Genomic DNA, 279,012 nt, shown 5'->3' on the forward strand with positions numbered 1-279,012 from the left:
ACAGTGTCTACACAGCTTACCAAGGCATGGTGGCCCATGGTTAGCAGTGTAGCACTGTACACATCCAGTTTTTGTCAGCTGGCTTACCAGACCTGTTTACGGCCATCGGAGCTAGTTTACTAGTAGCTCACTGGTAGCGTATTTGCATGTAAGACCGTTGGACGAGTGAGAAGTATAGATGCAAATCCCCCCCTTGGACTCAGGCAACCCTCTAACTTATTACACTGGCTTGCTGGCTAACTGATAATTGCCTTAAAAATGAAAACTATTGCTTTTGCAACTGTATAATCTTTGCAGGAAACCCAAAGATTATGTGTGAAATGATAAATCCATTCTCTATCATTTGACATACAAACCCAACGTAATATTGTTTCATGACGTTCACATTTTGATGATACCCCTGCCTAAAACAACAATCTTCAAACCTGAAACAGTTGTCTACCTTCTTTAAAAGAATGTGCAAACAGCAACATGAAAGAACTTCTTTTTATTGCATAGGCGCATCAAATTGTAAATGGTAAAATGGACTGCATTTATATAGCGCTTTTATCCAAAGCGCTTTACAATTGATGCCTCTCATTCGCCAGAGCAGTTAGGGGTTAAGGGTTAGGTGTCTTGCTCAAGGACACTTCGACACGCCCAGGGCGGGGTTTGAACCGGCAACCCTCCGACTGCCAGACAATCGGTCTTACCTCCCGAGCTATGTCGCCCCTTAAATTGTTTGAATCCTTTGGGGTAAAATACTAAAACTTACACTCCAGAAAAGATATATTCATACTTGATTGTCAAGCTAATTTTTACAAAATGTACAAGTGTATATTTGCAACTTAACATAAATACCGGTTGTAAAATAGCTACTGTAAATACGTACATAAATACATACAATACTTCATTATCCCCATAGGACATTTTCCTTGCAGTATGTAACATTCACATTACAGAAACAGACATTTATACTAAGAAACATACAATCAGTCACACTACAGAAAGGGGGTGAGGGGGATAAACAAAATAAAAACAGATAAAAATTAGAAATATTTAGGCCTATTAATTACATATCGAATTGTACAAACCTATCCAGACATATGTTTGCCCCATTAATGTACTGTATGCTTCTGGGTCAAATAAAGTTTAGCCAGATAAGTACAATTGTAACAATGTAAAATGATAAAAATCGTATTTGTTGATCACAATCTTCGAAACAATAAGCACGAAACCGTCCAGACCCACGGCGCACCTGTATAATGTGTCATGAGTAAAACTTGGCTAACTATACAGCTAGCTAGCTATGGCATGTCCTCAGCTCTGTAACGTTATTTGTTGTCCTCCGTGTGTCCATACATCTGTATCAGTGGTACGCGCTAACTAGGTTAACTAAAGTAGGTGAAACGCTAACATGTTAGGGTTAGCTAAAGTAACGATAGGCGATAAAGCTGTGCTTAAAAATCTTGTGCCGTTCGAAGCGGTGATTTTGGGAAATGCACCTGCGCATGCGTCCTACTAAACGAAGCACCACCTGCACATGTGTCTTACCGAACGTCCTTCTCAGGTCGTCCATGAGTGACTGACCACAATTTGCCATGCATAGCTCACGGTGGCAGGCAGTCCTGCGCTTCGTGGGAAAAAAATAACAACATTAATAATAATGCTAATAATAATCATCATAATCATAATAATGAATTTTATTAATGATATGATTCTCATACACCCAAAACAATGGATGCAGACAATTGTTCAAACGTAATGTTGTCATTTTAAAAATGTTTTTGGCGTAACACAGCTGAATTGCTTATTATTTCCACTATTAATGATTGATGCCATTTATTGTTTTTTTTTTTTACTAATTATTTGTATACTCTGCTATCCTCGAAAATTAGGCAATATGGAATCACAGCCTGTAAACTAATCTTGTTTTCTCTACAAAAAAAAATATGATTCTGTATTGAGTTACTGGAGTTAATGAGTTCCCCAGTTTGATCACCATAGCGCATGTATCGAAAACCCCAGAGCAAGATGTATAAAAGGAGAATCAATGTCCCCCTACTGTAAATATGAAACCAGGCTGAACAAACTGGAGGACACCTTTTTGCTCATTATCGGCTCAGGTGATTGTGGTGGGTAATTACTAAGCATTCTTTCTCTTTTGAGAGGGTAATATTTCTCAGGTTACCTTTCTTACACAGCAAAATTACAAGAAGCTGGTGTTATGAAGGAGATGGATTTCACCTTGGAGAAAGTTTAATAAATTGTGAAACTAGTTTTTTCAAAAGTGCACGGACATAATTTCTCTGACACAGTTTACTTAGCCAATTTCCATGCCGTGATACAAATGGATAGTAATTGGCAGATATTGTTTGTTGGACATTAGACTTCACCTCATGTGGTGCCAACTATTTTATTTGCATGCTCAGTACTCGACCTAAAAAGCCAGCCTCCCTTTGGTAAATGGACTGCATTTATATAGCGCTTTTATCCAAAGCGCTTTACAATTGGTGCCTCTTGTTCACCAGAGCAGTTAGGGGTTAGGTGTCTTGCTCAGGGACACTTCGACACGCCCAGGGCGGGGATCGAACTGGCAATCCTCCGACTGCTATACAACCGCTCTTACCTCCTGAGCTATATCGCCCCGTACCTTTGTCTATGGAATGAAAGCATATTAAAATAAACTTCATGATAAATAATGTGACGGCAAATAATGATTTGTAGGATCCTACGTAGGTAATCATGTTAATGTAATCTTAAATGTTTTCAGAAATTAAAAAAGAAATCAACTGCATTAAATTTAATTGCGTTCAGTTGATATGTTTTTCTTTATTAACAGGGCAAGAAAAACTAAAGTAAAGCAACAAAGAGAAGAAATCAGACCCTGAAATAAGCTCCCTGAATTCCACCCTCTCTCTAAATACAACTTTTGTGCATCCCCCATTTCTTTTCATCAGTGGTTTGAATAACATGCCCCATGCCAAATACTACTATATTTTCCTGTGCTTTGTTTTTGTGGTCACTGTGTTGGGGAACTCCTTTGTCATGTTCAGTATATACATAGAGCGCAGTTTTCACACCCCAAAGTATATGACCGTGTTTAATTTGGTTGTAGCTGACTTGGGTGAAAGCACTGCTTTTATTCCAAATTTTATTGCAATGTTTTTCTTTGTCACTTTGCAGTCTCTCACTCTTACCGTTCTGGCCTTTGATAGATTGGTGGCAATATGCTTGCCACTGAGATACCATGCCATCATCACAATGCAAGCAATGGCAGTGATATTAACAGTAGTGTGGGCATATGATTCAGTCTTACTGATTTTAATGGTGTCTTTGATTACCAGGTTGTCTTTTTGTAAATCCATTGTGGTAAAAAGCCATTTCTGTGATCATGGACCCATTGTTATGTGCGCCCCTATGTCTTGGTGTATGTGGGGTGTGTGTCTCTCTCTCTCTCTCTCTCTCTCTCTCTGGCTCTCTGTAGCTCTCAGATTGCTTAATTGGTGATTGGCAGTGGGAAGAGCTACACCTGTGACAAGCAGATTGCACCTGATAGACTAGGATATATATATTACAGCCCCGTGATCCTGCTGGGTCCTCTACACAGACGGGCCTGGAGGATCACCCCATCTGTTTGCTACCTCATCATTTACCATTATACTAAATTCATTCATTGTTGTACTGAGATGTGGATACTCGCCGTTATCTTCAAGTGCATTGTGAAATTTGTCCAAATTCTGGATTAAATCATTATTGTTGAATCTCTCTTGTTAGACTCCATTTTATGTTGTGGTTTGCCTGTGGCTAGCCGTAACACCATACACAATTTGGCAATGACAATTATATCAATCATATGCTGGCAATTATTAACATAGTATTATTACTTTATGTACCCTTTATTTTGACTGTACTATCATATGTATTTATTGCTGGTGCAGTGTTTAAAATAGCTTCATGGGAAGGGAGATTTCAAGCCATTAAGACTTGTTCTGCACACCTAATGCTAGTCGCTATATATTACTTTCCAATCATGGGAGTCTACGTTGCTGCACTAACTTTAAATCTTCTGCCTAATGTCAGGATAGTGAGTACATAATTTTCAAAGGTCATAACCCCCATGATGAACCCAATAATTTATGTGCTCAGCACAGAAGAGTTTAAGGAATTCTTAAAAAAAACTTTGCAAAAGAAAAATAAATAACCACAATGGGAAAGAAAATATTAAAATAAAGGAATGAATTGATATTACACAAACTCTTATTACTGTATTACAAACCCTGCAATCTGTGATTACAAAGGTAGAGGCATGGGTTATGAATTCCTTAACCTCTGTTAAATACAGAAAAAAATATTCAGTTTCCAGTTTTTAGTCTGCTAAGTCTTGGTTCATTCGATAGAATACGTTTCAAATTTATTCAATTATTTATTTTTTAAGCTTAATGTTTAAAGTGGGATGAATTATAAAATGTTACTTACGGCAATATTGATTCACTTTGAATTTTTGATTCTATTCTTGTGAATAATGTATGAATAATGTAGTTTGATGCACATGCGATTTGCTTAATAAATTACTTATTATTTTATTGCAGTACCTATATTCAACATATGGATACGTGTTATTTTTTACATATGGGAAACATATGTTCTGAATGTATTTTAAGAATATAGTAGTCTTTTGTTTTTTAAAACTCAAGGCAAGCAATAATTAATACCACCTGTATTTAATGTTTCAGTGTCTCTTTTGAAACAGCAAATAAAGTGAAGGAAATAAATGGGAATACTACTGTATAAATGGGCTCCTAATTGGAAACAGTGCTGGTAAGAATTGAGAGAGCAAAGTAAATAACCAGTATTGTGTAAAGTTTAAGTAAAAAAGAAAATCATAAAAAAAACAAACACATGTACAACAACCTAATTAGGGGCCTACTGATTCACATCAGTCTTTAATTTGATTCGCTAAATTTTTGCCCCCTCGTTTTAGGTAATTGTTTGTAAAAAAGCACAATAAGCACAAATGTGAACATTTTTATTCTTAATGGCATACTTTCCTATTTCAGACATAAATGTGGCTTAAGAGGGTAAATTAATGTCTGGGACCAGATGCTGACCTCCCCAATCTGTCAGACCCTCATAAGAGAAATCTGTGCCAACAGCAACCTAGGGAGATATTCTGCAGCATCCTAAATTCTATATAATATTGACTTTACAAATATCAAATAGGATTTCTCCCATCCTAGCGTACTTCAGATGGTTTGTAGCGTATACACATGTGTATTACAAACTGTCAAAGGACAAGAGGAACAAGTTTTGCATGGTTTATTGATTTTACAAAAAGCCTTTGATTCTATTAGGCAAAACTTTATCAAAAAGTAATTCAGAATGGAATTGGCGCTCAGGTGTTATGATTTCATCAAATACGTATATGTATATGCACAATAAACGTTCAGTTCAATTAAATAATCAAAGGTCATATTATTTTACTCAAGGTCATGACATGAAGCAAGGGTGCTGTCTCAGTCCAATATTGTCCAATCTATATCAGTACATCACTGAACTGGCAGAACAGCTGGCTGAATATTCAGCTGCCCTTGGCATCACACTCTTTGATGCAGAGGTCAAACTGGGCAATAGAGCCTAATTTTAAGAAACGTAAAATAATGATTTTGCAAAAAAGGTCAAGACATCACAGGGAAACAAATTCCAGTTCAGTTTAAATACACAGTAAAATGTCCAGTGTTAATTTACACTCTAACAGATAACATTTGGTCCCACTCTGGAGTAGAATTCACGTAGAGTTGAATTAACACTGGACATTTTACTGTGCAAAAACCAAACACAGCACACCCAAACTGACACTTTTTAAAAAACTGACTATATCTCCATCAGGGAGGTTTGATTTTTTGATCAACAGTAGGAGTTGACAATACTTATTTATGTATATTATTCACTTCATTCAGAGGGCTACAGAGAGAGATGGAGTCCTTTACTTTGCTAAAGAGTATAATGGCAGTGCATCATCTCAGATTTTACCTGTAATCCCATTGTTCCGATCCAGTTCCAGAATCACTTACTCTGATATCCTGAAATTACTTGTTAATTGACTTACGGAAATTGGGGATCTGATTTCGGTCCCTAAGCTTGTCGATTTTACCAACAACCAAAGAAATTGTCCTGACAGAGTAAATGTAGTTAATGAGTTCCCCAGGTTCATTTCCATGGCAATCACACAGAGCAAGATGTACAAAAGGAGAGTGAATGCTCCTCTACTGTAAACATGAAACCAGGCTGGACAAACTGGAGAAAACGTTTTTTAACCTTATTCTCTGCTAAGGTGATTGTGGTGAGTAAGGACTAAGGATTCTTCCCCTTTTGAAGTCATATTATTTGTCAGATTACCATTTTTCATAATTGGATCATTTGTTTCAGAGCTTAGATCTGAAAATGTATACCCTTACTCACCTTTAACTTTGGAGATGTTTACCAACTATTTATTTCTTATTTTTATTATTATTATTTTAAATTAGTATTTACATGGTTAGAGTCAAATCAAATGTCCTAGCACCTATGTCCTAGCACTTACCTCTGTGCATCATATATAGTATAGCATAATTCATGATGTGTTCTGGCGGGGCTGTCTTCAACTAAAGAAAACTGCGTGTAACTGGCATTTAAAAAAAATTAAAGAACACCTTTATGCCGTATGCTTTTAAAAGCCCATTCTTCAAAGCCAGAAACATAGCAACAACATTGCAATAAAAAAAAAGACAAAATTTTGTTTGTTCAGAAAACGTTAAATAAATGAACATCAATACAGGTATAAACAAGTAAAGAAAAACACAGATAAATGGGGAGGCAGTGAATTGTTTTTAGACCTGCTAAAAGTAGTAACTGCGCGAATCCGATCATATTGCAGAGTGCGCCTGACAATTACTGTACTTCTACTCAGAACAGTGGGTTGCCTTAGGTCGTGGGCGAACGTCAGAGTCGGACAGGCCTGGTTCAACTAAACAATCGACTGACCGCCTGAAGGGAGTAAGTGGAATCACATTCATATTTTGTTGTATATGTTACATAATTGCAGATCCTATTTAGGAAAAATCAAGGGCCACCTAGATGTCGCATGCATGCAAAATGATTCCAAATCTTATGAAAACCATGACATTTAATTTCTTTGCACTGATTGTTACATTTGATTCTTGGTAAGCTGCTGAAATAATAATAAACCATGATTATGGAGAGGTTATGTGTAACATGTAAAAAAGTTGACTGTGCCGCCAAAGCTGTTAGAAATATAGACAATGCAATTTTACAGTGCCTGAAAGTGCACACTGGCAAGTACAGACTGTGTGTAACCATTATATACATCAGAATTACATGTAGTTGGTTTTACGGTGATCGTTTTTACTGACATGTTTTGTTGGCTATCTTATTTGCATGCTTGGTACCAAGCTCAGTATTCGAATGAAAACGCCGGCCTCCCATTGTTCATGGCAAGAAAAGAGATTTTAAAAACTGCTTGATAATAAATGTGACGGTTAAAACAATTATAGGACATGATGTAGTTTTGTTCACGTAATCTTAAATCTGTTTTCAGAATTTGAAAATAAATCACCAGCATTGACTGTAATTGAGTTATTCAGTCTATTTGTTATCTTTTTTAATTACAGAATAAAGAAAAGCAAAAGTAAAGCAACAAATAGAAGAATTAAACACATCTGCTATGAACTCCCTGAATTCCACCCTCCCTCTAAATACAACTTTTGTGAGCCCCCCGTTTTTTTTTCCTTAATGGTTTGAATAACATGCGCCATGCCAAATACTACTATGTTTTCCTGTCCTTTATTTTTGTGGTCTCTGTTTTGGGAAACTCCTTTGTCATGTTTATTATTTACACAGAGCACAGTTTTCACACCCCAAAGTATATGGCTGTTTTCAATTTGGCTGTAGCTGACTTGGGTGAAAGTACTGCTCTAATTCCAAATGTAATTGCAATGTTTCTTTTTGATTCACAATACATCTCCTTTGACGCTTGCTTGGCAAACATGTTTTTTGTGTTTTTCTTTTCCTGTTTGCAGTCTCTCAGTCTTACCCTTATGACCTATGATAGATTGGTGGCGATATGCTTGCCACTGAGATACCATGCCATCATCACAATGCAAGCGATGGCTGTGATATTAACAGTGGTGTGGGCATATGATTCAGTCTTACTGATTTTAATGGTTTCTTTGATTACCAGGTTGTCCTTTTGTAAATCCATTGTGGTAAAAAGCTACTTTTGTCAACATGAGTCCATATATAGTTTGGCATGCAATGACAATTTTATCAATCATGTGATATCAAGACTTAATGTGACATTATTTGTTTATATACCCTTTATTTTGATTGTACTGTCTTATATTTTTATTGCTGGTGCACTGTCTAAAATAACTTCATGGGAAGGGCGATTTAAAGCCATTAAGACTTGTTCTGCACACCTAATGCTGGTGTCTTTACATTACCTTCCAGTAATAGGCACGCACATTACGTTACTAACTTCAACCCTTAAATCTGAAGCGAGTATAATGAATTTGCCAATTGTAAAGGCCGTTACCCCCATGATGAACCCAATCATTTACGTGCTGAACACAGAAGAGGTTAGGGTATTCTCTAAAAAACTTCTAAAAAACAAAAAACAAAAAAAAAAAACAAGAACAAAACTGCAACAGAAATAAAAAAAAACTTTAAAAAATGGAACAAATTCATATTACAAGACTTTTGCTTTTAACTGTATCACAAACTGCAGTCTGTGAAACCAGAGGTGGAGGCAGCAGTTACAATTAGCCTTAGCCTCTATGGAAATGGTTGCAAATGTTAAGAAATTCTCAAAAAATAATTTTCAAAACCAAGAATCAACAGTTTTTAGTCTGCTAAGTCGGTTAATTTGTTTTGTGGAACCTTACGTTTTAAGTTAATTCAATTATTATTCGTTTTTACTGCTTAATGTTAAAAGCGTGATGAATTATAAATGTTGCGTCTATTGATGATTCACAAATGATTCCCCTTTGAATTTCTGCATTCTGTTCTTGTGTTGCTTGTTCAACATTCAATTTGCTTAAATAATTTTATGTAGCATCACTAAAATGTTAACTGCCAACGGTCAGAACCTTTACAGTACTAGTCTTCAATGGAGACATTTTAGTTTTTACGTATGGGTAAAGTACTTTCTCTTAAAATATTTTAGAAACTTGAGGCAATCAATGGTAAATTCCATGTTCATTTAATGTTTCAGTTCAAAACAGAGTCTGTCTTGCAACAACAAAGATAATGGTCAAATATTGTTTGTTTCCTGTCATGAGTTTCCACCCACTTGTAATACATGTCTTATTTGTTAAGAGTTTCTAAGAAATAACCAAGTGATAAAAATTCAATTTCTCTGACCAAGCCTATTATTGAAATGCACCCCAACTCAATGATTCTCAACCACAATACTAGTGATGCCTACGTGTGCTGGCTTTTATTCCAACCACTGTTGCAATCTCTGAAGTTATTTATTATTAGGTGCTTTTCATGTTTAGAAGGATCATTTGCCCGATTATACCCAATTTAACAGTCAAGGTCCAATTTTCAAATACTAGTGCTAACTCAAGACCCAGGCAAATTAGGGTGTGTCAAATTAAATTGAGGTAATTTTGAAACAACAGGCTTGAGCACAACTCACAGGATTCACATTTGCTGGATTGATGCTCTCTTGCTTGATTGCTTGTGTCTGACATGTATTTCCTGTTTGTGGTGGTAAGAGTGAGAGGAAGGAGTCTGGTAGTGTTAGGAAAAGTTTGTAACAGGATTGAATTGTGCTTTCAATAGTGTGTTTCATATTAGTTAGAGTTCTTTTATTTATTTATTTTTAAACCATATTATAAGTGTTATAAGGTAAGATGGTTTTGCTCCTAAGGTGAACATCTGGGTTGACATTACGGGACGGGGTAATTTTACACGTTTTTCCTCCATTAAGCACTTGGCTAGCAAAATAACTGATTAGATCATTTGGCCACCTTCTTCCTGAACAGAGCTTTTTTGTGGTTTTTCAACCACTCAGGAGCAAATTATAATTGTAGTTAGGTGGTTTGCCCTTATGGTTATGTGCTAACATTGGCTGTAGTCAGGGGTGCTGTAAAGGGGGGGGGGGGGGGAGTGGGGGTAGGATGATTCCAAAAGCCCTGACTGACAGGGACCCACAGAAAATATTAGAACATAGGATTTTCTGGGGTGGAGGGGGCCCAATGTGAGCTTGTTTCATGGGGCCCAGAATCCCTGGTGGTGCCTCTGGCTGTAGTTTAGTGGGATAACTGATGAGCCACCGGGCACCCAGATGGCCACATCCTCCTGGAAAAGGGAGTGAGTGATAGTGGAGGACTCAGTTATTAGGGGGGGTAGACAGCATAGTCTGTCTGCATGAAAAGAAATCCTGTACAGTGTGTTGCCTTCCTGGTTCCCAGGTAGGCGATCTCCTGGAGTTGCCGACAAGCTCCTGGCCAGAGTGGGGAGGGATCCACTAGTCATGGTTCACGTAGGAACCAATGGCATAGGTAAGGGCAGGTTTGAGGATCTGCACGACAAATTTGTGGAGCTAGCAAAAACGATTAGGAGCAGAACCTCAAACCTAGTGTGATAATGTGAATAATGTGAGACTATTATTATGGGTGACTTCAATTAACTGGCTATGTAATCCAAGAAGATTTAAATAAAATCCAGGGGGGGGAAACCTGGCAAATGAAATTCAGTGCAGCCAAATATAGTTCTGCATGTGGGGGGGGGGCAACATTAGGCAGGATTACTTTATGGGAGGAACACAACTGGAATGTGCTCAATTTGAAAAAGACCTGGGAGCAATGTTTGATCAAAGCCTTTCAAGTTTAAGGCACAGTGTGCTGTAGCAATAAAAAAAGGCAAACAGGATGCCACAATATAGCCAAACGTATTGAGTATAAATCCAAGGAAGTTATACTTATTTCATGCAATACATTTGTTAAACCACACTTGGAGTATTGTATGCAGTTGTGGGGACCATACTACAAGAAAGATATAGAGACTCTGGAAAAGGTACCTAAGAAGAGCAACAAAACTGATTCCTAACAAAGAGTACGTAAACCTTTGACCCAGTGAAAATCTGATATAGTACATAAAAGCTGAAATAAATCTGTCTCTTACCTATTATTTTGAAATGACCTCTTATGGAAATAAAGTACAGACCCTAATAGACTTAATACATAAAATGTATGGTAACATGAAAAGTGCAAAATTGAGTTTGAATGTCTTTAGCCTGGGTGAATGTAAACTTTTGGCCTCAACTGTATAGGTGGTCACTGCATGACAGAGGAGGTAGAAACAGAAATGCACTTTTTCCTCCATTGTGAGAATTTTGCCTGCCTGTGGGAAACATTCCAAGATCACATCATAAATATATTGCCTGAATTTGCTACCTAAACCCTGAAAAAACATTTAAAAACAAACTCTCGACGCATTTCAGCATCAAGCTTTTTTTTTTGTTTGACTCCCTGACGAAAGCTTGATGCTGAAATTTTATTTATTTATTTATTTTTTATTTTTATTTAACCTTTATTTACCCAGGGTAGGTTCGCTGAGCACGGGTGCTCTTTTGCAGAAACGACCTGGGGTTTATTTGACCAGAGGGAAGACTGCCCCCTGCTGACCCACCAACACCACTTCCAGCAGAAACTCAGTATTCCCTGGTGGTCTCCAACCCAAGTACTAACCAAATCCACACTTGCTTAGCTTCAGCCAGTCGGCAGGAGCAGAGTGCGTGGTGGTATGGCTGCTGGCAAATGCGTCACAGTTTGTTTTTAAAGGTTTAATATGACCAAGCCATGAAAATAAAGGCATTTTAATTGCTAAAAATAGTGCCTTGGAGTTTTCTTTGATTTTGATGTCTATACGTATCCAATCCAAAGAGCACCTCAAGCAAACTCAATTTGAGTCCAGGAAGCGCTCCTACCCAAACATTTTTTGAGTATTTATACAGTATGTGTTTAGACCAATAGTATGTCTTTGTGTTTACGCCTGCTCTGTTTTATCCCTCAAGAGCATTACAGAAAGCCATTATTTAATTGAAAGCTCAATATTAAATTAATAGCTCAGTAGGACACTAATGCCCAGGGAGCAAGCTGAGTTCTGAAACCACTGGTGAATCAGCTGAAACAATTTAACATTTTGATCCTGTTTGGGTGCAAAGCTTTGTTGTACATGATTTGTCACAGGTCAGGTCACTAAAGCTGCAAATCTGTGAGTGACTGTTCTAGTGATAGGGAATTAGCTACAAACCAGTTTTCCTGGCGTTCCTCATCTCTGCAACGGAAAAACAAAAGGCCTTAAGATCTTTGGAGTCTACATACTTGTAGCAATCCTAATATGTGCGTGTATACAGCAGCAAAGGGGCGTCCAGCTCCATATTAATGCCCATGGTTTTGGAATGAGATGTTCAACAGTACATATGGGCATGATGTTCAGGTGTCCACCTACTTTTGGAAATGTAGTGTGTGTATATATATATATATATATATATATATATATATATATATATATCTACACACACACACACACACACACACTCTTTCAAACACTCCCCTCCGACAGGAGGCTGCGGTCCATCAGGAACAAAACCTCACGACACAACAGTTTTTTCCCCGACTGCAGCTGGCCTCATCAACAAGGCCCGGGACCCCCACTGACACTGTCTGTTATCCTGACCCCCACGGACACCAAACAGACAGCACCTGTACTTATAACACTTTATCCCCTTGCACTATTGTTTATTGTTTACTGTTTACCGTTTGCACTATGTTTATGTTATGTTTTTATTGCACTATGTTTATTTTATTTATCTTATTTTATGTTCACTGTTATGCACCACCTGACCAAAACAAATTCCTCCTATGTGTAAACCTACTTGGCAATAAAACCTGATTCTGATTCTGATTCTGATTCTGATATATACACACTGTATTTACATCAATATGGGGTGATCCGTGTATGAATTACATCCCTCTTTATACATAGTGTCCCCCATTTTAGGGGAGAAAAAGTAATTGGACAAAGCAAAACATAATCAAACATACATAATCTGCTATAAAGTCATCATATTCAGTATATGCACAAATATCTCTCAACTAAAGTCTTGTAAATTGTATTTTAAATGAATGTGCAGTGAATACGTTTGCACAAATACTTTTTGTATGAAAAACCAAAAAATATGTTTCTAATTTCCACATGTATTTTTTACAATAAGACATGCTCAAATGTACTATTGGCCTATGAAGTGTTGAATCTGCATTTGCGGATCAAAAGACACGCGTACGTTCAGTGACATAAGTTTGAGAGTTTCCTTTTTTATTTTTTTTATTTTGAGACTTTCCTCTCGCAGTCTGTGCGCTCCAATCCACACAAAAATATACAAAAATATACTGTACAAAAATATACACTAGAGGTCTGCACGGGCTTGAAATTTAAGACCAAACCCAGCTCATATCCGGGACCTTGAGACCTGACCTGACCAAGCCCGACTGGTACTGCTAAATTTGAAAACCGAACCCAATGCGAAACCGAAATCGCTTAGAGAGGTTGTACAAACCTATCCAGACATATGTTTGCCCCATTAATGTACTGTATGCTTCTGGGTCAAATAAAGTTTAGCCAGATAAGTACAATTGTAACAATGTAAAATGATAAAAATCGTATTTGTTGATCACAATCTTCAAAACAATAAGCACGAAACCATCCAGACCCATGGCGCACCTGTACAAAGTGTCATGAGTAAAACTTGGCTAACTATATAGCTAGCTAGCTATGGCATGTCCTCAGCTCTGTAACGTTATTTGTTCTCCTCCGTGTGTCCATACATCTGTATCAGTGGTACGCGCTAACTAGGTTAACTAAAGTAGGTGAAACGCTAACATGTTAGGGTTAGCTAAAGTAACGATAGGCGAAAAAGCTGTGCTTGAAAATCTTGTGCCGTTCGAAGCGGTGATTTTGGGAGATGCACCTGCGCATGCGTCCTACTAAACAAAGCACCACCTGCACATGTGTCCTACCAAACGTCCTTCTCAGGTCGTCCATGAGTGACTGACCACAATTTGTCATGCATAGCTCACGGTGGCAGGCAGTCCTGCGCGCCGTGGGAAAAATATAACAATATTAATAATAATGCTAATAATAATCATCATAATCATAATAATAATGAATTTTACTTATGATATGCTTCTCATACACCCAAAACAATGGATGCAGACAATTTTTCAAACATAATGTTGTCATTTAAAAAATGTTTTTGGCGTAACACAGCTGAATTGCTTATTATTTCCACTATTAATGATTGATCCCATTTATTGTTATTTTTGTTTTTACTAATTATTTGTATACTCTGCTATCCTCAAATTAAATTGTACTTGTTCACGAAATTAGGCAATATGGAATCACAGTCTGGTAACTAATCTTGTTTTCTCTACAAAAAAAAAAGATTCTGTATTGACAGAGTTACTGGAGTTAATGAGTTCCCCAGGTTGATCACCATGGCGCATGTACCGAAAACCCCAGAGCAAGATGTATAAAAGGAGAATCAATGTCCCCCTACTGTAAATATGAAACCAGGCTGAACAAATTGGAGGACACCTTTTTGCTCATTATCGGCTCAGGTGATTGTGGTGGGTAATTACTAAGCATTCTTCCTCTTTTGAGATGGTAATATTTCTCAGGTTACCTTTTTTACACAGCAAAATTACAAGAAGCTGGTGTTATGAAGGAGATGGATTTCACCTTGGAGAAAGTTTAATAAATTGTGAAACTAGTTTTTCAAAAGTGCACGGACATAATTTCTCTGACACAGTTTACTTAGCCAATTTCCATGCCGTGATACAAATGGATAGTAATTGGCAGATATTGTTTGTTGGACATTAGACTTCACCTCATGCGGTGCTGACTATTTTATTTGCATGCTCAGTACTCGACCTGAAAAGCCAGTCTCCCTTTGGTAAATGGACTGCATTTATATAGCGCTTTTATTCAAAGCGCTTTACAATTGGTGCCTCTCGTTCACCAGAGCAGTTAGGGGTTAGGTGTCTTGCTCAGGGACACTTCGACACGCCCAGGGCGGGGATCGAACCGGCAACCCTCCGACTGCTATACAACCGCTCTTACCTCCTGACCTATGTCGCCCCGTACCTTTGTCTATGGAAAGATAGCTTATTTAAATAAACTTCATGATAAATAATGTGATGGCAAATAATGATTTGTAGGATCCTACGTAGGTAATCATGTTCATGTAATCTTAAATGTTTTCAGAAATTAAAAAAGAAATCAACTGCATTAAATTGAATTGCGTTATTCAGTTGGTATGTTTTTCTTCACTTACAGGGCAAGAAAAACTAAAGTAAAGCAACAAAGAGAAGAAATCAGACCCTGAAATGAGCTCCCTGAATTCCACCCTCTCTCTAAATACAACTTTTGTGCGTCCCCCATTCTTTTTCATCACTGGTTTTCATAACATGCCCCATGCCAAATACTACTATATTTTCCTGTGCTCTGTTTTTGTGGTCTCTCTGTTGGGAAACTCCTTTGTCATGTTTATTATATACACAGAGCGCAGTTTTCACACCCAAAAGTATTTGGCCATTTTTAATTTGGTCGTAGCTGACTTAGGCGAAAGCACTGCTCTCATTCCAAATGTAATTGCATTGTTTCTTTTTGATTCACAATACATCTCCTTTGACGCTTGCTTGGCCAACATGTTTTTTGTGTTTTTATTTGCCAGTTTACAGTCTCTCACTCTTACCGTTCTAGCCTATGATAGATTGGTGGCAATATGCTCGCCACTGAGATACCATGCCATCATCACAATGCAAGCAATGGCTGTGATGTTAACAGTGGTGTGGGCATATGATTCAGTTTTAATTATTTTAATGGTGGCTTTGATTACCAGATTGTCTTTTTGTAAATCCATTGTGGTAAAAAGCTACTTTTGTCGACATGAGTCCATATATAGTTTGGCATGCAATGACAATTTTATCAATCATGTAATATCAAGATTTAATGTGACATTATTTGTTTATATACCCTTTCTTTTGATTGTACTGTCTTATTTTTTTATTGCTGGTGCACTGTCTAAAATAGCTTCATGGGAAGGGCGATTTAAAGCCATTAAGACTTGTTCTGCACACCTAATGCTGGTGTCTTTACATTACCTTCCAGTAATAGGCACGCACATTACGTTACTAACTTCAACCCTTAAATCTGATGTGAGTATAATGATTTTGTCAATTGTAAAGGCCGTTACCCCCATGATGAACCCAATCATTTACGTGTTGAACACAGAAGAGGTAAGGGTATTCTCTAAAAAACTTCTAAATAAAAAAAACAAAAACAAAACTGCAACAGAAATAAAAAAAAACTAAAAAATGGAACAAATTCATATTACAAGACTTTTGCTTTTAACTGTATCACAAACTGCAGTCTGTGAAACCAGAGGTGGAGGCAGCAGTTACAATTCCTTAGCCTCTATGGAAATGGTTGCAAATGTTAAGAAATTCTCAAAATATAATTTTCAAAACCAAGAATTGTCAGTTTTTAGTCTGCTAAGGGACATTAGGCAGGATTACTTTATGGGAGGAACACAAATGGAATGTGCTCAATTTGAAAAAGACCTGGGAGCAATGTTTGATCAAAGCCTTTCAAGTTTTAGGCACAGCGTGCTGTAGCAATAAAAAAAAGGCAAACAGGATGCCACAATATAGCCAAAAGTATTGAGTATAAATCCAAGGAAGTTATACTTATTTCATGCAATACATTTGCTAGACCACACTTGGAGTATTGTATGCAGTTGTGGGGACCATACTACAAGAAAGATATAGAGACTCTGGAAAAGGTTCCTAAGAAGAGCAACAAAACTGATTCCTAACAAAGTGTACGTAAACTTTTGACCCAGTGAAAATCTGATATAGTACATGAAAGCTGAAATAAATCTGTCTCTTACCTATTATTTTGAAATGACCTCTTATGGAAATAAAGTACATACCCTAATAGACTTAATACATGAAATGTATGGTAACATGAAAAGTGCAGAGTTGTGAAAAATTGAGTTTGAATGTCTTTAGCCTGGGTGAATGTAAACTTTTGGTCTCAACTGTATAGGTGGTCACTGCATGACAGAGGAGGTAGAAACAGAAATGCACTTTTTCCTCCATTGTGAGAATTTTGCCTGCCTGTGGGAAACATTCCAAGATCACATCATAAATATATTGCCTGAATTTGCTACCTAAACCCTGAAAAAACATTTAAAAACAAACTCTCTACACATTTCAGCATCAAGCTTTTTTTTTTTTTTTTTGTTTGACTCCCTGATGAAAGCTTGATGCTGAAATTTTATTTATTTATTTATTTTTTATTTTTATTTAACCTTTATTTACACAGGGTAGGTTCGCTGAGCACGGATGCTCTTTTGCAGAAACGCCCTGGGGTTTATTTGACCAGATTGCCCTCTGCTGGCCCACCAACACCACTTCCAGCAGAAACTCAGTATTCCCTGGTGGTCTCCAATCCAAGTACTAACCAAATCCACACTTGCTTAGCTTCAGCCAGTCGGCAGGAGCAGAGTGCGTGGTGGTATGGCTGCTGGCAAATGCGTCGGAGTTTGTTTTTAAAGGTTTAATATGACCAAGCCATGAAAATAAAGGCATTTTAATTATTAAAAAGAGAGTGCCTTGGAGTTTTCTTTGATTTTGATGTCTATACATATCCCATCCAAAGAGCACCTCAAACAAACTCAATTTGAGTCCAGGAAGCGCTCCTACCCAAACATTTTTTGAGTATTTATACAGTATGTGTTTAGACCTATAGTATGTCTGTGTGTTTACGCCTTCTCTGTTTTATCCCTCAAGAGCATTACAGAAAGCCATTATTTAATTGAAACCTCAATATTAAATTAATAGCTCAGTAGGACACTAATGCCCAGGGAGCAAGCTGAGTTCTGAAACCACTGGTGAATAATTATTATTTGCTGGAGGGATTTGTATGTTGAAACAGAGGCCAAACTAACGAACAATAAAGTGTTTCAGGAGGAGCCAGCAGTTTTTAAAGCTGTAAATGTAATAATAATGTTTGCAGTATACACTATGTTTAAGTGGACTGATCCTTATTTTATTATTACCTTATTCAGAATTTCAGCCAGTTGGTTCTAAGACAAAAGGCTGCAGGAATTAAGCCTGCCGAAACCTTTTGGAGACTTCAGTTAAAAATGCTTTTTATTATAAATATAAAATGAAAGTGTTTTTTCCCTCTTCACAAACACAGCTGGGCATGTTTCTAAACTAACTTTTCATTTACATGTTTATAAATCCAGGCCACACTGTCAAAGGCTGTCCTGATTTCAGTGTGACACATCCAGGTGTACAATACATATCCCAATTTCTGTCCATGTGACCATAGGTACCTTATGTTAAATCTGCTTCCACACTGCAGTCTGTTTATCTGAGGGTCAGCTGAAACAATTTAACATTTTGATCCTGTTTGGGTGCAAAGCTTTGTTGTACATGATTGGTCACAGGTCAGGTCACTAAAGCTGCAAATCTGTGAATGACTGTTCTAGTGATAGGGAATTAGCTATAAACCAGTTTTCCTGGCGTTCCTCATCTCTGCAACGGAAAAACAAAAGGCCTTAAGATCTTTGGAGTCTACATACTTGTAAGTTTTTGTGTTTGTGTACACAGACTGTACGATTGCCTCCTAATTACATGTTTACAGTAACTATTACAAGCCTTGACAGCATAGTTCTCATAGGTGTAATTACTTGAGAAGGATGTCCCCTTGGACCAAGCCAAGCCTTCATTAGCAGCTCTCAATTAAGAGCTTCACACCTGAGCTGGAGAATTGTGTCTGACAGATGAGTGGATCATGATGGCTGGGGGTCTCTCTGGGCAGCAGTAAAATTATGATGTCATTGCAGAGGGAGAAAGGACATGCTCAAATGTTGAATCTGCATTTGCGGATCAAAAGACACACGTGCGTTCAGTGACATAAGTTTGAGAGTTTCCTTTTTTATTTTTTTTATTTTGAGACTTTCCTCTCGCAGTCTGTGCGCTCCAATCCACACAAAAATATACTTATCCACACTAGAGGTCTGCACGGGCTTGAAATTTAAGACCGAACCCGGCTCATATCCGGGACCTTGAGACCTGACCCGACCAAGCCCGACTGGTACTGCCAAATTTGAAAACCAAACCCAACGCAAAACCGAAACCGCTTAGAGACGTGGTTTTACAATGCTTTGTTCAGCTGCTATGGACTTGAGTTATAGCAATAATTATCATACTGCAATTGGTAATATTTGATTTCCATATGGAATTGTAAACAGTGTCTACACAGCTTACCAAGGCATGGTGGCCCATGGTTAGCAGTGTAGCACTGTACACATCCTGTTTTTGTCAGCTGGCTTACCAGACCCGTTTACTTTAGGCTACATTTCTCATTGGTGCCTTCGTTGCCCGCAAAGTTTCTGCTATTTTCTTTGACGGTATCTTTAAGTTCAGTGGACTCAGTCTTCTTGCTATCATAGGTCAAAACAGCATTGAAATCACTACACTGCATGAGACCAGTGAGCTTTTCATCTGTTGTCACGAGGTCACAAGGTCAAATTATTTTGACAACGAAGCCATTCCTGACTTATTGGAATTTTAACAAGTTGACGTTCTCACAATCCACTGCGAAGTTAAACATGGTCTAGAGTGCGCTTGTGCAAAACAAGTTAAAATAAGTTTATTTATTCAAATAAAAATGCATTTACAACATAAAATAATAATTCATTTTCACTTAATATAAAACAAACCCAAAACCAAACCGAACTTTTTCCTGCCAATTACATCATCACAAATTCTCTAAGCCCACAAAGAATATGTCTCCCCATTGGACATTTAGCTACATCAGCCAATAAAAACATTGGATACACACACAAAATGAACATATATAGAAGTGTACAAGGTTTTAAAAAAAAAAAAACAAACAAAAAAAAAAACCTTGCAGCCATCGGAGCTAATTTACTAGTAGCTCACTGGTAGCGTATTTGCATGTAAGACCGTTGGACGAGTGAGAAGTGTAGATGCAAATCCCCCCCTCGGACTCAGGCAACCCTCTAACTTATTACACTGGCTTGCTGGCTAACTGATAATTGCCTTAAAAATGAAAACTATTGCTTTTGCAACTGTATAATCTTTGCAGGAAACCCAAAGATTATGTGTGAAATGATAAATCCATTCTCTATCATTTGACATACAAACCCCACGTAATATTGTTTCATGACGTTCACATTTTGATGATACTCCTGCCTAAAACAACACTCTTCAAACCTGAAACAGTTGTCTACCTTCTTTAAAAGAATGTGCAAACAGCAACATGAAAGAACTTCTTTTTATTGCATAGGCGCATCAAATTGTTTGAATCCTTTGGCGTAAAATACTAAAACTTACACTCCAGAAAAGATATATTGATTCTTGGTTGTCAAGCTAATTTTTACAAAATGTGTATATTTGCAACTTAACATAAATACTAAGAAACATACAATCAGTCACACTACAGAAAGGGGGTGAGGGGGATAAACAAAATAAAAACAGATAAAAATTAGAAATACTTAGGCCTATTAATTAAATATCAAATTGTACAAACCTATCCAGACATATGTTTGCCCCATTAATGTACTGTATGCTTCTGGGTCAAATAAAGTTTAGCCAGATAAGTACAATTGTAACAATGTAAAATGATAAAAATCGTATTTGTTGATCACAATCTTCGAAACAATAAGCACGAAACCATCCAGACCCACGGCGCACCTGTACAAAGTGTCATGAGTAAAACTTGGCTAGCTAGCTAGCTATGGCATGTCCTCAGCTCTGTAACGTTATTTGTTCTCCTCCATGTGTCCATACATCTGTATCAGTGGTACGTGCTAACTAGGTTAACTAAAGTAGGTGAAACGCTAAAATGTTAGGGTTAGCTAAAGTAACGATAGGCGATAAAGCTGTGCTTGAAAATCTTGTGCCGTTCGAAGCGGTGATTTTGGGAGATGCACCTGCGCATGCGTCCTACTAAACGAAGCACCACCTGCGCATGTATCCTACCAAACGTCCTTCTCAGGTCGTCCATGAGTGACTGACCACAATTTGTCATGCATAGCTCACGGTGGCAGGCAGTCCTGCGCGCCGTGGGAAAAATATAACAATAATAATGCTAATAATAATCATCATAATCATAATAATAATGAATTTTACTTATGATATGCTTCTCATACACCCAAAACAATGGATGCAGACAATTTTTCAAACATAATGTTGTCATTTAAAAAATGTTTTTGGCGTAACACAGCTGAATTGCTTATTATTTCCACTATTAATGATTGATCCCATTTATTGTTTTTTTTTTTTTTACTAATTATTTGTATACTCTGCTATCCTCAAATGAAATTGTACTTGTTCACGAAATTAGGCAATATGGAATCACAGTCTGGTAACTAATCTTGTTTTCTCTACAAAAAAAAAATGATTCTGTATTGACAGAGTTACTGGAGTTAATGAGTTCCCCAGGTTGATCACCATGGCGCATGTACCGAAAACCCCAGAGCAAAATGTATAAAAGGAGAATCAATGTCCCCCTACTGTAAATATGAAACCAGGCTGAACAAATTGGAGGACACCTTTTTGCTCATTATCGGCTCAGGTGATTGTGGTGGGTAATTACTAAGCATTCTTCCTCTTTTGAGATGGTAATATTTCTCAGGTTACCTTTTTTACACAGCAAAATTACAAGAAGCTGGTGTTATGAAGGAGATGGATTTCACCTTGGAGAAAGTTTAATAAATTGTGAAACTAGTTTTTCAAAAGTGCACGGACATAATTTCTCTGACACAGTTTACTTAGCCAATTTCCATGCCGTGATACAAATGGATAGTAATTGGCAGATATTGTTTGTTGGACATTAGACTTCACCTGATGTGGTGCCAACTATTTTATTTGCATGCTCAGTACTCGACCTGAAAAGCCAGTCTCCCTTTGGTAAATGGAACCAGATACAACCGCTCTTACCTCCTGAGCTATGTCGCCCCGTACCTTTGTCTATGGAAAGAAAGCATATTAAAATAAACTTCATGATAAATAATGTGATGGCAAATAATGATTTGTAGGATCCTACGTAGGTAATCATGTTCATATAATCTTAAATGTTTTCAGAAATTAAAAAAGAAATCAACTGCATTAAATTGAATTGCGTTATTCAGTTGGTATGTTTTTCTTCACTTACAGGGCAAGAAAAATTAAAGTAAAGCAACAAAGAGAAGAAATCAGACCCTGAAATGAGCTCCCTGAATTCCACCCTCTCTCTAAATACTACTTTTGTGCGTCCCCCATTCTTTTTCATCACTGGTTTGAATAACATGCCCTATGCCAAATACTACTATGTTTTCCTGTGCTTTGTTTTTGTGGTCTCTGTGTTGGGGAACTCATTTGTCATGTTTATTATATACACAGAGCGCAGTTTTCACACCCCAAAGTATTTGGCCATTTTTAATTTGGTCGTAGCTGACTTAGGTGAAAGCACTGCTCTTATTCCAAATTTAATTGCAATGTTTCTTTTTGATTCACAATACATCTCCTTTGACGCTTGCTTGGCCAACATGTTTTTTGTGTTTTTATTTGTCACTTTGCAGTCTCTCACTCTTACCGTTCTGGCCTTTGATAGATTGGTGGCAATATGCTCGCCACTGAGATACCATGCCATCATCACAATGCAAGCAATGGCTGTGATATTAACTGCAGTGTGGGCATATGATTCAGTTTTACTGATTCTAATGGTGACTTTAATTACCAGGTTGTCTTTTTGTAAATCCATTGTGGTACAAAGCTACTTTTGTGATCATGGGTCCATATACACATTGGCATGCAATGACAATCTCGTAAATTCTATCGTGGCAAAACTTAACATGGTATTGCTCCTTTATTTACCTTTGATTTTGACTTTACTGTCATATGTGTTCATTGCTGACGTACTGTTTAAAATGGCCTCATGGGAAGGGCGACTTAAAGCCATTAAGACTTGTTCCGCACACCTAATGCTTGTGGCTGTATATTATCTTCCATTAATGGCCACCTACCTTTGTGAAATTGCTTTTACCATTAATCCTAATGCCAGGATCATTAATACATCATTTGCAAAGGCCATTACCCCCATGCTAAACCCAATCATTTATGTGCTGAACACTGAAGAGGTAAAGGAATTCTCAAAAAATATTTTCAAAAGGAAACAAAAAAAAAACACAACACAAATATTAAAGTAGGTAGAGACAGAGGTTAGGAATTCCTTAACCTCTTTTGATCACAAAAGCATGTAGGGCAGTTTAAAGAATTGTGCCACAAATCAGATAAAGAGACAATGCTCAGTTGCAAAACATCCTACTGGATCAGCATTGTGTAAACTCAGCATTGAGTTTCTCCATAATACAGTGTAATCATGTTTGTAATCATGTAATCATGCGTGTGATAGGCTTACTGCTGTAGTGCAAGCAGGATCATTTATGTACTGTTTTGTTGTGATTGTGTCTTTATTTGATGACTTGGGCTTTTCCCTTTGATCCTTCGGTATATAAGGAGAAAAATGTAAAGAAAAAATAATCAGTTTTCAGTCTGCTAATTGTTGGTTAATATATTTTATGGAACATTACGTTTCAAGTTTATAAAATTATTCTATACTTTCTATTAATTACTTTTAAAAAAGCTTAATTTTTAAAGTATGGTGAATTACAAATGTTGCTTCTGTTTTTATTCTTTGATTCTGTTCTCGTGTTGTTTAGGAATAATACACTTTGCTGCAAATTAATTTGCTTAACAAATCACTTATTAGTGATGTAACAAAATTAACTGCCAGCAGTAAGCACTTTTACAGTACAAATCTTAAACATCTGGAGACACGTTATATTTCACATGAGCGGAAGTATTTTCTCTGCGAATATTTTATTTAAAGTTGAAGTTCCAAATAAAAAGAGTATCGTTTGCAACAAAAACAGTGAAGGAAATTTAATATCAATAGGCTCCTAATTGGTAAAAGTGTGGAGACATGGCCAATAACATTCACCATTTTGTAGATAACCATTCCAAGGCAAAGAAAATGAGTCGATTGTTGCATGTTTACCTAGCAACACCCCAGTTAATTCATTCTACTGGAGCACTAATACAAAACAAAGCACATTTATATAAATAAATTACGGAAACTATGCAGACTACGCAGAAGTATAAATCAGGCTTTACTGTCTTATCAAACATTAGTTGTTCTATAGCAAATGGTCCTGGTGATAGCTAACGAGCGTGCCCACGCAATTACTATATTGTTGCAGATTTAGTTCATTGGTTGTAGCCAGCTAGCTAAATAATATCACAGACTGGTGGGTAGGCTACACTGGTGGGTTCAATACAAATTAACGGTAATTTTTTTTTCAGTCAATTAGTCAGACCGGAAATTATTGTCTGCTGGGGTTCACATTTGTACAGATAGCATAATTAGAAAACCTGGGTTAGTTGGCCTAGTGCTTTGCCTGTGTTACCTTAGTTAACGTTAGCTAGCTCTCCAAATAGTTAAATGGGATGTTGCTAGCTAAACATAAGCTTTTAGACGCAGCCACTGGTTAGCTCTGTCTTGAATTATTTTGGCTTACTGGATACGTATGCACAAGCTAATAGTTTTCTCTAGAACTACAAAGTAATAGCCAACGTTAAATCTAATTTAACGTTGGCTATTAGTTTTGAGCATCAATCAACCGCTATAACCTATTAGCCAGAGCCATCTGCTAAAGTGACCTCATATCAGCTGATCATCATCTGTGTGGCCTTTGAGGGCACTGGATTTGAACTAAATTTTTTAAATCCTTGGAAGAGAATTATTTGACGAACTGTCGCCCAGCTGGCTCTGCAAACATTGGGCTTCTAGGCGTTCGCATCTGTCCCTGAACAGCTCACATTATCTCCCAGGACCTGATTTTGCAGGAAAATAACAGCCACAAACCCCAAAAACTTTTGTAATCATAAAGTCACACATAGCTAGTTAGCTTGCTGCCAAGATAAGTTACCTCACTTACAATGTCTTGACTTTTGGCTAACGGTAGTTATGATGCCTAATCAATCGGTCAGTTTAGCTAGCTACATAGGTTAACACGGAACTAAACATTATTCACTAAACATTACACATTTAATTTATTTATTAATTTATTTTTCAAAACATCCCCTCCATGAGCCGAGAATTGTAAATCCATTAAAAATGTTTACCTGCATGTTGCCCTTTAAACATTTAGGGCCATATTTACTAAGCAATGCATAAATTACCATCAGTGCCACAAAATTCTGCATTGCTGCATGTTTTCAATTTAGCGGGGTATTTACTAAGATGGTTATGTAAATGAACACAGCCGAGTTCATTTAAATGCACTGCTGACATTTAACATGTCTTGCGCATGGCAGGAAAGCATCATTTTTGTACAGCTCCATCTATGGTTAAATCGGGTTTTGGACAGGTGTCATGGATGCAATGGATAGGCACTGTCACCTCTGTTAACACGTCTCAGTAAAACTTTTTACGCACAGTTTTAATATTTCAAGTTAAAATCCGTACCCAATAGTCAACCATTCTCTCAACTTCTCTAACAGGCAACGGTTCCCAAAGATGAAGAAATCATGTTTTAAAAAGATTTTCAAAGATGTCCTCCGTTTGTAAATGTAGGGGAGAGTCGCCATAAATATAACGCTTGGTAAATATAACACTGTCAATTACTTCATCTGCAATGTGGCTACCTTCTGATTCCAATTTCTGATTGGTCGAGGACTTGCAGCATTTTTTTGTGTTTATTTTCAGCCGCCATGTTTAAAAATATGCAGCCGCAAACCAATTTATTTTCATAATAACTTCAAATCAAACTTGTATGTTATGCAGCGCAGTAGCCTAGTTTTGGTTATACCCTGCCAACGTCTTGGAATTATAACGTGTTCTCTTCTGTTCTTTTCTTGCTTTAGTATTCGTTTTATACATTTTTTTTAATAAAAAGCATTTGTGCTGGGACAGCATATTACGTACCAAAACATTCAAACGGATTAATTTGGTTGCTGAATATTTTCTTCCGGATTTTCTTTGTTAGCTCGTTGTAATTGACTCAAAACGTTTGATACAGTTATGTGAGGTATGCGGTAGTTCTGCGTAATTCACATTGGTGATACAGTAAAAGCAAACTGGAAATCACCTTCCGCACTTTTTGTCAGGGTAAAATAACAGGTTAATTCTAGTAATCGTCCCTTTAGCTTTTTCAGACTGCCGTAATTTTACTCTGCCATTCTTCAATTCCACAAAAAGACCAGGAAGACTATGGACTAATTTATGGTGCATGGTTCGCATCTGGAGGGCACACTTCGCTGCTCGGCTAGCAGTAACTTTGAAGGAAAGCAAACGGTGGCTGTACCACTACTAATTTAAATTTTCACGCAAGTCCGAGTTTTCGTTCTATTCTTGTCATTTTGCGATTAGCCTATATGTAATTGACGATGAGAAAGTAATCAAACAGCAAATTGTTTACAACGTGTGCATGTTTTCTGCTGTTGTTGCCAGTTATACATATAAATGTGAATGCATTCTGTCGCTTCGGATGTCAAGACATGAAAGCGAATGTTCGCATAAAAACATAATGAATGTGTTTGAGAGGATATATAAAACAGTTACAATCTGACTATTGGCCTATTATATCCTATTTGTTGCATAACAACGGTCCAAGTTCAACTACCAACGACAGTTTTGCTTGACAACAGTAAAATATGCCCAAACGGCTGCAGAAGAATATTTCAATTCCGGGTGATTAAATCGATAAAAAAAATAAATACAAAAGTAACCATATATAATCATTGTTGGTAACCCATTGTATATAAGTGGAATAAACCCCTCCGGGCTGTCTCGGTTATTAGAAAATAATGTAGGCTACTTCGGTGGTAGTATGGGGTTACAGAAGAAATCATAGGACAGATGGACCGACGACAACGTCGCTTTTTCATACGTCAATGGGCTAATTTGCTTAATCTTCGCGCGACTTTAGAACGCGGTGGAAACGCAGACAACCATGGGCTGAAGGAACCTTTTAGTTCCTTGAAAAGTAGTTACTGGGACTAAAAGTTCTGGGTACTTTTGGTGGAAACGCGGCTATTGGCAGTGCATCATCTTGCATGAAACCTGAAATCTCACCATGTGAATCCAGTTCCACAATCACTAGTTTACTCTGCTACCTTGAGATTTCTTGTTCATTAACTTGCAGAAGACGGAATTTGACTCTGGTAATTAATCTTTTTTTTTTGTTTTCTGAATAAACAAAAATATCATCCTGATAAAGTTACTGTAGTTAATGAGTTCCCCAGATTCATTACCATGGCACATGTACAGAAAACACCAGAGCAAGATGTATAAAAGGGGAGTCAGTCTTCCTCTACTGCAAATATGAAACCAGGTTGAACAAAGTGGAGAAAACCATTGACCTCATTCTCTGCCAAGGTGATTGTGGTGAGTACTTACTAAGCATTCTTCCCATTTTGAGATCATATCATTAGTCAGATTGCTGTCTTTCTTAATGGGATTGATAATTTGTTTTAGTAGATTCAAAAAACCAAAAATTGAACCTTACCTCACCTTTAACTTTGGAGATTTATATATTATATATTTTATATATTTTTAGTTTATCAAGATTGTGTTTTTTCCCCCAACGTATTTACATGAAAAATAAGCTCTGTACAAGCACTTACATTATGCTGAACTGTATAAATAAGTTATGTTGTGTTGTAGCCTTGTGTTGTGTTTGACTAAAGAAATCTTGGTTGAATAACTGGCAGTTTTTTTTTGACTAAGAATCGATTAGTGTAAATTTTAAAAGATTCTTTTTGCCGTATTTAAAGACATGCACTCCTATTGTCTCTTCCTTTTGGCGTAGTCTGTTTGATAACATTTATGATAGTTTACAACAGAGGGACAGCTCAAAAACTTAAAATACACCCAAGCGTTTGCTGCGCTGATTCTCTCCGACTATCAAACTGAAAATATATTTGAGCGCTTGCAAAGTTTCTGCACTAATTCTCTCAGTGCTGACCTGTGATAACTAGTAGAATTGTGGAATTGACTGCATTATCTACATTCTACTCTATCTGTTTGACAGTTTATCGGGCTGATTTAACTAATCTTAATAACAACGCAAATGCAATGTTATTAGGCATGGCTCCAGCACATTCATGTCCATTGTTAAAATAAAGTAATTGTTTCAAATGGCATTTTATTGCACAAAGAATAATAACCTGTAATCATGGTGAGGTTATCTGTAATTATGTATAAAAATCTAAAAAGCTTATTGTGAGAATGAACCTGTTATAAATACAAACTTCTCTAGAATAGAGAAGTTTACATTAAGTGCAGAGTGTGTGACCATTATATACGTAAAAATTAAAGTATGTAGTTGGTTATAGAAAGAGTTATTAGTTCGGAGAAACTACTGGAAAATGTGAAATAAGTTTAAAAGTGCATGAAGACATAATTACAACGTTTCCGTTATGAATTATTGAATGAATGGATGATGAATGCTACATACACATATAATTGGTGGATAGTGTTAGGTCAGTGTTGCTATTGTTAGACTTTATACTTCATGTCTTGTCAACTATGTTATTTGCATGCTCTGTACCACACTCAGTACTTGACCTAAAAAGTCAGCTTCTCTTTGTCTATCGAGAAAGATTTTAAAGAACTGCTTGAAAAGTATTGTGATGATGATGATTTTCAGGATACTAGGTAGTTTCGTTCATAAAACCTTAAATGTCTTCAGAATTTAAAAATAACTTAACCGCATTAATTTTTTGTTACTTACAGGGCAAAGAAAAAACAAAAGAAAATCAACAAAGAGAAGAAATCAGTTAAAACTGCTATGAACTCCCTGAATTCCACCCTCTATCTAAATACAACTTTTGTGCGTCCCCCATTTTTTTTCATTGATGGTTTGGATAACATGCCTCATGCCAAATACTACTATGTTTTCCTGTGCTTTGTTTTTGTGGTCTCTGTGTTGGGGAACTCATTTGTCATGTTTATTATATACACAGAGCGCAGTTTTCACACCCCAAAGTATATGGCCATTTTAAATTTGATTATAGCTGACTTGGGCGAAAGCACTGCTTTTATTCCAAATGTAATTGCAATGTTTCTTTTTGATTCACAATACATCTCCTTTGACGCTTGCTTGGCCAACATGTATTTTGTGCCTTTATTTGCCTGTTTACAGTCTCTAACTCTTACTGTTATGGCCTATGATAGATTGGTGGCAATATGCTTGCCATTGAGATACCACACCATCATCACAATGCAAGCAATGGTTGTGATGTTAACAGTGGTGTGGGCATATGATTCAGTTTTAATGATTTTAATGGTGATTTTCATTACCAGATTGTCCTTTTGTAAATCCATTGTGGTACAGAGCTACTTTTGTGAACATGGGCCCGTATACAAATTGGCATGCAATGACAATTTTATTAATCATGTGATATCAAGAGTTCACGTGGCATTATTGCTGTATTTACCCTTTATGTTGACTGTACTCTCATATGTATTTATTGTTGGTGCACTGTCTAAAATAGCTTCATCAGAAGGGCGATTTAAAGCCATTAAGACTTGTTCTGCACACCTAATGCTGGTGGCTTTATATTATCTTCCAATAATGGGAACCCAAATTGCTGGACTAACTTCAACCCTTCAGCCTAATGGCAGGATAATTAATTTGTCCATTGCAAATTCCATTACGCCCATGATGAACCCAATCATTTATGTGCTGAACACAGAAGAGATTAAGGAATTCTCAAAAAAACTTTTCAAAAGAAAAAAAAAAAACTGCAACAGAATTAAACAATCAAAATAAAGGAACAGATATATATTAAGAGATGGCTGCTTTTTACCGTATCACAAACTGCAGTCCAGAGAGTCCAGATCCAGAGGGGGAAACAGTGGTAAAAATTCCTTAGCCTCTTTTGAACACAGAAAATGTTAAATGTTAAAATGTTATTTTGTGGAACCTTACGTTTCAGGGTCAAAGAAGAGCAACAAAATTGATTCCTAACAAAGTGTATGTAAACTTTTGACCCAGGGAAAATCTTATATAGTACATAAAAGCTGAAATAAATCTGTATCTTAGCTGTTATTTATAAATGACCACTTATGGAAATAAAGTAGATAACCTAATTGATGTAACACAGGAAATGTATGGTTACATGAAGTGTAGAGTTGTGAAAAATTGAGTTTGAATGTCTTCAGCCTAGGTGAATGTAAACTTTTGGCCTCAACTGTATGTGGTCACTGCATAACTGGGGAGGTAGAAACAGAAATGCACTTTTTCCTCCATTGCGAGAAAGTATCCTTCCTGTGATAAATATTTCAAGATCAAATAATAAATATATTCCCTGAATTTGTCAATTTACCAAGGAGTGGTCCCAAATAGATCACATGGGCATGTTGGAAAAGAAGCATGCTTCATAAAGGTGCAAAAGCTGTATATTGCTTATACAAAATTGCCTGCAATTGCCAGAACATTGTACAAAGCACAAGCGCATGAATTAGGATCTTTGAGAGAAGGTTTGACTTTCAAGCAATCTGCCCAGTAGTGTGTACATGCTGTTTTAAATACGGTAGACATATACAGGGCTGTAGCAGTTGTCAAAGATCTGTGCCGATGCCCCTTGATGGAGAGCAGGGTGATGTTAACATTAGGGCCGATCAATTTCATTTCCTGTCTTTTGAGGATTTCAGCAAATGCAAACATTTCACGTAAAACATCGTTTTTTTGTGATTAATAAAAATACATGGCTACCCAGAGAGCAGAGAGCAGCGTATATGTGGTCACTGCATAACACAGGAGGTGGACATAGAAATGCACTTTTTCCTCCATTGCAAGAAATTTTCCTGCCCGTGGGAAACATTCTAAGATCAAATCATAAAAATATAAAAATATACCTAAACCCTGAAGAAACATTTATAATTGCCATGGGTGAGAAAATAACTGCCCCAACTGTGGCAAGATACGTTATGATATGTCAGATAGCAAGGCAGTCTGAGTAACTATAAACTACCCCTACATTTCACTATCGTTAAATGTAAAATGTTAACTCTTGCTCATTCATGTATATCAAATCTTTAACTTTAACAATATTGTTTCATTACTTCAATGCAAAAAAGCTGTTTGAATTGAATTGACCTTAAATGAATTAATCCCTCTTACCATGGAAATCACCTAATTAAGGAAAATGAACAGTTGGTTAAAATTTTGTCAGTATCTATGGAAGGGGCATACTCTGCTAAATTCATTAAACGCTCCTGACCTGACAGAGGCTGAGCACCCACAGTTTGGCCATCACTGCTGTGTAAATACATGTATATTCAGAACACAGAAGTGATCTATAGAGGAATATTTTGGACAAAATTAAATAAATACATCATGAAATAAATAAATACATACATCATGAAATGTGAGCATAAATAATTAAATGTGGCACGAAAGGTATTTATTTATTTGTTTGTTTATTTGTTTATTTCAATGAGGCTACGTGCGACATGAAATAAGGATTGAAATTAAAACCGTCACTTTTATTTATTTCAATGACACTATGTCACAATGATGCGTAATTGAAATAAATAAATAATAAAATAAATAAATACGTACATTTCATGCCACATTTAACTATTTATGCTCACATTTCATGATGTATTTATTTTTGTCCGAAATATTCCTCTGTAGTGATCATGCATTCATGTGTTGAATAGGTGTGAGGAGATGTTTGTGAATGAATATCCCTGTAAACCACTTTTATTGTAGAATGGCAAATTTTGTAGCTTACAAAAGGTTGATCTAACAGTATGAAAGAAATGAAATTTAGGATACAAGCTCAAACATTCATTTTTACGTATATTTTTCACTTTATTCAGATGAGTGGTAGTCGAGATGCCTACAGATAGAGATGGGGTCCTTTCCCTTGCTCATGAGTGTAATTAAGGTACATAATTTTTTATTTAACCTGTATTTAACCAGAATAACATACTCTGCTTTCCTGATATTACTTGTTCATTAAAAGATCAGGGATCAGATTTGGGCAACTAAGCTTGTTTTGTTTTGTTTAATAAAAAAAAAATACTGTCCTGATAAAGCTAATGAGTTCCCCAGGTTCGTTTCCATGGCAATCACATAGAAAACTGCAGAACAAGATGTATAAAAGGAGAGTGAATGTTCCTGTGCTGTAAATATGCAACCAGGCTGAACAAACTGGAGAAGCCTTTTACCTCATTTTCTGCTAAGGTGACTGTGGTGAGTAATTACAAAGCATTCTGCTCCTTTTGACGTCATATTATTTATCATTTTTCATGATTGGATTGATCTTTTGTATTAGTTGTTAGATCTGATACCCTTTACCTCACCTTCAACTTTAGAGATGTTTACCATTAAAAAATTTTTTAAAAACATGCTGATTGTTAGATTTGATTCTTGATGACCTGCACAAATAATAATAATCTATGACAATGGTGAGGTTATGTGTAATTTGTGTAAAAGTTTACTGTGAAATCAAACCTGTTTTAAATACAGGTGGTCCAATTTTGCAGTACCTGAAAGTGCATACTGGCAGGAATAGAAAAGATTACATTAACAAGTACAGAGTCTGTGACCATTATATACATCATGTTTGTGAAATAAGAATGTGAAATAAGTAGTGCAAGAAGACACAACAAGAGTTTCTTTTCCTTAGCCTTCTTTGCCATTTTAATTGGCTTGAAAAAGTATTTCCCCTGATTTCCTCTATTATTGCATACAATAGCAAAGGGAAACAAAGAAATCACAAACATTTATAACAGCACTATTTCATTTGTTTAATGAATACGTTATCAAACACTGATATCACTGATGTTAATGTTACTTAACTGACACTTAATCAACCAATTAACCAGATTTAATTGATAATTAGATTTAGCTGTTTAAACACAGCCAAGCTTGATTGCAGCCAGCTCTGTTGAATCTAAATCTCACTTATATTGAACCCTACCATCAGAATGAAGTACTCACCACAAAGCTTCTATAAAGTTTTGAAAAAAATACTATGCCACAATCAAAGGAAATTCCTTTGAAACCTTGAATGTTTTCTGAATTAGAAAAAATAATCCACTTCATTGAATGCAATTAAGTTACTCAGGTTGCACTTTTTTTCTTTTTTTCCTTACAGGGCAAAGAAAAACAAAAGGCAAGCCACAAAGAGAAGAAATCAAAAACATCTGCTATGACCTCCCTGAATTCCACCCTCTCTCTAAATACAACTTTTGTGCGTCCCCCGTTTTTTTTCATCACCGGTTTTCATAACATTCCCCATGCCAAATACTACTATGTTTTCCTGTGCTTTGTTTTTGTGGTCACTGTGTTGGGGAACTCCTTTGTCATGTTTATTATATACACAGAGCGCAGTTTTCACACCCCAAAGTATTTGGCCATTTTTAATTTGGCTGTAGCTGACTTGGGTGAAAGCACTGCTCTTATTCAAAATGTAATTTCAGTGTTTCTTTATGATTCACACTACATCTCCTTTGACACTTGCTTGGCAAACATGTTTTTTGTGTTTTTCTTTTCCAGTTTGCAGTCTTTCACTCTTACCGTTCTGGCCTATGATAGATTGGTGGCAATATGCTTGCCACTGAGATACCATGCCGTCATCACAATGCAAGCGATGGCTGTGATATTAACAGGGGTATGGGCATATAATTCAGTTTTACTGATTCTAATGGTGAGTTTAGTTACCAGGCTGTCTTTTTGTAAATCCATCGTTATATACAGCTACTTCTGTGGTCATGGAGCCGTACGTAAATTGGCTTGCAATGACAATCTCGTAAATTCTATCGTGGGAAAACTTAATATGGTATTGCTCCTTTATTTACCTTTGATTCTGACTTTACTGTCATATGTGTTTATTGCTGACGTACTGTTTAAAATGGCCTCATGGGAAGGGCGACTTAAAGCCATTAAGACTTGTTCCGCACACCTAATGCTTGTGGCTATATATTATCTTCCAATAATGTCTACCTACCTTGCTGAAATTGCTTTTACCATTAATCCTAATGACGGCATCATTAATACATCATTTGCAAATGCCATTACCCCCATGTTGAACCCAATCATTTATGTGCTGAACACTGAAGAGGTAAAGGAATTCTCAAAAAATATTTTCAAAAGAAAAAAAAAAATAATAACCTGAACACAAATATTACGGTAGGCAGTGGCAGAGGTTAGCAATTCCTTAACCTCTGTTGAACACAAAAGCATGTAGGGCAGTTTACAGAATTGTGCCACTAATCAGATAAAGAGACAATGCTCAGTTGTAAAACATCCTACTGGATCAGCATTGTGTAAACCTTAGTTTCTCCATAATACAGTGTAATCATGTTTGTAATCATGTAATCATGCGTGTGATAGGCTTACTGCTGTAGTGCAAGCAGGATCATTTATGTACTGTTTTGTTGTGATTGTGTCTCTATTTGATGACTTGGGCTTTTCCCTTTGATCCTTCGGTATATAAGGAGAAAAATGTAAAGAAAAAATAATCAGTTTTCAGTCTGCTAATTGTTGGTTAATATATTTTATGGAACATTACGTTTCAAGTTTATAAAATTATTCTATACTTTCTATTAATTACTTTTAAAAAAGCTTAATTTTTAAAGTATGGTGAATTACAAATGTTGCTTCTGTTTTTATTCTTTGATTCTATTCTCGTGTTGTTTAGGAATAATACACTTTGCTGCAAATTAATTTGCTTAACAAATCACTTATTAGTGAAAATAATTAACTGCCAGCAGTAAGCACTTTTACAGTACAAATCTTAAACATCTGGAGACACGTTATATTTCACATGAGGGGAAGTATTTTCTCTATGAATATTTTATTTAAAGTTCCAAATAAAAAAAGTATCGTTTGTAACAAAAACAGTGAAGGAAATTTAATATCAATAGGCTCCTAATTGGTAAAAGTGTGGAGACATGGCCAATAACATTCACCATTTTGTAGATAACCATTCCAAGGCAAAGAAAATGAGTTGATTGTTGCATGTTTACCTAGCAACACCCCAGTTAATTCATTCTACTGGAGCACTAATACAAAATAAAGCACATTTATATAAATAAATTACGGAAACTATGCAGACTACGCAGAAGTATAAATCAGGCTTTACTGTCTTATCAAACATTAGTTGTTCTATAGCAAATGGTCCTGGTGATAGCTAACGAGCGTGCCCACGCAATTACTATATTGTTGCAGATTTAGTTGATTGGTTGTAGCCAGCTAGCTAAATAATATCACAGACTGGTGGGTAGGCTACACTGGTGGGTTCAATACAAATTAACGGTAATTTTTTTTTCAGTCAATTAGTCAGACCGGATATTATTGTCTGCTGGGGTTCACATAGCGTAATTAGAAAACCTGGGTTAGTTGGCCTAGTGCTTTGCCTGTGTTACCTTAGTTAACGTTAGCTAGCTCTCCAAATAGTTAAATGGGATGTTGCTAGCTAAACATAAGCTTTTAGACGCAGCCACTGGTTAGCTCTGTCTTGAATTATTCTGGCTTACTGGATACGTATGCACAAGCTAATAGCTTTCTCTAGAACTACAAAGGTGAGCAACAAAATCTAATTTAACGTTGGCTATTAGTTTTGAGAATCAATCAACCGCTATAACCTATTAGCCAGAGCCATCTGCTAAAGTGACCTCATATCAGTTGATCATCATCTGTGTGGTCTTTGAGGGCACTGGATTTGAACTAAATTTTTTAAATCCTTGGAAGAGAATTATTTGACGAACTGTCGCCCAGCTGGCTCTGCAAACATTGGGCTTCTAGGCGTTCGCATCTGTCCCTGAACAGCTCACATTATCTCCCAGGACCTGATTTTGCATGAAAATAACAGCCACAAACCCCAAAAACTTTTGTAATTATAAAGTCACACATAGCTAGTTAGCTTGCTGCCAAGATAAGTTACCTCACTTACAATGTCTTGACTTTTGGCTAACGGTAGTTATGATGCCTAATCAATCGGTCAGTTTAGCTAGCTACATAGGTTAACACCGAACTAAACATTATTCACTAAACATTACACATTTATTTTGTAGTTGGGGGCGGGGCGGGGGGGGGGGCTTATTTTTCAAAACATCCCCTCCATGAGCCCAGAATTGTAAATCCATTAAAAATGTTTACCTGCATGTTGCCCTTTAAACATTTAGGGCCATATTTACTAAGCAATGCATAAATTACCATCAGTGCCACAAAATTCTGCATTGCTGCATGTTTTCAATTTAGCGGGGTATTTACTAAGATGGTTATGTAAATGAACACAGCCGAGTTCATTTAAATGCACTGCTGACATTTAACATGTCTTGCGCATGGCAGGAAAGCATCATTTTTGTACAGCTCCATCTATGGTTAAATCGGGTTTTGGACAGGTGTCATGGATGCAATGGATAGGCACTGTCACCTCTGTTAACACGTCTCAGTAAAACCTTTTACGCACAGTTTTAATATTTCAAGTTTAAATCCGTACCCAATAGTCAACCATTCTCTCAACTTCTCTAACAGGCAACGGTTCCCAAAGATGAAGAAATCATGTTTTAAAAAGATTTTCAAAGATGTCCTCCGTTTGTAAATGTAGGGGAGAGTCGCCGTTAAATATAACGCTTGGTAAATATAACACTGTCAATTACTTCATGTGCAATGTGGCTACTGTAGCCATTTCAGGTTTGTACATGTGCAATTCAGTCCTCTACCACCACTGAAACGGAGCAAAGTGATAACCTTTGTGGGACATATTAAAAAAAAAACAATTAAAAAAAAACTCTCCTTTTGAGCGAGCTAAAATTACGAAAGTAATTTTCAGGTATGAGACTTTATTTTTATTTGCAATAAATCAAATCTTATAGTATTTAAAAATGATATCTGTCCTTTAAAAGTTAGTATTTTTTACTAGGTCTGCATATGTTTACATTTCTCTTGTCACTAGAGGGCAACAGATAGAGATGGGGTCCTTTGCTTTGCATAAGGGTACATTAGCCGCGTTTCCACCGCAGGAACTTTACCCCGGAACTAGGAACCTTTTGAGGAACTCAGTGCGTTTCTGCCGCAGGAACTAGGGTCTAAATTTAGTTCCGGGGGCTTTATTTTACCCCCCAAAAAGTTCCTGCTCAGGGGGTAGTACTTTCCGAAAGTACAGGAACCTTTTGGGTGGAGCTTGCAGCGCTGGACATTTCTGATTGGTCGAGTACTTGCAGCATTTTTTTGTGTTTATTTTCAGCCGCCATGTTTAAAAATATGCAGCCACAAACCAATTTATTTTCATAATAACTTCAAATCAAACTTGTATGTTATGCAACGCAGTAGCCTAGTTTTGGTTATAGCCTGCCAACGTCTTGGAATCATAACGTGTGCTCTTCTGTTCTTTTCTTGCTTTAGTATTCGTTTTATACATTTTTTTTTTATAAAAAGCATTCGTGCTGGGACAGCATATTACGTAATAAAACATTCAAACGGATTAATTTGGTTGCTGAATATTTTCTTCCGGATTTTCTTTGTTAGCTCGTTGTAATTGACTCAAAACGTTTGATACAGTTATGTGAGGTATGCGGTAGTTCTGCGTAATTCACATTGGTGATACAGTAAAAGCAAACTGGAAATCACCTTCCGCACCTTCCAGGTAAAATAACAGGTTAATTCTAGTAATCGTCCCTTTAGCTTTTTCAGACTACCGTAATTTTACTCTGCCATTATTCAATTCCACAAAAAGACCAGGAAGACTATGGACTAATTTATGGTGCATGGTTCGCATCTGGAGGGCACACTTCGCTGCTCGGCTAGCAGTAACTTCGAAGGAAAGCAAACGGTGGCTGTACCACTACTAATTCAAATTTTCACGCAAGTCCGAGTTTTCGTTCTATTCTTGTCATTTTGCGATTAGCCTATATGGAATTGACGATGAGAAAGTAATCAAACAGCAAATTGTTTACAACGTGTGCATGTTTTCTGCTGTTGTTGCCAGTTATACATATAAATGTGAATGCATTCTGTCGCTTCGGATGTCAAGACATGAAAGCGAATGTTCGCATAAAAACATAATGAATGTGTTTGAGAGGATATATAAAACAGTTACAATCTGACTATTGGCCTGTTATATCCTATTTGTTGCATAACAACGGTCCAAGTTCAACTACCAACGACAGTTTTGCTTGACAACAGTAAAATATGCCCAAACGGCTGCAGAAGAATATTCCAGGTGATTAAATAGATAAAAAAAATAAATACAAAAGTAACCATATATAATCATTGTTGGTAACCCATTGTATATAAGTGGAATAAACCCCTCCGGGCTGTCTCGGTTATTAGAAAATAATGTAGGCTACTTCGGTGGTAGTATGGGTATTACAGAAGAAATCATAGGACAGATGGACCGACGACAACGTCGCTTTTTCATACGTCAATGGGCTAATTTGCCTAATCTTCGCGGGACTTTAGACCGCGGTGGAAACGCAGACAACCATGGGCTGTAGGAACCTTTTAGTTCCTTGAAAAGCAGTTCCTGGGACTAAAAGTTCTGGGTACATTTGGTGGAAACGCGGCTATTGGCAGTGCATCATATTGCATGTAACCTGAAATCTCACCATTTGAATCCAGTTCCACAATCACTAGTTTACTCTGCTACCTTGAGATTTCTTGTTCATTAACTTGCAGAAGATGGAATTTGACTCTGGTAATAATCTTTTTTTTGTTTTGTTTTCTGAATAAACAAAAATATCATCCTGATAAAGTTACTGTAGTTAATGAGTTCCCCAGATTCATTACCATGGCACATGTACAGAAAACCCCAGAGCAAGATGTATAAAAGGGTAGTCAGTCTTCCTCTACTGCAAATATGAAACCAGGTTGAACAAAGTGGAGAAAACCATTGACCTCATTCTCTGCCAAGGTGATTGTGGTGAGTACTTACTAAGCATTCTTCCCATTTTGAGATCATATCATTTGTCAGATTGCTGTCTTTCTTAATGGGATTGATAATTTGTTTTAGTAGATTCAAAAAACCAAAAATTGAACCTTACCTCACCTTTAACTTTGGAGATGTTTATCAAGATTGTGTTTTTTCCCCCAACGTATTTACATGAAAAATAAGCTCTGTACAAGCACTTACATTATGCTGAACTGTAAAAATAATAAGTTATGTCGTGTTGTAGCCTTGTGTTGTGTTTGACTAAAGAAATCTTGGTTGAATAACTGGCAGTTTTTTTTGACTAAGAATCGATTAGTGTAAATTTTAAAAGATTCTTTTTGCCGTATTTAAAGACATGCACTCCTATTGTCTCTTCCTTTTGGCGTAGTCTGTTTGATAACATGTATGATAGTTTACAACAGAGGGACAGCTCAAAAACTTAAAATACACCCAAGCGTTTGCAAGTAGCTGCGCTGATTCTCTCCGACTATCGAACTGAAAATATATTTGAGCGCTTGCAAAGTTTCTGCACTAATTCTCTCAGTGCTGACCTGTGATAACTAGTAGAATTGTGGAATTGACTGCATTATCTACATTCTACTCTATCTGTTTGACAGTTTATCGGGCTGATTTAACTAATCTTAATAACAACGCAAATGCAATGTTATTAGGCATGGCTCCAGCACATTCATGTCCATTGTTAAAATAAAGTAATTGTTTCAAATGGCATATTATTGCACAAAGAATAATAACCCGTAATCATGGTGAGGTTATCTGTAATTATGTATAAAAATCTAAAAAGCTTATTGTGAGAATGAACCTGTTATAAATACAAACTATTCTAGAATAGAGTTTAACATTAAGTGCATTAAGTGAGTGTGTGACCATTATATACGTAAAAATTAAAGTATGTAGTTGGTTATAGAAAGAGTTATTAGTTCGGAGAAACTACTGGAAAATGTGAAATAAGTTTAAAAGTGTATGAAGACATAATGACAACGTTTCCGTTATGAATTATTGAATGAATGGATGATGAATGCTACATACACATATAATTGGTGGATAGTGTTAGATCAGTGTTGCTATTGTTAGACTTTACACTTCATGTCTTGTCAACTATGTTATTTGCATGCTCTGTACCACACTCAGTACTTGACCTAAAAAGTCAGCTTCTCTTTGTCTATCGAAAAAGATTTTAAAGAACTGCTTGAGAAGTATTGTGATGATGATGATTTTCAGGATACTAGGTAGTTTCGTTCATAAAACCTTAAATGTCTTCAGAATTTAAAAGTAACTTAACCGCATTAATTTTTTGTTACTTACAGGGCAAAGAAAAAACAAAAGAAAATCAACAAAGAGAAGAAATCAGTTAAAACTGCTATGAACTCCCTGAATTCCACCCTCTATCTAAATACAACTTTTGTACGTCCCCCATTTTTTTTCATCAGTGGTTTGGATAACATGCCCTATGCCAAATACTACTATGTTTTCCTGGGCTTTGTTTTTGTGGTCTCTGTGTTGGGGAACTCATTTGTCATGTTTATTATATACACAGAGCGCAGTTTTCACACCCCAAAGTATATGGCCATTTTTAATTTGCTTATAGCTGACTTGGGTGAAAGCACTGCTCTTATTCCAAATTTAATTGCAATGTTTCTTTTTGATTCACAATACACCTCCTTTGACGCTTGCTTGGCAAACATGTATTTTGTGTTTTTATTTGCCTGTTTACAGTCTCTAACTCTTACTGTTCTGGCCTATGATAGATTGGTGGCAATATGCTTGCCATTGAGATACCACGCCATCATCACAATGCAAGCAATGGTTGTGATGTTAACAGTGGTGTGGGCATATGATTCACTTTTAATGATTTTAATGGTGACTTTCATTACCAGATTGTCCTTTTGTAAATCCATTGTGGTACAAAGCTACTTTTGTGATCATGGGCCCATATACAAATTGGCATGCAATGACAATTTTATTAATCAGGTGATATCAAGAGTTAACGCGGCATTATTGCTGTATTTACCCTTTATTTTGACTGTACTCTCATATGTATTTATTGCTGGTGCACTGTCTAAAATAGCTTCATCAGAAGGGCAATTTAAAGCCATTAAGACTTGTTCTGCACATCTAATGCTGGTGGCTTTATATTATCTTCCAATAATGGGAACCCAAATTTCTGGACTAACTTCAACCCTTCAGCCTAATGGCAGGATAATTAATTTGTCCATTGCAAATTCCATTACCCCCATGATGAACCCAATCATTTATGTGCTGAACACAGAAGAGATTAAGGAATTCTCAAAAAAAATTTTCAAAAGAAAAAAAAATAACTGCAACAGAATTAAACAATCAAAATAAAGGAACAGATTTATATTAAGAGACGGCTGCTTTTTACCGTATCACAAACTGCAGTCCAGAGAGTCCAGATCCAGAGGGGGAAACAGTGGTAAAAATTCCTTAGCCTCTTTTGAACACAGAAAATGTTAAATGTTAAAATGTTATTTTGTGGAACCTTACGTTTCAGGGTCAAAGAAGAGCAACAAAATTGATTCCTAACAAAGTGTATGTAAACTTTTGACCCAGGGAAAATCTTATATAGTACATAAAAGCTGAAATAAATCTGTATCTTAGCTGTTATTTATAAAATAATTTATGGAAATAAAGTAGATAACCTAATTGATGTAACACATGAAATGTATGGTTACATGAAAAGTGTAGAGTTGTGAAAAATTGAGTTTGAATGTCTTCAGCCTAGGTGAATGTAAACTTTTGGCCTCAACTGTATGTGGTCACTGCATAACTGGGGAGGTAGAAACAGAAATGCACTTTTTCCTCCATTGCGAGAAATTATCCTTCCTGTGAGAAATATTTCAAGATCAAATAATAAATATATTCCCTGAATTTGTCAATTTACCAAGGAGTGGTCCCAAATAGATCACATGGGCATGTTGGAAAAGAAGCATGCTTCATAAATGTGCAAAAGCTGTATATTGCTTATACAAAATTGCCTGCAATTGCCAGTACATTGTACAAAACACAAGAGCACGAATTAGGATCTTTGAGAGAAGGTTTGACTTTCAAGCAATCTGCCCAGTAGTGTGTACATGCTGTTTTAAATACGGTAGACATATACAGGGCTGTAGCAGTTGTCAAAATCTGTGCCGATGCCCCTTGATGGAGAGCAGGGTGATGTTAACATTAGGGCCGATCAATTTCATTTCCTGTCTTTTCACGTAAAACATCGTTTTTTTGTGATTAATAAAAATACATGGCTACCCAGAGAGCAGCGTATATGTGGTCACTGCATAACACAGGAGGTTGACATAGAAATGCACTTTTTCCTCCATGGCAAGAAATTTTCCTGCCCGTGGGAAACATTCTAAGATCAAATCATAAAAATATAAAAATATACCTAAACCCTGAAGAAACATTTATAATTGCCATGGGTGAGAAAATAACTGCCCCAACTGTGGCAAGATACGTTATGATACGTCAGATAGCAAGGCAGTCTGAGTAACTATAAACTATCCCTACATTTCATTATCGTTAAATGTAAAATGTTAACTCTTGCTCATTCATGTATATCAAATCTTTGGCTTCAACAATATTGTTTCATTACTTCAATGCAAAAAAGTTGTTTGAATTTAATTGACCTTACCATGGAAATCACCCAATTAAGGAAAATGAATAGTTGGTTAAAATTTTGTCAGTATCTATGGAAGGAGCATACTCTGCTAAATTCATTAAACGCTCCTGACCTGACAGAGGCTGAGCACCCACAGTTTGGCCATCACTGCTGTGTAAATACATGTATATTCAGAACACAGAAGTGATCTATAGAGGAATATTTTGGACAAAATTAAATAAATAAATACATCATGAAATGTGGGCATAAATAATTAATGTAGCACGAAAGGTATTTATTTATTTATTTATTTATTTGTTTCTTTGTTTATTTCAATGAGGCTACTTGCGACATGAAATAAGGATTGAAATTAAAACCGTCACTTTTATTTATTTCAATGACACTATGTCACAATGACGCGTAATTGAAATAAATAAATAATAAAATAAATAAATACGTACATTTCATGCCACATTTAACTATTTATGCTCACATTTCATGATGTATTTATTTTTGTCCGAAATATTCCTCTGTAGTGATCATGCATTCATGTGTTGAATAGGTGTGAGGAGATGTTTGTGAATGAATATCCCTGTAAACCACTTTTATTGTAGAATGGCAAATTTTGTAGCTTACAAAAGGTTGATCTAACAGTATGAAAGAAATGAAATTTAGGATACAAGCTCAAACATTCATTTTTACGTATATTTTTCACTTTATTCAGATGAGTGGTAGTCGAGATGCCTACAGATAGAGATGGGGTCCTTTCCCTTGCTCATGAGTGTAATTAAGGTACATAATTTTTTATTTAACCTGTATTTAACCAGAATAACATACTCTGCTTTCCTGATATTACTTGTTCATTAAAAGATCAGGGATCAGATTTGGGCAACTAAGCTTGTTTTGTTTTGTTTAATAAAAAAAATACTGTCCTGATAAAGCTAATGAGTTCCCCAGGTTCGTTTCCATGGCAATCACATAGAAAACTGCAGAACAAGATGTATAAAAGGAGAGTGAATGTTCCTGTGCTGTAAATATGCAACCAGGCTGAACAAACTGGAGAAGCCTTTTACCTCATTTTCTGCTAAGGTGACTGTGGTGAGTAATTACAAAGCATTCTGCTCCTTTTGACGTCATATTATTTATCATTTTTCATGATTGGATTGATCTTTTGTATTAGTTGTTAGATCTGATACCCTTTACCTCACCTTCAACTTTAGAGATGTTTACCATTAAAAAATTTTTTAAAAACATGCTGATTGTTAGATTTGATTCTTGATGACCTGCACAAATAATAATAATCTATGACAATGGTGAGGTTATGTGTAATTTGTGTAAAAGTTTACTGTGAAATCAAACCTGTTTTAAATACAGGTGGTCCAATTTTGCAGTACCCTATTGTTGCATACAATAGCAAAGGGAAACAAAGAAATCACAATCATTTATAACAGCACTATTTCATTTGTTTAATGAATACGTTATCAAACACTGATATCACTGATGTTAATGTTACTTAACTGACACTTAATCAACCAATTAACCAGATTTAATTGATAATTAGATTTAGCTGTTTAAACACAGCCAAGCTTGATTGCAGCCAGCTCTGTTGAATCTAAATCTCACTTATATTGAACCCTACCATCAGAATGAAGTACTCACCACAAAGCTTCTATAAAGTTTTGACAAAAATACTATGCCACAATCAAAGGAAATTCTTTTGAAACCTTGAATGTTTTCTGAATTAGAAAAAATAATCCACTTCATTGAATGCAATTAAGTTATTCAGGTTGCACTTTTTTCTTTTTTTCCTTACAGGGCAAAGAAAAACAAAAGGCAAGCCACAAAGAGAAGAAATCAAAAACATCTGCTATGAACTCCCTGAATTCCACCCTCTCTCTAAATACAACTTTTGTGCGTCCCCCGTTTTTTTTCATCACCGGTTTTCATAACATGCCCCATGCCAAATACTACTATGTTTTCCTGTTCTTTGTTTTTGTGGTCACTGTGTTGGGGAACTCCTTCGTCATGTTTATTATATACACAGAGCGCAGCTTTCACACCCCAAAGTATATGGCCATTATTAATTTGGCTGTAGCTGACTTGGGTGAAAGCACTGCTCTTATTCCAAATGTAATTTCAGTGTTTCTTTATGATTCACACTACATCTACTTTGACACTTGCTTGGCAAACATGTTTTTTGTGTTTTTCTTTACCAGTTTGCAGTCTTTCACTCTTACCATTCTGGCCTATGATAGATTTGTGGCAATATGCTTGCCACTGAGATACCATGCCATCATCACAATGTAAGCGATGGCTGTGATATTAACAGGGGTATGGGCATATAATTCAGTTTTACTGATTCTAATGGTGAGTTTAGTTACCAGGCTGTCTTTTTGTAAATCCATCGTTATATACAGCTACTTCTGTGGTCATGGAGCCGTACGTAAATTGGCTTGCAATGACAATCTCGTAAATTCTATCGTGGGAAAACTTAATATGGTATTGCTCCTTCATTTACCTTTGATTCTGACTTTACTGTCATATGTGTTTATTGCTGACGTACTGTTTAAAATGGCCTCATGGGAAGGGCGACTTAAAGCCATTAAGACTTGTTCTGCACACCTAATGCTTGTGGCTATATATTATCTTCCAATAATGTCTACCTACCTTGCTGAAATTGCTTTTACCATTAATCCTAATGACGGCATCATTAATACATCATTTGCAAATTCCATTACCCCCATGTTGAACCCAATCATTTATGTGCTGAACACTGAAGAGGTAAAGGAATTCTCAAAAAATATTTTCAAAAGAAAAAAAATAATAATAACCTGAACACAAATATTACGGTAGGCAGTGGCAGAGGTTAGCAATTCCTTAACCTCTGTTGAACACAAAAGCATGTAGGGCAGTTTACAGAATTGTGCCCCTAATCAGATAAAGAGACAATGCTCAGTTGCAAAACATCCTACTGGATCAGCATCATGTAAACCTCAGATTCTCCATAATACAGTGTAATCATGTTTGTAATCATGTAATCATGTGTGTGATAGGCTTACAGCTGTAACATATGATCATTTATGTACTGTTTTGTTGTGACTTTATTTGATGACTTGGGGCTTTTCCTTTGATACTTCGGTATATAAGGGGAAAATTTCACTGGTTCGGGGAGACTTGTCAATATGACCTCCCGCACACCATTTACAAATAGTCATCTCACTACACACACCATTGTATATTGCCATTATTTAACACACTGTACAATAAACTGCATTCACTTCAACCTTGCATTTCTTTTTGAGTGTTGCTGCTGCAGGCCTATCAGTTTTGGGGTGCTAACATAAACACAGAACTCAGGATATCTGCACTGCATAGTTACTCACTTATACACCAACGCTATAGAGGGTATGCACATGACGTCACAGTAAGTGGAAGTCACTGTGGTTACACCCACTGAGTGGCAGAAAGGCTACTGAGTGGCAGCGTTAGCGTTCAGCTTGAATGCCGCAGAAACACAAAAAACACATCTAAAATGGGAAAGAGTTGTTGTGCGATTGACTATACAAATAGATTCAACAAGAAATCGGAGCTATCCTTTTACAGACTGCCGAAAGCTAAAGAAAAGAGAAGCAAATGGATCGCTGCAATTCGCAGAAACAACTGGAATCGAGGCACCGAAATGTGGATTTGCGGTTGTTATTTTGTGTCAGGTATGTTGGATTTTTGGGTAATGTCATTTATATATTTTTTTCAAACCATCCTCTCCATGAGCCCAGAATTGCAAATCCATTTTAAAAATGTACCGGCATGTAGCCCTTTAAACATTTAGGGCCGTATACATGAAGCATGGCGTAAATTGCCATCAGTGCCACAAAATTCAGCATTGCTGCATGTTTTCAATTTAGCGAGGTATTTACTAAGACTGGTTATGTAAATGAAAACAGCCGAGTTCATTTAAATGCACTGCTGATATTTAACATGCGTCTTGCGTGTGGCAGGATAGCGTGGCAGACAACCATTGGCTGAAGGAACCTTTTAGTTCCTGGTAAAGTAGTTCCTGGGACTGAAAGTTCCGGGTAATTTTGGTGGAAACGCGGCTATTGCTGTAATGCTCCGTCTATGGTTAAGTCGGGTTTTGGACAGGTGTCAGGATCCATGGATGCAATGGATAGGCACTGTCACCTCTGTTAACACGTCTCAGTAAAACCTTTTACGCACAGTTTTAATATTTCAAGTTTAAATCCGTACCCAATAGTCAACCATTCTCTCAACTTCTCTAACAGGCAACGGTTCCCAAAGATGAAGAAATCATGTTTTAAAAAGATTTTCAAAGATGTCCTCCGTTTGTAAATGTAGGGGAGAGTCGCCATAAATATAACGCTTGGTAAATATAACACTGTCAATTACTTCATGTGCAATGTGGCTACTGTAGCCATTTCAGGTGTGTACATGTGCAATTCAGTCCTCTACCACCACTGAAACGGAGCAAAGTGATAACCTTTGTGGGACATATAAAAAAATAAATAAAAAAATAAAAAACTCTCCTTTTGAGCGAGCTAAAATTACGGAAGTAATTTTCAGGTATGAGACTTTATTTTTATTTGCAATAAATCAAATCTTACAGTATTAAAAATGATATCTGTCCTTTAAAAGTTAGTATTTTTACTAGGTCTGCATATGTTTACATTTCTCTTGTCACTAGATAGAGATGCAACAGATAGAGATGGGGTCCTTTGCTTTGCATAAGGGTACATTAGCCGCGTTTCCACTGCAGGAACTTTACCCCGGAACTAGGAACCTTTTGAGGAACTCAGTGCGTTTCCACCGCAGGAACTAGGGTCTAAATTTAGTTCCGGGGGCTTTATTTTACCCCCCAAAAAGTTCCTGCTCGGGGAGTAGTACTTTCCGAAAGTACAGGAACCTTTTGGGTGGAGCTTGCAGCGCTGGACATTTCTGATTGGTCGAGTACTTGCAGCATTTTTTTGTGTTTATTTTCAGCCGCCATGTTTAAAAATATGCAGCTGCAAACCAATTTATTTTCATAATAACTTCAAATCAAACTTGAGCCGCGTTTCCACCAAAATTACCCGGAACTTTCAGTCCCAGGAACTACTTTACCAGGAACTAAAAGCTTCCTTCAGCCAATGGTTGTCTGCGTTTCCACCGGGGTCTAAAGTACCGCGAAGATTAGGCAAATTAAGCCGCGTTTCCACCGCAGGAACTATACCCCGGAACTAGGAACCTTTTGAGGAACTCAGTGCGTTTCCACCGCAGGAACTAGGGTCTAAATTTAGTTCTGGGGGCTTTGTTTTACCCCCCAAAACGTTCCTGCTCGCGGGGTAGTACTTTCCGAAAGTACAGGAACATTTTGGGTGGAGCTTGCAGCGCTGAACATTTCTGATTGGTCGAGTACTCGTAGCATTTGTGTTGTATTTATTTTCCGCCATTACCCGCCATGTTTGAAAATATGCAGCGGCAAACCAATTTATTTTCATAATAACTTCAAATCAAACTTGTATGTTATGCGGCGCAGTAGCCTACTTTTGGTAATAGCCTGTCAACGTCTTGGAATTATAACGTGTGCTCTTCTGTTCTTTTCTTGCTTTAGTATTCGTTTTATAAAATGCTAAGCATTCGTGCTGGGACAGCATATTACGTAGGCTGACAAAACATTCAAACGGATTAATTCGGTTGCTGAATATTTTCTTCCGGATTTTCTTTGTTAGCCTGTTGTAATTGACTCAAAACGTTTGATACAGTTATGTGAGGTATGCGGTAGTTCTGCATAATTAACATTGGTGATACAGTACAAGCAAACTGGAAATCACCATCCGCACTTTTTATCCGGGTAAAATAACAGGTTCATTCTAGTAATCTTCCCTTTAGCTTTTTCAGACTGCCGTAATTTTACTCAATTTTACTGCCATTTTTCAATTCCACGAAAAGACCAGGAAGACTATGGACTCATTTATGGTGCATGGTTCGCATCTGGAGGGCACACTTCGCTGCTCAGCTAGCAGTAACTTCGAAGGAAAGCAAACGGTGGCTGTACCACTACTAATTTACATTTTCACGCAAGTCCGAGTTTTCGTTCTATTCTTGTCATTTTGCGATTAGCCTATATGGAATTGACGACGAGAAAGTAATAAAACAGCAAATTGTTTACAACGTGTGCATGTTTTCTGCTGTTAATGAATGTGTTTGAGAGGATATATGAAAATCAATAAATACAAAAGTAACCATATATAGCCTAGTCATTGTTGGTAACCCGTTGTATATAAGTGGAATAAACCCCTCCGGGCTGTCCCGGTTATTAGAAAATAATGTAGGCTACTTCGGTGGTAGTATGGGGTTACAGAAGAAATCATATGACAGATGGACCGACGACGACCGCGATTAGCCTATATGGAATTGACGATGAGAAAGTAATCAAACAGCAAATTGTTTACAACGTGTGCATGTTGTTCTGCTGTTGTTGCCAGTTATACACATAAATGTGAATGCATTCTGTCGCTTCGGATGTCAAGACATGAAAGCGAATGTTCGCATAAAAACATAATGAATGTGTTTGACAGGATATATAAAACAGTTACAATCTGACTATTGGCCTGTTATATCCTATTTGTTGCATAACAACGGTCCAAGTTCAACTACCAACGATAGTTTTGCTTGAAAATGGTAAAATATGCCCAAACGGCTGCAGAAGAATATTTCAATTCCAGGTGATTAAATCAATAAAAAAAATAAATACAAAAGTAACCATATATAATCATTGTTGGTAACCCGTTGTATATAAGTGGAATAAACCCCTCCGGGCTGTCTCTGTTATTAGAAAATAATGTAGGCTACTTCGGTGGTAGTATGGGGTTACAGAAGAAATCATAGGACAGATGGACCGATGGACCCTAATCTTCACGGGACTTTAGACCGCGGTGGAAACACAAACAACCATGGGCTGAAGGAACCTTTTAGTTCCTTGAAAAGTAGTTCCTGGGACTAAAAGTTCTGGGTACTTTTGGTGGAAACGCGGCTATTGGCAGTGCATCATCTTGCATGTAACCTGAAATCTCACCATTTGAATCCAGTTCCACAATCACTAGTTTACTCTGCTACCTTGAGATTTCTTGTTCATTAACTTGCAGAAGATGGAATTTGACTCTGGTAATTAATCTTTTTTTTTGTTTTGTTTTCTGAATAAACAAAAATATCATCCTGATAAAGTTACTGTAGTTAATGAGTTCCCCAGATTCATTACCATGGCACATGTACAGAAAACCCCAGAGCAAGATGTATAAAAGGGGAGTCAGTCTTCCTCTACTGCAAATATGAAACCAGGTTGAACAAAGTGGAGAAAACCATTGACCTCATTCTCTGCCAAGGTGATTGTGGTGAGTACTTACTAAGCATTCTTCCCATTTTGAGATCATATCATTTGTCAGATTGCTGTCTTTCTTAATGGGACTGATAATTTGTTTTAGTAGATTCAAAAAACCAAAAATTGAACCTTACCTCACCTTTAACTTTGGAGATGTTTATCAAGATTGTGTTTTTTCCCCCAACGTATTTACATGAAAAATAAGCTCTGTACAAGCACTTAATTATTATTTATACAGTTCAGCATAATGTATGTTGTGTTGTAGCCTTGTGTTGTGTTTGACTAAGGAAATCTTGGTTGAATAACTGTCTTTTTTTGACTAAGAATCGATTAGTGTAAATTTTAAAAGATTCTTTTTGCCGTATTTAAAGACATGCACTCCTATTGACTCTTCCTTTTGGCGTAGTCTGTTTGATAACATTTATGATAGTTTACAACAGAGGAACAGCTCAAAAACTTAAAATACACCCAAGCGTTTGCAAGTAGCTGCGCTGATTCTCTCCGACTATCAAACTGAAAATATATCTGAGCGCTTGCGAAGTTTCTGCACTAATTCTCTCAATGCTGACCTGTGATAACTAGTAGAATTGTGGAATTGACTGCATTATCTACATTCTACTCTATCTGCTTGACAGTTTATCGGGCTGATTTAACTAATCTTAATAACAACGCAAATTCCAATGTTATTAGGCACGGTTCCAACACATTCATGTCCATTGTTAAAATAAAGTAATTGTTTCAAATGGCATTTTATTGCACAAAGAATAATAACCTCACCATGATTACGGGTTATCTGTAATTATGTATAAAAATCTAAAAAGCTTATTGTGAGAATGAACCTGTTATAAATACAAACTTCTCTAGGAATAGAGAAGTTTACATTAAGTGCAGAGTGTGTGACCATTATATATGCAAAAATTAAAGTATGTAGTTGGTTATAGAAAGAGTTATTAGTTCGGAGAAACTACTGGAAAATGTGAAATAAGTGCATGAAGACATAATGACAAGGTTTCTGTTATGAATCATTGAATGAATGGATGATGAATGCTACATAAACATATAATTGGCGGATAGTGTTAGGTCAGTGTTGCTATTGTTAGACTTTACTTCATGTCTTGTCAACTATGTTATTTGCATGCTCTGTACCACACTCTGTACCAAAGTCAGATTTTCTTTGTCTACCGAGAAAGATTTTAAAGAACTGCTTGAGAAGTATTGTGATGATGATGATTTTCAGGATACTAGGTAGTTTCGTTCATAAAACCTTAAATGTCTTCAGAATTTAAAAATAACTTAACCGCATTCATTTTTTGTTACTTACAGGGCAAAGAAAAAACAAAAGAAAATCAACAAAGAGAAGAAATCAGTTAAAACTGCTATGAACTCCCTGAATTCCACCCTCTATCTAAATACAACTTTTGTGCGTCCCCCGTTTTTTTTCATCAATGGTTTGTTCCTGTGCTGTAAATATGCAACCAGGCTGAACAAACTGGAGAAGCCTTTTACCTCATTTTCTGCTAAGGTGACTGTGGTGAGTAATTACTAAGCATTCTGCTCCTTTTGACACCATATTATTTATCATTTTTCATGATTGGATTGATCTTTTGTATTAGTTGTTAGATCTGATACCCTTTACCTCACCTTCAACTTTAGAGATGTTTACCATTAAAAAAATTATTAAAAACATGCTGATTGTTAGATTTGATTCTTGATGACCTCACAAAGAATAATAATCTATGATAATGGTGAGGTTATGTGTAATTTGTGTAAAAGTTTACTGTGAAATCAAACCTGTTTTAAATACAGGTGGTCCAATTTTGCAGTACCCTATTATTGCATACAATAGCAAAGGTAAACAAAGAAATCACAATCATTTATAACAGCACTATTTCATTTGTTTAATGAATACGTTATCAAACACTGATATCACTGATGTTAATGTTACTTAACTGACACTTAATCAACCAATTAACCAGATTTGATTGATAATTAGATTTAGCTGTTTAAACACAGCCAAGCTTGATTGCAGCCAGCTCTGTTGAATCTAAATCTCACTTATATTGAACCCTACCATCAGAATGAAGTACTCACCACAAAGCTTCTATAAAGTTTTGACAAAAATACTATGCCACAATCAAAGGAAATTCCTTTGAAACCTTGAATGTTTTCTGAATTAGAAAAAATAATCCACTTCATTGAATGCAATTAAGTTATTCAGGTTGCCCTTTTTTTCTTTTTTTCCTTACAGGGCAAAGAAAAACAAAAGGCAAGCCACAAAGAGAAGAAATCAAAAACATCTGCTATGAGCTCCCTGAATTCCACCCTCTCTCTAAATACAACTTTTGTGCGTCCCCCATTTTTTTTCATCAGTGGTTTGAATAACATGCCCCATGCCAAATACTACTATATTTTCCTGTGCTTTGTTTTTGTGGTCACTGTGTTGGGGAACTCCTTTGTCATGTTTATTATATACACAGAGCGCAGCTTTCACACCCCAAAGTATATGGCCATTTTAAATTTGATTATAGCTGACTTGGGTGAAAGCACTGCTTTTATTCCAAATGTAATTGCAATGTTTCTTTTTGATTCACAATACATCTCCTTTGACGCTTGCTTGGTCAACATGTATTTTGTGCTTTTATTTGCCTGTTTACAGTCTCTAACTCTTACTGTTCTCGCCTATGATAGATTGGTGGCAATATGCTTGCCATTGAGATACCATGCCATCATCACAATGCAAGCAATGGTTGTGATGTTAACATTGGTGTGGGCATATGATTCAGTTTTAATGATTTTAATGGTGACTTTCATTACCAGATTGTCCTTTTGTAAATCCATTGTAGTACAAAGCTGCTTTTGTGAACATGGGCCCGTATACACATTGGCATGCAATGACAATTTTATTAATCACGTGATATCAAGAGTTCACGTGGCATTATTGCTGCATTTACCCTTTATTTTGACTGTAATCTCATATGTATTTATTGCTGGTGCACTGTCTAAAATAGCTTCATCAGAAGGGCGATTTAAAGCCATTAAGACTTGTTCTGCACACCTAATGCTGGTGGCTTTATATTATCTTCCAATAATGGGAACCCACATTGCTGGACTAACTTCAACCCTTCATCTTAATACCAGGATAATGAATTTGTCCATTGCAAATTCCATTACCCCCATGATGAACCCAATCATTTATGTGCTGAACACTGAAGAGATTAAGGAATTCTCAAAAAAACTTTTCAAAAGAAAAAAAAAAAAAACTGCAACAGAATTAAACAATCAAAATAAAGGAACAGATTTATATTAAGAGACGGCTGCTTTTTACCGTATCACAAACTGCAGTCCAGAGAGTCCAGATCCAGAGGGGGAAACAGTGGTAAAAATTCCTTAGCCTCTTTTGAACACAGAAAATGTTAAATGTTAAAATGTTATTTTGTGGAACCTTACGTTTCAGGGTCAAAGAAGAGCAACAAAATTGATTCCTAACAAAGTGTGTGTAAACTTTTGACCCAGGGAAAATCTTATATAGTACATAAAAGCTGAAATAAATCTGTATCTTAGCTGTTATTTATAAATTACCTCTTATGGAAATAAAGTAGATAACCTAATTGATGTAACACAGGAAATGTATGGTTACATGAAAAGTGTAGAGTTGTGAAAAATTGAGTTTGAATGTCTTCAGCCTAGGTGAATGTAAACTTTTGGCCTCAACTGTATGTGGTCACTGCATAACTGGGGAGGTAGAAACAGAAATGCACTTTTTCCTCCATTGCGAGAAATTATCGTTCCTGTGAGAAATATTTCAAGATCAAATCATAAATATACTCCCTGAATTTGCCAATTTACCAAGGAGTGGTCCCAAATAGATCACATGGGCATGTTGGAAAAGAAGCATGCTTCATAAAGGTGCAAAAGCTGTATATTACTTATACAAAATTGCCTGCAATTGTCAGTACATTGTACAAAACAAAAGAGCATGAATTAGGATCTTTGAGAGGTTTGACTTTCAAGCAATCTGCCCAGTAGTGTGTACATGCTGTTTTAAATATGGTAGATATATACAGGGCTGTAGTAGTTGTCAAAGATCTGTGCCGATGCCCCTTGATGGAGAGCAGGGTGATGTTAACATTAGGGCCGATCAATTTCATTTCCTGTCTTTTGAGGATTTCAGCAAATGCAAACATTTCACGTAAGACATCGTTTTTTTGTGATTAATAAAAATACATGGCTACCCAGAGAGCAGCGTATATGTGGTCACTGCATAACACAGGAGGTGGACATAGAAATGCACTTTTTCCTCCATTGCAAGAAATTTTCCTGCCCGTGGGAAACATTCTAAGATCAAATCATAAAAATATACCTAAACCCTGAAGAAACATTTATAATTGCCATGGGTGAGAAAATAACTGCCCCAACTGTGGCAAGATACGTTATGATACGTCAGATAGCAAGGCAGTCTGAGTAACTATAAACTATCCCTACATTTCACTATCGTTAAATGTAAAATGTTAACTCTTGCTCATTCATGTATATCAAATCTTTGGCTTTAACAATATTGTTTCATTACTTCAATGCAAAAAAGCTGTTTGAATTGAATTGATCCCTCTTACCATGAAAATCACCTAATTAAGGAAAATGAACAGTTGGTTAAAATTTTGTCAGTATCTATGGAAGGGGCATACTCTGCTAAATTCATTAAACGCTCTGGACCTAACAGAGGCTGTGGTCCCTGAACAGCTCACATTATCTCCCAGGACCTGATTTTGCATGAAAATAACAGCCACAAACCCCAAAAACTTTTGTAATTATAAAGTCACACATAGCTAGTTAGCTTGCTGCCAAGATAAGTTACCTCACTTACAATGTCTTGACTTTTGGCTAACGGTAGTTATGATGCCTAATCAATCGGTCAGTTTAGCTAGCTACATAGGTTAACACCGAACTAAACATTATTCACTAAACATTACACATTTATTTTGTAGTTGGGGGCGGGGCGGGGGGGCTTATTTTTCAAAACATCCTCTCCGTGAGCCCAGAATTGTAAATCCATTAAAAATGTTTACCTGCATGTTGCCCTTTAAACATTTAGGGCCATATTTACTAAGCAATGCATAAATTACCATCAGTGCCACAAAATTCTGCATTTCTGCATGTTTTCAATTTAGCTGGGTATTTACTAAAATGGTTATGTAAATGAACACAGCCGAGTTCATTTAAATGCACTGCTGACATTTAACATGTCTTGCGCATGGCAGGAAAGCATCATTTTTGTACATCTCCATCTATGGTTAAGTCGGGTTTTGGACAGGTGTCAGGATCCATGGATGCAATGGATAGGCACTGTCACCTCTGTTAACACGTCTTACAGTATTTAAAAATGATATATCCTTTAAAAGTGTTTTTTACTAGGTCTGCATATGTTTACATTTCTCTTGTCACTAGAGGGCAACTGATAGAGATGGGGTCCTTTGCTTTGCATAAGGGTACATTGGCAGTGCATTATCTTGCATGTAACCTGAAATCTCACCATTTGAATCCAGTTCCACAATCACTAGTTTACTCTGCTACCTTGAGATTTCTTGTTCATTGACTTGCAGAAGACGGAATTTGACTCTGGTAATTCATCTTTTTTTTTGTTTTCTGAATAAACAAAAATATCATCCTGATAAAGTTACTGTAGTTAATGAGTTCCCCAGATTCATTACCATGACACATGTACAGAAAACCCCAGAGCAAGATGTATAAAAGGGGAGTCAGTCTTCCTCTACTGCAAATATGAAACCAGGTTGAACAAAGTGGAGAAAACCATTGACCTCATTCTCTGCCAAGGTGATTGTGGTGAGTACTTACTAAGCATTCTTCCCATTTTGAGATCATATCATTTGTCAGATTGCTGTCTTTCTTAATGGGATTGATAATTTGTTTTAGTAGATTCAAAAAACCAAAAATTGAACCTTACCTCACCTTTAACTTTGGAGATGTTTATCAAGATTGTGTTTTTTTCCCCAACGTATTTACATGAAAAATAAGCTCTGTACAAGCACTTACATTATGCTGAACTGTATAAATAATAAGTTATGTTGTGTTGTAGCCTTGTGTTGTGTTTGACTAAAGAAATCTTGGTTGAATAACTGGCAGTTTTTTTTTGACTAAGAATCAATTAGTGTAAATTATAAAAGATTCTTTTTGCCGAATTTAAAGACATGCACTCCTATTGTCTCTTCCTTTTGGCGTAGTCTGTTTGATAACATTTATGATAGTTTACAACAGAGGGACAGCTCAAAAACTTACATACATAAAATACACCCAAGCGTTTGCAAGTAGCTGCGCTGATTCTCTCCGACTATCGAACTGAAAATATAATTGAGCGCTTGCGAAGTTTCTGCACTAATTCTCTCAGTGCTGACCTGTGATAACTAGTAGAATTGTGGAATTGACTGCATTATCTACATTCTACTCTATCTGTTTGACAGTTTATCGGGCTGATTTAACTAATCTTAATAACAACGCAAATGCAATGTTATTAGGCATGGCTCCAGCACATTCATGTCCATTGTTAAAATAAAGTAATTGTTTCAAATGCCATTTTATTGCACAAAGAATAATAACCCGTAATCATGGTGAGGTTATCTGTAATTATGTATAAAAATCTAAAAAGCTTATTGTGAGAATGAACCTGTTATAAATACAAACTTCTCTAGGAATAGAGAAGTTTACATTAAGTGCAGAGTGTGTGACCATTATATACGTAAAAATTAAAGTATGTAGTTGGTTATAGAAAGAGTTATTAGTTCGGAGACATAACGACAAAGCTTCTGTTGTGAATTATTGAATGAATGGATGATGAATGCTACACACAAATATAATTGGCGGATAGTGTTAGGTCAGTGTTGCTATTGTTAGACTTTACTTCATGTTTTGTCAACTATGTTATTTGCATGCTCTGTACCACACTCAGAACTTGACTTAAAAAGTCAGCTTTTCTTTGTCTATCGAGAAAGATTTTAAAGAACTGCTTGAGAAGTATTGTGATGATGATGATTTTCAGGATACTAGGTAGTTTCGTTCATAAAACCTTAAATGTTCTCAGAATTTTAAGATAACTTAACCGCATTAATTTTTTGTTACTTACAGGGCAAAGAAAAAACAAAAAGAAAATCAACAAAGAGAAGAAATCAGTTAAAACTGCTATGAACTCCCTGAATTCCACCTTCTATCTAAATACAACTTTTGTGCGTCCCCCGTTTTTTTTTTCATCAATGGTTTGTTCCTGTGCTGTAAATATGCAACCAGGCTGAACAAACTGGAGAAGCCTTTTACCTCATTTTCTGCTAAGGTGACTGTGGTGAGTAATTACTAAGCATTCTGCTCCTTTTGACATCATATTATTTATCATTTTTCATGATTGGTTTGATCTTTTGTATTAGTTGTTAGATCTGATACCCTTTACCTCACCATCAACTTTCGAGATGTTTACCATATAAAAAAATTAAAAAGAACAAAGAATAATAATCTATGATAATGGTGAGGTTATGTGTAATTTGTGTAAAAGTTTACTGTGAAATCAAACCTGTTTTAAATACAGGTGGTCCAATTTTGCAGTACCCTATTGTTGCATACAATAGCAAAGGGAAACAAAGAAATCACAATCATTTATAACAGCACTATTTCATTTGTTTAATGAATACGTTATCAAACACTGATATCACTGATGTTAATGTTACTTAACTGACACTTAATCAACCAATTAACCAGATTTAATTGATAATTAGATTTAGCTGTTTAAACACAGCCAAGCTTGATTGCAGCCAGCTCTGTTGAATCTAAATCTCACTTATATTGAACCCTACCATCAGAATGAAGTACTCACCACAAAGCTTCTATAAAGTTTTGACAAAAATACTATGCCACAATCAAAGGAAATTCTTTTGAAACCTTGAATGTTTTCTGAATTAGAAAAAATAATCCACTTCATTGAATGCAATTAAGTTATTCAGGTTGCACTTTTTTCTTTTTTTCCTTACAGGGCAAAGAAAAACAAAAGGCAAGCCACAAAGAGAAGAAATCAAAAACATCTGCTATGAACTCCCTGAATTCCACCCTCTCTCTAAATACAACTTTTGTGCGTCCCCCGTTTTTTTTCATCACCGGTTTTCATAACATGCCCCATGCCAAATACTACTATGTTTTCCTGTTCTTTGTTTTTGTGGTCACTGTGTTGGGGAACTCCTTCGTCATGTTTATTATATACACAGAGCGCAGCTTTCACACCCCAAAGTATATGGCCATTATTAATTTGGCTGTAGCTGACTTGGGTGAAAGCACTGCTCTTATTCCAAATGTAATTTCAGTGTTTCTTTATGATTCACACTACATCTACTTTGACACTTGCTTGGCAAACATGTTTTTTGTGTTTTTCTTTACCAGTTTGCAGTCTTTCACTCTTACCATTCTGGCCTATGATAGATTTGTGGCAATATGCTTGCCACTGAGATACCATGCCATCATCACAATGCAAGCGATGGCTGTGATATTAACAGGGGTATGGGCATATAATTCAGTTTTACTGATTCTAATGGTGAGTTTAGTTACCAGGCTGTCTTTTTGTAAATCCATCGTTATAAACAACTACTTCTGTGGTCATGGAGAAGTACGTAAATTGGCTTGCAATGACAATCTCGTAAATTCTATCGTGGGAAAACTTAATATGGTATTGCTCCTTTATTTACCTTTGATTCTGACTTTACTGTCATATGTGTTTATTGCTGACGTACTGTTTAAAATGGCCTCATGGGAAGGGCGACTTAAAGCCATTAAGACTTGTTCCGCACACCTAATGCTGGTGGCTGTATATTATCTTCCATTAATGGCCACCTACCTTGCTGAAATTGCTTTTACCATTCATCCTAATGCCAGGTTCATGAATACATCATTTGCAAAGGCCATTACCCCCATGCTAAACCCAATCATTTATGTGCTGAACACTGAAGAGGTAAAGGAATTCTCAAAAAATATTTTCAAAAGAAAAAAAATAATAATAACCTGAACACAAATATTACGGTAGGCAGTGGCAGAGGTTAGCAATTCCTTAACCTCTGTTGAACACAAAAGCATGTGTATCTTTATTTGATGACTTGGGGGTTTTTCCTTTGATCCTTCGGTATATAAGGGGAAAATTTTACTGGTTCGGGGAGACTTGTCAATATGACCTCCCGCACACCATTTACAAATAGTCATCTCACTACACACACCATTGTATATTTCCATTATTTAACACACTGTACAATAAACTGCATTCACTTCAACCTTGCATTTCTTTTTGAGTGTTGCTGCTGCAGGCCTATCAGTTTCGGGGTGCTAACATAAACACAGAACTCAGGATATCTGCACTGCATAGTTACTCACTTATACACCAGCGCTATAGAGGGTATGCACATGACGTCACAGTAAGTGGAAGTCACTGTGGTTACACCCACTGAGTGGCAGAAAGACTACTGAGTGGCAGCGTTAGCGTTCAGCTTGAATGCCGCGGAAACACAAATAAATGGGAAAGAGTTGTTGTGCGATTGACTATACAAATAGATTCAACAAGAAATCGGAGCTATCCTTTTACAGACTGCCGAAAGCTAAAGAAAAGAGAAGCAAATGGATCGCTGCAATTCGCAGAAACAACTAGAATCCAGGCACCGACGATCACACAGACTAATTAGAAAACCAGGGTTAGTTGGCCTAGTGTCATGTCTGTGTTACCTTAGCTAACGTTAGCTAGCACTCCGACTAGTTCACTGGAATGTTGCTAGCTAAACATGAGCTTTTGGACGTAGCCACTGGTTAGCTCTGTCTAGAATTATTCTGGCTAACTGGATACGTAGACACAAGCTAATAGCTTTTTCTAGAACTAAAAAGGTGAGAAACAAAATGTAATTTAATGTTGGTTTTGTGAAACAACCTGTTATAACCTGTTAGCCAGGCCGTCTGCCAAAGTGACCTCATATCAGCTGATCCGGAGAATCCGCCCCTTCCTCACCACCTACGCAACCCAGCTCCTGGTTCAAGCGATGGTCCTGTCCCGCTTGGACTACTGCAACTCGCTACTGGCTGGTCTGCCAGCATCCGCCATCAGACCCCTGCAGCTCATCCAGAATGCTGCAGCGCGTCTGGTCTACAACCTCCCCAGACATTCCCATGTCACCCCCCTGCTCACTGACCTCCACTGGCTGCCTGTTATGGCTCGCATCAAATTTAAGACCTTGGTGCTTGCATACCAGGCAGCTAAGGGGTCAGCACCAGGATACATCCAGAGGATCATCAGACCCTACACACCAGCCAGACCTCTCCGTTCTGCCACCTCTGGACGCTTGGCACCTCCCCCTCTTCGCGTCTGCACTTCCCGCTCCCGTCTGCTGTCTGTCCTGGCCCCTCGCTGGTGGAATGACCTCCCCGTGACGGTCAGAACAGCAGAGAATCTCACCACTTTCAAACGCAGACTGAAGACTCATCTCTTCAGGCTGCACCTCTCCCCACCCCTCCCTAGCCTATAGTTCAGCTCACTGTACCTAGCTAGGATAATTTGATTATGTTAGTGTATCTGGCAGGATTGTTTTTGTATGATTAGGTGTGATTCCAGTGCTAGTTTGTACTTGGTAGGATTCTTGCTTGCTGAACAAGCTTACTCTACAGGGTTGGAGTCCTGATCGATGTGGTCACTTCTGGCACTACGATCCTTACTTCACTCTAGTGTTTCTTTTGCGCCTCTACATCATGAAACTTATGCACTTGTTGTACGTCGCTCTGGATAAGAGCGTCTGCTAAATGCCTATAATGTAATAATGTAATGTAATGATCATCAACTGTGCGGCATATGAGGCCACTGGTTACCTCACTTATAATGTCTTGACTTCTGGCTAACGGTAGTTATGATGCCTAATCAATCGCTTGGTTTAGCTAGCTACCTAGGTTAACAGCAAACTAAACATTATTTACTAAACATTACTCCTTTATTTGGTAGTTGCCTAGCTAGTTGTAATAACTTGCCATATAATTTTACATTCTCTGTGAGAAATTTTCCGACTGGCGCCAGTGGCAGAGGACGCTGATGTCCGTAGAACTGAAGTGAGCCAAGCGAACAGACGGGACCGCACCAGGCATCAGTCTCACACGGTCCTTTCTTCGAAATCCCATCCGGAACTCCATCATATCCCCAGAGACATAATCCTCCTTCCTAAAATGCCCACTGCAGACTACCGTGTTTTGGCTATATGGCCTGTATTTTATTTCTTTAAAATTTATATTTATCTATTTTTTTCAAACCATCCTCTCCATGAGCCCAGAATTGCAAATCCATTAAAAAAATTTACCGGCATGTAGCCCTTTAAACATTTAGGGCCGTATACATGAAGCATGGCGTAAATTTCTATCAGTGCCACAAAATTCTGCATTGCTGCATGTTTTCAATTTAGCGAGGTATTTACTAAGACTGGTTATGTAAATGAACACAGCCGAGTTCATTTAAATGCACTGCTGATATTTCACGTGTCTTGCACGTGGCAGGATAGCATCATTGTTGTAATGCTCCGTCTATGGTTAAGTCGGGTTTTGGACAGGTGTCAGGATCCATGGATGCAACTGACACGTATTGTCACCTGTCTTAACACGTCTCAGTAAAAACATCAGAACACAGTTTTAATATTTCAAATTTAATTCCGTACCCAATAGCCAACCATTCTCTCAACTTCTCTAACAGGCAACGGTTCCTTGAGATGAAACAATCATGTTTTAAAAAGATTTTAAGATTTTCTCTTTTTGTAAACGTAGGTAAGAGTCGCCATAAATATAACGCTTGATGAATGTAACACGGTCAATTACTTCATGTACGATGCGGCTGCTGTAGCTATTTCAGGTTCGTAAGTGTACAATTCAGTCCTCCACCACCTCCCATTGGAACGAAGCAATGTGATAAGCTTTTTGGGATATATTTTTTTTAAAAACTTGCCCTGCCTTTTGAGCGAGCTAAATTAGTATTTTTTTTTTACTACGTCCGCGTATGTTTTCATTTTTCCTTTTATTTTTTCTTGTCACTAGAGGGTCACAGATAGAGATGGGGTCCTTTCCTTTGCTTAAGGGTATATTGGCAGTGCATCATCTTACATTTAACCTGAAATCTCACCATTTCAATCCAGTTCCACAATCACTAGTTTACTTTGCTACCCCTGAGATTTCTCGTTCATTAACTTGTGGAAGAAGGAATTGGACTCTGCTAATTAACCTTTTTTTGTTTTCTAAATAAACTAAAATATCATCCTGATAAAGTTGCTGTAGTTAATGAGTTCCCCAGATTCATTACCATGGAACATGTACAGAAAACCCCAGAGCAAGATGTATAAAAGGGGAATCAGTCTTCCTCTACTGCAAATATGAAACCAGGTTGAACAAAGTGGAGAAAACCATTGACCTCATTCTCTGCCAAGGTGACTGTGGTGAGTACTTACTAAGCAATCTTCCCCTTTTGAGATTATTTGTCAGATTACCATTTTTTTATGGGATTGATCATTTGTTTTAGTAGATTCAAAACCTGATGACCTCACCTTTGGAGATGTTTACCAAGATCATGTTTTTTTTCCAAAGTATTTACGTGCAAAATAAACTCTGTACAAGCACTGAACTGTGTTCATTATTTATACAGTTCAGCATAATGTGTGTTGTGTTGCAGGGCTGTCTTTGACAAAAAAATATATATTGGTCAAATAATTGACAGTTTTTTTGGCTAAAAATCGATTGGTCAAAATTTTAATAGATTCATTTTGCCATATTTAAAGACATCCAATTAATCCAAATTAATTCCATTTTATGCGCTCCTATTGTCTCTAGCTTTTGGCGTAGTTTGTTTGATAAAGTTTATGGTGGTTTATAACAGCAGGACAGCTCAGAAACTGAAAATACACCCAAGCATTTGCAAGTAGCTGCGCTGATTCTCTCCATGACTGCTCCGACTGTCAAACTAAAAATATATTTGAGCGTTTGCAAAGTTTCTGGACTGATTGTCTCAGTGCTGACCTGCGAGATCTAGTACATGTAGAATTCACTGCATTGTCATTTGGTTACTAAACCAAGGCAAAAAAATAGACTTCTAATAATGCATTATCTACATTCTACGCTATCTGTTTGACAGTTTATCGGGGTAATTAAACTAAGCTTAATTAAAACACAAATGCAATGTTATTAGACATGGCTTAAGCACATTCATTTCCTATGTTAAAATAAAGTAATTGTTTCAAAGGGTATTTTTATTGCACAAAGAATAATAATATGTATAAAAATCTAAAAAGCTTACTGTGAGCCCAAACCGGGTATACATACAAACAATGCAACCTTGTAATACCTGACAGTGTGTTCTGGCAGGAATAGATAAGTGTAAATTTAGTGCAGAGTGTGTGACCATTCTACACATCATATGGTAGATACATAGTTGGTTGTGGAGACAGTTATTACATAGGAAAAACTAAATGTGAAATAAGTAGTTTAAAAGTGCATGGAGACCAGACCTGGGTCAAATACGTATTTGTTCTGGATTCAAATACTTTTCTACGCTTTACTGATCTTGTCTGGTTTATTGGAAGAAATTAAATACCCTGTCTTCTATTCATATTGGCAGGCTCAATTACACCAGGCAAGATCAATAGGGCACAGAAAAGTATTTGAATCCAAAACAAATATATATATTTGACCCAGGTCAGATGAAGACACAATGACAAAGTTTATTTTATTACATAGCTTGCTACACACAGATATAATTGGCAAATAATGTATGTTAGGTCATTGTTGCTATTCTTAGACTTTGCTTTATGTTTTATCAACAATTTTATTTGTATGCTCAGTACCACGCTCAGTACTTGACCTAAAAGTCATCCTCCCATTGTCTATCAAGAAAGATTTTTTTTTTAATTGCTTGATAAGTATTATGATGATAATGATTTTCATAATACTAAGTAGTTTTATTCATAAAACCTTGTCTTCTGAAATGTCTTCTGAATGTAAAAATAAATAAACTGCATTCATCTTTTGTTACTTACAGGGCAAAGAAAGAAAATCAACAAAGAGAAGAAATCAGAGAAACACAACTGCTATGAACTCTTGGAATTCCACCCTCTCTTTAAATACTACTTTTGTACATCCCCCATTTTTTTTCATCAATGGTTTGAATAACATGCCCCATGCCAAATACTACTATGTTTTTTTGTGTTTCGTATTTGTGGTCTCTGTTTTGGGAAACTCCTTTGTTATGTTTATTATATACACAGAGCGCAGTTTTCACACCCCAAAGTATATGGCTGTTTTCAATTTGGCTGCAGCTGACTTAGGTGAAAGCACTGCTCTTATCCCAAATTTAATTGCAATGTTTCTTTTTGATTCACAATACATCTCCTTTGACGCTTGCTTGGCCAACATGTTTTTTGTGTTTTTCTTTACCTGTTTGCAATCTGTCACTCTTTCCATTCTGGCTTTTGATAGATTGGTGGCAATATGCTTGCCACTGAGATACCACGCCATCATCACAGTGCCAGCAATGGCTGTGATATTAACAGTGGTGTGGGCATATGATTCAGTTTTACTAATTTTAATGGTAACTTTAATTACCAGGTTGTCCTTCTGTAAATCCATTGTGGTAAAAAGCTACTTCTGTGACCATGCACCGGTATTCTTTTTGGCATGCAATGACAATCTTGTCAATGGTGTCATAGGAATTGCTAATATAGCATTATTACTTTATATACCTTTTATTCTGACTGTAATGTCATATGTGTTCATTGCTGGTGCACTTCTTAAAATAGCTTCATGGGAAGGGCGACTTAAAGCCATTAAGACTTGTTCTGCACACCTAATACTGGTGGCTTTATATTATCTTCCAATACTTGGCACCTACATTGCTGCAATTGCTTTTACCATTCCTCCCAATGCCAGGATCATGAGTACATCATTGGCAAAGGCCATTACCCCCATGTTGAACCCAATCATTTATGTGCTGAACACTGAAGAGGTAAAGGAAGTCTCAAAAAGAAAATTTCATCGGGGAAAACTGCAGAAATAAGCAATCAAAACACTGCTTTTTACTGTAATTCAAAATACAGTAAAATAATGAATTGATATTACAAGAATGGTGCTTTCTGTACTCAGCAGTCTGTGAAAACAGAGGTAGTGGCAGAAGTTAAGAATTCCTAACGGAATTCTCAAAAAAACTTTTCAAAATAAATGGACATCAGTGCTAGGACTTGGTTAATATTTTTTGTGGAATGTTACCTTTCGAGTTTATTAAATTTATTAATTTTAAAAAGCTTAATGTTTAAAATGTGATAAATTACAAATGTTGCTTATGGCAATATTGATTCACTTCTGAATTTTTGCATTCTGTTCTTGTGTTGTTTGTGAATAATGCACTTTGTTACACACAGTGTTTGGGAGTAGTTTAACGTGTGGTTAAACTAGCATTATAATTATATTTTTCAGATAGATAACTGCATTCAGATTTGTGTAGTGGTTGTAGCAGTTCATTACTTTTTTTGAGGTGGAGTTAACTACTTTTGGCCCTACAATTTTTTTTTTTTTTTTCCAAAATCCCTTTGGGCAAATATCACCTGAGGAACACTCAAAATTCTGGCTTCTCTGCACTGGTTGCCTGTTGCTTTTAGAATCAATTTTAAAGTTTTATTAATTACTTACAGGGGCTTACATGGTTTGATGCCCAATTGTATTTGTGAATGTTTAACTCCTCATTGTGCTCGAAGGCCTCACAGGTCTGCCAGCCTTGGGCTTTTGGCTTTTCCGCAGTCTAGATTAAAATCAGGTGGTGATCGAGCCTTTGCTGTAATGAACCCTAGGCTGTGCAACAGCCTTCCATACCATATTAGGTCTGCTGTTACAGTCTCTGCTTTTAAAACTAGCCTAAAAACCTTATTTTACAAAACCGCCTACTGTACGGAGTGATAGCTTTTTGCATATTTGTGGCGATATTTGGCAAAGGGATTTGGGGGGGAAAAAAGTTTATTTAATATTAGAGTTCAAAATACAAAGACTCTCTTTAGCAGCAGTAAAGACAGTGAAGAAACTACATCATCAATAGGATCCTAATTTTTTGAAAGTGTGGACACATGGCACCTAAAACTAACCATTTGGTAGATAATAAAGAATTCAAAGACAAAGCATAGCCCAATTATGCTTCAGCGTCAGCTCATGGACACATGTCTGAACATCTTTTACCATTGTCTTTAACCATTTAACTGTCTTTAACAACATTTTGCCAAATTAGGCGGTGTTCTATTTAAGGCATTATAAATTCACTTGCACAAGTGTCTGATCATCACAGAGACTTGTAAAATGGCTTAAATGAAGCATGATTATAAGAATGATTATATTCGTAATTTAGGAAGAAGGAACGTGCTACTGTACTAATGCAATTAATTTGGCGCAAAAAGGAAGCTGTACTCCTTCAGTTTGAAATAAAATACTGAGAGATCATGTATGCATAACAGGTAGAACTGTGCATATAAACTCCCTGACTATAAATACGCAAAATCTGAGGGTGATATGCAGAACTACTAAAGATCTATGAAACAGTGTGCCCTGCTGGCCACTCCAAATCTATTGTGTACTGCTGTACATCATAACATAATCATATATTTAACTACAAAAAAAACAAAACAGTTTTGAGTCAAGTAAATAATTTTTAAGCAGGGATTATTATGTTTTCTAATATATAGGAGTACAAAAACCATCCAACACCTCTCCAAAAATGAATAAAATGCTTTTTTGTCCATTATAAAGCACATAACATTGCCCTTTATGATGGTTTAGAAGATGAAACATTGATATCACATTGAAAAATAATGCAAAAACACTGTGCCACCCTTGACACACATACCTAAATATGTAATCATTTATTCTTGCATCTTTTGTCTGTACTCTATAGTATGCAATCTTTTTTTGCATGGCGATGGGAAGGCATTTTACAAATGCTAATGTTCATGATCACTCCAAGGGAAATCTTACATTAACCCAGCACATATCTCAGTACACAGTAAATATGAATTAGTTTTCCCCATACTGTAAGTGACAAATATTGCCCATGGAGATACTAATACCCCACACATTATGTACAATACAATTGCAAGAAATTAATATCCCACCATCAGAGAAATGTTGCTTCATGGTAAATTAATGTATCAAACATAACACATGACTAAGCCACCAATGAAGCAGCATCTTTAGTGGATAGGGAAGACACATTGGAGTGTGATAACTTTACTGGTAAGGAAGAACTAGCAAGCATATAAATTTATTACTTAGACTAGAAAGGTGATGTGATATGCTCAGTGACGTTGATGTTAGCCTATTGAGATACAGGTTGATGATGTTGCCCAGCTAGATAGTTAACAATATCTTCACACCCTTGTTTCTCAATTATAGGCTAACATTAACGTTAGATTCAGCATATGGCATCACAGTTTTAACCTAACATTTGCTAGCTAGCTGGGTGACCATTTCTAATTTTGTGGTTAGTTTACTAATAATTTACGAACGTTAGTTTACTAATGTTAGTCCTACTTGATGAGGGTAATTTTGAATATCTGAAATTCATAAATCCTTTTTTAAGTATACCTTTCACTTTACTCAGATGGGTGGGAACAGAGAGGGCTACAAAGAGAAATGGGGTCCTTTACTTTGCTCAAGGGTATAATGGCAGTGGACCATTTTGCATTTAACCTGCAATCTCACCGTTCCAATTCAGTTCCACAATCGTTAGTTTACTCTGCTAGTTTACTTGTCTGCTGAAATTACTTGTTCATTAACTCAAGGAAGATGGACTCAAATTCTGGTAATTAACCTGGTTAGCTTTCTCAAAAAACAAAAATATTGCATTGACAGAGTTACTGTAATTAATGAGCTCCCCAGATTCATTACCATGGCACACGTACAGAAAACCCCAGAGCAAGATGTATATAAGGAGTCAGTGTTCCTGTACTGTAAATATGCAACTTGAGCGACCAAAGTGAAGAAAGCCTATTACCTCATTTTCTGCTAAAGTGACAGTGGTGAGTAATTATAAAGCATTCTTCCCCTTCTGAGATAATATTATTTATCAGATTACCATTTTTCTTAATGGGACTGATCTTTTTTTTAGTGAATAGATATGAAAACTGATACACTTACCTCACCTTTAACTTTGGAGATGTTTAACAAGATAATGTTTTTTTTCTTACATTTTCTAAAGTATCTACGTAGTTACAGACAAATCAAATAACGTGTGTCCTAGCACTTACCCCTGTGCATCATGTATACAGTTAATGTTATTTGTGATGTGTTCTGGCAGAGCTGTCTTGGACTAAAGAAAATCTTGGTCAAATAAATGGCTGTTTTTTTTTCCGACTAAACATTGGTTAGTCAAAATGTTAAAACATCTATTTTTCATATTTAAAGACGTCCAATAAATCCAAATTTATTCCATTGTATGAACTGCTACTGTCTCTTCATCTTGTTGCAATCTGTTTGATAAAGTTTGTTTAGGTTTACACCAGAAGGACAGCTCAGAAACCAAAAATATAACCGAGCGAAGCGTTTGCAAGTAGCTGTGCTTGTTCTCTCCATGACTGCTCCAACTATCAAACTGTAAATATACCGGTGCGTTTGCTACGTTGCTGTGCTGATTCTCTCAGTGCCGACCTGCAGGATCCAGGACATTTGGCTTATCATTTGGTTACTAAACCAAACCATAAAATTTATTACTAATAATGCATTATCTGTATGCCAGTTTATTGGGCTAATTAAATTAACCTTAATTAAAATGCAAACGTGTTTTCATCAGATGTGGTTCTGGTGCATTCAGGTCCTAGGCTATCTTAAAAAATAGTTTCTAAAAGTATTTTTACTGTGAATTGCAACTGCAACATGTTAAACGGCGACAAGAACAGCTTTTGTATACTTTTAAAAGCCCGACCATAAAAACCACAAACATTGCCATAAAATAACAAAAATAACAAATAATATTGAAAAAGAGATAACAGGGATAGGGCTGGAGTGTTCTCATGGACATAGCTCAGGAGATAAGACCGATTGTCTGGCAGTTGGAGGGTTGTCGGTTCAAACCCCACCCTGGGCATGTCGAAGTGTCCTTGAGCAAGACACCTAACCCCTAACCCCTAACTGCTCTGGCGAATGAGAGGCATCAATTGTAAAGCGCTTTGGATAAAAGCGCTATATAAATGCAGTCCATTTACCATTTACCACAGCGAGGCACGAGCCTGGAGCTCCAGGGAAACAGAGAGAATGACAGGCACTGTAGAGATTATCAACACACATTAAGTGTGTCAAAAAATAGAAATAAAAATGTCCTCTGACACGTAGTTGATCATTGAGACAGCTTTATTTCAGAGGAAGTTTTTGAAAATGTGAACTGCATGAAGACACAATGGCATAGTTCATGCTACAAATAGTAACTAACAGATATAGTTAGCTGTACATTGTTGCTACTGTAGACTTTATCTCATATTTTGCCAACTATTTTTAAAACGTTGGCCTTCCTTTTTCTATGGCGAGAAAGGAGATCAAAAGACGTTTTAATTTAAATGTTTTCAGATTTGAAAATAAAACAGCTGCATTAAATGTAATTGAGTTATTCAGTTAATATGTTTTTTTTTTTTTTTACTTACAGGGCAAAGAAAAAACAAAAGTAAGGCAACAAAGAGAAGAACTCAGAGTTAGAACCATCTGCAATGAACTCCCTGAATTCCAACCTCTCTCTAAATACTACTTTTGTGCGTCCCCCTTATTTTTTCATCACTGGTTTGAATAACATGACCCATGCCAAATACTACTATGTTTTCCTGAGCTGTGTTTTTGTAGTATCTGTGTTGGGGAACTCCTTTGTCATTTTTATTATATACACAGAGCGCAGTTTTCACACCCCAAAGTATTTGGCCGTTTTTAATTTGGCTGTAGCTGACTTGGGTGAAACTGCTGCTCTTATCCCAAATTTTATTGCAATGTTTCTTTTTGATTCACAATACATCTCCTTTGACGCTTGCTTGGCCAACATGTTTTTTGTGTTTTTCTTTGCCAGTTTGCAAGCACTCACTCTAACTGTTTTGGCCTATGATAGATTGGTAGCAATATGCTTGCCACTGAGATACCATGCCATTATCACAATGCGAGCAATGGTTGTGATATTAACAGTGATGTGGGCATATGATTCAGTTTTACTGATTTTAATGGTGTCTTTGGTTACCAGGTTGTCCTTTTGCAAATCCATTGTAGTAAAAAGCTACTTCTGTGACCATGCACCGATATTCTTTCTGGCATGCAATGACTATCTTGTCAATGCTATCATGGCAATTGCTAATATAGCATTATTACTTTATGTACCCTTTATTTTGACTGTACTGTCATATGCGTTTATTTCTGTTGCACTTTTTAAAATAGCTTCATGGGAAGGGCGACTTAAAGCAATTAAGACTTGTTCTGCACACCTAATGCTGGTGGCTTTATATTATCTTCCAATACTTGGCACCTACATTGCTGCAATTGCTTTTACTGTTCCTCCCAATGCCAGGATCATGAGTACATCATTTGCAAATGCCATTACCCCCATGTTGAACCCAATAATTTATGTGCTGAACACTGAAGAGGTAAAGGAAGTCTCAAAAAAAAAATTTCTTAGAAGAAAACTGCAGAAATAAGCAATCAAAATACAGGAAAAGAATGAATTGATATTAGAGGAACACTGCTTTTTACTGTATTACAACCTCTGCAGTCTGTGAAAACAGGTCGAGGCAGAAGTTAAGAATTCCTTAAGAAATTCTCAAAAAAACTTTAAAAAAGTAAATAAATATCAATTCTAGATCTTGGTTAATATTTTTTGTAGAACGTTACATTTCTATTTTATTAAATTCATTCCTTTTAATAAGCTTAATGTTTAAAATGTGATGAACTACAAATGTTGCTTATGGCAATATTGATTCACTTTAAAATTTTTGCATTCTGTTGTTGTGTTGTTTGTGAATAATGCACTTTGTTACACACAGTGTTAGGGAGTAGTTTAACGTGTGGTTAATCTAGCAGTTTAACTATATTCTGCAGATAGTGCAACTGCATTCAAATTTGTGTAGTGGCTGTAACAGTTCATTACTTTTTTTAGCGGTGTACTTAGCAACTACTTTTGGCCCTACAATTTTTTTTTTCCGAAATCCATTTTTTTCCGAAATATGGCAAATATCGCCTGAGGAACACTCCGCTCCACCCCAATTCTGGCTTCTCTGCACTGGTTGCCTGTTGCTTTTAGAATCAATTTTAAAGTTCTATCAATTACTTACAGGGACTTACATGGTTCGGTGGCCAATTATATCTGTGAACGTTTAACTCCTTATTGTGCTCAAAGGCCTCAAAGATCTGCCAGCCTTGGGCTTTTGGCTTTCCCAGAGTCTAAATTAAAATCAAGTGGTAATCGCCCAATTAGGCGGTGTTCTATTTAAGGCATCATAACTTTACTTTTACAAGTGTCTGAGCATCACAGAGACTTGTAAAATGGCTTAAATGAAGCAAGACAATTGTACCAATTACAATAATTGAATTAGATTATACATGTAATTTAGGTAGAAGGAACGTGCTACTGTACAAATGCAATTGGCAAGAATGCAAAAAGGAAGCTGTACTCCTTCAGTTTGAAATCAAATACTGAGGGATCATGTATGTATAACAGGTAGAACTGTGCATGTCCTGCATCATAAACTCCCTCACTATAAATACGCAAAATCTGAGGGTGATATGCAGAACTACTAAAGATCTATGAAGCAAACAGTGAGACCTGTGGGCCTTCAGTATCTCCAAATCGATTGTGTACTGCTGTACATCATAACATAATCATATATTTAACTACAAAAAAAAAAACCTTTCTGAGTCAAGTAAATCATTTAAAAATGTTAATGTTTATGATCACTCCAAGGGAAATCTTACATTAACCCAGCACATATCAGTACACAGTAAATAAGAATGAGCATTTCCCATACCCTAAGTGACATGTAATGTTAGTCCCACTTGATGAGGTTAATTTAGAATTTTTTTTAGTTCATATCTTTACATCATATATATATATATATATATATATATATATATATGTATATACACATCTTGATTTGTCATAATCATGAAGGCAACATGTAATTACTTAAATATACAAAATATTATCATAAACTTAGATATGGAAATTAAAATAGGATTGTGTCATGTTTAATCAGCTTTTCAGAAACATGATTGTAACTGTCTGTGAGAGAGATATGGAGGGAGACCACAAGTAAACGGTACGTGCGTGTAGCCCACATGTTTTAGTGCATGTACAGGAGACGATAACTCACATTTGGAAAAAGCACTCCTCTTTCTGCCATGTCGTGAACATCACAATTCCGAAGAACCCTTCAGCCGTGGACACTTCCGGGCCATCCTACGTCGATGAAACTATTTTTAAAAATCACTGAATATTTCCGTTGAATATTTTCATTTCAAGTAAACACTTGGAGAGCACAAAAACATTATCATTTCACAAGATGCTATTTAACTACAATACTTATTTGACGATAAAATAATAATAATAATAATAATAATAATAATTAAACGGTAAAATGGTTTGGAGCTCTTCACCTTGTGGCAGCTTGTAGCTAATCCCTCGCAAGGACGGAGTGTGGCACAGTGGGTAAGGAACTGGGCTGGTAACCGAAAGGTCGCCGGTTCGATTCCCGGGTAAGGACACTGCCGTTGTACCCTTGAGCAAGGTACTTAACCTGCATTGCTTCAGTATACATCCAGCTGTATAAATGGATACAATGTAAAATGCTATGTAAAAAGTTGTGTAAGTCGCTCTGGATAAGAGCGTCTGCTAAATGCCTGTAATGTAATGTAATGCAAACCACCACAGTCCGACTCCCACGCGCTTCTGCACCGGCACAAGTCTGTATCCTGGTGAGGCAGCATGGGAATTTAGAGAGCCAGGAAGGGCCTCCCGGTATTCACAACTATATCTATATCAAGGTCGTAATGCTTGTTATTTAATGTATTACAGTTTCTCAAACACAAAACACATACATATGTTACTGTTTGTAAATCAGCATTTATTGATCGCCAGCGTCTTTTAACGCTAATGTGTACTGAACTCACATTCTTTCAGCATTCTTTCTGTGACCTTGTATTTTCCGCGAAACACATACGACTGTACCAAGTGGTATATTTGTAGATGGGTTCCCGGGGGTGCTGATGGACTGTGTCATTGTAGTAGGGGTGATTTCGCGATCAGTGTAATACAGTGTATTTCAATGCTGATCAGAACCCTTTTTACCATTGAAATGAAAAATATTGTCTTTGTTCATTTTAATTATATTACTAATACGTCTTTTTATGTTCAATTGTGCATTTTGTAATGTTTATTGTTTAATTATTGCTAATTGGGGTAATGGTAGGAACTGCTTCTATAAAAGGCTGCATTAGGCTTCTCACTTGAGTTCCAGTCTAGTTTTTATGTTGGAAGTGCCAAGAAAAGTAGGGTGCTATTGTGTTCAGGGTCTGAATACAGCCTGGCAACATATGGCCATTTATTTATTTCATTTTTTTTCTGTAAAGTTTTTGTTTTGTGTTTTTTTGGTACTTTTCACTGTATATATGTTCATTTACTGGCTTCCCAACTGCCAACAGAATAAAAGCAAACTCACTGGTTTTGGAAAACACTACTTACCATCATCCAGCCATTGGTCAATCCCTAACAATGCCCTTAAATAAAAGCCGAGAATGTGCACTTTAACCACTTTAATATGTCTTTGTCCCAAACAGTATGGCACTCCCTGTATGTCAAAACACATGCAGTCTTGCATATAACCTGCAATCTCACCATTCAAATCCAGTTCCACAATCACTAGTTTACTCTGCTTGTTAGCTCTGACATTAACTCAAGGAAGATGGAATCGGATTCTGGTAATTGACCTGGTTAGTTTTCTCAAAAAACAAAAAATATTGTACTGGCAGAGGTACTATAGTTAATGAGTTCCCCAGGTTCATTACCATAGCACATGTACAGAAAACCCAGAGCAAGATGTATAAAAGGAGTCAATCTTCCTGTACTGTAAATATGCAACTAGGGCGACCAAAGTGGAGAAAGCCTATTACCTCATTCTCTGCTAAAGTGACAGTGGTGAGTAATTACGAAACATTCTTCCCCTTCTGAAATATATAGGCCACATAGTATGTAAGATCACCATTTTTCTTAATGGGACTGATCTTTTTTAGTAAATAGATATGAAAACTGATGCACTTACCTCACCTTTAACTTTGGAGATGTTTAACAAGATCGTTTATTTATTTATTTATTTTTACTTTTTTTTAAGTATCTACTGTACGTAGTTACAGTAAAATCAAATAACCAGTGTCCTAGCACTCACCCCTGTGCATCATGTATACAGTTAATGTTATTTGTGATGTGTTCTGGCAGGGCTGTCTTCAAAATCTTGGTTGAATAACTGGCAGTTAATTTTGATTAAAAATCGGTTAGTCAAATTTTTTTTTAGAAACATCTATTTTTTTCCATATTTAAGACATCCGATAAATACAAATGCCATTGTATGCACTGCTACTGTCTCTTCATTTTGTTGCAGTTTGTTTGATAAAGTTTGTTTAGGTTTACACCAGAAGGACAGCTCAGAAACAAACAAGCACGAAACCGTCCAGACCCATGACGCTAACTAGGTTAACTAAAGTAGGTGAAATGCTAACATGTTAGGGTTAGCTAAAGTAACGTTAGGCGATAAAGCTATGCTCAAAAATCTTCTGCCTCAAAAAGGCGGGCCTTACCTCTTCGGCAAAAAAAGCCCAAAAAAGCAGTGACTGACCAACTAAAGGAAGCAAGCTCTAGTTCTCAAATATATAGTTCATATTTTTCTGTACTTTTTACATCATTGCTCATCCTAATTAGGAAAAAGCCCAATTTCCCCAATTGCATGCAAAATGATTCCAAACCTGATTAAAATTTAAAACCATGGAAAAATATCATAGTGTTCTAATTAAATTTTTTCATGCCGGTGGCTAGATTTGATTCTCGGTGACCTGCACAAAGAACAATAACCCAGAATCATGGTGAGGTTATCTTTAATGTGTAGAAGTTTACTGTGAGACCAAAATAAGTATAGGTGATTCAATCTAGCAAAATCTGAAAGTGCATACAGGCAGGAATAGAGAAGTTTATATATACAGAGTACAGAGGGTTTAATACATGTGAAAATGACATGTAGTTGGTCATTGAGACAGCTTTATTTCAGAGGAAGTTTTTGAAAATGTGAAATGAGTGGTTTAAAACCGCATGAAGACACAATGACATAGTTCATGCTACAAATGGTAATTGACAAATATTGTTAGTTGTACATTGTTTTAATGTTTGCCTTCCTTTTTTCTATGGCGAGAAAGGTGATCACCTGCATTAAATGTAATTGAGTTATTCATTTTATTTGTTTTTTATTTACAGGACAAAGAAAAACAAAAGTAAGGCAACAAGAACAGAGAGGAAATCGGAGTTAAACACATCTGAAATGAACTCCCTGAATTCCACCATCTTTCTAAATACTACTTTTGTGCGTCCCCCATTTTTTTTCATCAATGGTTTGAATAACATGCCCTATGCCAAATACTACTATGTTTTCCTGTGCTTTGTTTTTGTGGTCTCTGTGTTGGGGAACTCCTTTGTCATGTTTATTATATACACAGAGCGCAGTTTTCACACCCCAAAGTATATGGCCGTTTTTAATTTGGCTCTAGCTGACTTGGGTGAAAGTACTGCTCTTATTCCAAATTTAATTGCAATGTTTCTTTTCAATTCACAATACATCTCCTTTGACGCTTGCTTGGCCAACATGTTTTTTGTGTTTTTCTTTTCCTCTTTACAGTCCCTCACTCTTACCGTTCTGGCCTATGACAGATTGGTGGCAATATGCTTGCCACTGAGATATCATGACATCATCACAATGCCAGCAATGACTGTGATATTAACAGTGGTGTGGGCATGTGATTCAGTTTTGCTGATTTTAATGGTGATTCTAATAACCAGGTTGTCCTTTTGTAAATCCATTGTGGTAAAAAGCTACTTCTGTGATCATGGACCCATATACAGTTTGGCATGTAATGACACTAACATCAATTTTATCATTGCATATGTTAACATGATATTATTGCTTTATGTACCCTTTATTTTGACTGCCCTTTCATATGTGTTTATTGCTGGTGCACTGTTTAAAATAGCTTCATGGGAAGGGCGATTTAAAGCCATTAAGACTTGTTCTGCACACCTAATACTGGTGGCTTTATATTATCTTCCGATAATGGGAACCTACATTGCTGCACTAACTTTAACCCTTCAGCCCAATGCCAGGATCATGAGTACATCATTTGCAAAGGCCATTACCCCCATGTTGAACCCAATCATTTATGTGCTGAACACTGAAGAGGTAAAGGAATTCACAAAAAAGAAATTCAAAAGAAAAAGATAAAGGAATGAATTGATATTACAGGACCTCTGTTTTTTATTGTATCACTATGAAGTCAGTGTAAAAAGAGGCAGAGGCAGAAGCTTAGAATTCCTTAAGGAATTAAAAAAAAAAAAAAAAAACTTTTCAAAAGAAAAAAAACTGTTTTCCGTCTGCTAAATCTTGGTAAATATATTTTGTAGAACATTACATTAACTAGCGAAAGAGCTCCACAGATCACTTGCTAGCTACCAAGAGAGCTCATACATAAACAGGAGTAAATAAATATATATGATGGGCCAGATTAAACCTTCGCTACTGGTTTCAGGCACAAGTACGACACATTCCCCAGAAACATGCATCTTATGTATCACTGGAAGCGCAGTATGCGTTTCATCTGTGTGAGTCTTCGCAAGGTGCACTTCTCTCCTTAATGCATACGCTTTGAAGGGCAGATTGCACAAATAAAAGACAGAAAGAGCATGGCTGATTATGTAATCTGCTGAATTAACTAAAGTTCATGCAATTAATGTGGATGATTGTTTGCATGACATTTCTCCGGCACTGAAGAGTAGATTAAATCAAGGCACGAGCGAGGCGGAGACACAGGTATGGCCATCGAAGATGCACTGATAAACTGTTATCAGTGCAGAGAGGGCTACATATAGAGATCCTTCACTTTACTCAACAGTGTAATGGCAGTGGATCATCTTGCATTTAACCTGCAATCTCACTGTTCCAATCCAATTCCACAATCGCTAGTTTACTCTGCTAGTTTACTCTGCTCTTTTACTCTGCTCTTTTACTCTGAAATGACTTGTTCATTAACTCGGGGGAAGATGGAATCGGATTAAGACTTGTTCTGCACACCTAATGCTGGTGGCTTTATATTATCTTCCAATACTTGGCACCTACATTGCTGCAATTGCTTTTACTGTTCCTCCCAATGCCAGGATCATGAGTACATCATTTGCAAAGGCCATCACCCCCATGATGAACCCAATCATTTATGTGCTGAACACCGAAGAGGTAAAGGAATTCTCAAAAAAAAAAAAATTCAAAAAAAAAAAAAAAAAACAACAGAAATCAGCTATCAAAATAAAGGAATTAATTGATATTACAGGACCTCTGTTTATCACTATGCAGTCAGTGTAAAAAGAGGCAGAGGCGTTAGACCTTAAGGAATTCTGAAAAAAAAAAAAAAACTTTTCAAAAGAAAGAGACACCAATTTTTAGTCTGCTACTATAAGTCTTGGTAAATACAATATATTTAGTAAAGCGTTAGGTTTCAAGTTCATTAAATGTATTCATCATTGTTAATTGTCAAAATTGTTAATCTTAAACATGTTTAATTTATAAATGTTGTTTTTGGCAACATTGATTTACTGTAGAAGTTTTTCATTCTATTCTTATGTTGGGGAGTACATAGTGTCAGATGGTTGATAACAAGTAGTTCATTACATTTTGCAGCAGTTTGCAGGTAGTTCAACTAGATTCAAATTTTTGTAGAGGTTGTAGTAGTTAATTACTTTATTGTAGTTTTGAGATGAAGTTGGCTTTAAAAACTAACAACCACAATGCTATGAAAAAGTATTTTTGTCTGATTTAATCTATTACTGCATATTTGCAACACTGAATGGTGTCAGATCTTTAGACAAAATGTAATATACGACAAAGGGAAACTGAGTAAACAAAAAAAAAACATTTTTAAAATTATTATGTCAATTATTGAATGGAAAAAGGCGGCAGATATGGGTGTGTGCCAACTTCTTTAATTAAATAAATGAAATAATAATTTTAAAAAATGTGTTTTGGCTTTACTCGGGTTTTGTCTAAAAATCTGAAACCATTCAGAGTGACTGATATGAAATAATAGAAGAAATCAGGAAGGAGACAAATGCTTTTTCACACCACTGTACTTTTGGTCCTCTTTTTTTCCCCAAACCCCTTTGATCAAATACCACCTACACTCTGTTTCCCCCCCTAATCCTGCTTGATGTTAATGGGATAAAATAAATCCAATTGTATATGTAAATTCTCCTTTTATGTGTAAGCACTTTGAAATCTGTGCCATATATTGTTTGCTCTTTTAATTTTATTATTTTCTATGTACTTTTAAATTTGTTAAGCTTTTTGAAACAGTCTGCATAAATACAATTATTATTGTTAATATTGTTGTTGTACTGTTCTTTTGAACCATTGTACTGCTGTGCTTTTTCTCCATTCTTTCTTGATACTTCATTGTTATCTTTTTATTGATAAATTATTGTATTTGTTTTCTTATCATTGCTGTGTTGCGCTGTGTGAGTGCTTGTGAGTGTGTATTGCTGCACTCATTGCTCCAACTATATAATAAAATGTTGGGGGAAAAAAATGATTTTAAAAAACAATATCGCAATGATATCTGATAGGGATGCCTCTTGGGCGCCTCCCTCTGGAGGTGTTCCGGGCACAGCCACCAGGGAGGAGACCCAGCGGCAGACCTAGGACACGATGGAGGGATTTTATCCAAAGGCTGGCCTGGGGATCCACCGGGATGAGTTAGCAGAAGTCGCTGGGGAGAGGGACATCTGGGCTGCTCAGATTGCCCCTTTGCCCCCGCGGCCCTGACCTGGTCTAAGTGGTCAGAAAATGGATGGATGGATGGATGGATACGCTAAAGATAATGGTCTGAATACAGATTCTGCCCCCTAACACATTCTCTATGGCCTCTCAGGTGTGGGTTCATGAGGGATGCTTAAAAAATCACTGCTGTACACATACAGCACATGTACATTCAGAACAGAGAGGAGATTATGCATTACTATATTTAACACATGTACGTACATGAGTGTTCATGAATTTACCTCCCTGTGAACCATTTACTTTATAAGGTGGCACATCTTGTAGCTTATACAGGCTTGAATTCACAGTATGAAAGATAAATGAAATTCAAGATTAAAAAAAATGTTTAATTGACAAAGTGTTGACAGTGTAGAAATGGCTGAGAAATGTATAACTCAGGGGTATAATTGCAGTGCCTCTTCTTGGATTTAAAACTGCAATCTCTTAGTTACAAATCCAGTTCCATAACCGCTAGTTTACTTGGCGATCTTAAAATGAAAATGTTCTTGTTCAACAAATTGGGAAGATGGAATCGGGTTCTATTAATTTATCTTGTTTGTTCTCTATAAAAAAAAAAAGATATTCATTGACAGTGCCACTGTAGTTAATTAGTTCCCCAGGCTGATTACCATAGAAAACCCCAGAGCAAAATCTATAAAAGGAGAGTCAATCTCTCTGTCCTGTACTGTAAATATGCAACCAGGCTAAACAAACATCCGGAAACCTTTTTTTTTTCTTCTCAACTTGGGTGATCGTGGTGAGTAATTTATTTTAATCCTTCCCCTTTCAAGATGGCATTATTTGTCTGATCGCCATTTTTCAATATTGTATTGCTATTTTGTCGCTAGGGGCGACATAGCTCAGGAGGTAAGAGCGGTTGTCTGGCAGTCGGAGGGTTGTCGGTTCGATCCTCCGCCCTGGGTGTGTCGAAGTGTCCCTGAGCAAGACACCTAACCCCTAATTGCTCCCAACGAGCTGATTGGTACCTTGCATGGCAGCCTTTCACCGTTGGTGTGTGTGTGTGTGTGTGTGTGTGTGTGTGAGTGTGAGTGTGTGTGTGTGAATGGGTGAATGAGAGGCATCAATTGTAAAGCGCTTTGGATAAAAGCGCTATATAAATGCAGTCCATTGTCCATTTACCATTTACCATTTTTTATGGTTAAATAGGAAAAACTGATACCCTTGCCTCGTCTTCAACTTTATAGACGTCTGACCAAGAGTGCGTCTTCTTCCCTTCAGTATGTATATGGTTACAATGAAATGAAATATCTTCTGTCCTCACATTTATCTCTATGAATGCATTATACCGTTTAGTGTAATTTGTGTTAAAAGTGTTCTCGCACAGGCATTCATTCATGTCGCTTCACATTTTGCTGTATATTTTACATAAATGTTGACCCTATTTAGGAAACATGTATGCAAAAAGATTCTAAATTTTCATTTCTTTCTGCCAATTGCTCAAATTAATTCTTGCTAACATGTACAAATAATAATAAATCATAATCATGATGAGTTCGTGTGCAAGATGTAACATGTTACTGCTAGATCAAACCTGATAGAAATACAGACAATGCAATTTCACAATACCTGAAAGTGCATATTGACAGGAATAGAATAAGGTTTACTCATACACGAGTGTGTGTGATCATGATATACATCAAAATTACTTTGTTATGGAGACAGATTTTATTTCAGAAGAAATTATAGGAATAATATAATGTATAATAATTTTTTTTTTTTGCTATTTGCAATGTTGCAATGCTGCAAACAAATAATCTTTGGTAGATATTATTAGTATGTATAGATGCAATTGTTACACTTTTCCTCATGTTTTCTTGACTATTTTATTTGCATGCTCAGTACCAAGCTCGGTACCTGACCTAAAAAGTCACCCTCCCTTTCTCTATGGCAAGAAAGAGATTTATATAAACTGCTTGACAAATAATGTGATGGTAAATAACGATTTGTAGGTAGTTCTGTTCATGTAATCCTAAATGTTTTCCCAAATATAAAAATAAATCAGCTGAATTAAATGCAATTATGTTTACATGCATACAGTTTACTTTTTTAACTTGCAGGGCGGGAAAAAACAGAAGCAAAGCAACAAAGGTAAAAACATCTGCTATGAGCTCCCTGAATTCCACCCCCTATCCAAATACAACTTTTGTGCATCCTCCATTTTTTTACATCAGTGGTTTTTATGACATGCACCATGCCAAATACTACTATGTTTTCCTGTGCTTTGTTTTTGTGGTCTCTGTGTTGGGGAACTCCTTTGTCATGTTTATTATATACACAGAGCGCAGTTTTCACACCCCAAAGTATATGGCCATTTTTAATTTGGTCGTAGCTGACTTGGGTGAAAGTACTGCTCTTATTCCAAATTTAATTGCAATGTTTCTTTTTGATTCCCAATACATCTCCTTTGACGCTTGCTTGGCCAACATGTTTTTTGTGTTTTTCTTTACCTGTTTGCAGTCTCTCACTCTTACTGTTTTGGCCTATGATAGATTGGTGGCAATATGCTTGCCACTGAGATATCATGCCATCATCACAACGCAAGCAATGGCTGTGATATTAACAGTGGTGTGGGCATATGATTCAGTCTTACTGATTTTAACAGTGAGTTTGATTACCAGATTGTCCTTCTGTAAATCCATTGTGGTACAAAGCTACTTCTGTGATCATGGACCCGTATACATGTTAGCATGCAATGACAATCTTGTCAATCATATCATGGCATTTGTTGACACAGTATTATTACTTTATATACCTTTTATTCTGACTGTACTGTCATATGTATTTATTTCTGGTGCACTGTTTAAAATAGCTTCATGGGAAGGGCGACTTAAAGCCATTAAGACTTGTTCTGCACACCTAATGCTGGTGGCTTTATATTATCTTCCAATCATAGGCGTCTACATTGCTGCGCTAACTTTAAGCCTTCCGCTTAATGTCAGGATAATGAGTACATCATTTGCAAAGGCCATTACCCCGATGATGAACCCAATAATTTATGTGCTGAACACCGAAGAAGTTAAGGAATTCTCAAAAAAACTTTTCCAAAGAAAAAAAGTAACCGCAACAGAAATGAACAATAAAAATAACAGAATTAACTGATTTTATAGAAACTCTGCTTTTTACAGTATCACTAACTCAGCAGTCTGTGAGAACAGAGGTAGAGGGAGAGATTAAGAATTCCTAAACCTCCTTTGAACACAGAAGCTGAAAAAAATTTTTTTTTAAACTTATGAAAAGAAAAAAATCATCGGTTTTAGTCTTGACTAATATATTTTGTCAAACATTATGTTTCAAGTTTGTTAAATAATTTTTTTTTTTTTTTTTTTTTTAAGTGTGATGAATTACAAATGTTGCTTATGGCAATATTGGTTCACCTTTGAATGTTTGATTCTTTTCTTGTGTTGTTTATGAAGAATGTACTTTTCTGCAAAATTGCTTAATAAAATAAATAACATATGTCATTTTTTCGTAAGAGGAAAGTACTTTCTCTGCAATCATTTTACATGAGGCAAACAGTAGGTAATCCATCTTTATTTAATGTTTCAGTTCCAAATAAAAAGAGTCTCTTATACAACAGCGAAGGAAATTTGCTATTAATAGGCTCCTAATTGGTAAAAATGTGGACACACGGCCTATAACATTCACCATTTTGTAAATAACAGTTCAAAGAGAAAGCAAATGACAACAAGCCAAAGCTGTGTTGTGTCAAGTTTAACTAAAGAATTCTGAAAAGATAGTATGGCTTATCTTCCCAATCTATGAAAATGGAAACAGATCAGACCCTAATAATTACAGAGGAATCTGTATCAACAGCACCCTGAGGAAATATTCTGCAGTACCCTAAATTCCAAAATATCAGCCTTCATTCAAGAAACAGACGTACAAAGTAAGAGTCAAATAGGCTTTCTACCATCCTGCCATACTGAATTTCAGAGCATGTATATACCTAACAAACTTTGATTGAAAAAACATGTCCACTGCAAAACAGAAGGCACATTTTTTTGTGTGATTTTAAAAAAGCCTTTGATTCCATCTGGCATGGAGGACTGTTGTTCAAAGTCCTTCAATGTGGAATCTGTGATAAGGTGTACGACTAGACCTTGTATTGTGCATATGTTTGATCATTATCAGGATGGCAGATATGCCAACCACCAAGTCACGACTTGGTGGGGCGGCATGCCCCATAACTATACAGTGCTGGGAGTTTGCCACTTTTCAGCGTTTCCTACAGATATAACCACACTGACCACAGACTCTCAGCCCTGTAGAACATTAACTTCTGTACCTTCTGACCTCGTGTAAAGAGACATAATTCACACACAACTTCCCACATCTACACAATGAAGCCCCAAACTTGGGTTATTTTTGCCTTTTTTTCTCCTTCTTCATTTTCTCGCCAATCGCATCATCTTTGAATGACCACATTCTCTTCAGGTGGTAAGATGAAAAAACACAGGGCCAAGTTACGTAAAATAATTTAGGAAACATTGGGTTGCACTGCTTTGGAATAGAGCTTGTTTAATTTCTGTGGGCTAAGATAGCCAATATTGTTTGTTGTAACTTGGCCTCGTTTTGATAACAATACTTCAATCAATGGCAGGCCTATATTTTGCAAGTAGTAATAAATGGAAAATAGACAGTGCTTTGTATGCATTAGCAACTTGGCTTTTTTCCCGCTGAGAATGTGTTTTTGTTGAGATCCCTTTACACACTGCAAAAACTGGGTGAGGTCTGCAAAATAATAATTTTCCAAAAAGGGCCAAGACATCAGCAAAACAAATATGAATTCAAATTTAACTAATAACCCATGTGAACATAAGCAAAAATTTAAAAATTTTATGTATGTTTGTCTGACTTTATTTACATCAGGGAGGTTTGATTTGACAGCAAAAGCAATAATAGAAAATGCCCACAGAGCAATGCTTGCAATAAAAATCTAATTAGACAAAATTGACATACCCATTAGAACACATCAATAATCTCTGAAGTAGCAGTACTTTCATTTAAGTATTTTCGGTAGCCTACTCTTTCCAAACTGTACGTACGTGAATTTACCTCCCTGCAAACCATTCACTTTGTAAGCTGACTGTAAGATGACTAGCTTACACAAACTTGATTTCACAGTATGAAATTCAAATGACCCCGTGACCCTGACCAGGATAAAAAAATATGTTTAAATGTACAGTAAGAGTTGACAATGTTGAAATTACATTACATTACAGGCTTTTAGCAGACGCTCTTATCCAGAGCGACTTACACAACTTTTTACATAGCATTTACATTTAATCTACTTATACAGCTGGATATATATATACTGAAGCAATGCAGATTAAGTACCTTGCTCAAGGGTACAATTGCAGTGTCCTACCATACTGAGGAATCGAACCTATGACCTTCAGGTTACAAGACCAGCTCCTTACCCATTATACTACACCGCCACCACAGATAAAGATGAAGTCACAGTAAAGAAAGTGCCATTCCCTGGCCAGGCAAAGAGACTTTTACCCACCTCCGTCCCCTTACCACAATGCTGTCACTCGACTGGCCAGCTTTCCAACATGGGATTGCTTCATTTCAGGCCCATATACATGCGTACGCAGCGATCACTGTGTGGGTTTTCTGTAATGTCCTCCCTTAACAAATGCATTGTTTCATTTAAATCTGTTTCAGAAAAAAAAAGCAGTATGAATCATAGTCAGTTCAACAAAAAGTACACTGATGTTGTTTTAACTGCACCACCATTTAACAACCACAGGGGGGCAACATAAGTACGTGTTTTAGAAATGTTAAATTTGCTTCCTTGGTTTGATCCGCTTTAAGGATAAGTTTATATTGTCAAGGACTGCAAAAAAAAAAAAAAAAATTTAAATTGTTTTTAGAAATTATGCTTTTGCATTCTAGCAATTTTACAATTTTATCAATTTCTTAATGGAAATCTATGGGTTAATTTTTACCACCAAATACATTTTCAGCCGTGTTGCTACTGAAGGTTCTATGATGAATCCAGTTACATCGTTGTTCGTACATAAACATAAATGGTGAATTACAAATTAATTCAAGGACTCATTTCGTCATTCGGCCTTTGTGTTTAGGTGAGCAGTTTTATTCAGCATACAGTTACAACATTCAAATTTATGAAGAATGAATGAAAGCTACAAATGAAAATTGGGTGGCCTAAAATATGTGCTATGTCAGGAACTGCCAAAATCGAAAGGTCAGTCTGGAGGAGTGTGTGGTGAGTCGGTCAAAAATGCCTTATGTACATAAAAGTGGTGCACAGAAGAGGAAAAAGGGCGTGTTAATAAGGCTAATAAAGAAGTCAAACTGCAGAAACCGGATTCTGCCATTTGAAACGAATCAGCGGGAGCAGAAGGTATACCTGAGTGTACAAAATTGAATGTTGACAGCGGTAAATGCACGTGAGCGCGACCTCACAGAAAACGCAGTTTGAATTTTTGGCTGTGAATCTTTTATCATTATAACCATATATGTTCTTATTAAAACGATATCTTACGAACAAGAACGATATATAATTTATCATGTTACAATCGAAATTTATTAAAGAATTTGTACATTTTGTAAAATTTACTTGACAAACAAATATAACAACAGACAGGCATTATTTGACATCCAACAAGGTTCTTGAATTGACATCAAACAAAGCTAATAGCCTGACTACGGTTATCTAATGGGTTTCAGTAATATTGGAATAGCTATACGTTCTTTGAAAGTGGTCGATTTAATAGACTGATACAAAGAAAAACAATTCCATGGCACTCTTGCCTGATGGAAAGTAAAAAATAAAATAAACTTAAAAATGTATGCTTTTATTAATATGGCGTTATGTCTATAGGCGATTGAAAAGGTGTAGGCCTACCTAGCCTATGCGTCTTGGTTCACTGGCCTTCGTCAGGGTATGGCACCATGTCTTATAAAACCATTCGGAATGGGCTACATGTTGGTAGAACAAGTTTAAAAAATGATTAATTTATTCAACACGGGTGACCTCTGAACGCGTTGTAATTATGTGCGGTTTATATTTATAAATATTCCACCATCTTCAATATCAGTAGGCCAAAATTTTTAATAGAACTTTTTGAAAAATAATGAATCTGTTCCGAATGTGTAGCTTGTACGAATGGTTTTAAACCTAAGATTAGTATATATAACCTATAAAAGAGTAATGCAATCATGATGTGTCCAAATTAGTTGACCGACCAAGCAATTACACACCTGATTCTACTAATCAACCCCTCGGAATCTTTGCTAAGCACCTGGATTAGTAGAATCAGGTGTGTAACTGCCGAGTTGGAACAAAAGCCTGCACCCACACCGGCCCTTTCTGGATGAGATTGAGGACCCCTGCGATACGGGTTTGACAGATAATCCAGTTCATAACACATCGAAATCGGGCGCTAAGAGCTCCAATTTAGCATTTCTTTAAATTCAATAGGCCTAACGAAGACTCCTAGCACTCCCTCTAGCGTCAGTATTACGCGTATTCCTTCATTGCTACCTCAAGAGCTTTGGAAGATGACTGGATGCATGGTAGGCTATGTTTTTCTTGTTCCAGTAGGCCTACGGGTGATTTCAAATGCTATCTAAAATATGAAACCTTGCGTCAAATTAACTGGAATCATACACGATGATTACCAACACACGTGCAATTATCAGTGGTCTGAAAACTGCCTGTGACTAACTTGGCTGGCTATTGTGTTGTTGGTTTGCAACTGAAGATCACCGCTTACTAGCATGGTAGCAGGTGGAACGTTAAAAAAACACTTTAAAAAAAAAAAAAAAGGTAAATTTACGGATGTCCTTGTCAAATAACCCATTATCATGTTCCAATTAGCTGTGCATGCCATGGAGTTAACGTTACCTCAGTCCGAAATCTGTGGATCGCTTGCTATGCCATGGGCTAGCGCGATGATTGCCCGTCCTCCATGTCTGCCACACAGATCTGCTACGTGCTGCGTGGTTCTGCAGTCGACTGGGCAGGTGTTCAAGAAACTAATTAGCCCTAGTAGTGCACGCGCAGTATAAGCACAAGGCGATAGTATCGATGCAGCTTCATTTATATCCCCTTCAAAATTATATCGAATTTTGTTCAATATATCGCCGAGCCCTATTCTGAAACTGGCAAACACGAAGAAAAGGTGAAAATGAGCAAAAGAACACAGGTTGGACTGTAGATTATTTGAAAAAAAGTATTTTGGACGGCATCCCGAAGTCGTCTCTTCTCTGTTGCCGATGAAACTGATGTTTGGCGGGTACTGTTCAATGAAGCTGCCATAAGAGGACCTGTGAGGTGTCTGTTTCTCAAGCTGGAGACTTGGACTTGTCCTCTTGCAGAGTTACTGCGCATTTGGGCATTCCGTTTGTCTTTATGTCTTGGTTAGATCCAGTTTGCTATGTTTTTTTTCAAGACAGTAGCACACTGTTGCATGAAATCCTGAATTTCTCGCATGAAATATCCGTCATCACTCAACAATTGAATGACGAGTTTATAGAGAATGCGGTTTCTTTTTGGGAATTTTATGAACTAAAACAGAATTTTACAAATTCCAGTGTACTAGATACTGTAGCAATTTAAAGAAAGATATTTTTAGCTTGATTAAACCGCACAGTTGTTTTCAGCTGTGCTTAATATACTAGGAGTGCTTTCTGTAGTAACAAATTAGCATGACTACTTAAGGATGAGGTGACAGTGTGCAGTCAGTACACTGGAGTAATTGCTGCTGAAAATGGGGTTTTGCAAAAAATATCCAAAGACTGAATTAATAAACAGGTATTTCAAACAAAAATAGAAATTTATAATCTCAGTGTAACTATCTGTATTGTGGCTGTGATTTTTGAACAATTTAGTTCTACCTTAAAGAATAAAAGTATCAATTTCTTTCATAAACTTTATCTCACACACACACACACACACACACACACACACACACACATATATATATATATATACATATATATATATATATATATATATATATATATGGATATTAAATATTGCCTGTGATGGTCTCCTCTTTACTATAAACTTCTTGTTTTAATTACCATTTGTGTTTATGGTCTTAAGAAAATATGCCTTCAAACATTATTCTCAGTAATAATAGTAGTCCACCTTAAATGTTTAATCTCAGAAGCCGTGGCTGATTAATGGCAGTTGCACACCTACAGGTGATTGAAATTGACATGGGTTTAAAGTAGGTGTTTGAGGGGCATAAAGACCATTTTGTAAGGCAGAGGCGTGTTGTCAGGTGCATTCAATAATTAAGCTTCAGCAAATATCAGGATCCAGCTCAGGATTTTGGAGGAGTAGGTCTTGCTAGATTTGAATGAGTTAATGCATGTCACAGTAGATACTTTCTAGCAGATACTGTATCCTTGTATATATAAACAAATTGTACTGTATTCTTTTAAAGACAGTGCTGTGTCCTTTTAAAGAGAGTGAATTGTTTAAAGATGGTGCTGTATTCTTTTTAGGGAAGTAAAAACAAATAACACCAAGGATGAGCATGAAAGTTAATTGATTATTTTTCTTTTTAATCTCTGGTGTATTGGGTATGCACAGGGTTTACAGGAGAAGTCCTATCACAAGGAATACCTGTTTTTCCCATACACATTTGTATCAGCATTCAATCACACGGAGAAGTGCATTAAGAGACACTGTATGGATGGGTGGGTAGACTGAGCCAATCATTTTATTCAGCAGTACACACTGAACAATCACTGAAACTCGGAGTGATTAAAATGACATGATGAACCGAAAGAGTGTAAAAAGTGAAGTGAAGAATATGGCTAAAACCATCTACTGTGAATAAGAAATCATGAAATAGCACTAATGCCTTAAAACAACATGACTGTAACAGAAGTATGTTATAATACCATGAAGAAATATCAAAATTTTAAGTAAAAAAAAAAAAACGAAACGGTCTACAATGAAATTAAAGTGGAATAAAATATTAAAGTTATTCATAATTTAAAAATAACAAGCATGACACTAGCAGTACACTTACACACTGTCTCTGCCGGTCAGATGAACCAAGAGCAAGCAAACCAGTTTCCTTTATTAATGGATCGACGGTGGTCAGTTTCACATCGGCCCTTTGTTATTGGACTTGGGTTCTCTCTGCAGTCCGAGCATCTTCGCGATTTTCTCCCTCAGCTCCTCGGTCTTCAGGCTGTAGATTATGGGGTTGAGCATGGGGGGCAGGGTGACGCACACGGTCAGAATGGCCGTGAGCATGTCGAGGGAGGTCACCAGGCGGGTGCTGCCCGCCAGGTAGGCCAGGATGACGGGGAGGTAGTAGACCAGCACCAGGAGCATGTGCGTGAGGCAGGTGGAGAAGGCCTTCCTCCGCTGCTCCGGCGAGGCGATCTTCAGCACCGCCGCCACCGCCACCACGTAGGTGCACAGGATGAAGGCGAGCGGGCCGAACAGGACGGCCAGCGTCTTGGCCTTGGCCACGCTGCGGTTGTAGGAGACGTCGGCGCAGGCCAGGATGTAGACGGGGCCGTGCTCGCAGCAGCAGCTCCGGACCACCCTGGAGGCGCAGTAGGGCAGTCGGACGGCCAGGCTCACGGGGTAGATCTCTACGAGAAAGACCAGCGCCCACATGCCCGCCAGGATGAAGAACATCCTCGGGTTCGTGTTTATGGTGGCGTAGCGGAGGGGGAAACAGATGGCGACCAGGCGGTCGTAGGCCAAGACCGCCAGGGAGAAGGACTCCATGTCGGTGAAGAAGTGCATGAAGAACATTTGGGAGAAGCACATGCCGAAGGAGACGTGATTCAGGTCAAACACAAACACCGGCACCATCTGGGGGATTATAATACTGCTCACTGAGATGTCCACCAGGGCCAGATTGCACACCGCAATGTACTTGGCATTGTGCAGGCTGGTGTTCATGAGTACAATGGACAACAGAATGAGGTTCCCCGCCATCGTGATGATGTAAATGACGGACAGGATGAGGATGAGGTAGTTTTTATGAGCAAGGCTGTCGAATGCTGAAATGTAAAAGCCATTGTCTGCTGAGCTGTTGCCAATGAAATTGGTCAAAGGATTCATTTGAAGAGGGTCAAGCTGTGAAACAGAGATTAGCACTGTAAAAGGAGATCATATGAATAAATGAAATTAATGACAGAGGTCATGTATTAGGAGTATTATGTTGCCGTATTTAGTCAAATTAATCATGCACTAACAGTCCTAACTCAAACACACAAAAAAGGAAACGATCTAAAACAGGTATTTTCATTATGTTCATGTAAATCAGGTCCACACTTGTATATTACTGTAAAAAAAAAAAAAAAAATTATTTCCTCTTGTATAAATTCATTTTAATTGGTGTCATTTTTCTTAGTTGTTATACAAAGAATAATTAAAAGATGCCTGTTTTTTTTTTCAAAAAGAAGTGTTTTAAATTAGTGTTACTTTTTAAATCAGCAGTTAAATATTGTATCCAAAGCAACCAATTTAATTTGAAATCACACGCTTTTAATGTTGCTGTTGCACGGCCCCATCACTGCCGTTAAGGCTGTGCCTTACCAGTAATACCCTTTCCTGTCGTCCAGGGTGTCTTAATGCCAAATGGTAAGCAGTTAGAGAAAACAGGCTTTTTAAAGAGCGGGCATAAGAAGAAACAAGAATTCGTTTGGGTATAATTAAGGTTTGCAAATGGTTTAAAACTATCCTTAGGCCTTCCAAGTTATGCTCATTAAAGATAAACGTATCTCCTGAGTCATAAATAAGTGGGTAATCACGTCTTTATGCAGTTAATTGTATCATTTATTTTTTCCCCTCTGTGAGTCTTGTTTGTTTTTCCAATGATTTGCAGCTGTGTTTTTGATCATTAATCAACTCTCTGAAGAAATGAAATGCTTTGGCGGGTCAGAATTCAGTGCTGTCTCATTTAATTTTGTTTCATTTTAAAAACACCAGTTGTAGCATTAAATTGTAGAAACTGGGATAGTGGATGTGTTGACCCACCTGTCTGCTACTGTCTGTATATTTCAGCATACGTATGTACAGTAACTGCTGAGATTACACGGCAGCACAACGTTATGAATGGTTATGGTACTTGCACATTGCCGCCCTTGAACCCCCCCTCCGGTCCACCGCCGGCTTTGGGCTACCATTGTCCATGTTTCATGTCTACGTCTAAGTCATGAAAATTGTCCTTAAAGTCCTGGAAAATGATTTCCTAAAATGAGTGTGAACCCTGACAGTATGTCAAACTTACTCCGCTAACTGGACACATATGCACATGCGCGCGCGCGCACACACACACACACACACACACACACACACACAGGCCCTTGCTCATTGGCCCAAGTGGTGCAGTTTCTCCTCTGGCCTTTTATTTTTAAGAATAATTTTCTTAAACTCATCTCTCTCATATATGAAAATTAAGCTAACTCTGGCTATATAACCTAATGTTAGCTGGGTGAATGCTGATGTTTGCTAAATGCTAGCTAACATTAATCCACACAGTGTTAACTTTGCAGTCTTGCTTGGGGCAGAGGAAAATGCATTGTTTCTTTTGAGGAAATGTTGCATAACAATGGCTAATTTTATTAAATTTTTTTATTTAAAACATTTCGTTACCAGGCACAGATATGGGCGCATGGCTGTCCATAAAATTATGTTCATCACTGATGTGTGGCTGCTCAGCTGTATGTGCGCCGGCTACAAGCTATGAGAGTGAGGGGGGAGGGGCAGCGTGCACAACAAAATTACAGTCGGCCGTATGTCACTTTGACATTAAAAAAAAAAAATAAAAAATGAATACAAAAATATAGTGTGTTGCCTATAGAAATGAGCAACTAATTACTGAAAAATCTTTTTGGGTGGTGGGCAAGTCTATTTGGGCCGGCCACCCAAAGCAAGTCATTGTATGGGAAACACTGTGATATTCCGTCCAACGGAGAAGCGCGTTTGTCTCGGTCACGCCGACTGGTGGAGAGGGCACACGCACCTGGGTTGCATCAACTAATCAGCCCGGGTGCTTAAAGTTGCGTTCCTCTCCGCAGTTCGGGGCCGATACCAGTAATACACACTGAGAGGGCAAGTTTTTTTTGAGACTCGCTTGTCCCAGTATATGAAAAAAGAAAGCAAACCCGCTGCTGAAGAGCTGGAGGAGCCAGTCAGCGTTGGTGTGTGCGCGCTCTCTCTCTCTCTTTCTCTCTTTCTCTCTCTCCATGCACACCTTCACGTGACCCACTGTAATATTAACATATATGCACTGTTTATATATATATATATATATATATATATATATATATATATATATACACACACACACACACACACACACACACACAATTGTCCATTTCTGAATCTAATCGGAGTAAATGCCTGGCTTAAGTGTTACTCAAACCATGCTGGCCTGGAACTGAAGCCTCTTCTCTCCTGTTCCAGTCTCCTCAGCAGAACTCTCAGCACAGATTTCAGTGACAACATTGTGACCTGCGAGCGATGTGTAATTGTCTTGGGTTTGGAGCCCATGGTGCCCGTGCCTGGTGTTGATTAATTTATGAAATTGGTAAATTAATTATTATGACCTGGATCCCATTGATAGACGTCTTTAACTTTAACACAGTTACTTACCAATGTTTTATTTTATTTTTTTAATTCACAAACAGGTTGGAAAACTCTGCAATCACCTAATGTACTGGAGAAAGAAAATGCGTTTGCAGTGAGATTAGGTTAAATGTTGAAGTTTGTGAAGGTTAGTTTTATTTCATGAAATAAGGTGAATCCAAATGAATTATGGCATTTGTATGGATGGATAATTAATCCTTTATTGCCATGTTATCCCAAAATCAAAATAATCATATTGTCTTTGTAGCAAGCTTGAACTTGTTGTTCTCTCAGAACTGGTTTCTTCAGTTGATATCTTTATGCCATCTAGGAGCTGTGGTTGGTGTTAAATGTAATGCAACTGCACCAATGGATACTGTATTCAGCACACACTAGCAAAAACAGCAGAAATATGTGCTTTCATAGTTATGAATTTCATCTGACGTTCTACATAATTTTTGGGAAAAAAAATTGTTATATTGATTATGCTCTGTACTCCACAATTTTAGTTTTGTAATCAAACAATTCACAATTAATGTGGCTAAAGTGCAGATTATCAGCATTTATTAAAAGGTGTCTTTTTTTTTTTTGCACTTTAGTTTCACCATGTAGAAATTACAGCACGTTTTAAATAGCCCCGCCCATTTCAGGGCACCATAATATTTGGGACATATTACTGTTCTGTTCATTTAGTACTTTTTCGCATATCCATTTCCTACAATGACTGCTTGAAGTCTGTGACCCATAGACATCACAAGGCACTGAGTATCTTCCCTGGTGATGTTCTGTCAGGCCTGTACTGCAGCCACCTTCAGCTCCTGCTTGTTTCGGGGGCTGGATGCCTTAAGGTTTCTCTTCAGGGACGAGTGGGGGGTGTGCTTTGGATCTTGGTCAGGTTGTCTTGGCCTCCAATCTTACCGCTAGCCATTACTCTGATGCAGGTGAATCATGGTCTCATCTGTCCACAGGGCTCTTTCAGATTCTACTTACTAAACTGTAACCTGCCCATCCTGTTTTAACAGTTTTGGAAGTAAATTGCGAGCCTAGATGGGATATCATCCTTGTATATGCTTATGTTTTTATACACGTTTTCATTTGCACTGGTTACCAGTATTTGAGGCTTTTGGGATGAGTAGGTCGGACTGCTCGTAAATAAATCGCGAGGAAAACATTGCTGTGGAAACAGTGAGGACATATGACGTGAATAGACCTTTCATGTTCTACGTGTTCTTGACACATTCAACCAATAACTGCTTTTTTTATTTTTTTGACAAGACCACCTTGTGTTCCTTTGAAAACTGCAGCAGGGGTCAGCCAGTTGGTCAAGAGTGCCACTGCTCTGTCCCAGCTCCACACACAGGTGTGCTCTTGGCAGTCCACTCTCTCTCTCTCTCTCTCTCTCTCTCTCTCTCTGTTGTGAGGTAAACAGTAGCCTGTTTGTTTCATCAGAACACCCCTGCTGGGGTTCATTAAGCACGCTCACAGAGCAGCCAAGGAGTCCCACCGGGGGGGTCGGGGGGGGGGGGCATGGCTGACGACACTCTGCTGTAACAAAACAAAACGGTCATTAGCCTAACGAGCAACAACTGAAGACTGGAAATAGAAATCGCCGCTGTTGCCGTGGTGAACGGAGGGGTCGGTCGGGAGATAATGAGACTCAAGGTAGCGATTGCCAGGGGGGGTCTCTCACTTGACGCTGTTCTCGTCACTCGGGAAAGCCGGCCAATCCGGTGGCTGGCCACGGGTGACGCGTCTGTGATGTTCAGCGGTTTCTGTGTGTATTGTCAGTATCACTTTGAAGCTGGTTGCGGTGAAGCATGCAGGCTCGGAGAGAGCTCTCTGGAACGAGGTGAGAATAAGTTAACAAAACCACCGGCAATAGAAAATACAATCAGTTTTAATCTTGTAGCGTTTTATACTCCCCAGCCGTTCTCTTGCCCTTGAATCTGTCTAGTGTTGCAGGGAAAGTTAGGCTGTTTGAAAAGATAAATATGATGAAAGCAGGGAGGATCAAGGCTCTCTCTCTCTCTACCCCCCTCCCTCCCCCTCTCTGTCTCCCTCCCCCCTCCATCACTCTCTCTGTCTCTCCCCCTCTGTCTGTGTCCCCCCCTCCCTCCCTCTCTCTCTCTACCCCCCTCTTTCTCCCCCTCTCTCATTCTCGTTCTCTCTCCTCTTTCTCCCCTCTCTCATTCTCACTCCCCTTCTTTTCTCTCTTATTCCCTCTTGTTCTGTCTAACTCTTTCTTTCTTACTTGTTCTGTCTCTCTCTCACACACACACACACACACACACACACACACACGCACACAATGGTACATACTGTACACTGTAAAATATATACACACATACACTCATATTGCTTCAGTTCTTTTTCTGCCACCTCTCATAGAAGCCATATCATTGTTTAATGTGTGAGCCCCAGAAAGACCCTTTTCTGTGTTACAACTCTGACACACACCATAGCAACATCAAGGCTGTTTCAGTATGAAAATTATTACAGTCTCTTCCTCTGTCCATATGATCTTACTGTCTGGCTCATGTACTCATGTTCATATATTTCCAGCTGCAGTAAAGATTATTATTATGATGCTCACACATTAAGAAAGGGCAGTCAGAGCTTAATGTCTACCAAGTTATTAATCAACACCGTCAAAAATATTTTTTTATATGCTGATTTTAGCACAAAAAAAAGGGCACTTTAAGATCAATTTGTCTAGACTGGGGAAAAACAAAAACTCCAAAATATAGGTAAAGTTTATCAGGAAGGCACGTGCACAGATAGACATCAACATGTGCTGATGCATATGCCCCCTGCTCTGAGACAGCCAGTCACCTGTTGGCTGCAGCGATTTTAGCATTTAAAGAAAAAAAAAAAAAACATAGGTGTCATTTGCGATTTCAGTGTCCCCCGGTTTGTGATTGCAATTCCCCACCCTTCCCCTGGTCTGTAATGTAGGCCTGTGCATATCCCTGAATTCAAAAAACCTTCAACACAGCCACATAATTTTAGATTTGTGATTAAGTCATTCATGGGCGTTTAAAGTGCAGATACTCAGCATTTATTAAATGGAATTTTTATATATTTTGGTTCACCCTCCCACCACCCCTAGTTCAGGGCATGTTTGGGACAAATGGCTTCATAGGTATTATTAGTCAGGTGTGTTCAATTGGTTCCTTAGTGCAGGTATAAGAAGTTTTAGTATCTAGTCTTGATTCTAGGCATTTGATTGCCTTTGGAGTATGTTATTGGCACACATCTCCAAATTCATTGGATGGCGCTTCATCCTACAGCAAGACAATGATCCCAAACATACTGCTAACACAAACAAATTAAGTTTTTCAAAGCCAAAATCAGCCACTTGATCTGAATCCAACTGAATATGTATTTCAAGTGCTGAAGAGAAATCTTAGGACAACTAGTGTGTAGCAAATTTATTGGAACTAAATTTGCTCCATAAACTAGCCCCTGAAACAAGCAGGAACTGTATATGGCTGCAGTATAGGCCTTCTCTGCTCAAGTTTAAGAAAATGCCTCCAAACTTATTTGATGACATCTTACAGCGAGACAATGATCCCAAACATACTGCTAAAGCCACAAATTAGTTTTTCAAAGCCAAAAACTGGAAAATTCTTTACTGGCCAAGTCATTCACCCGAACTGAATCATACTGAACATTCGATCTTATGCTGAAAAGAAAACTTAAGGCAACTAGCCCCTGAAACAAGCAGGAGCTGATGACGAATGCAGTACAGGCCTGACAGAGCATCAACAGAGAAGATACTCAGCACCTGGTGACTTCCAGCAGTCATTGCATGCAAACGACATGTGACAAAGTACTAAACATCTCTTTAAAAAGATACCCAATATTGATGATGATAACCTTGTTAGTGAAAATAGATATAGATTCTTTGTATACAAAAATTCCTAACCTAGCAGATCTTGGTGCTTTATCTTTTTACATTAACAAAATTTGTTCTTCTGACATAATATTTGTCAAAACTGATTTTGTTCTGTCTAAAAATCTATTCATTTTCAATGACAAACAATGGTTGCTAGTTTCTGGAGCAGCAATGGGTCAATCATTATCATGTAATTATACAATTATTTTTATGTGAAAATTTGAAAATGGTTTAATTTACAATAATAACCCTTATAAAGATTATATCCAATTATGTACGTTATGTCGATGACTGTTTCTTGATCTGGAATTCTGGAGTCCCTTTTAGATGAATTTATTTTAAATCTAAATAGCAGGATGGAATCAAACTCCTTCAGTATGGAGAAAAATAAGACCTCTGTTAGTTGTCTAGCTGTACTTGTACAAAAAGAATCTGGTACTCTAATCACCTCTATCCATAGAAATAATAAAAATTAAAAAAAACAATTTGTTAATGTCAACAGGTTATCATAGCACACAACCGAAAAAGTCATTCATTACTTTATATAAAATTAATGTCACAAATAATATGGTACCCTGAAATGGGCAACTAGGAAATAATTGAGCAGGGTCTTATGATCCCATATGCTCAGTTGTACATGATTTTTAGAGGCAATTGTGAACACACCAAAGTATTTTTCACAAACAAAAAAAGTAGCCTGTGTGACCATTGCAAGTAATTTCTGATCAAATTCATCTTAATGTTATCTTTAAAGGAGTTAAGGATAATGTTGATATCAGAGGGCATCCCGTAAATGTTGTGCAAGAGGTAATACATATTTGAACTGCTACATTGGCAAGCCTGGCGTCTGGGGTCCTGCTCATATCGGTGGTGGTAAACTTCCATCTGGTCGTGGCACTACTTCTCTGACGCTGTTGAGCCGCACCGATTGATACCTTTCCTGTTTAAATATAGAACCGTGAGAAATATGATTCCAATGAGAGCTAAAACAATAACAAGAAACGCATAGGACGCAGTTTCCAAATCCGAATTTGTGCATTCCACATCTTCCGTCTTAAGCCCGAGAACAGGTATTCCGTCTTTACTCACTGCATGGTTCGGAGCACAGCGAACTAGCAGCGTAGGGGCACTGCAAAGAATTATTCAGCCAGTAATGAAGACTACGGAGTTCGCAGTCGCACTGAAAGGGGTTCGCGGCTAAATACACCTGCATGTTCATGTTCTTGGAAAATTGGGATATGTATTCTTTCCCTATAGTGTGAAATGAGTTATTAGTCAATACAATGGCTTGTAAATTGTCTTTTATCTTCATTGGGGTTCTTTCGTGACCTGTCTTTATGGTGAAATTATTTGCTAAAATCATCTGATGATGCAGTTCCAAAGCTGTCAGCAGCTGTACTATGTACGATTACATCAGGAGAATGTACTGGAATCCATTTTTATCTACTGGACTCGGTCACAAGATGGTTAATTGCCCCCAAGAAGTAGATTCTTAATTGTGCAAACATGGCTTTTAAAAATGAGGACAGATCCCTCTGAGCCTCCTCCAAAAAAGACAAAATAACCCTTAAGTAGGCCTTCTAGTGCACTCACACACATTCATTTATTCAAATGCTGTATCTAAACATACCATATTTACATGGCATTTCACTCCGTATTGCTACACCAGCTAGGGCTATGTAATTGATAAGCAAGCAAATGAGAAGGAAAACATAGCAGGTAAACTGACAAAGAAACAGATGGCACAGAATTAATTGATGATTACTAACAGGCCATTAGCACATTAATATGTAGGTCAGTTCTGCTATTTTCCAAAAGTTTATTTTAGACTGTCAAAAAACAAAGACATCTGTAAAGTGTTTCTGATTAATAAATCATCAGGGTTTCTTTGCATACAGTTCAATACCTCTGCTTGTTCTCCTGAACCCTACTTTATGGGAATATTAATGGTGTCATTATTGAGCTTACTGTACATACTGTTCCCCAGCGACATTGAAAATGCCTGATTAAATCGATGATTCATGTTTTCATATGACCAAATCCATCTCTGTCACTTATGGCTCTCGACACACTTTATCCAATCCATGCCACATCAGCCGCAACAGAGTTGATACTGTGTTTTAAATGCTCATAATAGTCCATGCTAACACAAAATAAAATGTAGTTCATGTAGTACTTTGAGAGAATATGGTTCTTCAATAATGTGATTTCTGCCAGCCCTCCAGCCCACTATTCTGTAAAATTGAGACACGCAATGGGTTTGTTTCTCTTTGCTTGTATCAGTTTTACTTCAGTGACACCTTGTGGTTGCTATTGGTTGTTAACTAGATTATTCATTAGGTAAATGTTTACCTGTGTAAATGCAATGTATTTGGATGAGTTACAGTGCAACAGGGAGGGATATTGTGTGTGTGTGTGTCTGTGTGTCTGTGTGTACTTGTAATACTACCTTTGTGGGGACCAAATGTCCCCATATGGATAGAAAGATGAGGAACATTGTGCATTGTGGGGACCTTTTGCTGGGCCCCACAAGGTCAAGAGGCTGTTTTAGGGTTAGGATTTAGGATTAGGGTTAGGGTTACAATTAGGTTAAGGTTAGGCATGTCGTGGTTGGGGTTAGGGTTAGATGTTACAGAATGAATGTAGTCAATGGGAAGTTCCCACAAGGATGGCAATACGGGACTGCGTGTGCGTGTGTCCACATTTCAGTATTCCTTGTGATCTGTGTTACCTTATAGCTGGACATATGAATCAATAAGCTGCTGATGTCAACAATCATTTAGGCTAACCCCCGTCCCTATTCATTGCAAGACGACAAAATCACACTTCTCATTTGTGATTGGTTGCTTGCTGCCTAAATCCTTTAATGCACAATGTCTTTTGACCCTTCAAGGCCAAACAGAATTGAATGTCTCTATTGACAGAGGTAAAAAAATATATAGTGAAAATGCAGGATAGAGACAGGTCTGGGGTAACATTACATATTTAAAATTAAGTAATGGATTTACATAATTACATAATAGATACTTCACAGATGTAGATATAGCCTCTACACAGTCAAGTCAGGCAAAAACATGTTATTTTTAAATGGGGAATTTGAAGTTAAACACCTCAGATGGACAACTCCCCACATCAAATGATAGTTCCAACAGGAATGCTGGCAGGATCTACAGCAAATTTCCCATAAATATGCATTTTGCATTACTAACATGTAGGACACAGTCACCTGTTCCATTAAAGTGTCAATGTGTAAAAATGTATTACCTCATCAGATTCAGCAGTTTTTGCACTCAGGGGAATCATGTGCTCTGAGTCATATTGCTGCAAATCACTTTATCCTGTTTGAGTTTAACAAAATGTTGAAAGGATGAGGAATGTCCTACTGTGGCCATTGTATGTGCATTCAATGCATGATTCACGTCTGCTAAATAACTGATTTGTAAATTATAATACCTCACTGTTCCGGGTTAGCTCTGCCCCATGGTCCTAACCTTTCATATTTAACAATTTTGTTTAATTTTGCCCATTCGCTTAATTTACATTTTGTGCCTGGTTTGGAAATGACTTATCTTTGTCTTAAAAGACTGTAGAAGTGACAGTAAAGTGTTCTTTCTGCCCCAGAAAATGCAGGTTGTGTAAATGGTGTGTCCTTATAACACTTTAAATTTTTAAAACAACTTAAGAGTTCTCACTGGGGTTTGAGCAAAATGTGCAAGAACAGAAGACTGATTCTTGTAGTTTCTCCTGATAATATATGAAACTAGATCTAACATAAAGGTCAAAATAAGTAACAAAAAATACATCAGTTCACAAATATAAATGTGAATAAATAGTGCAAGCTAAGTAGTAAGGCTTGAATTGGAAACATACATGGCACTATTTGAGTTTGTGTGATTAACTGTCACCATTCATTTAATAGTTCTTACATTTATCTACAGATTTCCTTGTTGGTGATGGTGGGGATACTGTTGGATAGAACTATGATAGCCGTTTATATTTTTGATGACTACAGAGCTATGAAATTACTGTATGTAAATGTAAAGTACTGTGTGCGCGTACTGCATGTAAACGGATCACCAAGAAAGAACGAGCAGTTTTTGCCAACACACCATGCTGTGCACCACAATTGTTTTCCACAAGATGGCAGCATTATGCTTTTTCATACATTTTTTTTTTTTTAAATCAGTGGTTCTCAAACCTTAAAATAAACAAATACGGACAACAGAAACAGCTATGGAAATCTTGAAGGATCGCCAAAACATTAAAATTTGTAGAGAATAAAATTATATTTTAAATGCACGATAATGAAACTTTTAGCAACATAGTATTAACACAGCAGTGAAACAAATTGTTAAATAATACTACTGCAGTTTGCATTAAAATATATTGGATAAGAACAAACTTGTAAATAATGAAATCTTCACACCTGCTTGTGTGTATTAAAAAAAAAAAAAAAATTTAATCTCAAACACACAGATGGTCATATTCATCACCTTTATTCATCTTCTTTTTCAAACAATTGCCATGGTTTCTGAGACTTTAGTTTAGAGCATTGTATTTCTTTGTAAATGGAATGGTGCCAGACAGTCAGAAGGGATGGTTTTAATATATTAATGCATATTACATCCAGAGAGAGATATATTTCCCTCTCCAACACCTCCATCATCTGACTTTGTGCTGTTGCTATCAGTCCAGCCACCTGTATAAGTAACCCTTTCCTTCCATTTGATTCAGGTAGCCACCAGAAGCACGTCTGACCATTAGATACTGTTCAAGTGGAAAGTCCATGCTCAAGGCAGGTAGATGTCCTAGCAACAGTGCTGGGGGCACAAGCTTTTTTTGTTTTTACCACTGTTGTCCTTTTTCCAGCTAGCCATTAATTTAAGTAGTCTTAATGCAAAAGCAGACTTTACCGGCTTTGAATGTACCCCCCCACCCCCCCAAAAAAAAAAAAAAAAGACACTGAAATTAAACACAAGAGACAGGTTTTTTTTTTTTTTTTTTTTTTTTTAGACGTTCCTTCTTGATAATTGCATTTACCTTCATGTCTCTGACAGCTGCTGTGCATTAAACAAACATGCTCCCGCAGCTTAGAGTATGTTTTATTGTGGATCCCGTGCCAACACGTGCATTTCCAATGAACTAGTGTAACACGGCATTTATATTAGACAACGGATAAGGGCTTAATTGCATATGTAGTTTGCAATTCAGAATGAAGCGAACTCAAAACATGATCAATACAGCGTCAGTAAGTGCAGTAAAAATACAGTTTACACAACACCTTCTCACTGGGTATTTACATTCAGAAGCAATTCCTGAAAAACCAAAATGTGGGTGCAAAGGACAAACTTTAATCTTTTTATCTTAAATTAAGGAATACCAGTTTACATTTTTACTGAATTGCTCCCAAGAATTTTCAGCCATTAAGATTTACAGTGAGTCTAGTAATTAAAAAAATTATTAATTTTATTTTTCAAAAAAGTTGAAGTTGAAAAGTTGCATTCATACAGTAACTCATCAGGTTCTAAGGCCTGGTTTAGAGATGGTTTATTCTCTTTGAAAGGTCTTGTTCTTTGGGCAGCCGTCCTGGCCTTCCCTATACCCCTGCAGCAGAGTTTCCCATGATGCCAACTGTCGTGCGGGCAAAGACCTCTCTCAGTTTTCTTCTTATCTCTTTGGTTTTCACGCCGTAGATAATGGGGTTCAGACTCGGCGGGAATATAACGAAGGACATGCCCATGAATTTCTGCAGGTTGGGTGGACTCTCGGGAAACCGATAGACAAGCACAATGATGATGCCCGAGAACTCGTAGATGAGAAAGACGAGCAGGTGAGTGGCGCAGGTGTGCAGGGCCTTGGCCTTCGAGTCCCTGTCCTTGTTTTTGAAGCACGTAAAGAGAATCCAAGCGTAGGAAAACACCACGGAGAACAGGCCTATTCCGTGGAAGACCGCTGTGATGAACAGACCGTAGACGTTGTTCACCGTGGTGTCCGTTGCGCAGGTGAGCCTGAGGAGGGAGACGTTGTCGCAGTAGATGCCCGCGATGACCGTTTTGCAGAAGGGGAAACGCAGCGTCAGGCCGAACAGGACTCCCACCAGTAGGAAATCGACAATCCAAGAGAGTGCGATGAGCTTTTTGACGGCACTCTTCGTCATGATGCTGTGGTACCTCAGAGGGTAGCAGATGGCGACGTACCGATCGAAAGCCATGACGGACAGCAGGAGGAGCGTGGCGCCGCCGTAGATGTGTATGCAGAGAGCCTGAATCACGCACGCGGGGAAGGCTATGCGTCTGTCCTCGAACAGCAGGTCTGACACGACTCTGGGAACGATGCCACTGATGCCTATCAGGTCGTTGACGGACAGGTTGAAGAGGAGCAGGTACATGGGCTCGTGCAGGCTCCTGTTGGCGGCGATGACGACGAGCAGGACCAGGTTGCACAGGAGTGCGGAGGAGTAGATCAAGATGCCGATGAAGATGGCCACGTGTTTGCTTTCAGGGGGCATGTCAAAACTGCCCAGGGTGAAAACTGCATCCAGGACATCTATCGTTCTGTTCCTCATCCTCTTGTTTCTTCCTCGCCGATTCACCAAACTGTGAAAAGGAATTCAACTGATTTCTTAGATGGAATACAAAAAATATATATATATACTAATAATAATACACATTATACACATACACATTTCTAGTCAATGGTAAATGGATAGACATTTTTTCCAGCAGCTGTCTGGGAAATATTTTTCAAATTCAAAAATCTCTCCCTTCTTGTAAATACAAAACTGATAAGTAAGTGTCTGTCAAATTCACACTCGAGACACATTCGAATGAAACAGCAGTCGCATGTACTTAAGACAGAAGCATGGCAAAGTGGTTTCCTCCTTACCTGATGGTTAAGAATGCTACGTGCTGTCTAATAAGCAGAAATCAGATTGCGCACGTCCATATATAGGAATATTATCCCACCTGGGCTTTAATAGTTTACTATTCATTTAGCCTATTGCTCGTGGTTGCCAGACTCAACTTTAATGCAGATGTTGATTTTGTCACTTGGTAACACAGAGCAGTTTTCCCTTGTGTGAAATGCTACGCACAGTACCTGCGATACGGTTGCTTATGCAAATGTCAGGAACCTACTTTCCCAGATTCTTTCACATTGTTAGAAAAGGATTAACCGCGATTAATTATAATCCAGATGTGTGAGGTGGCGTACCATGGCTTTTCCTGTGATTTACTGTGCACAGCGATGTCTTTGAACATCCAAAACCTCATTTTGTGCAAGATCATAATTGTAAGGATGATGTGACATCACCCCAAGAAGAGTCTTAATATGTGGTGCCCTGAAATTGGAAGGGGGGGGGGGGGCGTCACTATGTATAAAAACTGCTGTAATGTATACAAGATGAATCCTGAGAGCAGAAAAATACAATTCAATAAAAGGTGAGAATGTGCACTTTACCCACATGTGAATTGTTCAATAACACAATGAAAACTGAAGTACCGAGCCAAATTAAGAAAAAAAATTGTCTGTGGCCCAAAAATTATGGAGCTCACTGTAGTTCCAACATTCAAAGTTCAAGTGCAAAATAAATTTTTTTTAAGTAAAATTTTAAACATATTTACCATACAATTATTTTGAGAAACTATTTGTCAAATAATATGAAGATGTGTTTTGTTTTAATAGTTTTTTTTTTATTTTATCAATCACAATTACATACAATAGATTACATAGAATTGATATTCACAGGAATACTTTCGTATTTTCATTGCATGTTTATGTACGAATACAGGCGCCTTTCAAAGAATATCATATAAAATAGTTAACAGATTACACAAGTATTATATTTGCATTGCACCAATAGGTTGTCAATTTACGAAGGGGCCACCATATGTCAGGAATGAGTGATGAATCATTAATGAGGGAAAGTGAGAGACAAAAAGGAAAAATGCTAATCTCAAGTTATCACGTGTAAGCACTGCTAATTAAATGATTCCCAAATGCAAATATGTGGTACCACCTGTGGTACCTTGAATGGGTTGTACTGTTGCTCTGATGTCATAGGCTAAGTCTCTGCTGATTGGACCACTGCACCGCCTAGCGTGATGTGATTCATAGTTCATTTTCAGTCTGAACTATGAAGTGACAGCTACAATCACTTAAGTGCACGAGCATACTTTCAATAAAATTCACTCCTCAGTAAAAAGGGACTGCAGTTTTTAAATCAAAATTAAACAAAATGAACAAAAACTTTCTTGATATTTACATCAACAAGTTTCCTTGCTCTAGTTGTAACAGCGTAATCTCTACTGTCGTCACAAGACTACAGTTCATTGCATCGCTCCAGTGTTCTCTGTTTTAAATCAGGAGCGTGTGCACGTGAATATATGCATCCTCTGAAAAGCACTAGCAGCTTCTGCGCAGACTGCAAAGCATCAGCTGAGCTGCAGCAGCTCCTGCGCAGACTGCAAAGCCCCAGCGGAGCTTCTGCAGCTTCCGTGCCAGAGCACTGAATGATTGACACAGCTCATACTAGTCTATCACAGGTCATATCCTGATTGGTCAGCGAAGCTGCTATTGAGCGATGGCATGGGGAACACCCTCTACTGCATGGATACCACCTGCCCTGGTTTTCTTTCCTCCCAGGAAATTAACTGAACTGTTAGTGCTACTGATTGGCCAGACTGTCTTCACACCTGACTCCCAGGTAAAAAATAAAAAAAGGGGGGGACCAGCAGTTTTTGGCCCCTGAGAACCGTCATTTGAGTAACAGGGACCTACCACATGACCCCAATAGCTTGTGCATGAAGGAATGGTTTCAGAGCACGAAATATCATTTTAGCTTAAAATTACAAAAAATACAGTCCTAGTCATGTTCTGCTTGAGCATGCAAGCACACTACAGGTAAAAGTTGTGTTTTTCATATTAAATAATTAAGATGGATACACCCTTCGGCACAATAAGTACATCATTCTCTGTCGGATTTCTTTGGTTTTAAGGCCGTATATTATTGGGTTGAGAGTAGGGGGAAATATCAAGGTGGAAACTCCGATCATCCTCCTTAAATGAGGAGAGAGCTGCTTTATGCGATATGAGATAATTGTGAAAAGTCCTAAACACTCCAAAATCAGAAAGACGGTTAAATGAGTTGCACAGGTCTGCAGAGCTTTGCTCTTTGTGTCAGAGCGTTTGCTTTTAAAGCACGCAAGCAAAATCTGCAGGTAGGTGTAGAGAATCATACCCACGGCGAACACTTGCATGCTGGCGGTGATGAACAGTCCGTAAATGTTGTTGATGGTGGCGTCTGCGCAGACCAGCGTGAGCAGAGACGGGTTGTCGCAGTAAGGGTTCGTCAGGAGAGACCTGCATCGAGGCAACCTGAGCAGGAGGGAGATGAGCACGCCTACCAAAAAGAGGTCCACCAGCCACACTATCACGATTATTTTCAGGACGTGCGAGTTTGTCATGACGGCGCTGTAGCGCAGCGGGTTGCATATGGCGATGTACCTGTCGTACGACATGATGGTGAGGATCAAAACTGAGCCCACCGCGTACATGTGGACGAAGAACGCCTGAGCAATGCAGTTGGAGGCCTCGATGTACCTGGAGTCCAGCAGGATCTCTTTGATGAGCCGCAGGAAGAGGGCTGAGGAGCCGATGAGGTCATTGATGGGCAGGTTAAAGAGCAGGATGTACATGGGCTGGTGGAGGCTCTTATTCATGATAATGGTGGCCATCATTAAAAGGTTACAGAAGAGAATTACAAGGTAACTCAGTGTGGCAAAAAGAAATGCAGCGTACACCCCTTGAGGAGGTAGGCCAAAGCCTTGCAGGGTCAGAATGTCTGTTGAGTTTGAAGAAAATTCAACCATTGTTAAATATTCACAAGTCTCACCTAACAGAAGCCACAAGAAGCATTATTCCTGAATGGCAGAGACTCTCTTGAAAAAGCATTTAAGAAGAAGCTGAGAATGTTAAAAGTTTCATTTCCGTTGGGACATACTCTGAAATTCTGTCCAGAACAACTGAATATAACTTCAACCTGAATGAATATGATGATCCGAATCAGCATATATAATACTTGCACTCCATCTCTCCTGCTCTGTGACCCGCTGAGCCAAGAGGGTTCAGTTTCACTCTCTGAACAGACGACGCATTAAACTCCGGTCACACTGCAAGCGGGGCAGAATGTGCTTTTTATATAGCATCCTTCCCTCATTAGGTAGAGCACTGCCCATTCTGAAGTCCCCTGGCGTGGCTGATGTTAGATCTACATGTGATGAGTTGGGGCCTTTATGGTTTTTTCCTCTGAGGAGAGCATACAGTTGAAAACAAAACACTTTTTTTGCAAGGGGGGGGGGGGGGGTGTTTATGTGTAAAGGGTGAATAACAGCGCCATAGCATAGCAGAAAAAAAAAATAATATTGCATATGTGTATGTATATAGGGGAGACTTTTACATTTGTCTCTTTGATTTTTATAGAACAAAAGTGTGGATCTCAGGCAGAAGAAACAGCTGTACAGAGTTCTTTCAGCTGATGTGCGGTAATAGATTAATGCAGCCACACACAGAAAAAATAATGAACACAGAACATGAGCAAATATAGTTTATTTTTCAACATATCTGCAGATATGCAGTGCACAAGTGCTTAAGGGCAAAATTAAAAGCAATACATGTGCCTTTTTAGCTAACTCACTTGAGCACTACTGTCAGCCACATCATACAGGACATGTAAACCTCATGGGGATGGTTACCTTGTGTGCTGGTTTTTATTATGATTTAAAATGAAATTCCCCACATATTAAGACCATTCAGGTCAGTTTGCTCACCGTTTCTTATTTTAAATATAGCTCCTTACTATGTTACACTAAATAGTGAATATGACTTAAACTGCTGATTAAATAGCATTAAATATTTATTTCATTGCTGTTTGTCACACGTTGAAAATGAAACTTTAAACGCCAGGAGGAATATATAGCATTTTAACAAAAAAAAAAAACCAATGTATCCAGGAAGAAATGGCCATGCAGCATAAAAAATAATTTGTCATTGATATTTTGTCACAAAAATATAGAAATTATATACAAAGAACACATTTTAACAGGTTCCAATATTTGGACAAACAACATTGTGCGTCAGTGTCATGTTATGTTATTGTCAAAAATAAACAGTAAAGGCAGAAATTTATTATGGAAGTCAAAACTGTCGATTCATCGCTTAAGCTGCCACTTGTTTAAAAAAAAAAAAAAAAAACTTGTTAAATTAAATGAAGGTCTCAAAACACAAACAGAATGCATTGTACAAAAATGAAAATATCATTAACGAATTATACGGCATAGATCATTCTTGGTTGGAAAAAATCATAAGATAAATGATGAATAAATAAATAAATGAATTCAGCTCAGCAAGTAATAAACAATGAACAACAGGAATGAAGTTTTGCCTGTTATGGATCATACCCATGAGCTCAAGCTCAGAGATAGTACCCTGAGACCTTCTCAGGAGAGGATTCTATGCTGTTAAACAGACTCATTAAAAACTGTTTAAAAGTGAAAGACCTCTTCATTACCTAATGCAAGGTAATTAGGTACATGCACATTATGGTACTAACAGCATTTCACGTTTGCTCAACTATTTTTGTTTGCTGTCTCTGGAAGGTCTAAACTTGATTCAATTAAATGAGAATGATTAAAATAATTTGTTGCAATGTAACATAAACAGAACCAACAATACATTTTGAAATCAAATTTATTAAATATTGAATACATAAATTACAAAAAAATGCATATTACTATGTAAGGAAGGGACATATACAAAAGGGCAGGTATAATTACACCATCAATTGAACAACCACACGTGGAAGTAAGAATTCTTCATACCACAACATTTATTTACAGTGGAAGCTGAACCTGAAAGCTTCCTGTTTGCTTGTTGCTTCCCATTAATTCCAATGGGCCTTTCCTGAAAAAAACACACATTGGATCATAAAGGGTATTTTTACAGCTACAACTAGTTCACCATTTCACTCTTTGTTCTTTAAATGTCCTATCCTTAAGCCATCTGCGGTTCTAGAGTCACACAAGGCGCTGCAAAAGAAGATAATCTTTGAGAATAACAACAGGGAGGGAAAAGTCTTCCATCAGACTCACTGTCATACGATTGAAACATTAAGAAGACACTACATCCCTCTACTTTACTTTCATATTCATTTTGGAGCACAAACATCACATTTAGGTATATCTAAAGCACTGAATTGAAAACGTGAATGTGATTCTCCAGAAAAATATATTTTTCATGTTGCTATATGAATAATTTTGGAGCCATAAAACTAATGGTTTTGTATGCTTTTTCATCAAAATCTGTTTGATAAGACTTTAGTTTTCAAAGTCAAGGATTGGCTGTGGAATTATTGGACTTCTTAAAGCACTTGCATGTCTTACATAGTTTAGACATGCAGTGTATAGTTTCTTTAAAATGACATGCAAGAGAAACTGGGCAGCTACTTTTCTGGTTATGCACTGGAGACATGTATGCTGATAGGGCTAAAAGACTCCTGTTGATCCGTTCTAAAAAAAGAAAAGTAAATAAATAAATCCTAAATTTCTAGCAGTATTACTACAAAAATATTTTTCAAAAGAAAAATTAAGGATACACTGTTTTGCGGATTGCCATGTTAATCCTCTGTCGGATTTCCTTTGTTTTAAGGCCGTATATTATTGGGTTGAGAGTAGGGGGAAATATCAAGGTGGAAACTCCAATTATCCTCCTTGAATGAGGAGACAGCTGCTTTATGCGATATGAGATAATTGTGAAAAATCCTAAACACTCCAAAATGAGAAAAACGGTTAAATGAGTTGCACAGGTCTGCAGAGCTTTGCTCTTTGTGTCAGAGCGTTTGTTTTTAAAGCATGCAAGCAAAATCTGCAGGTAGGTGTAGAGAATCATCCCCACAGAAAACACTTGCAAGCTGGCTGTGATGAACAGTCCGTAAATGTTGTTGATGGTGGTGTCTGTGCATACTAGTGCAACCAGAGAGGGATTGTCACAGTAAGTTTGTGATATTAAAGATCTGCACCGAGGCAGCCGTAGTAGTAAGAAGAACAGCATGCCAATCAAGAGCAGGGCCACGAGCCACACCGATGCGATTATTTTCGCGATGTGGCTGTTGGTCATTATGGTGCTGTACTTCAGTGGGTTGCATATGGCGATGTACCTGTCGTAAGCCATGGCAGAGATGATTAGCAGGCTGCCAACAGCGTAAACGTGGATGAAAAACGCCTGAGCGATGCAGTTGGATGCCTCAATGTACCTGGAGTCCAGCAGGATCTCTTTGATGAGCTGCAGGAAGAGGGCTGAGGAGCCAATGAGGTCATTGATGGGCAGGTTAAAGAGCAGGATGTACATGGGCTGGTGGAGGCTCTTATTCATAATAATGGTGGCCATCAGGAAAAGGTTACAGAAGAGAATTAAAAGGTAACTCAGTGTGGCAAAAAGAAATGTAGCATACACCCCTTGAGGAGGTAGGCCAAAGCCTTGCAGTCTCAGAAAGTCTGTTGAGTTTGAAGAAAATTCAACCATTGTTAAGTATTCACAAGTCTCACCTAACAGAAGCCACAAAAAGCATTATTCCTGAATGGCAGAGACTCTCTTGAAAAAGCATTTAAGAAGAAGCTGAGAATGTTAAAAGTTTCATTTCCGTTGGGACATACTCTGAAATTCTGTCTAGAACAACTGAATATAACTTCAACCTGAATGAATATGATGATCCGAATCAGCATATATAATACTTGCACTCCATCTCTCCTGCTCTGTGACCCGCTGAGCCAAGAGGGTTCAGTTTCACTCTCTGAACAGACGACGCATTAAACTCCGGTCACACTGCAAGCGGGGCAGAATGTGCTTTTTATATAGCATCCTTCCCTCATTAGGTAGAGCACTGCCCATTCTGAAGTCCCCTGGCGTGGCTGATGTTAGATCTACATGTGATGAGTGGGGCCTTTATGGTTTTTTCCTCTGAGGAGAGCATACAGCTGAAAACAAAACACTTTTTTTGCAAGGGGGGGTGTTTATGTGTAAATGGTGAATAACAGCGCCATAGCATAGCAGAACAGATATGTATATATCGCATACGTGTATGTATATAGGGAAGACTTTTACATTTGTCTCATTTTTGTAGAAAACGTGTTGATCTCAGGAAAAAAAAAAAACTGCTGTACAGAGTTCTTCCAGCTGATGCGCAGTAATAGATTAATGCAGCCACACACAGAAAAAATAATAAACACAGAACTTGAACAAATATAGTTTATTTTTCAACGTATCTGCAGATAGTGCACAAGTGATAAAGGGCAAAATACATGTGAAAATCAATGCATGTGCCTTTTTTGCTAATTCACTTGAGCACTACAATACATGTGCCTTTTTTGCTACTATCAGTCACATCATACAAGACGTGTAAAGCCTTTTGGGGAATTATGTTGTGGGGATGGTTACCTTGTGTGCTGGTTTTTATTATGATTTAAAATGAAATTCCCCACATATGAAGACCATTCTGGTCAGTTTGCTCCCCGTTTTTTATTTTAAATATAGCTCCTTACTAGGTTACACTAAATAGTGAATATGACTTAAATATTAAATATTTAATGCTTCTTACATGAGCAGTTTATTATTTCATTGCTGTTTGTCACACATTGAAAACAGCTGTAAACACCCATGCAGCATAAAAAATAATCTGTCATTGATATTTTGTCATGAACATATAGAAATTATATACAGTTATATATATTTTAACAGGTTTAAATATTTTGACAAATAACATTTTGTTTCAGTGTCATGTTATGTCATTGTCAAAAAGCAGTATAACATGTAACACACGCAATCAGAATTTGCAGATTGAGATGACTGACACTTAGCCAGATATTAATTCAGGCCACCTATCCTTAAAAATGAGACACTTGTTTGTTGAAGAATTTAATCTTCTCTCGAATTTCTTTAGTTTTGAGGCCATATATTAAGGGGTTAAGGAGAGGAGGAAAGATTAATACTGAGACTCCGAAAGACTTCCTCAAATATGGGGAGACGCTGTTCAAACGATGTGCGATTATAGTAAAGAATGCGTTGAACTCCAAGAACAGGAAGACCACTAAGTGTGTGGCACACGTCTGAATAGCTTTGCTCTTGGCGTCAGACTGCTTGTTGAGCAAGCAGGTGAGCAGGATTTGGACGTACGTGTACGTGATCACAAGCAGCGACCCGCCCTGAGTCACAACCATTAAGAACAGCCCGTAGTAGTTGTTTATGTACGTGTCGTCACAGATGAGCTTCATTAATGTGGGATTGTTACAGTACATGTCCACTATGAGCGTCCTGCAGATGTCAAAACGGGTGAGCAGAGCAAAGAGCGCGCCGATCACAAGGAAGTCCGCGAGCCACATGGCGGCGATGATCTTCACCAAGTTGCCGTTGGTCATGATGGCGTTGTACCTCAGCGGGCTGCAGATGGCGACGTACCTGTCGTACGCCATCGCGGTCAGTATCAGCAGGGATCCCACGCCGTACAGGTGTACGAGCATGCCCTGCACGAAGCATGCTGGGTAAGAGATGGAGCGCCTCTGGGCCAGAATGCTGGCGATGAACTGAGGGAAGAAGGCGGAGGCCCCCACCATGTCGTTTATGGGCAAGTTGAAGAGCAGCACGTGCATGGGTTTGTGCAGACTGCCGTGCAGCGCTATGGTGATGACGAGCATGCTGTTGCAGAACAGGATGAAGCAGTACACCGCTGTTCCCAGGGCGAAGGCTGGGTAGACGCCCAGCGGGGGTAAATTCAGAGATTCCATGGTTAAGAGTGCCGTAGCCTTAGAGATGTTGGAGTTCATATCAAAGTGGTCCATGCTCCAAGCTCAGTTTGTCCTTGCCTTTAATGTAAGCACCCTGTAACTGAACAAATCACAAGCATAAAATTCTCTCTTAGGTTTACAGTTATTGACAGTACCTTGGAATTGTAAACATGAATAAAAAATGTATGTAAACTTAAATAAAAAATGGAATTGTAAGCAAAAAAAAAAAACAAAAACAAAAAAAACAATTATGCAATTGTATACTTTTACAACAATTACCACTTTCATTTACACTGACATGAGTAAAGAATCTAATCCCATTATTCATATAAGATTAAATATTCTTTATCTTCTCCTGATGCTTGATAAACTGACGGCTAATTTCTATATAAATTAAAACGCTGTTCCGCACAATTCAGCCGAATGAACTACCATCGCTCAAAAAGTGCTATAATGCAGTTAAAAGTATTGTACTCAACCCATCAGTTTCGGACTGTCCTCCACTCAGGCACCAGCTCTCATCAAAAGACTGCAGGGTTGCGTGGTCTTGTACTCTTATACTCTTTTAAGGAAAGGACAGCCCCATGGGCAAAACTGCTGCTACTTCCTGGCAAGCTCCCATGACACTACCCAAAGTCAGGAAGTGGCGGGAAGGCTTCATTTCATACGAAGATGACGCGCTAAGTTTGGAGTCCTCTGTCGCCCATTTGTACTTTGCAGAGCGTGTAGGCACAATCTTAGGACCCCCAGGGCCAGCTTGTTTTCAGGATTTTATCTGCCTTGGGGGATCTCTGTCTTGACAATGATTATTTTCCTTAGCAGAAAAAGTTTTTTTGTTATTTGTTTTCCTTTATATTAGACAATAATGTGTACAAAAAGAAGTGCATATTAATGACCGATTAAATTTGTCATTAAATATAACGATTATCTTGTTTTTGCAATGAAACCCAACCAATATTTTTCAGTCATGAAATATGATTCGGTTGTTTTTTTGTTTTGCTTTTTCTTTTTGTGATGAAACCGAACCAACATTTTTCCATTCACAAATTCATGAACAAAAGAGCCAATTAAAGACAAAAAATAAATACAAAAGAGAACCACGCCCATGAGTTGTCTTTGTATACCTGGTCAGCCAGTGCCAGTTATTAGAACAGAAGGGCTCAGCCAGGAGATTCCCTACAGGTTCGGGTGCAGCCGAGCCCTTGTTTTCGTACGAAAGCCCATCTGGCGGCTCAGCTGCACTTTGAGTGGGTCTTACGGGGGGGGGGGGGGGGGGGGGGGGGGGACCAGCTGGAGGGGCGTGGAGCAGTAGGCTTCTCCCACAGCCGCGCGCTGCTCTTACTGTACACGCGTGCTGCTGCCTGCTCTCGCTGTGCGGAGGCCGAGCGGCGCGATGAGGCCGAGCAGCGCAGTCCTGCTCCTGTTCTGAGCCGGGACACGGCTTCTGCTGTCACAAACGGCTGCCGTCTGCGCAGATGTCTCTGCGTCCATGACCCCTCTGTCCTTTAAGAAAATGGAGTCTGTGCGGATGTCTCCTCCTTCCATGTCCCCCTCTCCCATAAGAAAATGGAGACTGTGCAGACATCTGCTCGTCCAGGTCCCTCGCACCATTAAGGACATACAGAAAGATACAGGTATATTGAAAAATAAATCAAATGAGAAAACAATCATGACAACAATAGGGCTGTACTGAAAAAAGCTTCAGAGCTTCGTTCATTAAATTGGCATTCGACTGTGAAATTAAGCATTCTATTATTAGGATGGGTGCTCAGTTGCAGTTTTAAGATTATTGGTACTGCAATACAAGAAATTTAGAGGTTAAAGCGGCCTGCGTTTTATTATCATTTAACAGAAACAATTTTGCCAATAAACACATTGGCACTTTTTGAATTTCAGTAAGGGAAGCCTCGTGTTGCTGTCCATCAAGGTGTCATAAATTCACGCATAAGCTAGGAATAACGTTCGTTCGTGATTCTCAGTCCTGGACAAAGAAAAAATGTCCAAAAAATCCCTGGTTTGGGAGCATTTTAAGCTTACTGATGATGATAAAAAGTGAAGTGGCAGATATGCAAGATAAAACTTGTGTACCATATCACTCAACAACAAATTTGGGAAACCATCTGAAAACTGTAAGTTTATTTCTGAATTGGGCTATCTTAGTAAATTAAGGTCTAAAATATTGTTAGTTACGCCTAAATTTAGTTTAGCCTAGCCTACTGCGCAGATAACCCTAAACTATCTGTGGCAGCGAGATGCCTTCTTCACGTATATAAACAACTACTACGGGCTGTTCTTAATGGTTGTGACTCAGGGCGGGTCGCTGCTTGTGATCACGTACACGTACGTCCAAATCCTGCTCACCTGCTTACTCAACAAGCAGTCTGACGCCAAGAGCAAAGCTATTCAGACGTGTGCCACACACTTAGTGGTCTTCCTGTTCTTGGAGTTCAACGCATTCTTTACTATAATCGCACATCGTTTGAACAGCGTCTCCCCATATTTGAGGAAGTCTTTCGGAGTCTCAGTATTAATCTTTCCTCCTCTCCTTAACCCCTTAATATATGGCCTCAAAACTAAAGAAATTCGAGAGAAGATTAAATTCTTCAACAAACAAGCGTCTCATTTTTAAGGATAGGTGGCATGAATTAATATCTGGCTAAGTGTCAGTCATCTCAATCTGCAAATTCTGCAGATGTAATACTCTAAGTTTATTTCTGAATTGGGCTATCTTAGTAAATTAAGGTCTAAAATATCGTTAGTTACGCCTAAGTTTAGTTTAGCCTAGCATACTGCGCAGATAACCCTAAACTATCTGTGGCAGCGAGATGCCTTTGCATCCCAGCAACCTCAACACCGAGCGGATTTGTTCTAAAGCGGGATTCATTGTCAGCAAAGCGATTAAGCTCACTTACGCCAGACAATGTCAAACAAACTTGTGTTCTTGGCCCACAACATTAAACAAGTGAAGGAATAAACAAGAGCAGGCATAACCTCCTTCCCAGGAGTCTTCATTCTTATTTTTTTGTCTATATATCCTTAATGCGCGACTTACGCATTCGTGGACTGTATTTGACAGCTACTGATGAGTGTGGCAACGTTACTTTATTATCAGGCTTTAAGGACTTTTCATTTTGGTAAGATAGCCGATGACTTTTCTGACTAAACAATCTCCGTTATTAGGCCTAAAGAAGTTCATTTATTTTTCTAAACAATTTAAGCATAGTTTGCAACTTTGTTTAGCATAGACCATAGGTTTACAAGACGTCGGTTTTCATTAGGACATTTATTGCATGTCAGACACTGGATTCTTTATGTTGACGCTCTTATGTTTATTAAATAATTTAAGAGTCTATTTAAGAGTGTTAAACTTACAAAAGTGTGACTTGCAGTTTCTCATATTCACCATCTCTTTATTCATATTATTGAGTAGAAAGTAGAGTATCCCAAAACAACAGGCCAAAGCGATGACGTCACGTCACAGACATTCAAAGCTTCGTTCGATAGAGGTTGGCTAAAATTCGATTGGCAAAAAATGGCATTCGATACAGCCCTAGACAACAATCATTATAACTATGTGTCTCCGAAAGTGGCAATATTGTTATGGCACGTATGCCTTCCAACCCAGTTATTATGCCTTGGCAGGGCATGTGCTTACATATACAGCACTGAGAGTGTGGCACTCTTCAGGGTTCCCCACAGAAATATCTGCGATTTTGTACCTTCTGTACCTTCTGACCCCATTTCAACAGATTGAATTCACAAACAACTTTACACTTCCACATAATAAATCCCCAAACTAAGGGGATTTTGCGTTTTCTCCTCCTTCTTTTTCCTGCCTGATTACATCATCACAAATGCTCCCAGCCCACAAATAATATGTCTCCCCATTGGACATTTAAGGTACATTAGCCAGTAGAAACATCAGATGCACATGCAAAATCAAAAAAAGTTTTAATGGCCACCCTAGATTTGATATGAATGACTTACAGACAGTGCTTTGTATGTGTGAGTAACTTGGCATTTTTGTATGTAGAAAACATGCTTTTTTAAAATCAGATATACAAATAATCTGCATTGCAACTTTGAACAGTCTATAGACTTAAAGGGCTCGGCCACCTCCACATTAAAGGCAGAAATTGATTATGAAAGTCAAAATTGTTGATTCATTGCTTAAGCTGTCACTTGTTTAAAAAAAAAAAAAAAAAAACTTCTTAACCAAAATTAAATCAAGATCTCAAAACACAAACAGAACATGCAATATACAAAAATGAAAACAGTATTGGCAAATTACAGGCCATATTTCTTAAATGTAATAAATGCAAAAACAGAGAAGTGCAGGTCTGCAAGTAATAAAAAATGAAAAATATGGATCATACCCATGAGCTCAAGCACAGAGATAGTACCCTGAGACCTTCTCAGGAGAGGATTCCACGCTGTTAAACAGACTCATTAAAAACTGCTTAAGAGTGAAAGACCTCTTCATTACCTAATGCAAGGTAATTAGGTACATGCACATTATGGTACTAACAGCATTTCATGTTTGCTCAACTATTTTTATTTGTTGACTCTGAAATATAATCTCTTCCAAAGCCTTGATTGAGGAGGAACATTGAGATTAAAAAAAAGGAAACCCTAGATTGTATGATTAAACTTTAAATGGTTTATTTTTAGGCAGACATTTTTTGCTGCAGTGCCATATGCTATATAATATTGCATGTGCTGTTTGTATAAGGTCTGACCTTGATTCAACTTGATTAAATGAGAATGATTAAAATAATTTGTTGCAATGTAACAAACAGAACCAACAATACATTTTGAAATCAAATTTATTAAATATTGAATACACAAGTTACAAAAAAATACATATTACTATGTAAGAAAAGGACATGAACATATACAAAGGGCAGGTCATTACACCATCAATTCAACAACAATGTAACATAAACAGAACAGATCCATACTATAAAAAAAATACAATAAAATAAAAGTAAATCCTAAATCTCAGTCCAGTATTTCTCAGTCTTAGTTCATGTAAGCAGAATTACCAAGAAAATATTTTTCAAAACAGAAATTAAGGATACACTGTTTTGCGGAATGCCATGTTAATCTTTTGTCGGATTTCCTTTGTTTTAAGGCCATATATTATTGGGTTGAGTGTAGGGGGAAATATCAAGGTGGAAACTCCGATCATCCTCCTTAAATGAGGAGAGAGCTGCTTTATGCGATATGAGATAATTGTGAAAAGTCCTAAACACTCCAAAATGATAAAGACGGTTAAATGAGTTGTACAGGTCTGCAAAGCTTTGCTCTTTGTGTCAGACCGTTTGTTTTTAAAGCATGCAAGCAAAATCTGAAGGTAGGTGTAGAGAATCATTCCCAGAAAAAACACTTGTATGCCGGCTGTGATGAACAGTCCGTAAATGTTGTTGATGGTGGTGTCTGCACAGACTAGTGCAAGCAGAGAGGGATTGTCACAGTAAGTTTGCGATATTAAAGATCTGCACCGAGGCAGCCGTAGTAGGAGGCCGAACAGCACGCCAATCAAGAGCAGGGCCACGAGCCACACCGATGCGATTATTTTCGCGATGTGGCTGTTGGTCATTATGGTGCTGTATTTCAGTGGGTTGCATATGGCGATGTACCTGTCGTAAGCCATGGCAGAGAGGATTAAGGCACCGGTAACCCAGTAAATGTGGACGAAAAACGCCTGAGCGATGCAGTTGGAGGCCTCGATGTACCTGGAGTCCAGCAGAATCTCTTTGATGAGTTGCAGGAAGAGGGCTGAGGAGCCAATGAGGTCATTGATGGGCAGGTTAAAGAGCAAGAAGTACATAGGCTGGTGGAGGCTCTTATTCATGATAATGGTGGCCATCATTAAAAGGTTACAGAAGATAATTAAAAGGTAACTCAGTGTGGCAAAAATAAATGCAGCATACACCCCTTGAGGAGGTAGGTCAAAGCCTTGCAGTGTCAGAATGTCTGTTGAGTTTGAAGAAAATTCAACCATTGTTAAATATTCACAAGTCTCACCTAACAGAAGCCACAAGAAGCATTATTCCTGAATGGCAGAGAGTCTCTTGAAAATGCATTTAAGAAGAAGCTGAGGATGTTAAACGTTTCATTTCCATTGGGACATACTCAGAAATTCTGTCCAGAACAACTGAATATAACTTCAACCTGAATGAATATGATGGTCCGAATCAGCATATATAATACTTGCACTCCATCTCTCCTGCTCTGTGACCCGCTGAGCCAAGAGGGTTCAGTTTCCCTCTCTGAACAGACGACGCATTAAACTCCGGTCACACTGCAAGCGGGGCAGAATGTGCTTTTTATATAGCATCCTTCCCTCATTAGGTAGAGCACTGCCCATTCTGAAGTCCCCTGGCGTGGCTGATGTTAGATCTACATGTGATGAGTTGGGGCCTTTATGGTTTTTTCCTCTGAGGAGAGCATACAGTTGAAAACAAAACACTTTTTTTGCAAGGGGGGGTGTTTATGTGTAAAGGGTGAATAACAATCACCATAAATTAATATTGCATATGTGTATGTATATAGGGGAGACTGAGGCACAAGCTAACATGGGGAATGTTTAGACATGAATGGAGTATTTGTTTTCACAAGTGAAGTCTTTTTTGATAAATTCATGATGTTTGTACACCACAGACTCCAAATATATCTCTTAAACCACTGTCTTGTGGGTTATAAGATTGTATAGTTTTGACACACAACAACACTACCAAGCAGAAGCTATGTGCCATGCAGGAGTACAACTAGTATAGCTTCCACCTGTAGCAGATACATACCCACACCTCTAGTAAACACAGCCACAGTAACTTGTCATGTATCATTGTATGTTCCATGTATACCAGTGGTCTCCAACCCTGGTCCTGGAGTGCTACGGGGTCTGCTGGTTTTTGTTTTCACTTTAAAATCAGCACCCAATTGAGACCCAAGACACCAGGTGAGTGGAGTTAACTGTCTAATCAACTGCTGTAATTGATTCATGAAGTGCAGAGTCACTATGAAAACCAGCAGACCCTGTAGCTCTCCAGGACCAGGGTTGGAGACCACTGATGTATACCATGCACTTTGTCAGGTGCGTGGGGGGTGAGGACCCAAACGCAGAGTGAGGGGGAAAAAACACAAAACTCCGAACGGTGAATAGAAACAAAGACTTTACTTTACAAAACAGGAACTAAAGCAGGGAACAAAAAGCCTCGCAGGGCAACGCTCAAAAACAAAGAAAAACTTCAAAAACACAGGAAACAAAGAAAATCCAAAAATCCAAAAGCACGTGGAAAACAGAACATGGGCAGGTACACACGGGGCAGAAACATGATCAGAGGCACACGTAACCAACCACAACCAAGGATCCAGCACCTGAGTCAAGGAAGAAGGGAACTTGAATAGACCAGACACTGACGAGACACAGGAGGGCACCATGGCCACAGAGAGGGAAGGGAAAATGAGACAACCCAAAAACAATAATGGAATAATTGAAAGCAATAAGACAATTAAACAGGGGGAGCAGGACACAAAACAGAAGTGCCGCCATCTGGCGGCCCAACAAGGAAAGACAAAGACTGAAACACAGAACCATGACACACAGTAATTACACCATCAGTTCAACAACCACGCGTGGAAGTAAGAATTCTTCATACCACAACATTTATTTATAGTGGAAGCTGAACCTGAAAGCTTCCTGTTTGCTTGTTGCTTCCCATTAATTCCACTGGGCCTTTCCTGAAAAAAACACATATTGTATCATAAAGAGTATTTTTACAACTAAAACTAGTTCACCATTTCACTCTTTGTTCTTTAAATGTCCTATCCTTAAGCCTTCTGCGGTTCTAGAGTCACACAAGGTGCTGCAAAGGAAGATCATCTGTGAGAATAACAACAGGGAGGGAAAAGTCTTCCATCAGACTCTCTGCCATATGACTTAAAGATTAACAAGAGGCTACATTCCTCTACTTTTCTTTCATATTCATTTTGGAGCACAAACATCACATTTAAGTATATCTAAAGCACTGAACTGAAAACATGTGAATGTGATTCTCCAGAAAAATATATTTTTCATGTTGCTATATGAATAATTTTGGAGCCATAAAACTAATGGTTTTATATGCTTTTTCATCAAAAACTGTTTGAAAAGACTTTGGTTTTCAAAGTCTAGGATTGGCTGAGTAATTATTGGACTTCTTAAAGCACTTGCATGTCTTACATAGTTTAGACATACAGTGTTTAATTTATCTTTAAAATGACATGCAAGAGAAACTGGGCAGCTACTTTTCTGGTTATGCACTGGAGACATGTATGCTGATAGGGCTAAAAGACTCCTGTTGATCCGTTCTAAAAGAAAAAAAAAAGTAAGTAAAAAAATCCTAAATTTCTAGAATTTCTCAGACTTAGTAAGCAGTATTACCACAAAAATATTTTTCAAAAGAAAAATTAAGGATTCACTGTTTTGCGGATTGCTATGTTAATCCTCTGTCGGATGTCCTTTGTTTTAAGGCCGTATATTATTGGGTTGAGAGTAGGGGGAAATATCAAGGTGGAAACTCCGATCATCCTCCTTAAATGAGGAGAGAGCTGTTTTATGCGATATGAGATAATTGTGAAAAGTCCTAAACATTCCGAAATGATAAAGATGGTTAAATGAGTTGTACAGGTCTGCAAAGCTTTGCTCTTTGTGTCAGAGTGTTTGTTTTTAAAGCATGCAAGCAAAATCTGAATGTAGGTATAGAAAATCATACCCAGAAAAAACACTTGCAAGCCGGCTGTGATGAACAGTCCGTAAATGTTGTTGATGGTGGTGTCTGCACAGACTAGTGCAAGCAGAGAGGGATTGTCACAGTAAGTTTGCGATATTAAAGATCTGCACCGAGGCAGCCGTAGTAGGAGGCCGAACAGCACGCCAATCAAGAGCAGGGCCACGAGCCACACCGATGCGATTATTTTCGCGATGTGGCTGTTGGTCATTATGGTGCTGTACTTCAGTGGGTTGCATATGGCGATGTACCTGTCGTAAGCCATGGCAGAGAGGATTAAGGCACCGGTAACCCAGTAAATGTGGACGAAAAACGCCTGAGCGATGCAGTTGGAGGCCTCGATGTACCTGGAGTCCAGCAGGATCTCTTTGATGAGTTGCAGGAAGACGGCTGAGGAGCCAATGAGGTCACTGATGGGCAGGTTAAAGAGCAAGAAGTACATAGGCTGGTGGAGGCTCTTATTCATGATAATGGTGGCCATCAGGAAAACGTTACAGAAGATAATTAAAAGGTAACTCAGCATGCCGAAAATAAATGCAGCATACACCCCTTGAGGAGATAGGTCAAAGCCTTGCAGTGTCAGAATGTCTGTTGAATTTGAAGAAATTTCAACCATTGTTAAATATTCACAAGTCTCACCTAACAGAAGCCACAAGAAGCATTATTCCTGAATGGCAGAGAGTCTCTTGAAAATGCATTTAAGAAGAAGTTGAGAATGTTAAAAGTTTCATTTCCGTTGGGACATACTCTGAAATTCTGTCCAAAACAACTGAATATAACTTCAAGCTGTATGAATATGATGATTCGAATCAGCATATATAATACTTGCACTCCTTCTCTCCTGCTCTGTGACCTGCAGAACCAACAGGGTTCAGTTTCACTCTCTGAACAGACGACGCATTAAACTCCGGTCACACTGCAAGCGGGGCAGAATGTGCTTTTTATATAGCATCCTTCCCTCATTAGGTAGAGCACTGCCCATTCTGAAGTCCCCTGGCGTGGCTGATGTTAGATCTACATGTGATGAGTTGGGGCCTTTATGGTTTTTTCCTCTGAGGAGAGCATACATTTGAAAACAAAACACTTTTTTGCAGGGGGGGTGTTTATGTGTAAAGGGTGAATAACAATCACCATAAATTAATATTGCATATGTGTATGTATATAGGGGAGACTGAGGCACAAGCTAACATGGGGAATGTTTAGACATGAATGGAGTATTTGTTTTCACAAGTGAAGTGTTTTTTGATAAATTACTGATGTGTGTACACCACAGACTCCAAATACATCTCATTTAAACCACTGTCTTGTGGGATATAAGATTGTATAGTTTTGACACATAACAACACTAGCAAGCAGAAGCTATGTGCCATGCAGGAGTACAACTAGTATAGCTTCCACCTGTAGCAGATACATACCCGCACCTATAGTAAACACAGCCACAGTAACTTGTCATGTATCATTGTATGTTCCATGTTTACCAGTGGTCTCCAACCCTGGTCCTGGAGCGCTACGGGGTCTGCTGGTTTTTGTTTTCACTTTAAAATCAGCACCCAATTGAGACCCAAGACACCAGGTGAGTTGAGTTAACTGTCTAATCAACTGCTGTAATTGATTCATGAAGTGCAGAGTCACTATGAAAACCAGCAGACCCTGTAGCTCTCCAGGACCAGGGTTGGAGACCACTGATGTATACCATGCACTTATTCTGTCCTGTATGGGCTACTATAGATAATGGGGAGCACACGCTCTTAGCCATGGGGCGCTGTTGGATGTTGTTGACCGGGGTTATGCATTCAAACGACAAAGCGCTTCTCATCACATTAATACCGCTAATCAAATCAACCGGCAGTAAATTGTGTAAGAGGGAAGTCAAACTGCGGCCCAGAAAAGGCTGGCATTTGAACGAGCCTGCACGCTGGGACTCATCCTGTACTTCAAAGGACCCGAGAGCCTTGTGATAAAACAATAGGTTACTCGGACTTCCTCTGGATGAGCAGGCCATTTGGCTCTCTGGACCGTTACCGTCTGGACAAGACTGAGATAAGGGGAACTGGACTGGTTGTTTATGGTTGTGTGAGCAAGCCGTTGGCTCTCTGGAATGTTGCCATCTGGACACAACTAAGATAAGGGGAACTAGTCTCTTTGTCTAGGGTTGTGGGTGATTGTGTGTTGGGACCATTAAGGGTGAAAAGGTCATCAGGCCTCTGGCCAAATGGTGGGGCAACTGCACGGGACAGTACCACAGTGCCCTTATGTGGGCCCCTCTGCCATTACACTTTTTATTTCTTTTCTGGATCTGGACTCTAAACCATCTGTTTATCATATTCAAAAACCCTGTAAAACCTTACAAACCATGCACATGTTTTCATTATATTACTGTATTATGCCTTATGTAGTAATATTACTGTATTATGCCTTATGCCTTATGTAGCCTTATGCATGTAAAATGGTTTAACAAAAGGGTATTTTCATGACAACTGCACCATAATATTACATCCCTTGGACATGTTTGGTATGGGCGTATTCAGGGAAATTCAAGAAATTGAATTGAATATGTTTCATACCAAATAACATTTAATAAAACATAGTTTCAGAAACTCAGGGAAAAAATATCACAATGGAATGTCCTCTCTGGTAATCATCTCCTTTTCCCAATTTCTCCACTAATTGTTTTAACAGCAGCCTCCAAATGGTGGGGGCTGAAATTCCAAATTTGACTCGGCCAGGTTAATTTATGGCAATGCCGCCTAGGCCAAACGCGGGATTTAGCTTAAAAGGAAGGGAGACAAAGCAATCTAGGAAGATCGTAATCGACTTCCCACATTGCACATACTCTGTGCTCTGTGTGTAGATAGACAAGGAAGATCGTAATCGACTTCCCACATTGCACATACTCTGTGCTCTGTGTGTAGCTAGACAAGGAAGATCGTAACCGACTTCCCACACTGCACTGTGTTCTGTGCATAGTTGAACAGGGAAGATCGCAATCGACTTCCCACACTGCGCAAACTCTGTGATTTTGTGTATAGCTAAACAGGCTGGGTAAGAACTTTTTACTCTGTATTTATGTTTTTAAACCTTATAATTGATTGTGAATTTGAAGCTAATGACCTACCTGCCTGTTAAATAAATTCTTCTTATTTTTAACTTGCGTGGTCTTCATGACTCTAATCCATTTTATCTTCTTTTCAGCCGAAATTCCGATTAAATACTCAGGGGGACAATTATGACTAGGACCTACTGATCAGGGGTCTAGTACAGCGAACGTCTTTAGTGAGGTCTTCAAGTTAGATTGGTGGTATTGGTTCTGGTGTTTTGGCTTAAGAGGACCCATGGGCGTTATACGCCGGTTCTTGTCAAATTCGCCTGAAGGAGCCCGATAGATACACACTGTCCTGGGCTCATAACTATCTATGCACAAAGGAAGGCATGTATTATGGTGGTCAGCCTCCTACCCTCTGGGTTCTTCACCGAACTGAGATTTAACAATAGTGCTAAACCCGGGAGCATGTATTGAGGAATGATGGCACAAGATAGAGTCGAGTGTAACCACTCCCAAGTTCCACGTATAGTTAAACCCAAATTTTAAATTCTAATTTCATTTGGAGTCAGATTATCACAAGGGTAAAACCTAGTAACTGTTACGCTTACTTGCTGTGGTCATGGATATATTTTATGTGTTCCACGCATTTGTGAATATTCTGTTGCTCCCATTGGAATATTGACAGTCCGGCGACAGATCAGATATATCTCTGATGACAGCATAGCCCCGTTTGCGAACGGAGAGTAACCAGAATGCTACTGGTCCGTTTCAGGCCAGTCTTAAGCGGGATATGAAGCAGCGCCGTCATATCTGACCCGCGGCAACGGAACCAGTGCATTCTTAAGTATAATTGTGCCCTGTTCTTACGAACAGAGGAAAAATAAATAACATCTCCGGTTTTGAATCACACCAGGCAAGGGAAAACACACGGTGCCTTCCCCTCCAGCTACAAACCCTCATTGGTCTAGCTGTGAGGTGTTTACAATTGCATCAAGGAAATTAGCTGTTTCAACCCGTCGTAACACACAACACTGCACAAAAATTATTTGTTGGCAGTCATTTCGGTGTCACCGCCCTCTGATGGTGTCACCCGGTGCGGTCCGCACCCCATGCATCCCCCTAGTGAGGCCTCTGCATATGCACCACCTCCTGTCTAAATTGCTTACTCCTGTGGACATGCTGCAGTATTTCTAAATGTGCAGGGGCATGGTAGGTTTTGCAGAAGCATTGGAAAATGCCCACATTTAAAATGAGAGCAGTCATATGGCATTTACTCGCAAAAAAAAAGTTAAATGAAAAATGTAAATTCAAGATTCAACTAGATAACTAGATTTCGGCTTTTGCTCACTGGGAATTTCCAATTGCATTGACTGTGCTACTTTTACATTTGTCCCTTTCATTTTTGTAGAAAACGTGTTTATCTCAGGCAAAAAAAAAAAAACAGCTGTACATACATAGTTCTTTACTGCAGATGTGCAGTAATGGATTAATGCAGCAACACACAGAAAAAAAAATAAACACAGAACTTGATCAAATATAGTTTATTTTTCAATTCAACATCTGCAGAAAGTGCACAAGTGCTTAAGGGCAAAATTAAAAGCAATACATGTGCCTTTTTTGCTAATTCACTTGAGCACTACTATCAGTCACATCATACAAGATGTGTAAAGCCTTTTGAGGAATTCTGTTGTGGGGATGGTTACCTTGTGTGCTGGTTTTTATTATGATTTAAAATGAAATTCCCCAAATATGAAGACCATTCAGGTCTTCAGGGCAGCTACTTTTCTGGTTATGCACTGGAGACATGTATGCTGATAGGGCTAAAAGACTCCTGTTGATCTGCTGTAAAAAAAAAAAAAAAAAAAGTAAATAAATCCTAAATTTCTAGTATTTCTCAGATTAGTAAGCAGTATTACCACAAATATTTTTCAAAAGAAAAATTAAGGATTCACTGTTTTGCGGATTGCCATGTTAATCCTCTGTCGGATGTCCTTTGTTTTAAGGCCGTATATTATTGGGTTGAGAGTAGGGGGAAATATCAAGGTGGAAACTCCAATCATCCTCTTTAAATGAGGAGACAGCTGCTTTACGCGATATGAGATAATTGTGAAAAGTCCTAAACACTCCAAAATGATGAAGAGGGTTAAATGAGTTGTACAGGTCTGCAAAGCTTTGCTCTTTGTGTCAGAGTGTTTGTTTTTAAAGCATGCAAGCAAAATCTGAAGGTAGGTGTAGAGAATCATACCCACGGCGAACACTTGCAAGCCGGCTGTGATGAACAGTCCGTAAATGTTGTTGATGGTGGTGTCTGCACAAACTAGTGCAAGCAGAGAGGGATTGTCACAGTAAGTTTGCGATATTAAAGATCTGCACCGAGGCAGCCGTAGTAGTAAGAAGAACAGCACGCCAATCAAGAGCAGGGCCACGAGCCACACCGATGCGATTATTTTCGCGATGTGGCTGTTGGTCATTATGGTGCTGTACTTCAGTGGGTTGCATATGGCGATGTACCTGTCGTAAGCCATGGCAGAGAGGATTAAAGCAGCAGTAACCCAATAAACGTGGACGAAGAACGCCTGAGCGATGCAGTTGGAGGCCTCGATGTACCTGGAGTCCAGCAGGATCTCTTTGATGAGTTGCAGGAAGAAGGTTGAGGAGCCAATGAGGTCATTGATGGGCAGGTTAAAGAGCAAGAAGTACATAGGCTGGTGGAGGCTCTTATTCATGATAATGGTGGCCATCAGGAAAACATTACTGAAGATAATTAAAAGGTAGCTCAGCATGGCGAAAATAAATGCAGCATACACCCCTTGAGGAGGTAGGTCAAAGCCTTGCAGTGTCAGAATGTCTGTTGAGTTTGAAGAAATTTCAACCATTGTTAAATATTCACAAGTCTCACCTAACAGAAGCCACAAGAAGCATTATTCCTGAATGGCAGAAATTCTCTTGAAAAAGCATTTAAGAAGAATCTGAGAATGTTGAAAGCTTAATTCTTGTGAGGACATACATAATAGCATATAATAGCATCAGCATATATAATACTTGCACTCCTTCTCTCCTTCTCTTTGACCTGCAGAACCAACAGGGTTCAGTTTCACTCTCTGAACAGACGACGCATTAAACTCCGGTCACACTGCAAGCGGGGCAGAATGTGCTTTTTATATAGCATCCTTCCCTCATTAGGTAGAGCACTGCCCATTCTGAAGTCCCCTGGCGTGGCTGATGTTAGATCTACATGTGATGAGTGGGGCCTTTATGGTTTTTTCCTCTGAGGAGAGCATACAGTTGAAAACAAAACACTTTTTTTGCAGGGGTGGTGTTTATGTGTAAAGGGTGAATAACAATCACCATAAATTAATATTGCATATGTGTATGTATATAGGGGAGACTGAGGCACAATCTAACATGGGGAATGTTTAGACATGAATGGAGTATTTGTTTTCACAAGTGAAGTGTTTTTTGATAAATTACTGATGTGTGTACACCACAGACTCCAAATACATCTCATTTAAACCACTGTCTTGTGGGTTATAAGATTGTATAGTTTTGACACATAACAACACTAGCAAGCAGAAGCTGTGCACCATGCAGAAGTACAACTAGCATAGCTTCCACCTATAGCAAATACATGCCCGCGCCTATAGTAAACACAGCCACAGTAACTTCTCATGTATCATTGTATGTTCCATGTATACCACCAGTGGTCTCCAATCCTGGTCCTGGAGCGCTACGGGGTCTGCTGGTTTTTGTTTTCACTTTAAAATCAGCACTCAGTTGAGACCCAAGACACCAGGTGAGTTGAGTTAACTGTCTAATCAACTGCTGTAATTGATTCATGAAGTGCAGAGTCACTATGAAAACCAGGAGACCCTGTAGCTCTCCAGGACCAGGGTTGGAGACCACTGATGTATACCATGCACTTTGTCAGGTGCGTGGGGGGTTAGGACCCAAACGCAGAGTGAGGGGGAAAAAACACAAAACTCCGAACGGTGAATAGAAACAAAGACTTTACTTTACAAAACAGGAACTAAAGCAGGGAACAAAAAGCCTTGCAGGGCAACTCTCAAAAACAAAGAAAAACTTCAAAAACACAGGAAACAAAGAAAATCCAAAAATCCAAAAGCACATGGAAAACAGAACATGGGCAGGTACACATGGGGCAGAAACATGATCAGAGGCACACGTAACCAACCACAACCAAGGATCCAGCACCTGAGTCAAGGAAGAAGGGAACTTGAATAGACCAGACACTGACGAGACACAGGAGGGCACCATGGCCACAGAGAGGGAAGGGAAAATGAGACAACCCAAAAACAATAATGGAATAATTGAAAGCAATAAGACAATTAAACAGGGGGAGCAGGACACAAAACAGAAGTGCCGCCATCTGGCGGCCCAACAAGGAAAGACAAAGACTGAAACACAGAACCATGACACACAGTAATTACACCATCAGTTCAACAACCACGCGTGGAAGTAAGAATTCTTCATACCACAACATTTATTTATAGTGGAAGCTGAACCTGAAAGCTTCCTGTTTGCTTGTTGCTTCCCATTAATTCCACTGGGCCTTTCCTGAAAAAAACACATATTGTATCATAAAGAGTATTTTTACAACTAAAACTAGTTCACCATTTCACTCTTTGTTCTTTAAATGTCCTATCCTTAAGCCTTCTGCGGTTCTAGAGTCACACAAGGTGCTGCAAAGGAAGATCATCTGTGAGAATAACAACAGGGAGGGAAAAGTATTCCATCAGACTCTCTGCCATATGACTTAAAGATTAACAAGAGGCTACATTCCTCTACTTTTCTTTCATATTCATTTTGGAGCACAAACATCACATTTAAGTATATCTAAAGCACTGAACTGAAAACATGTGAATGTGATTCTCCAGAAAAATATATTTTTCATGTTGCTATATGAATAATTTTGGAGCCATAAAACTAATGGTTTTATATGCTTTTTCATCAAAAGCTGTTTGAAAAGACTGGTTTTCAAAGTCTAGGATTGGCTGAGTAATTATTGGACTTCTTAAAGCACTTGCATGTCTTACATAGTTTAGACATACAGTGTTTAATTTATCTTTAAAATGACATGCAAGAGAAACTGGGCAGCTACTAGTCTGGTTATGCACTGGAGACATGTATGCTGATAGGGCTAAAAGACTCCTGTTGATCCGTTCTAAAAGAAAAAAAAAAGTAAGTAAAAAAATCCTAAATTTCTAGAATTTCTCAGACTTAGTAAGCAGTATTACCACAAAAATATTTTTCAAAAGAAAAATTAAGGATTCACTGTTTTGCGGATTGCTATGTTAATCCTCTGTCGGATGTCCTTTGTTTTAAGGCCGTATATTATTGGGTTGAGAGTAGGGGGAAATATCAAGGTGGAAACTCCGATCATCCTCCTTAAATGAGGAGAGAGCTGTTTTATGCGATATGAGATAATTGTGAAAAGTCCTAAACATTCCGAAATGATAAAGATGGTTAAATGAGTTGTACAGGTCTGCAAAGCTTTGCTCTTTGTGTCAGAGTGTTTGTTTTTAAAGCATGCAAGCAAAATCTGAATGTAGGTATAGAAAATCATACCCAGAAAAAACACTTGCAAGCCGGCTGTGATGAACAGTCCGTAAATGTTGTTGATGGTGGTGTCTGCACAGACTAGTGCAAGCAGAGAGGGATTGTCACAGTAAGTTTGCGATATTAAAGATCTGCACCGAGGCAGCCGTAGTAGGAGGCCGAACAGCACGCCAATCAAGAGCAGGGCCACGAGCCACACCGATGCGATTATTTTCGCGATGTGGCTGTTGGTCATTATGGTGCTGTACTTCAGTGGGTTGCATATGGCGATGTACCTGTCGTAAGCCATGGCAGAGAGGATTAAGGCACCGGTAACCCAGTAAATGTGGACGAAAAACGCCTGAGCGATGCAGTTGGAGGCCTCGATGTACCTGGAGTCCAGCAGGATCTCTTTGATGAGTTGCAGGAAGACGGCTGAGGAGCCAATGAGGTCACTGATGGGCAGGTTAAAGAGCAAGAAGTACATAGGCTGGTGGAGGCTCTTATTCATGATAATGGTGGCCATCAGGAAAACGTTACAGAAGATAATTAAAAGGTAACTCAGCATGCCGAAAATAAATGCAGCATACACCCCTTGAGGAGATAGGTCAAAGCCTTGCAGTGTCAGAATGTCTGTTGAGTTTGAAGAAATTTCAACCATTGTTAAATATTCACAAGTCTCACCTAACAGAAGCCACAAGAAGCATTATTCCTGAATGGCAGAGAGTCTCTTGAAAATGCATTTAAGAAGAAGTTGAGAATGTTAAAAGTTTCATTTCCGTTGGGACATACTCTGAAATTCTGTCCAAAACAACTGAATATAACTTCAAGCTGTATGAATATGATGATTCGAATCAGCATATATAATACTTGCACTCCATCTCTTCTGCTGTGTGACCTGCAGAACCAACAGGGTTCAGTTTCACTCTCTGAACAGACGACGCATTAAACTCCGGTCACACTGCAAGCGGGGCAGAATGTGCTTTTTATATAGCATCCTTCCCTCATTAGGTAGAGCACTGCCCATTCTGAAGTCCCCTGGCGTGGCTGATGTTAGATCTACATGTGATGAGTTGGGGCCTTTATGGTTTTTTCCTCTGAGGAGAGCATACATTTTAAAACAAAACACTTTTTTTGCAGGGGGGGTGTTTATGTGTAAAGGGTGAATAACAATCACCATAAATTAATATTGCATATGTGTATGTATATAGGGGAGACTGAGGCACAAGCTAACATGGGGAATGTTTAGACATGAATGGAGTATTTGTTTTCACAAGTGAAGTGTTTTTTGATAAATTACTGATGTGTGTACACCACAGACTCCAAATACATCTCATTTAAACCACTGTCTTGTGGGATATAAGATTGTATAGTTTTGACACATAACAACACTAGCAAGCAGAAGCTATGTGCCATGCAGGAGTACAACTAGTATAGCTTCCACCTGTAGCAGATACATACCCGCACCTATAGTAAACACAGCCACAGTAACTTGTCATGTATCATTGTATGTTCCATGTATACCAGTGGTCTCCAACCCTGGTCCTGGAGCGCTACAGGGTCTGCTGGTTTTTGTTTTCACTTTAAAATCAGCACCCAATTGAGACCCAAGACACCAGGTGAGTTGAGTTAACTGTCTAATCAACTGCTGTAATTGATTCATGAAGTGCAGAGTCACTATGAAAACCAGCAGACCCTGTAGCTCTCCAGGACCAGGGTTGGAGACCACTGATGTATACCATGCACTTATTCTGTCCTGTATGGGCTACTATAGATAATGGGGAGCACACGCTCTTAGCCGTGGGGCGCTGTTGGATGTTGTTGACCGGGGTTATGCATTCAAACGACAAAGCGCTTCTCATCACATTAATACCGCTAATCAAATCAACCGGCAGTAAATTGTGTAAGAGGGAAGTCAAACTGCGGCCCAGAAAAGGCTGGCATTTGAACGAGCCAGCACGCTGGGACTCATCCTGTACTTCAAAGGACCCGAGAGCCTTGTGATAAAACAATAGGTTACTCGGACTTCCTCTGGATGAGCAGGCCATTTGGCTCTCTGGACCGTTACCCTCTGGACAAGACTGAGATAAGGGGAACTGGACTGGTTGTTTATGGTTGTGTGAGCAAGCCGTTGGCTCTCTGGAATGTTGCCATCTGGACACAACTAAGATAAGGGGAACTAGTCTCTTTGTCTAGGGTTGTGGGTGTGTGTGTGTTGGGACCATTAAGGGTGAAAAGGTCATCAGGCCTCTGGCCAAATGGTGGGGCAACTGCACGGGACAGTACCACAGTGCCCTTATGTGGGCCCCTCTGCCATTACACTTTTTATTTCTTTTCTGGATCTGGACTCTAAACCATCTGTTTATCATATTCAAAAACCCTGTAAAACCTTACAAACCATGCACATGTTTTCATTATATTACTGTATTATGCCTTATGTAGTAATATTACTGTATTATGCCTTATGCCTTATGTAGCCTTATGCATGTAAAATGGTTTAACAAAAGGGTATTTTCATGACAACTGCACCATAATATTACATGGACATGTTTGGTATGGGCGTATTCAGGGAAATTCAATAAATTGAATTGAATATGTTTCATACCAAATAACATTTAATAAAACATAGTTTCAGAAACTCAGGGAAAAAATATCACAATGGAATGTCCTCTCTGGTAATCATCTCCTTTTCCCAATTTCCCCTCTAATTGTTTTAACAGCAGCCTCCAAATGGTGGGGGCTGAAATTCCAGATTTGACTCGGCCAGGTTAATTTATGGCAATGCCGCCTAGACCAAACGCAGGATTTGGCTTAAAAGGAAGGGAGACAAAGCAATCTAGGAAGATCGTAATCGACTTCCCACATTTCACATACTCTGTGCTCTGTGTGTAGCTAGACAAGGAAGATCGTAACCGACTTCCCACACTGCACTGTGTTCTGTGCATAGTTGAACAGGGAAGATCGCAATCGACTTCCCACACTGCGCAGACTCTGTGATTTTATAATTGATTGTGAATTTGAAGCTAATGACCTACCTGCCTGTTAAATAAATTCTTCTTATTTTTAACTTGCGTGGTCTTCATGACTCTAATCCATTTTATCTTCTTTTCAGCCGAAATTCCGATTAAATACTCAGGGGGACAATTATGACTAGGACCTACTGATCAGGGGTCTAGTACAGCGAACGTCTTTAGTGAGGTCTTCAAGTTAGATAGGCGACCACGATCTGCCCGCTAACGGGATTGGTGTTGTATTGGTTCTGGAGTTTTTGGCTTAAGAGGACCCATGGGCGTTATACGCCGGTTCTTGTCAAATTCGCCTTAAGGAGCCCGATAGATACACACTGTCCTGGGCTCATAACTATCTATGCACAAAGGAAGGCATGTATTATGGTGGTCAGCCTCCTACCCTCTGGGTTCTTCACCGAACTGAGATTTAACAATAGTGCTAAACCCAGGAGCATATATTGAGGAATGATGGCACAAGAGAATCGAGTGTAACCACTCCCAAGTTCCACGTATAGTTAAACCCAAATTTTAAATTCTAATTTCATTTGGAGTCAGATTATCACGAGGGTAAAACCTAGTAACTGTTACGCTTACTTGCTGTGGTCATGGATATATTTTATGTGTTGTTCCGCGCATTTGTGAATATTCTGTTGCTCCCATTGGAATATTGACAGTCCGGCGACAGATCAGATATATCTCTGATGACAGCATAGCCCCGTTTGCGAACGGAGAGTAACCAGAATGCTACTGGTCCGTTTCAGGCCAGTCTTAAGCGGGATATGAAGCAGCGCCTTCATATCTGACCCGCGGCAACGGAACCAGTGCATTCTTAAGTATAATTGTGCCCTGTTCTTACGAACGGAGGAAAAATAAATAACATCTCCGGTTTTGAATCACACCAGGCAAAGAAAAAACAGGGTGCCTTCCCCTCCAGCTACAAACCCTCATTGGTCTAGCTGTGAGGTGTTTACAATTGCATCAAGGAAATTAGCTGTTTCAACCCGTCGTAACACACAACACTGCACAAAAAATTTATTGGCAGTCATTTCGGTGTCACCGCCCTCTGATGGTGTCACCCGGTGCGGTCCGCACCCCATGCATCCCCCTAGTGAGGCCTCTGCATATGCACCACCACCTGTCTAAATTGCTTACTCCTGTGGACATGCTGCAGTATTTCTAAATGTGCAGGGGCATGGTAGGTTTTGCAGAAGAATTGGAAAATTCCCACATTTAAAATGAGAGCAGTTAAATGACATTTACTCGCAAAAAAAAAGTTAAATGAAAAAAGTAAATTCAAGATTCAACTAGATGCCTAGATTTCGGCTTTTGCTCACTGGGAATTTCCATTTGCATCGACTGTGCCACTTTTACATTTGTCTCTTTCATTTTTGTAGAAAACGTGTTGATCTCAGGCAAATAAAAATAAAAAAACAGCTGTACATACATAGTCCTTTAATGCAGATGTGCAGTAATAGATTAATGCAGCAACACACAGAAAAAAATAAAAATAAACACAGAACTTGATCAAATATAGTTTATTTTTCAATTCAACATCTGCAGAAAATGCACAAGTGCTTAAGGGCAAAATGAAAAGCAATGAAAAGCAGCCTTTTTTGCTAATTCACTTGAGCACTACTATCAGTCACATCATACAAGACGTGTAAAACCTTTTGGGGAATTATGTTGTGGGGATGGTTACCTTGTGTGCTGGTTTTTATTATGATTTAAATTGAAATTCCCCAAATATGAAGACCATTCAGGTCAGTTTGCTCACCGTTTCTTATTTTAAATATAGCTCCTTACTAGGTTACACTAAATAGTGAATATGACTTAAATAATAAACTGCTGATGTAAGAAGCATTAAATATTTCATTGCTGTAATAGGATATAATAAATGATGAACAACAGGAAAGAAGTTTTGCCTGTTATGGATCATACCCATGAGCTCAAGCACAGAGATAGTACCCTGAGACCTTCTCAGGAGAGGATTCCACGCTGTTAAACAGACTCTTTAAAAACTGTTTAAGAGTGAAAGACCTCTTCATTACCTAATGCAAGGTAATTAGGTACATGCACATTATGGTACTAACAGCATTTCAAGTTTGCTCAACTATTTTTGTTTGCTGTCTCTAATTACACCATCAATTCAACAACCACGCGTGGAAGTAAGAATTCTTCATACCACAACATTTATTTATAGTGGAAGCTGAACCTGAAAGCTTCCTGTTTGCTTGTTGCTTCCCATTAATTCCACTGGGCCTTTCCTGAAAAAAACACATATTGTATCATAAAGAGTATTTTTACAACTACAACTAGTTCACCATTTCACTCTTTGTTCTTTAAATGTCCTATCCTTAAGCCTTCTGCGGTTCTAGAGTCACACAAGGTGCTGCAAAGGAAGATCATCTGTGAGAATAACAACAGGGAGGGAAAAGTCTTCCATCAGACTCTCTGCCATAATATGACTTAAAGATTAACAAGAGGCTACATTCCTCTACTTTACTTTCATATTCATTTTGGAGCACAAACATCACATTTAGGTATATCTAAAGCACTGAACTGAAAACATGTGAATGTGATTCCCCAGAAAAATATATTTTTCATGTTGCTATATGAATAATTTTGGAGCCATAAAACTAATGGTTTTATATGGTTTTTCATCAACAGCTGTTTGAAAAGACTTTGGTTTTCAAAGTCTAGGATTGGCTGAGGAATTATTGGACTTCTTAAAGCACTTTTAATGTCTTACATAGTTTAGACATACAGTGTATAAATTCTTTAAAATGACATGGGCAGCTACTTTTCTGGTTATGCACTGGAGACATGTATGCTGATAGGGCTAAAAGACTCCTGTTGATCCGTTCTGAAAAAAAAAAAAAAAGTAAATAAATCCTAAATTTCTAGTATTTCTCTGACTTAGTAAGCAGTATTACCACAAAAATATATTTCAAAAGAAAAATTAAGGATTCACTGTTTTGCGGATTGCCATGTTAATCCTCTGTCGGATGTCCTTTGTTTTAAGGCCGTATATTATTGGGTCGAGAGTAGGGGGAAATATCAAGGTGGAAACTCCAATCATCCTCTTTAAATGAGGAGACAGCTGCTTTACGCGATATGAGATAATTGTGAAAAGTCCTAAACACTCCAAAATGATGAAGAGGGTTAAATGAGTTGTACAGGTCTGCAAAGCTTTGCTCTTTGTGTCAGAGTGTTTGTTTTTAAAGCATGCAAGCAAAATCTGAAGGTAGGTGTAGAGAATCATACCCACGGCGAACACTTGCAAGCCGGCTGTGATGAACAGTCCGTAAATGTTGTTGATGGTGGTGTCTGCACAGACTAGTGCAAGCAGAGAGGGATTGTCACAGTAAGTTTGCGATATTAAAGATCTGCACCGAGGCAGCCGTAGTAGGAGGCCGAACAGCACGCCCATCAAGAGCAGGGCCACGAGCCACACCGATGCGATTATTTTCGCGATGTGGCTGTTGGTCATTATGGTGCTGTACTTCAGTGGGTTGCATATGGCGATGTACCTGTCGTAAGCCATGGCAGAGAGAATTAAGGCAGCGGTAACCCAGTAAATGTGGACGAAGAACGCCTGAGCGATGCAGTTGGAGGCCTCGATGTACCTGGAGTCCAGCAGGATCTCTTTGATGAGTTGCAGGAAGAAGGCTGAGGAGCCAATGAGGTCATTGATGGGCATGTTAAAGAGCAAGAAGTACATAGGCTGGTGGAGGGTCTTATTCATGATAATGGTGGCCATCAGGAAAACGTTACAGAAGATAATTAAAAGGTAACTCAGCATGGCGAAAATAAATGCAGCATACACCCCTTGAGGAGGTAGGTCAAAGCCTTGCAGTCTCAGAATGTCTGTTGAGTTTGAAGAAATTTCAACCATTGTTAAATATTCACAAGTCTCACCTAACAGAAGCCACAAGAAGCATTATTCCTGAATGGCAGAGAGTCTCTTGAAAAAGCATTTAAGAAGAAGCTGAGGATGTTAAAAGTTTCATTTCCGTTGGGACATACTCTGAAATTCTGTCCAGAACAACTGAATATAACTTCAACCTGAATGAATATGATGATCCGAATCAGCATATATAATACTTGCACTCCATCTCTTCTGCTCTGTGGCCTGCTGAGCCAAGAGGGTTCAGTTTCCCTCTCTGAACAGACGACGCATTAAACTCCGGTCACACTGCAAGCGGGGCAGAATGTGCTTTTTATATTGCATCCTTCCCTCATTAGGTAGAGCACTGCCCATTCTGAAGTCCCCTGGCGTGGCTGATGTTAGATCTACATGTGATGAGTGGGGCCTTTTATGGTTTTTTTCCTCTGAGGAGAGCATACAGTTGAAAACAAAACACTTTTTTTGCAAGGGGGGGTGTTTATGTGTAAAGGGTGAATAACAATCACCATAAATTAATATTGCATATGTGTATGTATATAGGGGAGACTGAGGCACAAGCTAACATGGGGAATGTTTAGACATGAATGGAGTATTTGTTTTCACAAGTGAAGTGTTTTTTGATAAATTACTGATGTGTGTACACCACAGACTCCAAATACATCTCATTTAAACCACTGTCTTGTGGGATATAAGATTGTTTAGTTTTGACACATAGCTTCTGCTTGCTAGTGTTGTTATGTGCCATGCAGGAGTACAACTAGTATAGCTTCCACCTGTAGCAGATACATACCCGCACCTCTAGTAAACACAGCCACAGTAACTTGTCATGTATCATTGTATGTTCCATGTATACCAGTGGTCTCCAACCCTGGTCCTGGAGTGCTACGGGGTCTGCTGGTTTTTGTTTTCACTTTAAAATCAGCACCCAATTGAGACCCAAGACACCAGGTGAGTTGAGTTATCTGTCTAATCACCTGCTGTAATTGATTCATGAAGTGCAGAGTCACTATGAAAACCAGCAGACCCTGTAGCTCTCCAGGACCTGGGTTGGAGACCACTGATGTATACCATGCACTTATTCTGTCCTGTATGGGCTACTATAGATAATGGGGAGCACACGCTCTTAGCCATATTTTCAGAGACATTTATCACGTAGGCCTAATAATGGTAGGTGTCATATACGGTTAGTTAGTCAAAATATAGGCCGTCTTTACACGATAAATATCAAAGATGAAGACGGTGGTCAGAATTGTTGAATTCACCGGACATAGTTCTATTAAAACTAAATTTGTTCTGACATTTTTTCCGTCATTTTCGGAGACTGTTATAACATACCCCAGAGCAACTACAGGGCGAGATGTATCATTTCATTTACGGTACTTTTGGTTGAACTGTAATCAACTGTACTGATGGTCCATCTGTTTGGTTCCCTTTGTTCTCTGGCATGGCACGTCAGTCCTCTGCCAGCTGGAGGTCACAGTAGCCTCTTTGTCAAGTCCCTTCTCAAACCATTATCCCATATGCACAGTGGCGTCACTAGGATTGGTGACACCCGGTGCGGTCGACTGTTGGTGTCACCCGATGTTGTTGACTGGTGGGGGGGGGGGGGGGGCTGTGTTGTCAACCAGGGGGCGGGAGTAATGGGGCGCTGTTGGAGGTTGGGTTATGCATTCAAACAACAAAGCACTTCTCGTCACATTAACACCGCTAATCAAATCAACCGGCAGTAAACTGCATCGAGGAAATGTTTCAACCCGTCGTAACACACAACACTGCACAAAAATTATTTGTTGGCAGTCATTTCGGTGTCACCCCCCTCTGATGGTGTCACCCGGTGCGGTCCGCACCCCATGCATCCCCCTAGTAAGGCCTCTGCATATGCACCACCTCCTGTCTAAATTGCTTACTCCTGTGGACATGCTGCAGTATTTCTAAATGTGCAGGGGCATGGTAGGTTTTGCAGAAGCATTGGAAAATGCCCACATTTAAAATGAGAGCAGTCATATGGCATTTACTCGCAAAAAAAAAGTTAAATGAAAAATGTAAATTCAAGATTCAACTAGATAACTAGATTTCGGCTTTTGCTCACTGGGAATTTCCATTTGCATTGACTGTGCTACTTTTACATTTGTCCCTTTCATTTTTGTAGAAAACGTGTTTATCTCAGGCAAAAAAAAAAAAAACAGCTGTACATACATAGTTCTTTACTGCAGATGTGCAGTAATGGATTAATGCAGCAACACACAGAAAAAAAAATAAACACAGAACTTGATCAAATATAGTTTATTTTTCAATTCAACATTTGCAGAAAGTGCACAAGTGCTTAAGGGCAAAATTAAAAACAATACATGTGCCTTTTTTGCTAATTCACTTGAGCACTACTATCAGTCACATCATACAAGATGTGTAAAGCCTTTTGAGGAATTCTGTTGTGGGGATGGTTACCTTGTGTGCTGGTTTTTATTATGATTTAAAATGAAATTCCCCAAATATGAAGACCATTCAGGTCTTCAGGGCAGCTACTTTTCTGGTTATGCACTGGAGACATGTATGCTGATAGGGCTAAAAGACTCCTGTTGATCTGCTGTAAAAAAAAATTTTAAAAAAAGTAAATAAATCCTAAATTTCTAGTATTTCTCAGACTTAGTAAGCAGTATTACCACAAATATTTTTCAAAAGATAAATTAAGGATTCACTGTTTTGCGGATTGCCATGTTAATCCTCTGTCGGATGTCCTTTGTTTTAAGGCCGTATATTATTGGGTTGAGAGTAGGGGGAAATATCAAGGTGGAAACTCCGATCATCCTCTTTAAATGAGGAGACAGCTGCTTTACGCGATATGAGATAATTGTGAAAAGTCCTAAACACTCCAAAATGATGAAGAGGGTTAAATGAGTTGTACAGGTCTGCAAAGCTTTGCTCTTTGTGTCAGAGTGTTTGTTTTTAAAGCATGCAAGCAAAATCTGAAGGTAGGTGTAGAGAATCATACCCACGGCGAACACTTGCAAGCCGGCTGTGATGAACAGTCCGTAAATGTTGTTGATGGTGGTGTCTGCACAAACTAGTGCAAGCAGAGAGGGATTGTCACAGTAAGTTTGCGATATTAAAGATCTGCACCGAGGCAGCCGTAGTAGTAAGAAGAACAGCACGCCAATCAAGAGCAGGGCCACGAGCCACACCGATGCGATTATTTTCGCGATGTGGCTGTTGGTCATTATGGTGCTGTACTTCAGTGGGTTGCATATGGCGATGTACCTGTCGTAAGCCATGGCAGAGAGGATTAAAGCAGCAGTAACCCAATAAACGTGGACGAAGAACGCCTGAGCGATGCAGTTGGAGGCCTCGATGTACCTGGAGTCCAGCAGGATCTCTTTGATGAGTTGCAGGAAGAAGGTTGAGGAGCCAATGAGGTCATTGATGGGCAGGTTAAAGAGCAAGAAGTACATAGGCTGGTGGAGGCTCTTATTCATGATAATGGTGGCCATCAGGAAAACATTACTGAAGATAATTAAAAGGTAGCTCAGCATGGCGAAAATAAATGCAGCATACACCCCTTGAGGAGGTAGGTCAAAGCCTTGCAGTGTCAGAATGTCTGTTGAGTTTGAAGAAATTTCAACCATTGTTAAATATTCACAAGTCTCACCTAACAGAAGCCACAAGAAGCATTATTCCTGAATGGCAGAAATTCTCTTGAAAAAGCACTTAAGCAGAAGCTGAGAATGTTGAAAGCTTAATTCTTGTGAGGACATACTTATGATGATCCGAATCAGCATATATAATACTTGCACTCCTTCTCTCCTTCTCTTTGACCTGCAGAACCAACAGGGTTCAGTTTCACTCTCTGAACAGACGACGCATTAAACTCCGGTCGCACTGCAAGCGGGGCAGAATGTGCTTTTTATATAGCATCCTTCCCTCATTAGGTAGAGCACTGCCCATTCTGAAGTCCCCTGGCGTGGCTAATGTTAGATCTACATGTGATGAGTTGGGCCTTTATGGTTTTTTCCTCTGAGGAGAGCATACAGTTGAAAACAAAACACTTTTTTTGCAGGGGGGGTGTTTATGTGTAAAGGGTGAATAACAATCACCATAAATTAATATTGCATATGTGTATGTATATAGGGGAGACTGAGGCACAATCTAACATGGGGAATGTTTAGACATGAATGGAGTATTTGTTTTCACAAGTGAAGTGTTTTTTGATAAATTACTGATGTGTGTACACCACAGACTCCAAATACATCTCATTTAAACCACTGTCTTGTGGGTTATAAGATTGTATAGTTTTGACACATAACAACACTAGCAAGCAGAAGCTGTGCACCATGCAGAAGTACAACTAGCATAGCTTCCACCTATAGCAAATACATGCCCGCGCCTATAGTAAACACAGCCACAGTAACTTCTCATGTATCATTGTATGTTCCATGTATACCACCAGTGGTCTCCAATCCTGGTCCTGGAGCGCTACGGGGTCTGCTGGTTTTTGTTTTCACTTTAAAATCAGCACCCAGTTGAGACCCAAGACACCAGGTGAGTTGAGTTAACTGTCTAATCAGCTGCTGTAATTGATTCATGAAGTGCAGAGTCACTATGAAAACCAGCAGACCCTGTAGCTCTCCAGGACCAGGGTTGGAGACCACTGATGTATACCATGCACTTTGTCAGGTGCGTGGGGGGTTAGGACCCAAACGCAGAGTGAGGGGGAAAAAACACAAAACTCCGAACGGTGAATAGAAACAAAGACTTTACTTTACAAAACAGGAACTAAAGCAGGGAACAAAAAGCCTTGCAGGGCAACTCTCAAAAACAAAGAAAAACTTCAAAAACACAGGAAACAAAGAAAATCCAAAAATCCAAAAGCACGTGGAAAACAGAACATGGGCAGGTACACATGGGGCAGAAACATGATCAGAGGCACACGTAACCAACCACAACCAAGGATCCAGCACCTGAGTCAAGGAAGAAGGGAACTTAAATAGACCAGACACTGACGAGACACAGGAGGGCACCATGAACAATCAGGCCACAGAGAGGGAAAGGAAAATTAGACAACCCAAAAACAATAATGGAATAATTGAAAGCAATAATACAATTAAACAGGGGGAGCAGGACACAATACAGAAGTGCCGCCATCTGGCGGCCCAACAAGGAAAGACAAAGACGGAAACACAGAACCATGACACACAGTAATTACACCATCAATTCAACAAACACACGTGGAAGTAAGAATTCTTCATACCACAACATTTATTTACAGTGGAAACTGAACCTGACAGCTTCCTGTTTGCTTGTTGCTTCCCATTAATTCCACCTGGCCTTTCCTGAAAAAAACACATATTGTACCATAAAGGGTATTTTTACAGCTACAACTAGTTCACCATTTCACTCTTTGTTCTTTAAATGTCCTATCCTTAAGCCTTCAGTGGTTCTAGAGTCACACAAGGTGCTGCACAGGAAGATCATCTGTGAGAACAACAGGGAGGGAAAAGTATTCCATCAGACTCTCTGCCATATGACTTAAAGATTAACAAGAGGCTACATTCCTCTACTTTACTTTCATATTCATTTTGGAGCACAAACATCACATTTATGTACATATAAAGCACTGAATTGAAAACATGTGAATGTATATGTAAAATATATTTTTCATGTTGCTATATGAATAATTTTGGAGCCATAAAACTAATGGTTTTATATGCTTTTTCATCAAAAGCTGTTTGAAAAGACTGGTTTTCCAAGTCTAGGATTGGCTGAGTAATTATTGGACTTCTTAAAGCACTTGCATGTCTTACATAGTTTAGACATACAGTGTATAATTTCTTTAAAATGACATGCAAGAGAAACTGGGCAGCTACTTTTCTGGTTATGCACTGGAGACATGTATGCTGATAGGGCTAAAAGACTCCTGTTGATCCGTTCTAAAAGAAAAAAAAAAGAGTAATTAAATAAATCCTAAATTTCTAGTATTTCTCAGACTTAGTAAGCAGTATTACCACAAAAATATTTTTCAAAAGAAAAATTAAGGATTCACCATTTTGCTGATTGCCATGTTAATCCTCTGTCGGATGTCCTTTGTTTTAAGGCCGTATATTATTGGGTTGAGAGTAGGGGGAAATATCAAGGTGGAAACTCCGATCATCCTCCTTAAATGAGGAGAGAGCTGCTTTATGCGATATGAGATAATTGTGAAAAGTCCTAAACACTCCGAAATGATAAATACGGTTAAATGAGTTGTACAGGTCTGCAAAGCTTTGCTCTTTGTATCAGAGTGTTTGTTTTTAAAGCATGCAAGCAAAATCTGAAGGTAGGTGTAGAAAATCATACCCAGAAAAAACACTTGTATGCCGGCTGTGATGAACAGTCCGTAAATGTTGTTGATGGTGGTGTCTGCACAGACTAGTGCAAGCAGAGAGGGATTGTCACAGTAAGTTTGCGATATTGAAGATCTGCACCGAGGCAGCCGTAGTAGGAGGCCGAACAGCACGCCAATCAAGAGAAGGGCCACGAGCCACACCGATGCGATTATTTTTGCGATGTGGCTGTTGGTCATTATGGTGCTGTACTTCAGTGGGTTGCATATGGCGATGTACCTGTCGTAAGCCATGGCAGAGAGGATTAAGGTACCGGTAACCCAGTAAATGTGGACGAAAAACGCCTGAGCGATGCAGTTGGAGGCCTCGATGTACCTGGAGTCCAGCAGGATCTCTTTGATGAGTTGCAGGAAGACGGCTGAGGAGCCAATGAGGTCACTGATGGGCAGGTTAAAGAGCAAGAAGTACATAGGCTGGTGGAGGCTCTTATTCATGATAATGGTGGCCATCAGGAAAACGTTACAGAAGATAATTAAAAGGTAACTCAGCATGCCGAAAATAAATGCAGCATACACTCCTTGAGGAGGTAGGTCAAAGCCTTGCAGTCTCAGAATGTCTGTTGAATTTGAAGAAAATTCAACCATTGTTAAATATTCACAAGTCTCACCTAACAGAAGCCACAAGAAGCATTATTCCTGAATGGCAGAGACTCTCTTGAAAAAGCATTTAAGAAGAATCTGAGGATGTTAAAAGTTTCATTTCCGTTGGGACATACTCTGAAATTCTGTCCAGAACAACTGAATATAACTTCAAGCTGTATGAATCTGATGATTCGAATCAGCATATATAATACTTGCACTCCATCTCTTCTGCTCTGTGACCTGCAGAACCAACAGGGTTCAGTTTCACTCTCTGAACAGACGACGCATTAAACTCCGGTCACACTGCAAGCGGGGCCGAATGTGCTTTTTATATAGCATCCTTCCCTCATTAGGTAGAGCACTGCCCATTCTGAAGTCCCCTGGCGTGGCTGATGTTAGATCTACATGTGATGAGTTGGGGCCTTTATGGTTTTTTCCTCTGAGGAGAGCATACAGCTGAAAACAAAACACTATTTTTGCAGGAGGGGTGTTTATGTGTAAAGGGTGAATAACAGTGCCATAGTGTAGCAGAAAAAATATTGTATATGTGTATGTATATGGGGGAGACTGAGGCACAAGCTAACATGAGGAATGTTTATACATGAATTTCTAAATGTGCAGGGGCATGGTAGGTTTTGCAGAAGCATTGGAAAATGCCCACATTTAAAATGAGAGCAGTCATATGGCATTTACTCGCAAAAAAAAAGTTAAATGAAAAAAGTAAATTCAAGATTCAACTAGATGCCTTGATTTCGGCTTTTGCTCACTGGGAATTTCCATTTGCATCGACTGCCACTTTTACATTTGTCTCTTTCATTTTTGTAGAAAACGTGTGTGGCAAAAGAGTGCGACCCCTCCTAGTCCAAAACACACTTACGGGAGACACTGTTTCCGTTACTCGCACTTCCGTGCTCTTTTATTTAAGCCCTTGGCTTTTTCCCGCACAATCATTAAACAGACAGGGTTTTTAGCCGTCTTCTCACCGGCGCTCCTCTCGTTCCTCCGGCTTCCGGTCTTTCTTTTAAAAACCCCAGGCTCACTGTTGAAAGCAATCAGAGGCAATCAGCGCAATTAAACAATTAACAATTATCGGCGCTGATTACCTCCAGCTGACAGTTGTGACGAAGGATCCGATAGCCGCTCCTCTCACACTCTCTGCAGCCGGACGCTCAAACCACGCCCACCCCACCACAGCGTGTTTATCTCAGGCAAAAACAAAACAGCTGTATATACCTAGTTCTTTACTGCAGATGTGCAGTAATAGATTAATGCAGCAACACACAGAAAAAAAATAAACACAGAACTTGATCAAATATAGTTTATTTTTCAATTCAACATCTGCAGAAAGTGCACAAGTGCTTAAGGGCAAAATGAAAAGCAATACATGTGCCTTTTTTGCTAATTCACTTGAGCACTACTATCAGTCACATCATACAAGACGTGTAAAACCTCTTTGGGAAATTATGTTGTGGGGATGGTTACCTTGTGTGCTGGCTTTTATTATGATTTAAAATGAAATTCCCCAAATATGAAGACCATTCAGGTCAGTTTGCTCACCGTTTCTTATTTTAAATATAGCTCCTTACTAGGTTACACTAAATAGTGAATATGACTTAAATAATTAATGCTTCTTACATCAGCAGTTTATTATTTCATTGCTGTAATAGGATATAATAAATGATGAACAACAGGAATGAAGTTTTGCCTGTTATGGATCATACCCATGAGCTCAAGCACAGAGATAGTACCCTGAGACGTTCTCAGGAGAGGATTCCACGCTGTTAAACAGACTCATTAAAAACTGCTTAAGAGTGAAAGACCTCTTCATTACCTAATGCAAGATAATTAGGTACATGCACATTATGGTACTAACAGCATTTCAAGTTTGCTCAACTATTTTTGTTTGCTGACTCTGGAAGGTCTAAACTTGATTCAATGAAATGAGAATGATTAAAATAATTTGTTCCAATGTAACATAAACAGAACCAACAATACATTTTGAAATCAAATTTATTAAATATTGAATACATAAATTACAAAAAAATTCATTTTACTATGTAAGAGAGGTACAAAAGGGCAGGTAATTACACCATCAATTCAACAACCATGCGTGGAAGTAAGAATTCTTCATACCACAACATTTATTTACAGTGGAAGCTGAACCTGAAAGCTTCCTGTTTGCTTGTTGCTTCCCATTAATTCCACCTGGCCTTTCCTGAAAAAAACACATTGTATCATAAAGGGTATTTTTACAGCTACAACTAGTTCACCATTTCACTTTTTGTTCTTTAAATGTGCTATCCTTAAGCCTTCTGCAGTTCTAGAGACACGCAAGGAGCTGCAAAGGAAGATCATCTGTGAGAATAACAACAGGGACGGAAAAGTCTTCCATCAGACTCTCTACCATATGACTTAAAGATTAGCAAGAGGCTACATTCCTTTACTTTACTTTCATATTCATTTTGGAGCACAAACATCACATTTAGGTATATCTAAAGCACTGAACTGAAAACATGTGAATGTGATTCTCCAGAAAAATATATTTTTCATGTTGCTATATGAATAATTTTGGAGCCATAAAACTAATGGTTTTATATGCTATTTCATCAAAAGTTGTTTGAAAAGACTTTGGTTTTCAAAGTCTGGGATTGGCTGAGGAATTATTGGACTTCTGAAAGCACTTGCATGTCTTACATAGTTTAGACATGCAGTGTATAGTTTCTTTAAAATGACATGCAAGAGAAACTGGGCAGCTACTTTTCTAGTTATGCACTGGAGACATGGTATGCTGATAGGGCTAAAAGACTCCCATTGATCCGTTCTAAAAAAAATAAATAAGTAAATAAATAAATCCTAAATTTCTAGTATTTCTCAGACTTAGTAAGCAGTATTACCACAAAAATATTTTTCATAAGAAAAATTAAGGATTCACTGTATTGCGGATTGCCATGTTAATCTTTTGTCGGATTTCCTTTGTTTTAAGGCCGTATATTATTGGGTTGAAAATAGGGGGAAATATCAAGGTGGAAACTCCAATCATCCTCTTTAAATGAGGAGACAGCTGCTTTACGCGATATGCGGTAATTGTGAAAAGTCCTAAACACTCCAAAATGATGAAGATGGTTAAATGAGTTGTACAGGTCTGCAAAGCTTTGCTCTTTGTGTCAGAGTGTTTGTTTTTAAAGCATGCAAGCAAAATCTGCAGGTAGGTGTAGAGAATCATACCCACGGCGAACACTTGCAAGCCGGCTGTGATGAACAGTCCGTAAATGTTGTTGATGGTGGTGTCTGCACAGACTAGTGCAAGCAGAGAGGGATTGTCACAGTAAGTTTGCGATATTAAAGATCTGCACCGAGGCAGCCGTAGTAGTAGGCCGAACAGCACGCCCATCAAGAGCAGGGCCACGAGCCACACCGATGCGATTATTTTCGCGATGTGGCTGTTGGTCATTATGGTGCTGTACTTCAGTGGGTTGCATATGGCGATGTACCTGTCGTAAGCCATGGCAGAGAGGATTAAGGCACCGGTAACCCAGTAAATGTGGACGAAAAACGCCTGAGCGATGCAGTTGGAGGCCTCGATGTACCTGGAGTCCAGCAGGATCTCTTTGATGAGTTGCAGGAAGAGGGCTGAGGAGCCAATGAGGTCATTGATGGGCAGGTTAAAGAGCAGGATGTACATGGGCTGGTGGAGGCTCTTATTCATGATAATGATGGACATCAGGAAAACGTTACAGAAGATAATTAAAAGGTAACTCAGCATGGCGAAAATAAATGCAGCATACACCCCTTGAGGAGGTAGGTCAAAGCCTTGCAGTGTCAGAATGTCTGTTGAGTTTGAAGAATTTTCAACCATTGTTAAATATTCACAAGTCTCACCTAACAGAAGCCACAAGAAGCATTATTCCTGAATGGCAGAGAGTCTCTTGAAAACGCATTTAAGAAGAAGCTGAGGATGTTAAAAGTTTCATTTCCATTGGGACATACTCTGAAATTCTGTCCAGAACAACTGAATATAACTTCAACCTGAATGAATATGATGGTCCGAATCAGCATATATAATACTTGCACTCCATCTCTCCTGCTCTGTGACCCGCTGAGCCAAGAGGGTTCAGTTTCACTCTCTGAACAGACGACGCATTGAACTCCGGTCACACTGCAAGCGGGGCAGAATGTGCTTTTTATATAGCATCCTTCCCTCATTAGTTAGAGCACTGCCCATTCTGAAGTCCCCTGGCGTGGCTGATGTTAGATCTACATGTGATGAGTGGGGCCTTTATGGTTTTTTCCTCTGAGGAGAGCATACAGTTGAAAACAAAACACTATTTTTGCAGGTGGGGTGTTTATGTGTAAAGGGTGAATAACTGCGCCATAGCGTAGCAGAAAAAAATAATAAATTAATACTGCATATGTGTATGTATATAGAGGAGACTGAGGCACAAACTAACATGGGGCATGTTTAGACATGAATGGAGTATTTGTTTTCACAAGTGAAGTGTTTTTTGATAAATTACTGATGTGTGTACACCACAGACTCCAAATACATCTCTTTTAAACCACTGTCTTGTGGGTTATAAGATTGTATAGTTTTGACACACAACAACACTACCAAGCAGAAGCTATGTGCCATGCAGGAGTACAACTAGTATAGCTTCCACCTGTAGGCTCTCGAAACTACACCAAGGAGGGAAATAGTTCGGAGTGAAGGTTTATGCAGAATGTCTTCCTCTGTTGCTGTTGGAAAAAGGTTATTCTTTAAGCAGCCTGTGAATACTGTATCTATGTTTTACTATCCCCGCTGATCTTACTCGTTATATCTGACTCCATATTAATTAATAAGTTATGTTCCAAATTAGAATTTAGGCTTGATTTAGAATGGACCTCAGTTCGTCTGAAGTTCTACACCGAGGGTCAACGCAGTTTCACCCGGTACGCACCGCGGATACGCCCGTAACGACAATTTAACTAGCTGTTTGCAGACGACACAGCGGTTGTGAGATTTCCCTCATGGGGAGTATAACCTAATTAAGGTTCAGGGACTCCGAAAGGGCCAATATTGGTCATCCCAGGATCAACTTGGTTCTGCTGACGGTCCCGCCTTAACTGAAAACTTGGTGATCAAACAAGTCCAACGGGCAGTTCCCTAGTCATAATTGGGGGAAACCGACTTAGAGGGCTTTTACAAGAACGAAACATTGACCAAGACCACACAAATCAAGTCATTAACAGTTTTAATGTCAGGTAGGTTATACACTTAAAATAATCAATTTGTCGTTTCAGAATTTAGAAAATAGTAAAACAATAAAAGTACATCATATCAAAGATAAAGATGCGCATACCTGACAGCAGTCTACACACAGAAAGAGTCTTGTGTGGGAAGTCTGATTGCAGATTCCCAGAGGGCCCTGTTCCTCTCCTATAAGAACCCAGCGCAGGCAGGTGGATGTCGCCACAAAAGGCTCATAAAACCATAAATTTACTTGGAGGGGGGAAGATTGGAATTTGGTTCAGACAGGATCAGACAGATGGATTTACCAGGAGGAGTGTCCAAAAAATACAGCTGACTTCCAAATTTATTAAAATAGATTTTCTCTATGTTTGCTGGTTTTAAAACCTAAACCAGAGCATCACTCGCACAGAGACCATAAAAACCATACCAAATATGAATATTTGTTCTCGTGATTGTCATGAAAACTCTGAAAAACATGAAATAACTGTACAATCATTTACATGTACCAACTGTCAACTCTTAATGTCTTTCCACAGTATATGAAGATTGCAGAGTGTAGTGTATCAATGTATTCGACCCAAATCTGGATTTATTTCCTAACCAAAAGTGTGCGTGAGTAAATTTCTCTCCTTATGAAGGTTGGGAGACAAGTTACCCAGTGACACCAGGTGAGGGCACTGTGACTGTCCCTCAACTGTCCTGAGCAATTTGCCCCATTTTCGCCATGTGATTTTATTACTTGCCATCTGAAACCTCCAGGATGTTGGGATAATTTTAGAATTGCTTGACCATAGAAAAGAGGTGTCACCTGTTAACTGTCGCAAAACCAGATGCCAAGGTCTTACGGGTCACTCTGTCCCGACAATATCAGACTCTGCACCTGGCGAATTGCTTTACGACAGTCAGAGAGGAAATTCCACTCTATGTCTGTTCCCGTGGGCCTTACAGATTCCCCTCTCTGGCCCCGTGGGACAAACAGAACACTGTCCCAGGGGTCACTGAAAATGCCCAACTTTGACAGCAGTCCAGGTCCGGTGTTTATGGTCTCCAGCCCGGCCTCGATGGCAACTGGAGGGGGCTGAGAACCAAAGCAGCATGAGTGGAGGTGCGCAGAGAGTGTATTAGGTGTCGAAAATAACAGCATTGAACCAGGGTGATGGTAAAGATGACTGCGCTAGCGATGACGCACCCTCGGAACACCCAATCCCACCAGGTGTACGCGTCCTGGGCGGACCGGGTAGAGGAGCTGGCCAGGATCTCCGCTGTTCTTTTGGCCAGATTCACCTCCACCTGGGCCTGGTTGATGTGGTAATTGGTGTCACGGATGATCTGTTCTACCAAACTCATTAGGTCAGTCAGGGCCCGCGTTCCTTGTTCGTAGAATGTGTCCTCCCACCACGGGGAGACGTCTACCTCCAGTGGAACTCGGCCTAGAATGTTAATCTGACCCATGGCCAAATCTTCCGTCACTTCCAAGCAGAAAGTGTGGTTTGCTGGACAGGTCAGACCTCCATACGAGAAAGAGTTCATCTCGCTGATGACGCACCATTGTGTGTGGGAAACCTGGATAGCGTCAGCGTGGCCATGCAAAGACTGCACACTAATGAATTTGGTATCATTGGGAGAAAAAGGTTGTAAGGTGTTACAGGTACAGATGATATAGCTAGAGGTTTCATGACAACACATGCGAGTGGTGAATATGGTCTCTGTGCCCCTCATAGTGATATACCCGGTAAGGTGATCTAATTTTAGAATCTGATTCTTCACTACTACGCCGATAGAGCGTATGGTAGTGGAATTTGGGTACACCTGTTCTGGGTGAATTAAAGGAAAAGAAACAAAGAACCCAATACATCCCACACATTCAGTCCCTGTGTACATCATAAAAGTTGTCAATAATTCGGCATGCTTTATGTCTTTCATTTTTTCTGACACAATCCACCTGTGCAGGTCTAAAGTTTCTATCAAATCATTTAGAACATGCCTCGGGGGTTTGCGCAGACGAAGGTCTAAAATCTCTTGTCTGGCAGCAGTAAACAGATCCTGAGCATATGTTCTGCAGGCTAAGGCACGCTCGATGGTACGGGTCTGATTGAATAATGAATGGCTGATGGCAAGAAGCGCCTGCGCTTCGGACCTTACAGCCTTAATGATATTCTCATTGCTATTAGTGAGGTGTTGGAAACCAGTGGCCACTTGATTTGCCAACCATGCTGAGTATTGAGATTGTTTTGTTATTTTATAGGTGTTTGCAATAGAGTTACCTGAACCGAAAAGACCTGTAACATCTCCGAACAAGTCTCGCTTAGAGCGTACGGGTGGAATTTGAACGGCAAGTCTGCCTTTATAATCAGAAACTAAATCATCGAGCCGTGCCTGCAGCCATGCATATGTTTTGTCCTTTATGTCACAATGGGTTACATAAGCTGACAGGATGTTCGAGATATTGTAACTAACATGCGCCATTACAAGATTCACGTCATGTAATAAGGTTTTGTTTACATTTCCCTTAATGAGACCACCAGGAGGGAGAGGGTAGGTCTTAGGACACTGCGTGGGCTTGTGATATCCGCAGGTGGTTAAATTAAAACAATGATGTCGAGTCCAAGTGCAGTTCTGGGGACTGGTGTAAGTCTCCAGACTAGCCTCGCATCGCCCCACGCAGTATGTCCCCTCCTTCCGGCTGGTCCAGATGAAGGCTTTAAGTCCACTGCGGTCGTTAATAGAGGAGGAGGTTACATTGAAAATTAACTCTGTGTATCCTATGTGTGTTTGATTATGTGGCTCGGTATGGGTGCATCGATAGGTGCTTGGCTCTAGATCCATCGTGCGGTAGCACTTTTTTGGATCTAAGCCATGGTTATTTTCATAATGTAGCAGATGTAAGCTGCCAATGTCAGCGCCTGGGTACTCTTTAAGCTTGTACCAGGCTGTGGTGTTGGGTTGTGTGAATTTTATGGGCTGCAAAAGTGTGTAGCCAGTTACTGTCCTGGATGGGAGATGGGTGGAACCTGACCTACAGCAAATTTTTGCGGCACAATTTGGTTCCGGTGCTATCCCGGGAGGCCATGTAACTGGTTCCCTTAGCGGTATGGTGATATGAGGTGTGGATGGCCCCTTAAAATATCGCCACACCCATCTCCCACATTTCAGATGGTAGTTCAGGAGGATACGCTGCCCCAGCTTCACACATGAGTCCCCTGACACCCTCCTGGTATCCGGCACCCATGGGATTGCTGCAGCAAGCCTAGAATGGGAAAGACACAAAGGAAACACGGTTAATTCTCTTCAGCACCTTTGAACAATTTACATTGGGACATGTGGTACCACTTTAGCTTCCCCCGGATGGTCACGGCTATACAGCTGTTGCAGACAGCTTTCACTTCATATGGCCCATGCCATCGGGGAGCAAAAGCGTCTTGCTTCACAAAGACTCGTACCATGATCATGTCCCCCTCTGTAAATTTAGTTTCAGAGGTGGGGTTAAACTGACGCTCATTCTGCAGGTCAGACTGCTGCTGTCTCAGCGCAGCCTGAGCATGTAGCATCTTGAGCCGCTCCTGCAGTTGAGCCAGCACCACCTGCTGTTTTATCCGCACCAACGGTCCCAGGTCGGCAGGGGAAATTGCTGGGTCAATGGGCAGTTTCATCACCCTCCCGGTCATAAGCTCATATGGGCTAATGCCTGTAGCTTTGGAGGGTGTAGCCCTTAAGACGGTCAGGACGGTGGGCAGAGCCTCAATCCACCCATTCTGGTGCTGTGCCATTTGTTTGGCAATGCCCTCTTTAATTGTGCGGTTCACCCGCTCAACCATTCCGGAGCTCTGAGGTCTGTAAGGGATATGCAGTTTTTGCTTTATATTCAACATCTTGCACATGTCTTTAGTCACCTGGCCCGTGAAATGAGTCCCCTGATCAGATTCAATTTGCATCGGCGCTCCCCAGAGGGGGATAATCTGGTTCGCCAGCACTCGTGCCACAGTATTCGCGGTGTTATTACGTGTGGGAATTGCTTCAACCCATTTGGAGAATTTATCAATGATCACGAGGCAATAGCGATACCCCCCCTTGGCACTGGGAAGCGGACCAATGAAATCTAACTGGAGGGACTCCCATGGCCCTTTTGGAGGGTCTGGCCGCCGCAGGTTCATGCGACCACGCTTACCCTGGTTGACAGTGGCACACACAAGACATAAATCACACCATTGCTTAACATCCAAAGACATCTGCGGCCACCAGAAGTACCGCTTTATCAATTTGATTGTTTTATCAGCTGCTACATGTGCATATTCATGGTACATTGCGATGATTGGTTTTTGAAGACTAGCAGGAACGACATATCTACCATCCCGTAGCACTATGCCCTCTTCGACTGTCACCAGCTGGTCCTGCTTTAAGTGTGGTATGAGTTCACCCCCCTCCTCCCACAGCTCCTGCTGATATTGCTTGAGGTCAAAGGGAGTAACCTGAATCGCACTCACAGCAAGGCCCAATGAAGTCTCCTGCTGCCAGTCATCACCGCATGAGGCAGCTAATTTAGCTAGGTGATCAGCAATGCTGTTATTTTTTTCATGCACATCTGGATTTTTTGTAATGTGCGCTCGCACTTTAATTACTGAAAGGGGAGCTTTGCGGTCCTGAGTCGCTTGCCATATCGCAGTAACAATATTAAAATGTTTTATCGGCGCTCCGGCAGCCGTGAGAAACTTGCGCAGTTGCCACTGAGCCATAAAATCATGCACCACCCCGAACGCATAGCGGCTATCAGTATATACGCATAACGATTCGGGGTGGGCTTTAATGGCTTCTAGCAACGCGACAAGCTCAGCTTCCTGTGCTGACATCCTAGGAGACAACTTAAATAATAACTGTTGGCTATTTTTAGAGTTGTCCTGAGGGACCCAGACCGCACATCCCGTATGAAATCGGCCCTCACTCCAGAACCGCGAGCCATCAATATACGCTCGGGTCTGACCAGGCAGTTCCACCTCACCAACCGGGCTTTGCACCTCTGGTCTCGGTTCACAGATGTGCGGCTGACCTTCTATGTCCCCAAGCGGATGTGGTAGGATTCGGTTGTTTTCTACCGTGATCTCACGCGCCTGAATATCAGTTAGCCATCTTGCTAACCTGTGAGATGATACGCCTTTGATTTGGCCCTGCATCAGCATTCGAACCGGCGTGTGCATTGTGTGCACAACAACAGGTTGAAACCCCACAATAGGTTCTGTTGTTGTTAACATCCAATGAACTGCAAGGACGTGCTGCATACATGGGTCAAATCCCTGCTCGACTGGAGATTTTTTGCGACTGTAGTATGCAATTGGACGCAACAACCCCCCATGCTCTTGAGCTAACACGCCACTAAGTGTATTTGCGTGCGCGTCCACCTGAATATGAAATGGCTTAGACGGATTAGGTAAACCTAATGCCGGAGCCACGCACAAACGCTGTTTCAAAGCTGTAAATGCAGCATCGTGCTCCTCAGTCCATTCAAGCACATCGGATGGCTTAGATTTCCCTTTTAACAGGCTGTACAACGGGGCCGCAGTTTCAGCAAAATCCGGGATGAAATCACGTAGATAATTAGCTGTTCCCAACACTTTTTGTAACGCATTCAAAGTGTAGGGTCGGGGTAGTTCCGCAATACTTTTACGCCTGTCCTCCGTCAAAGCACGGTGATTTTGACTAAGGGTGTAGCCTAAATAGTGGACTTCTTTTTGCGCAAGTTGCGCCTTCTCTTTATTAAGCTTAAATCCTGCTTTCCCCAGGGTCTGTACTACTGTGTCCACTACTTGGAGGTGATCCTTGAGTGATCCCCCCGTCGCCACTAGGATGTCATCCACATAATGGATGACATCACCCGTTGCTAGCAGCGGTCCCAAAACATCAGCTACTGCTCTATGGAAAATGGCTGGACTATTGTGGTATCCCTGTGGCATTCTTTCCCAGGTGTACTGAATCTGATTAACAGTAAATGCCAATTTCCACTGGTCCCTTCGCTTAACTTTAAGGGACCAAAAGCCATTTTTGATGTCCAGAACAGTAAACCAGCACGCGTCGGTTGATATCTGAGTCAAGATAGTAGATGGGTTTGCCACAATAGCTGTGGCCCTGGGCAATACATGATTGAGACGCTGATAATCAATACAGAGACGCCATTTACCATTTGGCTTTGGCACCGGTAGACAGGGAGAGTTAGCGGTTGAGCTACACCGCCGAACAATACCTCTTATTTCGAGTTGTTTAACTATTTCATGTACCGCGGCCTCCGCCTCTGGTTTAATGCGGTATTGCTTTTGGGGGGGAGGTGGATCCCCCTCAATACCAACTTCAAAGTCCACAAGGCCACAATCATGTTCATGATTGGCCCAAACATCGCTATGTTTGCTAATCAATTGCTGGATGGGATCTGAAGTGGATATAGACATAATGCGGTTTCCCGGAGGGCGCTGTTTTGCAGCCCTTTCAGTTCTTATTTCAATTTGTTTTTCAAGACAATGAATCACAAATCCGTATTTCCGCATTATCTCCATGCCCAGTATAGTCCCTTCTCCATTACCCGGCAGATACCAAAACGGCTCCTCTAGCACTACCACTCCCAGATTAAGTTTAACGGGTTGTGTCCGAGTAGCTATCATAAGGGTACCGGCTATGCCTTTAATTTGACTAGTTTGGTCCGTAAGAGGTAATAGTATATCCGTGCAGGAGCATGCAGCACCGGTATCGACTAAAACATTAACTAATCGGCCTCCAAGACTAGCTCGTATTTTAATCCGGTTTCCACTAGGAATAATGCTCCCGAGCGCAAGGGAGGCCACGCACCCCTATTGTGAATCCTCATAATTGGCAGCTAACGCTGCCAATTCTGCTTGGAGCGCACTATAGGGGTTGCTCACGGCTTTTTGGGCTTGCTCAGCTGAGCGTCGCTCGCTGGCCATCGGGTTGCTCTGCATTATTAATTTTCCCAGCTCCAGCAGTATGCGTTTATCATTTTTGGATGCCTGTCTGGGAAGGCCCAATTTTTCTCTTAGCCTGAAGCACTGATCGAGGTTATGATTGGTCTTATGACAGTATACGCATCCCGGCTGTGAGCTACCATTGCCATCTATTGCATCCTTTGCCCCTTTCCCTTCGGCTACCCAGTGAGCCGCAAAAACAGAGCGAAGCTTGCCTTGCTTTTGTAGCCGGTTTTCTATTTTTGAAGCCCATTCCACCAATGACCGGTAGGTATTCTCTGGTGGGTCAGCTCCATTGGCTAATGCTTGCTGGATATGGGACCCCGCATTGTTTTTCAGGAGCTGCAACAGCACTTCCTGATCACGGTCCGCTTGCTCCAAGCCCGAGTGCTCTTTGAAAGATACCCACATTTTCTCGGCATACACTTCAAAGGCTTCCTTAGGTCCCTGCTTTATGTCGAGGATCTTATGCCACGCCGCATGCGTTGGACCCCGCAATTGCAGCAAAGCCTCCTTAAGTCGGTCATATACCTCATTGTCTAGCTCACCCTCCTGTTTAACCACAATCCTCCCCGATCGCAGTTCCTCCGGCATTTTAGACCTCAGCTCCTCTGGGATCGTAAGGAGGATAATCTGCCATATGTCCCGAAGCTCTAAATTATATACCGAGGCTTGCAACATGAGGTTGTCCCAGTAGGGCTGGAATGGGCCTTTTCTAGGCATCATCCCTACAACCTCCTTGTGCCTAGAACATTCTTCGCAAGTTAACGGGCGGCTAATCAGGGTAACAGCGTCATCAGCATCCGTCATGGTTTTTAATACGGCTATCCGCGCCGGCTTATGGAAACTTGTGCTAGTTCTATGACGAGTCATTACGGGGCTTCGCTGCCTAGGCTCCTCAGGCCGGTTAGGGCGATAATAAAATTCACTCTCAGGCCTCTCAGAGACAGACGTACCCGGCATGCTTGGGGTTGCAGAAGACCGCTTACGCACATGACTGTATTTTCCCGAAGAAGAGAGATCCTCACGGGTTTTATCTCCTAGGGCTAATATATCCTCATCCTCGCTATCCTCAGGCATGCCACCACTGGCGAACTCAACTCCCCCTTGTCGAATGGCCGAGATAGGCAATCCAACTTTGCCACAACAAGCCTCTAAGGCCTCGGCATAGGTTTTGCTCTTCTCAAGCTCCCTCTCCAAACCAGTAATTCGCATTCGCAGAGTGTTACTCTGGATTGCCCAGTTCTGTTTGTCAAATGCAAAGGATTCTACCTCTGCTCGCAGTTTTCTTAACTCATCTGAGCGCGATCTTTCCAACTCTCTAGTGCTAATCACAGCTCTCATATTTGCAGATAACGCAGCTAGATCGTTTCGGCGCAACAGGTAAACAAGTACAGCAGGAAGTTTTCGATATTGGGATCTAAGTTGCAGCTGCCGACCCTCTGTCTGGTACCAACGAAGTATTTCAGCGTTGCCCCAATTCAGGCTAACTCCTCTATCACGCACCCGAACGATGGCATTTTTAAAACACACGCCAAACATCTCCATGACCTCTTGGTCTACACTGCCGCTATCGAATCCCTCACACTCCATGGTACAGTTAAAATTATTAAATCACCACCGGATTTCTACGTCTCCGGTCTATTAATTGGGTATGTCGACCCGTTCTACAAATGTGTCTGTATGGTGTTTTATCTTTCCCTCAACACTTTCTAAAAAGTAGTAAAGACTGTACTTACCACCACAGCTGGAAGTAGAACAGAACGACAGCGACGCCAAACCTCATCTCAATGTACAGTAGGACAGGAAGTTGTCGTCTTACGAAAGTGGTCACGCAGGCAAAAACCACAGACAGCAATCAGATCACGTCGGGGTCACCAAAATTGTAGGCTCTCGAAACTACACCAAGGAGGGAAATAGTTCGGAGTGAAGGTTTATGCAGAATGTCTTCCTCTGTTGCTGTTGGAAAAAGGTTATTCTTTAAGCAGCCTGTGAATACTGTATCTATGTTTTACTATCCCCGCTGATCTTACTCGTTATATCTGACTCCATATTAATTAATAAGTTATGTTCCAAATTAGAATTTAGGCTTGATTTAGAATGGACCTCAGTTCGTCTGAAGTTCTACACCGAGGGTCAACGCAGTTTCACCCGGTACGCACCGCGGATACGCCCGTAACGACAATTTAACTAGCTGTTTGCAGACGACACAGCGGTTGTGAGATTTCCCTCATGGGGAGTATAACCTAATTAAGGTTCAGGGACTCCGAAAGGGCCAATATTGGTCATCCCAGGATCAACTTGGTTCTGCTGACGGTCCCGCCTTAACTGAAAACTTGGTGATCAAACAAGTCCAACGGGCAGTTCCCTAGTCATAATTGGGGGAAACCGACTTAGAGGGCTTTTACAAGAACGAAACATTGACCAAGACCACACAAATCAAGTCATTAACAGTTTTAATGTCAGGTAGGTTATACACTTAAAATAATCAATTTGTCGTTTCAGAATTTAGAAAATAGTAAAACAATAAAAGTACATCATATCAAAGATAAAGATGCGCATACCTGACAGCAGTCTACACACAGAAAGAGTCTTGTGTGGGAAGTCTGATTGCAGATTCCCAGAGGGCCCTGTTCCTCTCCTATAAGAACCCAGCGCAGGCAGGTGGATGTCGCCACAAAAGGCTCATAAAACCATAAATTTACTTGGAGGGGGGAAGATTGGAATTTGGTTCAGACAGGATCAGACAGATGGATTTACCAGGAGGAGTGTCCAAAAAATACAGCTGACTTCCAAATTTATTAAAATAGATTTTCTCTATGTTTGCTGGTTTTAAAACCTAAACCAGAGCATCACTCGCACAGAGACCATAAAAACCATACCAAATATGAATATTTGTTCTCGTGATTGTCATGAAAACTCTGAAAAACATGAAATAACTGTACAATCATTTACATGTACCAACTGTCAACTCTTAATGTCTTTCCACAGTATATGAAGATTGCAGAGTGTAGTGTATCAATGTATTCGACCCAAATCTGGATTTATTTCCTAACCAAAAGTGTGCGTGAGTAAATTTCTCTCCTTATGAAGGTTGGGAGACAAGTTACCCAGTGACACCAGGTGAGGGCACTGTGACTGTCCCTCAACTGTCCTGAGCAATTTGCCCCATTTTCGCCATGTGATTTTATTACTTGCCATCTGAAACCTCCAGGATGTTGGGATAATTTTAGAATTGCTTGACCATAGAAAAGAGGTGTCACCTGTTAACTGTCGCAAAACCAGATGCCAAGGTCTTACGGGTCACTCTGTCCCGACAATATCAGACTCTGCACCTGGCGAATTGCTTTACGACAGTCAGAGAGGAAATTCCACTCTATGTCTGTTCCCGTGGGCCTTACACACCTGTAGCAGATACATACCCGCACCTATAGTAAACACAGCCACAGTAACTTGTCATGTATCATTGTATGTTCCATGTATACCAGTGGTCTCCAACCCTGGTCCTGGAGCGCTACGGGGTCTGCTGGTTTTTGTTTTCACTTTAAAATCAGCACCCAATTGAGACCCAAGACACCAGGTGAGTTGAGTTAACTGTCTAATCAACTGCTGTAATTGATTCATGAAGTGCAGAGTCACTATGAAAACCAGCAGACCCTGTAGCTCTCCAGGACCAGGGTTGGAGACCACTGATGTATACCATGCACTTATTCTGTCCTGTATGGGCTACTATAGATAATGGGGAGCACACGTTATTAGCCGTGGGGCGCTGTTGGATGTTGTTGACCGGGGTTATGTATTCAAACGACAAAGCGCTTCTCATCACATTAATACCGCTAATCAAATCAACCGGCAGTAAACTGCATTGAGGAAATTAGCTGTTTCAACCCGTCGTAACACACAACACTGCACAAAAAATTTATTGGCAGTCATTTCGGTGTCACCGCCATCTGATGGTGTCACCCGGTGCGGTCCGCACCCCATGCACCCCCCTAGTGAGGCCTCCGCATATGCACCACCTCCTGTCTAAATTGCTTACTCCTGTGGACATGCTGCAGTATTTCTAAATGTGCAGGGGCATGGTAGGTTTTACAGAAGCATTGGAAAATTCCCACATTTAAAATGAGAGCAGTCATATGACATTTACTCGCAAAAAAAAGTTAAATGAAAAAAAGTAAATTCAAGATTCAACTAGATGCCTAGATTTCGGCTTTTGCTCACTGGGAATTTCCATTTGCATCGACTTTGCCACTTTTACATTTGTCTCTTTCATTTTTGTAGAAAACGTGTTGATCTCAGGCAAAAAAAAAAAAAAAAAAACAGCCGTACATACATAGTTCTTTACAGCAGATGTGCAGTAATAGATTAATGCAGCAACACACAGAAAGAAAAAAAAAACAGAACTTGATCAAATGTAGTTTATTTTCCAATTCAACATCTGCAGAAAGTGCACGCGTGCTTATGCGCAAAATTAAAAGCAATGAAAAGCAGCCTTTTTTGCTAATTCACTTGAGCACTACTATCAGTCACATCATACAAGACGTGTAAAACCTTTTGGGGAATTATGTTGTGGGGATGATTACCTTGTGTGCTGGCTTTTATTATGATTTAAAATGAAATTCCCCAAATATGAAGACCATTCAGGTCAGTTTGCTCAACGTTTCTCTTTTTAAATATAGCTCCTTACTAGGTTACACTGAATAGTGAATATAACTTAAATATTAAATATTTCATGCTATTTAATCAGCAGTTTATTTCATTACTGTTTGTCACACGTTGAAAACCAAACTTTAAACGCCAGGAGGACTATATGGCATTTTAACAAAAAAAAAAAAAAAAAATGTATCCAGGAAGAAATGGCCATGCAGCATAAAAAATAATTTGTCATTGATATTTTGTCACAAAAATATAGAAATTGCATACAGAGAACACATTTCAACAGGTTCCAATATTTGGACAAACAACATTGTGCTTCAGTGTCATGTTATGTTATTGTCAAAAATAAACCGTAGCGGCAGAAATTGATTATGGAAGTCAAAATTGTTGATTCATTGCTTAAGCTGTCACTTGTTTTATAAAAATAAAAAAAAACTTGTTTAAGTTTAAATGAAGGTCTCAAAACACAAACAGAACATGCAATGTACAAAAATGAAAATATCATTAACAAATTATACGGCATAGTTCATTCTTGGTTGGAAAAAAACATAAGATAAATGCTAAATAAATAAATAAATAAATTCAGCTCAGCAAGTAATAAACAATGAACAACAGGAATGAAGTTTCGCCTGTTATGGATCATACCCATGAGCTCAAGCAGAGAGATAGTACCCTGAGACCTTCTCAGGAGAGGATTCCACGCTGTTAAATGGACTCTTTAAAAACTGTTTAAGAGTGAAAGACCTCTTTATTACCTATTGTAATTAAGTACATGCACATTATGGTACTAACAGCATTTAAAGTTGCTCAACTATTTTTGTTTGCTGTCTCTGGAAGGTCTAAACTTGATTCAATGAAATGAGAATGATTAAAATAATTTGTTGCAATGTAACAAACAGAACCAACAATACATTTTGAAATCAAATTTATTAAATATTGAATACATGAATTACAAAAAATGCATATTACTATGTAAGGAGGGGACATATGCAAAAGGGCAGGTATAATTACACCATCAATTGAACAACCACACGTGGAAGTAAGAATTCTTCATACCACAACATTTATTTACAGTGGAAGCTGAACCTGACAGCTTCCAGTTTGCTTGTTGCTTCCCATTAATTCCAATGGGCCTTTCCTGAAAAAAACACATAATGGATCATAAAGGGTATTTTTGCAGCTACAACTAGTTCACCATTTCACTCTTTGTTCTTTAAATGTCCTATCTTTAAGCCATCTGCGGTTCTAGAGTCACACAAGGCGCTGCAAAAGAAGATCATCTTTGAGAATAACAACAGGGAGGGAAAAGTCTTCCATCAGACTCACTGTCATACGATTGAAACATTAAGAAGACACTACATCCCTCTACTTTACTTTCATATTCATTTTGGAGCACAAACATCACATTTAGGTATATCTAAAGCACTGAATTGAAAACATGTGAATGTGATTCTCCAGAAAAATATATTTTTCATGTTGCTATATGAATAATTTTGGAGTCATAAAACTAATGGTTTTGTATGCTTTTTCATCAAAATCTGTTTGATAAGACTTTAGTTTTCAAAGTCAATGATTGGCTGTGGAATTATTGGACTTCTTAAAGCACTTGCATGTCTTACATAGTTTAGACATACAGTGTATAAATTCTTTAAAATGACATGCAAGAGAAACTGGGCAGCTACTTTTTTGGTTATGCACTGGAGACATGTATGCTGATAGGGCTAAAAGACTCCTGTTGATCCGTTCTAAAAAAAAAAAAAAAAGTAAATAAGTAAATAAATCCTAAATTTCTAGTATTTCTCAGTCTTAGTAAGCAGTATTGCTACAAAAATATTTTTCAAAAGAAAAATTAAGGATTCACTGTTTTGCAGATTGCCATCTTAATCCTCTGTCGGATTTCCTTTGTTCTAAGGCCGTATATTATTGGGTTGAGAGTAGGGGGAAATATCATGTTGGAAGCTCCAATTATCCTCCTTGAATGAGGAGACAGCTGCTTTATGCGATATGAGATAATTGTGAAAAATCCTAAACACTCCAAAATGAGAAAGACGGTCAAATGAGTTGCACAGGTCTGCAGAGCTTTGCTTTTTGTGTCAGAGCGTTTGCTTTTAAAGCATGCAAGCAAAATCTGCAGGTAGGTGTAGAGAATCAGACCCACAGAAAACACTTGCAAGCCGGCTGTGATGAACAGTCCGTAAATGTTGTTGATGGTGGTGTCTGCACAGACTAGTGCAAGCAGAGAGGGATTGCTACAGTAAGTATGCGTTATTAAAGATGTGCACCGAGGCAGCCGTAGTAGTAAGAAGAACAGCACGCCAATCAAGAGCAGGGCCACGAGCCACACCGATGCGATTATTTTCGCGATGTGGCTGTTGGTCATTATGGTGCTGTACTTCAGTGGGTTGCATATGGCGATGTACCTGTCGTAAGCCATGGCAGAGATGATTAGCAGGCTGCCAACCCCGTAAATGTGGATGAAAAATGCCTGAGCGATGCAGTTGGAGGCCTCGATGTACCTGGAGTCCAGCAGGATATCTTTGATGAGCTGCAGGAAAAGGGCTGACGAGCCAATGAGGTCATTGATGGGCAGGTTAAAGAGCAGGATGTACATGGGCTGGTGGAGGCTCTTATTCGTGATAATGGTGGCCATCAGGAAAATGTTACAGAAGAGAATTACAAGGTAATTCAGCATGGCGAAAATAAATGCAGCATACACCCCTTGAGGAGGTAGGTCAAAGCCTTGCAGGGTCAGAATGTCTGTTGAGTTTGAAGAAAATTCAACCATTGTTAAATATTCACAAGTCTCACCTAACAGAAGCCACAAGAAGCATTATTCCTGAATGGCAGAGAGTCTCTTGAAAAAGCATTTAAGAAGAAGCTGAGGATGTTAAAAGTTTCATTTCCGTTGGGACATACTCTGAAATTCTGTCCAGAACAACTGAATATAACTTCAACCTGAATGAATGATCCGAATCAGCATATATAATACTTGCACTCCTTCTCTCCTGCTCTGTGACCTGCAGAACCAACAGGGTTCAGTTTCACTCTCTGAACAGACGACGCATTATACTCCGGTCACACTCCAAGCGGGGCAGAATGTGCTTTTTATATAGCATCTTTCCCTCATTAGGTAGAGCACTGCCCATTCTGAAGTCCCCTGGCGTGGCTGATGTTAGATCTACATGTGATGAGTGGGGCCTTTATGGTTTTTTCCTCTGAGGAGAGCATACAGCTGAAAACAAAACACTTTTTTGCAGGGGGGGTGTTTATGTGTAAAGGGTGAAGAACAGCGCCATAGCATAGCAGAAAAAAAATAATAAATGATTATTGCATATGTGTATGTATATCGGGGAGACTGAGGCACAAGCTAACATGGGGAATGTTTAGACATGAATGGAGTATTTGTTTTCACAAGTGAAGTGTTTTTTGATAAATTACTGATGTGTGTACACCACAGACTCCAAATACATCTCATTTAAACCACTGTCCTGTGGGATATAAGATTGTATAGTTTTGACACACAACAACACTAGCAAGCAGAAGCTATGTGCCATGCAGGAGTACAACTAGTATAGCTTCCACCTGTAGCAGATACATACCCGCACCTATAGTAAACACAGCCACAGTAACTTGTCATGTATCATTGTATGTTCCATGTATACCAGTGGTCTCCAACCCTGGTCCTGGAGTGCTACGGGGTCTGCTAGTTTTTGTTTTCACTTTAAAATCAGCACCCAATTGAGACCCAAGACACCAGGTGAGTTGAGTTATCTGTCTAATCACCTGCTGTAATTGATTCATGAAGTGCAGAGTCACTATGAAAACCAGCAGACCCTGTAGCTCTCCAGGACCAGGGTTGGAGACCGCTGATGTATACCATGCACTTATTCTGTCCTGTATGGGCTACTATAGATAATGGGGAGCACACGCTCTTAGCTGTGGGGCGCTGTTGGATGTTGTTGACCGGGGTTATGCATTCAAACGACAAAGCGCTTCTCATCACATTAATACCGCTAATCAAATCAACCGGCAGTAAACTGCATCGAGGAAATTAGCTGTTTCAACCCGTCGTAACACACAACACTGCACAAAAAATTTATTGGCAGTCATTTCGGTGTCACCGCCCTCTGATGGTGTCACCCGGTGCGGTCCGCACCCCATGCACCCCCCTAGTGAGGCCTCTGCATATGCACCACCTCCTGTCTAAATTGCTTACTCCTGTGGACATGCTGCAGTATTTCTAAATGTGCAGGGGCATGGTAGGTTTTGCAGAAGCATTGGGAAATGCCCACATTTAAAATGAGAGCAGTCATATGACATTTACTCGCAAAAAAAAGTTAAATGAAAAAAAGTAAATTCAAGATTCAACTAGATGCCTAGATTTCGGCTTTTGCTCACTGGGAATTTCCATTTGCATCGACTGTGCCACTTTTACATTTGTCTCTTTCATTTTTGTATAAAACGTGTTCATCTCAGGCAATTAAAAAAAAAAAAAACAGCTGTACATATATAGTTCTTTACTGCAGATGCGCAGTAATAGATTAATGCAGCAACACACAGGAAAAAATAATAATAAACACAGAACTTGATCAAATATAGTTTATTTTTTAATTCAACATCGGCAGAAAGTGCACAAGTGCTTAAGGGCAAAATTAAAAGCAATACATGTGCCTTTTTTGCTAATTCACTTGAGCACTACTATCAGTCACATCATACAAGACGTGTAAAACCTCTTTGGGAAATTATGTTGTGGGGATGGTTACCTTGTGTGCTGGCTTTTATTATGATTTAAAATGAAATTCCCCAAATATGAAGACCATTCAGGTCAGTTTGCTCACCGTTTCTTATTTTAAATATAGCTCCTTACTAGGTTACACTAAATAGTGAATATGACTTCTTGCATCAGCAGTTTATTATTTCATTGCTGTAATACGATATAATAAATGATGAACAACAGAAATGAAGTTTCGCCTGTTATGGATCATAACCATGAGCTCAAGCACAGAGATAGTACCCTGAGACCTTCTCAGGAGAGGATTCCACGCTGTTAAACAGACTCTTTAAAAACTGTTTAAGAGTGAAAGACCTCTTCATTACCTAATGCAAGGTAATTAGGTACATGCACATTATGGTACTAACAGCATTTCAAGTTTGCTCAACTATTTTTGTTTTCTGACTCTGGAAGGTCTAAACTTGATTCAATGAAATGAGAATGATTAAAATAATTTGTTGCAATGTAACATAAACAGAACCAACAATACATTTTGAAATCAAATTTATTAAATATTGAATAAATAAATTACAAAAAAATCCATTTTACTATGTAAGAGAGGTACAAAAGGGCAGGTAATTACACTATCAATTGAACAACCACGTGTGGAAGTAAGAATTCTTCATACCACAACATTTATTTACAGTGGAAGCTGAACCTGAAAGCTTCCTGTTTGCTTTTTGCTTCCCATTAATTCCACTGGGCCTTTCCTGAAAAAAACACATACTGTATCATAAAGGGTATTTTTACAGCTACAACTAGTTCACCATTTCACTCTTTGTTCTTTAAATGTCCTATCCTTAAGCCTTCTGTGGTTCTAGAGTCACACAAGGCGCTGCAAAGGAACATCATCTGTGAGAATAACAACAGGGAGGGAAAAGTCTTCCATCAGACTCTCTGCCATATGACTAAGATTAACTAGAGGCTACATTCCTTTACTTTACTTTCATATTCATTTTGGAGCACAAACATCACATTTAGGTACATCTAAAGCACTGAACTGAAAACGTGAATGTGATTCTCCCGAAAAATATATTTTTCATGTTGCAATATGAATAATTTTGGAGCTATAAAACTAATGGTTTTGTATGCTTTTTCATCAAAATCTGTTTGAAAAGACTTTGGTTTTCAAAGTCAAGGATTGGCTGTGGAATTATTGGACTTCTTAAAGCACTTGCATGTCTTACATAGTTTGGACATACAGTGTATAGTTTATCTTTAAAATGACGTGCAAGAGAAACTGGGCAGCTACTTTTATGGTATGCTGATAGGGTTGAAAGACTCCTGTTGATCCGTTCTAAAAAAAATAAATAAATAAGTAAATAAATAAATCCTAAATTTCTAGTATTTCTCAGACTTAGTAAGCAGTGTTACTACAAAAATATTTTTCAAAAGAAAAATTAAGGATTCACTGTTTTGCGGATTGCCATGTTAATCCTCTGTCGGATGTCCTTTGTTTTAAGGCCGTATATTATTGGGTTGAGAGTAGGGGGAAATATCAAGGTGGAAACTCCGATCATCCTCCTTAAATGAGGAGAGAGCTGCTTTATGCGATATGAGATAATTGTGAAAAGTCCTAAACACTCCAAAATCAGAAAGACGGTTAAATGAGTTGCACAGGTCTGCAAAGCTTTGCTCTTTGTGTCAGAGCGTTTGCTTTTAAAGCATGCAAGCAAAATCTGCAGGTAGGTGTAGAGAATCATACCCACGGCGAACACTTGTATGCTGGCAGTGATGAACAGTTCGTAAATGTTGTTGATGGTGGTGTCTGCACAGACTAGTGCAACCAGAGAGGGATTGTCACAGTAAGTTTGCGATATTAAAGATCTGCACCGAGGCAGCCGTAGTAGTAAGAAGAACAGCACGCCAATCAAGAGCAGGTCCACGAGCCACACTAACGTGATAATCTTCGCGATGTGGCTGTTGGTCATTATGGTGCTGTACTTCAGTGGGTTGCATATGGCGATGTACCTGTCGTAAGCCATGGCAGAGAGGATTAGCACGCTGCCAACCCCGTAAACGTGGATGAAAAACGCCTGAGCGATGCAGTTGGAGGCCTCGATGTACCTGGAGTCCAGCAGGATCTCTTTGATGAGCTGCAGGAAGAGGGCTGAGGAGCCAATGAGGTCATTGATGGGCAGGTTAAAGAGCAAGAAGTACATGGGCTGGTGGAGGCTCTTATTCACAATAATGGTGGCCATCAGGAAAAGGTTACAGAACAGAATTACAAGGTAACTCAGCGTGGCAAAAAGAAACGCAGCATACATCCCTTGAGGAGGTAGGCCAAGGCCTTGCAGACTCAGAAAGGATGATGTGTTCATAGAAGAGGTGTCCATCTTTGAGTTTTTACAGGTTGTTCCTTGTAGAAGACAAGAAAAAAAAAGTGTTAGTGCCGAGTAGCAAACGTGTTGCGTGTAAAGGCAGAGATCTGGTTTAAACAACAGCACATGAAAGTTTGGCTTTTGAATCTAAATCTCCGATATTGTCATCCTGAAGTTCTGGTGTTGATTGTTCTCACTCATGTCCTTTCTGTCCTGCACAGGGAGTGTGGTCTCCAGTGGCAGTCAACTGCTGAAGTACACAAGCTCCATCTTGTGCACACTGACAAGGCGATGCACGCTGGCAGTGCCTCAGACTCCTGGTGCGCAGTCCGACTTATGTACCGTCTCATCCCGTCGCCAGGGAAACTGCCACACCTTCCTCAACCCCTCATGGTCGCTAGCGGTCCATCTGCGAGTCATGGATTAAGAAATGAGCTGCGTGGGTTACAGTCTCATATGAGCACAGGGATATGAAGTTAATGCTTATGGGAGGGGTTAAGGTGAGGAGGGTGAAAAATATGATGACATCATTGTGCTGATAAGAGCTAAACAAACCTTTAAAAAACTAACACTTTTTTAGCACTTAGGTAGTAACATGGAAAATTCCATTGTTTTCTAGGTTAGTCTGTGATTCCCGTTAAAATAAACTGTTGATAAACTGTAATACCATGGTTCATGCAATAACACGCTTATTCCCAAAAATGAATTATGGATTAGACTGAAAATTAAGATAAACTAATAACAGTACTATAATTAAAACGTTACATCAAATTAACACTGTTTTATATTTTCAACCATAGTGGTGCACTACATAAATAGGTAACATGCTGAATATATATATAAATATAGCTGATTAATAGGCTGAATATGTAAACTATCTTTTCTTAAAAGTTTTCCATTGTCACAAAACAAACCCTTATGTTGTATTTTCCTAAATATATGAATAAATGATATCTTGTGTCAGTATAATGATATCCATAAATGTTATGCTCTGGCATCCTGTACCTACCACAAGCATTTGTTATGATGAGCAGAAATTATGTTGTGTGACTTGCTTGCCACCAGAGTCCTTAAAATGGATTTGAATTGTTGATACAGCATTGTAAGAACACGTTGGGCATTGTTCTTTTCGTGTTTATGTGCTTTTATCTTTGCATTTATGTGTGTTGTTTCTAATTGTGTGCAAGGCTCAGTGTATTGTCGGGCAGCAGCCAAAGTTGCACATTTATGCTCATAAAAGTGATGTGCGATGTTGAATTCAGTCAACATGGATTGAGAACGAACAACTAGTGTGTGTATGTGTGTGTGTGTGCATTTAAAATGGAGCTCATTAGGCTTTTCACTTAGTGTAATAGTATGTAAGTATGCTATTGTTTTTACTTGTGTTCATTATTATAACCAACCTCGTTTCACCTTATATATGAAACTGTCTTTAATTTCACACCTCAGGAGGCTGGGGAATGGCATGTTCCAAACAGGATTTTTGTGGGTTGTGTAAATATATGGTTATATCATTTTATTGTTTAAGAAAAGCCCCAAAAACAGAGATGGAAAATGGATTTATTATTAGATAAAGGGATACAATTAGATAAAGAGATAAAATATGCCACTTTAGAAATTATGTTCTGATCCAGGCAAAAATTCATTTACTAAATTATTGGCAAGTACACACATAATGATTAATTGATAGTAATTGGGAGTACTGAGCTGCCAAGGTTGTCATTTCTGATTGCTCAATAGGTGGTTGTACAGTATGAAGGGGTTGTACATGCTGTTTGGATTATATGTGTTGACGGGAATCCCCGATAGACCCCACCCCTATAGACCCCCCAACAACAAGCCACTAGGCAGCCACTGCAGGCTTGACAACTTTGTTGCTCTCTCTGGCGATTTTTTGTCAGCTAATAGCATAATTATATGGAGGCGACCTTTTGCTTTCTCACAATGGTCAGTAATGTTTCCCTTAATTCTTTGTTCTTTATTCCATACAGTACTGGGTTACACACTGGAAGGATCAGGAAAATTAGCATTCCTGAAACTTTCTGCAGGTTGGCGGAGACATCCTTGAAGCGATACGACAGAATCGTGACTGTTGTGACGCACTCGAAGAGCAGAAACACAGCTATCTGCGTCAGGCAGGTGTTCAGAGCCTTGCTCCTGGCGTCAGTCTGCCGATGATGCAAGCAAGTGACTAAAATATGAACGTACGAGAATAACTGAATGGACACACTGATGATCTGCATGGCTGCTGTGATCGCCAGCCCGTAGATGTTGTTGACAGTCAAGTCGCTGTCACAGGAGAGGTTGACCAGGGAGGGGTTGTCGCAGTAGACGTTCCTGATGAAATTCCTGCACCTGGGCAGTCTGACTTGCAGAATGAACAGGCCTCCCACCAGAATGAGATCGAGCCCCCACGCGCTCGCTATGAGGAGGAACAAAGTGAACGGGGTCATGATCGAATTGTACCTCAGCGGCTTGCAGATGGCGGCGTACCTGTCGAGCGCCATGACCGCGAGCAGGAACAGGATGCCCCCCCCGTACATGTGCAGCAGGAAGGCCTGGAGGACGCAGGTGGGGTAGTAGACGGAGTGCTCCAGGGTCACGATGTCTGCCAGCACCCTGGGGAGCATGACCGTGATCCCCATCAGGTCGTTCAGCGGCAGGCTGAAGAGGATGATGAACATGGGCTTGTGGAGGTTCCTCTGCCTCACGATCAGAACCAGAATGGTCAGGTTGCAGAAGACGGAAAAGAGGTAGATCAGGAGCCCCAGGAAGAACATGGGGTACCTCGCCACGGGGGGCATGTCAAAGTGGTTGATCTTCAAATTGAACTGAAAGGTTCCATTTGGAGAGCTTCCCTCCATCGTCGATCGTCTGAACTCGGGCCTGAGCAGAGACAGAGAGATGAGCCAATTTATTTACCCTTGGTGTCTACCTGTCTTGGTGTCTACCACAACCTCGAAAGGCTAAAAATCCAATATCTACTGAAATTCATTTTAAAGAGACTGTAAAAATACTGCACCTCATGCTTGATACAGTGACAAAAGAGACACACACACACACACAAAAACAAATGCCGTCCATCTGGGTAGAGGTATAAGCACTCGCCTACCACCGCAGAGATTCAATCCCCGGCAGCGGTACTTCTGGCTTGGTCAGACGTTCCTACGAACACAATTGGCAGTGTTCGCGGGTGGGAAGCCGGTGAGGGTATGAGTCCTTATCGTTGCGTTAGCAACTCCTACTGGTTGGTCGGGGCGCCTGTTCAGCGGGGAGGGGATCTGGGGGAGATAGCGTGAACCTCCGCACACGTTACGCTCTCCCAGTGAAACTCCTCACTGTCTGGTGAAAAGAAGCGGCTGGCAACTCCACGTGCATCGGAGGAGGCATGTGGTAGTCTACACCCTCCCCAGACTGACAGAGGATAGTGCATCGACCAGGACCATGATACACACGGGGAATTGGTATAGAGAAAATGGCAACAAAAAAAATATTTTCCCCGAAGAGAAAATTCACCTCAGAGCAAAATCACACTGATCTGTACTGTGCGGTCTTTCAGGCCTTCATTTCAACACACAGATCCCTCTGTAGGGACCTTTCACACAGGAGGGCTCCGTACTGCACACTCACTGTGATACAGGCTCATTAAAAACGGAAACAAATTAAAACTGTATGGAACGTAAAATAAATGAGGTAATTTAAATGCGGTCCATGTGTAAAAAAAACACTCAGGTAATCAATTACCTTTTGTCAGCATAATTCTCATAATGCTGTATGCTGGTAAAGACATATTATGCTTATACAACACCTGAATGCATTTCAGTACTGTAAGGCAAGGACGAAGTGCATTAAATATGATGTGTTTTGTGTAGTTGAATTATATTAATAATGAAGTACTTAAGTAACAACAGAATTTTCTTGCAGTTGAACTTACCTTTTCTTACCTTGTAGTCCCCTTGATTTGGCTTTTTTAATTTTAAGCTGTTTTACCATGAACGACATCAAATCCTACAGCTCTCTGTGCTCTTGTTGCATTTGCTGGTGGATGACCTGTCAACGTGCAGAGGTATTTAAACCATGTGCAGAGTGGGCATGTGACACAACTCCATGGGAACCACACACAAACACACTGAAACTGTTTCCCCTGAAATTAGGGAGACAGGGTGCTCTGTGTGTGTATGTGTGTGTGCACGTGTGTGCGCGCACGTGTGTGTGTGTGTGTGTGTTTTCCATGACTGGTGGTGGTTGTGGTGATGACAGCTGAGGATGAATGTCATCTGGGTCTGTTGATCTCATTTACTTTAAGTCACTGAGTAGTACTCTGGAAAATCTAATTTGATTAAAATATCATTTGTATTCTTCTCTGCTTCATAATCCCTGAGCTGTATCTTTAATTTATTGTTATGGGTATGTCGTTTTTGAGGTTAAAGCAGTCATGTAAGTGTAACAATGTCTGGAAAAATTATGTTATAAATACACTGCAACAATTGTACCATTTGTTGGGGATCACATTTATTTGTCAAATTGCCTTTATTATCAATATTGACAACAGTAGCAGGTATAATTGACGTGCATTACAGCACCTTCCAGAATTGCAGTGCAGGCAGCGTAAAATTAAAGAATGTACCCCTGGAATTTCTTTCCCTCTTTAAGAGTGTCTCCAGGTCAAGTTGCATTATGGTACGTCTGTTGTACATGCTGTGGTTGTTGTAGTGGCGCTGCTTGCTGAGACTTTAGTCCTTTTCAAAACTGGGATCACAAACCTTCCACAGAAACCCGCCCATCAAGGGGACATCACTGAACACATTACAGAGTATCCAGAGCCTCTAACCTCTGATCATTCATCATCACTTGAAACTGTTTTTCCATCTGACAATACATTGACTCAAAAAAAACAAAAAAACACCTTCACTACGGCAGGGATGAATTATACACTAACAACCCTTGTCTGAAAAACCTTTAAGAGGGTATTTCGAATTTCATTTGTGTTCAATCCATACACGATTGGATTCAGAAGTGGAGGAACCAGAAATATCAACATTCCCATAATTTTTTGCAGATCAACGGAGACATTCTTGAACCTGTGTGACAGAATGGTGAAGGTTCCCACGATTTCAAATATCACGAATATGACCAGCTGGGCAACGCAAGTGTTAATGGCTTTATTTTTGGTGTCCGACTTCCTCGTGACCAAGCACGCGATGAGAATCTTAACGTAGGAAAACACCTGAACGGACACGCTTATAATCTGCATGATGGCGGTGTTGAACAGGCCGAAAATGTTGTTCAGCACGGTGTTGCCGCAGGTTAGCTTCAGCAGGGACGGGTTGTCGCAAAAGACGTTCAACACGGAGCTTCGGCACCTGGGGAGCCTCGTCTGGAGGGAGAACAGCGAAACTATCAGGACGGAATCGAGGCCCCAGACCAGCGAGATGATCGCCACGACGAGCCTGGGCGTCATGATGGCGGTGTACCGCAGGGGCTTGCAGATGGCGACGTAGCGATCGAACGGATTTTTGTGGGTTGTGTAAATATATGGTTATATCATTCTATTGTTTAAGAAAAGCCCCAAAAACAGAGATGGAAAATGGATTTATTATTAGATAAAGGGATACAATTAGATAAAGAGATAAAATATGCCACTTTAGAAATTATGTTCTGATCCAGGCAAAAATTCATTTACTAAATTATTGGCAAGTACACACACAATGATTAATTGATAGTAATTGGGAGTACTGAGCTGCCAAGGTTATCATTTCTGATTGCTCAATAGGTGGTTGTACAGTATGAAGGGGTTGTACATGCTGTTTGGATTATATGTGTTGATAGGAATCCCCCATAGACCCCACCCCTATAGACCCCCCAACAACAAACCACTAGGCAGCCACTGCAGGCTTGACGACTTTGTTGCTCTCTCTCGCGATTTTTTGTCAGCTAATAGCATAATTATATGGAGGCGACCTTTTGCTTTCTCACAATGGTCAGTAATGTTTCCCTTAATTCTTTATTCTTTATTCCATACAGTACTGGGTTACACACTGGAAGGATCAGGAAAATTAGCATTCCTGAAACTTTCTGCAGGTTGGCGGAGACATCCTTGAAGCGATACGACAGAATCGTGACTGTTGTGGCGCACTCGAAGAGCAGAAACACAGCTATCTGCGTCAGGCAGGTGTTCAGAGCCTTGCTCCTGGCGTCAGTCTGCCGATGATGCAAGCAAGTGACTAAAATATGAATGTACGAGAATAACTGAATGGACACACTGATGATCTGCATGGCTGCTGTGATCGCCAGCCCGTAGATGTTGTTGACAGTCAAGTCGCTGTCACAGGAGAGGTTGACCAGGGAGGGGTTGTCGCAGAAGACGTTCCTGATGAAATTCCTGCACCTGGGCAGTCTGACTTGCAGAATGAACAGGCCTCCCACCAGAATGAGATCGAGCCCCCACGCGCTCGCTATGAGGAGGAACAAAGTGAACGGGGTCATGATCGAATTGTACCTCAGCGGCTTGCAGATGGCGGCGTACCTGTCGAGCGCCATGACCGCGAGGAGGAACAGGATGCCCCCCCCGTACATGTGCAGCAGGAAGGCCTGGAGGACGCAGGTGGGGTAGTAGACGGAGTGCTCCAGGGTCACGATGTCTGCCAGCACCCTGGGGAGCATGACCGTGATCCCCATCAGGTCGTTCAGCGGCAGGCTGAAGAGGATGATGAACATGGGCTTGTGGAGGTTCCTCTGCCTCACGATCAGAACCAGAATGGTCAGGTTGCAGAAGACGGAAAAGAGGTAGATCAGGAGCCCCAGGAAGAACATGGAGTACTTCGCCACGGGGGGCATGTCAAAGTGGTTGATCTTCAAATTGAACTGAAAGGTTCCATTTGAAGAGCTTCCCTCCATCATCGATCGTCTGAACTCGGGCCTGAGCAGAGACAGAGAGATGAGCCAATTTATTTACTCTTGGTGTCTACCTGTCTTGGTGTCTACCACAACCTCGAAAGGCTAAAAATCCAATATCTACTGAAATTCATTTTAAAGAGACTGTAAAAATACTGCACCTCATGCTTGATACAGTGACAAAAGAGACACACACACACACACACAAAAACAAATGCCGTCCATCTGGGTAGAGGTATAAGCACTCGCCTACCACCGCAGAGATTCAATCCCCGGCAGCGGTACTTGGTCAGACGTTCCTACGAACACAATTGGCAGTGTTCGCGGGTGGGAAGCCGGTGAGGGTATGAGTCCTTATCGTTGCGTTAGCAACTCCTACTGGTTGGTCGGGACGCCTGTTCAGCGGGGAGGGGATCTGGGGGAGATAGCGTGAACCTCCGCACACGTTACGCTCTCCCAGTGAAACTCCTCACTGTCTGGTGAAAAGAAGCGGCTGGCGACTCCACGTGCATCGGAGGAGGCATGTGGTAGTCTACACCCTCCCCAGACTGACAGAGGATAGTGCATCGACCAGGACCATGATACACACGGGGAATTGGTATAGAGAAAATGGCAACAAAAAAAATATTTTCCCCAAAGAGAAAATTCACCTCAGAGCAAAATCACACTGATCTGTACTGTGCAGTCTTTCAGGCCTTCATTTCAACACACAGATCCCTCTGTAGGGACCTTTCACACAGGAAGGCTCCGTACTGCACACTCACTGTGATACAGGCTCATTAAAAACGGAAACAAATTAAAACTGTATGGAACGTAAAATAAATGAGGTAATTTAAATGCGGTCCATGTGTAAAAAAAACACTCAGGTAATCAATTACCTTTTGTCAGCATAATTCTCATAATGCTGTATGCTGGTAAAGACATATTATGCTTATACAACACCTGAATGCATTTCAGTACTGTAAGGCAAGGACGAAGTGCATTAAATATGATGTGTTTTGTGTAGTTGAATTATATTAATAATGAAGTACTTAAGTAACAACAGAATTTTCTTGCAGTTGAACTTACCTTTTCTTACCTTGTAGTCCCCTTGATTTGGCTTTTTTAATTTTAAGCTGTTTTACCATGAACGACATCAAATCCTACAGCTCTCTGTGCTCTTGTTGCATTTGCTGGTGGATGACCTGTCAACGTGCAGAGGTATTTAAACCATGTGCAGAGTGGGCATGTGACACAACTCCATGGGAACCACACACAAACACACTGAAACTGTTTCCCCTGAAATTAGGGAGACAGGGTGCTCTGTGTGTGTATGTGTGTGTGCACGTGTGTGCGCGCACGTGTGTGTGTGTGTGTGTGTTTTCCATGACTGGTGGTGGTTGTGGTGATGACAGCTGAGGATGAATGTCATCTGGGTCTGTTGATCTCATTTACTTTAAGTCACTGAGTAGTACTCTGGAAAATCTAATTTGATTAAAATATCATTTGTATTCTTCTCTGCTTCATAATCCCTGAGCTGTATCTTTAATTTATTGTTATGGGTATGTCGTTTTTGAGGTTAAAGCAGTCATGTAAGTGTAACAATGTCTGGAAAAATTATGTTATAAATACACTGCAACAATTGTACCATTTGTTGGGGATCACATTTATTTGTCAAATTGCCTTTATTATCAATATTGACAACAGTAGCAGGTATAATTGACGTGCATTACAGCACCTTCCAGAATTGCAGTGCAGGCAGCGTAAAATTAAAGAATGTACCCCTGGAATTTCTTTCCCTCTTTAAGAGTGTCTCCAGGTCAAGTTGCATTATGGTACGTCTGTTGTACATGCTGTGGTTGTTGTAGTGGCGCTGCTTGCTGAGACTTTAGTCCTTTTCAAAACTGGGATCACAAACCTTCCACAGAAACCCGCCCATCAAGGGGACATCACTGAACACATTACAGAGTATCCAGAGCCTCTAACCTCTGATCATTCATCATCACTTGAAACTGTTTTTCCATCTGACAATACATTGACTCAAAAAAAACAAAAAAACACCTTCACTACGGCAGGGATGAATTATACACTAACAACCCTTGTCTGAAAAACCTTTAAGAGGGTATTTCGAATTTCATTTGTGTTCAATCCATACACGATTGGATTCAGAAGTGGAGGAACCAGAAATATCAACATTCCCATAATTTTTTGCAGATCAACGGAGACATTCTTGAACCTGTGTGACAGAATGGTGAAGGTTCCCACGATTTCAAATATCACGAATATGACCAGCTGGGCAACGCAAGTGTTAATGGCTTTATTTTTGGTGTCCGACTTCCTCGTGACCAAGCACGCGATGAGAATCTTAACGTAGGAAAACACCTGAACGGACACGCTTATAATCTGCATGATGGCGGTGTTGAACAGGCCGAAAATGTTGTTCAGCACGGTGTTGCCGCAGGTTAGCTTCAGCAGGGACGGGTTGTCGCAAAAGACGTTCAACACGGAGCTTCGGCACCTGGGGAGCCTCGTCTGGAGGGAGAACAGCGAAACTATCAGGACGGAATCGAGGCCCCAGACCAGCGAGATGATCGCCACGACGAGCCTGGGCGTCATGATGGCGGTGTACCGCAGGGGCTTGCAGATGGCGACGTAGCGATCGAACGCCATGGCGGCCAGTATGAAGAGAACGCCGCCGCCGTACATGTGGAGCAGGAAGCCCTGCAGGACGCACAGGGGGTAGTGGACCTTGCTCGTCTCCGTGACGATGTCCGACAGCACCTTGGGCAGCATGGCGGTGATCCCCACCAGGTCGTTCAGGGGCAGGCTGAAGAGGATGAAGTACATGGGCTTGTGGAGGGTCCTCTGCGTTATGATCAGCAGCAGCAGGGTCAGGTTGCAGAAGACGCAGAACAAGTAGATCGCGACTCCGAAAAAGAAGATGGGGTACTTCCCTCCCGGGGGTATGAAGAATGGGTCTAGGCTGAGCTCAAAGCTGATGTTGAAGGACCTGTTCTCCATCAGGAGCAGCAGTGGCCCTGAAAAACAGCAGAAGAAGAAGAACGCATCTTACCACACATTCAGTCCTATTTTAACACATACATTACATGTTTACCATGTGCCGCCAATGTATAATGTAAAAACAGACCTGGGTCAAAATACCTATTTGTTTTGGTTTCAAATACTTTTCTACGCTTTACTGATCTCGTCTGGTGTATCGGAACCAATGAAATACTTTGCACAAAAAGTGCAAACCCCATCTTCCGGTCATATCGGCAGGCTCAGTTACACCAGGCAAGATCAATAGAGCACAGAAAAGTATTTGAATCCAAAACAAATACGTATTTGACCCATCTCTGTGTAAAATATGTACCTCACCTTCCGGGGAAGAGCGAAGATGTGAAGGAAATTGGGTAGCTTGCTATTACTCCGCTGTCTTTTATGGGTGCCTCCTCAGGATGGAATCACGTCACGCTCGGCTCTGAATCTCTCAAGACCTCTTGTCCTCTGACGAAGACGCGTCTTAGGAACACACCTGTTCATCACCAGAAAATATGGGATTGGTTAAAGTGTGCGTGCTACTTAACATTCGCGCATCTTCAACGCCTATTAAATTCTTCATTCTGAAATCCATGCTGCACTAGCGATTTTCATTTATGTTTCATTAATACACTACTATAAACCCCAATGATTCTTGTTTTTTCTATGAAAAAAGAGATAGTAATGACAGTAAAAGTGATAGTAATGTATTTTTAAAATATACAAGTAAAATACATTTCCTACAATTTAGCTCAGAATAGATTTCTCATTTTATTTAATCAGGAAATAATGAGCACAGGGTATGAAATATATATATATATATATATATATATATATATATCATTTATATTGTAATATATACTGTATAACATTTAGTCCATTTGTCATTGCTCAATTCATCTCGATACATAAGGGACACTTGAAGATGTGGATAATGCATAGAGACGCCTTTCTGAAGAGGTTGTTTTGTAATATAATGTTAGACCCCTCTTTTTCATGTGTTGCCTTGTATACTGAAAATCACCACTTCAGTAATTTTTGGAGTGTCTCTGTTTCAATATATTTGCACTGTAAGTCTTCATAGCAAGCTTTCAGGGTAATATTTCCTAGAATAACAAACAGTCTTATTAATGTTGCCCTATTTTGATAGAGCAAGTGCAGTTGGCAATAACACCACTGCTTTTCTGGGAGTCAAAAAATGGTTGCACCAATAATATCGACACATTTTTAAGTGTACTGTAACTGGAGCTGTTTACATAATGTGATGGTGCAAACTGATACAAACACACTGCAGAGTATACAGTCTGAACAAAACAGCCACAAAACACTGAAAGTATGCGCGCACACACACACGCGCATGCACGCACGCGCGCACACACACACGCATCCACGCACGCACGCACGCATCCACGCACGCACGCACACACACGCATCCACGCACGCACACACACACACACACACACACACACACACACATGCATGCACGCATACACGCGCGCGCACACACTCACGCACACACACACAGGCAGGCTACACACACCTGATCCACCAGACAAGCTGTGCAATGGTAATCCCACCCCAGGATGAAAACTACCTGGGTGTGCACCCTCACAATGTATCCCATTGGCTTTTTACTTTGTAAAGCTACAGCAAATATAACAGTCAAAATATAAGATCTCAAAACGAACACAGTGTGAGATTTGCTAATCAAAAGGTTACTGGCTTAGACCGGTTTCTTTACCCTTCCCTATTGACCTGACTACATAGGCAAAATAAGTGTAATTTATTTTTTAAAACTTGATGAAACCACAACTGATCCAACCCCACATACATACCGTATTTCGCGATTAGCAACAAAAAAAAAAGTAATAATTTTTTTTTTTTTAAACATGACCTTCATAATTGGTTGCTGGTTTAAACAGCCCTACACAGTATGCTCTTTAGAACCAACAGCATTTTGACACATGAATATTGCAGATATTAATGATTCATTCAGTTACTTTTTGTTACCTCTGTTATAACTGTCCCACACACACGTTGCAGTTGTAACATTGGACTTTGTCAAGATTTGTTTAAATTTTAGAAGAACTGTTTGTGATCACCTCAAACTACTCTTTGTAGTGTAATTTAACAGATTTTGATCACATTACTTCTATATAATTCAGTGAAAAGTGAAAATTGTTCTGCCGGTTCTCACCTATATATCTTCTTGACTACAAGTTGTAATGACATTCTGTGACCAAGGAATTTGAAGTGAACTATACATGTCAAAAAAATATTTTATTTGCACAAATAGTATTACTTTATGTAGAAAAATACTGGAAGAGGTAATACATGTTTAAGCTGATTTAAAAAATTAGACTAGTAAGATACATTAGACTGTCAGTTATGTTGGTATGAACTGATAATCATCTGTTTATAAAGGATGTCTTTCCATAATGTGTGCCAGTACTGTTGCTATCATTTTAACAAAAGTTGATTAAAATGAAAAGATTGTTCAAGTTGTGTTTATTGTCATTCTTCTCATTAGAGATTGTAAGAAAAAGAATGAAGTACAAGACCACAATGCAGCATAAGAACAGCCATAAACAATTAAACATTTTCCTGCTTCTGGGATTTATATAAAAGTCAAAATGGACAGGATGTGATCCACGAAAACCGTAGCTTGCCTTTTGAGCAGACTGTGAAACATGCACGTACTGCAAGAGAAATCCCTGAAATTAGCGATCCGCTGGACAATGACCTGCACCATTTGCCATAGATGTGGTCTTGGCAGGTGGGTGGCGAATAGCGCTAATGACAGACTGGATCTAACTCCAGCATAGTTATTCAATACAAAACTGTATTGAATAAGAGAACAACAAAACTGAGGTCGAAGACAGCAGTGAGTGCACACCTACACTAATACATGCTGCATTCCAGTTTCAGTGCTGGATTATTTGCTTCATAACATACTGTCTTTGACCTCCGCTTGTAACCGTGGAACCAGGTTACAGAATGCAGACTGGCACCATAAGATATTCTGATACATATTCCAGCTAGTCTGTGGATGCTTTCTTAGTTGTGCTGAGATCCCAATTTGGGGGGTGGGGTGGTTTTTACACTCCAGGTCTGAGACATTATGTATGACGTTCTGGCTTGGGACTAGAACAATGTGTGCATTTTGTATATTGCAAGAAGAGTTTTTGGATGGTCAAAGTTTTTGTGTAAACAAAAACAAAAAAATTTTAGCTTGAAAAGATGAAAGCATCTGGTAAATGAACTGCATTTATATATCGCTTTTATCCAAAGCGCTTTACAACTGATGCCTCTCATTCGCCAGAGCAGTTAGGGGTTAGGTGTCTTGCTCAAGGACACTTTGATATGCCCAGGGCGGGGTTTGAACCGGCAACCCTCCGACTGCCAGATAATCGGTCTTACCTCCTGAGCTATGTCGCCCCTAACTACACACATGCAACTGGGCTTTTGTTTCTGTTTCCTGTCAGTAAACAATGGAAAATTAATGCACAGCAATGGAGAAGGAAGAGCCAGCCATTGTGACAGTTATAGTGCATTTTCTGTTATGCAATACCACTTGCCCATCAGATATTGGACACATGACAGCTTTAACAATCTGAGATTTCAGGAGCAGCTACACAGTTACAGGTAATATAATACTGATGACCACAGTAACACTTCAGGTATTAGGTTCAAGAAAACATAACACTGTTATACACATGACGTAACAGCTGTCAAATGATGACATAACAGATGATGTCAGTTTATGTTAAATGACATAAAACTCATTGCTTTTATAGGTAAATGTTTTGGCAGCTGTTATGTTGACATGACAGTTTCTGTCACTTGCCAAATTCAGCTATCTGTAGCAAAAATGTTATGACAGCTGTAATGACAGGGAATTCATGACACTGTCATAGCCATAAGGAAGAGAAGAATTATTTTTTTAAAAAGACATTGACAGCTTATGACAAAGAACATAACAATGTTATGTTCCATTAAGTGTTTTTATCATTATAAAAATCACTTTGCATAATGGCCATTACCCCTGATTTTGGATACTTGGTTTGGGAATGCTTGAGAAATTCTCTGGTCATTAATTTTTTTTATTTAAAAAAAAAAAAAAAACATTTAAAAAAAGAGAACTTTACAGACACTGCTGTTTACAATGCAGGGTGAACAACTATGAGGATCCTCTTTGATCTCTTCCCTTTTCTTCTGCTTTCCACCAATTCTGCTGTGCTCCACTTGATGGCTCTCTAGACTATTACAGCCCAAAGGGTAGAAACTCCAGGTTCAGAATGTAAAAGTCCTCCCCGGTATTTTGCTCCAGTTGGTGGGATTTGCCAATTAGCGCAATTCTTCAGCCAGGAGGTAGAACTAATTAGTGCAGTCAGCTGGCTGAGTTCATGGGTGGAAGAAACACGTGGGAGGACTTTTACTTTCTGACCCCTGAACCTATGAGCTGAGGAAAAACTATTAATTGCAGAATCACAGCTACAAATACAGTGACTGTTCTTCTATGCATTGATACACAGCTGCCGTATAAGATTTGGAAGAAAACTGAAATGTGTGTTGTGTGTGTGTGTGTGTGGGCATGTATTACTATCTTTGTGAGAACCAAATGTCCCCACAAGGATAGAAATATGAGGAAAATTACTCAAGGTGGGGACCTTTTCCTGGTTCCCACAAGATCAAGAGGCTGTTTTAGGGTTAGAGTTAGGGTTACAATTAGGCTAAAGTTAGGGTTAAGGTTAGGCATGTAGTGGTTGGGGTTAGGGTTAAGGTTAGGCATGTAGTGGTTGGGGTTAGGGTTAGGGTTAGAGGTTACAGAATGAATGTAAGTCAATGGGAAGTCCTCACAAGTATAGCAATACAAGTGTGTGTGTGTGTGTGCGCACGCGCGTGTGTGTGTTTGCACCTTACGTGTGTGTATGTCTGTGTGTTCTCAAAGAAATTGGAAAATCTCACTATTGTAGCAAGATTTCTGCCAAGTGCAAATAGCTTACAATTAACTAAACACATTGCAAAGCCTAATAATATCAATCAACTTGTTGACATTTAAAATCCAATTTGCCTTCATTGAAATGTAGGCATCACACAACATTATTATTATTATTATTATTATTATTATTATTATTATTATTATTATTATTGTTGTTGTTGTTGTTGTTTTTATTGTTGTTGTTATTGTTAATAATAATAATAATAATAATAATAATAATAATAATAATAATAATGTATTGTGTTGCTGTTGTTATCTTTGTGATTTATTAATATTAATACTATTTATATTTTTATTAGCACTTAAACCTATATTTTAATTCAAAATCTTTGAATTTAAAAATTTTTTTATTTAGCGTGTGCCTTTACTTATCATTACTGACAGTGACCAGGTCCTCATATTTGTATTGTACTTGGTAAGGACAGTGAGGTAGTTAATTTCATTGTGTGCTACCTGCATCCAGCATTGACCCAATATTCATGTTGGCTATATCATTAATCATGTTAGCATCAGCCCGCTGGGAGGCTCCTCTGGGCATCGCACAGTTGTACGATTGCATCACCTTTGCCTGGAAACTGTTATTAATGGGCCCCAATGCGGGTTGTTTTAAGGATGTCTGATCAACTGATGTGTCAAACTCTGCCCTAGTGAGACTGCGGAAACCACCAAGCAATTAATATTAGTTATTAGCTGTTTTTTTTTTCCCCACCTTCGCTAACGAAGCACATCGCTAATAATGCCTCATGGTATTACCTTTCAGTGTTGCATCATTGTCTTGGGGGTTTAATCTTTTCATCTGTTGTTCTCAGTACCTACAAAGAGGTCCCTTCACGCTTTTTGCCATCAACTGTATTGTCAGAGATTTTATTTACTGCTTTGTCTAAATGTTGAATATCAAGCATGCTTCAAGGATGTTTTGTGCTCTTTCTGGTGAAAATAAACTAGACAGATTAAATTGTGAAAGCATTATAACAAAATCAAAGACAAAGCAATACATTTTATTAATTTGAGATCAGTGCATCTTCATGTTACCCTAATAAAAGTATAATTATTTTGTTTTATTTGCTTTGAAATGTGCTGCTACTGCTTTCTGTCATTAGAAACTCATCTTCCTCTGCATTGTGTTCTAGTGTCTGTTTAGGGCTGGCAGTCCTGGGCATCATTGCAGATGTGTATATGGTGTCAGTGTCCGATATTTTCTTACTAAAAACACAATGTAGTCTGGATGAGATTAGGTGAACAAAATACAGAAGCTATACAGTAGTACAGCAGACTTAACTGTTCATGCACTTTTCAAAAAGAAAATGAAAAACCCTGACAGTGTATTGCAGGGATATTAAAACCTGGCCATCAAGCCCTTCAAGATTGTGTTCTTGCCTACCTGAAAGTTAATTTATCGATCCGTGCCTCTGATTGGTCAGAGATTAGACTCACCTGGATTAAATCAGTCTTGATTGGAACGGCAAGAAAAGAAAACCAGCAGTACTACTGACCTAATGGGTGCCAGATTGGAGGTGTCCCTGGTGTATGGTGCAGTGTCATTGATGTATTTTTATTTTCTTTAATTGACCGGGAAACGTCCTCAGACAGGCCGAATATTAATTAGACACGGACTCGGCCGAGCTGTGTAACGGCTGCAGTCTGTGGAGCCGCAGAACGGGGGGGCAGGCGGCTTGCCAGTGGCCACAGCGGACCTCTCCTAATTGTTTTGTGTCCTGGTCACTGGCGGTGGATGGAGGCCTTGACTCAGGGGGGGTTCCTGGCTGTAATTGATCCAGCTTTGGGCCCTGCGGAGCTGCCACACCCCCGCCCCTTGACTGTGCACTCGCTGCTGGTCTCCATGACCCCCTGTTAAGGCCCTTATGTTTAGGAACCACAGCTCTCAGGGGCTCCTGAATTAAAGGTTTTAAAGCATTTTCTTTAAATTAACGTCCATGTTAAGCCTAAAATGAAACGGAATAATGCAAATGCGAGTATCAATGAAAAACTTTAAAGGTTAGAATGGCCCACTAATGACTACTCTGGACATAATAGCAGGTGATGTCCAAGTTTTGTCTCATTAATTACAATCCAATGTATAATCCAATTAATTTTGTGGATTATCATCCACCAAGTAGGTAATATTTATGTATTTGCTTATTTATGTATTTATTTATTTGGTTGGTTGGTTGATGGCCCTGTAAGTTGTGTATCTGTGTGTACTATCAAACATTTGTTGTTTTTACCTTTTAAAAAAATCTGAATTCATTTTCTTTCATCCTGTGTGGAAAGCCTGCTTGCACTTGTAGGCCTGTCCTATTGCTGTAATGTGATGGTCACTTTATCTGCTGCCAATTATGCAGGCATACTTGACTGGCCAAATCAGCTTTTTTTAAAAGCAAAAGTCACAGAGAAAACATTTTACAGGCCTAAACCAAGATACTGTTGCTTCGATCGCTTACAATACATTTACATTTACAATTCACTCCAAATACGCATCTTGAGATCCAAGCGAAATATCGAGAAGTTAAGGCCTTGAAATCATATGTAGCCGTGGTGTGTTTGACATAAGCTTTCCAAAGCTGCGGCCACCAGTGAGGCTTTACACTCTCCAGCTCAAGAGTGTCTTTGCAGTCATATTTTGGCAAGAGTGTCTTTGCAGTCATATTTTGGTACTGACATGTTTGTTCATATTCACATTATTTTATTTAGCTACAGTTTTACCGTTGCTCCCCGGGTATGTTATCCTGAGCTGAGCAGTTGTTTGTCCTGTCCCCTCTGTATGTGTACATAAATGATCTAATAATGTAATTATGTTTAGAATGAATATTAATCTCATTATTGCATTCCACTCTCATGTATCAACAGGAAGAGGAGTTAATTGGACGCCAGTAATTTATGATTAATCCCTCGGTAGTTCCTGTTTAGTGTTCTGCAGTGACTGGGTGGTCAGTAACTAAGCGGATTCCCCCCTATTGTGGCAACAACGGCAAACACAAAAACACCTACAACCTCTGGAGTTTAAATATGGCCACTTTCCTTGATTTCTCTGTGGACTTTGATGTTATTTGATGTTATTTGGGATTGGTATATAGTAAATTAAGTATAAAGTACTAGATTATTAAAAGGGCACATGAATTAAAGAGTGTGCATGGATTAAATAATGGCTTAGAGAATTGTTTTCCTCTAACAACAACAACAACAACAAGGACGATTGAAGCATGAATAGATTTTTAAAGATGAGTGACTGATTGCTGACTGTTGATGAATACATTCAACGAGATTTAGAAACTCCACTCAGAAATGCTGCATCATCATTTGATGATGATGATAATAATAATAATAATAATAATAATAATAATAATAATTATTATTATTATTATTATTATTATTATTATTATTATTATTATTATTATTATTATTATTATAATACAATGTAGGATTTCTCAGGAAAGGTACCCTGGGTTACTGCAACATCAGCACCCCCTAGCTACTGGTCTAGCACCTGCAAGTCTGTCAAGACTGATTTTAAGCTATGATGAATGGCGTGGCTTGAAGCGTTGAGTGTTGGCAGTCACTGCGTAAGAGAGGGCAGAATACGCTTGAGCAGCACTGCTATTGCCTGAGAGCAGTTAGCGCAGCGCTAATGCAATGATGCAGTACAATCAGCACTTAAAACGAAAAGGGTAAAATAATATGCACACATACACGCATGCACACTCACACACACACATGGATGTGCTTGTGCACATGCACACACAAACACACAGACACTCATGCACGTACACAAACACACATGCACGCACACACGCACACACACACACACACACACACACACACTAGAATGTATTTTGAATGTGAATTTCGGCCGGGCTGCTGGATGGTTAATTCGGTTGAGGCACTGTGTTTCAGTTAATGCATGGATGGGCCTCACAGCCTTGGATCGAACCCAGACCATACTGATGCCAACTGTGACCGGTAGCTCTACAGGGTCTACATTCTCCTGAATTGGCGGGGGGGGGGGTGCTGGAGCCTATCCCAGCATGCATTGGGTGAGAGGCAGGAACAGGGGCAAAATCATATTTTATTATTCCTGGGCCCATACAATAATATTTATCACAAATTGACAGATCACCCCCCCACCCCCCTTGCTCCAGGGCCTGGACAACATGCCAAGTCAGCCCCCCTTGATGGCAACTCTCTCTTTTCTAAACACATAATGTGTCTGAGAAGACAATGACTAGTAAGCATCCAATATTTAAAAAGCATTGCATGCATAAGCTGTAGACGTTATTGATGTGAGTATTTGTGTTTTTTTCCAATATGAATGGATAACAAATCACATCAAGAATCATAGAACTGAGTACACTTATCTCCGTAAGTCTCATCACAGAAAATGGCAAGGCTGTATAAATGCCATTTTAAATTGTAATTCAAAAATACATGTAATCATATAATTTTTTATATCAGAGACAGCACATCAGGTGAGAAAGCAGTATAGTATAATGGGTAAGGAGTTGGTCTTGTAACCTAAATGTCACAGGTTCAATTCTTAGGTAGGACACTGTCGTCGTACCCTTGAGCAAGGTACTTAACCTGCACTGCTTCAGTATATATTCAGCTGTATAAATGGATGCAATGTTAATACAATGTAAAAAAAATAAATAAATAAATAAAGTTGTGTAAATTGGATGAGAGCATCTCCTAAAAGCCTGTAAAGTAAAGTTTAAAAAAGTGAAGCATTGTCTTCACTGGCCAGTAGCACCTCTGTTCCCTTGTACTCCTCCTTTCAGTCAAAGTCCTGGAGGGGCTGGAAGATAAGACACAGAAACAACCTGTGCGCAAAGACCACTTTATTGAAAAAGAATGAGAGGGGGAAAGACAGGATTTAAAAAATTTTTAAAAGCCATTGCCATAAAACTGCAAGAACAATTCCATTAGTGCAATAAAATGAAGCAGCAATCAGGGGTAATATATTAAAATATGTAATAACATGCATAGGTGTGTGTGTGTGTGTGTGTGTGACTGAGGAAGATGGTTGGCAACTTCGTTCTCTTCCTTGCCTGTGCCTGTGTGTGAAGGATTGTGTGGAATATCTTGTTCGTTGACACCATATCACACCGCATGCCAACACCTCATAACACACCCACAGGCATCAAAACTAGACGGGAGAGTTTATTTGCATATTCAAGTTAAAGCTTAAAACACTGCACGCGCTTCTCCAGATTAATTGTGGGAGCAATAGTGAAGGGTTAATGTGTGCAGACATGAGATGATTAATACAAAGTGGTGAATAAACATTACAATAAAATAGAACGTTTAGTCAGAATTAGGATGCAGGGGGAGACAGAACTTGGCAATGATACTGACATGGAAATGACATTTTCATCATCATTACTATGTAAATAAGGCAAAAAGCAAACATGCTTATTTTCAAGTAAGCTTTATTTTTAATTCATTTCTTCTTTATCATATCTTAAATATCTTTTATCTTCTCTTTGATTTATCATTTGACAATATTTGTTTACATTTTGAAAGGAATACACAAATGTATCATGTACACTAAAACTTCATATAGGGGCAAGTTATAACATATAATAACTTCAAGTTCACTGATTTGGAACAACTTTTCTCTTAAAAAGTTTGATGATGTTGACGCGTATGTCCCTCATTACCAAGCCATATATGATCGGGTTGATAATAGGCGGTAGAATTATGGACAGGATCGAGCAAAACTTCTTCATATTCTCACTTATCTCCGGAACGCGATAGGACATAATTATAATGATGGAAGTGATTTCAAATATGACGTAAGCAACCAGGTGAGGCGCGCACGTTTGGATGACTTTTCTCTTGTTGGTCTCTTTCCTAACGACCAAGCACGCCACCAGGATTTTTATGTAGGAGAAGGCGATGACCAGGAAAGATCCAGTGCTCAACGACCACGTCATAACCAGCCCGTAGATGTCGTTGTAAGGGGTAGGGTGGCACGCCAGCCGCAGTATCGACCTGTTGCTACAGTAAACGTGCACTATCAGCGTTCCGCACAGCGGGGTCGTCACGTTCATCACGAACAAGATCAGCACCAAGCTGAATGCGATGAGCCAGGCAGTCAGGCAAAGCCCGACCAGTTTCCCCTTGGTCATGATGGTGTGGTACCTGAGCGGCTCGCAGATGGCGACGTACCTGTCGTACGCCATGACGGACAGTATGGTCTGCGTGGCGGAGCCGTACGTGTGCATGCTGAACGCCTGGAAGATGGCGGCCGCGTACGTGATGGTCCGCTCTTCGGACAGGAAGTCGGACATCAGCCTCGTCAGCATGGCGGTGCCCCCCAGCAGGTCGCAGGCGACGAGGTTGCAGATCATGACGTACATGGGCTTGTGCAGCGACTTCTCGACGAATATCGCGACGCAGACGACGCCGTTCCCCGTCAGCGTGGCCAGGTACCCGAGCAAGGACAGCGCGAAGAGGAGATGGGCCGTTTCCTTGGGAACGATGAACCCTTCCAACTGGAAAATTATGGGCTGCTTCAAAGGCACGTAAGACTTGTTTTCCATGTCAACCACTTGCGTCTTGGTCAGGACCCTGAAAGCAAAATAAAAAAAATACACAGTGTCTTAGAATTAGTCAACATTTAAGTCTTTAACTCTTTATCTTAATGAAAATGAACATTCATTTCATTTTCTTCATAAACAGTTATTGGCATCCAAAGCAGTGTTCTGACGTTGGTGTTCTGAAATCTGGTTACTTATAAGTGCAATGCACTATATTACTTCTGCAGATGCCTGTTTCCCTTTCATAGCAACGTGAGTGCAGTAGCCATCAGCATGTCAGTCTGCTCCTTTTCAGTTCAGTCAAGTCATGTCAAGTCAAATCTGTTTCAGTCATGAATCGAAAAGTGCCCTTGACTTTCTAGTTTTTTTTTTTCAATTGACCTCAACCCTGGTAATCATTTTACTTAAACTCCTAAATATACTTTATTATTATTATTATTATTATTATTATTATTATTATTAAGTATTATTTTTTTATTGTTGTTGTTAAACAAAAGCAAATAGTGAATTACATATTAGATTTTACAGTGAATGTAAGTAAGCAACCAATGCAGCTAGTTAACAGTTAACAGTTAGCACAGATTTCACCCAAAGGTTAAAGTAAAGATAGGGTCTTACCTGTCAGGACAGAGTGTGAGAGTGATGGCTCCAAGATGCACTTTCAGACTTTATAGTACACCTCCTCTCATCACACACCTTTACCTGGGATTTATCCTACAGGGCCTGCTCAAGTTGTGACATTACATGACGTAATGCAGAAGGGAAGAGGTGAGCTGTCGAGGGAAACTCTCGGTTGACACAAGCAAACCTCAATTTCAATGTCATTTGTAGAAATGCCACCAGGGCATGAGTCATGAGCGAAATAATGCATTTTGCACTTCATATATAAATCATTATTAACATTGTTAACAGCAGTCCTGGTTCTGGCCCACTTTGACTGGGGGGGAGGAGTGGGGGGGGTGGGGGGTTGGCAATGAGATACTTTGTTGGGGCAAACAAATGTTGACGTGCAATATTCCCATAAAAAGTGCTGTCTTCTTGGTTCTTTCTTCTGTTCTTGCCCTTGTCTATTGTGCAACCTGGCTGCCGTGGTAAGCTTTGGCTATATCAATCTGGACATGAAATAAAAAATTTAATTATGACGAATACTGATTTCAGCAGAAACACTTAAAAACGCAATGAGAGGACGTTACGCCGCTTCTGTTGACTTCCATTCTACAAGCCTGGCGCCTCAATGGCAAAGGCCCAGATGAATGTATCATGCCATAATACGGTGCAAAAACAAACATGCAACCATCCATATTATGATTTAGGCTGCACTCACTCACTCACTCACTCACTCATGGACAACCTTTGAGGGACGTTTGGTGGGATGCATGCACGCAGGTGGTGCTTCGCTTAGTAGGATGCATGCTCAGGTGGTACGGCACGACATTTTTAAGCACAGCTTTATCGCCTAACGTTACTTTAGCTAACCCTAACATGTTCGCGTTTCGCCTACTTTGTCTCCCTCCTCTGTGTACCAGTTGTGGGCTGAGTAAAAAATTAATCTCTGGCGGTAACCTACAGTACTGTACAGTACTATGCAGTGAAGAGTAATTTACTCCCTCTTACCTGTAGTATACACTGTCTGGCCAAAACAAAAAGTCGCCGTTTAGATTTTTTTGAACAGTGCCCACTGTACAAGCCTCTGGAGGCAGTGTTATGATCTGGGGTTGTTTCAATTGGTCAGGTCTAGGCTCAGCAACATTATGCGGCAATAAAATGAAGTCAGCTAGGTACCTGAATGTACTGAATGGCCAGATTATCCCATCAATGGATTTTTTTTTTCTCTGATGGCACGGGCATATTCCAGGATGACAATGCCAAGATTCATGGGGCTCAAATTGTGGAAGAGTGGTTCTGGGAGCATGAGAAATCATTTTCACGCATAAATTGGCCACCACAGAGTCCTGACCTTAACCCCATTGAAAGTCTTTGGGATGTGCTGGAGAAGACTTTACGGAGTGGTTCGACTCTCCCGTCGTCAATACAAGATAATGCAATTCTGGACGGAAATAAATGTTGTGACGTTGCATAAGGTTGTCGAAACAATGCCACGAAGAATGCGTGCCCTAATCAAAGCTAAAGGCGGTCCAACGAAATATGAGAGTGTGCGACTTTTTTTTTTTTGGCCAGGCAGTGTATTATCAAATCTTACACTCCAGCCAGACCTTTGTGATCCATCGTTTTGAAAGGGAAAGAGACAAAGGCTGAGAGCAGTGTAGTATAATGGGTAAGGAATTAAGCTTATAATCTAAAGGTCATAGGATCAATTCCTGGGTTGGACACTGCTGTTGTACCCTTGAGCAAGGTAGTTAACCTGCATTGCTTCGGTATATACCCAGCTGTATAAATGGATGCAATGTTAATACTGTGTGAAAAGTTGTGCAAGTCGCTCTGGATAAGAGCGTCCGCTAAATGCCCGTAATGTAAGAACTGTCTTGTCACTGAGAAGCGTGGCCCTGCCAATCAACTTGACCTAGGAGAGTATGCTGCTTGGCAACGCACGTGTAGGAAATCCAGGAAGTGCAAATCCACATGGTGTCAGGTCCTACCTCATTATCGACTCGATGTCCAGGATCATTGTCATTGGTCGTGACAAGAAAATATAAGCGGTAACTGACAGAAATACAGACGGTTAACTCTTAGCAGGATTCTCATCACCAGAGAAGGTAAGCTCATGTTTGTTATTTTGTGGTTTTGATGACCGCATTAGACATGGCAGGAATGTTTCAGAACTTCAGAACAATGTGTCTTTTAAAGCATCAGTGCCCTGTTAAAGAGAGCTTCAGAGTAACTATTACCATATATATTGCCCAGAAAAAAAGCACAAAATACGGCAATACTTACAAATGGATTGTAGTATTATGAATAACACCTGATTTATTAAGATATTACCAATTGAAGAAATGTACAGATTATGGCTTGTTCACAGTCATCCAATAACAAATGCATCAGGTAGACTTTAAAACAATGCGCAATATGTCATTAGCTTGTACAATTTATATTATAACTTATAACGATTGGTTTTTAATTATTTTTGCAGCTTTGCTATTAGTTTAAAAGATGGATAACGCATCGATCAACAGCCAAATCCTGCGAATCGAGGGGTTTGAAATCTCCGCACAATTTGTGTACCCTTTATTTTTCCTGATGCTGTTTGCCTACCTCGCCCTTGTAGTCTCCAACATTGGAGTCCTTGTTCTCATAATCACAGAGAGGGGCTTGCACCAGCCCATGTACCTGCTGTTCTGCAACCTGTCCGTGAACGATCTGATCGGAAACACGGTCCTGATGCCTCGTCTGATGTCGGACGTGGTCTCGCCCGAGCGCTACATCTCGTACAGTCAGTGCGTCCTGCAGGCGTTCTGCAGCCACACGTTCGGGTCCGCCTCCCACTTGATCCTCATCATCATGGCCCTGGACAGGTACGTGGCCATCTGCCACCCTTTGAGGTACCCCTCCCTAATGACCACCAGGACCGTGGTGAAGCTCTCCGCCACCGCCTGGGGCGCCTCGCTCTTCCTGGTGTCCGTCTTGCTGGGCCTCACCATCCGGCTGTCCCGCTGCAGGTCCACCATTTTGAACGCCTACTGCGACAACGCGTCCCTGTTCAAGCTGTCCTGCGAGGACGTGACGGTCAACAACATCTACGGGCTGTTCTTCACCGTGGTGCTGTTCGCGTCCTCCATGGGCAGCATCGCAGTCACCTATTTCAGGATCGCCGTCATCTGCTGGACCAGGAAGAGCAAGGAGCTGAACAGCAAGGCCGCGCAGACCTGCGCCAGCCACCTGGTGCTGTACCTCATCATGCTGTGGACGGGCTTTTTGACCATCATCCTGCACCGCTTTCCCAACTACCCCGACCTGAGGAAACTGGCGTACATTTTGTTTCACGTCGTTCCCGCCAACTTGAACCCCATCATCTACGGGCTCCAGACTAAGACCCTCAGAAAGAAAATTGTGCAGATTTTCAAGACCAAAGTGACCCAGTCTTAATCGACCTTAATAAAAATTTGTTCGAAAAAAGTAATGAAGGTGCGACATTGGGACGGGATGCATTAAGTAATTGTTTTTGAATATCCCGTATTTATGAATGCATTATTTTTAGAGGTTAACTAAAATGTGCTGTGTAACCAGAGAGCACAGTTTATTTTAATGTGAGGATTCAACTTTATTTATTTATTTTTTTAAATACATATTGGATAATGAAAAAGGCCCATTTGTGTTCTTTTGTAGCATAAAATATTTCAGCCATGCTTCTGTTATAAACTACAAATAGCCCATAGTATTTGAATAAACTTTATTAGATATTTTTAACATATGATTGTTTTTAGGAATTTCCAATTTCCCATCTTCACCACAAAGATCATGTTTTGTTGCATTTATTTTATTTTTATTTTTAAAATTTATTATTGTTACCTGTATGTTGATAGACTAGTAGGACCGGCAAAGTTCTATGATTACATATTACTCTGGGGGATAAGATGTGTAGTTAATATAGTAATTACCTGCAATGTAATGTCAGCACGGACAATATACAGTGTCCTGCAAAAGTATTCAGACGCTTGGACAGTTTTCATATTTTGCAAAATGATTACAAATGATGTATTGATAATTTTATGGTAATTTCTGCTTTTTCTTCTCGCTCCAGCTCTCTTAAACCGCTTGGACATGCAGTCTCCAAGTTACGCCGCAGAATATTTTTGAGGTGGAGGTCAGGACCTTACCTGGCCAGGTGATATTCACCTTTCACTCTTGAGCCACTCCAATGTCTTGGCCTTGTGGCTTTGGATCGTTGTCCTGCTGGAAGCTGAATTTCCACTCCAGCTTCAGGTCTTTAGTGGCCATAATTCTACAGGTTTCTGGTCAGCATTTTGCTGAAGTATGTTCATTTTTTTTTTTACCATTTCCTGGTCCCTGCCAACAAGTAGCATCTCCATAGCATAATACTATCATCACTACCATGTTTAACTATATGGGTGGTGTTAAGTGGGGGACATGCGCAGTGTTAGGTTTGCTGCAGTCATGATGCATTGCCTTTTGAACAAGAACACCTAGTCTCCTAAAAAGCTTTTCACAATTTTCATCTTGATCACTTGCATGCTTTCTTGTGAACTCCAGGCAGGCCGTAATTATGATTCTTATTATTATTATTATTATTATTATTATTATTATTATTATTGTTTGTAATGGCTGTCACTCTTAATGTCATGCACTTCATATGTTATTGCTTCCTACTGATGCACATTTTATCCATTCTCCACCATTGAACTCAGTCACTCTTTTAAGGTAATTAGTCTCGCAGTGACATCTCTCATCAGTTTCCTTTATACATATACTTTTTTATTGAACCCCGTGGGTTAATTTGTCCTCTGCATTTGACCCATCCTAGTTACTTAGGAGCAGTGGGCAGCCACAGTGCAGCGCCCGGGGACTAACTCCAGTTCTGAGGCCAGTGCCTTGGTCAAGGGCAACTGCAGGAGCGCACCTAACATGCATGTCTTTGAGTGTGGGAGGAAACCGGAGTACCCGGAGTAAACCCACGCGAACACGGGGAGAACATGCAAACTCCACGCAGAGAGGATCCGGTCGGACCCAACAGTGCTAACCACTATGCCACCGTGTCCGCCCATTTTGTTTGGTCACTGAGATTAAAGGGACATCTTTTCCTATACATAGTAGTCCTATACATGGTAGTCTTCCTGTACAGTAGTCTCTGTGTGGCATGGTGCAGCATCCGCTAGCCAATTATTGAGAAAGCAGTGTGCACTAGGATATCCAAGAATTTAGATTTTTGTTTGATTTGCATCCTTCTCTTAATTTGTGCCTTTTGATAAATATGTCCCTGAATCGCCGAGGAAAAGCTCACTGGTCATTGTTGTGGTTGCTTCAAATTCACAGCCTGAAAAACCCTCCCAAACACAGGTGTTTTTATGCTGGAAGTGTGATAACCACTTTTAGGACAGGCAAACGGGAGGCCTTGTCAGCTCATTGTATGACTGTTTTTTGTTATAGTTTTTATTTATTTATTTATTTATTATTATTTATTATATTATTTATTTGCACTATTTAGGGGCGACATAGCTCAGGAGGTAAGAGCGGTTGTCTGGCAGTCGGAGGGTTGCCGGTTCGATCCCCGCTCTGAGCGTGTCGAAGTGTCCCTGAGCAAGACACCTAACCCCTAACTGCTCTGGTGAATGCGAGGCATCAATTGTAAAGCGCTTTGGATAAAAGCGCTTTATAAATGCAGTCCTTTTTTTTTTTTTTTTAGCACCTGTATTAATTTAGAGCTGCAAGGACGAAGAGGTTGAATCCTCGTGCAATAAAGATCCACTGTTTCCATGTTTATTCACTTTTAAGTATCAATATACATTTTTACTTGTTTTTAAAAGTTGCATTAATAAACATTAGGTCCAAAACAAAAGGCTTATAGGTAAAAGCTTACGCTGCAAGGGTCTGAATACTTTTGCAAGGTACTGTATGTGTGTGTGTATACTTGTGTTTGAATGCATGTATGTATGTGTGTGTGCGTGTGTGTGTCAATGCATGTATGTACAATGTGTATGTATTTTGATGAGTGGAGTGTATGCACTGTCCCAACTTTCTCTCTCTCTCTCTCTCTCTCTCTCTCTCTCTCTCTCTCTCTCTCCCTCTCCCATTCTCTCTTTCGTTCTGCTACGCTCTTGCTACTTCCTGTTTTACCTCATCTGTGCCGCCTGTCCATCGACACATACGTACTGTATGCGTGCTTGATGTTTTGACTTGCACCTGTTTGCAATTATTTCTCCTCAATCCTTCACTGCCACTTATTGTCTGAAGTTGGTACTGCATCACAGGTGAGGAAAATGACAGTCATTGTCAGTGATACAAGTGCCACTGCAATTTTTATAGTAAAGCGTTGACATTGGTGGACAGCACGGCTTTTTGCTAAAGTTAATAAATGAATGGTAACTGGAGAAAAATGCCTTCTGACCCATATTTTATTATATTCACAGTTTATTATATAAATTCACATTTGACCAACATCATGTTGGTCTACTGTTTGTAAATACTTTATAATGACAAACTGAACATACCCAAAGCAGATTGCTTAAGTCATCTATCTGGCTTTTCTGCGATTAGAGCATAAAACATAAAGATAAGAACAGCCATTTATAGTAGCTCATCTAGGTTAATCATTTACCTACAAACTAAAAACAGTTTACTCATACCTGTAGCAGTCACATTGATGTAATATTAAAGCTTTACAATGAGACTTGCTGCTTTTCTTTACTTTACTTTACTTTACTGTACTGGCATTAAGAACACACTCTTATCCAGAGTGACTTACAGTGCCATCACTGGTGCGAAGTTTAAGTGCTGTAATTCCCTAAAGTGGGAAAGTATATTGCCAACAGAGAAAGCAGGTTCAAGAAGTGCAGGCTGCTCTATTGAACATAAGAGTAAGTCAGGGATACTCAAATATGGCCCTCACGGTCAGTATTACTGCTTGTTTTCTCTGCCTGATCATCCATGGTCCAATAGGGTCACTGATTGGCCAGAGATTACTCTCACCTGGTGTGTCAGGTTTAAAGCAGTCCCTGATTTGAGGGGCAGAAAGAAAACCAGCAGTACTGCTGGCCCTTTGGAACACATTTCGGTGTCCTGAAACTACGTGATACGAACGAGAGAGAAGGTTCTGGAGAATCGCTGGGTCTACTGGTGTTTTCTGTAACTGAGCACTTAACTGAGGGATCACAGCTGTTGATTACATTGTTATCTGACCTCATCTGGTTGCTTGGGTCTGAATCGGTTGCTGATGTTAAGGTGAAACCAATAACTGCTGACTCTGTGGCTGTCCCATTAGTACCATTTCCTGTACGCTCAACTCTGGGAGAGGCCTCCCTGAGACAGGGCCTACTATCAGATTTGTGTCCTTTATGTGTTGTATAACCATTAAAATGATCATTATTATTGCACAGGGTCAGACAGGAGCTTTATGATGCTAATGCCAGGGTACCTCCTACTCAGACCAGCTGCTTAATTCCCTTACTGTAGAGCAAACCTGCAACAGGAAAGGGATAGTCTACCAAAGCATGAAAAGTAATATGTTGCTTTTTCGTCCCAGCAATTTTTAACTGCAGCTTTTTAAATTATTATTTTTTTAATGATCCTACTGTGTTTAAATCTGTTTTGTTGATGTTAACTTTCTGATAATTGCTTTGAGTACTATGAAAAGTTTATTATTATTATTATTATTATTATTATTATTATTATTATTATTAATAATAATAATAATAATAATAATAATAGTAATAATAATAATAATAATAATTCACTTTTATTTATTATTCCTTTATACATTTTATAACAATAGGAAGTGTTATGAATCACCATTGTTTTCAGCTATTAATTGCTTTGAACAGTCTCATATGTATTATTAGTGCTATTATCAGAGTGCCTGTTAAACCGTGGAAATAAACCTGTGTTCTCTTCGGAGCTCATTACTAGGGGTTCTGGGGTTCTGTTTCCCCAGAAACTCAAGAGCAACTTTCTGAGAGATTGTTTTAATAACCAAATAATAAAAAAATAAGTGCCACCGATATAAGGAATGGCAGTTGAATCCTCTGAATATTCAAACTGTTGTGACCTGTTCTTGTTTTAAACCCTGAACTTATTTAACACTGTTTTAGTGTATGTATTTTATCATGTTGGTTGGTTTATTCCATGTGCTACTGTAGTCATTGTTGTTGTTTTGTATGCTGTTTCATACTGCTTTGGCCCTGTCTTGGCTAGGTCTCACTTTTAAAAGTGGTTTTAATTTCAATGTGACTTCCTAGTCAAATAAAGGTTTAATGTTTGTATGGGTCTGTGAATGCAAGGCCTCTTTGAATTTGTTATAGTCTCAGGTCACTAGCCAAGGCTATACTCTTAATTGTTCCACAACTGTTCTGTTTAAGAAAACTGCGGTAGACCAGCTGCATAAATTGGTAATGCATTATGTGCTTCAATTTAAAAACCTCCATCTGGTGTCTAACAGTTTGTATCATTTTACTTATGCGCTGCCAAAACAACATGCATTCAAGCAAAAAAGCAGCTAGTTGTATGTTTGCTGCATTGTCATAATGACAAATCCAGAGCTGGGTTTACCAGTCTGGCGTGTCATCCTTTCAACTCATACTTTTATTATATCAGTAGATTGTTTTTTTTTTTTTTTTTTGGTTATCTGTTTATCCTCCCCTCTTGTGCAGTTGCAACATCTCTGACAGACTTAACACCAGCTTGTGCTATTGTAATTACAGTTGATCCTTTTTTAATCATTGTTTGGTCATACAGTAAAATCATTTGAATGACCTGTAAGATCACATCTTCAGAGGGACCTAAGTGAAGACATAGCAAGTAGAGGTGGGGGGTGTGCTGCCATAGGCACTTTATTGGGGGGGGGGGGTTTAGGATGATGGCCCTTTTTTATGTTGCCTGATGCAGGGCCCTTTCCTAAAACCACCATTTGAAATATAACCCCCCCCGCCCCAGTCTGTGATTAAAATCTACAATTTCCCCCATGTTACATGATGCCAATCTCACTGCCTTTCTGCAATTTTAATCTCTTCTTTCCCTGATTAGATTTCACATATTTCAAGGCTGTTCTGTAAAAACAACTAAGAACTTGCAAAAGAAAAAAAAGGCCTTGTCCACCTTCTTCTCTCACGTGACATGTTGGTTGTCTTCACCTTCGATTTTGCGTACCTGTGTGTCTATATAATTGCTAAAGTACACACTTTCCTCCACTATTCCTCCACGCATTTTCATCTTGATCTCTATCATGAACCGTTTCCTGTGTCCTCTTGTCAACCTGTAAAAATGTGCTTCAGTGCATATTTGAATACATTTTAAGGATCTATAGTTCCACTACATGAGGACAAGCACAATGGATTTGTGTATGTCATTGTTATTAAAACACTTGCAGGTGCGATTGTTAATTGCCTTGAGTTGCTTCTCTCGGGTATAATAAGAGTAACTGTTTAACAGTGTACAGTAAATAGAGCTCTATTCACTTTGGAGCTCATTATAGATTCAAGACCAACAAGTTTATTTCACATTGAAATAAAATATACTGCAGTATGCAGTTACTTCCAAAAGTCATGATGAGACGGTGCCAGTTTTTGCTGTTTTGGTCCTACTCCAGCACATTGCATTTCAAATAAAACACGTAATATGTGGTTTCAGTACAGACTGTCAGCTTTAATTTGGGGGCATTTACATCCATATCAGACGATCTATGTAGGAATTACAGGCCTTTTTATACATAGTCACCCCCATTTTAGGGGAGTGAAAGTAAATGGACAGTTGCTCAGATGTTTCTGTTGTGTTGTGTTAAGCTTTCATAAAGAAGACACAGAGAGGTCACATGTGCTCTCTGTGCATGTTTTCTTTACCAGGGACTGGCATCCTATACTTGTGTCCAGAGAGCAACACATACTTTCCATATATATTCTTACAGAACAGTCTAACACTTACACTCACTACTGGCACTGTAGGGATTTGAATTTGATCCCGGACTGTGGGACCCATCCATGTACTCTAACAGTGCCTTAGCTGGATGAGCCTCCCAGCAGTCCTAAATATCATTTTTACCATTAATACATAATGTCATTTTTCCCTCTATGTCCTCCTTCAACATTTGCTTTATCTTTTTCTATCATTTTATGACATTCATGTTCTGTTTTTTTCCCTTACTCAGCTAAATGGATAAATTGAAATTGATTAAAAGGAGAGCAAACGTATAAGATAATTTCTCTACAAATATTACAATTATAATCTCAGTAAAAAAAAAAACAATACCACGAACACAACTGTTGGCAGTTTTAGTGAGTAAAATTGAAAGGGTGTTTTTTTTGTGTGTGTGTGCTAGCCCAGGTTCTGTTGAAGTGGAACATGCGTGACTCAGGAGGGCTGCATCAGAACACAGAGAAACAGCGATGACCCAAGAGAGGAGCCGAACAGAGCTCTAATCATCTCAACAAACTCGGGTAAATTTAAACCTAGGGGAGCATAATTAATATCTAGTTCATTTATTTATTTTTATTTATTTTTTTGCTTCCTGGTGGTATTAGGGTCTGAGACAATTGTTCGAAAAACCAGCCCTAACTAAAAACTGTTTTTAAATACAATACTTCTGTTATTGTTATTTACTTCTATTCATATTTTATATTCTTCGGTATTATTTTTTTGTATGTTAATTTTCTTCATTTCTTCACTCCTTTTCTGCTGTTTTTATTTAATGCTTTGAGTGATATGCTTCATAAATTAACAACAACAACAACATCAACAACAACAATAATAATAATCTGTATGAGTGTGCTGATGAAGCTCCACTATAGAAAGTGCTAATGTAACACTTCATGTTCACTTTTTGATTAAATCAAGGAAATAAATGAGTTCATAGTGTATGACATATTTTATCTATATAAATCATATCTGACTGAAAAATAATGCCATAAAAAACAGTCTATGCATTTTAGCGAGGAAATGAGTCGGAAAATCGGTTTAAACTAATCAGATTCTTTTTTTAAAATATGGGTAATTTACTGCAAAATTCAGTAAAAACCAAATACAATGGGCCTTAAATATAATATACTGTAGAACGGGCAAACGATGACATTAAAGCTATGTTGGCTAAAAACATAGCTCGGTTGCATTTTGTTGGAACAGTTTTATTGTCCAAAGATTCTGAACCTGTGCTGGAGTTTTACATCCTTCATCCTTCATTCTGTCTGTGTTCCTAGGCCATATTGTGCAAGTAATTGAGTCGAGAGAAGGGGATTCTTTTTGTTGCATAAGTATTTGTGGGCATTCTACATATCGCATTGCTAATTTAACTACTGATGAATGCTCGGGTAATAAGCTATCTTAGTGAAGCATTTGCTGATCTATCTGCATGTGGTACTAAAATGATATTGAGGGTCATTCTGAGTGTTCCATCCTGCTGAAACACTAGTCCTTTGTGCAATGACAGTGCAGAATCGAATCCTGACTGAGCTGAACCCGACATTTCATTCTTACAGCCATTATATTGGGTGAATGTTATGTCCCGTAGCCCTCATTAATAGCAGTTCCCATTGACTTATACACTCATGCGCCTAACTGAATTCCAGACAGGACAACACACATATTTAGATTAAATATTTTAATGAATACATAAGTACATTTTTTGGTTAGTCTCTGAGTGGATCTGCTTTAGGTACGACAGTGCACACACAAGCGTGCACTACCTTATCTAACATGGAGCACGATACATTGTCCCTACTAAACAGGAGAAATATCAGAAACTTGCTGGGGTGAGCCCAATTCTGCGCAATTCTGTGCAGTAGCAAGTGAAGCATGCAAAGCAGCATAGGCAGTAAGCGGCACTGGAGAGGTCTGACTGTTGGTGTAAAAAGGCATTCCATTGGTTGTGCGCTTGTAATTGGATGGGTATGAGAAAATGTGTTGCGTGTATGTGATTGGTTGATTATGGAAACATGTCAGTATTGTGATTGCTGAGGCCAACCATTCGCAAGAGTTTCCTGACCATTCCATGCGCCTTGCTCATTTTTATTGTCCTGGTTTTCTATCTGTATTAAATGGTGCCTTTTGGTATTTTTTTATCAGTATTGCTAACAATGTTCGGACGGGATTTTCAAGAAACCAAATTATAGTCAAATGCCTTTCGACGTTACAAAATATTTTTAATTGTTATCTGAAATAAATATTTGGGCCTTCATAAAGCATTGAGCATAGAGCCCTAACCTAAGAACAGTTTTTGTCTTTTAGCATATACCGAATAAATTTGGAATATGAATAGGAATACAAATGGCTACGTAGGATAGTTTCAAATAGGTAACAACAAACTAAATGTGTTTGTATATGTCGTATTTAACTAAAGGTATTTGGATATGTAAGTAAGATCTGCAGAATGACAGTGATAAATGCATCCATCCATCCATTATCTATACCCGCTTATCCTGAGCAGGGTCGCAGGGGGTGCTGGAGCCGGAGCCGGAGCCTATCCCAGCATGCATTGGGCGAGAGGCCGGAATACACCCTAGACAGGCCGCCAGTCTATCGCAGGGCATGCAGGTAAATGCAGGGTTGTTAAAATTTAAATTAAACTGATGGGATTCCTGCGGCACACCTGCTGTTTTTGTCATTCCTGTTTCTGTACACCATCTATTTTTACAATCTTTGTTTTTTTTCCATTGAGCACAGAGCAGTAACACAGTGGCATTTCTTATGGACTCAGTGCCCTAAAACTGTGGCCTCTTGTGGCCTATTTGAAAGATGATCATGTTTTGTTTTGTTTCTTAAAAAGTTTTAATTGGTATTTATGGTTACAGTTTGATTAGTTCCCAGGACTCCCATTAAAAATGGATTCTTTAAAAGAGGGTCTTTCAAAACAGAAGCTGCTTTGAGGACTGGCATCAGGAAGGTCTGTTAAAACGGGTAGCTTCACCAGACACTGTCAGAGAAAGTTCCAGGCCAGGTATGCGGGCAAAATGAGAGCAAATGAAGTGAACAACACAACTGGACAAATAGACCGTAAGTGTGACGGAGTGGGTTAGCACTGTGTTAAAACTTCAGCCCTTTCTTTTCTAAAGTTTATTTGTTGGTATAGTTTTCTTTGCATATCCATTACATCTGTGCATGTGTTTGCAGATCTTGCTGCATTCATTACAGTTTTGGAATACAGCATGTTTTATTTATTGCCATACATCAGTGTACAAAGTTTTGTTTTATGCATGAAGCACAAGAATTTAGAGTGAATGGATAAATGATAAAGCTGCAGAGAGGTTTGTTGAACTGAACTTGTAAAAAATCAGTGATCTAATAGCTTGATACTGCTAGGCTGTTATTGAAAATGAAAACGTGTTCTCATTTTCAATAACAGCCTAGCAGTATCAAGCTATTCTTACCCAGGATGAGTAAAAAAATTTAGACTGAAAGGTTTGAAAGGTTTTCTTTGTCAAATGTACACATAATGCTCTTTTAACACTTAGATGGCTTCATTTCCAGATGCTCTTCAACAGCTGGACTACAACCAAACCTTCTCTGGAGATTTTGTCATTGTTGGGGGAGAACTGGGACTCAATGACTTCTACACGGAGCTCTCTGTTCTCCTCCTGGTGGTCTACCTCGTAGTCATCATTGGAAACCTCACAGTTTTCTCCGTGGTGATGCTGGAAACCAAACTGCATACGCCCATGTACTTTTTCCTCAGCAACCTGTCAATCATTGACATCGTCATCACAACCAGTGTTCTGCCCAAGATGTTGATGGTGTGCCTGTGGAATGATGTCGTCATTTCGTTCTCTGGGTGTTTCTTGCAGCTCTACTTCTACTTGGCGTTTCAGTCTGTTGAGTGTTTCGTGCTGACCGCGATGGCCTATGACCGCTACGTGGCCATTTGTAACCCTCTACGCTACAATGATATCGTCACTCCCAGGACTTGTGTCATACTTGCCATCTCTGCTTGGATTTGTGGAATTCTGTTACCCCTTCCAAATGTAGTCCCCGCCTCAAGATTATCTTACTGTTTCAACACAATTATGTTCTGGTTTTGTGATTTCCCTCCTGTTATTGCACTGTCCTGTGTGGACTCGACGTTTTTGCTGGTCCAGGCTCTAGGCATTGCTTCCATAGCGCTCGTTTTCCCATTCTTTCTCATTGTTTTTTCTTACTATAGAATTGTTGTGGCAATCTGCAAAATCAAATCACTGGACGGCCGTAAGAAGGCCTTCTCCACCTGCTCTTCGCACCTCATCATCGTCATTCTCTTCTTTTTCGCCCACCTGTGCGTCTATATCAGTGCCACGATAAAGAATGTCCATCCGAATGTTCTCATCTTGATCTCCATCTTCAACTGCTTCCTGACTCCTTTTGCGAACCCCATCATTTACAGCTTCAGAAATAAGGACTTGAAGACCGCTATTCGAAAACACTTCCACCTCTGCGAGGTTCTTTCCTGACATTCAAGCGTTCCTTTTTTATGTTCCCTGTTCAATTTTCCCCGTCGTTTCCCAGTTATTTTGTTGACTTGTCCCTTAATTGATTTGGGCTGTGTCACACGGATGCTATGGTTTTCAATAATGCTTTACTGAGCGTTGGCGCACTATGAAAAATATTTTCATTGACACCCTGTGCACGTCTGCCCCTAGACTCTTAGTTTTAACTGGCACCTTTTAGTTTTTATTTTTATTTTATTTTATTAATAATCATTACACGTACATTATATGTATTAGTTCGTTCCTTATTAATTGAGCTGTCAAATTGTGTCTTATTGCTTGAAATTTTATGATCAGATTGAACATGTATTTCTTTGTCCAGTATTTTATTTTTTATATAAAATGTTAATATTCATGCAAAGATATTTGGCTTGTTGTATACTTGCTTTCAGATTACAGGTGGTAATATAATGTCATTACAGCTCGTTGTAAAAACATTTTGACAGACGAAAATGGCTCAGAGAAACAACAACAATAGGCTGCTTTAAGGCTTAAACAACTTATTCTTTAAGCAGAGTGTTTCCATAATTTGTGCCAGTATTGTACCTATCTTCAAGTTTGTGTTCATTTTTACCACCAAGTGTTTCCACAAGTAGTAGTAGTAGTAGCAGCAGCAGCAGCAGTAGTAGCAGTAATAATAGTAGCAGTAGTAGCAGTAGTAGCAGTAATAATAGTAGCAGTAGTAGTAATAGTAGTAGTAGCCGTAGTAGTAGTAATAGTAGCAGCAGCAGTAGTAGTAGTAGTAACAGCAGTAGTAGCAGTACTAGCAGTATTAGTAGTAGTGAAGGGAATATGTAATGCCAGAGAGTGCATCCTCTTTGTGCCTGCTGTCTCATATTCAACTATTTCCAAAAGTCTGGCCAAAGGCGAAAATACAAAAGAGTGAGTGATAGTCAACCCAGCTTTTCTGGGTCAGGTATAAACTGTGAGTTTGTAAAGAGATGTGTGAATTTAGCCTCTGTGTAACTTGGTTTGGCTCATACCCTGCAAAGGACAACGATAAGATTTTGTTTGTAAGTCTGAATGGGGGTATTTCCTGGTTACTTTTTCTTTCCTTTAGCTTGCTCCATTCCAGTGTGATGCAATAAAGATATCTGGCCTATTTGCTGTCATTAGTGTCGTATGTTTGATGCATTCAACAGCAGACATGGTGGCCACACCTTGTACCATGGTGGCACTGCAGCAACAGCGGTGGCTGTTTCCAAGAATGTTTCTGTCGATCACATGTATGTATTCATATTTTCTTAAGGTTGTCTCCATGATTACTTCGGGTAATACTGATTTGCGATGTACATAATACAGTTTTTTTTTTTAAATGTTAGTTAATAGAAATTAACATGTTTTCATTCTGAGTGATAATGTTAGCAGCAATGAAGAGACCCTAATTAACATGTATTATTCCCTTACAGTATATTGTGTGGCAGCAGGAAGGAAATGTGGGTGCTGTCCACCAGGGGGCAGCACCAGCCCCTACTCACAGGTATATGGCCGCAGTTGCGAGTCATCGTGATCATTGCAGCTGCGGCCCCATTATTGGGCCTAATAAAAAGGCCTGGTTGGCAGGACTAAGGGAATGATGGTTTGAGAATTGTTTAGGCCTGTTTTATGAACTTTGGTGTGTGTGTTTGTTGTTTTTAGTTGCCCGCAAATATCAATCTAGGGTGTGAGCAGGCAATATTATAAAAAACAGCCCATTGGCAACTTTAGAAGCAAACACTATGGTTGGCCTTTCCTTTATTTTGGCAGTAAACTGTAGATTTATGACACAATACAATGAAATCTATCAGAAAATGTGGTTTAATTGTGCTTTACATCCCCGGGTGAATACATTCGAACTTATTTTACAGTTCTTCAAGTAATATGTATTCTAAAACCTTAAAAATATTCTATATTGAATTTGTTTAATATGGTTTTTCCTCCAAAAAAATGTTTTATCAACAACTAAAAATAGCTTAGTAGCTGTTCTCTCCCTCCAGAGGAGCTGCTCAGTGGCCAACAATAGAGGATTGTGGTTGTACTGGGCAGCTCCCAGGTGTGAATGTGTGTGAGCGTGAAGCAGGGCGTTCCTGCAAAAGGCACTGGTTTGTGCCACTGGAATATATGGGGGGACTCTACAGGAAAACAGTTTTTTTTCTGTATGAAGATATAACAAGTACACATGTAAATACCATGAAATAAATTATGATTGTCGCTACTTGTTTGTTGTATATTTATCTTTTGATGTCAAATCCAAGTGGCAAAGTATATGGCAAAAATTAAGAATTTTACTCCACTGTTAGCATATGTTTGGAGGGTACTGGAAATGGGAAATATTTTTAGATTTGAATTAATATTCAAATTAAAACTATTTGGTCTCACCTTTGTTTTAGTGGCTCATAGAGTTCATATCAGAGCCCCTCATAATATGGTTTCTCTTCATATGAAATTAGCAGTTGGCTCTGGCACACGCACTGATTATAAAAAAAAGGGAAAAAAGGGGAAATCCAATTTGCAGCACTGAAAACAACCCCCCCCCCCCTTTTACAACTGTGCCACAGTTGCTTTGGAGCCTGGAGTCGTGGATTAGGCCTGACCAGGTTCAGACAGTCGATCCTGTAACTTACAGCATGTGACAAATACTTAATCAACCAAAATAATAACGATGATCAGCTAATTGGTGAGTCACCAGAGCACTTTCCTGTAAAATAAATGTGTGCAAATCGCTGACTGTGTTTATGAAAACAATGGCTGCTAATGGGGGGGGGGGGGGGGGGGGGGGGAGGGGGGGGGGGAGGGGGGGGGGGGGCATATGGCTGTGTAAGCATGCATGAGTACTTGTTACACATAGTTTTAATTGGTGCTTCATGGCTGTCACCCTGTATAATTAGCTCCCATGACCCCCTCTAAAGTAAGTTCAATAAAGGGGGCTTTTCCAGTCATAGACACAGATGCTTCCTGTGAGCACCGACTTCGATGAGGAACTCTGTTAAAACGAGCAGCCTCACAGAACCCTGGGAGAGAAAGTTGCAGGTCAGACGAGCAGGCAAGATGAGAGCACGAGGAGCCAACGGAACGACTGAGCAAACGCAAAGTAAGTGTTACTAACAACACTTTAATTGGCTGGGTATTACAATCGTTTATATTTCTAGATTTAAAATTTCATTTAATTATTTGTATAGTGCTCTGTACAAACATTTATCACAAATACGATTTACAACGGACCCTGGCTTAAACTCCCGCAAAAACAAGTCTGGATTTTTTATTGCTTTTGTATATTAGAAAAACTCAAATTATGGGTCTGAATTACAAATATTTCAAATATTGCAAGAATGTTCTTTTATATTCAAACTCCGTGTATGTTAATTCATTTACTAGGAAAATGTGACGGAAGGAACTGGAAAGGCAATCATATCCAGTAGATTAGGTCTTAGCCTATTTTTTTCTGTTGTTTTGATTTCTTGCTGTTGTTTGATGTTGTTGTTTTTTTTTCTTCTTCAACTTTTCCTTCATATCCTTCCAGAATGTATTCCAATATATCTGAGATACATTGTGTCATTTATACCACCCTTTTTAACCCTTGGATACTTTTATTTCCAGATGTCAGTCAACGGCTGGACTACAACCAAAGCCAGATCCAACAGTTTTTCATTGCTGGGGGAGAGCTGGGGCTCAAACAATACTACACAGAGCTCTCTGTTTGCATCTTGGTGGTCTACATTCTAGTAGTTATTGGTAACTCTATGGTTTGCACTGTGGTGGTGCTGGAGACCAAACTGCACACACCCATGTACATTTTCCTCAGCAATCTCTCCTTCGCAGACATCATCATCACAACCAGTGTTTTCCCCAAGATGATATCTGTGGGCTTACTGAATGACCTTGCCATTTCTTTCACAGGGTGCTTCTTGCAGCTGAACACCTATTTGACATTTCAGTCTATTGAGAGTGTTATCCTGGCTGTCATGGCCTATGACCGCTACGTGGCCGTTTGTAATCCTTTACGCTACAATGAAATTGTCACGCCTAGGGTGTGTGCTCTGCTCTCAGTCTTCGCTTGGACTTGTGGAACTTTAGTGCCTCTTCCAACTGTAATTCCTTCATCAAGGTTACCTTATTGCGGGGACCAAGTCATGTTCTGGTTTTGTGATTTCCCTCCTGTCGTTTCACTGTCCTGCTTGGACTCAGCATTGTTGCTGCTTGCAGCTCTCGTGAACGCCTCGGTAGTCATTGTTTTCCCTGTATTTGTCATCATTTGGACATACTGGAAAATAATTTTAGCGGTTTGTAAAATTAAATCTGCCGATGGCCGTATGAAGGCCTTCTCCACCTGCTCCTCACATCTCAGTGTTGTAATCCTGTTCTATTGTTCACATCTGTGTGTCTATCTCAGTGCCATGGTAAGAAATGTTCATCCGAATGTTCTCATCTTGGTCTCCATCGTCAACTGTTTCCTGACTCCATTTGCGAACCCCATCATTTACAGCTTGAGAAACAAAGAGTTAAAGGCTGCTATTGTAAAACACTTCCACATAAATAAGATATTAGTGTGATATAAGTGTTGTTTACATCCTCTGTAAATTCCCCAATAAACGTTTCCTTTATCCTTGTGTGTCTAGATGTATGCTGTGAAAATCATAGGCCATTATTAGACTGTATTTCATTTGAGGCAGAGAATGGGATGGTGGTGCTTTTATATTTATTATTATTATTATTATTATTATTATTATTATTATTATTATTATTATTATTATTAATATTATTATTATTATTATTATTATTGTTATTATTTACTTATAAAAGACCGGGTCGTTAATTTTTATCATGCGGTTTTTGTATTTACTTCCCCATAAACTATCTATCTATTCGGTCGCACTGCATCTCCCAACACTGGAACCACATCACTTGTTCTCTGGCTTAACACTGGATTTTGGCTATTCAAAGTACTGAGACTGATGGGTAGCAATGGGACTTCAAAAACTGTTGAAGAAAAATGCTTTAATAAGATTAAACCTGTCGCAACAAGAAGTTGTAGATGCTTTGCATGATTAAGTTTTGATGTGCCAGAGAACGAGCTTTGCTTACTCCCAAACTTTGAAGTCTTACATAAAAGTAATTAACAAATTAATATATTTTCTTTGTGAACTGTTTTAATTCTAATAGTTTTTGTGCTTCGATTATATAGTAATTCAATATCTGTTCTAATATTTTATTTCAATATTTTTAGCAGATTGAGAATATTTTGAGATGATGAATATAGAATACAACAGTATACAATATATAGAATTTTACACCTCTAAAGACCCATAATGTCATGTGGTTACCTTTTGTCTCAAAATGGCCTTTTTGAAAACTCGCCTAGATATAACTCAGAAAAAAACAATGCACAATGCTCATTTTTGGTGGTATTGTCATCAAAATTGAACCAGGATTTGTCCAGAATTTTGGCTGTCGCTGCATTGTGTCTCTAAGCCCACCAGGGACAGCCACAAGCGCATCCCCCCCCCCCCCCCCCCCCCCCCCCCCGGGCAAGGCAATGAAGAGACTTATAAACTAAAAGAAGATTGTTAAACTCATAATAAGATGATAAAACGCTAATTTCTTTATATGTGTGAAACCATTTACAGATTTGTGACTTTTGGACAAAAACACCTCCATACGATCCATGCCAGTGGATAGCACAGATTCAGATTCTCTGGTTCTGATCAAGAAAGTACAAAAGGAACAACGAGTACAGCACCAAACAGAGAGGAGCATGAATCTGTGTCAAGAGACTACTCTGAGTAGCTGATGGATTTTTGAACCAATTAACATCCTCTGTGGAGCTGCAGGACAAGTTCTCCTGGGACCAGTTGTTTGCACAACAATACAAACCCTGAGTAGAATTCCCAATGCAGGTTACTTCAGAAAGTCGGAAAAGCTACAGAGCTCAATTTAAGCGTTTCTCTCTCTGTATGAATGCATTTGAATGACAGATAAGTAAAATTAGCAAATGTACAATTCAGCTTCAGACTACTACTGAAACAATTTGAAATTGTTAATTATAATCATGCACATTTTATGTGGATTTAAATAAAATGTGTATAATTTCAAACTGCATTGAAATTTCTTTTTTTCACCAGTTATTTGAGCTGAATACCACCCCTGGAGAATCCCTTTTCCACAGTCATTACTGACTTCCTCAGGAAAAACATGACATACAGTATAATGCTATTTTTGCATTATATTACTTTAGAATAACATGTAATTGCACCCTTTAGAAATGAAATTCAAAGCACTAACACAGAAACCAGGCCACAATTTTAAAACACTTGCAGAAGCTTTATTAAAGGCAAAACCTTAAACAGTAATGTTACTGATAGTGATCATAATTGTAAAAAAAAAGGGGGGGGGGCACAAAAATTAGATGTGCTGCATATCCAGTTATTTATGCAATAAACTGTTCTAGATACAGTATATATAGAAAAACTGTGGATAATGATCAGTTCGGCTCTATGCAAAAATACATGGTAATGCATGGTAGAGCAGCTTTCTTTAGTAAAAAGATTTTTATGGAACATTTTGTGGAAATGGACTATTTATTTGGACCGCTGTTTGGGGTCTCTCTCCACACAGTCGCTGAGATGCACTGCTCACTCCACCTCCAGCCTGTCTTTGTGTAACCTTTGGGCCTCCGTGTCCTTTCCCCTCTGGGCGTTCCCCCTCATGAGTCCTCTGCCCTGGGCCAGGTGGTCTTCTGTGGGGAAGGTTCATGTACTCTGGGCTGTTTGCTTCTCATTGGAGTGTGCTTTTACCTGAATCTAGCCTATGTGCACCTCTCCCAGAGGCGTCACTAGGGGGGGGTGCGGGGGGTGCGGACCGCACCGGGTGACACCATCAGAGGGGGGTGACACCGAAATGACTGGCAAAACATTTTTTTTGTGCAGTGTTTTGTGTAGCGCTTCGTCGCTTGAATGCATAACACGCAATTCCTTGCGCACACACCTGCCAGCACCCCCCCCCCCCCGCCAACCACCTCCCCCGCCCCCCCTCCCCAGTCGACAACATCCAGTAGAACTAATAGTACTAGCAGCAGCAGCAGCAGTAGCATTCATAGTACCATTCGTATTTGTAGTAGTAGTAGTAGTAGTAGTAGCAGTAGTACTAACAGCAGCAGCAGCAGTAGCAGTAGCAGTAGCAGTCGTAGTAGTAGTAGTAGCAGTAGCAGTAGTAGTAGTACTAGCAGCAGCAGCAGCAGTAGCAGTAGTAGTAGTAGCAGCAGCAGCAGCAGCAGCAGTAGTATTAGCAGCAGCAGCAGCAGTAGCAGTAGCAGTAGTAGTAGTAGTAGCAGCAGCAGCAGCAGTAGCAGTAGTAGTAGTAGCAGCAGCAGCAGCAGCAGCAGTAGTATTAGCAGCAGCAGTAGCAGTAGCAGTAGCAGTAGTAGTAGCAGTAGTAGTAGTAGCAGCAGCAGCATCAGCAGCAGTAGTAGTAGTAGCAGCAGCAGCAGCAGCAGCAGCAGCAGTAGCAGTAGCAACAGCAGCAGCAGTAGTAGTAGTAGTAGCAGCAGTAGTAGTAGTACTAACAGCAGGAGCAGTCTTTGTAACTGAAGCTCCTGCCATCCGTGCCCCAATAATGAACCATCTTTCAAAGTCACTTAGATCTTTTCCTCTTGCCATCTTGATCCAAAATCGAGGTCATTTTCAAGCATTTTTATACATGCCACTGAGCATGATATGATGTTAATTGCTTAATTTTATCATGCAGTACACCTGTATGGAAGCATCTGCATTTGTAATGTGTCTCCACTAATTTATTGAGGTTTTCCTTTAATTTGCCACACGTCTGTATATATATGTCCATCTATCCATTATCTATAACAGTTTGTCCTGGGTAGGGTCACAGGGGGTGCTGGAGCCTATCCCAATATGCATTGGGTGAGAGGCAGTAATACACTATGGACAGGCCACCAATCTATCGCAGGGCACGTGCGTGTGTGTGTGTGTTTTTGTGTGTGCGCCTGGTGTCTGTGTGTGTGTGTATTATATATATATATATATATATATAAAGGCGATCCTCTATAATCATATGGCTTTACATATTAGCACATGACTAACCTTGTCTAGGCCTGAACAGATTCGTAAGTAGATAATATCTAACCGCATGTGACACATAACAGATTTCAGTTTGTTGTTACTTAATCAGCCAAAATAATAATGATGATCGACTAATTGTTCAGACAGCAGAACACTTTCCTAATAAATGTGTACAAATCACTGGTTGTTAATGAGGAGGGGAAGAGGCACATGTGGGTTCGTAAACATGTACGAGTAATTGTTACACATAGTTCCAATCAGCGCTGATCATGTCACTCTGTATAATTAGCTCCCACGACTCCCTGTAAAGTAAATTCATTAAAAGGAGGCTTTTCCAGACATAGACACAGATGCTTCCTGTGAGGACCGACTTCGATGAGGAACTAAAACGAGCAGCCTCGAAGAACCCTGGGAGAGAGAGTTCCAGGTCAGACGTGCGGGCAAGATGAGAGCACGAGGAGCCAACGGAACAACCGGGCAAGTAGAGAGTAAGTATTATTTGCCAAGAACTTTGCTTCACAACAATGTCATTTGTTTGCAAATTCCATGAATTACATTTTTGTTATTTACAGGATCCCTTTTTTTAACACTTGGATAACTTTGCTTCCAGATGTCAGTCAACAGTTGGACGACAACCAAAGCCACATCCAACAGTTCCTCATTCTTGGGGGAGAGCTGGGGCTCAAATACTTCTACACGGAGCTCTCAGTTTTCCTCCTGGTGATCTACCTCCTCATAGTCATTGGTAACAGCGTGGTTTTCATTGCGGTGGTGCTGGAGACCAAGCTGCACACGCCCATGTACATTTTCCTCGGCAATCTCTCCGTAACAGACATCGTTATTACGACCAGCGTTCTCCCCAAGTTCATATCCGTGGGCTTCCTGAATGACATCGCCATTTCCTACTCGGGGTGCTTCCTGCAGCTGATGACTTATTTGGGATTTCAGGCTTCAGAGGGCGTTTTGCTCGCTGTCATGGCTTATGACCGCTACGTGGCCATTTGCAATCCTCTGCGCTACAACGATATCATCACTCCCCGGGTGTGTGCTCTGCTCGCGGTCTCTACTTGCATTACAGGAATTTTAATACCCCTTCCAATCGTAATCCTATCAGGAATGTTACCGTACTGTGGGAACCACATCATGTTCTGGTTTTGTGATTTCCCTCCTGTCATCGCACTGTCCTGTTCGGACACAACCCCCCTGCTCTTCCTAGCTCTCGGGAATGCTGTAGCGGTAATGGGCGTCACTGGAATTGTCATTATTTGGACATACAGTCGAATAATTTTCACAGTTTGTAAAATTAAATCTGAAGACGGCCGTAAAAAAGCCTTCTCCACCTGCTCCTCCCATCTCAGCATTGTAGTCCTGTTCTATTCTGCACATCTTTGTGTCTATATAAGTTCCACAGTAAAAAATGTTCATCCGAATGTTCTCATCTTGATCTCCATCATGAACTGTTTACTGACTCCGTTTGCGAACCCCATCATTTACAGCTTGAGAAACAAAGAGCTGAAGACCGCTATTCAAAAACACTTCAACATCAGACAGGTTTTCTCTCGTTTACATCCCCTGTAAATTCTCCAGTGAGCGTTTTCTTCGTTCTTTCATGTTTACATGCATGCTGTGAAACACATCTGGTCGTGTTTTATTTAATTTATGACATGTTTATTTTTATCACCATGTAGTAGTGTTTTCAGCTACGTATCATTATTGTTATTATTGTTATTGTTATTATTATTATTATTATTATTATTATTATTATTATTATTATTATTATTATTATTAATTGTTGTTGTTGTTCTTGTTTTTCTTGTTGTTCTTGCAGATGTACTGGAAAATGCAAAAACTGAAAAAAAAAGCTAAAAAAGCTAGCCAGTCTTGATGACTAATATAGATCCTGGCTGTTGTTCACTGCATAGGTAGTGCTTATGGGGAGCTGGTATCTGAACTGCCTGGCTGAAATGACAATTTTGTTAATGGTGACCCATCAGTGAAAAACTGGGAAAATCTACCAAGCCGAGCCAACATTTAAAGTCATGGATGGGACTGTAGTTTATTTATTGAGGCAGATATTGGGTGACTGCTCATGTTTTTTTCTTCTTCTTCTTCTTCTTCTTCTTTCGCAATCAAAGAGAGCGTCTCTGTATTTTTGGTCGGATACTGGGGAGGGCAATGCATTCTTTTTTTTCCCCAAAAAAACTATCCATAGCATGCAATTTTCTGTTACAATGCTTCACCCACTACTGGTACCGCATCACTTGTTCTCTGGCTTATCACTGGATTTTATTCCCAGTTGGAAATGGGACTTTTTAAATGCTTAAGACAAATGTTTCATTGTAGAAGACTTGACCTGGTTTTATTCTGATATGCCAGGGAACGTGCTTACTACCAATCAGTATGGTCGTCCATTAAAGTCATCATCAAATGGTAACTTCAGACTCCTGTTCAATCTATTTCCTTTGTGAACTGTTTAAACATCAGCTGTCCATAGATGACAAAGTGTTTCAATATCTTTCATATCTTCATAATATCTATTATTTCAATAATAATAATAATACATTAAAATACAGTGCCCTCCATAATGTTTGTGACAAAGACATTTATTCTTGATTTGGCTTTTTACTGTGCAATTTTAGATTTGTAGTCAAACAATTCACACATGCTTAAAGTGCAGGTTCTTAGCTTTTATTAAAAGGTATTTATATATATCTTGATTTCACCATGTAGAACCTATATCACTTTTTATACATAGCCCTTCATTTCGGGCACCATAATGTTTGGGACAAATAGCTCCACACATATTCCTGAATAGTCAGATGTGTTCAATTGCTTCCTTAATGCAAGTATAAGAACGCTTTCATTACAAAGGCTTCATTCCAGGCTGATGATTGTCTTTGGAGTCTGTTATTGGCATTTATCAACATGAAAGTGCAATAAAAACAAACAGCCAGAGACATAGGCCAAACCTTAGGCTTACTAAAATCTTTTGTTTGGAACATTATTTGTTTGGTGGAGGGAGTGTTTTGGTTTGGGCATGTATGGCTACCACAGGTACAGCCTCACTTGTCTTCATTGATGATGTAACTGCTGGTAGCGGCGGCAGAATTAATTCAGAATTTTCCAAAAACATCTGCCTTGAGAATTTTGACCTTCAGATTTACTTTCTCACAGTCAATTTGTGTCATTCTACATCACTGTAGGTAGTTTGGCTGCATCCCAGCGCATATCGCCCTGCACTCCTAAACTTCATTCACAGATTTCACTTGGAGGAATCCCTGATGAGGCCCAGATGTGTCTGCGGTTATTTCTAAAAGTTATTTTAGTTTGCTCTGAATGATGTTGCTCTGAAAATATGGGGCCAGCAGGGGTTCAATATATTTGGGAAATGCTTGAATGAGAGTGGAGAGAGATGCCCTCTAAGCAACTGAGTCAAAAATGTATTTTAGCAAGCTCCCGGTTTTACAGATTTCTACAAGAACAGCAAAATGCAAAAGAAAATTGTGAAGGATCTCCATCCTTTAATTTATTTCTTTATTAAAAATAAAAATAGTGTTAAAGTAGAGCATCAAAGAGCAATGGTCTAAATGCCATTTTTAAATGCAATTTCAGAAAACAATGGGAAACAGGAAGAAATATGGGCAAGGTTAAAACGAGAAGAATTATTAGATTTACAACTATATACCACTAAGTGAGTGAGTACTTTGTGCCATAAAATGTTAAACTTATTGCTTGTCCAGTCAACTAGTTTAATGCAGATAATACAATTACCTGACAGATAATACAATTAACAACATAATGAGAAGTCTTTCCATTTTATGCCTCCTTAATTAATTTTACTATGTACTGTCTTACAAAATGTATTTGTATACAACAAATGTATTTGCATGCCAACCCTTGTTTCTTATTCTATTTTATTATTAATATTATTTTTATTCGTGCTATATTCTAACAGCGTTTAAGCTAGAACCTATGCATGAAAAGTGTTTTATTACTTCATTTATTTATTTATTATTATTATTATTATTATTATTATTATTAGTATTGTTGTTATTATTATTATTATTGTTATTATTATTACAACAGATGAATATGGTGAAGAATAGTGCCTCAACAATGATGTAGTAATAAAAATCATGGCTATTTACTCCATACATTGAACCCAGTGCACACCGGCACCTTGTATTTAATTAAGCATTTGGCCAGGCTATGCCACTGATTGAGCAAGCCTGTGGAATGGTAAAAATGTGTCTGAACAAGTTGGGGGATACATTGCCATGAATTTAACTTAGTTGAACAGGTGAGGAGGACAGTATGCTGGTGCAGTGGGTAGCACTCACAGCAAGGAGGTCCTGGGTTCAAATCCCATCATAGTCCTTTCTGTGTGGAGTTTGCATGTTCTCCCCATGTCTGTGTGGGTTACCACTGGGTACTCTGGTTTCCTCCCACTTTCAGCAGCAGTAGTAACAGTAGCAGTAGCAGCAGTAGTAGTAGTAGTTGTAGCTGTAGCAGTAGCAGCAGGAGTAGTAGTAGTTGTTATTGCTGTTCTTGTAGAGTGCATATGTAATACCAGAGCGTGATTCATCTGTGTGACTGCTAGTTCTACTCACACTCTCCAAAGGCCAAAGATAGTCTTATGTTTTATGCATTCACCAGCAGATATGGTGGCCGCATATATAAACAGTCAGACATGGTGGCTATGTATAATGATGTGAAAAAGAACATCCTCTTTAATACTGTGGTTTTACATATGAGGACATAACTTACCTCGTCTAAGCCTAATGAAGTCCAGACAGTAGATGGATCTAACCTTGTGTGACAAATAACACAGAACAGAATTATTCATTATTTAATCAACTAATTGTTCAGTGTCATGAACACTTTCCTAATAAATGTGTACAAATCGCTGACTGAGCTGTTCATGAAACACTGGATGCTAATGGGGAGGGGGGGGGGGCATGTTGGTTTGTAAACATGCATGAGTACTTGTTACACATAGTTTTAATTGGTGCTTCATGGGTGTCACCCTGTATAATTAGCTCCCATGACCCCCTCTAAAGTAAGTTCAATAAAGGGGGCTTTTCCAGTCATGGAAGATGCAGATGCTTCCTGTGAGGACCGACTTCGATGAGGAACTCTGTTAAAACGAGCAGCCTCACAGAACCCTGGGAGAGAAAGTTGCAGGTCAGACGAGCAGGCAAGATGAGAGCTCGAGGAGCTAACGGAACGACCGAGCAAACGCAAAGTAAGTGTTACTAACAACACTTTAATTGGCTGGGTATTAGAATTGTTTATATTTCTAAATTTTAAACAAAAAAAAACAACTGGGGTAGATATGTGGGCTATCATATCTGTTGAGGTTGTTATTGTTCTTCTTCTCCTTCTTCTTCTTCTTCTTCTTATTATTATTATTATTATTATTATTAGTAGTAGAAGTAGTATTATTTAAATTGTTATTATTTTGGGGCAAGCTCCATGGTTGCAAAAGACCTGCATTGTTTTGCTAGGATTATTAGTCTTCTTATTATTATTCTTCCGGTTCTTGCTACAGTCTGCATTCTATTAGTCTTCCTTACATCCTTCAAGAATTTATACTATTATTTTTTAAATATTTTGTGTCATTTACAGGATTCTTTTTAAAACTTGGTTAACTTTACTTTTCAGATGCCAATCAACAGCTGGACTACAACCAAAGCCGCATCCAACAGTTCCTCATTGCTGGGGGAGAGCTGGGGCTCAAACACTTCTACACAGAGCTCTCTGTTCTCCTCCTGGTGGTCTACCTTCTAGTGCTCATTGGTAACTTTATGGTTTTCTTTGCGGTGGTGCTGGAGACCAAACTGCACACACCCATGTACATTTTCCTCAGCAGTCTCTCTCTAACAGATATCATCATCACAACCAGCGTTCTCCCCAAGATGATATCGGTGTGCCTACTGAATGATATTGCCATTTCTTTCTCCGGCTGCTTCTTGCAGCAGATCACCTATTTGACATTTCAGGCTACTGAGAGCATTTTGCTTCTTTTAATGTGCTATGACCGCTATGTGGCAATTTGCAATCCTCTACGCTACAATGATATCATCAATCCCCGGATGTGTGTTCTACTCTCAGTCTTTGCTTGCATTGTTGGATTTTTTGTGATGCTTCCACTTACAATGTATGCATCAAGGTTACCTTATTGTGGGAACCACCTCATGTTCTGGTTTTGTGATTTCCCTCCAGTTATCGCACTGTCCTGTTTGGACACAACAATCATGCTGTTCCCAGCTCTATCGATTGCTTTACTACTAACTGTGATTATGGCAATTGTCATTACTTGGACATACAGTAAAATCTTTTTTTCAATATTTAAAATTACTTCTGTAGATGGGCGTAAAAAGGCCTTCTCCACCTGCTCCTCACATCTCAGTATTGTAATCCTGTTCTGTTTTGCACATCTTTGTGTCTATATAAGTTCCACAGTAAAAAATGTTCATCCGAATGTTCTCATCTTGATCTCAATCTTCAACTGTTTACTGACTCCGTTTGCGAACCCCATCATTTACAGCTTGAGAAATAAAGAGTTAAAGACCGCTATTGTAAAACACTTCCACATCAATGAGGTTTTCATAAGTTTCTCTCGTTTACGTCCCCAGTAAATGTTTTTGTCAGTCTTATCTAGCTCAAGTTATGCTGTGACACATACAATATGGGCCTTTTGTGTTGAGTATCTGACTCTTTTTTTGTGAATATCCAACATTTTTGCTCTTTGGTGACCTTAATAATATAAATCTTTACACACTCATTGCAAAGGCCATGTTAATTTTTTTCACCATTTAGCAGTGTTTTCAGCTACACATATAGCATTATTATTATTATTAATATTATTATTATTATTATTATCATCATTATTATTATTATTATTATTATCATTATTAGTTGTTATTGTTGTTGTTGTTGTTGTTTTTGCTGCTGCCGTTGTTTTTACAGGAATAGTGAAAAACACAAAAATGGATAGCTCACCAATGTTAGATAACTAACTTTGATCCTGACAGTTATACACTGCATACAGTAAGTACTGCTCATGGGGAGCTTGTAGCTAAAACTGCGATGCTGTTAATGGTGATGCATCAGTGACATGATGAAAGAACACACCAAGCCAAGCCAAAACTAAAAGTCATGCCTGGGACTATATTTTATTTCTTGAGGCAGCGATTGGGATGGTGGTGTTTACGTATTTATTCATTTATTTTTATTGCATTGAAAGTAAACGTCTGTTTTTTCAGTCAGATATTTGGATGGGTACTGCATTTTTTGCAATTAAAGTTTGATTTCCCATAAACCATACATAGCATGCAATTCTCTGGCACGCTGCATCGCCCACTGCTGGTACCACACCACTTGTTCTCTGGCTTAACGCTGGATTTTGGTTATTCAAAGTACTGAAACTGATGGGTAGAAATGGGACATTCAAAAATGTTGAAGAAAAAGGTTTGAATAAGGGTAAATGTATCAGAACAAAAGAAGTTAAACCCCAAATATGCTTCTTTGTACATGCTTTATATGATTATGTTTGGATGTGCCAGAGAAGGGACTTTGCTTACTCCCAAACTTTAAAGTCTTCAATTAAAATCACTTTCAAATGGTAACTTTACGCTCTTATTCAATATATTTCCTTTGTGACCTGTTTTAAGTTAAAGTGTTTTTGTCCATAGATTATAAAGCATTTCAATATTTTTTTAGCCTTCATAATATATATTATTTTAATAATAATAATAATACATAAAAATACAGTGCCCTCCATTATGTTTGGGACAAAGACATATTTTCTTGATTTGGCTCTGTACTCCACAATTTTACATTTATGATAAAACAATTCACATGTGGTTAAAGTGCAGGTTCTTAGCTTTCCTTATAGGGTATTTATATACATTTTGGTTTCACTGTGTAGAAATTACAGCACTACCACTACCATTTCAGGAAACAATAAAGTCTGAGACAAAGAGCTTCACAGGTGTTCCTAATCAGTTAGGTGCGTTCAGCTGCTTCCTGAGTGTATGTATAAATGACCTTTCAGTATCTTGTCTTAACTTCAGGATGTTGACTGCCTTTGGAGTCTGTTATTGGCATTTGTCAGCATGCAGACCAGAGTTGTGCCAAAGAAAGAGCGGTCAGTAAACAAATATTCAGACACATTGACCAAACCTTAGGCTTGCCAAAATCAATAGTTTGGATCATAATTAAGAAGAAAGAGAGTACTAGTGAACTCAGTAATCTGAAAGGACGTGGTAGGCCCAGGGAGATGTCTTCTGTTATTGATGAAATAATTCTCACCATAATGGAAAAAATAAAAAAAACTCCAAACATCCGTCCAACAGATCAGAAACACTCTTCAGGAGGCAGGCATGGATGTGGCAGTGACCACTGTCTGTAGAAAGACTACATGAACAAAACTACAGAGTCTACACTGCAAGATATGGCGTCAGCTCTGCACATGCAGCTCGATTTGCCTCCTGCCTGATCCATACCATGCAGGATCAGCACTGCTGCACTTTCAGACTATAAACCCGCCCCCCCCCCCCCCCCCCCAATGGTTAATTAACGAAAATAATAATGATGATCAACTAATTGTTCCGTGTCTAGAACACTTTCCTAATAAATGTGTACTAATCGCCGACTGTACTGTTCATGAAACACTAGATGCTAATGGGGAGGGGAGGGGGGGGGGGGGCATGTTGGTTTGTAAGCATGCATGAGTACTTGTTACATATAGTTTTAATTAGTGCTTCATCGCCGTCACCCTGTATAATTAGCTCCCATGACCCCCTCTAAAGTAAGTTCAATGAAGGGGGCTTTTCCAGTCATAGACACAGATGCTTCCTGTGAGGACTGACTTCGATGAGGAACTCTGTTAAAACGAGCAGCCTCACAGATCCCTCTGAGAGAAAGTTGCAGGTCAGACGAGCAGGCAAGATGAGAGCTCGAGGAGCTAACGGAACGACCGAGCAAACACAAAGTAAGTGTTACTAACAACACTTTAATTGGCTGGGTGTTAGAATTGATTATGTTTCTAAATTTTAAACAAAAAAAACTGGGGGAAATATGTGGGCTATCATATCTGTTGTGGTTGTTATTGTTCTTCTTCTCCTTCTTCTTATTATTATTATTATTATTATTATTATTATTATTATTATTTAAATTATTATTATTTTGGGGCAAGCTCCATGGTTGCAAAAGACCTGCATTGTTTTGCTAGGATTATTAGACTTCTTATTATTATTCTTCCGGTTCTTGCTACACTCTGCATTCTATTAGTCTTCCGTACATCCTTCCAGAATTTATACTATTATTTTTTTAAATATTTTGTGTCATTTACAGGATTCTTTTTAAAACTTGGTTAACTTTACTTTTCAGATGCCAATCAACAGCTGGACTACAACCAAAGCCACATCCAACAGTTCCTCATTGCTGGGGGAGAGCTGGGGCTCAAACCCTTCTACACAGAGCTCGCTGTTCTCCTCCTGGTGGTCTACCTTCTAGTGCTCATTAGTAACTTTATGGTTTTCTTTGCGGTGGTGCTGGAGACCAAACTGCACACACCCATGTACATTTTCCTTAGTAGTCTCTCTCTAACAGATATCATCATCACAACCAGCGTTCTCCCCAAGATGATATCGGTGTGCCTACTGAATGATATTGCCATTTCTTTCTCCGGCTGCTTCTTGCAGCAGATCACCTATTTGACATTTCAGGTTACTGAGGGCATTTTGCTTGTTTTAATGTGCTATGACCGCTATGTGGCAATTTGCAATCCTCTACGCTACAATGATATCATCAATCCCCGGATGTGTGTTCTACTCTCAGTCTTTGCTTGCATTGCTGGATTTTTAATGATGATTCCAATTCCAATGTACGCATCAAGGTTACCTTATTGTAGGACCCACCTCATGTTCTGGTTTTGTGATATCCCTCCAGTTATTGCACTGTCCTGTTCGGACACAACAAACCTGCAGTTCACAGTTCTAGGGATTGCTTTACTAGTAATTGTGGTTCCAGGATCTGTCATTATTTGGACATACAGTAAAATAATTATCGCAGTTTTAAAAATGTCTTCTGTAGATGGGCGTAAAAAGGCCTTCTCCACCTGCTCCTCACATCTCAGTATTGTAATCCTGTTCTACTTCGCACATCTTTGTGTCTATATAGGTTCCACGGTAAAAAATGTTCATCCGAATGTTCTCATCTTAATCTCCATCATGAACTGTTTACTGACTCCATTTGCGAACCCCATCATTTACAGCTTGAGAAATAAAGAGTTAAAGACCGCTATTCTAAAACATTTCCACATCAATGAGGTTTTCATAAGTTTCTCTCGTTTACGTCCCCAGTAAATATTTTTGTCAGTCTTATGTATCTCAGTTTATGCTGTGACACATATAGGCCCTTTGTTTTCAGCATCTCACTCATTTTTTGTGAATAATCTAAAGGCTTGGCAAAGAAATATATTTTCTGGCACATTATCCAACATTGGTGACCTTAATAATATAAAACATTACACAGTCATTGCAAAAGGCATGATCATTTTTATCACCATTCAGCAGTGTTTTCACCTACATTGTTATTATCCATCCATCCATCCATCCATTATGTATACCCGCTTATCCTGGGCAGGGTTGAGGTGGGTGCTGGAGCCTATCCCAGCGTTCATTGGGGCGAGAGGCAAGAATACACCCTGGCCAGGCCTCCAATCTATCGCAGGGCACACACAACATTCACTCATCATTCACTCACACACTCATAACTATGGGCAATTTAGAGTCTCCAATTAGCCTAACCTGCATATCTTTGGACTGTGGGAGGAAACCGGAGTACCCGGAGGAAACCCAGGCGGACACGGGGAGAACATGCAAACTCCACACAGAAAGGCCCCAAGCTGAGATTCGAACCCACAACCTTCTTGCTGTGAGGCGACAGTGCTACTCACTGCACCCCCATGCCGCCCATTGTTATTATTATTATTATTATTATTATTATTATTATTATTATTATTATTAGTTGTTGTTGTTGTTGGTTTTGCTGCTGCCGTTGTATTTACAGGAATAGTGAAAAACACAAAAATGGATAGCTCACCAATGTTACATAACTAACTTTGATCCTGACAGTTATACACTGCATACAGTAAGTACTGCTCATGGGGAGCTTGTAGCTAAAACTGCAATGCTGTTAATGGTGATTCATCAGTGAAACAATGAAAAAACACACCAAGCCAAGCCAAAACGTATAGTCATGTCTGGGACTAAATTTTATTTCTTGAGGCAGCGATTGGGGGAGTGATGATTATTTATTTATGTATTATATTGAAAGAAAGTATCTATGGTTTTTGGTCAGAAATTGGGGAGGGTACTGCATTTTTTGCAATTAAAGTTTGATTTCCCATAAGCCATACATAGTATGCAATTCTCTGTCACACTGCATCTCCCATTACTGGTACCACATCACTTGTTCTCTGGTTTAACGCTGGATTTTGGTTATTCAAAGTCCTTAAACTGATGGGTAGAAATGGGACATTCAAAAATGTTGAAGAAAAAGGTTTGAATAAGGGTAAAGAAAAGTGCCAGAAAAACAGGAGTTAAACCCCAAATATGCTTTATTGTAGACGCTTTACTTGATTATATTTGGATGTGCCAGAGAAGGGGTTTGCTCTCTACCAAACCTTAATGTCTTCCATTAAAATCATTATCAAATGGTAACTTTACGGTCTTATTTAATGTATTTTCTTTGTGACCTGTTTTAACTTAAAGTGTTTTGGTCCATAAATTACAAAGCGTTTCTATATTGTTCAAACCTTCAAAATATATGTAATTTCAATAATAAAAATGCATAAAAATACTGTGCCCTCCATAATGTTTGGGACAAAGACATATTTTCTTGATTTGGCTCTCTACTCAACATTTTTACATTTGTAATAAAACAATTAAAATGCAGGTTCTTATCTTTTTCCTAAAGGGTGTTTATATACATTTTGGTTTCACCATGTAGAAATTACAGCACTACCATTACAATTTCAGTGCACCATAATATCTGAGACAAATTGGTTCACGGGTGTTCCTAATTAGCTAGGTGTGTTTAATTGCTTCCTTAGTGTAGGTTTAACTGACCTTTCAGTATCTAGTCTTGACACTAGGTTCTTGACTCCCTTTGGAGTCTGTTATTGGCATTTGTCAGCATGTGGACCAGAGTTGTGCCAAAGAAAGAGCAGTCAGTAAAAAAATAGTCAGACACATTGACCAAACCTTAGGCTTGCCAAAATCAATAGTTTGGATCATAATTAAGAAGAGAGCACTAGTGAGCTCAGTAATCTGAAAGGACGTGGTAGGCCCAGGGAGATGTCTTCTGTTATTGATGAAATAATTCTCACCATAATGGAAAAAATAAAAAACCTCCAAACACCTGTCCAACAGATCAGAAACACTCTTCAGGAGGCAGGCGTGGATGTGGCAGTGACTACTGTCTGTAGAAAGACTACATGAACAAAACTACAGAGTCTACACTGCAAGATATGGTGTCAGCTCTGCACATGCAGCTCAATCTGTCTCCTGCCTGATCCATACCACGCAGGCTGCACTTTCAGACTATAACCCCCCCCCCCCCCCCCCCCCCCCCCCCCATTGTTAAATCAACCAAAATAATAATAATGATCATCTAATTGTTCAGTGTCTTGAACATTTTCCTAATAAATGTGTACAAATCATAGACTGAACTGTTCATGAAACACTGGGCTGCTAATGAGAAGGGGGGGCGGGGGGCGCATGTTGGTTTGTAAATATACATGAGTACTTGTTACACATAGTTTTAATTGGTGCTTCATGGGTGTCACCCTGTATAATTAGCTCCCATGACCCCCTCTAAAGTAAGTTCAATAAAGACATATAAAACAAACAGCCAGAGACATAGGCCAAACCTTCGGCTTACTAAAATCTTTTGTTTGGAACATTATTTGTTTGGTGGAGGGAGTGTTTTGGTTTGGGCATGTATGGCTACCACAGGTACAGCCTCACTTCTCTTCATTGATGATGTAACTGCTGATAGCAGCGGCAGAATTAATTCATAATTTTCCAAAAACATCTGCCTTGGGAATTTTGACCTTCAGATTTACTTTCTCACAGTCAATTTGTGTCATTCTACATCACTGTAGGTAGTTTGGCTGCATCCCAGCCCATATCGCCCTGCACTCCTAAACTTCATTCACAGATTTCACTTGGAGGAATCCCTGATGAGGCCCAGATGTGTCTGCGGTTATTTCTAAAAGTTATTTTAGTTTGCTCTGAATGATGTTGCTCTGAAAATATGGGGCCAGCAGGGGTTCAATATATTTGGGAAATGCTTGAATGAGAGTGGAGAGAGATGCCCTCTAAGCAACTGAGTCAAAAATGTATTTTAGCAAGCTCCCGGTTTTACAGATTTCTACAAGAACAGCAAAATGCAAAAGAAAATTGTGAAGGATCTCCATCCTTTAATTTATTTCTTTATTAAAAATATAAATAGTGTTAAAGTAGAGCATCAAAGAGCAATGGTCTAAATGCCATTTTTAAATGCAATTTCAGAAAACAATGGGAAACAGGAAGAAATATGGGCAAGGTTAAAACGAGAAGAATTATTAGATTTACAACTATATACCACTAAGTGAGTGAGTACTTTGTGCCATAAAATGTTAAACTTATTGCTTGTCCAGTCAACTAGTTTAATGCAGATAATACAATTACCTGACAGATAATACAATTAACAACATAATGAGAAGTCTTTCCATTTTATGCCTCCTTAATTAATTTTACTATGCACTGGCTTACAAAATGTATTTGTATACAACAAATGTATTTGCATGCCAACCCTTGTTTCTTATTCTATTTTATTATTAATATTATTTTTATTCGTGCTATATTCTAACAACGTTTAAGCTAGAACCTATGAATGAAAAGTGTTTTATTACTTCATTTATTTATTTATTTATTATTATTATTATGATTATTATTATTATTACAGATGAATATGGTGAAGAATAGTCCATCAACAATGATGTAGTAATAAAAATCATGGCTACTTACTCCAAACATTGAACCCAGTGCACACCGGCACCTTGTATTTAATTAAGCATTTGGCCAGGCTATGCCACTGAGCAAGCCTGTGGAATGGTAAAATTGTGTTTGAACAAGTTGGGGGATACATTGCCATGAATTTAACTTAGTTGAACAGGTGAGGAGGACAGTATGCTGGTGCAGTGGGTAGCACTCACAGCAAGGAGGTCCTGGGTTCAAATCCCATCATGGGCCTTTCTGTGTGGAGTTTGCATGTTCTCCCCATGTCTGTGTGGGTTACCACTGGGTACTCTGGTTTCCTCCCACTTTCAGCAGCAGTAGTAACAGTAGCAGTAGCAGCAGTAGTAGTAGTAGTTGTAGCTGTAGCAGTAGCAGCAGGAGTAGTAGTAGTTGTTATTGCTGTTCTTGTAGAGTGCATATGTAATACCAGAGCGTGATTCATCTGTGTGGCTGCTAGTTCTACTCACACTCTCCAAAGGCCAAAGATAGTCTTATGTTTTATGAATTCACCAGCAGATATGGTGGCCGCATATATAAACAGTCAGACATGGTGGCTATGTATAATGATGTGAAAAAGAACATCCTCTTTAATTCTGTGGTTTTACATATGAGGACATAACTTACCTCGTCTAAGCCTAATGAAGTCCAGACAGTAGATGGATCTAACCTTGTGTGACAAATAACACAGAACAGAATTATTCATTATTTAATCAACTAATTGTTCAGTGTCATGAACACTTTCCTAATAAATGTGTACAAATCGCAGACTGAGCTGTTCATAAAACACTGGCTGCTAATGGGGGGGGGGGGAGGGGGCGTATGCCTGTGTAAACATGCATGAGTATTTGTTTGCATTCAGTTTTTTGTTACTTAATCAACCAAAATTATAATGATGATCAGCTAATTGTTCAGACAGCAGAACACTTTCCTAATGTGTACAAATCACTGGTTGTTAATGAGGAGGGGAAGAGGCACATGCTGGTTTGTAAACATGTACGAGTAATTGTTACACATAGTTCCAATCTGTGCTGATCGTGTCACTCTGTATAATTAGCTCCCACGACTCCCTATAAAGTAAATTCATTAAAAGGAGGCTTTTCCAGACATAGACACAGATGCTTCCTGTGAGGACCGACTTCGATGAGGAACTCTGTTAAAACGAGCAGCCTCACAGAACCCTGGGAGAGAAAGTTCCAGGTCAGACGAGCAGGCAAGATGAGAGCACGAGGAGCCAACGGAACGACTGGGCAAGTAGAAAGTGAGAATTATTTTTATTATTATATTTATTTGTCCTGCTTTAAAACATTTTATTTGTTTGGCTATAATACAATTGTTTGTATTTCTAAATTTAATACTGCATTTAGAATTTTTATGCTTTTATTCCAAAATGGAAAAATGATAAATGGAAATATATGGAAACTACATGTTTTTTTTATTGTTTTTTTAAAATATATATGTGCTTATATTTTAATTTATGTATAATATATATTTGTACATCATGAATTTACATACATTTCACATATTGTGAAAATATATTTAAATATTCCAAATTGACTGCTTTTGCATATTTATAATATGTATGTATTTACATATATTTAATACATATATGTGCTTACATATAATACATAGATTGAAAATTTACTTAAATGCACGTTGTTCCAAATGATATATGGAAATCTATAGGAACTACATGTTTTAACATACTGTTGCACATATTTAAACAATGTATTTACTGCACATATTTGTACACCATATTGTCATGGTTCTGTGTTTCCTGTCTGTGTTTCCCTGTTGGGCCGCCAGATGGCGGCACTTCTGTTTTGTGTCCTGTTCCCCCTGTGTAATTGTATGATTGTTTTCAATTGTACTATTATTGTTTGCTGGTTGTCTCATTTTCCCTTCCCTCTCTGTGGCCTGATTGTTCATGGTGCCCTCCTGTGTCTCGTCAGTGTCTGCCTATATAAGTTTCCCGTCTCCTGGACTCTCCTGGTGCTGGATCCTTGTTGGTAGTGTTGGTTGTGGTTGGTCCGCTCATGTTCCTGCCCCATGTGTTCCTGCCCTGGTTCGGTTTCCCACGTGTTTTGGACTTTTGGATTTTCTTTGTTCTTGGGTTTTTTTGAAGGTTGTCTTGTGTTTGTGAAGAGTTGCCCTGTGAGGCTTTTTGTTCCCTTTTGTTCCCTTTGTCACGTAACGGGTAGGGGGGACCCAAACGCAGAGGGAAAAAAAAACACAAACTCAAAAAGGGAAAATTAACAAAGACTTTACTTACAGGACAGGCAAACAAGCAGGGAAAAGAAAAGGTCACGATGGGCAAAAACACAAACTCAAAAAATATCTAATAAAACAGAAAACACAGGAACTCAAAAACACAGGCAGGGCAGAACACAGGCAGGCAGAGTACAAGGGCAAACAAACACAAACAGGTCAAAAACGCAGGCAGGTACAAACGGTCTGAAACATACGTCGGAAACAAACACAAGGAACCAGCACCCGAGTCAAGGGAACAAAGAACTTAAATAGACAGGGGGTAACAAGACACAGGTGAACTCAAAAAACAATCAAACCAGAAGGAGGGGATAACAAGACACAGGTGGGAACAATGATAGAATAAGGAGACAAACAATAATACAATTAACAGGGGGGAGCAGGACACAAAACAGAAGTGCTGCCATCTGGCGGCCCAACAAGGGAAACACAGACAGGAAAACAGGACCATGACACCCTTTTTCTGAAGTAAAGTCTTTTGTTCTGATCTTTTGTAGTTTTGAGTTTTTCACCTTCTGCGTTTGGGTCCAAACCCCCCACACACCCTGACACCATATATTTGCATACATTTCAAATATATTGTAAAAATATATTAAAATATTCATAATTGGACATTTTTGCATATGTATGTGCTGGCATACATGCATTCAATATATTTAAATAGATTTTGAATTCCCCACTGTATATTTAAACATATTACTTTTCCGTATGGGATATTATAGAAAGACTCAAATGACAAACCTGAAAGTCCCATTTCAAATTTGCACAAAAATATTGTTTTTTATTTACACACCCAGCATGTTAATTTATTGACTGGGGAAAATTTGATAGGCCTTCTTGTTCAGTCATTCTGTCATATCTGGGAGATTAGCTTCTTCCTCCTCCTTTTTTTTTTTTTTTTTCTTCTTCTTCTTCTTCTTCTTCTTCTTCTTCCGCTTCTCAATACACTTTTCATTCTATTAGTCTCCTTTACATCTTTACAGAATTTATGCCAATATTTTTTTTAATATGTTGTGTCATTTACAGCATCCTTTTTAAAACTTGTTTAATTTTACTTTTCAGATGCCAATCAACAGCTCGACTACAACCAAAGTCACATCCAACAGTTCCTTATTGCTGGGGGAGAGCAAGGGCTCAAAAACTTCTACACAGAGCTCTCTGTTCTCCTCCTGGTGGTCTACCTTCTAGTGCTCATTAGTAACTTTATGGTTTTCTTTGCGGTGGTGCTGGAGACCAAACTACACACACCCATGTACATTTTCCTCAGTAGTCTCTCGTTAACAGATATCATCATCACAACCAGCGTTCTCCCCAAGATGATTTCAGTGGGCTTACGGAATGACATTGCCATTTCTTTCACCGGCTGCTTCGTGCAGCAGAACACCTATTTGGCATTTCAGATTACTGAGAGTATTTCACTAGCTATCATGTCCTATGACCGCTACGTGGCCATTTGCAATCCTCTACGGTACAATGATATCATCACTCCCAGTATATGTGTTCTACTTTCAGTCTCTGCTTGCATTGCTGGATTTTTACTGACCTTTCCACTTACAATGTACGCATCAAGGTTACCTTATTGTGGGAACCACCTCATGTTCTGGTTTTGTGATTTCCCTCCAGTAATCGCACTGTCCTGTTTGGACACAACAATCCTGCTGCTCACAGCTCTAGGGGTTGCTTTACTAGTAATTGTGGTTCCAGGATCTGTTATTATTTGGACATACAGTAAAATAATTTTCGCAGTTTTAAAAATTACTTCTGTAGATGGGCGTAAAAAGGCCTTCTCCACCTGCTCCTCACATCTCAGTATTGTAGTCCTGTTCTACTTCGCACATCTTTGTGTCTATATAGGTTCCACGGTAAAAAATGTTCATCCGAATGTTCTCATCTTAATCTCCATCATGAACTGTTTACTGACTCCATTTGCGAACCCCATCATTTACAGCTTGAGAAATAAAGAGTTAAAGACCGCTATTCTAAAACATTTCCACATCAATGAGGTTTTCATAAGTTTCTCTCGTTTACGTCCCCAGTAAATATTTTTGTCAGTCTTATGTATCTCAGTTTATGCTGTGACACATATAGGCCCTTTGTTTTCAGCATCTCACTCATTTTTTGTGAATAATCTAAAGACTTGGCAAAGAAATATATTTTCTGGCACATTATCCAACATTGGTGACCTTAATAATATAAAACATTACACAGTCATTGCAAAAGGCATGATCATTTTTATCACCATTCAGTAGTGTTTTCACCTACATTGTTATTATCCATCCATCCATCCATCCATCCATTATGTATACCCGCTTATCCTGGGCAGGGTTGAGGTGGGTGCTGGAGCCTATCCCAGCGTTCATTGGGGCGAGAGGCAAGAATACACCCTGGCCAGGCCTCCAATCTATCGCAGGGCACACACAACATTCACTCATCATTCACTCACACACTCATAACTATGGGCAATTTAGAGTCTCCAATTAGCCTAACCTGCATATCTTTGGACTGTGGGAGGAAACCGGAGTACCCGGAGGAAACCCAGGCGGACACGGGGAGAAAATGCAAACTCCACACAGAAAGGCCCCAAGCTGAGATTCGAACCCACAACCTTCTTGCTGTGAGGCGACAGTGCTACCCACTGCACCCCCATGCCGCCCATTGTTATTATTATTATTATTATTATTATTATTATTATTATTATTATTATTATTATTATTATTATTATTATTATTAGTTGTTGTTGTTGTTGGTTTTGCTGCTGCCGTTGTTTTTACAGGAATAGTGAAAAACACAAAAATGGATAGCTCACCAATGTTACATAACTAACTTTGATCCTGACAGTTATACACTACATACAGTAAGTACTGCTCATGGGGAGCTTGTAGCTAAAACTGCAATGCTGTTAATGGTGATTCATCAGTGAAACAATGAAAAAACACACCAAGCCAAGCCAAAACTTATAGTCATGTCTGGGACTAAATTTTATTTCTTGAGGCAGCGATTGGGGGAGTGATGATTATTTATTTATGTATTGTATTGAAAGAAAGTATCTATGGTTTTTGGTCAGAAATTGGGGAGGGTACTGCATTTTTTGCAATTAAAGTTTGATTTCCCATAAGCCATACATAGTATGCAATTCTCTGTCACACTGCATCTCCCATTACTGGTACCACATCACTTGTTCTCTGGTTTAACGCTGGATTTTGGTTATTCAAAGTCCTTAAACTGATGGGTAGAAATGGGACATTCAAAAATGTTGAAGAAAAAGGTTTGAATAAGGGTAAATGTGCCAGAAAAACAGGAGTTAAACCCCAAATATGCTTTATTGTAGACGCTTTACTTGATTTTGTTTGGATGTGCCAGAGAAGGGGTTTGCTCTCTACCAAACCTGAATGTCTTCCATTAAAATCATTATCAAATGGTAACTTTACGGTCTTATTTAATGTATTTTCTTTGTGACCTGTTTTAACTTAAAGTGTTTTGGTCCATAAATTACAAAGCGTTTCTATATTTTTCAAACCTTCAAAATATATGTAATTTCAATAATAAAAATGCATAAAAATACTGTGCCCTCCATAATGTTTGGGACAAAGACATATTTTCTTGATTTGGCTCTCTACTCAACATTTTTACATTTGTAATAAAACAATTAAAATGCAGGTTCTTATCTTTTTCCTAAAGGGTGTTTATATACATTTTGGTTTCACCATGTAGAAATTACAGCACTACCATTACAATTTCAGTGCACCATAATATCTGAGACAAATAGGTTCACGGGTGTTCCTAATTAGCTAGGTGTGTTTAATTGCTTCCTTAGTGTAGGTTTAACTGACCTTTCAGTATCTAGTCTTGACACTAGGTTCTTGACTCCCTTTGGAGTCTGTTATTGGCATTTGTCAGCATGTGGACCAGAGTTGAGCCAAAGAAAGAGCAGTCAGTAAAAAAATAGTCAGACACATTGACCAAACCTTAGGCTTGCCAAAATCAATAGTTTGGATCATAATTAAGAAGAGAGCACTAGTGAGCTCAGTAATCTGAAAGGGCGTGGTAGGCCCAGGGAGATGTCTTCTGTTATTGATGAAATAATTCTCACCATAATGGAAAAAATAAAAAACCTCCAAACACCTGTCCAACAGATCAGAAACACTCTTCAGGAGGCAGGCGTGGATGTGGCAGTGACTACTGTCTGTAGAAAGACTACATGAACAAAACTACAGAGTCTACACTGCAAGATATGGTGTCAGCTCTGCACATGCAGCTCAATCTGTCTCCTGCCTGATCCATACCACGCAGGCTGCACTTTCAGACTATAACCTCCCCCCCCCCCATTGTTAAATCAACCAAAATAATAATAATGATCATCTAATTGTTCAGTGTCTTGAACATTTTCCTAATAAATGTGTACAAATCACAGACTGAGCTGTTCATGAAACACTGGGCTGCTAATGAGAAGGGGGGGCGGGGGGGCGCATGTTGGTTTGTAAATATACATGAGTACTTGTTACACATAGTTTTAATTGGTGCTTCATGGGTGTCACCCTGTATAATTAGCTCCCATGACCCCCTCTAAAGTAAGTTCAATAAAGACATATAAAACAAACAGCCAGAGACATAGGCCAAACCTTAGGCTTACTAAAATCTTTTGTTTGGAACATTATTTGTTTGGTGGAGGGAGTGTTTTGGTTTGGGCATGTATGGCTACCACAGGTACAGCCTCACTTGTCTTCATTGATGATGTAACTGCTGATAGTGGCGGCAGAATTAATTCATAATTTTCCAAAAACATCTGCCTTGAGAATTTTGACCTTCAGATTTACTTTCTCACAGTCAATTTGTGTCATTCTACATCACTGTAGGTAGTTTGGCTGCATCCCAGCCCATATCGCCCTGCACTCCTAAACTTCATTCACAGATTTCACTTGGAGGAATCCCTGATGAGGCCCAGATGTGTCTGCGGTTATTTCTAAAAGTTATTTTAGTTTGCTCTGAATGATGTTGCTCTGAAAATATGGGGCCAGCAGGGGTTCAATATATTTGGGAAATGCTTGAATGAGAGTGGAGAGAGATGCCCTCTAAGCAACTGAGTCAAAAATGTATTTTAGCAAGCTCCCGGTTTTACAGATTTCTACAAGAACAGCAAAATGCAAAAGAAAATTGTGAAGGATCTCCATCCTTTAATTTATTTCTTTATTAAAAATAAAAATAGTGTTAAAGTAGAGCATCAAAGAGCAATGGTCTAAATGCCATTTTTAAATGCAATTTCAGAAAACAATGGGAAACAGGAAGAAATATGGGCAAGGTTAAAACGAGAAGAATTATTAGATTTACAACTATATACCACTAAGTGAGTGAGTACTTTGTGCCATAAAATGTTAAACTTATTTCTTGTCCAGTCAACTAGTTTAATGCAGATAATACAATTACCTGACAGATAATACAATTAACAACATAATGAGAAGTCTTTCCATTTTATGCCTCCTTAATTAATTTTACTATGCACTGGCTTACAAAATGTATTTGTATACAACAAATGTATTTGCATGCCAACCCTTGTTTCTTATTCTATTTTATTATTAATATTATTTTTATTCGTGCTATATTCTAACAACGTTTAAGCTAGAACCTATGAATGAAAAGTGTTTTATTACTTCATTTATTTATTTATTTATTATTATTATTATTATTATTACAGATGAATATGGTGAAGAATAGTCCATCAACAATGATGTAGTAATAAAAATCATGGCTACTTACTCCAAACATTGAACCCAGTGCACACCGGCACCTTGTATTTAATTAAGCATTTGGCCAGGCTATGCCACTGAGCAAGCCTGTGGAATGGTAAAAATGTGTTTGAACAAGTTGGGGGATACATTGCCATGAATTTAACTTAGTTGAACAGGTGAGGAGGACAGTATGCTGGTGCAGTGGGTAGCACTCACAGCAAGGAGGTCCTGGGTTCAAATCCCATCACGGGCCTTTCTGTGTGGAGTTTGCATGTTCTCCCCATGTCTGTGTGGGTTACCACTGGGTACTCTGGTTTCCTCCCACTTTCAGCAGCAGTAGTAACAGTAGCAGTAGCAGCAGTAGTAGTAGTAGTTGTAGCTGTAGCAGTAGCAGCAGGAGTAGTAGTAGTTGTTATTGCTGTTCTTGTAGAGTGCATATGTAATACCAGAGTGTGATTCATCTGTGTGGCTGCTAGTTCTACTCACACTCTCCAAAGGCCAAAGATAGTCTTATGTTTTATGCATTCACCAGCAGATATGGTGGCCGCATATATAAACAGTCAGACATGGTGGCTATGTATAATGATGTGAAAAAGAACATCCTCTTTAATTCTGTGGTTTTACATATGAGGACATAATTTACCTCGTCTAAGCCTAATGAAGTCCAGACAGTAGATGGATCTAACCTTGTGTGACAAATAACACAGAACAGAATTATTCATTATTTAATCAACTAATTGTTCAGTGTCATGAACACTTTCCTAATAAATGTGTACAAATCGCCGACTGAGCTGTTCATGAAACACTGGCTGCTAATGGGGGGGGGGGGGGGGGGGGGAGGCATATGCCTGTGTAAACATGCATGAGTATTTGTTTGCATTCAGTTTGTTGTTACTTAATCAACCAAAATTATAATTATGATCGGCTAATTGTTCAGACAGCAGAACACTTTCCTAATAAATGTGTACAAATCACTGGTTGTTAATGAGGAGGGGAAGAGGCACATGCTGGTTTGTAAACATGTACGAGTAATTGTTACACATAGTTCCAATCTGTGCTGATCATGTCACTCTGTATAATTAGCTCCCACGACTCCCTATAAAGTAAATTCATTAAAAGGAGACTTTTCCAGACATAGACACAGATGCTTCCTGTGAGGACCGACTTCGATGAGGAACTCTGTTAAAAAGAGCAGCCTCACAGAACCCTGGGAGAGAAAGTTCCAGGTCAGACGAGCAGGCAAGATGAGAGCTCGAGGAGCTAACGGAACGACTGGGCAAGTAGAAAGTGAGAATTATTTTTATTATTATATTTATTTGTCCTGCTTTAAAATATTTTATTTGTTTGGCTATAATACAATTGTTTGTATTTCTAAATTTAATACTGCATTTAGAATTTTTATGCTTTTATTCCAAAATGGAAAAATGATAAATGGAAATATATGGAAACTACATGTTTTCTTTATTGTTTTTTTTAAATATATATGTGCTTACATTTTAATTTATGTATAATATATATTTGTACATTATGAATTTACATACATTTAACATATTGTGAAAATATATTTAAATATTCCAAATTGACTGCTTTTGCATATTTATAATATGTATGTATTTACATATATTTAATACATATATGTGCTTACATATAATACATAGATTAAAAATTTACTTAAATGCATGTTGTTCCAAATGATATATGGAAATCTATAGGAACTACATGTTTTAACATACTGTTGCACATATTTAAACAATGTATTTACTGCACATATTTGTACACCATATTGTCATGGTTCTGTGTTTCCTGTCTGTGTTTCCCTGTTGGGCCGCCAGATGGCGGCACTTCTGTTTTGTGTCCTGCTCCCCCTGTGTAATTGTATGATTGTTTTCAATTGTACTATTATTGTTTGCTGGTTGTCTCGTTTTCCCTTCCCTCTCTGTGGCCTGATTGTTCATGGTGCCCTCCTGTGTCTCGTCAGTGTCTGCCTATATAAGTTTCCCGTCTGCTGGACTCTCCTAGTGCTGGATCCTTGTTGGTTTGTCGGTAGTGTTGGTTGTGGTTGGTCCGCTCATGTTCCTGCCCCATGTGTTCCTGCCCTGGTTTGGTTTCCCACGTGTTTTGGACTTTTGGATTTTCTTTGTTCTTGGGTTTTTTTGAAGGTTGTCTTGTGTTTGTGAAGAGTTGCCCTGTGAGGCTTTTTGTTCCCTTTTGTTCCCTTTGTCACGTAACGGGTAAGGGGGACCCAAACGCAGAGGGAAAAAAAAAACACAAACTCAAAAAGGGAAAATTAACAAAGACTTTACTTACAGGACAGGCAAACAAGCAGGGAACAGAAAAGGTCACGATGGGCAAAAACACAAACTTAAAAAATATCTAATAAAACAGAAAACACAGGAACTCAAAAACACAGGCAGGGCAGAACACAGGCAGGCAGAGTACAAGGGCAAACAAACAGGTCAAAAACGCAGGCAGGTACAAACGGTCTGAAACATACGTCGGAAACAAACACAAGGAACCAGCACCCGAGTCAAGGGAACAAAGAACTTACTTAGACAGGGGGTAACAAGACACAGGTGAACTCAAAAAACAATCAAACCAGAAGGAGGGGATAAGACACAGGTGGGAACAATGATAGAATAACGAGACAAACAATAATACAATTAACAGGGGGGAGCAGGACACAAAACAGAAGTGCCGCCATCTGGCGGCCCAACAAGTGAAACACAGACAGGAAAACAGGACCATGACACCCTTTTTCTGAAGTAAAGTCTTTTGTTCTGATCTTTTGTAGTTTTGAGTTTATCCCCCTCTGCGTTTGGGTCCAAACCCCCCACACACCCTGACACCATATATTTGCATACATTTCAAATATATTGTAAAAATATATTAAAATATTCATAATTGGACATTTTTGCATATGTATGTGCTGGCATACATGCATTCAATATATTTAAATAGATTTTGAATTCCCCACTGTATATTTAAACATATTACTTTTGCGTATGGGATATAGAAAGACTCAAATGACAAACCTGAAAGTCCCATTTCAAATTTGCACAAAAATATTGTTTTTTATTTACACACCCAACATGTTAATTTATTGACTGGGGAAAATTTGATAGGCCTTCTTGTTCAGTCATATCTGGGAGATTAGCTTCTTCCTCCTCCTTCTTTTTTTTTCTTTTTTTTTCTTCTTCTTCTTCTTCTTCTTCTTCTTCCGCTTCTCAATACACTTTTCATTCTATTAGTCTCCTTTACATCTTTACAGAATTTATGCCAATATTTTTTTAAATATGTTGTGTCATTTACAGCATCCTTTTTAAAACTTGTTTAATTTTACTTTTCAGATGCCAATCAACAGCTCAACTACAACCAAAGCCACATCCAACAGTTCCTCATTGCTGGGGGAGAGCAAGGGCTCAAAAACTTCTACACAGAGCTCTCTGTTCTCCTCCTGGTGGTCTACCTTCTAGTGCTCATTAGTAACTTTATGGTTTTCTTTGCGGTGGTGCTGGAGACCAAACTACACACACCCATGTACATTTTCCTCAGTAGTCTCTCGTTAACAGATATCATCATCACAACCAGCGTTCTCCCCAAGATGATTTCAGTGGGCTTACGGAATGACATTGCAATTTCTTTCACCGGCTGCTTCGTGCAGCAGAACACCTATTTGGCATTTCAGATTACTGAGAGTATTTCACTAGCTATCATGTCCTATGACCGCTACGTGGCCATTTGCAATCCTCTACGGTACAATGATATCATCACTCCCAGTATATGTGTTCTACTTTCAGTCTCTGCTTGCATTGCCGGATTTTTACTGACCTTTCCACTTACAATGTACGCATCAAGGTTACCTTATTGTGGGAACCACCTCATGTTCTGGTTTTGTGATTTCCCTCCAGTAATCGCACTGTCCTGTTTGGACACAACAATCCTGCTGCTCACAGCTCTAGGGGTTGCTTTACTAGTAATTGTGGTTCCAGGATCTGTTATTATTTGGACATACAGTAAAATAATTTTCGCAGTTTTAAAAATTACTTCTGTAGATGGGCGTAAAAAGGCCTTCTCCACCTGCTCCTCACATCTCAGTATTGTAGTCCTGTTCTACTTCGCACATCTTTGTGTCTATATAAGTTCCATCGTAAAAAATGTTCATCCAAATGTTGTCATCTTGACCTCCATCATGAACTGTTTACTGACTCCATTTGCGAACCCCATCATTTACAGCTTGAGAAATAAAGAGTTAAAGACCGCTATTCTAAAACACTTCCACATCAATGAGGTTTTCATAAGTTTCTCTCGTTTACATCCCCAGTAAATGTTTTTGTCAGTCTTATGTATCTCAGGTTATGCTGTGACACATATAGGCACTTTGTTTTCAGCATCTCACTCATTTTTTTGTGAATAATCTAGGGACTTGGCAAAGAAATATATTTTCTGGAACATTATCCAACATTGGTGACCTTAATAATATAAAGCATTACACAGTCATTGCAAAAGCATGTTTTTGTTATTATCCATCCATCCATCCATCCATCCATTATCTATACCCGCTTATCCTGGGCAGGGTTGTGGTGGGTGCTGGAGCCTATCCCAGCGTACATTGGGGTGAGAGGCAGGAATACACCCTGGCCAGGCCTCCAATCTATCACAGGGCACACACACCATTCACTCACCATTCACTCACACACTCATAACTATGGGCAATTTAGAGTCTCCAATTAGCCTAACCTGCATATCTTTGGACTGTGGGAGGAAACCTGAGTACCCGAAGGAAACCCACGCAGACACGGGGAGAACATGCAAACTCCACAAAGAAAGGCCCCAAGCCGAGATTCGAACCCACAACCTTATTGCTGTGAGGCGACAGTGCTACCCACTGCACCCCCATGCCACCCATTGTTATTACTATTATTATTATTATTATTATTAGTTGTTGTTGTTGTTGTTTTTGCTGCTGCCGTTGTTTTTACAGGAATAGTGAAAAACACAAAAATGGATAGCTCACCAATGTTAGATAACTAACTTTGATCCTGACAGTTATACACTGCATACAGTAAGTACTGCTCATGGGGACCTTGTAGCTAAAACTGCAATGCTGTTAATGGTGATTCATCAGTGAAATAATGAAAAAACACACCAAGCCAAGCCAAAACGTACAGTCATGTCTGGGACAAAATTTTATTTCTTGAGGCAGCGATTGGGGGAGTGATGATTATTTATTTATGTATTGTATTGAAAGAAAGTATCTATGGTTTTTGGTCAGAAATTGGGGAGGGTACTGCATTTTTTGCAATTAAAGTTTGATTTCCCATAAGCCATACATAGTATGCAATTCTCTGTCACACTGCATCTCCCATTACTGGTACCACATCACTTGTTCTCTGGCTTAACGCTGGATTTTGGTTATTCAAAGTACTGAAACTGATGGGTAGAAATGTGACATTCAAAAATGTTGAAGAAAAAGGTTTGAATAAGGGTAAATGTGCCAGAAAAAAAGAGTTAAACCCCAAATACGCTTTATTGTAGACGCTTTACTTGATTATGTTTGGATGTGCCAGAGAAGGGGTTTGCTCTCTACCAAACCTTAATGTCTTCCATTAAAATCATTATCAAATGGAAACTTTATGGTCTTATTTAATGTATTTTCTTTGTGACCTGTTTTAACTTAAAGTGTTTTGGTCCTTAAATTACAAAGCATTTCTATATTTTTCAAACCTTCAAAATATATGTAATTTCAATAATAAAAATGCATAAAAATAATGTGCCCTCCATAATGTTTGGGACAAAGACAAATTTTCTTGATTTGGCTCTCTACTCAACATTTTTACATTTGTAATAAAACAATTAAAATGCAGGTTCTTATCTTTTTCCTAAAGGGTGTTTATATACATTTTGGTTTCACCATGTAGAAATTACAGCACTACCATTACAATTTCAGTGCACCATAATATCTGAGACAAATAGGTTCACGGGTGTTCCTAATTAGCTAGGTGTGTTTAATTGCTTCCTTTGTGTAGGTTTAACTGACCTTTCAGTATCTAGTCTTAACATTAGGTTCTTGACTCCCTTTGGAGTCTGTTATTGACATTTGTCAGCATGTGGACCAGAGTTGCGCCAAAGAAAGAGCAGTCAGTAAACAAATATTCAGAAACACTGGCAAAACCTTAGGCTTGCCAAAATCAATAGTTTGGATCATAATTAAGAAGAGAGCACTAGTGAGCTCAGTAATCTGAAAGGACGTGGTAGGCCCAGGGAGATGTCTTCTGTTATTGATGAAATAATTCTCACCATAATGGAAAAAATAAAAAAAACTCCAAACATCCGTCCAACAGATCAGAAACACTCTTCAGGAGGCAGGCATGGATGTGGCAGTGACCACTGTCTGTAGAAAGACTACATGAACAAAACTACAGAGTCTACACTGCAAGATATGGTGTCAGCTCTGCACATGCAGCTCGATCTGTCTCCTGCCTGATCCACACCATGCAGGCTCAGCACTGCTGCATTTTCAGACTATAACCCCCCCCCCCCCCCCCCCCCCCCCAATGGTTAATTAACGAAAATAATAATGATGATCAACTAATTGTTCCGTGTCTAGAACACTTTCCTAATAAATGTGTACTAATCGCCGACTGTACTGTTCATGAAACACTGGATGCTAATGGGGAAGGGAGGGGGGGGGGCATGTTGGTTTGTAAACATGCATGAGTACTTGTTACACATAGTTTTAATTGGTGCTTCATGGGTGTCACCCTGTATAATTAGCTCCCATGACCCCCTCTAAAGTAAGTTCAATAAAGGGGGCTTTTCCAGTCATAGACACAGATGCTTCCTGTGAGGACCAACTTCGATGAGGCACTCTGTTAAAACGAGCAGCCTCACAGATCCCTCTGAGAGAAAGTTCCAGCTCAGACGAGCAGGCAAGATGAGAGCTCGAGGAGCTAACGGAACGACTGGGCAAACGCAAAGTAAGTGTTACTAACAACACTTTAATTGGCTGGGTATTAGAATTGTTTATATTCCTAAATTTTAAACAAAAAAAACAACTGGGGGAGATATGTGGGCTATCATATCTGTTGAGGTTGTTATTGTTCTTCTTCTCCTTCTTCTTCTTCTTCTCCCTCTACTTCTTCTTCTTATTATTATTATTATTATTATTTAAATTATTATTTATTTTGGGGCAAGTTTCATGGTTGCAAAAGACCTGCATTGTTTTGCTAGGATTATTAGACTTCTTATTATTATTCTTCCGGTTCTTGCTACACTCTGCATTCTATTAGTCTTCCTTACATCCTTCCAGAATTTATACTATTATTTTTTAAATATTTTGTGTCATTTACAGAATTATTTTTAAAACTTGGTTAACTTTACTTTTCAGATGCCAATCAACAGCTGGACTACAACCAAAGCCACATCCAACAGTTCCTCATTGCTGGGGGAGAGCTGGGGCTCAAACACTTCTACCCAGAGCTCGCTGTTCTCCTCCTGGTGGTCTACCTTCTAGTGCTCATTAGTAATTTTATGGTTTTCTTTGCGGTGGTGCTGGAGACCAAACTGCACACACCCATGTACATTTTCCTCAGTAGTCTCTCGTTAACAGATATCATCATCACAACCAGCGTTCTCCCCAAGATGATATCGGTGTGCCTACTGAATGACATTGCCATTTCTTTCTCCGGCTGCTTCTTGCAGCAGATCACCTATTCAACATTTCAGGTTACTGAGGGCATTTTGCTTCTTTTAATGTGCTATGACCGCTATGTGGCAATTTGCAATCCTCTACGCTACAATGATATCATCAGTCCCCGGATGTGTGTTCTACTCTCAGTCTTTGCTTGCATTGTTGGATTTTTAATGATGATTCCACTTACAATGTACACATCAAGGTTACCTTATTGTGGGAACCACCTCATGTTCTGGTTTTGTGATTTCCCTCCAGTAATCGCACTGTCCTGTTCGGACACAACAATCCTGCTGTTCACAGCGCTAGGGGTTGCTTTACTAGTAATTGCGGTTCCAGGATCTGTCATTATTTATACATACAGTAAAATTATTTTCGCAGTTTTAAAAATGTCTTCTGTAGACGGCCGTAAAAAGGCCTTCTCCACCTGCTCCTCACATCTCAGTATTGTAATCCTGTTCTACTTCGCACATCTTTGTGTCTATATAAGTTCCTCGGTAAAAAATGTTCATCCAAATGTTCTCATCTTGATCTCAATCTTAAACTGTTTACTGATTCCATTTGCGAACCCCATCATTTACAGCTTGAGAAATAAAGTGTTAAAGACCGCCATTCTAAAACATTTCCACATCAATGAGGTTTTCATAAGTTTCTCTCGTTTACGTCCCCAGTAAATGTTTTTGTCAGTCTTATGTATATCAGTTTATGCTGTGACACATATAGGCCCTTTGTTTTCAGCATCTCACTCATTTTTTGTGAATAATCTAAAGACTTGGCAAAGAAATATATTTTCTGGCACATTATCCAACATTGGTGACCTTAATAATATAAAGCTTTACACAGTCATTGCAAAAGCCATGTTCATTTTTATCACCATTCAGTAGTGTTTTCAGCTACACATGTACCATTGTTATTATCCATCCATCCATCTATCCATCCATCCATTATCTATACCCGCTTATCCTGGGCAGGGTTGTGGTGGGTGCTGGAGCCTATCCCAGCGTACATTGGGGCGAGAGGCAGGAATACACACTGGCCAAGCCTCCAATCTATCGCAGGGCACACACAACATTCACTCATCATTCACTCACACACTCATAACTATGGGCAATTTAGAGTCTCCAATTAGCCTAACCTGCATATCTTTGGACTGTGGGAGGAAACCGGAGTACCCGGAGGAAACCCACGCGGACACGGGGAGAACATGCAAACTCCACACAGAAAGGCCCCAAGCCGAAATTCGAACCCACAACCTTCTTGCTATGAGGCGACAGTGCTACCCACTGCACCCCCATGCCGCCCATTGTTATTATTATTATTATTATTATTATTATTATTATTATTATTATAATTATTATTATTAATATTATTATTATTATTATTATTATTATTATTATTATTATTATTAGTTGTTGTTGTTGTTGTTTTTGCTGCTGCCGTTGTTTTTACAGGAATAGTGAAAAACACAAAAATGGATAGCTCACCAATGTTACATAACTAACTTTGATCCTGACAGTTATACACTACATACAGTAAGTACTGCTCACGGGGAGCTTGTAGCTAAAACTGCAATGCTGTTAATGGTGATTCATCAGTGAAATAATGAAAAAACACACCAAGCCAAGCCAAAACTTATAGTCATGTCTGGGACTAAATTTTATTTCTTGAGGCAGCGATTGGGTGAGTGATGATTATTTATTTATGTATTGCATTGAAAGAAAGTATCTATGGTTTTTGGTCAGAAAATGGGGAGGGTACTGCAATTTTTGCAATTAAAGTTTGATTTCCCATAAGCCATACACAGTATGCAATTCTCTGTCACACTGCATCTCCCATTACTGGTACCACATTGCTTGTTCTCTGGCTTAACGCTAGATTTTGGTTATTCAAAGTCCTGAAACTGATGGGTAGAAATGGGACATTCAAAAATGTTGAAGAAAAAGGTTTGAATAAGGGTAAATGTGCCAGAAAAAAGGAGTTAATCCCCAAATATGCTTTATTGTAGACGCTTTACTTGATTATGTTTGGATGTGCCAGAGAAGGGGTTTGCTCTCTACCAAACCTTAATGTCTTCCATTAAAATCATTATCAAATGGTAACTTTACGGTCTTATTTAATGTATTTTCTTTGTGACCTGTTTTAACTTAAAGTGTTTTGGTCCTTAAATTACAAAGCATTTCTATATTTTTCAAACCAACAAAATACATGTAATTTCAATAATAAAAATGCATAAAAACAATGTGCCCTCCATAATGTTTGGGACAAAGACATATTTTCTTGATTTGGCTCTCTACTCAACATTTTTACATTTGTAATAAAACAATTAAAATGCAGGTTCTTATCTTTTTCCTAAAGGGTATTTATATACATTTTGGATTCACTGTGTAGAAATTACAGCACTACCACTAACATTTCAGGGCACGATAAAGTCTGAGACAAATAGCTTCACAGGTGTTCCTAATCAGTTAGGTGCGTTCAGCTGCTTCCTGAGTGTATGTATAAATGACCTTTCAGTATCTTGTCTCAACTTCAGGCTGTTGACTCCCTTTGGAGTCTGTTATTGGCATTTGTCAGCATGTGGACCAGAGTTGTGCCAAAGAAAAAGCAGTCAGTAAACAAATATTCAGACACATTGACCAAACCTTAGGCTTGCCAAAATTAATAGTTTGGATCATAATTAAGAAGAAAGAGAGTACTAGTGAGCTCAGTAATCTGAAAGGGCGTGGTAGACCCAGGGAGATGTCTTCTGTTATTGACGAAATAATTCTCACCATAATGGAAAAAATAAAAAACCTCCAAACACCTGTTCAACAGATCAGAAACACTCTTCAGGAGGCAGGCGTGGATGTGGCAGTGACCACTGTCTGTAGAAAGACTACATGAACAAAACTACAGAGTCTACACTGCAAGATATGGTGTCAGCTCTGCACATGCAGCTCGATCTGTCTCCTGCCTGATCCACACCATGCAGGCTCAGCACTGCTGCACTTTCAGACTATAACCCCCCCTCCCCCCCCCCCATTGTTTAATCAACCAAAATAATAATGATGTTCATCTAATTGTTCAGTGTCTAGAGCACTTTCCTAATAAATGTGTACAAATCCCTGACTGTACTGTTCATGAAACACTGGATGCTAATGGGGAGGGGAGGGGGGGGGGGCATGTTGGTTTGTAAACATGCATGAGTACTTGTTACACATAGTTTTAATTGGTGCTTCGTGGCTGTCACCCTGTATAATTAGCTCCCATGACCCCCTCTAAAGTAAGTTCAATAAAGGGGGCTTTTCCAGTCATAGACACAGATGCTTCCTGTGAGGACCGACTTCGATGAGGAACTCTGTTAAAAAGAGCAGCCTCACAGAAGCCTCGAAGAGAAAGTTGCAGGTCAGACGAGCAGGCAAGATGAGAGCACGTGGAGCTAACGGAACGACCGAGCAAACGCAAAGTAAGTGTTACTAACAACACTTTAATTGGCTGGGTATTAGAATTGATTATGTTTCTAAATTTTAAACAAAAAAAAAAAAACTGGGGGAGATATGTGGGCTATCATATCTATTGTGGTTGTTATTGTTCTTCTTCTCCTTCTTCTTCTTCTTCTTCTTATTATTATTATTATTATTATTATTTAAATTATTATTATTTTGGGGCAAGCTCCATGGTTGCAAAAGACCTGCATTGTTTTGCTAGGATTATTAGTCTTCTTATTATTATTCTTCCGGTTCTTGCTACACTCTGCATTCTATTAGTCTTCCTTACATCCTTCCAGAATTTATACTCTTATTTTTTAAATATTTTGTGTCATTTACAGAATTCTTTTTAAAACTTGGTTAACTTTACTTTTCAGATGCCAATCAACAGCTGGACTACAACCAAAGCCACATCCAACAGTTCCTCATTGCTGGGGGAGAGCTAGGGCTCAAACACTTCTACACAGAGCTCTCTGTTCTCCTCCTGGTGGTCTACATTCTAGTGCTCATCGGTAATTTTATGGTTTTCTTTGCGGTGGTGCTGGAGACCAAACTGCACACACCCATGTACATTTTCCTCAGCAGTCTCTCTCTAACAGATATCATCATCACAACCAGCGTTCTCCCCAAGATGATATCGGTGTGCCTACTGAATGATATTGCCATTTCTTTCTCCGGCTGCTTCTTGCAGCAGATCACCTATTTGACATTTCAGGTTACTGAGTGCATTTTGCTTCTTTTAATGTGCTATGACCGCTATGTAGCAATTTGCAATCCTCTACGCTACAATGATATCATCAGTCCCTGGATGTGTGTTCTACTATCAGTCTTTGCTTGCATTGCCGGATTTTTAATGATGATTCCACTTACAATGTACGCATCAAGGTTACCTTATTGTGGGACCCGCCTCATGTTCTGGTTTTGTGATTTCCCTCCAGTTATCGCACTGTCCTGTTTGGACACAACAATCATGCTGTTCACAGCTCTAGGGGTTGCTTTACTAGTAATTATGGTTTCAGGATCTGTCATTATTTGGACATACAGTAAAATAATTTTCGCAGTTTTAAAAATTTCTTCTGTAGATGGGCGTAAAAAGGCCTTCTCCACCTGCTCCTCGCATCTCAGTATTGTAGTCCTGTTCTACTTCGCACATCTTTGTGTTTATATAAGTTCCACGGTAAAAAATGTTCATCCGAATGTTCTCATCTTAATCTCCATCATGAACTGTTTACTGACTCCATTTGCGAACCCCATCATTTACAGCTTGAGAAATAAAGAGTTAAAGACCGCCATTCTAAAACATTTCCACATCAATGAGGTTTTCATAAGTTTCTCTCGTTTACGTCCCCAGTAAATGTTTTTGTCAGTCTTATGTATCTCAGTTTATGCTGTGACACATATAGGCCCTTTGTTTTGAGCATCTCACCATTTTTTGTGAATAATCTAGGGACTTGGCAAAGAAATATATTTTCTGGCACATTATCCAACATTGGTGACCTTAATAATATAAAGCTTTACACAGTCATTGCAAAAGCCATGTTCATTTTTATCACCATTCAGCAGTGTTTTCAGCTACACATGTACCATTGTTATTATCCATCCATCCATCCATCCATCCATCCATTATCTATACCTGCTTGTCCTGGGCAGGGTTGTGGTGGGTGTGTCATGGTTCTGTGTTTTCCTGTCTGTGTTTCCGTTGTTGGGCCGCCAGATGGCGGCACTTCTGTTTTGTGTCCTGCTCCCCCCTGTTAATTGTATTATTGTTGTCTCGTTATTCTATCATTGTTCCCACCTGTGTCTTGTTATCCCCTCCTTTTCTGGGTTGATTGTTTTTTTAGTTCACCTGTGTCTTGTTACCCTCTGTCTATTTAAGTTCTTTGTTCCCTTGACTCGGGTGCTGGTTCCTTGTGTTTGTTTGACTTACATGTATCTGCCTGCCTGTGCTTTGACCTGCTTGTGTGTGTGACTGTGTTTCTGCCTGTGTGTTTCTGCCTGTTAGTTCCTGCCTGGTTTCTGTCCTACCTGTGTTCTGCTCTGTGTGTGTTTTGAATTTTGAGTTTTCTGTTGTGTGTTTTCTGGTAGTGCCCTCCGTGGCCTTTTGGTTTCCTGTTTTTTTTTTTTGTCCCCTGTCATGTAAGTAAAGTCTTTGTTAATTTTCCCTTTCTGAGTTTGTGTTTTTTTTTCCCTCTGCGTTTGGGTCCCCCCTACCCGTTACATGACAGGGTGCTGGAGCCTATCCCAGCATACATTGGGGCGAGAGGCAGGAATACACCCTGGCCAGGCCTCCAATCTATCGCAGGGCACACACAACATTCACTCAGTGCTACCCACTGCACCCCCATGCCGCCCATTGTTGTTATTATTATTATTATTATTATTATTATTATTAGTTGTTGTTGTTGTTGTTGTTGTTTTTGCTGCTGCTGTTGTTCCTACAGGTATAGTGAAAAACACAAAAATGGATAGTTCACCAATGTTAGATAACTAACTTTGATCCTGACAGTTATACACTGCATACAGTAAGTACTGCTCATGGGGACCTTGTAGCTAAAACTGCAATGCTGTTAATGGTGATTCATCAGTGAAATAATGAAAAAAACATACCAAGCCAAGCCAAAACTTACAGTCATGTCTGGGACTAAATTTTATTTCTTGAGGCAGCGATTGGGGGAGTGATGATTATTTATTTATGTATTGTATTGAAAGAAAGTATCTATGGTTTTTGGTCATAAATTGGGGAGGGTACTGCATTTATTGCAATTAAAGTTTGATTTCCCATAAGCCATACATAGTATGCAAATCTCTGTCACACTGCATCTCCCATTACTGGTACCACATCACTTGTTCTCTGGTTTAACACTGGATTTTGGTTATTCAAAGTACTGAAACTGATGGGTAGAAATGGGACATTCAAAAATGTTGAAGAAAAAGGTTTGAATAAGGGTAAATGTGCCAGAAAAAAGGAGTTAAACCCCAAATATGCTTCTTTGTACATGCTTTACATAATTATGTTTGGATGTGCCAGAGAAGGGGTTTGCTCTCTACCAAACCTTAATGTCTTCCATTAAAATCATTATCAAATGGTAACTTTACGGTCTTATTTAATGTATTTTCTTTGTGACCTGTTTTAACTTAAAGTGTTTTGGTCCATAAATTACAAAGCATTTCTATATTTTTCAAACCTTCAAAATATATGTAATTTCAATAATAAAAATGCATTAAAATAATGTGCCCTCCATAATGTTTGGGATAAAGACATATTTTCTTGATTTGGCTCTCTACTCAACATTTTTACATTTGTAATAAAACAATTAAAATGCAGGTTCTTATCTTTTTCCTAAAGGGTGTTTATATCCATTTTGGTTTCACCATGTAGAAATTACAGCACTACCATTACAATTTCAGTGCACCATAATATCTGAGACAAATTGGTTCACGGGTGTTCCTAATTAGCTAGGTGTGTTTAATTGCTTCCTTTGTGTAGGTTTAACTGACCTTTCAGTATCTAGTTTTGACATTAGGTTCTTGACTCCCTTTGGAGTCTGTTATTGGCATTTGTCAGCATGTGGACCAGAGTTGTGCCAAAGAAAGAGCAGTCAGTAAAAAAATAGTCAGACACACTGACCAAACCTTAGGCTTGCCAAAATCAATAGTTTGGATCATAATTAAGAAGAGAGCACTAGTGAGCTCAGTAATCTGAAAGGGCATGGTAGGCCCAGGGAGATGTCTTCTGTTATTGATGAAATAATTCTCACCGTAATGGACAAAAATAAGAACCTCCAAACATTACATTACATTACATTATAGGCATTTAGCTGACGCTCTTATCCAGAGCGACTTACAACAGTGTAACCAAAACTCAGGATCAAGTCCACTTAAGTCCATTGAACAACATGCAGATAAAAAGCCTTTACTATGATGCATACATTAAGGAGAAACAAGATAGTCTGAACCAAAAAATTTTTTTTTTTTTTTAAGTTATGGGAGGGGGTTTAGGGAAGAGGAGAGAGGTACACAGAGAAGAGGTGCGTCTTGAGTTTCCGTTTGAAGGTGCTCAGACACTCTGCTGTTCTGACCTCCACTGGAAGATCGTTCCACCATCGTGGGGCCAGAACTGCAAAGAGTCGAGACCTTGTTGCTGCTCGTGTTGGGGGAGGAATCAGCCGCCCTGTAGTAGCCGATCGGAGCGATCTGGCCGGCTTGTAGGGTCTGATCATCTTCTGCAGATAACCAGGAGCTGACCCCTTGACTGCTTGGAAAGCAAGCACCAGTGTCTTAAACCGGATGCGAGCTTGCACTGGTAGCCAGTGGAGGGAGATGAGGAGGGGAGTGACGTGGGAGTCACGAGGGAGGTTGTAAACCAGACGTGCTGCTGCATTCTGGATGAGCTGAAGGGGTCTGGTGGCTGATGCTGGGAGGCCAGCCAGGAGGGAGTTGCAGTAGTCCAGACGTGACAGTATCATGGCCTGGACCAGGAGCTGTGTGGAATAATTGGTGAGGAGTGGTCTTATTCTGCGGATATTGTACAGGATGAACCTGCACGACCGGGTGGTTGCCGCGATATTCTCAGAGAGTGACAGCCTGTTGTCGAGCACAACTCCAAGATTTCGGGCACTCTGTGAAGGGTGTAGGGGAGTGTCTCCTAAAGAAATGGGCAGATGAGAAGTGGGAGAGGTAAGAGAAGGAATATGGAGAAGTTCCGTTTTGCTTGTGTTGAGCTTGAGCTGGTGTTTGGTCATCCAGCTCTGGATGTCACTCAGGCAGGCGGATATGCGATCGGAGATCTGAGTGTCTGTGGGAGAGAAAGAGTAGAAAAGTTGAATATCATCTGCATAGAGATGATATGACATGCCATGGGCGGCAATAACAGGGCCAAGGGACCTAGTATACAGAGAAAAGAGGAGGGGACCAAGGACAGAGCCCTGAGGGACCCCAGTTGTGAGGGGACGAGGAGCTGATACTGCACCGGCCCAGGCAACCTGGAAGGAGCGGCCGGAGAGATAGGACGCAATCCAGTTGAGGGCTGGTCCGCAAATTCCCAATTCTGTCAGGGAAGACAGAAGTGTAGGATGGTCAACGGTGTCGAAGGCAGCTGAGAGGTCAAGAAGAATTAGGACAGATGAACGGGATGCTGCGTGTGCTGCGTGGAGAGACTCAGTGACGGAGAGCAGGGCAGTCTCCGTCGAGTGACCGGGTCTGAAACCAGACTGCTGAGGGTCTTGGAGGTTATGCTTAGAAAGAAAAGAGGAAAGTTGGTTAGACGCAGCACCTGTCCAACAGATCAGAAACACTCTTCAGGAGGCAGGCGTGGATGTGGCAGTGACCACTGTCTGTAGAAAGACTACATGAACAAAACTACAGAGTCTACACTGCAAGATATGGCGTCAGCTCTGCACATGCAGCTCGATCTGTCTCCTGCCTGATCCACAACATGCCGGCTCAGCACTGCTGCACTTTCAGGCTATAACCCCCCCCCCCCATTGTTTAATCAACCAAAATAATAATGATGTTCATCAAATTGTTCAGTGTCTAGAGCACTTTCCTAATAAATGTGTACAAATCCCTGACTGTACTGTTCATGAAACACTGGATGCTAATGGGGAGGGGAGGGGGGGCATGTTGGTTTGTAAACATACATGAGTACTTGTTACACATAGATTTAATTGGTGCTTCATGGGTGTCACCCTGTATAATTAGCTCCCATGACCCCCTCTAAAGTAAGTTTAATAAAGGGGGCTTTTCCAGTCATAGACACAGATGCTTCCTGTGATGACTGACTTCGATGAGGAACTCTGTTAAAACGAGCAGCCTCACAGAATCCTGGGAGAAAAAGTTGCAGGTCAGACGAGCAGGCAAGATGAGAGCACAAGGAGCCAACGGAACGACCGGGCAAACGCAAAGTAAGTGTTACTAACAACACTTTAATTGGCTGGGTATTACAATCGTTTATATTTCTAAATTTTAAACAAAAATAAAACTGGGGGAGATATGAGGGCTATCATATCTGTTGTGGTTGTTATTGTTCTTCTTCTCCTTCTTCTTCTTCTTCTTCTTCTTCTTCTTCTTCTTCTTATTATTATTATTATTAGTTGTAGTATTATTTAAATTGTTATTATTTTGGGGCAAGCTCCATGGTTGCAAAAGTACTGCATTGTTTTACTAGGATTATTAGTCTTCTTATTATTATTCTTCCGGTTCTTGCTACACTCTGCATTCTATTAGTCTTGCTTACATCCTTCCAGAATTTATACTATTATTTTTTAAATATTTTGTGTCATTTACAGAATTCTTTTTAAAACTTGGTTAACTTTACTTTTCAGATGCCAATCAACAGCTGGACTACAACCAAAGCCACATCCAACAGTTCCTCATTGCTGGGGGAGAGCTGGGGCTCAAACACTTCTACACAGAGCTCTCTGTTCTCCTCCTGGTGGTCTACATTCTAGTGCTCATTGGTAACTTTATGGTTTTCTTTGCGGTGGTGCTGGAGACCAAACTGCACACACCCATGTACATTTTCCTCAGCAGTCTCTCTCTAACAGATATCATCATCACAACCAGCGTTCTCCCCAAGATGATATCGGTGTGCCTACTGAATGACATTGCCATTTCTTTCTCCGGCTGCTTCTTGCAGCAGATCACCTATTTGACATTTCAGGTTACTGAGAGCATTTTGCTTCTTTTAATGTGCTATGACCGCTATGTGGCAATTTGCAATCCTCTACGCTACAATGATATCATCAATCCCCGGATGTGTGTTCTACTCTCAGTCTTTGCTTGCATTGCCGGATTTTTAACGATGATTCCACTTACAATGTACGCATCAAGGTTACCTTATTGTGGGAACCACCTCATGTTCTGGTTTTGTGATTTCCCTCCAGTAATCGCACTGTCCTGTTTGGACACAACAATCCTGCTGTTCACAGCTCTAGGGGTTGCTTTACTAGTAATTGTGGTTCCAGGATCTGTCATTATTTGGACATACAGTAAAATCATTTTTGCAGTTTTAAAAATGTCTTCTGTAGACGGCCGTAAAAAGGCCTTCTCCACCTGCTCCTCACATCTCAGCATTGTAATCCTGTTCTACTTCGCACATCTTTGTGTCTATATAAGTTCCACGGTAAAAAATGTTCATCCGAATGTTCTCATCTTGATCTCCATCATGAACTGTTTACTGACTCCATTTGCGAACCCCATCATTTACAGCTTGAGAAATAAAGAGTTAAAGACCGCTATTCTAAAACATTTCCACATCAATGAAGTTTTCATAAGTTTCTCTCGTTTACGTCCCCAGTAAATGTTTTTGTCAGTTTTATGTATCTCAGTTTATGCTGTGACACATATAGGCCCTTTGTTTTCAGCATGTCACTCATTTTTTTGTGAATAATCTAGGGACTTGGCAAAGAAATATATTTTCTGGCACATCCAACATTGGTGACCTTAATAATATAAAGCTTTACACAGTCATTGCAAAAGCCATATTAATTTTTTCACCATTCAGCAGTGTTTTCAGCTACACATGTAGCATTGTTATTATCCATCCATCCATCTATCCATCCATCCATTATCTATACTCGCTTATCCTGGTCAGGGTCGCAGGGGGTGCTGGAGTCTATCCCAGCGTACATTAGGTGAGAGGCAGGAATACGCCCTGGACAGGCCGCCAATCTATCGCAGGGCACACACACCATTCACTCACACTGTCATACCTATGGGCAATTTAGAGTCTCCAATTAGCCTAACCTGCATGTCTTTGGACTGTGGGAGGAAACCGGAGTACCCGGAGGAAACCTACGCGGACACGGGGAGAACATGCAAACTCCACACAGAAAGGCCCCAAGCCGAGATTCAAACCCACGCCCTTCTTGCTGTGAGGCGACAGTGCTACCCACTGCACCCCCATGCCGCCCATTGTTATTACTATTATTATTATTATTATTATTATTAGTTGTTGTTGTTGTTGTTTTTGTTGCTGCTGTTGTTCCTACAGGTATAGTGAAAAACACAAAAATGGATAGCTCACCAATGTTAGATAACTAACTTTGAACCTGACAGTTATACACTACATAGAGTAAGTACTGCTCACGGGGAGCTTGTAGCTAAAACTGCAATGCCGTTAATGGTGATTCATAATGAAAAAAACATACCAAGCCAAGCCAAAACTTACAGTCATGTCTGGGACTAAATTTTATTTCTTGAGGGAGCGATTGGGGGAGTGATGATTATTTATTTATTTATTGTATTGAAAGAAAGAATCTATGGTTTTTTGGTCAGAAATTGGAGATGGTACTGCATTTTTTGCTATTAAAGTTTGATTTCCCATAAGCCATATATCGTATGCAATTCTCTGTCACACTGCATCTCCCATTACTGGTACCGTATCACTTGTTCTCTGGCTTAACGCTGGATTTTGGTTATTCAAAGTACTGAAACTGATGGGTAGAAATGTGACATTCAAAAATGTTGAAGAAAAAGGTTTGAATAAGGGTAAATGTACCAGAAAAAAGGAGTTAAGTCCCAAATATGCTTCTTTGTACATGCTTTACATAATTATGTTTGGATGTGCTAGAGAAGGGACTTTGCTTTCTCCGAAACTTTAAAGTCATCCATGAAAATCACTATCAAATGGTAACTGTACGCTCTTATTCAATATATTTCCTTTGTGACCTGTTTTAAGTTAAAGTGTTTTTGTCCATAGATTATAAAGCATTTCAATATTTTTTTAGCCTTCATAATATATATTATTTTAATAATAATAATACATAAAAATACATTGCCCTCCATTATGTTTGGGACAAAGACATATTTTCTTGATTTGGCTCTGTACTCCACAATTTTACATTCATGATAAAACAATTCACATGTGGTTAAAGTGCAGGTTCTTAGCTTTCCTTATAGGGTATTATATACATTTTGGATTCACTGTGTAGAAATTACAGCACTACCACTACCATTTCAGGGCGCGATAAAGTCTGAGACAAAGAGCTTCACAGGTGTTCCTAATCAGTTAGGTGCGTTCAGCTGCTTCCTGAGTGTATGTATAAATGACCTTTCAGTATCTTGTCTTAACTTCAGGCTGTTGACTGCCTTTGGAGTTTATTATTGGCATTTGTCAGCATGTGGACCAGAGTTGTGCCAAAGAAAGAGCAGTTTAACCAAACCAGACACATTAACCAAACCTTAGGCTTGGCAAAATCAATAGTTTGGATCATAATTAAGAAGAAAGAGAGCACTAGTGAGCTCAGTAATCTGAAAGGGCCTGGTAGGCCCAGGGAGATGTCTTCTGTTATTGATGAAATAATTCTCACCGTAATGGACAAAAATAAGAACCTCCAAACACCTGTCCAACAGATCAGAAACACTCTTCAGGAGGCAGGCGTGCATGTGGCAGTGACCACTGTCTGTAGAAAGACTGCATGAACAAAACTACAGAGTCTACACTGCAAGATATGGTGTCAGCTCTGCACATGCAGCTCAATCTGTCTCCTGCCTGATGCACAACATGCAGGCTCAGCACTGCTGCACTTTCAGACTATAACCCCCCATTGTTTATTCAACCAAAATAATAATGATGTTCATCTAATTGTTCAGTGTCTAGAGCACTTTCCTAATAAATGTGTACAAATTCCCGACTGTACTGTTCATGAAACACTAGATGCTAATGGGGAGGGGAGGGGGGGGGGGCATGTTGGTTTGTAAACATGCATGAGTACTTGTTACACATAGTTTTAATTGGTGCTTCGTGGCTGTCACCCTGTATAATTAGCTCCCATGACCCCCTCTAAAGTAAGTTCAATAAAGGGGGTTTTTCCAGTCATAGACACAGATGCTTCCTGTGAGGACCGACTTCGATGAGGAACTCTGTTAAAACGAGCAGCCTCACAGATCCCTCTGAGAGAAAGTTGCAGGTCAGACGAGCAGGCAAGATGAGAGCTCGAGGAGCTAACGGAACGACCGAGCAAACGCAAAGTAAGTGTTACTAACAACACTTTAATTGGCTGGGTATTAGAATTGTTTATATTTCTAAATTTTAAACAAAAAAAACAACTGGGGGAAATATGTGGGCTATCATATCTGTTGAGGTTGTTATTGTTCTTCTTCTCCTTCTTCTTCTTCTTCTTCTTATTATTATTATTATTTAAATTATTATTTATTTTGGGGCAAGTTCCATGGTTGCAAAAGACCTGCATTGTTTTGCTAGGATTATTAGACTTCTTATTATTATTCTTCCGGTTCTTGCTACACTCTGCATTCTATTAGTCTTCCTTACATCCTTCCAGAATTTATACTATTATTTTTTAAATATTTTGTGTCATTTACAGAATTATTTTTAAAACTTGGTTAACTTTACTTTTCAGATGCCAATCAACAGCTGGACTACAACCAAAGCCACATCCAACAGTTCCTCATTGCTGGGGGAGAGCTGGGACTCAAACACTTCTACACAGAGCTCTCTGTTCTCCTCCTGGTGGTCTACCTTCTAGTGCTCATTGGTAACTTTATGGTTTTCTTTGCAGTGGTGCTGGAGACCAAACTGCACACACCCATGTACATTTTCCTCAGCAGTCTCTCTCTAACAGATATCATCATCACAACCAGCGTTCTCCCCAAGATGATATCGGTGTGCCTACTGAATGATATTGCCATTTCTTTCTCCGGCTGCTTCTTGCAGCAGATCACCTATTTGACATTTCAGGTTACTGAGAGCATTTTGCTTCTTTTAATGTGCTATGACCGCTATGTGGCAATTTGCAATCCTCTACGCTACAATGATATCATCAATCCCCGGATGTGTGTTCTACTCTCAGTCTTTGCTTGCATTGTTGGATTTTTAGTGATGCTTCCACTTACAACGTATGCATCAAGGTTAACTTATTGTGGGAACCACATCATGTTCTGGTTTTGTGATTTCCCTACAGTTATCGCACTGTCCTGTTTGGACACAACAATCATGCTGTTCACAGCTCTATCGATTGCTTTACTACTCACTGTGAGTATTGCAATTGTCATTACTTGGACATACAGTAAAATAATTTTCGCAGTTTTAAAAATTACTTCTGTAGATGGGCGTAAAAAGGCCTTCTCCACCTGCTCCTCACATCTCAGTATTGTAATCCTGTTCTACTTCGCACATCTTTGTGTCTATATAAGTTCCACGGTAAAAAATGTTCATCCAAATGTTGTCATCTTGACCTCCATCATGAACTGTTTACTGACTCCATTTGCGAACCCCATCATTTACAGCTTGAGAAATAAAGAGTTAAAGACCGCTATTCTAAAACACTTCCACATCAATGAGGTTTTCATAAGTTTCTCTCGTTTACGTCCCCAGTAAATGTTTTTGTCGGTCTTATCTAGCTCAAGTTATGCTGTGACACATACAATATGGGCCCTTTGTGTTGAGTATCTGACTCTTTTTTTTTGTGAATATCCAACATTTTTGCTCTTTGGTGACCTTAATAATATAAATCTTTACACACTCATTGCAAATGCCATGTTAATTTTTATCACCATTTAGCAGTGTTCTCAGCTACACACATAGCATTATTATTATTATTATTATTATTATTATTATTATCATCATTATTAGTTGTTATTGTTGTTGTTGTTGTTGTTGTTTTTGCTCCTGCTGTTGTTCCTGCAGGTATAGTGAAAAACACAAAAATTGAGAGCTCACCAATGTTAGATAACCAACTTTGATCCTGACCCTTATACACAATGTAAGTCGTGCTCACGGGGAGCTTTGTACCTAATACTGAAATGCTGTTAATGGTGATGCATCAGCGACATGATGAAAGAACACACCAAGCCAAGCCAAAACTAAAAGTCATGCCTGGGACTAAATTTTATTTCTTGAGGCAGCGATTGGGATGGTGGTGTTTACGTATTTATTCATTTATTTTTATTGCATTGAAGGAAAACGTCTGTTTTTTCAGTCCGATATTTTGGTGGGTACTGCATTTTTTGCAATTAAAGTTTGATTTCCCATAAACCATACATAGCATGCAATTCTTTGGCACGCTGCATCTCCCATTACTGGTACCACATCACTTGTTCTCTGGCTTAACACTGGATTTTGGTTATTCAAAGTACTGAAACTGATGGTTAGAAATGGGACATTCAAAAATGTTGAAGAAAAAGGTTTGAATAAGGGTATATGTATCAGAACAAAAGGAGTTCACCTCCAAATATGCTTCTTTCTACATGCTTTATATGATTGTGTTTGGATGTGCCAGGGAAGGGACTTTGCTTACTCCCAAACTTTAAAGTCTTCAATTAAAATTACTTTCAAATGGTAACTTTATGCTCTTATTCAATATATTTCCTTTGTGACCTGTTTTAAGTTAAAGTGTTTTTGTCCATAGATTATAAAGAGTTTCAATGTTTTTTATTTTTTTAATATATTTATAATATATATTATTTTAATAATAATGATACATAAAAATACAGTGCCCTCCATTATGTTTGGGACAAAGACATATTTTCTTGATTTGGCTCTGTACTCCACAATTTTACATTTATGATAAAACAATTCACATGTGGTTTAAGTGCAGGTTCTTAGTGTTTCTTATAGGGTATTTATATACATTTTGGTTTCACTGTGTAGAAATTACAGTACTACCACTAACATTTCAGGGCACGATAAAGTCTGAGACAAATAGCTTCACAGCAAGCGGCCAAAACCAGACTTCGTTTTTGAAGCTCATTTCCTGGTGTTGTAGTTCCTGGTTGCTCACTAGCGCCACTGGCTCCAGTATAGGTGTTTTCATATCCGGTTTCCATGTAAGTCTACGGTACAAATGCGATCAAAATACAAAGTCAATAATTTTTTCTCACAAGAACAAATAGTCATAATAGGTGTATTTTATTCGTCTTATGACTGTCCATGGGTCGATTTCATGATTTATTGCGTCATTTGGGCACAGTGCCAATATTTGTTCTGGACCAATGAGGTACAGCTTGCGTCACTTCCGGATTACTGCCGTGGACTGAGCTACAGTAGGGGCTACAATCTGTGGTCACTGGGGTGGGAGGTGGCGTCTCTTGGCCTTGACATTGCGGCTCCGACCACGGTCTACCTGTGCGAAGGCAGAGAATGCAGGCATCCCATTTTGTAGTGGTTTCATTATAGCGTGTGCTATTTACAGCTGCACTAGACGACCATAAAATAATCCTCCTCTGAAGTTTTGCGGTAGCCGAGTCATTTTTACTATTTCCTTTAGCCCACTTAACCAAATTAGTTGGCAGAAAGCGTAATCAGCTAACGCTTATTTGCTATATGTGGTAGTCCAGTAGCCTATGCTAAAACAGTTCGCAACTTCGGCTACCAAGCCATTTGACTAGCTAGCTAACCCTAACCGGCAAATATTTCATCTGTCAAACGTGTTTGACGGCTTGTCAGTCGTGTACATTCCGTAAATGTCTACCTGGGCTAGGCTGCACGAATGTGACAAAGCTAGAAGCTAGCAAGAAAATAATAATAATTAGAAATTCAATGTACATTATTTTTGTCTTTATGCAACAGGTGGAAAACTTGCTCTTCAAAGTGCGTTGTCATATTTACGCCTGTAGATCAGTTATTAAAATACTTGGTAGATTTGTTAATCACCGCTGACAGTGTTAATTTTTATTCGGTAAAAAGTGACTTGCAAACGATCGGTCAGCTAGCGTCACCCAGCAAGTAAACACCACAAACGGCGATGGAGTAGTACCAGTTAATGGCTCATTAACGGACTGGCGAAAACCTACGACGATAACTTGCTTGGTTAACAGCGGGTCGACCAGACAGTTGTATGAAAATTAGCCTAGTCAAATCACTAGTAGTCTACACATCTCTGATTGATTGAACATCAGTGCAGTCGATGTTCTTCCCCTGAAGTTCATATTGCTAATGCGTGAGCTAACCACGGATAGCTTACCTAGCTCACTGGCAAGCTGATATGCTAGCTAAGCATATTCGTTTTGCTGAGAAACATAAATTGAAGATAACTGAACATAATTGTATTATTAATGTCATACATATAACGTGATTACATGACACAGTACAGTCACGGATGGAAATTAAACTCCGTAAACATTTGATCATATATTTTAAAACATAACGGCAGACAGTCAGCTAGCCTCAAGTTCGTTCTGCAATCGTTCGTTCAGGTTGATGGGCTTTTCCGCACCGGACTGTCAATCACATTTTAAAAATCACAAGACCGCTTAACTCTATGGTTTTGGCTCCAAATCGAGAACATGGCCGCGCCCGCCATTGAGCTTCAAAACGTGTTTTACAGACCCACGGAGAGGCAATGGGTGACGTCACAGTAGCTTTGTCCATATTTTTTACAGTCTCTGCTTCACAGGTGTTCCTAATCAGTTAGGTGCGTTCATCTGCTTCCTGAGTGTATGTATAAATGACCTTTCAATATCTTGTCTCAACTTCAGGCTGTTGACTCCCTTTGGAGTCTGTTATTGGCATTTGTCAGCATGTGGACCAGAGTTGTGCCAAAGAAAGAGCAGTCAGTAAAAATATAGTCAGTCATTGACCAAACCTTAGGCTTGCCAAAATCAATAGTTTGGATTATAATTAAGAAGAGAGCACTAGTGAGCTCAGTAATCTGAAAGGGCCTGGTAGGCCCAGGGAGATGTCTTCTGTTATTGATGAAATAATTCTCACCATAATGGAAAAAATAAAGACCTCCAAACACCTGTCCAACAGATCAGAAACACTCTTCAGGAGGCAAGCGTGGATGTGGCAGTGACCACTGTCTGTAGAAAGACTACATGAACAAAACTACAGTCTACACTGCAAGATATGGTGTCAGCTCTGCACATGCAGCTCGAATTGTCTCCTGCCTGATCCACACCATGCAGGCCCAGCACTGCTGCACTTTCAGACTATAACCACCAGAGGTGGGTAGTAACGCGTTGTATTTACTCCGTTACATTTACTTAAGTAACTTTTTGAATAAATTGTACTTGTAAGAGTAGTTTTAATGCAACATACTTTTCACTTTTACTTGAGTATATTTGCGAAGAAAAAATGTTACTTTTACTCCGTTATATTCGGCTACATTCCGCTCGTTACTTCTATTTTTTACCCATTTTTTAATCAATGCACGTTCTGTTTGTTTCATTCTCTCAGAGAGACTTCAGCCAAAGAGTCTGACTGGTCTTTGCTTTGGCTCTGTCACAGCCCCAAATGACTCCGTTTCACCAATCAAACGTAGCCAGTCACAGCACACAGAAGGATGAGTGGGCGACAACAATGGCTGAAACAACGGCGGGTGATTCGTAGGAGGCAGAACACCCCTGGCCTCACGTTCAAACTATGTTTTACTTACAGACTACCAAAAACAGTAGTTACATTATGCGCTGCCTTCTTTGTCTGCCTAGAAATGTGGACATTTCAGCCTACAAGAACTCAACTTCGAACTTGAGAAAATATGTGGCGGTAAGTTGTAGGTTAGTTTTGGCTGTGGATAGCTAACTATTTGACTGAGTGGTCATTTATTGTCTTGTACAATCCGTTTGTGAAATATACGCGCATCGGTACCTTCCAAAATAGCTGTGCCTAATACCACACGCCTTGTTTACGGCGTTGTCGCCCTTTTTAGTACAGTCTGGCTTGATTGACAATTCATTTATTCAGTAGGTGAGAGTATAAGCTTTCTAACGATGTATAACACGTCTAATTTTGCTTTTGGAATAGCGTTTTTTAGGTCAGTGTAACCGAAATTTTTCTTATCATCGCATTCACTTATGCATTCACTCACGAAACGAGGTCAACTATTATTCGTAATTTCTTGGGAAATACTATTATTATTGAGGACTTCTGGGCATAGCTAAGCCGCATGTTTGCTGATAGACCTAGCTGACATTGTTTTCTGGAGCAAAACAGAAGCGGATTGAACTGTATTGTTGATTTACTGTCTCTGTCTCCATCTACTGAACACAGATAAGATTTCATCATTGCTATGTAAGTAGGCTATTATTGTTCAAAATACTTCGGTTATATACGTTATTTTTGAAATTGAGTGTGTTTAAATAGGTTACTGGTATTAATGTGGATATTTCACACTGTAATGTAAGCGTTAGTTAGTAGTGTAATAGTTTTTGTGAAGCATGCAACAGTCATGACGTGAGCGCTGGAACATTGCATAGCATTGCATAGCATACATAAAGTTTGTTTACGCTAAACCGGAAGTTCTGCACATATTCCGAACAAGGCATCATGGGACTTTGGAATATTGTGGATAAGTGCATCATAAGGTACAATAATGGTGCGACAAAGCATTATGTTTTCCACATATAAAGTTTCTGTTTGAATTTGAGCAGGTTCCTCTTTGTTGTGATGATGAGTCTATTTTGATGGATAAATCCCCTGTAGCCTCATTGATATTTTTTCTGTCAACGGAGGGTTCACCCCAACAAACTGATGAGGTATACAGACTTAATAGAGTACAACAGAAAGCGAAAATCCTCCTCTTCTGACGAACCTCCTGTGTATTGTTTCATTTAAAGGGATATGATTTAGGCCATATTTGAATTTGCGCATGGCTATTTTATATTTTGTTTATTTCTATTGGACAGGCATTTACAATTTTATATTTTGGACATTTGGATTTTTACGTTCATCTTGCTCTGCTTATTTCAACATTAAATCAGATTATATGAAGTAACTCAGTACTTGAGTAGTCTTTTCACAAGATACTTTCTTACTCTTACTCAAGTAATTATTTGGATGACTACTTTTACTTCTACTTGAGTCATTATTATTTTAAAGTAACAATACTTTTACTTGAGTACAGTTTTTGGCTACTCTACCCACCTCTGATAACCACCCCCCGCCCCCCCCCCCCAATTGTTTAATTAACCAAAATAATAATGATGATCAACGAATTGTTCAGTGTCTAGAACACTTTCCTAATAAATGTGTACAAATCGCCGACTGTACTGTTCATGAAACACTGGATGCTAATGGGGGCGCATGTTGGTTTGTAAACATGCATGAGTACTTGTTACACATAGTTTTAATTGGTGCTTCATGGGTGTCACCCTGTATAATTAGCTCCCATGACCCCCTCTAAAGTAAGTTTAATAAAGGGGGCTTTTCCAGTCATAGACACAGATGCTTCCTGTGAGGACCGACTTCGATGAGGAACTCTGTTAAAACGAGCAGCCTCACAGATCCCTCTGAGAGAAAGTTGCAGGTCAGACGAGCAGGCAAGATGAGAGCACGTGGAGCTAACGGAACGACCGCACAAACGCAAAGTAAGTGTTACTAACAGCACTTTAATTGGCTGGGTATTAGAATTGATTATGTTTCTAAATTTTAAACAAAAAAAACAACTGGGGGAGATATGTGGGCTATCATATCTGTTGAGGTTGTTATTGTTCTTCTTCTCCTTCTTCTTCTTCTTCTTCTTCTTATTATTATTATTATTAGTATTATTTAAATTGTTATTATTTTGGGGCAAGCTCCATGGTTGCAAAAGACCTGCATTGTTTTGCTAGGATTATTAGACTTCTTATTATTATTCTTCCGGCTCTTGCTACATTCTGCATTCTATTAGTCTTCCTTACATCCTTCCAGAATTTATACTATTATTTTTTAAATATTTTGTGTCATTTACAGCATTCTTTTTAAAACTTGGTTAACTTTACTTTTCAGATGCCAATCAACAGCTGGACTACAACCAAAGCCACATCCAACAGTTCCTCATTGCTGGGGGAGAGCTGGGGCTCAAACACTTCTACACAGAGCTCTCTGTTCTCCTCCTGGTGGTCTACCTTCTAGTGCTCATTAGTAACTTTATGGTTTTCTTTGCGGTGGTGCTGGAGACCAAACTGCACACACCCATGTACATTTTCCTCAGCAGTCTCTCTCTAACAGATATCATCATCACAACCATCGTTCTCCCCAAGATGATATCGGTGTGCCTACTGAATGATATTGCCATTTCTTTCTCCGGCTGCTTCTTGCAGCAGATCACCTATTTGACATTTCAGGTTACTGAGGGCATTTTGCTTCTTTTAATGTGCTATGACCGCTATGTGGCAATTTGCAATCCTCTACGCTACAATGATATCATCAGTCCCCGGATGTGTGTTCTACTCTCAGTCTTTGCTTGCATTGCCGGATTTTTAACGATGATTCCACATACAATGTACGCATCAAGGTTACCTTATTGTGGGACCCGCCTCATGTTCTGGTTTTGTGATTTCCCTCCAGTAATCGCACTGTCCTGTTCGGACACAACAATCCTGCTGTTCACAGCTCTAGGGATTGCTTTACTAGTAATTGTGGTTACAGGATCTGTCATTATTTGGACATACAGTAAAATAATTTTTGCTGTTTTAAAAATGTCTTCTGTAGACGGCCGTAAAAAGGCCTTCTCCACCTGCTCCTCACATCTCAGTATTGTAGTCCTGTTCTACTTCGCACATCTTTGTGTCTATATAAGTTCCACGGTAAAAAATGTTCATCCAAATGTTCTCATCTTGATCTCCATCATGAACTGTTTACTGACTCCATTTGCGAACCCCATCATTTACAGCTTGAGAAATAAAGAGTTAAAGACCGCTATTCTAAAACATTTCCACATCAATGAGGTTTTCATAAGTTTCTCTCGTTTACGTCCCCAGTAAATGTTTTTGGCAGTTTTATGTATCTCAGTTTATGCTGTGACACATATAGACCCTTTGTTTTCAGCATCTCACTCATTTTTTTGTGAATAATCTAGGGACTTGGCAAATAAATATATTTTCTGGCACATCCAACATTGGTGACCTTAATAATATAAAGCTTTACACAGTCATTGCAAAAGCCATCTTAATTTTTATCACCATTCAGCAGTGTTTTCAGCTACACATGTAGCATTGTTATTATCCATCCATCTATCTATCCATCCATCCATTATCTATACTCGCTTATCCTGGTCAGGGTCGCAGGGGGTGCTGGAGTCTATCCCAGCGTACATTAGGTGAGAGGCAGGAATGCACCCTGGACAGGCCGCCAAACTATCGCAGGGCACACACACCATTCACTCACCATTCACTCACACTGTCATACCTATGGGCAATTTAGAGTCTCCAATTAGCCTAACCTGCATGTCTTTGGACTGTGGGAGGAAACCGGAGTACCCGGAGGAAACCCACGCGGACGTGGGGAGAACATGCAAACTCCACACAGAAAGGCCCCAAGCCGAGATTCAAACCCACAACCTTCTTGCTGTGAGGCAACAGTGCTACCCACTGCACCCCCATGCCACCCATTGTTATTACTATTATTATTATTATTATTATTATTATTAGTTGTTGTTGTTGTTGTTTTTGCTGCTGCTGTTGTTCCTACAGGTATAGTGAAAAACACAAAAATGGATAGCTCACCAATGTTAGATAACTAACTTTGAACCTGACAGTTATACACTACATACAGTAAGTACTGCTCACGGGGAGCTTGTAGCTAAAACTGCAATGCTGTTAATGGTGATTCATCAGTGAAATAATGAAAAAAACATACCAAGCCAAGCCAAAACTTACAGTCATGTCTGGGACTAAATTTTATTTCTTGAGGGAGCGATTGGGGGAGTGATGATTATTTATTTATTAATTGTATTGAAAGAAAGAATCTATGGTTTTTTGGTCAGAAATTGGAGATGGTACTGCATTTTTGCTATTAAAGTTTGATTTCCCATAAGCCATATATCGTATGCAATTCTCTGTCACACTGCATCTCCCATTACTGGTACCATATCACTTGTTCTCTGGCTTAACGCTGGATTTTGGTTATTCAAAGTACTGAAACTGATGGGTAGAAATGTGACATTCAAAAATGTTGAAGAAAAAGGTTTGAATAAGGGTAAATGTATCAGAAAAAAGGAGTTAAGTCCCAAATATGCTTCTTTGTACATGCTTTACATAATTATGTTTGGATGTGCCAGGGAAGGGACTTTGCTTTCTCCCAAACTTTAAAGTCATCCATGAAAATCACTTTCAAATGGTAACTGTACGCTCTTATTCAATATATTTCCTTTGTGACCTGTTTTAACCTGAAGTGTTTTTGTCCATAGATTATAAAGCGTTTCAATATTTTTTTAGCCTTCATAATATATATTATTTTAATAATAATAATACATAAAAATACATTGCCCTCCATTATGTTTGGGACAAAGACATATTTTCTTGATTTGGCTCTGTACTCCACAATTTTACATTCATGATAAAACAATTCACATGTGGTTAAAGTGCAGGTTCTTAGCTTTCCTTATAGGGTATTTATATACATTTTGGATTCACTGTGTAGAAATTACAGCACTACCACTAACATTTCAGGGCACGATAAAGTCTGAGACAAATAGCTTCACAGGTGTTCCTAATCAGTTAGGTGCGTTCAGCTGCTTCCTGAGTGTATGTATAAATGACCTTTCAGTATCTTGTCTTAACTTCAGGCTGTTGACTGCCTTTGGAGTCTATTATTGGCATTTATCAGCATGTGGACCAGAGTTGTGCCAGAGAAAGAGCAGTCAGTAAAAAATAGTCAGACACATTAACCAAATCTTAGGCTTGGCAAAATCAATAGTTTGGATCATAATTAAGAAGAAAGAGAGCACTAGTGAGCTCAGTAATCTGAAAGGGCCTGGTAGGCCCAGGGAGATGTCTTCTGTTATTGATGAAATAATTCTCACCGTAATGGACAAAAATAAGAACCTCCAAACACCTGTCCAACAGATCAGAAACACTCTTCAGGAGGCAGGCGTGCATGTGGCAGTGACCACTGTCTGTAGAAAGACTGCATGAACAAAACTACAGAGTCTACACTGCAAGATATGGTGTCAGCTCTGCACATGCAGCTCAATCTGTCTCCTGCCTGATGCACAACATGCAGGCTCAGCACTGCTGCACTTTCAGACTATAACCCCCCATTGTTTAATCAACCAAAATAATAATGATGTTCATCTAATTGTTCAGTGTCTAGAGCACTTTCCTAATAAATGTGTACAAATTCCCGACTGTACTGTTCATGAAACACTAGATGCTAATGGGGAGGGGAGGGGGGGGGGGCATGTTGGTTTGTAAACATGCATGAGTACTTGTTACACATAGTTTTAATTGGTGCTTCGTGGCTGTCACCCTGTATAATTAGCTCCCATGACCCCCTCTAAAGTAAGTTCAATAAAGGGGGTTTTTCCAGTCATAGACACAGATGCTTCCTGTGAGGACCGACTTCGATGAGGAACTCTGTTAAAACGAGCAGCCTCACAGATCCCTCTGAGAGAAAGTTGCAGGTCAGACGAGCAGGCAAGATGAGAGCTCGAGGAGCTAACGGAACGACCGAGCAAACGCAAAGTAAGTGTTACTAACAACACTTTAATTGGCTGGGTATTAGAATTGTTTATATTTCTAAATTTTAAACAAAAAAAACAACTGGGGGAAATATGTGGGCTATCATATCTGTTGAGGTTGTTATTGTTCTTCTTCTCCTTCTTCTTCTTCTTCTTCTTATTATTATTATTATTTAAATTATTATTTATTTTGGGGCAAGTTCCATGGTTGCAAAAGACCTGCATTGTTTTGCTAGGATTATTAGACTTCTTATTATTATTCTTCCGGTTCTTGCTACACTCTGCATTCTATTAGTCTTCCTTACATCCTTCCAGAATTTATACTATTATTTTTTAAATATTTTGTGTCATTTACAGAATTATTTTTAAAACTTGGTTAACTTTACTTTTCAGATGCCAATCAACAGCTGGACTACAACCAAAGCCACATCCAACAGTTCCTCATTGCTGGGGGAGAGCTGGGACTCAAACACTTCTACACAGAGCTCTCTGTTCTCCTCCTGGTGGTCTACCTTCTAGTGCTCATTGGTAACTTTATGGTTTTCTTTGCAGTGGTGCTGGAGACCAAACTGCACACACCCATGTACATTTTCCTCAGCAGTCTCTCTCTAACAGATATCATCATCACAACCAGCGTTCTCCCCAAGATGATATCGGTGTGCCTACTGAATGATATTGCCATTTCTTTCTCTGGCTGCTTCTTGCAGCAGATCACCTATTTGACATTTCAGGTTACTGAGAGCATTTTGCTTCTTTTAATGTGCTATGACCGCTATGTGGCAATTTGCAATCCTCTACGCTACAATGATATCATCAATCCCCGGATGTGTGTTCTACTCTCAGTCTTTGCTTGCATTGTTGGATTTTTAGTGATGCTTCCACTTACAACGTATGCATCAAGGTTAACTTATTGTGGGAACCACATCATGTTCTGGTTTTGTGATTTCCCTACAGTTATCGCACTGTCCTGTTTGGACACAACAATCATGCTGTTCACAGCTCTATCGATTGCTTTACTACTAACTGTGAGTATTGCAATTGTCATTACTTGGACATACAGTAAAATAATTTTCGCAGTTTTAAAAATTACTTCTGTAGATGGGCGTAAAAAGGCCTTCTCCACCTGCTCCTCACATCTCAGTATTGTAGTCCTGTTCTACTTCGCACATATTTGTGTCTATATAAGTTCCATGGCAAAAAATGTTCATCCGAATGTTGTCATCTTGATCTCCATCATGAACTGTTTACTGACTCCATTTGCGAATCCCATCATTTACAGCTTGAGAAATAAAGAGTTAAAGACCGCTATTCTAAAACACTTCCACATCAATGAGGTTTTCATAAGTTTCTCTCGTTTACGTCCCCAGTAAATGTTTTTGTCAGTCTTATCTAGCTCAAGTTATGCTGTGACACATACAATATGGGCCCTTTGTGTTGAGTATCTGACTCTTTTTTTTGTGAATATCCAACATTTTTGCTCTTTGGTGACCTTAATAATATAAATCTTTACACACTCATTGCAAATGCCATGTTAATTTTTATCACCATTTAGCAGTGTTCTCAGCTACACACATAGCATTATTATTATTATTATTATTATCATCATCATTATTAGTTGTTATTGTTGTTGTTGTTGTTTTTGCTCCTGCTGTTGTTCCTGCAGGTATAGTGAAAAACACAAAAATTGAGAGCTCACCAATGTTAGATAACCAACTTTGATCCTGACCCTTATACACTATGTAAGTCGTGCTCTCGGGGAGCTTTGTACCTAATACTGAAATGCTGTTAATGGTGATGCATCAGTGACATGATGAAAGAACACACCAAGCCAAGCCAAAACTAAAAGTCATGCCTGGGACTAAATTTTATTTCTTGAGGCAGCGATTGGGATGGTGGTGTTTACGTATTTATTCATTTATTTTTATTGCATTGAAGGAAAACGTCTGTTTTTTCAGTCAGATATTTGGGTGGGTACTGCATTTTTTGCAATTAAAGTTTGATTTCCCATAAACCATACATAGCATGCAATTCTTTGGCACGCTGCATCTCCCACTACTGGTACCATATCACTTGTTCTCTGGCTTAACGCTGGATTTTGGTTATTCAAAGTACTGAAACTGATGGGTAGAAATGTGACATTCAAAAATGTTGAAGAAAAAGGTTTGAATAAGGGTAAATGTATCAGAAAAAATGAGTTAAGTCCCAAATATGCTTCTTTGTACATGCTTTACATAATTATGTTTGGATGTGCCAGGGAAGGGACTTTGCTTTCTCCCAAACTTTAAAGTCATCCATGAAAATCACTTTCAAATGGTAACTGTACACTCTTATTCAATATATTTCCTTTGTGACCTGTTTTAACCTGAAGTGTTTTTGTCCATAGATTATAAAGCGTTTCAATATTTTTTTAGCCTTCATAATATATATTATTTTAATAATAATAATACATAAAAATACATTGCCCTCCATTATGTTTGGGACAAAGACATATTTTCTTGATTTGGCTCTGTACTCCACAATTTGACATTCATGATAAAACAATTCACATATGGTTAAAGTGCAGGTTCTTAGCTTTCCTTATAGGGTATTTATATACATTTTGGATTCACAGTGTAGAAATTACAGCACTACCACTAACATTTCAGTGCACCATAATATCTGAGACAAATTGGTTCACGGGTGTTCCTAATTAGCTAGGTGTGTTTAATTGCTTCCTTTGTGGAGGTTTAACTGACCTTTCAGTACCTAGTCTTAACACTAGGTTCTTGACTCCCTTTGGAGTCTGTTATTGGCATTTGTTAGCATGTGGACCAGAGTTGTGCCAAAGAAAGAGCAGTCAGTAAAAAAATATTCAGACACATTGACCAAACCTTAGGCTTGCCAAAATCAATAGTTTGGATCATAATTAAGAAGAGAGCACTAGTGAGCTCAGTAATCTGAAAGGGCGTGGTAGGCCCAGGGAGATGTCTTCTGTTATTGATGAAATAATTCTCACCATAATGGAAAAAATAAAAAACCTCCAAACACCTGTCCAACAGATCAGAAACACTCTTCAGGAGGCAGGCGTGGATGTGGCAGTGACCACTGTCTGTAGAAAGACTACATGAACAAAACTACAGAGTCTACATTGCAAGATATGGTGCCAGCTCTGCACATGCAGCTCGATCTGTCTCCTGCCTGATCCATACCATGCAGGCTCAGCACTGCTGCACTTTCAGACTATAACCCCCCCTCCCCCCCCCCCCATTGTTTAATCAACCAAAATAATAATGATGTTCATCTAATTGTTCAGTGTCTAGAGCACTTTCCTAATAAATGTGTACAAATCCCCGACTGTACTGTTCATGAAACACTGGATGCTAATGGGGAGGGGGGGGGGGGGGGCATGTTGGTTTGTAAACATGCATGAGTACTTGTTACACATAGATTTAATTGGTGCTTCATGGGTGTCACCCTGTATAATTAGCTCCCATGAACCCCTCTAAAGTAAGTTTAATAAAGGGGGCTTTTCCAGTCATAGACACAGATGCTTCCTGTGATGACCGACTTCGATGAGGCACTCTGTTAAAACGAGCAGCCTCACAGAACGCTGGGAGAGAAAGTTGCAGGTCAGACGAGCAGGCAAGATGAGAGCACGAGGAGCTAACGGAACGACCGAGCAAACGCAAAGTAAGTGTTACTAACAACACTTTAATTGGCTGGGTATTAGAATTGATTATGTTTATAAATTTTAAACAAAAAAAAAACAACTGGGGAAGATATGTGGGCTATCATATCTGTTGTGGTTGTTATTGTTCTTCTTCTCCTTCTTCTTCTTCTTCCTCTTCTTCTTATTATTATTATTATTATTATTATTTAAATTATTATTTATTTTGGGGCAAGCTCCATGGTTGCAAAAGACCGGCATTGTTTTGCTAGGATTATTAGACTTCTTATTATTATTCTTCCGGCTCTTGCTACACTCTGCATTCTATTAGTCTTCCTTACATCCTTCCAGAATTTATACTATTATTTTTTAAATATTTTATGTCATTTACAGAATTCTTTTTTAAACTTGGTTAACTTTACTTTTCAGATGCCAATCAACAGCTGGACTACAACCAAAGCCACATCCAACAGTTCCTCATTGCTGGGGGAGAGCTGGGGTTCAAACACTTCTACACAGAGCTCTCTGTTCTCCTCCTGGTGGTCTACCTTCTAGTGCTCATTGGTAACTTTTTGGTTTTCTTTGCAGTGGTGCTGGAGACCAAACTGCACACACCCATGTACATTTTCCTCAGTAGTCTCTCTCTAACAGATATCATCATCACAACCAGCGTTCTCCCCAAGATGATATCGGTGTGCCTACTGAATGATATTGCCATTTCTTTCTCCGGCTGCTTCTTGCAGCAGATCACCTATTTGACATTTCAGGTTACTGAGAGCATTTTGCTTCTTTTAATGTGCTATGACCGCTATGTGGCAATTTGCAATCCTCTACGCTACAATGATATCATCAATCCCCGGATGTGTGTTCTACTCTCAGTCTTTGCTTGCATTGCCGGATTTTTAACGATGATTCCACTTACATTGTACGCATCAAGGTTACCTTATTGTGGGACTCGCCTCATGTTCTGGTTTTGTGATTTCCCTCCAGTAATCGCACTGTCCTGTTTGGACACAACAATCCTGCTGTTCACAGGTCTAGGGGTTGCTTTACTAGTAATTGTGGTTCCAGGATCTATCATTATTTGGACATACAGTAAAATAATTTTTGCAGTTTTAAAAATGTCTTCTGTAGACGGCCGTAAAAAGGCCTTCTCCACCTGCTCCTCACATCTCAGTATTGTAATCCTGTTCTACTTCGCACATCTTTGTGTCTATATAAGTTCCACGGTAAAAAATGTTCATCCGAATGTTCTCATCTTAATCTCTATCATGAACTGTTTACTGACTCCATTTGCGAACCCCATCATTTACAGCTTGAGAAATAAAGAGTTAAAGACCGCTATTCTAAAACACTTCCACATCAATGAGGTTTTCATAAGTTTCTCTCGTTTACGTCCCCAGTAAATGTTTTTGTCAGTCTTATGTATCTCAGTTTATGCTGTGACACATATAGGCCCTTTGTTTTCAGCATCTCACTAGTTTTTTTGTGAATTATCTAGGGACTTGGCAAAGAAATATATTTTCTGGCACATTATCCAACATTGGTGACCTTAATAATATAAAGCATTACACAGTCATTGCAAAAGGCATGTTCATTTTTATCACCACTCAGCAGTGTTTTCAGCTACATTGTTATTATCCATCCATCCATCCATCCATCCATCCATTATCTATACCCGCTTAACCTGGTCAGGGTTGTGGTGGGTGCTGGAGCCTATCCCAGCGTACATTGGGGTGAGAGGCAGGAATACACCCTGGCCAGGCCTCCAATCTATCGCAGGGCACACACAACATTCACTCATCATTCATTCACACACTCATAACTATGGGCAATTTAGAGTCTCCAATTAGCCTAACCTGCATATCTTTGGACTGTGGGAGGAAACCTGAGTACCCGAAGGAAACCCACGCAGACACGGGGAGAACATGCAAACTCCACACAGAAAGGCCCCAAGCCGAGATTCGAACCCACAACTTTCTTGCTGTGAGGTGACTGTGCTACCCACTGCACCCCCATGCCGCCCATTGTTATTATTATTATTATTATTATTATTATTATTATTATTAGTTGTTGTTGTTGTTGTTTTTGCTGCTGCCGTTGTTTTTACAGGAATAGTGAAAAACACAAAAATGGATAGTTCACCAATGTTACATAACTAACTTTGATCCTGATAGTTATACACTGCATACAGTAAGTACTGCTCATGGGGACCTTGTAGCTAAATCTGCAATGCTGTTAATGGTGATTCATCAGTGAAATAATGAAAAAACACACCAAGCCAAGCCAAAACTTACAGTCATGTCTAAATTTTATTTCTTGAGGCAGCGATTGGGGGAGTGATGATTATTTATTTATGTATTGTATTGAAAGAAAGTATCTATGGTTTTTGGTCATAAATTGGGGAGGGTACTGCATTTATTGCAATTAAAGTTTGATTTCCCATAAGCCATACATAGTATGCAAATCTCTGTCACACTGCATCTCCCATTACTGGTACCACATCACTTGTTCTCTGGTTTAACGCTGGATTTTGGTTATTCGAAGTCGTGAAACTGATGGGTAGAAATGGGACATTCAAAAATGTTGAAGAAAAAGGTTTGAATAAGGGTAAATGTACCAGAAAAAAGAAGTTAAACCCCAAATATGCTTTATTGTAGACGCTTTACTTGATTATGTTTGGATGTGCCAGAGAAGGGGTTTGCTCTCTACCAAACCTTAATTTCTTCCATTAAAATCATTATCAAATGGTAACTTTACGGTCTTATTTAATGTATTTTCTTTGTGACCTGTTTTAACTTAAAGTGTTTTGGTCCATAAATTACAAAGCGTTGCTATATTTTTCAAACCTTCAAAATATATGTAATTTCAATAATAAAAATGCATAAAAACAATGTGCCCTCCATAATGTTTGGGATAAAGACATATTTTCTTGATTTGGCTCTCTACTCAACATTTTTACATTTGTAATAAAACAATTAAAATGTAGGTTCTTATCTTTTTCCTAAAGGGTGTTTATATCCATTTTGGTTTCACCATGTAGAAATTACAGCACATTACAATTTCAGTGCACCATAATATCTGAGACAAATTGGTTCACAGGTGTTCCTAATTAGCTAGGTGTGTTTAATTGCTTCCTTTGTGTAGGTTTAACTGACCTTTCAGTACCTAGTTTTGACATTAGGTTCTTGACTCCCTTTGGAGTCTGTTATTGGCATTTGTCAGCATGTGGACCAGAGTTGTGCCAAAGAAAGAGCAGTCAGTAAAAAAATAGTCAGACACATTGACCAAACCTTAGGCTTGCCAAAATCAATAGTTTGGATCATAATTAAGAAGAGAGCACTAGTGAGCTCAGTAATCTGAAAGGACGTGGTAGGCCCAGGGAGATGTCTTCTGTTATTGACGAAATAATTCTCACCATAATGGAAAAAATAAAAAACCTCCAAACACCTGTCCAACAGATCAGAAACACTCTTCAGGAGGCAGGCGTGGATGTGGCAGTGACCACTGTCTGTAGAAAGACTGCATGAACAAAACTACAGAGTCTACACTGCAAGATATGGTGTCAGCTCTGCATATGCAGCTCGATCTGTCTCCTGCCTGATGCACAACATGCAGGCTCAGCACTGCTGCACTTTCAGACTATAACCCCCCTCCCCCCCCATTGTTTAATCAACCAAAATAATAATGATGTTCATCTAATTGTTCAGTGTCTTGAGCACTTTCCTAATAAATGTGTACAAATTCCCGACTGTACTGTTCATGAAACACTAGATGCTAATGGGGAGGGGGGGGGGGCATGTTGGTTTGTAAACATGCATGAGTACTTGTTACACATAGTTTAAATTGGTGCTTCGTGGGTGTCACCCTGTATAATTAGCTCCCTTGACCCCCTCTAAAGGAAGTTTAATAAAGGGGGCTTTTCCAGTCATAGACACAGATGCTTCCTGTGAGGACCGACTTCGATGAGGAACTCTGTTAAAACGAGCAGCCTCACAGAACCCTGGGAGAGAAAGTTGCAGGTCAGACGAGCAGGCAAGATGAGAGCTCGAGGAGCTAACGGAACGACTGGGCAAACGCAAAGTAAGTGTTACTAACAACACTTTAATTGGCTGGGTATTAGAATTGTTTATATTTCTAAATTTTAAACAAAAAAAACAACTGGGGGAGATATGTGGGCTATCATATCTGTTGTGGTTGTTATTGTTCTTCTTCTCCTTCTTCTTCTTCTTCTTATTATTATTATTATTATTATTATTTAAATTATTATTTATTTTGGGGCAAGTTCCATGGTTGCAAAAGACCTGCATTGTTTTGCTAGGATTATTAGACTTCTTATTATTATTCTTCCAGTTCTTGCTACACTCTGCATTCTATTAGTCTTCCTTACATCCTTCCAGAATTTATACTATTATTTTTTAAATATTTTGTGTCATTTACAGAATTCTTTTTAAAACTTGGTTAACTTTACTTTTCAGATGCCAATCAACAGCTGGACTACAACCAAAGCCACATCCAACAGTTCCTCATTGCTGGGGGAGAGCTGGGGCTCAAACACTTCTACACAGAGCTCTCTGTTCTCCTCCTGGTGGTCTACCTTCTAGTGCTCATTAGTAACTTTATGGTTTTCTTTGCGGTGGTGCTGGAGACCAAACTGCACACACCCATGTACATTTTCCTCAGTAGTCTCTCGTTAACAGATATCATCATCACAACCAGCGTTCTCCCCAAGATGATATCGGTGTGCCTACTGAATGACATTGCCATTTCTTTCTCCGGCTGCTTCTTGCAGCAGATCACCTATTCAACATTTCAGGTTACTGAGGGCATTTTGCTTCTTTTAATGTGCTATGACCGCTATGTGGCAATTTGCAATCCTCTACGCTACAATGATATCATCAGTCCCCGGATGTGTGTTCTACTCTCAGTCATTGCTTGCATTGTTGGATTTTTAATGATGATTCCACTTACAATGTACACATCAAGGTTACCTTTTTGTGGGAACCACCTCATGTTCTGGTTTTGTGATTTCCCTCCAGTAATCGCACTGTCCTGTTCGGACACAACAATCCTGCTGTTCACAGCGCTAGGGGTTGCTTTACTAGTAATTGCGGTTCCAGGATCTGTCATTATTTATACATACAGTAAAATTATTTTCGCAGTTTTAAAAATGTCTTCTGTAGACGGGCGTAAAAAGGCCTTCTCCACCTGCTCCTCACATCTCAGTATTGTAATCCTGTTCTACTTCGCACATCTTTGTGTCTATATAAGTTCCTCGGTAAAAAATGTTCATCCAAATGTTCTCATCTTGATCTCAATCTTCAACTGTTTACTGATTCCATTTGCGAACCCCATCATTTACAGCTTGAGAAATAAAGAGTTAAAGACCGCTATTCTAAAACATTTCTACATCAATGAGGTTTTCATAAGTTTCTCTCGTTTACGTCCCCAGTAAATGTTTTTGTCAGTCTTATGTATCTCAGTTTATGCTGTGACACATATAGGCCCTTTGTTTTCAGCATCTCACTCATTTTTTGTGAATAATCTAAAGTCTTGGCAAAGAAATATATTTTCTGGCACATTATCCAACATTGGTGACCTTAATAATATAAAGCTTTACACAGTCATTGCAAAAGCCATGTTCATTTCTATCACCATTCAGCAGTGTTTTCAGCTACACATGTACCATTGTTATTATCCATCCATCCATCTATCCATCCATCCATTATCTATACCCGCTTATCCTGGGCAGGGTTGTGGTGGGTGCTGGAGCCTATCCCAGCGTACATTGGGGCGAGAGGCAGGAATACACCCTGGCCAGGCCTCCAATCTATCGAAGGGCACACACAACATTCACTCATCATTCACTCACACACTCATAACTATGGGCAATTTAGAGTCTCCAATTAGCCTAACCTGCATATCTTTGGACTGTGGGAGGAAACCGGAGTACCCGGAGGAAACCCAGGCGGACACGGGGAGAACATGCAAACTCCACACAGAAAGGCCCCAAGCCGAAATTCAAACCCACAACCTTCTTGCTGTGAGGCGACAGTGCTACCCACTGCACCCCCATGCCGCCCATTGTTATTATTATTATTATTATTATTATTATTATTATTATTATTATTATTATTATTATTATTAGTTGTTGTTGTTGTTGTTTTTGCTGCTGCGGTTGTTTTTACAGGATCAGTGAAAAACAAAAAAATGGATAGCTCACCAATGTTACATAACTAACTTTGATCCTGACAGTTATACACTACATACAGTAAGTACTGCTCATGGGGAGCTTGTAGCTAAAACTGCAATGCTGTAATGGTGATTCATCAGTGAAATAATGAAAAAACACACCAAGCCAAGCCAAAACTTATAGTCATGTCTGGGACTAAATTTTATTTCTTGAGGCAGCGATTGGGTGAGTGATGATTATTTATTTATGTATTGCATTGAAAGAAAGTATCTATGGTTTTTGGTCAGAAAATGGGGAGGGTACTGCATTTTTTGCAATTAAAGTTTGATTTCCCATAAGCCATACACAGTATGCAATTCTCTGTCACACTGCATCTCCCATTACTGGTACCACATCACTTGTTCTCTGGTTTAACGCTGGATTTTGGTTATTCAAAGTACTGAAACTGATGGGTAGAAATGTGACATTCAAAAATGTTGAATAAAAAGGTTTGAATAAGGGTAAATGTACCAGAAAAACAGGAGTTAAACCCCAAATATGCTTTATTGTAGACGCTTTACTTGATTATGTTTGGATGTGCCAGAGAAGGGGTTTGCTCTCTACCAAACCTTAATTTCTTCCATTAAAATCATTATCAAATGGTAACTTTACGGTCTTATTTAATGTATTTTCTTTGTGACCTGTTTTCACTTAAAGTGTTTTGGTCCTTAAATTACAAAGCATTTCTATATTTTTCAAACCTTCAAAATATATGTAATTTCAATAATAAAAATGCATAAAAATACTGTGCCCTCCATAATGTTTGGGACAAAGACATATTTTCTTGATTTGGCTCTCTACTCAACATTTTTACATTTGTAATAAAACAATTAAAATGCAGGTTCTTATCTTTTTCCTAAAGGGTGTTTATATACATTTTGGTTTCACCATGTAGAAATGACAGCACTACCATTACAATTTCAGTGCACCATAATATCTGAGACAAATAGGTTCACGGGTGTTCCTAATTAGCTAGGTGTGTTTAATTGTTTCCTTTGTGTAGGTTTAACTGACCTTTCAGTATCTAGTCTTGACACTAGGTTCTTGACTCCTTTTGGAGTCTGTTATTGGCATTTGTCAGCATGTGGACCAGAGTTGTGCCAAAGAAAGAGCAGTCAGTAAAAAAATAGTCAGACACATTGACCAAACCTTAGGCTTGCCAAAATCAATAGTTTGGATTATAATTAAGAAGAGAGCACTAGTGAGCTCAGTAATCTGAAAGGGCGTGGTAGGCCCAGGGAGATGTCTTCTGTTATTGATTAAATAATTCTCACCATAATGGAAAAAATAAAAGACCTCCAAACACCCGTCCAACAGATCAGAAACACTCTTCAGGAGGCAGGCGTGGATGTGGCAGTGACCACTGTCTATAAAAACACTACATGAACAAAACTACAGAGTCTACACTGCAAGATATGGCGTCAGCTCTGCACATGCAGCTCGATTTGTCTCCTGCCTGATCCACACCATGCAGGCTCAGCACTGCTGCACTTTCAGACTATAACCACCAGAGGTGGGTAGTAACGCGTTATATTTACTCCGTTACATTTACTTAAGTAACTTTTTGAATAAATTGTACTTGTAAGAGTAGTTTTAATGCAACATACTTTTCACTTTTACTTGAGTATATTTGCGAAGAAAAAATGTTACTTTTACTCCGTTATATTCGGCTACATTCCGCTCGTTACTTTTATTTTTTACCCATTTTTTACTCAATGCACGTTCTGTTTGTTTCATTCTCTCAGAGAGACTTCAGCCAAAGAGACTGACTGGTCTTTGCTTTGGCTCTGTCACAGCCCCAAATGACTCCGTTTCACCAATCAAACGTAGCCAGTCACAGCACACAGAAGGATGAGTGGGCGACAACAATGGCTGAAACAACGGCGGGTGATTCGTAGGAGGCAGAACACCCCTGGCCTCACGTTCAAACTATGTTTTACTTACAGACTACCAAAAACAGTAGTTACATTATGCGCTGCCTTCTTTGTCTGCCTAGAAATGTGGACATTTCAGCCTACAAGAACTCAACTTCGAACTTGAGAAAATATGTGGCGGTAAGTTGTAGGTTAGTTTTGGCTGTGGATAGCTAACTATTTGACTGAGTGGTCATTTATTGTCTTGGACAATCCGTTTGTGAAATATACGCGCATCGGTACCTTCCAAAATAGCTGTGCCTAATACCACACGCCTTGTTTACGGCGTTGTCGCCCTTTTTAGTACAGTCTGGCTTGATTGACAATTCATTTATTCAGTAGGTGAGAGTATAAGC

General features: G+C 39.2%; 46 protein-coding genes, 2 long non-coding RNA genes and 1 pseudogene across 60 annotated transcripts in view; 27 read left to right on the plus strand and 22 right to left on the minus strand.

Annotated features, from left to right (window-relative positions):
- Positions 1 to 2,060: 2,060 nt before the first annotated feature.
- LOC118210366 (olfactory receptor 52E4-like) lies at positions 2,061 to 23,682 on the plus strand. 2 transcript variants are annotated; one of them, XM_035386495.1, is made up of 2 exons: positions 2,061 to 2,114; positions 22,308 to 23,682. In XM_035386495.1, the coding sequence occupies exon 2, from the start codon at positions 22,358 to 22,360 to the stop codon at positions 23,336 to 23,338; it is 981 nt and encodes a 326-aa protein (XP_035242386.1). In that variant the 5' UTR covers positions 2,061 to 2,114; positions 22,308 to 22,357; the 3' UTR covers positions 23,339 to 23,682. The 2 variants fall into 2 exon arrangements, with proteins under 2 accessions (XP_035242386.1, XP_035242385.1); XM_035386494.1 differs by lacking the exon at positions 2,061 to 2,114 and adding an exon at positions 21,682 to 21,735.
- Positions 23,683 to 27,438: 3,756 nt separating this feature from the next.
- On the plus strand, positions 27,439 to 30,864 carry LOC118209008 (olfactory receptor 1-like). The gene is made up of 2 exons (XM_035384089.1): positions 27,439 to 27,579; positions 28,930 to 30,864. Exon 2 carries the CDS (start codon positions 28,985 to 28,987, stop codon positions 29,966 to 29,968), a length of 984 nt encoding a protein of 327 aa, XP_035239980.1. The 5' UTR covers positions 27,439 to 27,579; positions 28,930 to 28,984; the 3' UTR covers positions 29,969 to 30,864.
- Positions 30,865 to 32,336: 1,472 nt separating this feature from the next.
- On the plus strand, positions 32,337 to 34,684 carry LOC118209012 (olfactory receptor 52E8-like). Its single transcript, XM_035384093.1, has 2 exons — positions 32,337 to 32,401; positions 33,309 to 34,684. The coding sequence occupies exon 2, from the start codon at positions 33,363 to 33,365 to the stop codon at positions 34,326 to 34,328; it is 966 nt and encodes a 321-aa protein (XP_035239984.1). The 5' UTR covers positions 32,337 to 32,401; positions 33,309 to 33,362; the 3' UTR covers positions 34,329 to 34,684.
- A 4,318-nt stretch (positions 34,685 to 39,002) lies between these two features.
- Positions 39,003 to 41,673, plus strand: LOC118209009 (olfactory receptor 1-like). The gene is made up of 2 exons (XM_035384090.1): positions 39,003 to 39,077; positions 40,412 to 41,673. The coding sequence occupies exon 2, from the start codon at positions 40,467 to 40,469 to the stop codon at positions 41,448 to 41,450; it is 984 nt and encodes a 327-aa protein (XP_035239981.1). The 5' UTR covers positions 39,003 to 39,077; positions 40,412 to 40,466; the 3' UTR covers positions 41,451 to 41,673.
- Positions 41,674 to 43,750: 2,077 nt separating this feature from the next.
- Positions 43,751 to 45,616, plus strand: LOC118209011 (annotated as a pseudogene).
- A 4,316-nt stretch (positions 45,617 to 49,932) lies between these two features.
- On the plus strand, positions 49,933 to 53,601 carry LOC118209007 (olfactory receptor 1-like). Of its 2 annotated transcripts, XM_035384087.1 has the most exons (3): positions 49,933 to 50,105; positions 51,416 to 51,623; positions 52,341 to 53,601. In XM_035384087.1, exons 2-3 carry the CDS (start codon positions 51,471 to 51,473, stop codon positions 53,397 to 53,399), a joined length of 1,212 nt encoding a protein of 403 aa, XP_035239978.1. In that variant the 5' UTR covers positions 49,933 to 50,105; positions 51,416 to 51,470; the 3' UTR covers positions 53,400 to 53,601. The 2 variants fall into 2 exon arrangements, with proteins under 2 accessions (XP_035239978.1, XP_035239979.1); XM_035384088.1 differs by lacking the exon at positions 51,416 to 51,623.
- A 2,275-nt stretch (positions 53,602 to 55,876) lies between these two features.
- Positions 55,877 to 59,537, plus strand: LOC118209010 (olfactory receptor 52E8-like). Its single transcript, XM_035384091.1, has 3 exons — positions 55,877 to 55,930; positions 57,227 to 57,437; positions 58,119 to 59,537. Exon 3 carries the CDS (start codon positions 58,173 to 58,175, stop codon positions 59,136 to 59,138), a length of 966 nt encoding a protein of 321 aa, XP_035239982.1. The 5' UTR covers positions 55,877 to 55,930; positions 57,227 to 57,437; positions 58,119 to 58,172; the 3' UTR covers positions 59,139 to 59,537.
- A 1,818-nt stretch (positions 59,538 to 61,355) lies between these two features.
- On the plus strand, positions 61,356 to 65,352 carry LOC118209669 (olfactory receptor 52E8-like). The gene is made up of 2 exons (XM_035385220.1): positions 61,356 to 62,568; positions 64,164 to 65,352. Exon 2 carries the CDS (start codon positions 64,215 to 64,217, stop codon positions 65,175 to 65,177), a length of 963 nt encoding a protein of 320 aa, XP_035241111.1. The 5' UTR covers positions 61,356 to 62,568; positions 64,164 to 64,214; the 3' UTR covers positions 65,178 to 65,352.
- Positions 65,353 to 67,590: 2,238 nt separating this feature from the next.
- Positions 67,591 to 72,141, plus strand: LOC118209670 (olfactory receptor 1-like). Its single transcript, XM_035385221.1, has 2 exons — positions 67,591 to 68,175; positions 69,792 to 72,141. Exon 2 carries the CDS (start codon positions 69,853 to 69,855, stop codon positions 70,813 to 70,815), a length of 963 nt encoding a protein of 320 aa, XP_035241112.1. The 5' UTR covers positions 67,591 to 68,175; positions 69,792 to 69,852; the 3' UTR covers positions 70,816 to 72,141.
- A 361-nt stretch (positions 72,142 to 72,502) lies between these two features.
- LOC118209688 lies at positions 72,503 to 87,302 on the minus strand. Its single transcript, XR_004761748.1, has 3 exons — positions 87,128 to 87,302; positions 84,758 to 84,909; positions 72,503 to 72,572 (listed from the first exon to the last, which is right to left on the minus strand). It is a non-coding gene; the product is annotated as an uncharacterized LOC118209688 (long non-coding RNA).
- On the plus strand, positions 74,253 to 76,662 carry LOC118209671 (olfactory receptor 52E4-like). 2 transcript variants are annotated; one of them, XR_004761746.1, is made up of 2 exons: positions 74,253 to 74,306; positions 74,767 to 74,868. XR_004761746.1 is itself a non-coding variant. In XM_035385223.1 (2 exons), the coding sequence occupies exon 2, from the start codon at positions 75,694 to 75,696 to the stop codon at positions 76,645 to 76,647; it is 954 nt and encodes a 317-aa protein (XP_035241114.1). In that variant the 5' UTR covers positions 74,259 to 74,306; positions 75,630 to 75,693; the 3' UTR covers positions 76,648 to 76,662. The 2 variants fall into 2 exon arrangements, 1 of the variants encoding a protein (XP_035241114.1); XM_035385223.1 differs by lacking the exon at positions 74,767 to 74,868 and adding an exon at positions 75,630 to 76,662 and having other exon boundaries at positions 74,259 to 74,306.
- LOC118209664 (olfactory receptor 52E4-like) lies at positions 79,927 to 82,478 on the plus strand. The gene is made up of 3 exons (XM_035385215.1): positions 79,927 to 79,984; positions 80,395 to 80,465; positions 81,306 to 82,478. Exon 3 carries the CDS (start codon positions 81,352 to 81,354, stop codon positions 82,345 to 82,347), a length of 996 nt encoding a protein of 331 aa, XP_035241106.1. The 5' UTR covers positions 79,927 to 79,984; positions 80,395 to 80,465; positions 81,306 to 81,351; the 3' UTR covers positions 82,348 to 82,478.
- On the plus strand, positions 86,604 to 102,818 carry LOC118209687. Its single transcript, XR_004761747.1, has 3 exons — positions 86,604 to 86,796; positions 102,428 to 102,564; positions 102,737 to 102,818. It is a non-coding gene; the product is annotated as an uncharacterized LOC118209687 (long non-coding RNA).
- On the minus strand, positions 89,190 to 90,840 carry or107-1 (odorant receptor, family D, subfamily 107, member 1). Of its 2 annotated transcripts, none has more exons than XM_035385217.1 (2): positions 90,803 to 90,840; positions 89,190 to 90,340 (listed from the first exon to the last, which is right to left on the minus strand). In XM_035385217.1, the coding sequence occupies exon 2, from the start codon at positions 90,323 to 90,325 to the stop codon at positions 89,348 to 89,350; it is 978 nt and encodes a 325-aa protein (XP_035241108.1). In that variant the 5' UTR covers positions 90,326 to 90,340; positions 90,803 to 90,840; the 3' UTR covers positions 89,190 to 89,347. The 2 variants fall into 2 exon arrangements, with proteins under 2 accessions (XP_035241108.1, XP_035241109.1); XM_035385218.1 differs by having other exon boundaries at positions 89,190 to 90,360; positions 90,803 to 90,830.
- On the minus strand, positions 101,756 to 103,751 carry LOC118209668 (olfactory receptor 52K2-like). Its single transcript, XM_035385219.1, has 2 exons — positions 103,620 to 103,751; positions 101,756 to 103,330 (listed from the first exon to the last, which is right to left on the minus strand). Exon 2 carries the CDS (start codon positions 103,297 to 103,299, stop codon positions 102,331 to 102,333), a length of 969 nt encoding a protein of 322 aa, XP_035241110.1. The 5' UTR covers positions 103,300 to 103,330; positions 103,620 to 103,751; the 3' UTR covers positions 101,756 to 102,330.
- A 746-nt stretch (positions 103,752 to 104,497) lies between these two features.
- On the minus strand, positions 104,498 to 106,976 carry LOC118209674 (olfactory receptor 52E4-like). The gene has a single exon (XM_035385227.1). The coding sequence runs from the start codon at positions 106,601 to 106,603 to the stop codon at positions 105,665 to 105,667; it is 939 nt and encodes a 312-aa protein (XP_035241118.1). The 5' UTR covers positions 106,604 to 106,976; the 3' UTR covers positions 104,498 to 105,664.
- A 1,023-nt stretch (positions 106,977 to 107,999) lies between these two features.
- Positions 108,000 to 110,441, minus strand: LOC118209678 (olfactory receptor 1509-like). Its single transcript, XM_035385233.1, has 2 exons — positions 109,945 to 110,441; positions 108,000 to 108,692 (listed from the first exon to the last, which is right to left on the minus strand). The coding sequence occupies exons 1-2, from the start codon at positions 110,307 to 110,309 to the stop codon at positions 108,623 to 108,625; spliced, it is 435 nt and encodes a 144-aa protein (XP_035241124.1). The 5' UTR covers positions 110,310 to 110,441; the 3' UTR covers positions 108,000 to 108,622.
- Positions 110,442 to 111,582: 1,141 nt separating this feature from the next.
- Positions 111,583 to 113,105, minus strand: LOC118209672 (olfactory receptor 52B2-like). Its single transcript, XM_035385224.1, has 2 exons — positions 113,044 to 113,105; positions 111,583 to 112,664 (listed from the first exon to the last, which is right to left on the minus strand). Exon 2 carries the CDS (start codon positions 112,616 to 112,618, stop codon positions 111,668 to 111,670), a length of 951 nt encoding a protein of 316 aa, XP_035241115.1. The 5' UTR covers positions 112,619 to 112,664; positions 113,044 to 113,105; the 3' UTR covers positions 111,583 to 111,667.
- A 4,304-nt stretch (positions 113,106 to 117,409) lies between these two features.
- LOC118209684 (olfactory receptor 52N5-like) lies at positions 117,410 to 118,871 on the minus strand. The gene has a single exon (XM_035385241.1). The coding sequence runs from the start codon at positions 118,569 to 118,571 to the stop codon at positions 117,636 to 117,638; it is 936 nt and encodes a 311-aa protein (XP_035241132.1). The 5' UTR covers positions 118,572 to 118,871; the 3' UTR covers positions 117,410 to 117,635.
- Positions 118,872 to 120,218: 1,347 nt separating this feature from the next.
- LOC118209679 (olfactory receptor 51I2-like) lies at positions 120,219 to 122,238 on the minus strand. Its single transcript, XM_035385235.1, has 2 exons — positions 121,324 to 122,238; positions 120,219 to 120,310 (listed from the first exon to the last, which is right to left on the minus strand). Exons 1-2 carry the CDS (start codon positions 121,952 to 121,954, stop codon positions 120,291 to 120,293), a joined length of 651 nt encoding a protein of 216 aa, XP_035241126.1. The 5' UTR covers positions 121,955 to 122,238; the 3' UTR covers positions 120,219 to 120,290.
- A 3,711-nt stretch (positions 122,239 to 125,949) lies between these two features.
- On the minus strand, positions 125,950 to 127,315 carry LOC118209680 (olfactory receptor 1509-like). Its single transcript, XM_035385236.1, has 2 exons — positions 126,627 to 127,315; positions 125,950 to 126,223 (listed from the first exon to the last, which is right to left on the minus strand). The coding sequence occupies exons 1-2, from the start codon at positions 127,255 to 127,257 to the stop codon at positions 126,171 to 126,173; spliced, it is 684 nt and encodes a 227-aa protein (XP_035241127.1). The 5' UTR covers positions 127,258 to 127,315; the 3' UTR covers positions 125,950 to 126,170.
- A 1,549-nt stretch (positions 127,316 to 128,864) lies between these two features.
- LOC118209682 (olfactory receptor 51I2-like) lies at positions 128,865 to 130,834 on the minus strand. Of its 2 annotated transcripts, none has more exons than XM_035385238.1 (2): positions 129,968 to 130,834; positions 128,865 to 129,098 (listed from the first exon to the last, which is right to left on the minus strand). In XM_035385238.1, exons 1-2 carry the CDS (start codon positions 130,596 to 130,598, stop codon positions 129,070 to 129,072), a joined length of 660 nt encoding a protein of 219 aa, XP_035241129.1. In that variant the 5' UTR covers positions 130,599 to 130,834; the 3' UTR covers positions 128,865 to 129,069. The 2 variants fall into 2 exon arrangements, with proteins under 2 accessions (XP_035241129.1, XP_035241130.1); XM_035385239.1 differs by having other exon boundaries at positions 128,865 to 128,956; positions 129,968 to 130,833.
- Positions 130,835 to 135,117: 4,283 nt separating this feature from the next.
- Positions 135,118 to 137,110, minus strand: LOC118209683 (olfactory receptor 52N5-like). Its single transcript, XM_035385240.1, has one exon. The coding sequence runs from the start codon at positions 136,838 to 136,840 to the stop codon at positions 135,905 to 135,907; it is 936 nt and encodes a 311-aa protein (XP_035241131.1). The 5' UTR covers positions 136,841 to 137,110; the 3' UTR covers positions 135,118 to 135,904.
- A 2,159-nt stretch (positions 137,111 to 139,269) lies between these two features.
- On the minus strand, positions 139,270 to 140,682 carry LOC118209681 (olfactory receptor 1509-like). Its single transcript, XM_035385237.1, has 2 exons — positions 139,842 to 140,682; positions 139,270 to 139,436 (listed from the first exon to the last, which is right to left on the minus strand). Exons 1-2 carry the CDS (start codon positions 140,470 to 140,472, stop codon positions 139,384 to 139,386), a joined length of 684 nt encoding a protein of 227 aa, XP_035241128.1. The 5' UTR covers positions 140,473 to 140,682; the 3' UTR covers positions 139,270 to 139,383.
- Positions 140,683 to 141,979: 1,297 nt separating this feature from the next.
- Positions 141,980 to 144,094, minus strand: LOC118209673 (olfactory receptor 1509-like). Of its 2 annotated transcripts, none has more exons than XM_035385226.1 (2): positions 143,446 to 144,094; positions 141,980 to 142,318 (listed from the first exon to the last, which is right to left on the minus strand). In XM_035385226.1, exons 1-2 carry the CDS (start codon positions 143,808 to 143,810, stop codon positions 142,315 to 142,317), a joined length of 369 nt encoding a protein of 122 aa, XP_035241117.1. In that variant the 5' UTR covers positions 143,811 to 144,094; the 3' UTR covers positions 141,980 to 142,314. The 2 variants fall into 2 exon arrangements, with proteins under 2 accessions (XP_035241117.1, XP_035241116.1); XM_035385225.1 differs by lacking the exon at positions 141,980 to 142,318 and adding an exon at positions 142,588 to 142,773 and having other exon boundaries at positions 142,887 to 144,094.
- Positions 144,095 to 145,201: 1,107 nt separating this feature from the next.
- LOC118209677 (olfactory receptor 52N5-like) lies at positions 145,202 to 147,813 on the minus strand. Of its 2 annotated transcripts, XM_035385232.1 has the most exons (2): positions 147,299 to 147,813; positions 145,202 to 146,022 (listed from the first exon to the last, which is right to left on the minus strand). In XM_035385232.1, exons 1-2 carry the CDS (start codon positions 147,661 to 147,663, stop codon positions 145,953 to 145,955), a joined length of 435 nt encoding a protein of 144 aa, XP_035241123.1. In that variant the 5' UTR covers positions 147,664 to 147,813; the 3' UTR covers positions 145,202 to 145,952. The 2 variants fall into 2 exon arrangements, with proteins under 2 accessions (XP_035241123.1, XP_035241122.1); XM_035385231.1 differs by having other exon boundaries at positions 145,206 to 147,799.
- Positions 147,814 to 150,075: 2,262 nt separating this feature from the next.
- LOC118209160 lies at positions 150,076 to 157,774 on the minus strand. The gene is made up of 2 exons (XM_035384321.1): positions 157,736 to 157,774; positions 150,076 to 152,284 (listed from the first exon to the last, which is right to left on the minus strand). Exon 2 carries the CDS (start codon positions 151,861 to 151,863, stop codon positions 150,076 to 150,078), a length of 1,788 nt encoding a protein of 595 aa, XP_035240212.1. The 5' UTR covers positions 151,864 to 152,284; positions 157,736 to 157,774.
- Positions 157,775 to 161,174: 3,400 nt separating this feature from the next.
- LOC118209675 (olfactory receptor 52E4-like) lies at positions 161,175 to 163,710 on the minus strand. Of its 3 annotated transcripts, none has more exons than XM_035385229.1 (2): positions 163,073 to 163,710; positions 161,175 to 161,790 (listed from the first exon to the last, which is right to left on the minus strand). In XM_035385229.1, exons 1-2 carry the CDS (start codon positions 163,435 to 163,437, stop codon positions 161,721 to 161,723), a joined length of 435 nt encoding a protein of 144 aa, XP_035241120.1. In that variant the 5' UTR covers positions 163,438 to 163,710; the 3' UTR covers positions 161,175 to 161,720. The 3 variants fall into 3 exon arrangements, with proteins under 3 accessions (XP_035241120.1, XP_035241121.1, XP_035241119.1); XM_035385230.1 differs by having other exon boundaries at positions 161,175 to 162,397; XM_035385228.1 differs by having other exon boundaries at positions 161,175 to 163,710.
- A 2,972-nt stretch (positions 163,711 to 166,682) lies between these two features.
- On the minus strand, positions 166,683 to 168,064 carry LOC118209686 (olfactory receptor 52E4-like). Its single transcript, XM_035385242.1, has one exon. The coding sequence runs from the start codon at positions 167,757 to 167,759 to the stop codon at positions 166,824 to 166,826; it is 936 nt and encodes a 311-aa protein (XP_035241133.1). The 5' UTR covers positions 167,760 to 168,064; the 3' UTR covers positions 166,683 to 166,823.
- Positions 168,065 to 169,282: 1,218 nt separating this feature from the next.
- On the minus strand, positions 169,283 to 172,194 carry LOC118209665 (olfactory receptor 52E4-like). Its single transcript, XM_035385216.1, has 2 exons — positions 171,679 to 172,194; positions 169,283 to 170,630 (listed from the first exon to the last, which is right to left on the minus strand). The coding sequence occupies exons 1-2, from the start codon at positions 171,744 to 171,746 to the stop codon at positions 169,658 to 169,660; spliced, it is 1,041 nt and encodes a 346-aa protein (XP_035241107.1). The 5' UTR covers positions 171,747 to 172,194; the 3' UTR covers positions 169,283 to 169,657.
- A 477-nt stretch (positions 172,195 to 172,671) lies between these two features.
- LOC118209330 (olfactory receptor 52N5-like) lies at positions 172,672 to 173,247 on the minus strand. Its single transcript, XM_035384568.1, has one exon. The coding sequence runs from the start codon at positions 173,203 to 173,205 to the stop codon at positions 172,672 to 172,674; it is 534 nt and encodes a 177-aa protein (XP_035240459.1). The 5' UTR covers positions 173,206 to 173,247.
- Positions 173,248 to 173,251: 4 nt separating this feature from the next.
- Positions 173,252 to 176,222, minus strand: LOC118209329 (olfactory receptor 52E4-like). Its single transcript, XM_035384567.1, has 2 exons — positions 175,707 to 176,222; positions 173,252 to 174,663 (listed from the first exon to the last, which is right to left on the minus strand). Exons 1-2 carry the CDS (start codon positions 175,772 to 175,774, stop codon positions 173,691 to 173,693), a joined length of 1,041 nt encoding a protein of 346 aa, XP_035240458.1. The 5' UTR covers positions 175,775 to 176,222; the 3' UTR covers positions 173,252 to 173,690.
- Positions 176,223 to 176,699: 477 nt separating this feature from the next.
- On the minus strand, positions 176,700 to 178,016 carry LOC118210133 (olfactory receptor 52E8-like). Its single transcript, XM_035386029.1, has 2 exons — positions 177,996 to 178,016; positions 176,700 to 177,655 (listed from the first exon to the last, which is right to left on the minus strand). The coding sequence occupies exon 2, from the start codon at positions 177,636 to 177,638 to the stop codon at positions 176,700 to 176,702; it is 939 nt and encodes a 312-aa protein (XP_035241920.1). The 5' UTR covers positions 177,639 to 177,655; positions 177,996 to 178,016.
- Positions 178,017 to 187,482: 9,466 nt separating this feature from the next.
- Positions 187,483 to 191,826, minus strand: LOC118209161 (olfactory receptor 10A6-like). Its single transcript, XM_035384322.1, has 2 exons — positions 191,792 to 191,826; positions 187,483 to 189,225 (listed from the first exon to the last, which is right to left on the minus strand). The coding sequence occupies exons 1-2, from the start codon at positions 191,824 to 191,826 to the stop codon at positions 188,247 to 188,249; spliced, it is 1,014 nt and encodes a 337-aa protein (XP_035240213.1). The 3' UTR covers positions 187,483 to 188,246.
- Positions 191,827 to 191,894: 68 nt separating this feature from the next.
- On the plus strand, positions 191,895 to 193,506 carry LOC118210076 (olfactory receptor 52E4-like). Its single transcript, XM_035385928.1, has 2 exons — positions 191,895 to 191,908; positions 192,283 to 193,506. Exon 2 carries the CDS (start codon positions 192,303 to 192,305, stop codon positions 193,233 to 193,235), a length of 933 nt encoding a protein of 310 aa, XP_035241819.1. The 5' UTR covers positions 191,895 to 191,908; positions 192,283 to 192,302; the 3' UTR covers positions 193,236 to 193,506.
- Positions 193,507 to 202,678: 9,172 nt separating this feature from the next.
- On the plus strand, positions 202,679 to 204,840 carry LOC118209121 (olfactory receptor 6N2-like). The gene is made up of 2 exons (XM_035384275.1): positions 202,679 to 202,796; positions 203,271 to 204,840. The coding sequence occupies exons 1-2, from the start codon at positions 202,754 to 202,756 to the stop codon at positions 204,221 to 204,223; spliced, it is 996 nt and encodes a 331-aa protein (XP_035240166.1). The 5' UTR covers positions 202,679 to 202,753; the 3' UTR covers positions 204,224 to 204,840.
- LOC118209163 (uncharacterized protein DDB_G0271670-like) lies at positions 204,564 to 211,770 on the plus strand (the record flags this gene model as incomplete). Its single annotated transcript, XM_035384323.1, has 3 exons — positions 204,564 to 204,580; positions 204,856 to 205,053; positions 211,350 to 211,770. Coding segments are annotated over exons 1-3 (636 nt in total), but the record flags the coding sequence as incomplete, so codon positions are not given.
- On the plus strand, positions 207,209 to 208,920 carry LOC118209122 (olfactory receptor 2D2-like). The gene is made up of 2 exons (XM_035384276.1): positions 207,209 to 207,329; positions 207,836 to 208,920. Exons 1-2 carry the CDS (start codon positions 207,212 to 207,214, stop codon positions 208,786 to 208,788), a joined length of 1,071 nt encoding a protein of 356 aa, XP_035240167.1. The 5' UTR covers positions 207,209 to 207,211; the 3' UTR covers positions 208,789 to 208,920.
- An 888-nt stretch (positions 211,771 to 212,658) lies between the features above and the next one.
- Positions 212,659 to 213,985, plus strand: LOC118210101 (olfactory receptor 6K3-like). Its single transcript, XM_035385973.1, has 2 exons — positions 212,659 to 212,795; positions 212,918 to 213,985. The coding sequence occupies exons 1-2, from the start codon at positions 212,753 to 212,755 to the stop codon at positions 213,883 to 213,885; spliced, it is 1,011 nt and encodes a 336-aa protein (XP_035241864.1). The 5' UTR covers positions 212,659 to 212,752; the 3' UTR covers positions 213,886 to 213,985.
- Positions 213,986 to 217,414: 3,429 nt separating this feature from the next.
- LOC118209872 (olfactory receptor 10J1-like) lies at positions 217,415 to 230,913 on the plus strand. 3 transcript variants are annotated; one of them, XM_035385585.1, is made up of 3 exons: positions 217,415 to 217,552; positions 217,972 to 218,479; positions 230,218 to 230,913. In XM_035385585.1, the coding sequence occupies exons 1-3, from the start codon at positions 217,435 to 217,437 to the stop codon at positions 230,684 to 230,686; spliced, it is 1,095 nt and encodes a 364-aa protein (XP_035241476.1). In that variant the 5' UTR covers positions 217,415 to 217,434; the 3' UTR covers positions 230,687 to 230,913. The 3 variants fall into 3 exon arrangements, with proteins under 3 accessions (XP_035241476.1, XP_035241478.1, XP_035241477.1); XM_035385587.1 differs by lacking the exons at positions 217,972 to 218,479; positions 230,218 to 230,913 and adding an exon at positions 221,704 to 222,759; XM_035385586.1 differs by lacking the exons at positions 217,415 to 217,552; positions 217,972 to 218,479; positions 230,218 to 230,913 and adding exons at positions 221,175 to 221,305; positions 221,704 to 222,759.
- On the plus strand, positions 227,483 to 238,938 carry LOC118209868 (olfactory receptor 6N1-like). Of its 2 annotated transcripts, none has more exons than XM_035385580.1 (2): positions 227,483 to 227,640; positions 237,718 to 238,938. In XM_035385580.1, exons 1-2 carry the CDS (start codon positions 227,523 to 227,525, stop codon positions 238,692 to 238,694), a joined length of 1,095 nt encoding a protein of 364 aa, XP_035241471.1. In that variant the 5' UTR covers positions 227,483 to 227,522; the 3' UTR covers positions 238,695 to 238,938. The 2 variants fall into 2 exon arrangements, with proteins under 2 accessions (XP_035241471.1, XP_035241472.1); XM_035385581.1 differs by lacking the exon at positions 227,483 to 227,640 and adding an exon at positions 236,424 to 236,469.
- Positions 238,939 to 241,219: 2,281 nt separating this feature from the next.
- On the plus strand, positions 241,220 to 242,734 carry LOC118209164 (olfactory receptor 6K3-like). The gene is made up of 2 exons (XM_035384324.1): positions 241,220 to 241,347; positions 241,758 to 242,734. Exons 1-2 carry the CDS (start codon positions 241,230 to 241,232, stop codon positions 242,732 to 242,734), a joined length of 1,095 nt encoding a protein of 364 aa, XP_035240215.1. The 5' UTR covers positions 241,220 to 241,229.
- Positions 242,735 to 245,330: 2,596 nt separating this feature from the next.
- On the plus strand, positions 245,331 to 247,153 carry LOC118209875 (olfactory receptor 6N1-like). The gene is made up of 2 exons (XM_035385590.1): positions 245,331 to 245,505; positions 245,905 to 247,153. Exons 1-2 carry the CDS (start codon positions 245,388 to 245,390, stop codon positions 246,879 to 246,881), a joined length of 1,095 nt encoding a protein of 364 aa, XP_035241481.1. The 5' UTR covers positions 245,331 to 245,387; the 3' UTR covers positions 246,882 to 247,153.
- A 4,225-nt stretch (positions 247,154 to 251,378) lies between these two features.
- Positions 251,379 to 253,109, plus strand: LOC118209878 (olfactory receptor 10J1-like). Its single transcript, XM_035385594.1, has 2 exons — positions 251,379 to 251,430; positions 251,851 to 253,109. The coding sequence occupies exons 1-2, from the start codon at positions 251,388 to 251,390 to the stop codon at positions 252,825 to 252,827; spliced, it is 1,020 nt and encodes a 339-aa protein (XP_035241485.1). The 5' UTR covers positions 251,379 to 251,387; the 3' UTR covers positions 252,828 to 253,109.
- Positions 253,110 to 255,357: 2,248 nt separating this feature from the next.
- Positions 255,358 to 257,180, plus strand: LOC118209165 (olfactory receptor 6K3-like). The gene is made up of 3 exons (XM_035384325.1): positions 255,358 to 255,499; positions 255,889 to 256,520; positions 257,175 to 257,180. The coding sequence occupies exons 1-3, from the start codon at positions 255,382 to 255,384 to the stop codon at positions 257,178 to 257,180; spliced, it is 756 nt and encodes a 251-aa protein (XP_035240216.1). The 5' UTR covers positions 255,358 to 255,381.
- Positions 257,181 to 262,749: 5,569 nt separating this feature from the next.
- The window catches only part of LOC118209166 (olfactory receptor 6N1-like), a 19,523-nt gene continuing 3,260 nt past the window's right edge, over positions 262,750 to 279,012 (plus strand). The window contains exons 1-2 of the mRNA XM_035384327.1: positions 262,750 to 262,792; positions 263,193 to 264,169. Coding sequence (XP_035240218.1) covers positions 262,750 to 262,792; positions 263,193 to 264,169 — 1,020 coding nt within the window. The remainder of the gene's footprint in view (positions 262,793 to 263,192; positions 264,170 to 279,012) is intronic.
- Positions 266,728 to 268,491, plus strand: LOC118209871 (olfactory receptor 10J1-like). The gene is made up of 2 exons (XM_035385584.1): positions 266,728 to 266,869; positions 267,259 to 268,491. The coding sequence occupies exons 1-2, from the start codon at positions 266,752 to 266,754 to the stop codon at positions 268,233 to 268,235; spliced, it is 1,095 nt and encodes a 364-aa protein (XP_035241475.1). The 5' UTR covers positions 266,728 to 266,751; the 3' UTR covers positions 268,236 to 268,491.
- Positions 270,422 to 272,187, plus strand: LOC118209877 (olfactory receptor 10J1-like). Its single transcript, XM_035385593.1, has 2 exons — positions 270,422 to 270,534; positions 270,941 to 272,187. Exons 1-2 carry the CDS (start codon positions 270,492 to 270,494, stop codon positions 271,915 to 271,917), a joined length of 1,020 nt encoding a protein of 339 aa, XP_035241484.1. The 5' UTR covers positions 270,422 to 270,491; the 3' UTR covers positions 271,918 to 272,187.
- LOC118209865 (olfactory receptor 6K3-like) lies at positions 274,435 to 276,415 on the plus strand. The gene is made up of 2 exons (XM_035385574.1): positions 274,435 to 274,594; positions 274,990 to 276,415. Exons 1-2 carry the CDS (start codon positions 274,477 to 274,479, stop codon positions 275,964 to 275,966), a joined length of 1,095 nt encoding a protein of 364 aa, XP_035241465.1. The 5' UTR covers positions 274,435 to 274,476; the 3' UTR covers positions 275,967 to 276,415.

The sequence above is a fragment of the Anguilla anguilla genome, chromosome 12 (genome assembly GCF_013347855.1).
Source record: "Anguilla anguilla isolate fAngAng1 chromosome 12, fAngAng1.pri, whole genome shotgun sequence".
Taxonomy (NCBI): Eukaryota; Metazoa; Chordata; class Actinopteri; order Anguilliformes; family Anguillidae; genus Anguilla; species Anguilla anguilla.

What these genes read in the sequence shown, in the direction of transcription:
- LOC118209680 (XM_035385236.1), bottom strand. Translation starts at nt 127,257, where the DNA reads ATGGTTGAAATTTCTTCAAACTCAACAGACATTCTGACACTGCAAGGC. An exon ending in CTTGCAAGTGTTCGCCGTGG is followed by an intron (nt 126,224 to 126,626) that starts GTATGATTCTCT and finishes TTTTTTTTACAG; the next exon opens with CAGATCAACAGGAGTCTTTT.
- LOC118209010 (XM_035384091.1), top strand. Translation starts at nt 58,173, where the DNA reads ATGAACTCCCTGAATTCCACCCTCTCTCTAAATACAACTTTTGTGCGT.
- LOC118209329 (XM_035384567.1), bottom strand. Translation starts at nt 175,774, where the DNA reads ATGTCGTTCATGGTAAAACAGCTTAAAATTAAAAAAGCCAAATCAAGG. An exon ending in GGACTACAAGGTAAGAAAAG is followed by an intron (nt 174,664 to 175,706) that starts GTAAGTTCAACT and finishes GTCTCTGCTCAG; the next exon opens with GCCCGAGTTCAGACGATCGA.
- LOC118209681 (XM_035385237.1), bottom strand. Translation starts at nt 140,472, where the DNA reads ATGGTTGAAATTTCTTCAAACTCAACAGACATTCTGACACTGCAAGGC. An exon ending in CTTGCAAGTGTTCGCCGTGG is followed by an intron (nt 139,437 to 139,841) that starts GTATGATTCTCT and finishes TTTTTTTTACAG; the next exon opens with CAGATCAACAGGAGTCTTTT.
- LOC118209670 (XM_035385221.1), top strand. Translation starts at nt 69,853, where the DNA reads ATGAACTCCCTGAATTCCAACCTCTCTCTAAATACTACTTTTGTGCGT.
- LOC118209686 (XM_035385242.1), bottom strand. Translation starts at nt 167,759, where the DNA reads ATGGACACCTCTTCTATGAACACATCATCCTTTCTGAGTCTGCAAGGC.
- LOC118209122 (XM_035384276.1), top strand. Translation starts at nt 207,212, where the DNA reads ATGAGGAACTCTGTTAAAACGAGCAGCCTCACAGAACCCTGGGAGAGA. An exon ending in AACGACTGAGCAAACGCAAA is followed by an intron (nt 207,330 to 207,835) that starts GTAAGTGTTACT and finishes TTTTATTTCCAG; the next exon opens with ATGTCAGTCAACGGCTGGAC.
- LOC118209677 (XM_035385231.1), bottom strand. Translation starts at nt 147,663, where the DNA reads ATGGTTGAAAATTCTTCAAACTCAACAGACATTCTGACACTGCAAGGC.
- LOC118209875 (XM_035385590.1), top strand. Translation starts at nt 245,388, where the DNA reads ATGAGGAACTCTGTTAAAAAGAGCAGCCTCACAGAAGCCTCGAAGAGA. An exon ending in AACGACCGAGCAAACGCAAA is followed by an intron (nt 245,506 to 245,904) that starts GTAAGTGTTACT and finishes TTTACTTTTCAG; the next exon opens with ATGCCAATCAACAGCTGGAC.
- LOC118209012 (XM_035384093.1), top strand. Translation starts at nt 33,363, where the DNA reads ATGACCTCCCTGAATTCCACCCTCTCTCTAAATACAACTTTTGTGCGT.
- LOC118209877 (XM_035385593.1), top strand. Translation starts at nt 270,492, where the DNA reads ATGAGAGCACGAGGAGCTAACGGAACGACCGAGCAAACGCAAA. An exon ending in AACGACCGAGCAAACGCAAA is followed by an intron (nt 270,535 to 270,940) that starts GTAAGTGTTACT and finishes TTTACTTTTCAG; the next exon opens with ATGCCAATCAACAGCTGGAC.
- LOC118209161 (XM_035384322.1), bottom strand. Translation starts at nt 191,826, where the DNA reads ATGACAATGATCCTGGACATCGAGTCGATAATGAG. An exon ending in GACATCGAGTCGATAATGAG is followed by an intron (nt 189,226 to 191,791) that starts GTAGGACCTGAC and finishes TTTTGCTTTCAG; the next exon opens with GGTCCTGACCAAGACGCAAG.
- LOC118209008 (XM_035384089.1), top strand. Translation starts at nt 28,985, where the DNA reads ATGAACTCCCTGAATTCCACCCTCTATCTAAATACAACTTTTGTGCGT.
- LOC118209664 (XM_035385215.1), top strand. Translation starts at nt 81,352, where the DNA reads ATGAGCTCCCTGAATTCCACCCCCTATCCAAATACAACTTTTGTGCAT.
- LOC118209682 (XM_035385238.1), bottom strand. Translation starts at nt 130,598, where the DNA reads ATGGTTGAAATTTCTTCAAACTCAACAGACATTCTGACACTGCAAGGC. An exon ending in CTTGCAAGTGTTTTTTCTGG is followed by an intron (nt 129,099 to 129,967) that starts GTATGATTTTCT and finishes TTATTCTCACAG; the next exon opens with ATGATCTTCCTTTGCAGCAC.
- LOC118210076 (XM_035385928.1), top strand. Translation starts at nt 192,303, where the DNA reads ATGGATAACGCATCGATCAACAGCCAAATCCTGCGAATCGAGGGGTTT.
- LOC118209007 (XM_035384087.1), top strand. Translation starts at nt 51,471, where the DNA reads ATGAACTCCCTGAATTCCACCCTCTATCTAAATACAACTTTTGTGCGT. An exon ending in TTTCTGCTAAGGTGACTGTG is followed by an intron (nt 51,624 to 52,340) that starts GTGAGTAATTAC and finishes TTTTCCTTACAG; the next exon opens with GGCAAAGAAAAACAAAAGGC.
- LOC118209871 (XM_035385584.1), top strand. Translation starts at nt 266,752, where the DNA reads ATGAGGAACTCTGTTAAAACGAGCAGCCTCACAGATCCCTCTGAGAGA. An exon ending in AACGACCGAGCAAACGCAAA is followed by an intron (nt 266,870 to 267,258) that starts GTAAGTGTTACT and finishes TTTACTTTTCAG; the next exon opens with ATGCCAATCAACAGCTGGAC.
- LOC118209671 (XM_035385223.1), top strand. Translation starts at nt 75,694, where the DNA reads ATGAACTCCCTGAATTCCACCATCTTTCTAAATACTACTTTTGTGCGT.
- LOC118209878 (XM_035385594.1), top strand. Translation starts at nt 251,388, where the DNA reads ATGAGAGCACAAGGAGCCAACGGAACGACCGGGCAAACGCAAA. An exon ending in AACGACCGGGCAAACGCAAA is followed by an intron (nt 251,431 to 251,850) that starts GTAAGTGTTACT and finishes TTTACTTTTCAG; the next exon opens with ATGCCAATCAACAGCTGGAC.
- LOC118209668 (XM_035385219.1), bottom strand. Translation starts at nt 103,299, where the DNA reads ATGAGGAACAGAACGATAGATGTCCTGGATGCAGTTTTCACCCTGGGC.
- LOC118209678 (XM_035385233.1), bottom strand. Translation starts at nt 110,309, where the DNA reads ATGGTTGAATTTTCTTCAAACTCAACAGACTTTCTGAGACTGCAAGGC. An exon ending in TCTGCCATGGCTTACGACAG is followed by an intron (nt 108,693 to 109,944) that starts GTACATCGCCAT and finishes TGTTTTTTTCAG; the next exon opens with GAAAGGCCCATTGGAATTAA.
- LOC118209872 (XM_035385585.1), top strand. Translation starts at nt 217,435, where the DNA reads ATGAGGAACTCTGTTAAAACGAGCAGCCTCACAGAACCCTGGGAGAGA. An exon ending in AACGACCGAGCAAACGCAAA is followed by an intron (nt 217,553 to 217,971) that starts GTAAGTGTTACT and finishes TTTACTTTTCAG; the next exon opens with ATGCCAATCAACAGCTGGAC. An exon ending in CTTACAATGTATGCATCAAG is followed by an intron (nt 218,480 to 230,217) that starts GTTACCTTATTG and finishes GTACGCATCAAG; the next exon opens with GTTACCTTATTGTGGGAACC.
- LOC118210366 (XM_035386495.1), top strand. Translation starts at nt 22,358, where the DNA reads ATGAGCTCCCTGAATTCCACCCTCTCTCTAAATACTACTTTTGTGCGT.
- LOC118209121 (XM_035384275.1), top strand. Translation starts at nt 202,754, where the DNA reads ATGAGAGCAAATGAAGTGAACAACACAACTGGACAAATAGACC. An exon ending in CACAACTGGACAAATAGACC is followed by an intron (nt 202,797 to 203,270) that starts GTAAGTGTGACG and finishes CTTCATTTCCAG; the next exon opens with ATGCTCTTCAACAGCTGGAC.
- LOC118209674 (XM_035385227.1), bottom strand. Translation starts at nt 106,603, where the DNA reads ATGGTTGAATTTTCTTCAAACTCAACAGACATTCTGACCCTGCAAGGC.
- LOC118209672 (XM_035385224.1), bottom strand. Translation starts at nt 112,618, where the DNA reads ATGGACCACTTTGATATGAACTCCAACATCTCTAAGGCTACGGCACTC.
- LOC118209009 (XM_035384090.1), top strand. Translation starts at nt 40,467, where the DNA reads ATGAACTCCCTGAATTCCACCCTCTATCTAAATACAACTTTTGTACGT.
- LOC118209330 (XM_035384568.1), bottom strand. Translation starts at nt 173,205, where the DNA reads ATGACGCCCAGGCTCGTCGTGGCGATCATCTCGCTGGTCTGGGGCCTC.
- LOC118210133 (XM_035386029.1), bottom strand. Translation starts at nt 177,638, where the DNA reads ATGGAGAACAGGTCCTTCAACATCAGCTTTGAGCTCAGCCTAGACCCA.
- LOC118210101 (XM_035385973.1), top strand. Translation starts at nt 212,753, where the DNA reads ATGAGAGCACGAGGAGCCAACGGAACAACCGGGCAAGTAGAGA. An exon ending in AACAACCGGGCAAGTAGAGA is followed by an intron (nt 212,796 to 212,917) that starts GTAAGTATTATT and finishes CTTTGCTTCCAG; the next exon opens with ATGTCAGTCAACAGTTGGAC.
- LOC118209669 (XM_035385220.1), top strand. Translation starts at nt 64,215, where the DNA reads ATGAACTCTTGGAATTCCACCCTCTCTTTAAATACTACTTTTGTACAT.
- LOC118209164 (XM_035384324.1), top strand. Translation starts at nt 241,230, where the DNA reads ATGAGGCACTCTGTTAAAACGAGCAGCCTCACAGATCCCTCTGAGAGA. An exon ending in AACGACTGGGCAAACGCAAA is followed by an intron (nt 241,348 to 241,757) that starts GTAAGTGTTACT and finishes TTTACTTTTCAG; the next exon opens with ATGCCAATCAACAGCTGGAC.
- LOC118209675 (XM_035385228.1), bottom strand. Translation starts at nt 163,437, where the DNA reads ATGGTTGAATTTTCTTCAAACTCAACAGACATTCTGACCCTGCAAGGC.
- LOC118209673 (XM_035385225.1), bottom strand. Translation starts at nt 143,810, where the DNA reads ATGGTTGAATTTTCTTCAAATTCAACAGACATTCTGAGACTGCAAGGC. An exon ending in ACATGGCAATCAGCAAAATG is followed by an intron (nt 142,774 to 142,886) that starts GTGAATCCTTAA and finishes TTTTTCTTTTAG; the next exon opens with AACGGATCAACAGGAGTCTT.
- LOC118209683 (XM_035385240.1), bottom strand. Translation starts at nt 136,840, where the DNA reads ATGGTTGAAATTTCTTCAAACTCAACAGACATTCTGAGACTGCAAGGC.
- LOC118209165 (XM_035384325.1), top strand. Translation starts at nt 255,382, where the DNA reads ATGAGGAACTCTGTTAAAACGAGCAGCCTCACAGATCCCTCTGAGAGA. An exon ending in AACGACCGAGCAAACGCAAA is followed by an intron (nt 255,500 to 255,888) that starts GTAAGTGTTACT and finishes TTTACTTTTCAG; the next exon opens with ATGCCAATCAACAGCTGGAC.
- LOC118209160 (XM_035384321.1), bottom strand. Translation starts at nt 151,863, where the DNA reads ATGGATCTAGAGCCAAGCACCTATCGATGCACCCATACCGAGCCACAT.
- LOC118209679 (XM_035385235.1), bottom strand. Translation starts at nt 121,954, where the DNA reads ATGGTTGAAATTTCTTCAAATTCAACAGACATTCTGACACTGCAAGGC. An exon ending in CTTGCAAGTGTTTTTTCTGG is followed by an intron (nt 120,311 to 121,323) that starts GTATGATTTTCT and finishes TGTTTTTTTCAG; the next exon opens with GAAAGGCCCAGTGGAATTAA.
- LOC118209865 (XM_035385574.1), top strand. Translation starts at nt 274,477, where the DNA reads ATGAGGAACTCTGTTAAAACGAGCAGCCTCACAGAACCCTGGGAGAGA. An exon ending in AACGACTGGGCAAACGCAAA is followed by an intron (nt 274,595 to 274,989) that starts GTAAGTGTTACT and finishes TTTACTTTTCAG; the next exon opens with ATGCCAATCAACAGCTGGAC.
- or107-1 (XM_035385217.1), bottom strand. Translation starts at nt 90,325, where the DNA reads ATGAATCCTTTGACCAATTTCATTGGCAACAGCTCAGCAGACAATGGC.
- LOC118209684 (XM_035385241.1), bottom strand. Translation starts at nt 118,571, where the DNA reads ATGGTTGAATTTTCTTCAAACTCAACAGACATTCTGACACTGCAAGGC.
- LOC118209868 (XM_035385580.1), top strand. Translation starts at nt 227,523, where the DNA reads ATGAGGAACTCTGTTAAAACGAGCAGCCTCACAGAACCCTGGGAGAGA. An exon ending in AACGACTGGGCAAGTAGAAA is followed by an intron (nt 227,641 to 237,717) that starts GTGAGAATTATT and finishes TTTACTTTTCAG; the next exon opens with ATGCCAATCAACAGCTCAAC.
- LOC118209665 (XM_035385216.1), bottom strand. Translation starts at nt 171,746, where the DNA reads ATGTCGTTCATGGTAAAACAGCTTAAAATTAAAAAAGCCAAATCAAGG. An exon ending in GGACTACAAGGTAAGAAAAG is followed by an intron (nt 170,631 to 171,678) that starts GTAAGTTCAACT and finishes GTCTCTGCTCAG; the next exon opens with GCCCGAGTTCAGACGATCGA.